This window comes from Hemitrygon akajei, chromosome 2 (assembly GCF_048418815.1).
Source record: "Hemitrygon akajei chromosome 2, sHemAka1.3, whole genome shotgun sequence".
In the NCBI taxonomy this organism is placed as follows: domain Eukaryota; kingdom Metazoa; phylum Chordata; class Chondrichthyes; order Myliobatiformes; family Dasyatidae; genus Hemitrygon; species Hemitrygon akajei.
In genome coordinates, this window is record NC_133125.1 from 107,674,273 (window position 1) to 107,962,630 (window position 288,358).

Consider the following 288,358-nt stretch of genomic DNA (forward strand, 5'->3'; position numbering starts at 1 on the left):
AAGCACCTTAAACCTGTGCCCTCTTGTGGCAGCCATTTCAGCCCTGGGAAAAAACCTCTGACTATCCACACGATCAATTCCTCTTATCACCTTATACACCTCTATCAGGTCACCTCTCATCCATCATCGCTTCATGGAGAAAAGGTCGAGTTTGCTCAACCTGTTTTCAGAAGGCATGCTCCCCAATCCAGGCAACATCCTTGTAAATCTCCTCTGTACCCTTTCTATGGCTTCCACATCCTTCCTGTAGTGAGGCGACCAGAACTGAGCACAGTACTCCAAGTGGGGTCTGACCAGGATCCTATATAGCTGCAACATTACCTCTCGGCTCCTAAACTCAATCCCACGGGTGATGAAGGCCAAAGCACCATATGCCTTCTTAACCACAGAGTCAACCTGCGCAGCTGCTTTGAGCGTCCTATGGACTCGGACCCCAAGATCCCTCTGATCCTCCACACTGCCAAGAGTCTTACCATTAATACTATATTCTGCCATCATATTTGACCTACCAAAATGAACCACTTCATGCTTATCCGGGTTGAACTCCATCTGCCACTTCTCAGCCCAGTTTTGCATCCTATCAATGTCCTGCTGTAACCTCAGACAGCCCTCTACACTATCCACAACATCCCCAACCTTTGTGTCACAAGCAAACTTACAAACCCATCCCTCCACTTCCTAATTCAGGTCATTTATTACAATCACGAAGAGTAAGGGTTCCAGAACAGATCCCTGAGGCACTCCACTGGTGACCGACCTTCATGCAGAATATAACCCGTCTACAACCACTCTTTGCCTTCTGTGGGCAAGCCAGTTCTGGATCCAGAAAGCAAGGACCCTTGCACCCCATGTCTCCTTACTTTCTCAATAAGCCTTGCATGGGGTACCTTATCAAATGCCTTGCTGAAATCCATATACACCACATCAATGGCTCTACCTTCATCAATGTGTTTAGTCACATCCTCAAAAAATTAAATCAGGTTCGTAAGGCATGACTTGCCTTTGACAAAGCTATGCTTTCTATTCCTAATCATATTATACCTCTCCAAGTGTTCATAAATCCTGCCTCTCAGGATCTTTTCCATCAACTTACCAACCACTGAAGTAAGACTCATTGGTCTATTATTTCCTGGGCTATCTCTACTCCCTTTCTTGAATGAAGGATCAACACCCGCAACCCTCCAATCCTCTGGAACCTCTCCTGTCCCTATTGATGATGCAAAGATCATCACCAGAGGCTCAGCAATTTCCTCCCTCGCCTCCCACAGTGGCCTGGGGTACATCTCATCTGGTCCCAGCAACTTATCCAACTTGATGCTTTCCAAAAGCTCCAGCACATCCTCTTTCTTAATAGCTACATGCTCAAGCTTTTCAGTCTGCTGCCAGTCATCACTACAATCACCAAGATCCTTTTCCATAGTGAAAACTGAAGTAAAGTATTCATTAAGTACCTCCGCTATTTCCTCCGATTCCATACACACTTACCCACTGTCACACTCGATAGGTCCTATTCTTTCACGTCTTATCCTCTTGCTCTTCACATACTTGTAGAATGCCTTGGGGTTTCCTTAATCCTGCCTGCCAAGGCCTTCTCATGGCCCCTTCTGGCTATCCTAATTTCATTCTTAAGCTCCTTCCTGTTAGTCTTATAATCTTCTAGATCTCTAACATTACCTAGCTCTCTGAACCTTTCGTAAGCTTTTCTTTTCTTCTTGACTAGATTTACTACAGCCTTTGTACACCACGGTTCCTGTACCCTACCATAACTTCCCTGTCTCATTGGAATGTACCTATGTAGAACTCCACACAAATATTCCGAGAACATTTGCCACTTTTCTTCCGTACCTTTCCAAAAACATCTGTTCCCAATTTAAGCTTCCAAGTTCCTGCCAGATAGCCTCATTATTTCCTCTTATTCCAATTAAACACTCTTCTAACTTGTCTGTTCCTATCTCTCTCCAATGTTATTGTAAAGGAGATAGAATTATGATCACTATCTCCAAAATGCTCTCTCACCGAGAGATCTGACACCTGACCAGGTTCATTTGTGAATCTGTGGAATTTGTTGCCACGGGCGGCAGTGGAGGTCAAGTCATTGGGTGTATTTAAGGCAGAGATTGATAGGTATCTGAGTAGCCAGGGCATCAAAGGTTATGGTGAGAAGGCGGGGGAGTGGGACTAAATGGGAAAATGGATCAGCTCATGATAAAATGGCGGAGAAGACTCAATGGGCCGAATGGTCAACTTCTGCTCCTTTGTCTTATGGTCTTATTTCCCAACACCAAATCAATCTTGTGATAGAGGTCGACAAGATTATGAGAGGCATAGATAGGGTGGATAGTCAGTACCTGTTTCCCAGAGCACCAATAGCAAATACCAGAGGGCATATGTACAAAATTAAGGGAGGGAAGTTTAGGGGAGACATCAGGGGTAAGTTTTTTTTACACAGGGGGTTGTGAGTGCCTGGAATGACTTGCCAGAGATGGTGGTGGAGAGTAAAACATTAGGGGTATTTAAGAGCCTCTTGGACAGGCACATGGATGAAAGAAAAATGGAGAGTCATGGGGTAGTGTGGGTTTAGTACTTTTTTAAAGGATTATGGGTCAGCACAACATCGAGGGCTGAAGGGCCTGTACTGTGCTGTAGTGTTCTATGGTAAGTACAGTATCTACTCTTGTAGGCTTATCTACATATTGTGTCATGAAATCTTCCTGAACACACTTAAACTCCACCCCATCTAAACCCCTTGCTCTAGGGAGATGCCAATCAATACTTGGGAAATTAAAATCTCCCACCATGAAACTCTGTTATAGTTAGAGGCTTTTTCCCAGGGCTGAAATGGCTAGCACAAAAGGACACAGGTTTAAGGTGCTTGGAAGTAGGTACAGAGGAGATGTCAGAGGTAAGTTTTTTTTTAACGTAGAGTGGTGAGTGCGTGGAATGGGTTGCCGGCGGCGGTGGTGGAGGTGGATATGATAGGGTCTTTTAAGAGACTCCTGAATGGATATATGGAGCTTAGAAAAATATAGGTAACCCTGGGTAATTTCTAAGGTAAGGACATGTTTGGCACAGCTTTGTGGGCCAAAGGGCCTGTATTGTGCTGTAGGTTTTTCTATGTTTCTAAAATGTGTATGGACACCAAAAGGAGGTATTCAAAATAACTCTGAACAAAGAATACTTTGACATAGAATAACAAAATGGTTACAGCAATAATGTTTATCTGGAAATCACGTTATGTTTTGAAAGGTTACCACAAAAGAATGGGAGAGATGAGATTTTCCCAATTCCCTCCTCCCCCCAGTACTTTCTGCCCCCACTGACAGGATTAGGAACATGACACTGAAAGGGTGGTAGCATTATAGTCCATAGAAACTTTCAAAGATAGCTGGATGTGTAGTTGGAAGATTAACTTCTGGGATTTATTCCCAGAATTCTGTAGATTTTTGTTAAATGGAACCAGAAGCACATCAGACAGAATGGCCCCCAGTGTTGCAAGATCCGATTATTCTGACACATGGGGCTGCATAAACTCTCAAGAATATCCAGTATACATAACAATCCTAAAAGATATGGTATATTCAGATTCTCTGGATTTTTAGCAACATAGGCTGTTTATGAATAGCCATTGACACAAATGCAGTAGTTGCAATGGCAATAATCATATCTCAGCACCACAAGTGAATCTGCAGATGCTGGAAATAAATAAAAACACAAAATGCTGGCAGAACTCAGCAGGCCAGACAGCATCTGTGAAAGGAGTGACGACGTTTCGGGCTGAAACCCTTCATCAGGAGTGATGAACTGCCTGGCCTGCTGAGTTCTGCCAGCATTTTGTGTTTTTAATCATATCTTAGCGTTTGTTCTTTTAAGTCTTACCTGACGGCCAATTTAAAAACTCAATTTTTGGTGGATAAAATCCTCATCGTTGAAATGAAGCAAGTTAAATTCTCCCTTCAAGAATCTTACAAGTAGCTTTACTTAATCTGACAAACTTTCTCTTCATGCACTGGAATTACAATACAGTGAACTGTATGTACTCATATACATATACAATGGATTCCGGTTAATTGGGACAGATCAGGACCAGTACACTCTGGCCCAATTAAGCAACTGCCACAATTAGCCAAAGTTTCATGGAAATAGTTAGATGTAAAAACGAGACACACTACTGTTTAACTGAGCAACAAATTATGTACTTAAATAAAATATTGAATAAATTAGAAAACTATCAATACTACTGCAGGACAATAAAACTGCTATTATTTCCTAATAGTTATTGATAGAGGAATTCATTCAGAGTATGCTAACATGTTCTTTTGATTGACTGTAAATTAACAAAATCAGCGCAGTCATCTAACGATCTGGTGTAGATAATGGACTGCCTTCATATAGTGCTTTCAATGATTACATCCTCCAAATCTTCATTCTAATGATTGTCAAATTCTTTGTACTTCCTAACTTGAAGTAGTGAATAGTTTCATTTTCACTCATGGCCATTTCTGGTGTCTCCAAGCCTGAATGCTTGAAACCACAGTGAGCAAAAGAGTTCTGAATTGTCTGGCTGTTTATTTCTCACCCACTACCAGTGACAAAAATCACTGCTTGCTCTAAGCATAGTGTAGTGTTGAACAGTCAAATGACATGCACGCAAGCGATGGTAGTTAGAAAATGGTCGGCAACAGTCTCTTATCCCAATTAAGCAGCCCACTGTCCCAAATAAGCAGTGGCCCTGATTAACCCATGGCCCCAAATTAACTGGAATCCACCATATTTGCAGATAGGCAATGGAAAGCAGTTAAAACTTTCACTCAAAGGTCTTCACATTTTTCAGGATATACCTCCCAAAGGAAAACCAGTATTTTTTTCCCCTCTCTCCTCGAAGTATATTCCTGGTTATTTAATGGAATTACTTGAAATTTACCAGAATTTCTTTAGTGAATGATAACCCATTACATGAGTGCAGTGTAGTATTTTCCCTCCATCCTCTGATTAAAGTCAAAATAGAAATGAGAACAGACACAAACATTAGGCAGGCAAAACAAAATTGCAACAACTACTGATTGCTGTTAAAACCAGGTCTTTACTGTTGTAAAGAAAATGCAAGATTAACTGTACATGCTGTAACTGGATTATGTACAGAATTAAATCAAACCCGATTCAAATGTACAGAAAAATATTTCTTGAATCTAATGAATTACTAACTAAAACTGAAATATTAATAAACAGAAATTTACAAAAGTTTAGTTAAAGTACAGCTGCCACTCCAAAACAAACTCACAAGTGCTACACTTTAAATTACGTAAGCACATTTTATTGTAACAGAGCAGTTAAGAGTCACAAGTAAACTATTAAGTTTGTACCTAATTGAGACAATTCTGGTCAAGTGAAATTAAATACATTTGCACAAAAAATTTAGAAGAGAAAGTCATACATAGAATTTTTAATTCAGCTTCCTTCTCCCCCATCCCAACCCCCAACCAAGTGACTGGTCACTTGTACTACGTTGGTACTGCATCAGTTAATCCTTTTCTTTACGGCTGATATCCTACAAGCAGGTAACTTGTTGGATATCAACAACAAAATGCAAACGACGTCAAATTTCGAAATGAAATGTATAAGGCCTTCTTACCGCATTCGAGCTATAAAAGCTCAAGTTTTATTTCACATTTTTTCCAGTGTCAATAAAATTCAAGTGAAGGCTTAAAAAGCCAATGAAAAAAAATAGGAAAAGCATTCCTAATTAAATTTGTACAGTACCAACAGTATTTTTAGGCAGTTTAAAAGCAGCATAAAATTAAATTTGTCATTAAAAATTGCAATTAGATTTTTACTAAAATTAAAATTGTGTACAGTTCAAATTGCAGGATCAGGCACTGTTTTACTTTCATTTAGAGGAAAGCGCAATTAACAGTATTATGCATATTTATTATGACAGTTCTAATCTGCATCTTCATCACAATTCGCCAGCTTGGGCATTGTTACATATTACATTTTGGAAGTTTAAGATTAATTAAAATCAAATAAATTATGAATGGGAAATGTAAAGTCGACCAAAAGTATTTTTTTTTTCTTTTAGGTACATTGGAGTGTTTTGACTAACTTGCGGGATTAACAAATCATAGCAGTAGGAATGACTCAGACTTTATGCAATCTGTCACATTTACTTAAAACATTCAACCTGGCAGCATATTAGTCAGTACTATCATCTTTAAACTTTATAATCAGAAACTAATGGGAGTTTTAAAATCATTCTTAAATTAATCGAGTTCTGTCTAAGTAAATTGTCCACAGTGGTAAAATAGTCATTCAGTTCAGTTCTGCCCTAGAGATCCCTTACACCACATTGTTTTCTTACGGTGTCTGAATGAGCCCCAACTTGAACAAAGCAAGCAATCTTAAAAACTTTATAGATGCTGCCTTGAACATATGCAATGCTCTTAAAAGATCCCGCTACTAAAATCAAACTATAGCTCTGCAATATGTTGTCTTGTCTGAAAAATCCGTAAAAATACACAATACCCTTGTGCCGTCAAGTGGCTTGACCTACAAATGTAATTAACAGTATTGGGAATAAAGGAAAGGAACAGGATAAAACCTTGAGTCAGATTGGTGGTGAATACTGGCTGATGCGAGTTACTGCCAGCAAATTATGCCAAATTGACAAAGCTTTCAAACCACTCAGATTTCTTTTAGCTGTGAGAACACTATAATTTGGATTTTTGGTGCAGTCCTGAAATTATAAGACTACTCTTCTTTCAGTGTCAAATATTAAACCTATGTAGTACCAGAGCTAAGTACACATCTTAATTCAAAGGAACTTTTAGAACCAAAGCCTAATCGATAGATATATCAATCAGTATGCATTTTTTAAGCTTCACACGCAAAGCAACGGATGATTAGGGCCTAGCATCCACGTGTGAAATCAAATTATTTGATAATTCAGTCAGTAGTACATTGTAGTATAAAGTGCCCTCAAAGTTACTAAAGGAAATTTGTAATTTTAACTGTAAAATGATTGAAACATTAAACCTGCATAATTAGAGTCAGTAAGCAAGAGAATTCAACCTGTACAGCATGAATTGGCACTGAACTGACAGTAAATAGTATTGCTCTTATTTACATTTTAAACACTTTTTAAACCTGCAAAATTTTCAATGGAAAGTTACAAACTTTTTAATTTTTAATTTTTTTTATACAAACGGTATGAAAAATATTTATCCTTAAAATCCAAGTCATTCTCTACCGCTTGCCATTCTGCATGGTTGATAGATACATTCACATTCAATTTACAGCATAACACAGAAACGAAGACCAAATTCACATGCCTCCTTTCAGGTAAATCTTTAACAAAAATAACACTGCAGTTATGCATAACCAAGGAGAGCAAAGGAAATGAAAAAGGAAGTGAGGTTTCATTATTACCATTTGCACTGAAACCATTGTTCTCGCCATCCCAATTGCCTACTTGCTCCTGCCTGCAACCCTGATGAGGTGAATGGAACTGCATTGTGCTAACGGTTATGAATGGCACTCAACTTTGACAGCATTATTTACAACTGCACAGTGTACACGAGTACAGATGTGCAGATATTTAGGGAAAAATTAAACAGTCACTCATCCATTCTTATTTGATGGCAAGTCTGATTTCAGTAGAATTCACACCGCTCATTAACAGTATGCCTCTGGAGCTGCCAATTTCCTCTGGATCCTGCAGTTTTAAAAATATATATTTACTTTCCTTTAACCATTTTACTTTTTATATATGCCATGAAGATTTGTTTAAAATTTATGTGTGCAAGATTTATCAGTGAAGTAGTGGTGTGCTGAATTATTTTAACTATTAATAATTTTAACTGAACGTCTTCCTAATTATGTACAGGTACACATACCTACTCAGTTGGTAACACAGGGCTCCAATTCATATAATTAACATTTCATTTTAATCATTTGTCAGCATATTTGTCAAAAAGATTTGACCTGAAGCTCCAGAACCCTTTCCAAAAGAGCCATAATTAGAATGCAAGCAGTGGAACTATGTTCAGTAATACCAATAACATGAAGTTTGGGGAGCAAATGACTGCTGGAATGCTGACCAGCAAAACTGCAACATCCATCAACAGTTCATAAATTAGTTAGTAATTTATCATTAAATTTACAACTCTATTGTGCTTAGTACTGTTTAGTACTTTGATTTAGTGTCTTACTATAAAATTACTCTATAGCACCCTCTGCTGTGCAATTTTTTGGGTGCAAGACTAGTGCCGAAAACAGAAGTAAAATTAAATTAGCACACAATAAGGCAAGCTTATTTATAGGACCAGTAGGGTAGGTGTGCACCCATTACCAAGTGCCTAGGGGGAAAAAAAATTAAATAAAAAGATTCTAGGTACACACCCTTGCCTATGGTATGGTTCACTGCAGGATCAGACCTGTGGAAAATGAGCACCAAATATATGCGGTGTCCATTAAAGTCAGGTGAAATTTCAGCACCAGGGCTGGGTAGTCTTTGGTGTAGATTGTCCTAGCCATTAGGTAATGTAGCTAACCAGCACTTGGATTTTAATAGCCTGATGGGAAGTGGGTGGTTAAGGCTACGTTTCTTATTATAGTTATTTACATTTGAAGTTCTAATGCTTAGTGTAATACACAGATCTGAGAAAATTATTTTGATAAATTTTAAAATAAACAGTTGATGTCCACCCTAAATCAGGAACAGTGGGACTCGAGTGCAGGAAGAGCAAGGTATTTAATCAGGGAACAGAGGAGAATATATAGTGAGTGACCGCTCTAGGTTAAACAGCTGCACATCAAAATCTGAAAGTGAGACAATTTGGGCCAATTTGACTAATAAGTGCTCTCTAAAGTTTATTTTTAATTATATTTGATATTACAGAATGCAGTATTACTGGGGATGAGAGGATTTTAAAAATTAGTCAAGGCAGCATGAAAACAAAACAAACTAATTCCACTCCCGTGCACAACTCAGGTTCATGGATGCCACTGCAAAGGGTCTCACAAGGATGGTTGTCAATTTCATGTACAGAAAATGTGTGCCTTTAGAAGTGGCTATTTGAATAGTTAAAGCAAGCAAGCAAGAGGACATATTCATTGGCAGGTGAGGGAAGAGTTATATAGGTAGTTCTCCCTCTTGGCACTACAGAGGAATCCAAAAGTTGACGGTCTCCCTGAACAAAACCAGAGCAGTGGACACAGCATTTCAGAACTGAGGGCGGCTGTGATCATGTTAATTGTCGTCAGTATGATCACACACGCAGAAATTGTTATTTCTTTTTGAACATAAAGTGCAACAGTGCTTAGGTTCTCAATGTCCATGCTCCAGTTTGCCAACCTTCCAAACCTCAAATAAACGTCAGGGCAGCATGATGTGCAAGCACATTATGACACCGTAAACCAGTTTCAACAATAAGGTCTTATCCTTAGGTTAATTATACAGTATTGACTGCAATGGTTTCACAATGCCTTCTTCGTAAACCCTCATAATAGCTTCACAAACAAACTTGTATTGGCTCTGTGGGAAGGAGAGAGGGAAAAAAATTAATTTTAACTTAATTCATATTCAACATCCATTTCAGGTGATCTAGCAAAGATGTTTGCATTTTTGTGTTACATGTCAGAGCTCTTAATCAGTAAACTGTACCATAGGATTTCCCCATCCAGGAGAGGAATTCTCCAATATCAGATACAAGTAAATGATAACATCCCCAATGGGGCTGTTCTCCAGATGTCTGCTGCTACAGGTCTCTCTTCAATACTTGTCATTACTTTTCCCACAGTCTGCACTAAAAGAATCACTGACCACCTTTCAGATTTCGAGGAGACACCACTATTTCCAGCTGAACACTGAATACTGGATTCTTTAACTCTATACCCTATAGCAAACTCTTTTCTTGTTACCATTATCATTTATTTCTCCGAGCATGACCTCAAAATGAATCTGGATGTCTGCAACATCTGGACAAAGGGAATTTTTTTTAACCATCGCCTTAGGCCTTAAAGCTCTCCTCTGTAACAGGGTCCTGTGAATAAAAAAACTTTTTCACCAATCTGGCCACCACTGTAACTTCAGCTTTATAAGTCCAGTGCTCTAGAAACAAATCTGCCTCTCCAACTCCTCCTCCTAACTTTAAAATCCTAAAAGCCTACATCTTTGATTAAATGTGTCATAAATTTCCTTTTTGTGGCCTTTTCTTCTGAAGATATCTCAGATATTTTCTAACATTAATGAGATGCAAATATACAACTGCTACATTCTGATATTCTCAGTGTTATTTGTGTTTGCATGATTTGTCTTTTGCACATAGGTTGTTTGTCAGTCTTTGTGTGTAGTTTTTCATTGATTCTGTTGCAGTTTTTTGTTCTATTGTGAGTAAATGAATCTCAGGGTAGTATACAGTGACACATACGTACTTTGATAATAAATTTACTTTGAACTTTGATATTATTACATTACCTATGAAGGCTTGCCCTTCAGAGGACACTCATGTCAGAGGGCAGGCAGCATGTTACTTTATTAATATAAGTATTGTTGCTTTTATTTTTGGCTATTAAAAAGGCCATCAATTTCTTGTAATGTACAGTGACAACCCTGAAAATAACTACAATGAATTATCACAATAAAAGCTGAAACTGAATTAAGATGTGCACATAGCAGGCATTAGATGGCAGCCTCACCATATTAGTATTTAATGTACCTGGACAAGCCGGTGAGCACTGTGAGGGTCATGTTTTTTGACTTCTCCAGTGCGTTCAGCACCATCCGCCCTGCTCTGCTGGGTGAGAAGCTGACAGTGATGCAGGTGGATGCTTCCCTGGTGTCATGGATTATTGATTACCTGACTGGCAGACCACGGTACGTGTGCTTGCAACACTGTGTGTCAGACAGAGTGGTCAGCAGCACTGGGGCTCCACAGGGGACTGTCCCGTCTCCCTTTCTCTTCACCATCTACACCTCGGACTTGAACCTCTGCACAGAGTCTTGCCATCTTCAGAAGTTTTCCGATGGCTCTGCCATATTGGATGCATCAGCAAGGGAGATGAGGCTGAGTACAGGGCTACGGTGGCAAACTTTGTCACATGGTGTGAGCAGAATCATCTGCAGCTTAATGTGAAAAAGACTAAGGAGCTGGTGGTGGACCTGAGGAGGGCTAAGGCACTGGTGACCCCTGTTTCCATCCAAGGGGTCAGTGTGGACATGGTGGAGGATTACAAATACCTGGGGATACGAATTGACAATAAACTGGACTGGTCAAAGAACACTGAGGCTGTCTACAAGAAGGGTCAGAGCAGTCTCCACTTCCTGAGGAGACTGAGGTCCTTTAACATCTGCTGAACGATGCTGAGGATGTTCTACAAGTCTGTGGTGGCCAGTGCTATCATGTTTGCTGTTGTGTGCTGGGGCAGCAGGCTGAGGGTAGCAGACACCAACAGAATCAACAAACTCATTCGTAAGGCCAGTGATGTTGTGGGGGTGGAACTGGACTCTCTGACGGTGGTGTCTGAAAAGAGGATGCTGTCCAAGTTGCATGCCATCTTGGACAATGTCTCCCATCCATTCCATAATGTACTGGTTAGGCACAGGAGTACATTCAGCCAGAGACTCATTCCACCGAGATTCAACACTGAGCATCATAGGAAGTCATTCCTGCCTGTGGCCATCAAACTTTACAACTCCTCCCTCGGAGTGTCAGACACCCTGAGCCAATAGGCTGGTCCGGGACTTATTTCCACTTGGAATAATTTACTTACTATTATTTAATTATTTATGGTTTTATATTGCTATATTTCTACACGATTCTTGGTTGGTGCGACTGTAACGAAACCCAATTTCCCTCGGGATCCATAAAATCTGTCTGTCTGTACATGACGGAGTATGTTAGAATGTTGTTTAAAATGATACTTTGCACTTCATTTATCAAAAATGTTGAACTAAAATGGGATGCAAGAAACAATAGTAAAGCAGGCACATCAAAAACAATAAAAGGTACAAGAATACAATTGCTAAATTTAATAGATTTATCTATATTTTAAATCTATATAAAATTGATTTGCATGGCAAAATTTTGAAGTTCAATATTATATTGATTAAGTGGGTGAAATAATGAAAGCATATTTCATAAAGGACTTTATTAACAGTTGGAGCCAGTACATCAACAAGTCATCCCATAGGTTCCTAAATGAAGGAGTCACATTACGGTAAATTTAGATGTAATTATTCAATTTGCCAGCACAAGCTTGTTGGGCGAGAGTCAGCATGGATAAGCTGGGCTGAAGGGCCTGACTCCGTGCTGTATGACTCTGCAATCCTGTTATCCAATTAGTCACTATCAATCAATATTAATCACTATTATCCCAATTAATAGCATCACATGCCATTCTTACAGCTCAGCGCCTCCCAGTTAGAGTTCAATCCCGCATCCTCTGTAAAGAGTTTGTACATTCTACCCATGGAACGTGTGGGTTTTCTCTGGGTGCTACAGTTTCCTCCCTCACTCCAAAGATCACTAGTTAGTGGGTTAAATGGTAAATTGTCCTGTGATTAGGTTAGGGGTTGATTGGGGAACATTGGGGATTGCTAGGTGGTGTGGGCGTGGCTCCAAAGGACCAGAAGAGACAATTCTGCACTAAATAAATAATCTCTAGAGAAAGAGATTGCAGAGGAGATACACCACAAAGCTGCAAGACTTCAGATGGAATAGGCCGAGATTGCTTTTCCTGAAGCAGAGGTTGAGGGTAAACTTGACAGAGGTACACAAAAACTTGAGAGGCACAGGATAAATATTCAAAATTGTTTTCCCATGAAAGAGGTCTCAAAAATTGAGGACATAGGTTTAAGGTGAGATGATGGAGTTTTAAAGCAAATCTGATGAGTAATTTTTTTTCAGAAACAGTATTTGGATCACACTGCCAGAAGTGGTGGTGGAATCAGACAGAAGCACTATGCTTAAACAGACAAGAAATAGGCAAGACAAGGGAGCTTATAGTTATAATGTTGGGGTATGGGAATTGGGTTGAAGGTCTAACATGTTGGTATGGATGTGTGGGTTAAAGAGCCTGTTTTTGGTGCAGTTCAACTCTGCTCCTGAACAAATGATTTAACTTTATATCCCAACAATTATGCTTAGTCACATAGTCAACTTTTACACAATGTTTTCAGGCATTTTGTTTTAATTGTACATTTAGTAGTAAACAGTAGAACTATACCAAAGGTTGAATCAAGAGGATTCTGGAAGCACAAAAAATTCTGGCTTCCACTACCAAGAGAAAACATTTCTTCTTCAGCCTAACTGTGATTGGCTTCATGACTGTGGACTGACTTTTGTGAACTTCAATTCTGTATGCTATTTGCTTACTTTTATCGTTTGTACAACTTGTGTTTTTTTCCAGCACATTGGGTGTTTTTTAAAAATGGGTCCCACTAGGTTTCTTTGTTTTGTGGCTGCCTGTAGGGAGATGAACCTCAGATGGTATATAGTCGACATAATTTGATAATAAATGTACTTTGAACTTAATGAGACTTTTTCCCAAAATTTCAACATGCAACTGACAACCAACCTTTAATACTCCAGAGCACCTCCTAGTGGAGAATTCAGTTACACATTTAGGAAAACGATTCAAGTCAATACAAATTTCAAGTATTTAACAGCCTAGTTACACTTATGTTTACAAAAACAGGGAATGACCTGCATTCTTCGAGGAAAAAGAAAAACAATGGAAATTATATTACATCTACAGATGAGAGGGTTATTTCAATCATGATCTGAATAGTTATTCAGAAGGAAACAAAATAGTTTGAATTACCAGGAAAGTTGCAAATATACATTAGAAGTCTGACTGCTTAAATTTCCAAGTAGGAAATTACATTTAGTGCAAAATATACTTAAAAAAACCCATCATAAATTAACCCAAACAAAAAAAACCAAACAGCCGATGATAGTTGTAAACACAAGAAACCCTGTTGTGTAATGCTGTGTTCTAGAATTGATGATTATCTAAGTACAATGTGAAGTACTCATTTTGACAGTATACCAAATCAAAGAAAATTTAAAAATCATCTGATCCTATTTACTGATTTTAATGTATCAATGGAGACAAAGAAGTAATCAGTACTCACTGGTGTTTGAATCATCATGGCTCTCTGGTCTCGCATTGTTCTAACAATGTCCAGTGGATACACTGGCTGATTGCACTCAATTAGACACATTGCTGTTTCCATGGTAATAAGAACTCCAGTCCGACCAATACCAGCACTGCAAAATAAACCGTAAAGTATATCACAACACACACAAAATGCAGGAAGAACTCAGCAGGTCAGGCAGCCTCTATGGAAATTAATAAGCACTTGACGGTTCAGGCTGAGAGCCTTCCTCAGGTCCATACAAATTGCACTGGAATCAACATCCCAATTAAAGGAACTCTTCCTGATAATACCATGGCACAAACACAGCAAAATAAACTCCAGCAGTTTACAAATTTTGAGATATTAATATACACATAATTCAGATAAATGCTCACATTAATTAATATGCTGACACTTCGAGGAAACCCACCACAAACACTCTTCTCTAGTTAAACAACACTGCTCCCTAAAATCCTACCAATTTAGGCCTAAATGTGGCTATTTGTGGAATTTGCTCTTTTTTCTTGAATGGGTTCCAGGGTGTTTCTTTGTTTCGTGGCTGCCTGTGGGAGGGTGAATCTCAAGAGTTGTATTAACCATATAACAATTACAGCATGGAAACAGGCCATCTCGGCCTTTCTAGTCCGTGCCGAACGCTTACTCTCACCTAGTCCCACTGACCCGCACTCAGCCCATAACCCTCCATTCCTTTCCTGTCCATATACCTATCCAATTTTACTTTAAATGACAATACCAAACCTGCCTCTACCACTTCTACTGGAAGCTCGTTCCACACAGCTACCACTCTCTGAGTAAAGAAATTCCCCCTTGTGTTACCCTTAAACTTTTGCCCCCTAACTCTCAACTCATGTCCTCTTGTTTGAATCTCCCCTACTCTCAATGGAAAAAGCCTATCCACGGCAATTCTATCTATCCCCCTCATAATTTTAAATACCTCTATCAAGTCCCCCCTCAACCTTCTACGCTGTAAAGAATAAAGACCTAACTTGTTCAACCTTTCTCTGTAACTTAGGTGCTGAAACCCAGGTAACATTCTAGTAAATCTTCCCTGTACTCTATTTTGTTGACATCTTTCCTACAATTCAGTGACCAGAACTGTACACAATACTCCAAATTCAGCCTTACCAATGTCTTGTACAATTTTAACATTACATCCCAACTCCTATACTCAATGCTCTGATTTCTAAAGGCCAACATACCAAAAGCTTTCTTCACCACTCTATCCACATGAGATTCCACCTTCAGGGAACTATGCACCATTATTCCTAGATCACTCTGTTCTACTGCATTCTTCAATGTCCTACCATTTACCACATATGTCTTATTTGGATTATTCCTACCAAAATGTAGCACCTCACACTTAACAGCATTAAACTCCATCTGCCATCATTCAGCCCACTCTTCTAACTGGCCTAAATCTCTCTGCAAACTTTGAAAACTTACTTCATTATCCACAATGCCAACTACCTTAGTATCATCTGCATACTTACTAATCCAATTTACCACCCCATCATCCAGATCATTAATGTATATGACAAACAACACTGGACCCAATACAGATTCCTGAGGCACACCACTAGTCACCGGCCTCCAACCTGACAAACAGTTATCCACCACTACTCTCTGGCATCTCCCATCCAGCCACTGTTGAATCCATTTTACTACTTCAATATTAATACCTAACGATTGAACCTTCCGTGCGGAACCTTGTCAAAGGCCTTACTGAAGTCCATATAGACAACATCCACTGCTTTACCCTCGTCAACTTTCCTCGTAACCTCTTCAAAAAATTCAGTAAGATTTGTCAAACATGACCTTCCACGCACAAATCCATGTTGACTGTTCCTAATCAAACCCTGTCTATCCAGATAATTATATATACCATCTCTAAAAATACTTTCCATTAATTTACCCACCACTGACATCAAACTGACAGACCTATAATTGCTAGGTTTACTCTTAGAACCCTTTTTAAACAATGGAACCACATGAACAATATGCCAATCCTCTGGCACCATCCCCGTTTCTAATGACATTTGAAATATTTCTGTCAGAGCCCCTGCTACTTCTACACTAACCTCCCTCAAGGTCCTAGGGAATATCCTGTCAGGACCCGGAGATTTATCCACTTTTATATTCCTTTAAAAGCTCCAGTACTTCCTCCTCTTTAATCATCATAGTTTTCATAACTTCTCTACTTGTTTCCCTTACCTTACACAATTCAGTATCCTTCTCCTTAATGAATACCGAAGAAAAGAAATTGTTCAAAATCTCCCCCATCTCTTTCAGCTCCACACATAGCTGTCCACTCTGATTCTCAAATGTACACACACTTAGATAATCAATGTACTTTGAACTTAAGAATCTTTGAAGCACACGATTCAATAGATCTGAGAGCAATACTCTAACACTTCTCCCAACAGTCAATTATCACTAGAACTTCACCAATAAGGATTGGCAGATCACGGTACTGTGATAATACAGTCCAGACCCATCTCTGTTAGGACTTGAATTTCACACATGAAGATGTCCAAGAGAATGTCCGTGAATTGTTTAGGTTGAAAGTTTCTTAATATTTTGCAGGAATCTTTGCTTGGTTCACAGGCAATTTTTTCCCTACAAAGTTCCTGGGAATAATATTTTAAATAATCTCTGGACACTTACATTCTGGTACTTTCTTTAAAAAAAATGAATAATCCTTTACTGAAAAGAATACCATCTATGTTCTTAACTAGACTCACTTCTGTTCATCCTTAACATAAGAAATTCTGCAGATGCTGGAAATCCAGAACAACACATACAAAATGCTGGAGGAACTCAGCAGGTCAGTCAGTATCTCTGGAAACGAAGAAAGTCGACATTTCAGGACAAAGACACTTCATCAAGACTGAAACTTCAGCTGTTTATTACTTTCCGGAGATGCTGCCTGACCCACTGAGTTCTTCCTGCATTTAGTGTAGGTTTTTCTTCACCCTTTATTCCAGAATACATCAACAGTCCATAAAGCAACCAGAGCAGGAAAAACTGTATTCATTTCTTCCTTCCCATATAAACTCTGTGAGAATACACTTTATTCCAAATTTTTTGAGTAATCATTTATGAACTGAGTATGAATTTCTGTGACTCGAGCTGTTGTAATGCAGGCGTGACCTATCGCTACTTCTCAATAATTATTATTCCTGCAGAAGATTTGGGTACTTTATCAACCACATTTTATATTAAAAATTTTGAAAAAAAATTTGGAAATACTCAGGTCAGGCTACCTCTATGGGAAGAGAAATGGGAGTTAATCTTTCAGATTGAAAAGTTCAGAAGTGAACATGAGAAATGAAGCAAGGAGTGCAGACCTGTCCCCAATGGGGTGAAACTGGAGTGATCATGGAGATGAGCTGTGAACAAGAGTGAATGGAATCAGTTAGAATGTGCTCCCATTCACATGAACATATGAGCAGGGAGACATGCCCAAGCGATCAAGCTGGGCACAGTCTCCATTTACAGAGGGGAAAAATGCTGGCCACGTCTTCCTGCACTGCATTCTGCAAAAGTCTTTGTTCTTCTGTCTGTATTCTCATTTTCTATTCACTCACTGATCAGATAACTTTACTTACAGCCCATCACCATGGTCACCCCAGTTTACCAAAGAGATATGCTCCCTCCTCCCTGTGGTTAACAAGTTTCTTTTTTCTCCTAAACATGAGAAATTCTGCAGAGCAACACACACTAAATGCCGGAGGAACTCAGCAGGTCAGGCAGCATCTATGGAAATAGATAAACAGTCAATGTTTTGGGCCGAAACCCTTCTTCAAGACTGCAAAGGAAGGGGGAAGATGCCAGAATAAAAAGGGGGGGGGGGGGGGAGGCAGATGGTTAAAGGGCTGGACAGGAAGGAATCTGACAGGAGAGCGGAGTGGACCATAACAGAAAAGGGAGGAGGAGTGCACCCGAGGTGATAGGTAGGTGATAAGAAGTGAGCCCAGAGTAGGGAATAGAGGAAGGCGCCTACTCAGATGGAATAGAAGGTGTTGCCCTCCACCCTGAGGGTGGCCTCATCGTAGCACAAGAGGAAGTCACAGACTGACATATTGGAACAGGAGTTAAAATGCTTGGCCACAATTTAAAATGTAAGTTCCACTTTTAGCAGATGGAGCAGAGATGCTCGACAAAGCAGCCCCCCAATTTATGATGATGGGTCTCACCCACTTCTAACAAAGGGTCTTTGACGTAAAAAGATTTACTCTACAATTTTCAGGTTTCCATTAGTTTAGGCTCCCAGCATATACATTTTAAAAGATCTAACAGTCACATATTTTATAATGATTAATTAGTATTTTCCTGTGGTGCAAGTATTGAAATAGAAAACACCTAACACAACTTTCATATATTTAAAAATAGAAAGAATCTGCAGCAAGTTTCTGTTTAAATTCATGTTTATTCTTTGATTAGTAAATCTTGTACATTTTATTCTTAAGGTAACATATTTTATTCTTTCTTACTTCTCTTTAATATTTGTATATCTTTGCACTTCTAATGCTACTGTGACACTAACTTCCTTTGGGATTAATAAAGTATCTATTTATCTTAAACAACCCTACTAATAAAATTACAGACTAGAACAATGCCACTGACTAACTGGAGTAAAAACTATTTGATGTTTCTGCTCTGGAAGTAACAATCTCTCATCTTGGGTCTAAATTGGTTTAGACCTTGGGCGTGAGCTTCCTCCAGGTATTCCAGTTTCTTCCCACAGTCCAAAGATGTAACTGTTAGTTGATTAGTCACTGTAAATTGTCTCTTGCTTAGGTTAGGGTTAAATCGGGGATTACTGGGCAGTGAGGCTCGGTGGGGCAGAAGGGCTCATTCTGCACTGTACCTCAATAAAAATAAATAAATTTTGATGGTTTAGTTTATGACCTTTCTAGTAGTTTGCAAACAGTTTAAGACGATTTACCTGCAGTGTACAACAACTGGTTCATCTTTGCCAACTCTCTTTTCTCGAACGAGCAGCACGAACTTCAGGAAGTCACTCGAGTCATCAGGAACTCCATGGTCGGGCCAGGCAATATACTGGATCTGTGTGAGTGGACGGCTCTCATTTCTCTGTGAAGTTGTAATAGATTACAGCTCACTAAATGAAGCAGGGTTTGCCTCCAATTCCTCCATCAAAATCAAACTAGTAAGTGGCACAGTCAGTAGAGTTGCTGTCTCACAGAGCCAGACTAGTTCATTCCTGACCTATGGAATTTGCACATTCTCCGTGATCACTTGGGTTTCTTCTGGTGCTCAGTTTTCCTCCTACAGCCAAAGACATTTGAATTGGTAGAATTGCTGGCCATGGTGCAGGTGAATAGTACAATCATATGGGAGCTGATGGAATGTGGGGAAAATGGGATTGGTGTAAATCGATGGTTACTGGTTGTCGTAGGCTGAATGGCATGTTTCTAAGCTATTCTCCTCTTTCCCTATGACTCTAGGAGTGGGTGATTAGGGTTTCCAAATTGTTGACAGGTTACCAAGGAACTCCAAACTTTATTTTTCCTACTATTAGCATGGTAACTTCCCTGCTGTTTTTAGTTAAGATGACATCAATTGTAAAATGCACTTTGAAGCAAAAACAAACATATCCATGTAAGCTCCAGGATAACATTTTGCTTCACTGGTGCCATTGCAATATAACACAGCATGTACAGTAAGTTATAAGGGGTACAGATAGGGTAAATGCAAGCAGGCTTTTTCCACTGAGGTTGGGTGAGACTAAAACTAGAAGCCATGGGTTAAAGGTGAAAGGAAAAATGTTTAAGGAGGACCTTCTTCACTCAGAGGGTGGTGAGAACAAGCTGCCAGTGGAAGCAGTGGATACAGGCTCAATTTCAACTTTTAAGAGAAGCCTGGATAGTACATGGATGCGTGGAAATGGAGACCTGTGATTCAAGTGCAGGGACTAGGCATGGATTAGATGGGCCAATTAATGGAAGGAACTGCAGTGCAATTCAGATGAAAACCAACTTGCTGTACAATTTTTTTGCTTTTTGTGCAAAGATGATGGGCAGGTTTTTTTTACATGGACAGTGCTCTAGGACTCTGTAAGTGCTTATATAGCAGGTTAAACCTTTCTCAGCTATTTCAGATTTTATTTACATCTCAGAATTTCCAGCTGTGGTCTGCTGACCACATTTAAACTTTAAGTCAGAAGGTTTTGCTTTAAAGTCTGTAGTCACTTCCAGGTAATTTTCTTGGGAAATGCTTGGTTTGTTATTTTCTTCAATTTTAGGAGTTTCATATCTTTGCACAAAAATCAAAATCAAATTGTACAGTAAGTTGGTTTTCATCTGAATTGTAACTGTAGTTCTTTCCATTAATTGAATTCTTAAGCACACGGTTTTCCTGTTAAATTTGAGAAGCTATGAACTGCAGATTTAGAAATGAAAAGAGGGAAGGATTAGATTAACCCAAGTGTAAGCTAAAAGGTCAGCACATCATTGTGGGCTGAAGGTCCTGTACTGTGCTGTAACGTTCTGTGTTCTATGTTCTAAAAATACTAAGTGCTGTGAAGAAAAACATCTAAACCTGTACACTGTCAACAGGAAAGCCAATTTCCATATATACTACAAATCTAATCACACAAAGCTGCTTAAAGAGTCATTCAGTATATTGCAAAATTTCTAAGTGCCTGTGGTTGGGCATTAGAATAATTTACTAGAAAAATACCTAACAACTGCAAGTATTTTTACTTAGTGAATGCTTTGCTAAAAATTGCTTACAATCAACAGAACATCAAAAGTCACATGAACAGAAGTTCAGTTAAAATTAGTTTCTTGTTTTTCCTCTGTTGGAACATAGCTTCACAGGTATCAAAGAGATAAACATCAAGCAAGGTCTTGCAAGATCTTTTACATTCACATGAAGGGGCAGATGTGATTTTAAATGGCACCTCCAATAGTTCAGGGCTTCCTTAACATCAAAGTGGCAAGTAGATTTAAAGTGTTGGTCTTCTGACTTAGAGGGTAAAAACGGTCAACTAACTACATCTTATATCTTAAGATGCAAGTAAAATGTGAGATCACTGAGAATCAGACAGATAACACTTTTGTCATGTGATGTGCCTGCTTGTATTTCACTATCAATGAAGTAAAGTTTATTCTGAAACTTGCAAACATAGAACCAATTAAACAAGCATTTTATAATTTCTGCCAACTGAAATTAAAGGACACTGACTTCAGAACACCCAAATGGTTGCAATAAGAATCTTCATCCAAACAGGAGATACTCAGTAAGACAAGTTCAATAAATTAGTAACTACCATTTTTGCTTCACTGATACAGGATACCCTTGCATTACAGACGGTTATGTTCTTCAAAAATCATCCATCTCACCATTTTTGGTCACTTGAACCCAAAAAAAACCCATCTTGTTTCAGATTGTGTTTATTTATTTGCTACCTACACATTCTTTAAAAGTCTATTTTTATTCTGTATCTCACTGTCTTTGGTAGCGACTTGTGAACTCCAATTGGGTGAATTTCCTGCAGCAATGTGGGCGTACATTGCACTCCCAATGACATGATCAGCTAATATTTTGTGATAAATACTCAGGATGGCAAACAGACATCAGCAAACACAAGCCAGTGATGTTGAATAGTTAATCGGTAGGTAGTAAGGATCGACATGCAACAGGAATGTACGAGGGTCACACAGTGAAGAGTGGTCCTCGATGACTTACCTCTAAATTAGTTAAAGTCAATTCTCTGAAGACGTATGCAGGGTTTCCTTCTTCCAAATGACAACCTATTTCAAAATTCCCATATGATGCATTTTCAGAAAGCTCAGGCCAATACTGGTGACACTTAACCTATTTTGGGAAGTCATAACAAGAAAATATAGTTTAGAGAGATACACACACACGTAGTGCAAAAAATGAAAAAACAAGTGAGGTACGTAGTTTTCATTGGTTCAGTGTCCATTCAGAAACCTTGTCTGGTGCCTCAGGGCAGCGTGTGTCTCCACCCGTGCCACAGCCCCTATCCCCCGCCCTTAGCACTCCTCTGCAACCTGTCCCCTCCCATGGCACGCTACCCTTGCCATTCCCAACATCCTTTACTCCCACCAGACTTACAAACTTGCTCTCTGCTCCACATTGACAAATACTATAATTTTTTGTAAATACAGCACTATGCAAAAGTTTTAGGCACCCTAATTATATACAGGTGTCCCCTGCTTTACAAATGTTCACTTTACACCACTTCACTTTTACAAAAGACCTACATTAGTAACCCTGTTTTTGCATTACAAAGAGGATTTTTGCTTTCAAGAATATTTTTCCCATATAAATGAATGGTTCTTCGCTTTACGCCATTTCGGCTTAAGAAAGGTTTCACTGGAATGCTCTACCTTTGTGGGGGGGGGGGGGGTGGGGGGAAGAGAAACACCTGTAGATGTGCCCAAGACTTTTGCACAGTACTACATAAAAATAAATTAAGTACTGCACAAAGAGAGCAAACAAAAAGAAAGGAAAAGTAAGGTAGTATTCATGGGTTCATGTGGCATTATTACAAACAACACCTCCTGTCCTTACAGGAGTGGCAAGGACGGGAATCAACACTGAACTGCAAAGTGCAATGCTGGCTAGCTTTTAAAACATTCTGGTAATCCTCACAGAAGGCAGTAAAGTAGACGTTTCAGAAACCAGACATGCAAATATACTTTCAGAGACAAAAAAAAGTGTACATTAAAGACATGCTAAATAAGCAGAATAGTAATAGCTGCCAAAGTATTACCATATAACACAAGTGGAGATGCTACTAAACTGGTAAAGAGGGCTAGTATATAGTCGGTTACATGGCTATTTCACCCTCTTAAATGTATTATGAACCAGAAATAAATTCACATTGTGGTTCAATGGAAGAACTTCTATAGTCTCTTTTCCTGTTACTTATCAAGTCAATTTGGTCCTGAAATATTATGGATGTTATCCAGAATCTTGTCACCAATCTACAGGAAGGTAATGAAGATAACCAAAAGTAATACTTTAAAACGCATGTCTTAAAGAAAATGGGTGACGAGCTGAACCAGCCTACCAAAGGAGGTGTGAACTGTAAGGTGCTCCTTCCCTTCGCTGGCCTGCAGGTCACCCTTGCGCAACCTGCTTAGCCCCCTGGATTAAAGTCACGTGAAGCCATGGGCACAAGTGGTGGATGGTCATACGAGCAGCTGGTGCATATCATGTGCTGGTTATGCGACCACTGATGCTGGACAGCAATGTCTGAAGAGTACTGATAATGGCTGGGTTCACTTGTCTTGTAAAGACACTGCCCGGAAGGCGGCAATAGAACACCACTTCTTTAGGAACACATTGACAAGAACAATCATGGTCATGGAAAGACAAGAACGGCCATGTCGTACAACACGGCACATAACAAACTTAAAGAAAAAGTAGAGAAAATATAGGATTCAAGAGGTCAAGGCATAGGAACCAATATAAGTACAACTGGAAGAGTGAAACACCAGAACAGCAGAAATGGCCCAACCCTAAAAAGGAATATGAGAATGGAAATTCTACTACAAATAATGGAAAGCTAAAACAAATGGAGCTGCAAATCAAACGGCAACTATAAAATGGGAAAGGAAATAATATTCAAGGAGATCACTTTTCATCAGAGCTTCAACATCTTACATTATAACAGGCTTGCAAAGGAGGACCAGTTTCTGGAGTGATGGAGGTTCCATGCAAACACAGAGCGTACAACTCCCACTCTTCCTCCTATTTCCTTCATCTAAGGGAAGAACCTGCTATTGAGATTCCATTTACTACACGTGCTCATAGCCCACTCTACTCGACAATTGAGACACCAAGTGCAGGTGGATAGTCAGTAATGGTAAATAAAACACTTTGAATCTTGTCATCTTAATTCTCTCCACTCCCTTTGATTGGCTCCAAACCTCATCACAGCCTGTTCAATCATTGACCAAGAAACTAAGTTTCAAGCAGCAGTTGAGCAGCATGATAGCGCTTGCCGAAATGTGCTAAAACTGAAGTCAATGGATATTGGGGAACCATTCCAATGCTCAGATTCATAATGGCACAGAAGAAAATAACGTCAAATTTCTCAGTGTTCTCATTTTGGAGGACCTTTTCTGGGTCCAGCATGTAAGTGACATTACAGAGAATGCATTGCTGCACTTCCACTTCCTTAGACTTTTGCAGCGATTCAGCATGCCATCTAAAACTTTGACAAACTTCTATAGATGTGTGGTGGAAGTTATACCGACTGACTGCATCACAGCCCTGTATGGAAACACTAATGCTCTGAAACAAAAAATTCTGCAAAAGTAGAGGATATGGCCCAATCCATCATGAGTAAAGCCCTCCCCACCACTAGGCACATCTACAAGTAGCGATGTCGCAGGAAAGCTGCATCCATCAACAAGGGCCACCACCATCCAGACCATGCTCTTATCAAGTTGCTGCTATCAGGAAGGTGGCACAGGAGCCCCAGGACCCACCTCACCAGGTTCAAGAACGATTATTACCCCTCAGCCATCAGGCTAACTTCATTCATCCCATTCCTACAAACTATGGACTCACTTTCAAGGACTCTTCATCTCATGTTCTCGATATTTATTGCTTACTTATTATTTTTATTTCTTCTTTTCTTCTTTCTTGTATTTACACAATTTGTGTTTTTTGCACACTGGTTGTTTGTCCGTCCTGTTGGGTGAGGTATTTCATTGATTCTATTGTGTTTCTTGTATTTTTGTGAATGTCCACAAGAAAATGATTCTCAGGGTTGTATATGATGACATATGTACTTTGGTAATAAAGTTATTTTGAATTTTGAGCTTTGAAAAGAAAATGACTGGCTACTGGGGTTGCTGTTGCAGGCATTACTCAGGTCTATGCCCCAGGCTGAATCACCTTTGGTTGATTCACCAATGGTCTTTTGTTCATCACAGTATCAGGTCAGTGCATGTCCACGGATGACTGTAAAACATTCCAATTCATTCCCAACTATACGACCAATAAATATACATCAAAATTTAGTATCGCTATCTAAAACTGTTCACTACAACCAAATGAAAATGAATTTTCCCTATCAATACTCAAATTAAATTGCAATACTGTAAATAACCTTGAACAGAGCTAAAGTCTATAGAAATCTGTAGACGTTTGAAACCTGGAATAAGAGAAAAGCTGGAAACACAACTGGTCGGGTTGCAGAGTTAACATTTCACACTTAAAGCTTTTAAGTCAGGGTAAAGAAAACAAGTTAGTTCTAAGGTACAGAAAAGGTGTGAGAGGAACAGATAGGAGAAAGGGAAGGTTTCTAACAGCATGCAGTCAGTTTGAGAAGTAGAATATATCCAGCTGATAGATTACTGAGTACCCTGATGAGATCAAAGGAATGCAAAAACTTAAATGCAGAGCTCTAGAAAATGTTCAGCAGGATATGCCTCGATGGATGAGAAACAAAACTTACATCACACGTGAAAGATCTGTAGAACATTTTCCTTTTCAACTGAGTGTGAGTTATCTTAAGTTTGTGATTTCAGTAGAGGAAGTAGAGTACAGAGACAGGTGAGATGCCATTCCTCAAGCTTACGTTGGGTCTCAAAACAGTGCAGGAGGCCACCGGCAGACAGGTTAGAGAGTATAAACGTGCAATTCAACCCAACAGATGTTTAGTGTCTGATGGATCCCTGTGCATAGTAACTCATCTGATTGATACACGGGGTAAAAGCATGCAGAGAAACAAAGATGACACGGATACAAAGTGACCGCACAAATTCTGCCAATACTGAATTTATCCTCATTCCATTTACTTACTCTGCCTCTTTCTACTTGAGTAGTGAGCATCACAACCAGAGAAGATCCTTGTTCCCAAGTCATCTGCCAGAAATCTGGACAAGTATTGGGCAAAGGTCCCTGACAAGCGATGTACTGGTTTATTATACTGGAAGAAGGGATTTCCATCTGGAAAAATACAAAATAACCAAATTACAGCTAATTACAAAGTTATGATCTATCCAGTCTAAGAAGCTTCTTTTATGCTAATAGCTTCATTTGATTTTGAGTTCATATTTCTCAATTTAGGATAATAGTGCAAAAATCACACTTACAATTTTAAATGCCATCAAATTGAAGAATAACTGAGAGGCAATTAAGTCCATTTCTCCTGTCCAGTTATCTTACAGGTATGGTTCCATATTAGACTGAATACCAAAGGGCAATGCCAATCGATTAAAAACTTATATAATGCACATCGGGCAAAATTCAAACAAAATATCACATTTATGAAGATTTCAGATTGTGAAGCTACATTACATTAATTCTTGTGAGACTGTATGTTGACTGCTATCTTATATGTGTTATTTGTGCCCTGTGCTGTGTATGACCGTCGCTACTTGTTTCATACCTTAGTCCCGGACGAATGGTTGCATTCATGGGTGGAGAAGAAAAACTCTGACCTCAAACCGCCACAGCCTTGCAGCTACACCCACTCATGGGGCAGGCTTCGGGAGTAAACCCCAAGGGAAAAAATACAGAGCTGGAGTCCCTAGGGCAGTCCTACATTGAGTTCAATGTTGACTGGTGACTCCTGCAGTGCTGCTGGTGCCGAACTGTCGCTCCTTTGGGTTCATCAGTTGTGTGGAATGGGGAGCTTGCTACATGGGAAAGAACTTGCTCTTCATGTCATACTGCCCAGGCTTGTGTATCTAGGCAGCTAGGACGCAATATCCGTGGTCAACTCTGACCGACAGAGGCCTCAGATTCATTGGTATTCATGCATGGTTGAATGACAATTAAACTTGATAACATTAAGAACCCAGATTTAGCAAGGCCTTCTATGTTGATTTTTGTATTGCTGACCATAATGATATCCAGATATTTAATAATTTATTTCAACATGATCCCTAGTAATGTAATTCAGGAATAAACATTCTGAATGGCCATGGATAGAGTACTACTTCAGAATATGCTTGCAACATTCGAAGTTTAACTTCCACTAACATTAATACAAGACAAATATGGACTGCGTTCTTCCATTTTGTCTCAATAAACTCATAATGTACACTTGTTTTCCAGCTGAACACTGGTTACTTAGTACCTGATAATCACTGCTCCACATATCACTTCCTTACATAGTCATATCCATCCTTGTATTCAGGGCTTTAACTTTTTCAGTCTAAAAGTTCAAAATAAATTTATTATCCAACTACATACACGTCATCATATACTACCAGATTAAGTTTCTTCCTGATGACAGCAGCAGCCTGGCTGGTGGGGGATGGGTCCCTGGTGATGGATGCTATTTTCCTGTGACAGCACTCCTTATAAATGTGCTCAGTGATGTGGAGGGTTTTACCTGTGATGGGCTGGGCTGTATCCACTACTTTTTATTGGCTTCCCTGTTCAAAGATATTGGTGTTTCATACTAGGCCATGATGCAACACTTCAATATACCGTACTCTCCAAAGCACATAAGACCATAAGATATAGGAGCAGAATTAGGTTATTCGGCCCATCAAGTCTGCTCTCCCATTCAATCATAGGCTGGTCCAATTCTTCCAGTCATCCCCACTCCCCTGCCTTCTCCCCATATCCTTTGATGCCCTGGCTAATCAAGAACCTATCTCTGCCTTAAATACACCCAATGACTTAGCCTCCATAGCTGCTTGTGGCAACAAGTTCCACAGATTTACCACCCTCTGACGACAGTAATTTCTCCACATCAACGTTCTAAATGTACGTCCTTCAATCCTGAACTCTTGTCCTAGACTCCGCTACCATGGGAAATAACTTTGCCCTATCTAATTTGTTCAGGCTTCTATGAGATCCCCCCTCATTCTCCTGAAATCCAGGGCAACTCCCAAGAGCTGCCAGATGTTCCTCATACGGTAACCCTTTCATTCCTGGAATAATTCTCATGAATTTTCTCTGAACTCTCTCCAATGTCAGTATATCCTTCCTAAAATAAGCAGCCCAAAAACTCCACACAATACTCCAAGTGTGGTCTCACGAGTGCCTTATAGAGCCTCAACATCACATCCCTGCTCTCATATTCTATACCTCTAGAAATGAATGCCAACACTGCATTTGCCTTCTTCACCACCGAATCAACCTGGAAGTTAACCTTTAGGGTATCTTGCACAAGGACTCCCAAGTCCTATTGCATCTCTGCATTTTGAATTCTCTCCCCATCTAAATAATTGGCTGCCCATTTATTTCTTCCACCAAAATGCATGACCAGACACTTTCCAACATTGAATTTCATTTGCCACTTCTTTGCCCTTTCCCCTAAACTATCCAAGTCTCTGTGCAGGCTCTCTGTTTCGTTAACGCCACCCGCTCCTCCATCATTCTATGTATCATCGGCAAATTTAGCCACAAATCCATTAATCCCATAGTCCAATTACATGCCTAATCTTCGCACACTTATAAGGAAGTAGAGTCGTTGCTTTCCTTTCCTCATAATGGCAATTAAAAGCTGGACCCAGGACAGATCCTCTGAAATTATAACAGGAATTAAAATTGCTGGCCCTCTTCATTTCTGACTCCCCAATGAGAATTGGCTCATGGACCTCTGGTTTCCGCCTACTGATGTCAATAATCATCCAATTAGTCCTGCTGACATGGAGTGAGAGGTTGTTGTTGTGGCACCACTGAGCCAGATTTTCAATATATGCTGTATATATTTCCTATATGCTGATCTGTCATCACTTTTGATTCGGCCAACAACAGTGGTGTTGTCAGCAAACTTAAACATGGCTTTGAAGCTGTGCTTAGCCTCACAGTCATAAGTATAAAACAAGTAGAGCAGGGGATTAAGCAGACAGCCTTGTGGTGCACCTGTGATGATGGAGATTGAGGAGAAGATGTTGTTGCCAATCCAAACTGACTGTGATTGTAAGTGAGGAAATCAGGGATCCAGTTGCATAAGGAGGTACTGAGGCCTAGGACTTGGAGCTTATTGGTTAGTTTTGAGGGGATGAGAGTATTGAATGCTGAGCTGTACTCAATGAACAACATCCTCATATATGCACCTTTGCTATTCAGATATTCCAAGGTTGAATGAAGAGCTAATGAGATGGTGTCGGCTGTGGGCATGTTGTGCCATTCAGCAAAATGGAATGGAACCAGGTCACTTTTCAGGCAGGAGTTGATATATTTCATTACCAACCCCTCAAAACACTTCACCTTTGTGGATATAAGTGCTGCTGGATGATAGCCATTGAGGAAGGTTACTGCATTCTTCTCGGGCACTGGTATAATTGAAGCCTTCTTGAAGAAGGCAGGTACCTCAGACTGCTGACGCAAGAGGTTAAAGATGAGTGAACACTCAGACAGGTACCCTGTCTGGACTGCTTTCCATGGGTTCACCTTCCTGAAGGGTGCTCAAACGCTGGCCAAGTATTTTTGGTACAATTTTGATTACATGCAGTTGCGCCTTGCTGCTGCATTAAAGTTAACACCGCAGAAAGATCACGTGTCCGTGGAACTAGTATCACATTTGCTTGGTATTTTCAGTCTGGAACGGTATGCTTCTCAAACATTGCCATGCACCAGAATAGTAAATACAGGCACACAGAACCCGCAAGTTCACTTGCACTGAACAGGAGTTTCACTTTCCTTCTACCTCTTGCTATGATAATGGTACAAGTCTTAGAAAGCAGCTTATTTTGTTGATTTCTATGTTCCTTTCTACACCTTTAGTTTTCCTTTTGAAATGTTATTTATTAATTCAACATCATTCCATGTAATTTATTTATTTAGCAACGTGGCACAAAGAAGGCCCTTCTGACCCTTCAAGCTGCAATGACCCACAAACTGATTTATCCCTAACCTAATCATGGGACAATTAATCAACCTGATACGTCTTAGGAGGAAACCAGAGGACCTGGAGAAAACCGAAACATTCTAGGAGAGGACGTACAGAGACTTCTAACACAGAACTTCAGAGTTGAACTCTGAACTTCGACATCGCGCTGACTGCTACGCTACTGTGGCGCCCAGTTATAGTTATATTATCTGCATAATTGGGTTTAAAACTGTAACACTCACCTCAAAGCATTTCTGCTCTGCTTTACTTAGCTGATCAACCAAAGCAAATTTTCCTTACTCCCTCAGCAAGTTATTTCTTTGACTTTATTAATTAAAAAGTGCAGGATGATTTGTGGATGTTAAATACATCAATCGGCTCATGCTCCTCCTTTCCTTGAACAGGTGGTCACAGGCAAATCCTCACTTGATAAAGTGAAGCCAACAACACTCAAGAAGCTTACTATATATGCATTAAATGGTTGCCCCTCTAGTTTCAAACATTAAGAAAAATGTTAAAGCTGAAGAGCTTAACATTACAACTGCAAAAGGCAGACAAAAAGTGAAGCTCCTGGTCAGCACAAGTGGAATTGGGGCTTCTGAATGAGAGAAGTTAATATTAGGGTGCATGGCAATGTTCCAGACAGAAAATTCCTAGCAAATTTGATACCAAAGACCTATGACACCTCCCAAAGAAACCAACTCCATGAACATGTGGCCATTCCACACTGTTAATTAAGATAACTCAAGTAGATTGAGTAGACAGATCTCAAACTAACAGATTGCAGTTTCCCTCTCATGGATCAGTATCTTCAGACGTGAAAATATAATCAGGAAATGCAATGATACAAATTCTTATTCCTACACCAAATTAACAGTGTGGCTTACATTCCAAAAGAAACAAATAATGAAGTAGTCCATTACGAGAATGCTTAGGTGAAGTACAAGACATAAATTTAAAAGCAAGTGATACAATATGGAAATGAAGGGCTCACCTCACTGTTAGTGGTCTTCAACAGTCATAACAGATATTTGCTGAATTTACATGTCTACAGGATTGATCCCTGGAGTGCCAATATTTATTGCTTTCCTCCAATTGAACCGGGGAGATAGTAAAGAATCCGCCAATTTAGTGGGCCTGATTTTCTATGAGAATGCCAAACTTCCTGCCATAAGTAACATTAGTGAAGCAGACACCTTCTTATGACATTCAGCAAGTTTCATGGCCACTGAAAGCAGATTTTAAATTCCAGATTTCTTTTATAAGTTGAATTTAAATTCTCCTGTTGTCATGGTAGAATATGGATTCATGTCAATGGATCAACGATCTGATCTGGATTTACTTTGCCTTCTCCATCCATATTTTTTTAAACATTTCAACCCAAACGACTGAAGTGAACCAAAACAACTCATATTATAACAATTGGTTTTATGATTCATGCAGCACTAAGTGGGCAATTACAAAATAAAACTTGGTGGGAAATGCAAAACATTTTTTGGGTAATATTTTGAAAAAAATGCATCATTGTTGATCCATTATCTTTATATTGTACGAAGTTTCTTCAGAAAAGGCTTATTGCTGTAGAGAATAGAATTCCAAAGGACACCTTGTACTCACATTTATATAATTTGCATTGATGTAGTCATCTGTACCCTTTAGAATAACCCGTGTTGCGTCATCTACAAGAAAAGCAATGAGCTTGGTAAATTTGCACAATGGAATATTTAGGCCTAATTCAGATAAAGTGTTCAATATCTAGATTGCCTTTGAATTTCCAAATGTCCTAGGTGGGTGGGGTGGTGGTGGGATTCACTTTAATAGCAGGTGGGATGAGAGATGGGATTCACATTATATTAGATGGGGTGGGGGGATTCACATTATATTAGATGGGGTGGGGGAGGATTCACATTATATTAGATGGGGTGGGGGAGGATTAACATTATATTAGATGGGGGGGAGGATTCACATTATATTAGATGGGGTGGGGGAGGATTCACATTATATTAGATGGGGTGGGGAGGATTCACATTATATTAGATGGGGTGGGGTGGATTCACATTATATTAGATGGGGTGGGGTGGATTCACATTATATTAGATGGGTTGGGGTGGGTTCACATTATATTAGATGGGGTGGGGTGGATTCACATTATATTAGATGGGGTGGGGGTGGATTCACATTATATTAGATGGGTTGGGGTGGATTCACATTATATTAGATGGGGTGGGGTGGATTCACATTATATTAGATGGGGTGGGGAGGGTTCACATTATATTAGATGGGGTGGGGGAGGATTCACATTATATTAGATGGGTTGGGGTGGGTTCACATTATATTAGATGGGGCGGGGGGGTTCACATTGTATTAGATGGGGTGGGGTGGGCGGGTTCACATTATATTAGATGGGGTGGGGTGGGGGAGGATTCACATTATATTAGGTGGGGTGGGGGAGGGTTCACATTATATTAGATGGGGTGGGGTGGGGGAGGGTTCACATTATATTAGGTGGGGTGGGGTGGGTTCACATTATATTAGATGGGGTGGGGGAGGATTAACATTATATTAGATGGGGTGGGGGAGGGTTCACATTATATTAGATGGGGGGGTTGGGTTCACATTATATTAGATGGGGTGGGGTAGGATTCACATTATATTAGATGGGGTGGGGTGGATTCACATTATATTGGATGGGGTGGGGGTGGGTTCAGAATCTATTAGATGGGGTGGGGGTGGATTCACATTCACATTATATTAGATGGGCGGGGGGTGGGTTCACATTATATTAGATGGGGTGGGGGAGGATTCACATTATATTAGATGGGGTGGGGTGGATTCACATTATATTAGATGGGGTGGGGTGGATTCACATTATATTAGATGGGGTGGGGGGGGATTCACATTATATTAGATGGGGTGGGGTGGATTCACATTATATTAGATGGGGTGGGGTGGGGTGGGTTCACATTATATTGGATGGGGTGGGGGTGGGTTCAGAATCTATTAGATGGGGTGGGGGTGGATTCACATTCACATTATATTAGATGGGGTGGGGTGGATTCACATTATATTAGATGGGGTGGGGGGGATTCACATTATATTAGATGGGGTGGGGGAGGGTTCACATTATATTAGATGGGGTGGGGGAGGGTTCACATTATATTAGATGGGGTGGGGTGGGGGGATTCACATTATATTAGATGGGGTGGGGGAGGATTCACATTATATTGGATGGGGTGGGGGTGGGTTCAGAATCTATTAGATGGGGTGGGGGGGATTCACATTATATTAGATGGGGTGGGGGAGGATTCACATTATATTAGATGGGGCGGGGGTGGGTTCACATTGTATTAGATGGGGCGGGGTGGGTTCACATTATATTAGATGGGGTGGGGTGGGGTGGGTTCACATTATATTAGATGGGGTGGGGTGGGGGGATTCACATTATATTAGATGGGGTGGGGGAGGATTCACATTATATTAGATGGGGTGGGGGTGGATTCACATTCATATTATATTAGATGGGGCGGGGGTGGGTTCACATTATACTAGGTGGGGTGGGGGGGTGGGTTCACATTATATTAGATGGGGCGGGGGTGGGTTCACATTATACTAGGTGGGGTGGGGGGGTGGGTTCACATTATATTAGATGGTGCGGGGGGTGGATTCACATTATATTAGATGGGGCGGGGGGAGGATTCACATTATATTAGATGGATGGGGGAGGATTCACATTATATTAGATGGTGCGGGGGAAGGATTCACATTATATTAGATGGGGCGGGGGGAGGATTCACATTATATTAGATGGGTGGGGGTGGGTTCACATTATATTAGATGGGGTGGGGTGGGTTCAGAATATATTAGATGGTGCGGGGGGTGGATTCACATTATATTAGATGGGGCGGGAGGTGGGTTCAGAATCTATTAGATAGGGTGAGGTGTGGTGGGGGGATTCACATTATATTAGATGGGGTGGGGGAGGATTCACATTATATTAGATGGGGTGGGGGTGGATTCACATTCACATTATATTAGATGGTGCGGGGGGTGGATTCACATTATATTAGATGGGGCGGGGGAGGATTCACATTATATTAGATGGGGCGGGGGGAGGATTCACATTATATTAGATGGGGCGGGGGAGGATTCACATTATATTAGATGGGGCGGGGGTGGGTTCACATTGTATTAGATGGGGCGGGGTGGGTTCACATTATATTAGATGGGGTGGGGTGGGGTGGGTTCACATTATATTAGATGGGGTGGGGTGGGGGGATTCACATTATATTAGATGGGGTGGGGTGGATTCACATTCATATTATATTAGATGGGGCGGGGGTGGGTTCACATTATACTAGGTGGGGTGGGGGGGTGGGTTCACATATTAGATGGGGTGGGGGGGTGGGTTCACATTATATTAGATGGTGCGGGGGTGGATTCACATTATATTAGATGGGGCGGGAGGTGGGTTCAGAATCTATTAGATGGGGCGGGGGGGTGGATTCACATTATATTAGATGGGGTGGGGTGGGTTCAGAATATATTAGATGGGGTGGGGTGGGTTCAGAATATATTAGACGGGGTGGGGTGGGTTCAGAATATATTAGACGGGGTGGGGGGTGGGTTCAGAATATATTAGATGGGGCAGGGTAGGTTCAGAATCTATTAGATGGGGCAGGGTGGGTTCACATTATATTAGATGGGGTGGGGGTGGGTTCAGAATCTATTAGATGGGGCGGGGGGTGGATTCACATTATATTAGATGGGGCGGGAGGTGGGTTCAGAATCTATTAGATGGGGCGGGAGGTGGGTTCAGAATCTATTAGATGGGGCGGGGGGTGGATTCACATTATATTAGATGGGGTGGGGTGGGTTCAGAATATATTAGATGGGGTGGGTGTTGGGTTCACATTATATTCGGTGGGGTGGGGGTGGGATTCACATTATATTTGGTGGGGTGGGATACACATTATATTCGGTGGGATGGGGGGATTCACATTATATTAGATGGGGTGGGGGGGATTCACATTATATTAGATGGGGCGGGGGTGGGTTCACATTCACATTATATTAGATGGGGCGGGGGTGGGTTCACATTATATTAGATGGGGTGGGGGAGGATTCACATTATATTAGGTGGGGTGGGGGAGGATTCACATTATATTAGATGGGGCGGGATGGGGGGGGATTCACATTATATTAGATGGGGTGGGGGGATTCACATTATATTAGATGGGGTGGGGGAGGATTCACATTATATTAGATGGGGCGGGGGAGGATTCACATTATATTAGATGGGGCGGGGGTGGGTTCACATTGTATTAGATGGGGTGGGGTGGGGGAGGATTCACATTATATTAGATGGGGTGGGGTGGGGTGGGTTCACATTATATTAGATGGGGTGGGGTGGGGGGATTCACATTATATTAGATGGGGTGGGGTGGGGGGATTCACATTATATTAGATGGGGTGGGGGAGGATTCACATTATATTAGATGGGGTGGGGGTGGATTCACATTCATATTATATTAGATGGGGCGGGGGTGGGTTCACATTATATTAGATGGTGCGGGGGGTGGATTCACATTATATTAGATGGTGCGGGGGAAGGATTCACATTATATTAGATGGGGCGGGGGGAGGATTCACATTATATTAGATGGGGCGGGGGAGGATTCACATTATATTAGATGGTGCGGGGGGTGGATTCACATTATATTAGATGGGGCGGGAGGTGGGTTCAGAATCTATTAGATGGGGTGAGGTGTGGTGGGGGAGGGTTCACATTATATTAGATGGGGCGGGGGGGTGGATTCACATTATATTAGATGGGGCGGGCGTGGGTTCACATTATACTAGGTGGGGTGGGGGGGTGGGTTCACATTATATTAGATGGTGCGGGGGGTGGATTCACATTATATTAGATGGGGCGGGGGGAGGATTCACATTATATTAGATGGATGGGGGAGGATTCACATTATATTAGATGGTGCGGGGGAAGGATTCACATTATATTAGATGGGGCGGGGGGAGGATTCACATTATATTAGATGGGTGGGGGTGGGTTCACATTATATTAGATGGGGTGGGGTGGGTTCAGAATATATTAGATGGGGTGGGGTGGGTTCAGAATATATTAGATGGGGCGGGAGGTGGGTTCAGAATCTATTAGATGGGGTGAGGTGTGGTGGGGGAGGGTTCACATTATATTAGATGGGGCGGGGGGTGGATTCACATTATATTAGATGGGGTGGGGTGGGTTCAGAATATATTAGATGGGGTGGGGTGGGTTCAGAATATATTAGATGGGGTGGGGGGTGAGTTCAGAATATATTAGATGGGGCAGGGTAGGTTCAGAATCTATTAGATGGGGCAGGGTGGGTTCACATTATATTAGATGGGGTGGGGGTGGGTTCAGAATCTATTAGATGGGGCGGGGGGTGGATTCACATTATATTAGATGGGGCGGGAGGTGGGTTCAGAATCTATTAGATGGGGCGGGAGGTGGGTTCAGAATCTATTAGCTGGGGCGGGATGGGTTCACATTATATTAGATGGGGTGGGGTGGGTTCAGAATATATTAGATGGGGCGGGTGTTGGGTTCACATTATATTCGGTGGGGTGGGGGTGGGATTCACATTATATTTGTTGGGGTGGGATACACATTATATTAGATGGGGTGGGGGTGGGATTCACATTATATTCGGTGGGGTGGGGGTGGGATACACATTATATTAGATGGGGTGGGGGTGGGATACACATTATATTTGATGGTGTGGGGGGGGATTCACATTATGTTAAGACAGGAAACAAAATGAAATGAAGTGGGATGAGATACGAGGAAAATGATACTGAATTTGGAAGCGTTGCCTGTCAATTAACAATTCGGTCAAGAGTGACTAACCGAATGAACTTGAACAATACTGACTATCTGCATGGCTGATTTTGGAAGCAAATCACTGACATCATGGATTTTATTGACCTTTAGTAATCTTCACTCCCACCTCATTTCATGCTGGTGCAATGTCACATCCTTCAATAAATGCCTTCGTGCAATAAATCTCACTACTGCCAATAGAATCTCAGGCTGCAGAGGAGCACCAAATACTGTGTGACTGTACTGCATTTCCACCTACAAATAGATGACTTTTGAAGCTGGATGGAGAAATGTGTCAGCAAGAGGCAAGGCAGAAATTGCAGTCTCGCCCATATCGGTAAAGTAACATCAAGCCCACTATATAGAAAAGATTTCAAGAATTCGATAGGAATACCAGATCAAGTGAGCAAGCAAACTAGGGAGGCCAGAATTAGGTAGAATCAGAAGTCGCAATGAACACAGGATGAAATTTTATGATTAAAAATGCAACTTTCATGTTTATCATTTAAAATATTCTCAACGAAATCTCTTCCTGCCAGCTGAGGATTTAACCATATATCAACTGGAGTTTAAGATCAAACTTTCTCTCATCCAATTCCAAATCCGCTGCATCAGTTTTTAATCATGTTTGCTAAATTGCTTGATCTAGTAATTCAGTGAAAATGCAGCGGGGTAATCTTAACAACACACACAAAATGCTGGTGGAACGCAGCAGGCCAGGCAGCATCTAAAGGAGAAGCACTGTCGACGTTTCGGGCCGAGACCCTTCATCGAGGGTAATCTTAACATTGGTTCCAAAAATTAAAATTGTATTAATCCTGTAAAATTTTCATTTCTTTCCAAACTACTAAATTTTCTATTTGGACACCATTTTAAGTGCAGTAACATTGAATGAAATGGAGGTGGATGTATGAAATGAGGGGCAATTGATGGACCATTGGCTGCTATAGTTAACACCGAGGAAGATGGACAAAATTACAATTATTTTATACATTTCCAAAACAGTTATGTAAATAGTGAATTTCAATATAGAAAGTTGCTCAGGTATGATTAAAACAGTGGTAGTCAGAGGGTTAAAACAACCTTCAGAGAATAGAATAAATACTCTTCAAAGCACACACAAAATGTTGGAAGAACGGAGGTCAGGCAGCACCTACGAAAATGAATAAACATTTCAGGCCAAATCCTGATGAAGGCAAAATACCAGCATGACCAGCCAAAAGAATAACACTATTTCTCACTGGTAAAATGTAATAAGTGGTGTGCTACAGAGATCAGTGCTGGGACCTCATAACATGGATAACTTGGATGAAGGCACCATGGTTAATAAATCTGATGGAAAATACCAAGAGAATAAGATTATAAAGGGAGATAGATAAAGTGAAGGGGCAAAAATATATATGAGGAATGCAGTTCAGTCGCTCTTAGAAAGTAGAATCTTCTACCAATTGTTGAGTGTACTGATGCATTCAAGGGACAGCTTAGAGATGGCAGGAAGAGTCTTCTTTGGAAGATAAACACTGCCACAGACCAGTTAAATTGAAAGATCAGTTTAAGCACCAGAAATTCCATGAATATAGAAACATAATAAGAGGCAATCCCATTTGCTCTAAGAAATGACTTGTAATGCATTTTTGGATGAAGTACTGAAAAAAATCTTGCTGAGACGTAACAAAATCGTACCTTATCTGTAAAGTGACATGTCACTGGAACAAATATTTCTGAGTAATTTCTAATTTAAGTACTTGTTCTAAGAATGACTTTACTTTGTTTACGCTTTCCTTGCATTAGTGCTGTGTTCAGCAAGTTTTTGAGATTTGTTGATGTGTTGCAGAACACATATGCAAAGATTGGTTGACTGGCAGAAGGCAAACAATGAGAATAAAGGAAGCTTTTCTGGGGTGACAAGTGGTGTTCCATGGGGGTCAGTGTTGTGTCCCTACTTTTCCTATTATACATTAAGGATGACAAAATTGATGGCTTTGTGACCAAAGATAGGTGGAGGGGCAGGTAGTCTCGAGGAAGCAGGGAGGCTGCAGACGAATTTGGACAGGTTAGGGTGATGGGCAGATGGAATACAGTGTGGGGAAATGTATCATCATGCTCTTTAGTAAAAGGAATAAAGGCATATACTTTTTCAGAAATCGGAGGTACAAAGAGACTTGGGAGTCCAGTGAGGGATTACCTTAGGGTTAACTTGCAGGTTGACTCAATCTACATTTGTGAGCAGATTAGGGCCCCTTATCTAAGAAAGGATGTGCTGACATTGGAGAGTCCAGAGGAGGTTTACCAGAATGATCACAGGAATGAAAGGGCTAATGTATGAGGAGCATTTAATGCTCTGGGCCTATACTCACTGGAGTTAAAAAGAATGGACCGAAAAGCTTGAACATATAGACATTAAAAAGAGGATGTGCTGGAGCTTTTGGAAAGCATCAAGTTGAGTAAGTCACCAGGACTGCACGAGATATACCCCAGGCTACTGTGGGAGGCAAGGGAGGAGATTGCTGAGCCTCTGGCAATGATCTTTACATCATCAATGGGGACGGGAGAGGTTCCAGAGGATTGGAGGGTTGCAGATATTGCTCCCTTATTCAAGAAAGGGAATAGAGATAGCCCAGGAAATTATAGACCAGTGAGCCTTACTTCAGTGGTTGGTAAGTTGATAGAGAAGATCCTGAGAGTCAGGATTTATAAACATTTGGAGAGGCATAATATGATTAGGAATAGTTAGCATGGCTTTGTCAAGGGCAGGTCGTGCCTTACGAGCCTGACTGAATTTTTTGAGGAGGTGAGTAAACATATTGATGAAGGTAGAGCAGTAAATGTAGTGTTTATGGATTTCAGCAAGGCATTTGATAAGGTCCCCCATGCAAGGCTTACTGAGAAAGTAAGGAGGCATGGGATCCAAGGGGACATTGATTTGTGGATCCAGAATTGGCTTGCCCACAGAAGGCCAAGAGTGGTTGTTGATGGGTCATATTCCGTATGGAGGCCGGTAACCAGTGGTGTGCCTCGGGGATCTGTTCTGGGACTCCTTCTCTTCATGATTTTTATAAATGACCTGGATGAAGTGGTGTCAAGTCACTTTTTATTGTCATTTCGACCATAACTGCTGGTACAGTACACAGTAAAAATGAGACAATGTTTTTCAGGACAATGGTGTTACATGACACAGTACAAAAACTAGACTGAACTACGTAAAAAAAAACACAGTAAAAAAACTACACTAGACTACAGACCTACCCAGGACTGCATAAAGTGCACAAAACAGTGCAGGCATTACAATAAATAATAAACAAGATAACAGGGCAGTAAGGTGTCAGTCCAGGCTCTGGGTATTGAGCAGTCTGATAGCTTGGGGGAAGAAACTGTTACATAGTCTGGTCGTGAGAGCCCGAATGCTTTGGTGCCTTTTTCCAGATGGCAGGGGGAAGAAGAGTTTGTACGAAGGGTGCGTGGGGTCCCTCATAATGCTGTTTGCTTTGCGGATGCAGCGTGTAATGCTCTCAATACAACCCCTGTAGAATGTGATGAGGATGGGGGTTGGGAGATAGACTTTCCTCAGCCTTCGCAGAAAGTGGAGACGCTGCTGGGCTTTCTTTGCTATGGAGCTGGTGTTGAGGGACCAGGTGAGATTCTCCGCCAGGTGAACACCAAGTAATTTGGTGATCTTAACGATCTCTACCGAGAAGCCGTCGATGTTCAGCAGGGAGTGGTCGCTCCGTGCCCTCCTGAAGTCAACAATCAACACTTTTGTTTTGTTCACATTCAGAGACAGTTTGTTGGCTCTGCACCAATCCATTAGCCACTGCACCTCCTCTCTGTAAGCTGACTCATTGTTCTTGCTGATGAGACCCACCATGGTCATGTCATCGGCGAACTTGATGATGTGGTTCGAGCTGTGTGTTGCAGCACAGTCGTGGGTCAGCAGAGTGAACAGCAGTGGACTGAGCACGCAACCCTGGGGCCCCCCCATGCTCAGTGTGATGGTGTTGGAGATGCTGCCTCGGATCCGAAGAGGAGGGATGGGTTAGTAAATCTGCTGATGACACAATGGTTGGGGGTGTTGTGTATAGTGTGGAGGGCTGTCAGAGGTTATCGCGGGACATCGATAGGTGCAAAACTGGGCTGATAAGTGGCAGATGGAGCTCAACCCAGAGAAGTGTGAGGTGGTTCATTTTGGTAGGTCAAATATGATGACAGAATATAGTATTAATAGTATAGTATATATAGAATATAGTATAGTACTCTTGGCAGTGTGGAGGATCAGAGGGATCTTGGGGTCCAAGTCCATAGGACACTCAAAGCAGCTGCGCAGGTTGATCATGTGGTTAAGACGGCATATGGTACACTGGCCTTCATTAGCTGTGGGATTAAATTTAAGCACCGAGAGGTAACATTGCAGCTTTATAGGACCCTGGTCAGACCCCACAGAGGACTGTGCTCTGTTCTGGTAACCTCACTAAAGGAAGGAAATGGAAACTATAGAAAGGGTGCAGAGGAGATTTACAAGGATGTTTGTTGCCTGGATTGGGGAGCATGCCCTATGAGAATAGGTTGAGTGAACTCGGCCTTTTCTCCTTGCAGTGATGGTGGATGAGAGGTGACCGGATAGAGGTGTACAAGATGATGAGAGGCATTAATCATGTGGAGAGTCAGAGGCTTGTTCCCTAGGGCTGAAATGGCCAACACAAGAGGGCACCGTTTTAAGGTGTTTGGAAGTAGGCACAGAGGAGATATCGGGGCAAGTTGTTTTTACACAGAGGGTGGTGAGTGAATGGAATGGACTGCCAGCAACAGTGGTGGAGGTGGATTCGATAAGGTCTTTTAAGAGACTCCTGGATAGGTACATGGAGCTTAGAAAAATAGAGGGCTGTGGGCAACCCTAGGTAATTTCTAAAATAAGTACATATTCAGTACAACATCATGGGCTGAAGGGCCTGTATTGTGCTGTAGGTTTTCTATGTTTCTAACGGCAGGGGGGGGGGGGGGGGGGGAAGAAAAGAGTCTTATTGAAATCTATCAAGCTTTGAAGTACATATATCAAGTGGATGTGGATAGGATGTTTCCCATGGTAGGAGAGTCTATAACCAGAGGACCAGAGGGCACAGTTTCACAGCTTCAGGGTAGAAGGGCAGCCCTTTAGAACAGAAATGAGAAGGAATTTCTTCAGCCAAAAGGCGATGAATCTATCAGATGTCTGTGGAGGCAAAGTCATTCGATATATTGATCTACTTAAATCAGAGTTTAATAAGTTCTCGATTAGTCAGGGTGTCAAAGGGCTATGGGGAGAAAGCAGGAGAGTGGGGTTCAGCAGGAAAATAAATCAGCCACGATCAAATGGTAGCAGATTTGAAAGGCTGGATGACCTAATTCTGCTCCTACATCTTATTACAGATGTCCATTGTCTTCCTTAAAGATGATTAGAATAAAAATAACTGTTCATGATGAAGAATAAAACACTTCTCTGTTGTGAGATCTTGTTGATTCTAAGTTCCTTGCATAGAGCAAGGCCACATTGCCATAACATTAAAGCCTTTACTTACAAGGTGAGATGTCTCTGTATCTGTTTTTGGAAATATTGTGAGGTAACTTGGCACATGCCATCGTCATACCAGGCTTTTTTCTATACAGTTGCTAAGAGAAAAAAAGAACAGTTTTATCTTCAATGATGATATAGAAATATAACAGGCTAGACAAAAACAATCAAAATAAACCTATGCAACGCTTATTGTTCCATAGTTTTATTGACAATGCATACAAGGAGCTATTTGCACTTTAAATGGCTACAGATTTGGTAAATATTTCAGTGAATTCAACTGGACGATCAGCATTTGAAGTCATTGGCTCAACTTATTCGATCCCCCAGTACCATTAGCCAGAAATTGCTTTTAAATCCTGACTAGGGTTTGCTTTGCTTCTTGATCCTTTTCTAAACTACACAAGCACTGCATTTCCTGAGATGATTTAATAAATTGGACATTACTTCCTTTTCTTGTCTGGCCAGACAGATATTAAAGATGCCACAGCACTTGGAAATTGTTGTACATTATGCAATCAACTTCTTATAGCTATATAGCTTCCTATAGGCAGCACGGTAGCACAACACTTTACAGTACAGGTGATCTGGATTCAATTCCTGCCACTGTCTGTAAAGAGTATGTATGTTCTCCCTGTGACCATGGGGTTTCCTCCAGATACCTCAGTTACCTCCCACAGTCCAAAGATGTGCCTATTAGTGGGTTAATTGATCATTATGAATTGTCCTCTGATTAGGCTAGAGTTAAATCGGTTGTTGAGTCGTGTGGATTGAAGAGCCTATTCTGTGCCGTATCGCAGTAAAACAAAAAAAAATCAACATATAGAGTGTGTAGTGTGTACCATTACACCAGATGCAAATAGTCTTTATTTCCAAAATTGTTGGATCGTTGGACATTGGTGGGGGGGGGGGGGGAAGGAGGAGGGCAGGGAGTTGCTACCCCAATGACTGAAGGGTTATGAAAGAGCAGTCAATTAATTGGTTAACTAGCACCAACAGTTTAAATGACTTCCTATTAATCTTCAATTAGCAATCACCATACCTTGTAACATCTTCAGAGATTGCTGTGTTATGTGCACATGTGGGAGACTACTTTTATAAGTTCAAAAAGATCGATTTAAGTAAATTGAATACACTTTCATAATGAAAAGGTTCTTACATCAAACTGTGCAAGAATCGTTCCAGTCTCCAAACCATCCCGTAAATGTATCATCGACTCTCTTAAGGCATCGTCATCCTGGTGTGTTACATCCAAAAGTGACTTCTCAGGAATATACTGAAAATCGGGTTCACTTTCTGCCTTCTCTTCCACAACATCATAAACAGCTGAAAGGATAAATTTCACACCATCACCGACTACACTTGTGCATAATGACAAAAACTTAACTTGACTGGACCAATATACTATTTGGGGAAATATTAGTTCAGAAGGCTTCAGTCAAACAAGCTAAATATTCAAATCTGTTGAGCTTGAACAAGCTTCAATTTGCAACTAACAAAGCTTCAGTTTCGAAGTTCCAAACTTACCATTTGGCCGAACGAGTAATAAAAGTTCTTCGGAGCGTATCTCACAGCTTGCTTTGATGAAAGCGACAACCTGATCATGAGTGTATTCTGATATATCCCTGCCATTGATCAGTACAACCTGATCACCCTCATTCAGCCGTGGAACACAAGTGTCAGCCTACATATCGAGATAAAACAAGATAATAAAACATTCATAGCTATTTGAATGGGCTGCACAGTTAGTGCAACGCTTTACACCATCAGTGATCCGGCTTCAATTCCTGCCACTGCTTATTAAGACGTTCTCCCCACGATTGCATGAGTTTCTTCTGGGTGCTCTGGTTTCCTCTCACACTCCAATTTATGGGTTAGTTATGTTGATGCTGGAAGCATGCTGACACTTGCAAGCTGCCTCCAGCGCCTCCTTGGACTCAAGATAAACATGTAACAAATAAAACTAAACTTTTTATCTTTGTTTAGGGCAGTTAAAATTGCTATATTTGCTAGAATCTTAAAAAGTTCTATGCATGTCAAGGAAAATAAATTATTATTCTCTTTATATTTCAGAGATTAAGTGGAATTTTAATTTAACATTTCCTCAGTTAGTGCTGGACAACAAGACTCATCTGAATATTGCAGTGCAATAGTGTAAATAAAAGAGCTTCCTTAAAACATTTCATTTGTTTCTTAACCCACCAAAAGTCAGATTCTCAAGGACTGAATCTGACATTCTGTGAAAAATACTAAATTAATGCTTTAATCTCATTTTTGGCACATGGACACTGTTGGCAATTCTGGCATTTATTGTCAATCTTCAATTATTGCTAAACAAAAGAGACAGCCATCAAGTCAAGTCACTTTTACTGTAATTTTGACCATAACTGCTGGTACAGTACATAGTAAAAATGAGACAACGTTTTTCAGAACCATCGGGTTACATGACACAGTACAAAAACTAGACTGAACTACATAAAAAACACAGAAAAAAACCCCACACTAGACTACAGACCTACCCAGAACTGCATAAAGTGCACAAAACAGTGCAGGCATTACAATAAATAATAAACAGGACAATAGAGCAGTAAGGTGTCAGTCCAGGCTCTGGATATTGAGGAGTCTGATAGCTTGGGGGAAGAAACTGTTACATAGTTACATATACAACCAGGAGTCGTACACAGACTTAGAAGAGGCAAAGATATAGATTTCCATCCTTGAATGACAAAGGAGGTGGGCTTTTATGATAATAGATTCACTGGTATGAATCTTGATAACTTTTTATTCCAGATTTTCAGTTAAATTGAATTATCCTACTTCCAAGGCAGGAGTCAAACTTGTGCATTGAGATCAGAGGGCCAGGCTTCTGAATGCTGGTGTAACTGAATCACATAACCAAATACTATTTCAGATAAATCTTTATACACAGTTACTTACTGGTGTTCCAGGAGCCACTCTTGATACAATGACTGGCATTTTCTGATCAATGCCTCCCTATAAAAAAAGGAATAATATCAAATACGAATGAAAACTGAATTTTCATTATGAGCAGCTTAGCACAATGAGATAGCACATAATGCCAACAACCAATTAAAACACAAAGTAAACCAAATCTCTATAAAGCCCTACAAAGATCCCACATCCTAATAAACTACTGACCTGTAACTATGCTGGACATTTTTAATTTATGCCGCAAAACAAAGGATATCACAGAGAAAGCCAGTTTTGCATAAGTATGAGAGTATAAGAGATAGAGCCGAATTAAGCCATTTGGCCCAATGAATCTGCTCTCCCATTCCATCATAGCCTCTTCAATCCCATTCCCCCCCATAACCTTTGACACACTTACAGAGAACCTATTGACTACCAAATTAAATATGACTTGGCCTCTATAGCCGCCTGTGCAATGAATTGCACAAATTCTCCACCCTTTAACTAAGAACTTCCTCCTCGTCTCTATTCTAAATGTACGTCCCTCTATTCTGAGGCTCTCCCCTCTGCTCCTAGACTGTCCCACTATAGGAAACATCCTTAAGACATAGGAGCAGAATTAAGTCATTCAGCCCAACGAGTCTGCTGGGCCATTCCATTATGGCTGATCCTGGATCCCACTCAAGCCCACACACCTGCCTTCTCACCATATCCTTTGATGCCCTGACCAATCAGGAAGCCATCAACTTCTGCCTTAAATATACACATGGACTTGACCTCCACTGCAGTCTGCAGCAGAGCATTCAACAGATTCACTACTCACTGGCTAAAAAAAAAACAATTCTCCTTACCTCTGTTCTAAAGGATCGCCCTTTTGAGGCTGTGCCCTCTTAGTTCTGGATGCCCCCACCATACGAAACATCCTTTCCACATCCACCCTATCTAGTCCTTTTAACATTCGGTATGTTTCAAAGAGATCCCCCCACATTCTTCTAAATTCCAGTTAGTACAGGACCAAAGCTGCCAAAAGCTCCTCAAAACTGTTGACAATACTCCAAGTGTGGCCTGACTGGTGTCTTATAAAGGTTCAGCATTATCTCCTTGCTTCTATATTCTATTCACCTTGAAATAAATGTCAACATTGCACTTGCCTTCTTTACCACAGACTCAACCTGCAAATTAACCTTCTGGGAGTCTTGCACGAGGTCTCCCAAGTCCCTCTGCACCTCTGATATTTGAACCATTTAGATAATAGTCTTCACTATTGTACCTTTTACCAAAATGCATTATCGTACATTTCCCAACACTGTATTCCATCTGCTCTCTTTTTGCCCATTCTTCCAATTTGCCTAAGTCCTGGCACAATCACATTGCTTCCTCAGTTCTACCTACCCCTCCACCCATCTTCTTATCATCTGCAAACTTTGCCACAAAACTATCAATTCCTTATCCAAATCATTGACAAACAATGCAAAAAGTAGCGGTCCCAATACTGACACCTGAGGAATACCACTAGTCACTGGCAGCCAACCAGAGAAGGTCCCTTTTATTCCCACTTGCTGTCTCCTGCCTGTCAGCCATTCTTGCTATCCATGCCAGCATTTTTCCTGTAACACCATACGATTTTATCTTGTTTAAGCAGACTTACATGTGGAATCTTATCAAACACCTTCTGAAAATCCAAGTAAATTACATCCACTGCCTCTCCTTTGTCCACCCAGCTTGTTATTTCCTCACAGAACTCTAACAGATTTGTCAGGCTAGATTTCCCTTTACAGAAACCATGCTGACTTTGACTTCCTTTATCATTAGTCTCCAAGTACCTCGAAACCTCATCCTTAATATGAGACTCCAACACTTTCCCAACTACTGATGTTAATTGGCCTACAATTTCCTTTCTTTTGCTTCCTCCCATCTTAAAAAGTGGAGTGACATTTGCAATCTTCCAAGTGATTCTTGAAAGATCATGGCCTTTATCATCCATTATCTCTTCAGCAACCTCTCTCAGGACTCTGAGATATTGTCCACCTGGTCCAGGTGACTTATGCACCTTAAAACCTTCAAGTTTGTCTAGAACCTTTTCTTTCGTAATTGCAATAGCACTCACTCTTGCTCCCTGACACTCATGGACCTCCAACACACTGCTAGTGTCTTCCACAGTGAAGACAGATCCAAAGTATCCATTAAGTTCATCTGACATTTCTTTTCCCCCCCATTACTACCTCACCAGCATCATTTTCCAGTGGTCCAAAATTAATGTTCAACTCCCTTTTACTCTTTATACAACTGAAAAAGCTTTTGGTATCCTGCTTTATATTACTGGCTGGTCTGCCCTCATATTTCATCTTTTTTCTTCTTATAGCTTTTTTAAAGTTGCCTTTTGTTGGATTTTAAAAGCTTTCCAAGCACCCAACTTCCCACTCACTTTTGCTACCTTATAAGCCCTTTCCTTGGCTTTTATGCAGTCAGCCATAGTTGCCTACCCCTACCATTTGAGAACTTCTTCCCCTTTGGACATTCCTATCCTGCACTTTGTGAACTATTCCCAGAAACTTCAGCCAGCTCTGCTCTGCACATCCTCTCCACATCCACTCTGCCTTGGGCCTTACAATATTCTATAGGGCTCAATGAGATCCCCCTCATTCTTTAAAACTCCAGAGTGCCAAACGCATCTCACATGTTAACCCTTTCATTTCCAGGACTATTTTCGTGAACCTCCTCTGGATCCTCTCCAATGCCAGCACACTCTTTGTTAGATAAAGGGCCCCAAACTGCTTACAATACTCCAAGTGAGACCTTATAAAACTTCAACATTACATTCTTCTTTTTATATCCTAGTGCCCTCAAAATGGATGCGAACATTGCATTTGCCTTCCTCTCTATCGACTCAACCTGCAAGTTAACCTTCAGGGAATCCTGCATGAGGATTCTCATCTCCCCTTGCACCTCTGATTTCTGAATTTTCTCTCCATTTAGAAAATAATCTACGCTATTCAACCAAAGTCCACGTCTTCATCTTCTGGACCAGCCTACCATATGGGACCATGTCAAATTCCCCACCACCAATTTACAAATCACTGGCTGGTGATCATCTTGCTTTATCTCTGCTGCTCTCCTTGAATAAAATGGTTAATATTTGTAATCCTTGGTAATCCAGTATCTCACACACAGTGAACAAAGATGCAAAAATGTTCATTAAGGCCCAAGCAATCTGGTTAATGCTTCCCTGCATGCACCTTCCTTTTTAATAATCTTCCAACAGGATCAAAGATATTTACCAGAGTTTGCTAATCAGCTTAAACTGCCTTTCAACCAAATGGACTTTTCAGTAGTATTTTTTCTTGTACATGATGAACTGATTTGCAAATATTTCCCATTTTTCCTACAGAAAAATTATTTAAAAATAATTGAGGCATATTGTTTGTTAATACAATGTGTCCTACCTTAACATTGAAACCAAATCTCCCATTCTCATCCGCTTTCATTCTTATTAGAACTAGATTGTCATGAGGAACAATACCATTCGGCTGTAGAAAAGAAGGCAAAAGGCAAAATGTTACAAAATTAAGAAATAATGGCAGAACATTCATCTTTGGAGATAAATTACGGACAAATTCAGGCCTAAACCCAAATGAGGGTTGAGGAGGGACATTGAAAATCTGGTTGAATGGTGCCATTGCACTCAATGTCAACAAAACCAAAAAGATGATTATAAATAACATGGGGAGGTCAATGAGCTAGAACAAATGAGAGAATCAGGGGTGGAGAGGGTCATTATCCTTAAATTCCTCGGTGTTATTATTTCTGAGGATCTGTCCTGGGACGAGTAGGTAAATGCCATTACAAAGAATTGGAGGCAGTGCCTTTACTTTCTTTGAAGTTTGAGCAGATCTGGCATATCATCTTTGACGAACTTCTAAAGCCACAAAGTGGAGGGTATGTTGACAGGTTACATCACGGTCTGGTATAAAAACACCAATGCCCAAGAATGGAATGTCCTACAGAAAGTGGTGGATGCAGTCCAGCCCACCATAGGAAAAACCTTCGCCATCATTTAGCAAAGAGCACAGCCACAAGAAAGCAGTATCCATCAAGGACCCCATCACCCAGGCCATCTGAAAGGAGGTACAAGAGCCTCAGGTCCCACACCACCAGATTCAGTAACAGCTATTACCCCTCAACCATCAGGCTCCTGAACCAGCGTGGAAAACCTCACCTCAACTCTGAACTGATTCCAAAACCCATGAACTTAATTTGAAGTACTCTACAACTCATTTTTTCAGTATTATTTACTTAGTATCTTTGTATCTGCAGTTTCATCCAATGCCAAACAAGTCTTTATGTGCATTTTTCCATTGATTCTATGCCCTACTGTGAATGCCTGCAAGAAAGTGTACCTCAGTGTAGTATATGGTGATATATATGTACTTTGATAATAAATTGACTTTGAACTGAAGTACAATTTAAGACTCAGGATCCTCTATCTCCTTCAGTAAAACAGAATGAAAGGAATACTCTTGTTCAGTTACACTTTTAGAGTCACAGAATCAGAGCCGTATAGTATGGAGGTAGACCCTTCAGTCCAACTTGCCCATATGCAGGCATTTGGCCTATATCCTTCAAAAATTTCTTATCCATGTACATATATAGATGTGATTTAAACATACAGGCTTTTAAAAGGCACAAAGATAACAATTTTTATGATTTTCCTTTTGATCTTGAGTTTAGTTTGCTGATTTCTGTGGTAATCCCGACTATAGATATTAATTCAATTTTTAAACGAAAAGTCAGATAACATCAATAAATAGAACACACATTTATGTGTATACAGTTTTGCAAAGGGCAGCTATTTGAAATTCCAGTAACTATTCTGTATCAGGATGCTGACCGATTTGGAGCCTTAAGATGCCAAAATATACAATCTCTCTTTGCATTGCATTCTTTTGTTTCAAGTGAAAACAAAAGAAAGAGCATGATATATTTAAGATCAAATATTATTTAATAGCATTTAGAACATCTGAAAGATTATGGTACATAGCTATTTTCAGTTCTACACAACTGCATTTTGAAGTGTCCTTGATGTACTAGACCATGGCATGCACATTGACTAACTGTACCAAGACTTTCAAAGAACCTGGGGTACTTTGCATGCTTGTTATTTTCCTTCGATTTATCATCCCTTTATATCGCTGAACACAGTATTTAATCCACAAAAAACATTTACATTAAGACTAGAAGGTCCGTTTCCACTGGTTTGTGTGGTTAAATCGGATACATTCTTATCAGAATTTTCATTCTGGTATGCACTATGACCTAAGTCAGTACATGCTATAATCGAGGTTGTTTGCAGATGTATATCATTTCCTACCATCAGAAATCGAATTAATCCTGCGAATTATGACAGTCTTAAATTCACATGCATGATGCCAAATGCAATCTTCCATAAAATATAAAAACAAAATACAAGGTCAATTTTAATACAGATGTGCAATAACAGCACAAAACACTACAGAAACAAGTTTTCAGTTTAATCATTCAAATATAATAAACACCTTTTGTGATCAGTTTAAATGCATTATTTTAAAATAAGACGACAAAGTCAAAGCAGGAAAAGGCCTTTTTAGCTGCTTGTTATTTGCATTGTTAAGTGAAATCATGAATCACATTTCATAACACTTCCTTCCTGTACTAATTCCATTTCCATAATTCTTTTAATATCTAGGGAACTATTGATCTCTCCCTGGCATATATACTCAGTGACCAACTCTCCATAGGTCTGTTTGGAAAAAGATTGGATTAAACATTGGCTTTATCCAAGTAAGTTACACACTAGCTTCATGGAAGAAGCCAGAGTGCGGTAGTAGATGGCTGCCACACTGATTAGAGGCCTGTGACTAGTGGTGTGCCACAGGGATCAGTGCTGGGTCCATTGTTGTTTGACATTTATATCAATGATCTGGATGATAATGTGATTAACTGGATCAGCAAACTTGCAGATGACACCAAGACTGGGGGGTGCAGTGGATAGTGAGGAAGGTCATCATGGCTTGCAGTGGGATCTTGACCAGCTGGAAAAATGGGCTGAAAAATGGCAGATGGAATTTAATACAGACAAGTCTGAAGTTCTGCACTTCAGTAGGACCAACCAGGGTAGATCTTACATAGTGAGCAGTAGGGAGCGTGGTAGAACAGAGGGAGCTGGGAATATAGATCCATAATTCCTAAAAAGTAGTGTTATGCCTGCAGCCCCCTCCTTTGTGAGAATCACAAGATCACTATTGGGTTGGGTCAGGGGACCCAGGAAATGAGAGAGAGACGTGAAGAATGCCTCGTTCCCCGGCGATGTAAAGCTACGGGGCATGGCCATTGTCTCTTGGAGACACATTTGTGGATTGAAATACTATACTACGTGAATGCCCTCAGGCAAAGTGGGCTGAGTGAGAAAGAGATTGCATCACCCCAACCTGATTGACATCTTCGACCCTGTGAGTCAGGATAAAAGAGGGTCTGTAGAAACAGCCCCTTCAGACGCACCAGAAGAAACTCTAGCGCTCCCGTAATAGCGGGAAGCCATTTGAAGGAGGCCACGTGCGTTCAGTCCCGTTGCCTGGGATTGGTGGCTGGTACCACGGAAAACGGTTTTTAACTAACAATGGGGAAATCAACTCCCCCGACTCAATGGATTGGCATCGTAAAAGACCTGGGCAAGTTTAAATCGTCTCTCTTAAACCCAAAGAGCTGCAGCTTGAATGACAGTGACTTTTATATTTCCATCGGACAATACATTATCCCCTAGACAATGATAGAGCTATTTCTTATTGATTATTATTATACCCGCGCTTTTAGAGTTATGTATGCACTGATATTATTTGGTGTCTTTTTATCAATAAATACTGTTAAAAATAGTACCATCAGACTTCAATGGACCTCTCTATCTTTGCTGGTAAGTGACCCAGTTACAGGGTATGTAACAGTAGCATCACAGGTAGATAGTCATAAAGAAAGCTTTTGGCACAATGGCATTCATAAACCAAAATACTGAGTACAAGAGTTGGATGTTGTTATGTTTAAGTTGTACAAGACATTGGTGAGTCTTAATTTGGAGTATTGTGTGCAATTTTGGTTACCTACCTACAGGAAAGATGAAAATAAGATTGAAAGTTGAAAGTGCAAAGAAAAAAAAACCAAGGATGTTGTCAGGACTTGACGACTTGAGTTACAGGGAAAGGTTGAATAGGTTAGGACTTTATTCCCTAGAATGTAGAAGATTGAGGGGAGATTTTATAGAGATATACAAAATTATGAAGAGTATAGACAGGGTAAATGCAAGCAGGCTTTTTCCACTGAGGTTGGGCAAGACTCCAACTAGAGGTCATGGGTTAAGAGTGAAAGGTGAGAAGCTTAAGGGGAACATGAGGGAGGACGGTGAGAGCGTGGAATGAGCTGCCTGTGGAAATGGTGCACGTAGGCTGATTTCAACACTTCATACCAGCTGAAAGAAATGAACCCTGTGTCGATCCTGTTCAAACCACACAAAAACTTTATACATTTGTATGTCGTCACCATTTATTTTCTAAACTCTAGAGTATTGGCCCTACTCGATCTCTTCACATAGGGTCTATGTTCCATCTCTAGGAATTAAACAGATGAACATGTTGCATTCCCTCTATCGCGAGCATTATTTATTTATTTTGATAGCGTGCAGAATAAACTCTCCAGACCAGTAATCCCTCCATTTAATCCTAGCCTAATAATGGGACAATTTACACTGACCAATTAACCTACCAATTGGTATGTCTTTGGAGCACCTGGGAGAAAACGTACAAACTCCTTAAAGGCAGTGACGGGAATTGAACCTGGGGCGCCAGTACTATAAAGCTCTGTGCTAACCACTATGCTACTGTACCCCCCCCCCCCCCAGCACGGTGGAACAGGTGTGCGCCACTTAACATCCAATCATGTATACGTCTGTAGTCCCGATCGGAGAACATGACGTAGCAGACATAACCAATCTCGTGTATCGCACACCTCCTGAGTGTAGTAGCATAATTTCTCTAATTTTCTTTCAAAAATATTACCGTAAAGTGCATCTGGCTTCCAAACGCAGCAAAACCACTTGTAGTGATAGCAGCAGCAAGAGGCAAAGTATATAATATGGTGTTCGCACAACGTCCAAATCACATAACATCCAATTTCACAGAATGTATCGTGGACGTTAAGTGACGTATACCTGTATATCTAAGGAAGAAAATCCTCCTTAGGTAGTGGACAATACTATGTCAGGTTCTGTCTACCCAGGATTCTCAAACTTCTGATCTTCCAAGGGTCAATATACCTTTGATCTTCCCAACAACTTGTGTTATGTACCTGACATCTTCCATGTTCATGAATCACAATCGCTCAGGCACTAGATACTACATCCTATTAAATTTATTCCATCATTCCTTTTCAAGCATTTTGACATAAATTATTTTTAAGGGAACAAGAGATGCATTTGCACGACTGATATCACTAATTAGTGGCAAGGACACTAAGTAAAGTATTTCTGGGAAATCGTAGATGTGCAAAAGCCACACAGTAATAACAGAGCATGTGAATTATCTGAGAAAATACTAGAGAAGCAAGAAGTGAAACAAAGTATAACCTCATGGTAAAACATTTTGTGGCTCACAATGAAGTTGGTTTGGCTGGTTTTAGTTCTGGAAAATGAACCAGGCTGTGAAGAAACATGTAGGAAAAATTAAGTACAATATAATATTTGGAAGAGCTATGAGAAATATGTGGACTACTCCAAGATGAAAACATTCAGTTTGAGAAGGGACAATTACAGTGGGATGAGAACAATTTTAACTTGGGTAAACTGGAATTGAAGTTGATAGGAAGAACTATCATTACTGGAAGGTTTTTTAAGGTGTTGTTTTGGCTACAAACTACTTACCATCTCATGAGGGTGAAGATAGAGAAATTAAAGCCTAAAAATAGACGGAAAAAAATCGAATTGTGTTGAGAGTGAGAAAGTGACGACCAGGCCAAATTCAGAAAATTCACAAGGAAAGTGAAAATGAGATGGGGAAGTAAAAAATGAGATGGAGAGAGCACGCAAAAAGACTGGCAGCAAGATCAAATTGGAGAAGATAATCTACACATTGAATTTGACAGCGTGCCTGGGTACTAGAAGAGTATTGCACATCAGTCTTTACAATAGAAAAATGCTGCTGCTGCCACAGACTCAGCAGAGGCAAGTGTTGTTAAGATCCTGAATGGGCTAAAATTTGATAGATCTGGAACAGGAATACTAGTTGCCCTTAAAGTGGTTAAATCATCTGGGCCCATTGCTGTAGAGGAGAGAGGCAGGAAAAAAAAGGCAATCAGAAAGGTCTTGGTCATTATCTTCCAAACATCCTTGTGTTTGGGGTATGCATGTATATTGAACAAGTGCAAATGTTGCACCTTTGTTCAAATGGTGTCAATCAAAGTAAATTAATTTTAAAAGTGTTCACAGTATATGCCATCCAGTAATACTGAGATTCATCCCCTTGTGGGTGTCCACAGTAGATACATAGAAACACAATGGAATCAATGATAAACTATACAAAGTCAGACAAACAATGTGCAAAGACAAAAACAGTGCAAGTACAAAAAAGCTAATAATAAATAAATAATGAATAATACTGAGGACATGAGTTGTAGAGACCTCGAAAGTGAGTCCATAGGTTGTGGAATTAGTTCAGTGTTGAGGTGAGTAATTCTTCACTCAGGTTCAAGAGCCTGATGGTTGAAGGGTAATAAATGTTCCTGAACCTGGTGGTGAGGGTATTCATGAACCCATTCGTTCATTTAAAAGAAGGCTTCAAGATTTGCTTTGAACAAATCTGTACATCCTCTTAGCAACCTAAACTTATCTAAATGACACTTAAAATTTAGAAACATAGAAAACCTACAGCACAATACAGGCCCTTCGGCCCACAAAGTTGTGCCAAACATGTCCCTACCTTAGAAATTACTAGGCCTACCCACAGCCCTCTATTTTTCTAAGCTCCATGTACCTATCGAAAAGTCTCTTAAAAGACCCTATCGTATCCACCTCCACCACCGTTGCCGGGAGCCCATTCCACGCACTCACCACTCTCTGCGTAAAAACTTACCCGACATCTCCTCTGTACCTACTCCCCAGCACCTTAAACCTGTGTCCTCTTCTGGCAACCATTTCAGCCCTGGGAAAAAGCCTCTGACTATCCACACGATCAATGCCTCTCATCATCTTATACACCTCTATCAGCATCCATTTAAAACAGAGATGTGGTGCAATTTCTTTAACCAACAGGTGGTGAGTTTGTGGAATGTGTTACCACAGACAGCTGTGGAGGCCATGTTGCTAGGTGTATTTAAGGCGGAGATTGATAGGTTCTTGATTAGCCACAGCATCAAAGGTTATGGGGAGACGGCCAGGGAGTGGGGTGGCTTGAGAAAGAAATCAGCTGTGATTGAATGGTGGAGCAGACTCCATGGGTCAAATGGCCTAATTCTGCTCCCACGTCTTATGGTCTTATGGAATGGGTACGCAGGATGGAATTTAATACTAAGAAATGCAGTCTGCGATTTTGACAGGACGATTGAGGAGAGGCAATGAAAATTACACTGCACAATTCTACAAGGATTCTTCAAGGGCTACAAGAATAAAGGTCTGGGGAATACAAAGCTATAGTACATGTGGCATTATTTCTTAAAAGGCAAAGGGTGGCTGAGGAGAAATGACAGAATCAAATCATGAAACACACAGACAGTTCCCATTGGTGGAAGGGTCAAGTTTCAGGGACAAAGAATTCAAGTGATGGACAAAAATGAAATTAACATGAGAAAAACATTTTAAAAAGTGGAGCAAGCAGTTTCCCTTTTGACTGTGCAGCCAGATAATTTAGCAGAGGCAAAATCTAATAGTAGTGGAGTTTCACGGGGGCTAGTGTTGGGACCACAACTAATCACTTTACTCAGTACATTAATGACCTGGATGAAAAAAGTGAGTGTATTATGGCCATGTTTGCTGGCAATACCTATATAACTGGAGGGACACAAAAAGCAGGGTGTCTGCAGAAGGATTTGGATATAGGAGAATAGGCAAGGATGCGGGAAATGGTATATCGCATAGGGAACTCATAAATCAGAGGTGAAAGGGACTTGGGAGTCCTAATCCAGGATGAGTGAGTTACAAAGGCAGCAAATGCAATGTTAGCATTCATTTTGAGATGACAAGAACAAAAGAGCAAAAATGTACTACTGAGGTTTTAAAAGGTGTTGGTCAAACCATATTTGGAATACTGAGAACAATTTTGACCCTATACCCCAGAGAGGGCCAACAGTAGGTTCATACGAATCATCCCAGAATAAAATATTTAACAAAATGAGCGTTTTATGTCTCTGGGCCTGTACTCAATAAAGATTCAGAAGGATGGGGCAGGGGGGGTGGGGGGAGATTTTATTGGAACTTGCTGGATAGAGTGGAAAGATATTTCCATTAGTAGCAAAATACAGCTTCTGACAGCAAAGCCTTAGAATCAAGGGATGTCCCTTTGAAACTGAGATGAGGAGAAACGTCTGTGGAATTCACTGTCACAGTCCCAGTCACTGGTATATTTGAAGTAGAGAATGGTTGGTAAAGGGGTTAAAGGAGAAGTTGGGAGAACGAGTTTGAAAAATAAACAACCATGTTTGAAGGTGGGTCTGCCACGATGGGCCAAATGGCCTAATTCTGCTCCTATACCTTATGATCTAATTCAAAGGAGATCTAAGTAGGAATCTGTAAGGAAATAAATTGCATGAGTACGGGAGAGGGACAAGAGACTGGAATAAGTTGAATTTCTTTCAGATGGGCCATTGAAATTCTGTGAAATGCAATACTCAAACATTACTTACTGTAGATTTTTCTGATGTTATTGGAACATCCAAGAAGTCGTTGTAGTGGGAGCCCAGTTCCTGCTGGGAAGTGTTTGCCTGGTGAGACAGGATTGAATTTTTCTTTTGTTTCGGTGGCAACGCAGGAGGCTGTCCTTCTCCAACTGTTTCCTGACAACTAGAAGAACGTTCCTCTTTCAGCATACTGCAAATTCAAATAGATACTGCCTTGTTGCCAAAACATCGGTAAATACATACGAGTAAAAAAGTTTAAGCTGCTGTACAAGGAGGGAAAGACACTAAATAAGGGTGGGAAGGGAGAGAGAAGGGGGTTCTTCATTTACAACTTTAGTCTTAAACCACAATGAGCAAAGTTCAAGAAATTGCAGAACAGAATTACAATATTGGAATCTCTCTTTGCATTGGAAGTGACACCGCAGGTTAACAATTCTTCTAGCCAAAGATGTAGATTTATCTGCTACGTGTTTCCAGCACTTCCCTTTATTGTTTATTTCATTAGTGGTAGAAAACAAGCAAGCAGAAAACTGAAGATTTAAGGCTCTTCAACAAATGGTTTAGTTTAGGATTGGTACAGCCCCAAATGGCACACCGTCTTTACACTATCCTTATTCTTTCAGCTGGTGGATCCTATGGTTGGTAAATCCAACAAAAAACATGTCTCGGGTGCTGTTGTGAATTTTGTAGATGGGCCACATCAATATTTCTTCCACGGAAAAGGTCCCCGTCACATTATTAACAGCTGAAAATTTTAAGATTAGAAACCTTAAAACAGCAGAGTTCTTGGTTTTCAGCTGAATTTGAGGGATTGAAAGAATATTACTTTGCTATGATAAAGTGTAGCATATTGTACGCCAGATCATACACAATTAGTCTAATGATATACCCCTTACAGTGGCTATGTTACCTAACTAAGCATGTTATTTATCACTTTTGCAAGTTGAAGCCAAGACCCGCGTTCAGGGTTCGGGTCAATCGACTGGACAGGATCTGCTAATTGCAGTCAGTGCTGACTTCCACATACAATAAATCCAATTGGTATGATATTGCATTTCAAGATAGAAAGTAGTTATAATTTCACAACAGTACAGCTACCTCCAAAATTAATTCAATGGAATTTAATTGGAGCTAAACCACATCAAACAGCTTGTTATATCATACAAACTGCAAATCAAACCTTGAACAGCAAGAAATGTGGCTTCATTCAAAACATCTCACATTTAAGTCTAGTGCAAGCTAAAGGGCCTATAACTATACTGTACTGTTCTAGGTTCTAACCATGAAATAACATCTAATAAAATAAAAGGCCAAGATGAGTGAAGAGAGATTTTTTTAAAATTAAACTGATACATGAGCTCTTGTTGATCCAGTTAAGCTGCCAAAATCCTGAAATGCCCAGATACAACATAAATCTCCTAAAATAGTGTACCAAATAATGAACAGGAAACTTACGGAGATGATTCCAGAATAATACTGTTTGCTTGTGTGGAGGAAGGAGATTTGTGATTAGCAAAGACTTCACTTGATGAAACGTGTACTACGTGGTCAACCAAGTGCCCTACAGATGAAGGTCTCAGACGACTTCCATCCTGAGTGAACGTTGAGCTCCGGCTTTATCCCAAAAATTTATTACAAAGGAGAAAAAAAGTAAATTAGATACACAGTCACCAGATCAGCTACCACAATATGTTTACTACTAATAATAATGCAACCATTTATTAACATTTAGAGAAAGCTTCATTTCACCACTGTACTCCCTCCCTAACAAGACTAACACTACATTATACTTCAACAACTTGAACTTGTATAGTGCCTTTTACATCCCCAGGATGTGGGAAACACTTCAATTCCAATTACTGTTTATAACACACATACAGTTTCTTATATGGCAATGCATCAGATCACACACACTAATGCTTAGCAGCTCTGTATGGAAACATAGGGTTGCATATAGTAACAGGAACCATCACCTACATCACCCAGCACATGAGACACTATGAAGTTCTAGTATCCACAGTAAAGAATGGCAAGCTCATCATTCTTCAGGGAACAGTGCAGGGGAAAAGAAAAAGGGGCAGACAAAGGAAGAAACAGACAGACAACATTGCACAGTGGACTGGACAGAGCTTTGCCACAACCTGGACACTCGCCCACAATCGTGAGAGATGGAGGCAACTGGTACAGTGCCCCTACAACACAGGCGGGTTGTGGGATCCGTAACCATAATATATACTTCAATAATAAATTTATTCTGAACATTGAGATACTTATAATACCTATAAAAAAAATACTCTCCCCACCCCCCAATGGAAGTTGTCATGCTTTATTGTTTCACAACATTAAATCACAATGGATTTAATTTGGCTTGATGCTGATCAACAGACAAAAAAAAACTGTCAAAGTGAAAAGAGATCACTACAAAGTGATCTAAATTAATTACAAATATAAAACAAAGTAACTGATTGCCCAAGTGTTCATCCCCTTCTAGTCAGTATTTAGTAGATGCACCTTTGGCAGCAATTACAGCCTTGAGCCTGTGTGGATAGGTCCCTATTAACTTTATACATCTGGACACGGCAATTTTTCTCCATTCTTCGTTACAAAACTGCTCAATCAAGCTCTGTCAGATTGCATGGGGATCGTGAGTGAACAGACTTTTTCAAATCCAGCCACAAATTCCCAATTGGATTGAGGTCAGAACTCTGACTCGGCCACTCCAGGGCATTAACTTGGTTGTTTTAAAGCCATTCCTGTGTAGCTTTGGCTTTATGCTTGGGGTCATTGTCTTGCTGGAAAACAAATCTTCTCCCAAGTCACAGTTCTCTTGTAGACTGCATCAGGTTTTCCTCCAGGATTTCCCTGTATTTTGCTACACTCATTTTACCCTGTACCTTCACAAGCCTTCCAGGGACTGCTGCAGTGAAGCCTCCCCACAGACACCACCACGCTTCACAGTAGGGATGGTGTATTCTTACGCCAAACATAGCATCTAGTCTGCTGGTCCAAAAGCTCGATTTTCGTTTCATCAGACCATAGAACCTTCTTCCAGCTGACTTCAGAGTCTTCCATATGCCTTCTGGCAAGCTCTTGTTGAGATTGTATGTGAGTTTTTTTCAACAGCGGTCTTCTCTTTGCCACACTACCATAAAGCCTGCGACTGGTGAAGCATCCAGGCAACAGTTGTATGTGCAGTTCCTCCCATCTCAGCTACTGAAGTTTGTAGCTCCTCCAAAGATGTCATAGGTCTCTTGGTGACATCCCTTACTAGTCCTCTTCTTGCATGCCACTCAGTTTTTGAGGACAGCCTGTTATAGACAGATTTACAGCTGTGCCATATACTTTCCATTTCTTGATGATTGACTGAACTGTGCTCCAAGGGATAGTTAATGACTTGGAAATGTTCTTGTATCCATCTCCTGACTTGTGCTATTCAGTAACGTTTTTGTCTTCATGGTGAAGTTTTTGCCAGGATACTGACTCACTGACAGTTGGACCTTCCAGATACAGGTGTATTTTTACTACAACCAATTGAAAGACCTTGACTGCACACGGTGATCTCCACTTAGCAAATTATGTGACTTCTAAAACCAATTGGCTGCACCAGTGATGATTCGGTGTATTACATTAAAGGGAGTGAATACTTGAGCAATCAAATATTTTGTGTTTTATATTTGTAATTAAGTTAGATCACTTTGTAGAGATGTTTTCACTTTGACGCTAGTCTTTTTCTGTTGATCAGTGTTAAAAAAGCCAAATTAAATCTACTGTGGCTCACTGTTGTAAAACAATAAACATGAAAGCTTCCAAGGGGTTCAATACTTTTTATAGGCACTGTAGCTGTCTAGTGTTTACAAAGAGGTGAAATAAGCTTTGGGAGGACAAACCAGGGTAGAATTTCATAGGTTAGGGGTGTAGAACATAGGGATCTGGGAATACAGATCTTTAATTCCTTGAAAGTGGGTAAATCTCTTTCCTTAGAGGGTGCTGAGTGTGGAATGAGCTGCCAACAGCAGTGACGGATATGGGTTTGAGTTCAATATTTAAAAGAGGGGTTGATAACTACATTAATTGGAGGTGCATGGAGGGCTATGGTTCATGTGCAGGCCAGTGGAGCTAGGTGGAATAATAATAAGGCACAGACTATATGGTCTGAAGGGCCTGTTTCTGTGCTGTCGTGTTCTATGTCTCTACCAAATTTCCTAGCTTGCTTCAATACTGTAATCCACATAGAGCCCACTGGCAGAACCAAGTCTTTGAGGTTCCCCTGCATTTCATGTGCAAGCAAAGAACAGAACTTCCTCTGGGATTCTAGCTCCAACCTCCATTGATATCAATGGGAACTTCTAGGCTCAGAGATTTTAAAAAAAGCAAAATAATTCATGAAGTGTTTCTTATGAACTCTATAGCGAGCAATTTTGGGTTTCTTATCTCTGAAAATATGTGCTGACATTGGAAAGCAGTGGAGGAGGTTCACAAGAAAAATCTCGAGAATGAAAGGGTTAATGTATGAGGAGTGTTTGATGGCTCTGGGCCTGTATTGACTGGAGTTTGGGCAGGGGGAGGGGGGGAATCTTGAATATTGAAATGCCTAAAGAAAATGGATGTGGAGAGGATGTTTTCTATAGTGGAGCAGTCTAGGACCAGAGGGTACAGCCTCAGAACAGAAGGACATTCCTTTACAATAGCAATGAAGAACAATTTCTTTAGCCAGAGGGTGGTGAATATGTGGAATTCATTGCCATGGCCAGCTGTGGAGGGCAAGTCATTGAATATATTTAAAGCAGTGGTTGATAGGTTCTTGCGGAGCCAGAGTGTCAAAGGTTTTGGAGAGAAGGCAGGAGAATGGGGTTGAGAGGGATAATAAATCAGTCATGATGGAATGGCGGAGCAGACTCGATGAACTGAATGGTGTAATTCTGCTCCTATGTTCTGTAGTCTAATTCTTTAAAAAAAAAATTTATTCAATTAAATTTTAGCTATTTATTATAAACAAACATGTAGAAATTTAAAAATTATCCTCAACCTAGCAGCTGGCAAACGTAGGGAACAAACTTGCCAAATGTCAAGGTTTAAGGGCCAGTTCAGAGGCAAGCCCTTGCAGACCCCGACATTTTCCAGGCCTAGCTGTTAAGATTCTGGATGCCGCAAGTACAGAAGAAGAGAACCTGCAAGAGGGAATTCTGGTTGGATTGACTGTACTAACAAGGATCAACTCGATGCAGAGGAAGCAAAAAAAAAATGCCATAAAAGTGAAGTAAAAGCTGGATGTTTTGAACACTCAGCACCTGTGGAATACTGCAGAGAATATTTCCTCTGAAACTCCTTGGTTTGCTTTCATCTCCACAAAGTGGCAACTCATTGCATGGAACTTTCCTATGCCACCTCAGAGGATGCAACTCCTCATTGCATGGAACTTTCCTATGTCACTGCAGAAGATGTAACATTTGTTTTGTTACTTCTTCCCCTCTTACCAACCACAGAGACTCAAACATATATTAAGTGACCACTTTGCAGAACTCCTCTGTTCAGTCCACATGGGTGGCACCATTCTTCCAGTTGTTTATCACTTAAGTCTCCATTCTATTCCCACAACCTCACACTGTCTGAAAAGCTCAACACATAGTTGTATTTCCAATGCATGTCAGAACTGCTCAGTAATGACCAAAGGTCAGCTGCCTTCTCATGAAATGTCAGCTGAGTTTTGCCTGCCACCACAGTCAGGGAATTTCTAGAATTCTCTTTTGTTTCGGGCTTTCCATCAAATGCATTGTTTTATTTCCCACAGTTGCAGCATGCTCTTTTAAAAAAACTATTTTTGTCTCATCCATCTCCTTCTACTTAATCTCCAGACATACGAGTGGCAATAATCAAGCCTTAACAATTCACCCCACAAGTGGACTTCCCTTTCCTCTCCATCTCATATTTCTTTTGTAACTTTCTACAGCTCCATGTTTACTGTAAGGTACAATTTGATATTTCCATAATCTTAAAGTAATACTTCAATAAAAATGACATCACATATGCATTGTGGTATTGGCTATTGATTTATGTTGTCAGAGAAGCAAAGTGCCTTTGACAGGACCGGAGCAAATGGAAATGTGCAAAATTTTTCATTGGATTCCTGTCCTAATAAATAGATCAGCACTACTACAATGAAGATACATTTGAATAAAAGAATTCATGATAGACTGCTTCACTTCCCACTCTATATTTTGTGTGTATTTTAAAAAATGTATGATTGCACTCATTCAGAATGCATCCCATCAAGATTGCAAAACAAAACCATGCGGAGATGAACTGGATTGATTACGAAGATGTAATCTGACGGTTGTTTTATGCTTTCAAATATTTGATGTTCCATAAGCATGCACAGCCATTTAACAATGCTGCAACTGGTATTTTGGACAAATTTGAATGGCATTTAACTACCCTGGACCAGAAATTTGAAAAGATCAACAAAGCAGCATTTTGTATAGTGTTCAACACACATGTGACACACACTTCCTGTCACTATCCTGATATTGATTCATTAACGATGGAGAACAAAGAATCGGTTTGTGATGACCGACCTGTTACCTACTGCACAAATCTGCAGTTAGATTACAACTGTGCTCACACTTTAAAATTAATGCCATGGAAGTGTACATGAGAACAAATAATTTTTAATTTTCATTTTTTTAAAAAACTGCTTCCTTATCATGTGTACACCATAGCAATCTAAATTTAAATTTCCCTTGAAAATTAAAAAAAAAGATTTGTGACACTATAAAATAATGTTTTAGGAAACTGCAAAATTAAATACTATGGTATTTTAGCAAAAATATCCTCTAACTTTATGTACAAGTACTCAGAATTCAGACTGCACTATTAAAATGAGCGAGAGACATATTGAATTGTGGCTTTCAACAGGGAAGTTCAACAGGGAACAACAGGGAACTTTTCAATATTGAAAAGATATCTAGAACCTATAGAACTCTGGCTTTTATACCAGAGTTATAAATTGCAGTGTCCTTTGGACCAAATTTGATTTGATAAAGTCCGGGTATGTTGTATAAAGCATTATCTAAACGTAGCAGATCGGAACTCTTGATCAGGTGAGCCAAGCATTAAGTAGTTCACAGAAACAAAATACCACAGATACTAGAAATCTGAAATGAAATCAAAATGGTGGAAATTCTCAGCAGAATAAGGCAGAGACATGGGGGTGATTAAGGTCAATGTTGAGACGACCCTAATAGTTGTTTAACATCAAGGTATTACTGTCTCCATTTTCATTCCAGACAGACTATTTTGTTTTAACAAAGTGGTTTAATATTGTGGGTAGCACAGAGCAGCAAAATATGTGCCCCAAAAATGTCACAATCATGTTCATTAAACCACCCCAGCCCCCATGAGGCAGTTGGCATTTTGCTCTATACCATGATTAGCTGTTAAGTTATTTACAGGCGTACGCAACGAACCTTTTCCCCTGGCCTCAATGACTGCTATTGAATCAACTTGGCAGACAGAATGCACTGGAGAACATCACAGCTTCTTGCTCCGTGATACCCGACTCTACTTGTTAATGGTTCTGAATGAGAGCAACAACTTCTTTCAAGTAACTGGAGGAATAATTCACAGTTGGGCAACAGATCAAAACATTCATCCTATCTGCCCTAGAACCACCGAATTAAACACTTACGACATTTTAGTCATACTGATCCTTAAAGGCCACAAAAATGCAACACTTGTTCAAAACAGAATGCAAAATCACCCAAATATGTGCAAGTAAACCATACTAACATTTTCATGCATTTTCCCTGCTGCATGCTAGAACATGCTGAAAATCAATCCTTAATGCACTAAGGCAGAGTGCAAATGACAGTGATGAATGCACAAAAATAGCAGCACTGTCAGAGGCAGAAAATATTTACTCTAGAAGCAGTGCTGTTAAAATTCATTACCCTACCAATTAAATTAAAAGCTTGCATTTGCTACTCACTGATTTGGAGTTCCGGGTGGAGAACGCGAAGGTAGACTTTGCGTTTCAAGTCGATCATCTGACAGCGAATTCCTGCTTACAGATTCCCAGTCCATCCCACTCATCACCTTTCTTGTCAATGGTTTACTGGGTGATCTAATCATTCAAAGAGAAAATGCAACATTTAACATGCTTCACAATTAGGTTTTAAGCAGAGTGATTATAAAAGTAATTAGATCCACAGAGGAATTCCAAATGGCATGAAAGTGATGAGGACATTTAGCCTCCAGAGCCTGTTCAGCCATCTACATTAGATAATACCCAATGTGATTGATTTCCGTTCGCCTACTTGCACAGAGGACTTCCAAACTGCTATCTACTCGTGGATGTTGTATGGTTTTCAAACTTCAGGTCTTGGTTTAATTTTTAAGTATGCCTTCAAACTCTCCAAGTAATTTCCTTCTATGCACCTGACTTAATATCCTGAAAACCTCCACTTATACATTTGTTTTAAATTCAAATAAATGCAATCCTAGTTTTTCCTCATTAACTATAGTCGTCCAATACAAGGTCTCAATGCTTCATCAAGAACACATCAATCATTTTGCAATGCTTTAGCCACCATCTGAACAAATGGTTAAAAACCACCACAGTCCAACGCAAAACAGTTAAGTGAGCGATTTCCACAAATCGCAAATACAGTAAGACATTTACCAACACATTGAGTTCTCGATTAACAAATTATACTCTACTATTGAGTATGAACATCAAGTGTTATAAATACATCATGCCAAGCCTCAAACTAAACACATTCAAAACCACTTATTGCAACAGCCTACACTAGAATTCAAATGCAAAATAAACCAGTAAAATGTGGAATATTGATCCACAGCCTCACCATTCACATTTCTTCATGACTTGTTTGTTTCAGACATTTAGGATGTCACAAGCAATTAATTTGAAAATATGCCTTTTAAACTAGTTTTCCTACAGCGAAGTGAACAGAAACCATAGGTTGAATAATGCACATCTCCACCTCATCTCCAAACTAGCTGTGTACATTATATCACAATTTCAAAGGTTACCTGCAAAATATGGATACAAACTTATTTAACCTAGACCTATTGAAAAGGCAGTGAAGTAACTGAAGGAAAATATCTCGACAATTTAAACTTGGTGGTACCACCCACTCTCAAACAGGTTTGATGAATTTCCTGTGCATTTGGAAATTTCGCAGAAAATGCAACCACACTGCATCAGTGTGCTGTTCTCAGCTGTGGTTAATCTGACCGCCACGGCTGTGTCTGCACAGCCATTGGTCCTCTATGCCAAAAACCAGAGACAAAATTAATGAACCTCACACACAATTACTTCACACCACACTAAAAGGTTTCAGTCCTGAATTTTTGGTGCTCCAATAATCTACAGGTAATTAACAACATTTATTCTTTCTTTAAACTGAACTTACAACAGAACTTATTCAAGTAATATGTGCTGTCTTCACCTATTCTGCTTCAACACATCTTGTCAGCATGTAGAATTTATAAAATACACTGCAGCAACTCACCGCGATTTCTTCCTCAGTACTACCTCAATTCTCTACTTCTCCCATCTAGAAAAATGGCAGCAGCGGTGTGGGAACGTGGCAACCTTCAAGTTCCCCTCCAAGTCACACACTATCTCTACTTGGAAATCCAGTTATTAATCTTCGTCATTGCAATTTGCAAAACAATAACACATTAGGATTATATTCACAACAGAAACATCAGAGGTGCTCTGTGGCAGCTCACCACCAATATATCCAAGGTGGCTAATAACTGTTGGTCACATCAAAAACAATGATTACATTAAATAAGACTTTGATAACAGCATTTTTGACGCAGGAATTTCACAGAGCAACAGTCAAACGAAAAGTGACATAATTGGAGGAAGTGTTAATATTAGAACAGTTAACAAAGACTTGCATGATAGAACAGTACACTTCAAGAACAGGCCTTCTGGACCATGATGTTGTGCTGAGCTAATTAAACGAGTAATTAAATACCTAACTAAACTTATCGCTTCTGCCCCCACAATTTCTCTATCCCTCCATTCTCTGAATATGAGCCTTTCTAACAGCAGGAATGCACCAAGCTTAAAAAAAAATACTTGCCCCCACCTCGTGTTTGAACTTACCCTTCTTACCTTATATACATAACCTGCAAAACCCAACTTTCAGGAGGATATAGTTGAGTTCAGTACCAAATTTAAAATGTACAGCCACGCTTCCCACAGATAGTCAAATGCTCAACTTGCAGCAGGCACCTAAACACTGTAGAGATACCTCTAACACAATCTCAGTAAAATGTTCCCAAACCACTGCTAGAAATGAACCATCAGCAAACTATCAGGTCAGCAAACGCAGCACAGTGACCCTAACTAAACACACTATGTCATTCACATACCCAAGAGATTCCTAAAGGAAACGCTGTACTGAACCCTCACTACAGGTGAACAGAAGAACTGATTCAAGGATTCTCTCAAACCCTCAATGAAAAATCAACTCCCATCCCTACCTCCTGAATATCTGAAATAAACAGAAAAATGGTGAACACACGGGTCAGGTAGCATCAATGGAAAGAGAAACTTAATATCTAACATCAAAGACCTCCATGAGAATAAGATAGTTTTAATCTGTAGAAAGGATGGGAAAGGACAGATAGAATGAAAGGAATAGTTCTGATAGAGTGAGACCAAGCTAACTGTGAGAAGAGCTCTAGGAGCTCATTTGATTAATGGATTAATGAGGTGGTTAGAGAATAAAAATTCAATACAAGTGATAAGTAAAATGGAATTGGAATTTGGTTTATTATTGTCACATGCACTGATATACAATGAAAAGGTTGCCTTGCATACTGTTCATACTGAACAAATCATTACACAATTCATTGAGGAAGAACCAGGTAAAACAATAACAATGCAGAATAAAGTGTAACAGGTACAGAGAAAGGGCAGTGCAGGTAGATAATAAGGTGCAAGATCATCACAAGGTAGTTGTGAAGACAACAGTCCATTTTATCATACTAGGGAACTATTTAATAGTCTTATAACAGTGGAGTAGAGACTGCAGTCAAGCCTTGCAAGACATGATTTCAGCTTTTATATCTTTTGCCTGATGGGGAGCACGGTGAAGAGAGAATGTCTTTGATTATACTGGCTGCTTTACCATGACAGTGAGAAGTAAAGAGAGGGTCAATGGGTGGAGGGTGGAGTTGGTTTCCATGATGTGCTGAGTTGCACCTACAACTATGCAGTTTCTTACCAAGCCATTATGCATACAGTGCATAATATGCATACCAAGCCATTATGCATACATATTAGGTTTTCTGTAGTGCATCATTGAAAATTGTGAAGGGTCAATGGGGATGTGCCAAGTTTCATTAGCCTTCTGTGGAAATAGAGACATTTGTCAACTTGCTTAGCTGTGATGTTTGTGTGACTGGAACAGGGCAGGCTACTGATGATGTTCATTCCTAGGAATTTGAAGTTCTAAGTTCTTTCAACCTCAACAATGTTGATGTCGATAGGAACATAGGTCATTGGTCAGCCCTTTCAATTTGCTGACATTCAGGGAAAAGTTGTTGCCAAACTTTCTATCTCCTTCCTATACTCATTTTTATTTGCGATATTGCCTACTATGGTAGAAACATCTGCAAAGTTCTTCATGCAGTGAGAGAGATTATGGAGAAAACATGAAAAGGTTGAAATGCAAGGCTATAATGCATGTCACATAGATTGTATTAATGGAAAGAGGATAACAGCCTCACATACAGTGAACACCACAGTTGATGACTTGCAGGGAAGTGGCCAGTTCTGATACAGAAGGAGAAAGAATGACTTAAAGTTGCAGGGTTGACAGAGTCGGGAAGGCTCCAATTTGCTTTGAAAGACAATGTGATGTTTCATTTTAAATATTCATTTTAAAGTTACAATTTGCCACAAATAGGTGAAGTGTGGGAATCGAATGGAGAATTTGCCCCTGGAGGACCAAATGGACATGCTTTGCAAAGTGGTTATCCATCTATATTTGGTTTCCCTGCAACTCCCTTGTCTGCCTGTCCCTTCCCACTGCTCTGCTTCCTGGAATTTATCCCTATATCTGCGCTAAGTGCTGCACCTGCTCCTCACCACCATTCAGACTCCCAGGCAATCCTTCAAGGTGAGGAAATGCTTATTTTGTTGCATGTGCACTTCCACACTGGTGGACATTTTCCCATTCTCACCACCAGCCCCAGGACAGCCAACTCACACTTCCTGATTATCGCTGTTAAGCTTGCCTAGACTTGGAAGGTTATGAGTTGAAATGGGTAACCCATTTGATTGATGTGCAGGTGAATCTTGCATGTGTAAAGTGAATGAAGAATGTACTCATTGAGGAGTTATACTGACATGCATGCTTATTAAAAGTGCGTGCCATTTGAGGGGAAATGAGCAAATAAGGCTCAGCTTTACAGCAGGGATTCCCAACCTTTTCACGCCATGGACCAATACCAATAAGCAAGGGGTCCATGGACCCCAGGTAGGGAACCCCTGCCTTAGGGGATGGGCAGATCATTTGTGGCTATTGTGCCACCCCCCAGCCATGATTTAAGGTGGTTGAAACTTTGGGCAATCATCCAGGTTTGGGGGTTCAGCTCAGGGTTAACAACCCAAACTGGTCAATCAAAACGGCTACGGAAACAACAATGAAGAATCCTTCTACATCTGTGTGTTATGGTATTCCAAGTCTCTACCCAGGATTGGTAGTGAAAACTGAAAGTTAGGTACTGGCAGGAAGGAAGCCCTGAACACTGCTAAGACAGGGGAAGCATCTTACCAGTTATTCCTTACTCTATTGCAAGACACAAGCAGATCACTGAATACCAGCCTCCTGGAGAGTGACTGCTTGCCTGATTTCAATAATTGGTTTGAAGATGGCTAGACTCTACAGAAGTGAGGTAAAGCGGCATTAACTTCATGGACCTTATTCAGATTATAGAGGAGGAGGCGCTTGCTACCCTGAGGCAAATCAGGGTAGATAAATCCCCCTGAGTGTGACAAGGCATTCCCTTGGACCCTTTGGGAAGCAAGTGCAGAATTTGCCAGGGCCCCAGCAGAGATACTTGAAACATCCTTAGTGACAAGATAGGTACCAGAGGATTGGAGGATAGTCAATGTTGTTCTGTTTAAAAAAGGCTCTAAGACCAGTGAGTCTGACATCAGTTGTGGGAAAGTTATTGGAAAGTATTTTAAGGACCAGATATATAAGCATTTGGAAAGGTATGGATTGATTAAGGACAGTCAGCATGGCTTCATATGTGGTAGGTCATGTCTAATCAGTCTTATAGATTTTTGAGGAAACTACCAGGAAAGTGGATTAAAGCAAGGCAGTCGATGTTATCTTCATGAACTTCAGCAAGGCATTTGACAAGGTCCCACATGGGAGTCTGGTCAAGAAGGTTCAGCTGCTCGGCATTCAGGATGAGGTAGTAAATTGGAATAGACGTTGGCTTTGTGGGAGAAGCCAGAGAGTGGCAGTAGATGGTTGTGTTTCTCATTGGAGGCCTGTGACTAGTGGTGTGCCACAGGGATCAATGCGGGGTCCTTTTTTGCTTGTCATCTATATCAATGATCTGGATGATAATGTGGTTAACTGAATCAAAAAACTTGCAGATAACACCAAGATTGGGGGTGTAGTGGACATGAGAAAGGCGATCAAGCCTTGCAAAGGGATCTGCATCAGCAGGAAAAGTGGGCAGATGGAATTTAATGCGGACAAGTGGGAGGTTTTGCAATTCAGTAGGACCAACCTGGGTAGGTCTTACACAGTGAACGGTAGGGCACTGAGGAGTGTGGTAGAATAAAGGGATCTGGGAATACAGGTACGTAATTTGTTGAAAGAGGTGTCCTAAGTAGATTGGGTCATAAAGAAAGCTTTTGGCACATTGGACTTCATAAATCAACGTATGATTCATGAGAATAGGTTGAGTGAACTTGGCCTTTTCTCCTTGAAGCGATGAAGGATGAAAGGTGACCTGATAGAGGTGTATAAGAAGATGAGAGGCATTGATCATGTGGATAGCCAGAGGTTTTTTCCCCAGGGCTGAAATGGCTTAGTTTTAAGGTGCTTGGAAGTATGGTGGAGGTGGATATAACCATATAACAATTACAGCATGGAAATAGACCATCTCGGCCCTTCTAGTCCATGCCGAACGCTTACTCTCACCTAGTCCCACCTACCTGCACTCAGCCCATAACCCTCCATTCCTTTCCTGTCCATATAACTATCCAATTTTTTTTTAAATGACAAAATCGAACCTGCCTCTACCACTTCTACTGGAAGCTCGTTCCACACAGCTATCACTCTCTTGTGTAAAGAAGTTCCCCTTCGTGTTACCCCTAAACTTTTGCCCCTTAACTCTCAACTCATGTCCTCTTGCTTGAATCTCCCCTACTCTCAATGGAAAAAGCCTAGCCATGTCAACTCTATCTATCCCCCTCATAATTTTAAATACCTCTATCAAGTCCCCCCTCAACCTCCTACGCTGCAAAGAATAAAGACCTAACTTGTTCAACCTTTCCCTGTAACTTAGGTGTTGAAACCCAGGTAACATTCTAGTAAATCTCCTCTGTGCTCTATTTTGTTGACAACTTTCCTATAATTCGGTGACCAGAACTGTACACAATACTCCAAATTTGGCCTCACTAATGCCTTGTACAATTTTAACATTACATCCCAACTCCTATACTCAATGCTTTGATTTTTAAAGGCCAGCATACCAAAAGCTTTCTTCACCACCCTATCCACATGAGATTCCACCTTCAGGGAACTATGCACCATTATTCCTAGATCATTCTGTTCTACTGCATTCCCTACCATTTACCATGTATGTCCTATTTTGATTAGTCTTACCAAAATGTAGCACCTCACACTTAACAGCATTAAACTCCATCTACCATCTTTCAGCCCACTCTTCTAACTGGCCTAAATCTCTCTGCAAGCTTTGAAAACCTACTTCATTATCCACAACGCCACCTGTCTTAGTATCATCTGCATACTTACTAATCCAATTTACCACCCCATCATTCAGATCATTAATGTATATGACATTACAATACAATAGGGTCTTTTAAGAGACTCTTAGATAGGAGTTTAGAAAGAGAGGGCTATGTGGTAGGGTAATACTAGGTAGTTTCTAGAGTAGTTACTTGATCAGCACAACATTGTTGGCCACAGGGACTGTAATGTGCTGTAGATTTCTATCTTCTGTGTATTGCTTAGAATGTAGAAGATTGAGAGGAGATCTGATAAAGGTACACAAAATCAGGAGGGGTATAGATAGGGTAAATGCAAGCAGGATTTTTCCACTGATGGTGGGTGGCACTACAAACAGAGATCATGGGTTGAGGGTGAAAGGTGAGAAGTTTAAGGGGAACAGGTGGGAAATGTCTTCATTCAGAGGGTTGAGAGAGTGTGGAATGAACTGCCAGCACAAGTGGCCCAAGTGAGCTTGATTTCATTTAAAAGAATTTTGGATAGGTACATGGATGGTAGGGATATGGAAGGCTATGGTTCCAGTTCAGATCGATGGGAGTGGGCAGCTTAAATGGTTTTGGCATGAACTAGATGGGCCAAAGGGCCTGCTCCTGTGCTGTACTTTTCCATGTCTCTAAATGTGTTTTGGTGAGCACAAGAACACATGGACATCTCTGCATGGATGGCTCTACTGCTCGCTAGGCTGCTGGCATTTAGGGTAGCAATGAAGGGCCTCCTTCTCTGGTGGAGTTCTACGCTTCCTTCATCGTGTCAGTAGCTTGGTTTTCACTTCTGTCAGTCATGCACATCCTGGAGGAGACTCAGGAACACCGATGCACTCAGGTGTAGGAGAATTGCTGTATCTGTAACAATTTCCTTTTACCAGTCAGGGCTGTTAGTCCTGAACTGAACCATCAAACCTGGAGGATCAGTGGATCGCTCTTAGTCTGGCCTCTACCCTTTGACCTGTTTGGTATGGGTCACCCTACCAAGGGCTAAAGCACTAAGTCCTGACTCCAGCCAGCATAGCTTCCCAGGTCATTGAGGCATGCAAGCCTCCAAACCACAACAGGGTTGTGGCCCTTTTGGAGGCTGCATGGATGCAACAATGGAATATTAATCTTTCATTTCAGTCCAGCATTAACTCCCAACAGGCTGATACACACTTCCTGCCCAAAGTTTCAACCACCATAAATCATGGCTGGGGGGTGGGGCTGGGATTCTGAATGGTGGTGTAGCACTTAGCACAGATGCAGGGATAAATTCCAGGAAGGAGAGCAGTGGGGAGGGACAGGCAGACAAGGGAGCTGCAGAGAAAGTGACTCCTGTGGAAAGCAGAGAGGGCGGGAGTGAAAGATATGCCTGGTGGGGGGATCCCATTGGAGATGGCAGAAGTTGTGGAGAATGGCGTGTTGATAAGGCAACTTGTGGGGTGGTAGGCGAAGATAAGGGGGAGCCCTATCCCTATTATAGGGAGAAATGGGGTGAGGGCAGACATGCAGAAAATAGAGGAGAAACAGGTGAAGGTAGCGTTGATAGTAGTGGAAGAGAAACCAAATTCTCTGACAGAAGGTAACATCTTGAAAGTCCCGGTATGGAAAGCATCATCCTGAGAACAGATGCTATGGAAATAGACAAACTATAGAATATTAACCAGTGACAAGGTAGGAAAAGCTGTATTCTAGGTAACTATGGGAGCCAGTGAGTTTGTAAAAGACGTAATCTGTTTCCAGAAATGGAGACTACACGTCAGCTTGTGCCTCACCCCTCCCTGTACTTTTTAATTCCAGCTTCTGCTCTCTTCCTTCCCAGTGCTGATGAAGGATCTCAGCTCAATGTTGACTGTTCATTTCCCTCCATATACTGTACATGGCCTGAGCATCTGACTTTCTCCAGCATTTTGAGTGAGATGCTCAAGATTGCCAGCATCTGCAGAATCTTGCGTCTTGTGGATAGTGGAGAAATTTCAAATGTTGTGATATGGGTCAGTCACTAATATACTACAACAGTAATACAAACATATTAATTTCTTTACTTAAAAATTTAAGAATAGCAAAATATCATATACCTGGCAAATACCCTGTCTTTGTTTGCTTTCTCTTTTCCATATTGCACGGACTGAACTTCTGTCCTCCCACTGCAAATTAAAATCATTTAAAAATTTAACAATCAACTTACTTTAAAATACACTGTGACAGAGATTTTCATTACTGTAATGTTGATAAAGTATTTAATTCAGCTATATTCACATCTTTCTGAACTCATGCTGGGAGTACAAAGTCACAGCTCACATTTATCATGAAGTGGTGATACCATGACTACATGCACAGAACCACAAAGAGCAACGAGGAGAGTTATTGGCATTTCAGTTTAACGTATGTTGCATTCACTGTGGGTCAGTGAGAATGTGCAGCAATTTGTCAAAGTGGGTTGTAAACTGAAATCATGTTACAAATTTTGAACCCAGTTTGGATTAAATGTCAATTATTCTAAACCAAATAACTATTGATATCTATCCTTCTGTAGCATTTTATTCAATGCTCAATCTTTCATGTGTGAATTATGAAACTTGTTTAATATAATTCCCAATATGATACAAAAGGAGTATACTATGATGTAATAATATATCAAAGATTCAAGATGTGATTATTTTTCTATCAATGTGGAAATACATGCTGATTGCCTTTACAACAATTCATATCAGACCTGGTCGTCTCCTCAAATGGTTCATATGGGAAGATTTATTACAAGCTTAGAATTTAATGCAGGCTAATGTTAAAATCTGTTCAATCAATGAGGTAAGTTTAATTAAAAAGCTTTGGACAGTTGGTCCATAAAATAAGAGAAATATATACAACCAGAAATTGGCAATTACTATTTAATACTTCTCAAATGTATCACATACATTATAAAAGCTGAAGTGGTCAATGACTAAAATTTGCCGGATTTGGTTTAATAATGACATACAATGAATTATTACTTACTGTTCAAACAAAGTTACATTCTCTGTATCAGAGCTAGATAGTGGAGAATTCTGCATCAGACTTCAATAATTAACACTAATTTCAAGGGAAATCTAGCAAAGGTTCAAAGTAAATTTATTATCAAAGTACATACATGTCACCATATACAACCCTAAGATTCATTTTCTTGTGGGCATACTCAATAAATACGTAATAAAATAAAAACCCATAATAGAATCAATGAAAGACTGCACCAACCCGGCATTCAATTAGTGCATAAAAGACAACAAACTGTGCAATACAAAAAGAAAGAAATAATAAAAATAAATAAACAAATACTGAGATCATGAAATGCAGAGTCCTTGAAAGTGAGTTGAAGTTGAGTGCAGTTATCCCCTTTGATTCAATATCCTGAGAGTTGAGGGGTAGTAATTGTTTCTGAATCTGGTGCTGAGAATCCTGAGGCTCCTGTATCTTCTTCCTGATGGCAGCAGTGAGAAGAAAGCTCAATCTAAGTAGTGGGGGTTCCTGATGATGGATGCCGCTTTGTTGCGACAACATTCCACGTAGATGTGATCAATGCTCTGAAGATTGCAGTGTGTGTATATTGACGTTTTTGTGGTAAACATGTACTTTTACTTTTGTAGAAAGCAGAAAGATGAGAATCCTAATGCTAGTGCAATGAATCATTCTGTCTTAATTTAAAACCATTAACCAGTATGAAAATATGTACATCTGAGAAAAACAATACCAGGCAAGATCATAACTGACAAATTACAGTTCCATTAATACATCATGATATACAAAAGAAAACTAATTTGAACTAAATGCTATTAATATCTAATAAAAATTAGTTTCATTGAGGACAATGACACAACAAATCTTTAGGACCTACCAGTATCGGAACTTTGACCCCAACGTAAAATAATGTGCAAAAAAGTTCTTCTGTGGAGGTACCGGTCTTTCTAGTCGGAAAAATGTATGATGCTCCACACAGGCTTTCCACAAATTCTTACAAGCTCGGTAGTTCCCCATATTAAACCCTAGTAATGTTTCTCTTGATTCATGCTGGATGGAGAGAAATTTAAGATAGTCTATTAAGTTCAAATGTTTCTTTACAATTCCTAGTGTAATTAGAGTATCTAAAATCAAAGCAATTTTTTCAATTTTCTTCATGTCCCACTGGTACAATTTGATCAAACACTATTACTGAGTATATAAATAACCAATTCTACTTTACTTAGTTGTCTTCATCATAAATTAATTGACCATGATTCACAAAGCTCTTTATAAATTTATATTAGTAGAGTCTAAACATGGACTATCCTGGCCTTAATACTTAACAAAGCCAGATGCTGACATAAGCCGATGTACCAATTGAGGACAATGTTAGTTACATTAGTCCCAATGTATAGAGATTGTGTAGTATGTACCAATCTCAGGTTAAAATTAACGTACAACAGATTAGTAAGACAATGGAGGGAAATGGGCAATATTTCAGGTCTGAGGAAGCGTGACACATTGACTGTTTCTTTCACCAAAAGATGATGACCAACTTGCTAAGCATTTCTGTAATTTTCTCTTTGTGGCCATCTTTTTGAATCTATACTTTTCCTTCAGTCCAAAGTAATTATTGTTTTGCTCAATAGCCTTCATCAATGTGGCAAACTGACTTCAGTAGTCTCTCAATTGTCAGTAACCAGCAACAATTGTACATCAAATTCTCCTTAAGTGCAACAATGTAAATTGCTTAGCATCCAAAACACAAATAGGTCATTTCGACTAAATGCCATACACAGTGGATTCTGGTTAATTGGGCCATCAATTAATCAAGGCAAGACCCAATTACTAGCACACTCGAACCGGCTGACAATTAGCCAGAGCCAGAGACAAAGATACATAGCCTCAGGGAGTTTCAGTTACGTGCCTCTCCAAGTATCGAGTGGGGGGAGACAGGCTTTTAAGCAAGACTGTGTTTGTGAAATAAACTTAGTCCGTGGTTGCAGTTTACCGACTCCGTGTCGTAATTTCAGCGCTGCGCGTAGCACACCGCTACATTGGTGACCCCGACGGTCCAACCGTTTTTTTGGACCGGAGATGGCAGACGCTGCGTTTGTTAACGCGGTTTCCTTGAAGCTGCCAAGCTTCTGGACGCTACAACCTCACCTATGGTTTCAGCAAGCAGAAGCCCAATTCCATGTTCGGCAAATAACCTCAGAGGACACCCGTTACTACTACGTGGTGAGCTCCCTCGACCAGGACACAGCGGCCCAGGTCGCAGAGTTCGTACAGTCTCCCCCGGCAGACGGCAAGTACACGGAATTCAAAGCCCTGCTCATAAGGACTTTCGGGCTCTCCCGCCGCGAGCGAGCTGCCCGCTTACTGCACCTGGATGGCTTGAGAGACAGGCCTCCATCGGCTTTGATGAATGAGATGTTGTCTCTGGCCGACGGACACACACCCTGCCTCATGTTTGAGCAGGCATTCCTGGAGCAGCTGCCCGAGGACATACGCCTGCTGCTGTCCGACGCGGATTTCAGCGACCCCCAGAAGGTGGCAGCCCGGGCGGACGCGCTGTGGAACGCCAAGAAGGTGAGTGGGATGTCCATCGCACAGATCACCAGGCCATCCAAGCAGCAAACCAGTCCAGGCCCGGCCGCAGAGCCCGCTAAACCCAGAGGCCGGGGTGTGGAGCCCAACGAACACTGGTGTTTCTACCACCAGCGGTGGGGCGCAGATGCCCGCCGCTGTCGCCCGCCCTGCCAATTCCACGGGAAACGCCAGGGCCAGCCGTCGCTGATGGCTACGACGGCTGGCCTTCGGGATAGCCTCCTGTATGTCTGGGACAAACAGTCGGGACGCCGGTTTTTGGTCGACACCGGTGCCGAGATCAGCGTCTTACCTCCGACGAGTTACGACACCCGCAGCAGGGCGCCGGGTCCCCCCCTACGGGCCGCGAACGGCAGCACAATAAGGACTTATGGCACCCGTCCGGTGCAGCTACGGCTCGACTCCAGCAAGTTTACGTGGGACTTCACACTGGCCGCCGTAGCCCAACCGCTTCTGGGTGCGGATTTCTTGCGGGCTCACAGCCTACTGGTCGACCTGCCCGGGAAGAGACTGGTTCACGCCGAGACCTTTCAGACATTCTCCCTGGGTGCAGCCCAGTTGCCAGCCCCTCACCTCGGCTCCATCACGCTGTCCGGCAATGACTTCACCAGGGTCCTGGCGGATTTCCCATCGGTTCTGGCACCACAGTTCACGGCAGCCATGCCCCGACACGGTGTACAGCACCACATCCTGACCCAGGGACCACCCCTCCATGCCCGCGCTCGGCGGCTTCCCCCGGACAAGCTCCGACTGGCGAAGGAGGAGTTTACACGGATGGAGGAATTGGGGATCATACGGCGGTCTGACAGCCCATGGGCCTCTCCCCTGCACATGGTGCCCAAGGCGACAGGGGGCTGGAGACCGTGCGGCGACTACCGCAGGCTGAACGAGGCTACAACACCGGACCGCTACCCTGTGCCGCACATTCAGAACTTTGCAGCCAACCTGCACGGCGCGCAGATCTTCTCCAAGGTAGACCTAATCCGCGGATACCATCAAATCCCGATGCATCCAGACGACATCCCCAAAACGGCTCTCATCACCACGTTCGGCCTTTTCGAGTTCCTCCGCATGCCGTTCGGTCTGAAGAATGCCGCACAGACGTTCCAGCGGTTGATGGACGCGGTGGGACGCGACCTGGACTTCGCATTCATCTATTTGGACGACATCCTCATAGCCAGCAGCAGTCGTCAGGAGCATCTGTCCCACCTCCGACAGCTCTTTGCCCGGCTGAGTGACTACGGTCTAACGATCAACCTGGCCAAATGCCAGTTCGGGCTCGACACCATTGACTTCCTGGGCCACAGGATTACTAAAGACGGGGCAACCCCTCTGCCCGCTAAGGTGGATGCGGTCCGTCATTTCCCCCGACCCACCACGGTCAAAGGCCTGCAGGAATTCGTAGGTATGGTCAATTTCTACCACCGCTTCCTCCCTTCAGCTGCCCGGATCATGCGCCCCCTGTTCGCCTTGCTGTCCGGTCCGGGCAAGGACATTACCTGGGATGAGGTGTCCGCCGCCGCTTTCATTCAAACGAAGGATGCCTTGGCGAATGCCACGATGCTAGTGCACCCCAGAATGGACGTCCCTACCGCCCTCACGGTGGACGCCTCTAACACGGCAGTCGGTGGGGTACTGGAGCAGCTCATCGCGGGCCGCTAGCAACCCCTGGCGTTTTTCAGCAAACACCTGCGGCCACCCGAGCTCAAGTACAGTGCTTTCGACCGGGAGCTGTTGGCGCTATACCTGGCAATCCGGCATTTCAGGTACTTCTTAGAAGGTAGGCCCTTCACCGCGTTCACGGACCACAAACCGCTTACCTTTACATTCACAAAGGTGTCCGATCCCTGGTCGTCCCGCCAGCAGCGCCATCTGTCCTACATCTCTGAATACACGACGGACGTCCGGCACGTCTCGGGTAAGGACAATGTCGTGGCGGATGCGCTCTCTCGTCCTAACATTCACGCCCTTTCCCAAGGGGTAGACTTTGAGGCGCTGGCAGAGGCACAGCTGGCAGATGAGGAGATCCCGTGTTACAGAACCGCAGTCTCCGGTTTGCAGCTCCAGGACCTCCCCGTAGGCCCAGGTGAGAGGACCCTACTCTGTGACGTCGCCACCGGCCAGCCCCGTCCCGTCGTCCCGGCACCTTGGCGACGACGCGTGTTCGACTCCATTCATAACTTGGCCCACCCCTCCATCCGCACTACCGTCCGGATGGTCTCCAGCAGGTTCGTTTGGCACGGACTCCGCAAGCAGGTCCGTGACTGGGCCAGAACGTGCCTGCACTGCCAGACGGCCAAGGTGCAGCGACACACCAAGGCCCCGCCGCAGCAGTTCCACCCCACCCACCGGCGTTTCGACCACATTCATGTGGATATCGTGGGCCCCCTGCCTGTGTCACGCGGGGCGCGGCACCTCCTGACTATCGTGGACAGGTTCACAAGATGGCCAGAGGCGGTCCCGCTCACCGACACCACCTCCGAATCTTGCGCCCGGGCGCTGATCGCCACCTGGATGTCCCGCTTTGGTGTCCCGGCCCACATTACCTCCGACAGAGGCGCCCAGTTCACCTCCAGCCTCTGGTCAGCGATGGCCAACCTGTTGGGGACTCAGCTGCACCACACCACTGCCTACCACCCACAGTCGAACGGACTGGTGGAGCGTTTCCACCGCCACCTGAAGTCGGCTCTCATGGCCCGACTGCGAGGAGCTAACTGGGCGGACGAGCTTCCCTGGGTCCTGCTCGGCGTCCGCACGGCGCCCAAAGACGATCTGCACGCTTCGTCGGCCGAGTTGGTGTACGGCGCGCCCCTGGTCGTTCCTGGGGAGTTCATACCAGCCCCAAGGGGGCGAGAGGAAGAACCCGCAGCGGTCCTGGGCAGACTACGCGAGAGACTCGGTGCCCTGGCCCCCATGCCCACTTCGCAGCATGGGCAGCACCCGACCTGCGTACCCAAAGATCTGCAGAACTGTAAGTTTGTGTTTGTACGCCGGGGCGGGCATCGGCCACCGCTGCAACGGCCCTACGAGGGGCCGTTTACGGTGATCAGAAACGACGGGCCCACGTTCGTGCTGGACGTTGGGGGGAGAGAGGAGGTTTTCACGGTGGACCGACTCAAACCGGCCCACGTGGACTTGGCGCAACCGGTCGAGTTTCCGGCACCGCGGCGCAGAGGCCGACCTCCCAAACAGGGCCCAGCCCAGACTGTGGACATTGGGGGGTGTACCGCCGGTTCTGGGGGGGGGGTTATGTGGCGACCCAATTACTAGCACACTCGAACCGGCTGACAATTAGCCAGAGCCAGAGACAAAGATACATAGCCTCAGGGAGTTTCAGTTACGTGCCTCTCCAAGTATCGAGTGGGGGGAGACAGGCTTTTAAGCAAGACTGTGTTTGTGAAATAAACTTAGTCCGTGGTTGCAGTTTACCGACTCCGTGTCGTAATTTCAGCGCTGCGCGTAGCACACCGCTACAGCACCTGCTTATTTGGGTCAAATCTTAAAGAACCAAAACTAATTGAGAAAATATTTGAGATTACCTTTATTTATTTGGGACACCATGCTACTTAATTGGGGACAGGAGACTGTTGCCGAACAGTTTCTAACTTGCGGCAGTCACGTGAAAGATACAATTATTACTAAGCAACGCAGTGGTTAATTATTGAAATACATATGTTTCTTAAGTGTTTTATATGCATAGAAAGGTAAAATATATACTATATACTAAGACAAACGTGTTACTAACTGAGGCTACATAATAGTGGATGTACCTGTTCCGATTTCAAATCCAACTTAAAGACGGACTCAGGAACGGAACTCATTCATAACCCGGTACATTTAATTCATCTCTAGATTACTTATAATACCTAATACAATGTAAATACTATGTAAATAGTTGTTATACTGTATTGTTTAGGGAAAAATGACAAGAAAAAAATAGACTGTACATGCTCAAACAACGAGTGCTGGAGAGAGAACTTCTGGGTTTTCCTGATCTGCGGTTGGTTGAATCCGCGCACGCGGATAAGGAGGGCTGACTGTACTGCACAAGGATTCCCAAGCCCCTATGCGTCTCAGTTCTTTATATTTTCTCTCCATTTAGAAAGGAGTCAACTCTTTCATTTCTTCTACTAACGTGCATGACAATACACTTCTCAACAGTATTCGATCTGCCACTTCTTTGCCCATTCTCCTAATCTAAGTCTTCTGTAGCCTCTCTGCTTCCACAAAACTACCTGCTCCTCCACCTATCTTCAAATTGTCTGTAGATTTTGCAACACTATCAATTCCATCATCCAAACCATTAACATATAAGGTACAAAAAAGTCGGTCCCAACACACACTCCTGTGGAACACCACTAGTCACTGGCAGCCAACCAGAAAAGGCTCCCTTTATTCCCACTCTTTGCTTCCTGTCAATCAGCCACTGATTTATCCATGCTAGAATCTTCTCTGTCGCAACATGGGCTTGCAGCTTGTTAAGCAGCCTCATCTGTGGCACCTTGTCAAAGGCCTTCTGAAAATCCAAGTAAACATCAACTGATTCTCTTTTCTCTATCCTGCTTGTTATTTCTTCAAAGAATTCAACAGACTTGTCAGGCAAGATTTTCCCTTGAGGAAACCATGTTAACTACGGCCTATTTCATCATGTGCCTCCAAGTATCCTGACACCTAATCCTTAATAATTAACTCCAACATCTTCCCAGCAACTGAGATCAGACTAACTGGCCTATAGTTTCCTTTCTTCTGCCTCTCTCCCTTCTTGATGAGTGGAGTGACATTTGCAATTTTCCAGTCTTCGGGAACCATTCCAGAATCTAGTGATTATTGAAAGATCATTACTAATGCCTCCACAATCTCTTCAGCCACCTCTTTCAGAACCCTGGGGTGTACACCATCTAGTCCAGGTGACTTATCTACTTTCAGCCATTTCAGTTTTTCAAGAACCTTTTCATGATCTCTGTCATCTGGAACTTCCACAATACTGCTAGTGTCTTCCACAGTAAAAACTGATGACCTAGTGGAGGAAAACCACAGCTGCAGGTCTCCGGCACTGAGTTTGGCTGTGTGGCTCAGAAGGGAAGGTGAGAGAAGAGATGAGCTGTAGTGATAAGGGATTCATTGGTTAAGGGAACAGAAAGGAGGTTCTGTGGATGAGAACAGATGGTATGTTGCCCCCTGGTGCCAAGATCAGGGACATCTCAGATTGAGTCCAGAGAATGCTTAAGTGGGAGGGAGAGCAGCCAGAGGCCTTGGTCCACATCAGTACCAATGACATGGGTAGGGGGTGTGATGAGGTCCTGCATAGTGAGTTCAGGGAGTTGAGTGCTAAGTTAAAGGACCTGACCTCCAGGGTTGTAATCTCAGGATTGTCATCTGTGACACAAGCTTGTGAGCCCAGAAGTAGTTATTAGCACACATTAATCCCAACTAGAAAGAATGCAATACTAGATCTATTAGGGAATGAGACAGGGCAGGTGACAGAAGTTTGTGAAGGGGAATACTTTGCAACATAATGCATCATAATGATCATAACATGATTAGTTTCAAGGTAATTACGGAAAGGATAGGTCTAACCCTCGGGTCGAGATTTTAAATTGCAGAAAGGCCAATTTTGATGGCATCAGAAAGGATCTAGCAAATGTGGATTGGGACAGGTTGTTCTCTGGCAAAGGTGTACTTGGTAAGTGGAAGGCCTTTAAAGGTGAAATTTTGAGAGTAGAGTTTGTATGTTCCTGTCAAAATAAAAGGCACGGATAGCAGGTTTAGTGAAATGGAGTTTTTTTGCATCTGTATTTACTTGAGATGGACACAGATTGAGGCAATGCAGAGGTGAGGTCATAGACTCTATATAGATTACTTAGGAGGAGGTGTTTACTGTCTTGAGGCCAATTAGGGTGGATAAGTCCCCAGGGTCTGACAAGGTGTTTCCTCAGACCCTGTTGGAGGGTAGTGTAGAAATTACAGGTGCCTAGCAGAGACATTTAAAACATCCTTAGCCATGGATGAGGTGTCAGAGGATAAGAGGATAGATAATGTTGTTCATGTTTAAGAAAGGCTCTACGAATAAGGCAGGAAATTATAGGCTGGTGAACTTGACATCAATAGGGATCGTCAACATGGTTTTGCTCGAGGTAGGTCATGTCACACAAAGGTTAGCAGGTTGTTTACAAGGTGCAGTATATAATGTCATTTTACAAAAGAAGCATTAGAATCAAATGCACTGCAGGAAGAGCACTAAGCCAATTGGTATTGTAGCCATAAAAATATAGATCAACTGATACCCATTGCAAAAAGCCAACAGAACAATGAATGAGGTGTCATATTATCAATCTGTTGACCTTGTAGTTCCCACCTACGCATGATATTCTAAAACAAAGACTGAAGAAATACTTTACAAAGCTAATTTCCATTTCAAACATTAAAAATAATAGAAATTCAGGAATCAAAAATGGTGCTTTGAACTGCAGAGCAATTCATACAGCAGTGGAGAAAAAGGCTGCGAGTAATTAAAAACAGAGGTTCCGTTAGTTTGTTTTCAGGTATGACCAGCTGGGTGGAAGCTGATATAATAAATTTAAAGTCTCAGAAAGAGAGAGAGAGAAATTCTTGCTGGCTATCTTACTCTCATATTGTTGTATTTGCTTCATACTCTGATAGAGTCATAGAAAACCACAGCACAGAAACAGCCTGTCTAATCCATGCCGAACCATTAATCTGCCGACCCCCATTAACCCGCAGCAGGACGTTAGCCCTCCATGCCCCTCCCATCCATGTACCTATCCAAATTTCTCTTTAAATTGAAATCAAACCCATATCCACCACTTGATCCGGCACTCATTCACACTCACCACCCTGAGTCAAGAATTTTCCCCTCATGTTACCCTTAAACACTTCACCTTTCACCCATAACTCATGACCTCTAGTTATAGTTTTACCGAACCTCAGTAGAAAAAGCCTGATTGCATTTACCCCATCTATACCCCTCAATCTTCAATGTTCTGGGGAATAAAGTCCTAACCTATTCAATCTTTCCCTATTACTCAGGTCCTCAAGTCCCAGCAACATCCTTGTAAATTTTCTCTGCACTCTTTCAGTCTTACAACTTTCCTGCAAGTTGTGATGCTGTAAATGATAGAGAGATGCATATGTTTTCATACAATTTCCTGTTTGAACACCTCACATTCTACAGGTATTTAAAAGCAGCAAATATCAAAAATTGCAGGATTAAAATTCTAAGTTGTTAGACAAGTGTAGAACATAGAAAAGTAGAGCATAGTACGGGCCCTTTGACCCACAATGTTGTTCGAACACTTTAACCTACTCCATGAACAATCCAACCCTTGTCATCTACATAGCACATAACTCTCTTTTTCTTACATCCATACACCTATCCAAGAGTCTCTGAAATGTTCCTAATATACCAGCCCAGCAGTGCATTCCAAACACCTGCCACTCTCTGTGTAAATAACCTCTCTCCATTCACTTTAAAAGAGTGTCCACTGGTATTAGCCACTGCCATCCTGGGAGAAAGATGCTGGATGTCCACTCTATCCTTGACTGTCCTTGCTTAACTTATGCCTTTCTACACATTGATCTGTACTCTCCCCAGGAATATTCAATCAACAGGACAATTGCTTTCATCTTATTTAAATACCATATTTATCACAAAGATGGCACACCAGCTGTTGTAATTCCTTTGAAGCTTAAAGAGTTTCAGCCTTAAACTTCTACAGACAGATACACTATTGAAAGTATATTGACTGGTTGCATTCTGGCCTGGTACTGCAATTCTAATGCACAGGAATGCAAAAGACTACAGAGAGTAGTGGACACAGGGCAGTCCATCATAGGCACAACTTTCCCCACCACTGAAATCATCTATAGGAGGTGTTGCTTCAAGGCAGCATCTATTATCAAGGATAGCCACCAACTAGGTCAAGCCCTTTTCTCATTGTTACCACCATGCAGAAGGTAAAGCCTTGCATCCTACATCATGTTCAGAAACAGCTACTTTCCTATATATTTCTGAACTGATCAGCAGAACCTTAATCCTACCTCAGCAAAAGAACACAATGGGCCACAGTTTAGTCTCTGACTGTGTAATTGGTTGCACTGTCTGGTTTCTACCGGTCTTTTTTTTCCCCCTTCACAGCCTGGTATGATTTATGTTCTGTGCCGTCTGAAATCACGGGTATGAGATTAAGCTTTTCACTGCACCTGTACTTCTCTACATTTGTGCTTATGACATTGAATGTGATTTGATAACCTTCAGCAACAACACCAGGAGACAAAAATAATTGGAAAAATGGTGTTTACTGTTTTGTTTAAATTATGAGCTTTTTTTAAAAAAAAACAAATTTAGCAATTTATCCATTTGAAAGATCTCTCAAATCAACTATTATCAATGGTCTACATTCTTCTTCCATGATGTGAATGTTTGTACCAGTCCCCTTCTTTCATCAATAGGGACATAAAATACACTGGTGCATTCTCTATCCCTTCAAACAATTCTAAAACATCCAAAAGATTCCACGGAGGTAAAACATCAGCTTTATCTTAATTGTGGATGCAATTAGATGCAAGTGTTCCAGCAGACTACAACTGCTTCCAATTGTTATGTTTTTTTTTAAAACTCAATTTTTTCAAGCAACCTCTCTAGATTCTCAATTTCCTGTTTAATTCCAGCACTGCCTGTTCTGCAGTTCACATCTGCAATGTCAATGAGATACACAATCAATGACCACTTTATTAGGTACAGGAGTGGAAGCCAGTGTGATCTTCTGATGCTGCAAGCCCTCTCACTTCAAGGTTCGACGTGTCATGCATTCAGAGATTCTCTTCTGCACACTGCTGCTGCAATGTGTGGTTATCTGAGTTACTGTCGCCTTCCTGTCAGCTTGAATCAGTCTGGCCATTCTCCTCTGACCTCTCTCATTAACAATGCATTTTCGTCCACAGAATAGCTGCACACAGGATGTTTTTTGCACCATCCTCTGTAAACTCTAGAGACTGCTGTATAAGAAAATCTCAGGAAATCAGCAGTTTCTATAATACTCAAACCTCCCAGTCTGGCACCAAAAATGATTCCACGATCAAATCACTTCCCCCCCCCGCCCCCATTCTGATATTTGGTCTGAACAACTGAACCTCTTGCCCAAGTATGCATGATTTTTTGCATTGAGTTGTTGCCACATAATAGGTTGATTAGATATTTGCATTAACGATCAGGTGTACAGGTGTACCTAATAAAATGGCCACAAAGTGTAGATTCTAAAGCTATTGTCAAGGTAGGTTTGTCAGGTTTAAACAAGTATATATTTTAGTCTAACAATCCTGGTCAGATTGTCAAAACTCCTTGAGTGAAAGAATACCATTAGCGTGTGGCAAAAAGAATGATCCAACAATTAAATATTCTATTATACAAAGCTGCATGAAGTATTGTGTACTTTTTGTTGGCAATTTCATGAACACTTCCTCAATCACCTCGACCAATTCCAATTTTGGCTGGTGTAGTTATTTGCACTGCAGCAGTGTAAATAATTGAATGATTAAAGATCAGTTATCCACTGAGACAGCATACAAGTCAATGCTTGATTTTCAACGTATATAAAATTATATGATCACAAACTAGGTGCTCTACTTGTATAATCTGATCAAAATATGCAAGTAGTGCACCTAATTTGTGATCAGATAACTGTTTTTTCTATTTCTATATGCACCAACCTGAGATTCTCTGCACACACAAGTGAATGAATATTACAAGTCAGTGAACATTCAGCCCAGGCTGCACGCATTTAGAAGACTGTCTCTAGTAGATTGTAGAACAATGCCATGAGAATGATCCCATGTGGAAAGATTTTTACTACTCAAACAGCTTTAATACACTGGGTTTGTATATGCTAGCTTAGCAAACTAAGAGTTGATTCTAGTCTTACAAAAAAAAAATCAAGGGCTAATACGAGTACAAACTTAAAGACGTTAATTAGACAGGTCAGATTGGTTATGATGTTTGGGAAGTGTGTGGATACCTGGTGGGCAGGAGGTGGTGCTGGTTAGCAAAAGGGGAAGATGACAGATTGAGTGGGGCCAAATATCACGCATATCAATAATGCAGGAGAAATAAAGTTCAATGTTAGCTAGTTCTTTTCAGAGAGGAAATAAAAATCATCCACTGTAATGTACACTTACCCTGCATATTCTCAAATATGAGATGCACCAGTTCCTGACTAGGATGCAGTTCCCATCACAGAAGAGATACAGAAATCAAATGTCATAACCAAAATGATATACTAAACTAGTTTGGTTCATCTGAAAAGAAAAGAATGGAGTTTTCCAGATTGTCTTCTCTCTCCATTGAGTGTTTCTCACTTCTGCTGTTACACTACATGGTACATAACACACAAGGCATTATAGCTGTTCAGTACATAGATCAGCTGGTTATTCCTTGCCTACTGTTTGGTGCATGTACTTATGACAGTGTGTAGTTTTCCCCAATGTTCACATAGGTAATGGATGTCCAATATGCATTGTGATTCATCAAAAGTTGTTCTAAACCAGTGTGAAATGTAAAGGAACATAACAAGTGGAAACAAAATAATTTCATATTTAATGGGGCATAACACATCTGATATTGAAATCTACTTCTAGAATTCTAGCTCAACATGATTTCAAATTAAAACCAAGTATAAGGTTCAAGGTTCAAAGTAAAAAAAAGGTCTCTTACCAATTCTCTTCTAAGTTGAATGAAAAACTGTTTGCATTTGAACGATATTTTTACAATCTTCAACCTGTGTAGAAGAAAACTGTTAGTAGCAGCAATTTCAAATATATTACTGGAGTATCAGCAATTAAAAAGTTAAAAAGAAAATCTCATTCACAGCACGTTTCAAACAGCTTCCTCATGATACTCAAAATTATTTTTTCAGCCAGGTAACTTTAGAAGTGTGGCCACTCATTCCAGTATAGGAAATACAGCAAACAGCTCGTATTGACCTTCAGCTAGCTCACTTTCATTTTCAAATATACCACAGGGAAGCACTGCTGTTCTTTGAACACTGCACAGGATATCATCTGACCAATGACATTTTTACCATTTCAGCATCCTAGTATTGCATATAGTATAAGCTCAGTTACACGTTGGAGTTCATCACTTCCTGGCTTAAGAGGTGAGAATGTTAGCAAATTTGTTAACCTGTTGGAATAACTTTGTTTTGGAAAGGTTTTTGAATCAATCCTGCATAGTAATTCGTGTTCAAATAACTAAAGGGGAAAATCAATGGAGCTGAAAACTTGGGTCATAGAGTCATAGCCCACTACAGCACAGAAACAGGCCCTTTGGTCCATCAAGTCTGTGCCAAACTATAATGCCTAGTCCCATCAACTCGCACCTGCTGCATAGCCCTCCATACCCCTACCATCCATATACTTATGCAAACTTCCTTTAAATATTGAAATCAATCTAGCACCTGTCACTTCTGCGGGCAGTTCATTCCCCACTCTCACTGCCCTCTGCGTGAAGGATCCCCTTATACCCAGAACCTCTAGTTGAAGTCTCACCCAACCCTGGAGGAAAACGCCTACTTGCATCAACCCTTTCTATACTCGTCATAATTTTGTATACCTCTATCAAATTTCCCCTCACTCTCCTACGCTCCAGAGAATAAAGTCCTAACCTATTAAACCTCTCCCTGTAACCCAGACCCTCAAGTCCTGGCAGCATCCTTGTAAATTTTCTCTGTACTCTTTCAATCTTACTGATAGCTTTCCTGTAGGTAGGTGACTAGCACTGCATACAATACTCCAAATTTGGCCTTACCAACATCTTATACAACTTCAACATAACATCCCAATTTGTGTACTCAGTACTTAAATATAGTAAGACCAATGTGCTAACGACTCTACCTACCTATGATGCAACTTTCAAGGAACTATGGTTCTGTATTCCCAGACTCCTCTGTTCTACTGCACTCCTCAGTGCTCTACCATTCACTATTCTGTTAAAACCTATTCGAGTTTTTTCCCCCAGAGTGCAAGACTGCATTAAATTCCAAGGGACAGTTTTCAGTTCATTTTTCCCATTTGATGCAGATCCTGCGGCATTACAATCATCAAAACGGTCTGGATGAATATCTAAGTAAAAGTACACATGTAACTCAGCTCAATTACATGTGATGATGTCTACTATTTTTTTCATCTTTAAAATAGTAAAATAGGATAAAAATCCAAAAGAAAGAAACTAAAATTTCTATTTTTGTTTAAAAAAAGTAGCTCTACCTCAGATAAGGGACAGATCTGAATTCTTCCCATTCTATCACTTGGATTTAGAGGTAAGTTTCACACAGCACAACTATCTGCTAAGAAGCTGACAAGCCTCAAGGTCTGTTGTAACAATTTAAATTTTAGAGAAGACGAGCAGCAACATGTAATGGGTAAATATATATGAATTAGAGTCTGTGTATGAAGATCCCAGAATGAAAACTTGATTAAATGTTGCACTTCAGCACACCAACACAGTCAAAAATATTTTAAAAAAATCAACAAAGTGTCTGGCTCGAAATGGTTTGGATGGAATGAAAATTGCAATTTAAACTCATCTTTATTTGCATTTACTGGTTTGAAACCAAAGCCTGACATTCGCAATTCAAAGTAATACTTCAATAATGAAGAGCTTAAACTTGCTGTCTGGGTAAATAAATGCAAGTTGGTGCAAAGACTGAAGAACAACTACAAACATTTTTATATCAGAACATTTGTAATACAAAACAACCCTTAGGCCTATTATTTCTGTAGCTGTTAACAAACCCAATACCCCATTCTGGCACCTGACCCTGTCCTGTACTGATTTTTCATTTACATATCCAATTACACTGAATATAGAACAGCACAGCACAAGAACAGGCCCTTTGGTCCACAATGTTGTGCTGAACCAATTAAATTAGTAATCAAATGGCTAACTAATCTCTCCTGCCTATATAATGTCCATCTTCTTCCATTTTCCTCACATTCATGTGAATCTAAACAGCTCTAATATATCTGCCTCTACCACTATCAGGCAGCACATTCCAGGCACTCACAACTCTGTGCAAAAAACATGCCCTTCACATCTCCTTTGAAATTACCCCCTCTCATTTTAGATGTATGCCCTCTGGCATTCGACATTACAATCCTGGGAAAAAGATACTTTCCGTCTACTCTATCTAGCCTCTCATAATCTTATAAACCTCTATCAGATCTCCCTTCAACATCCAATGCTCCAACACACCACACCAACAATACCACACGCTCTTTTAGGAAGTGGACTCCTGAAGCTGAACAGGCCCTGAGAGACTGCTTCGGTACTACTAACTGGGATGTACTGCAAGGGGGGCTCTGTGGGGGCGTTGAGGAGGTCACTGAATGCACAACAGACTATATTAACTTTTGTGTGGATGCCGTTGTCCCTGTTAGAACTGTTCGCTGCTATCCCAATAATAAGCCCTGGATCACTAGTAACATCAAAGGCCTCCTAAACCAGAAGAAGAGGGCCTTTAAAGATGGTGATCGGTTGGAGCTTAAAAGAGTTCAGAAGGAACTCAGAGTACAGATAAGGGGGGCAAAGGAGCAGTATAGGAGAAAGCTAGAACAAAAGCTGCGGAAAAAAAGCATGAAGGAGGTGTGGGATGGGATGAAGATCTTCACCGGATGCGGTGCAAAGCGGGGGGCGAACATAAGTGGAGATGTGGAGAAAGCGAACCAGCTGAACAACTTCTTCAACAGGTTCGACAGCTCAATCTCATCCTCACCGCAGAAATCCACACCAGGCTTACTTCCCTCACAGGAAAATAGCCACTCACAGGAGACCTTGCCCACGCCCAGGATTACGGCTGCACAGGTCAACTGAGGAAGATCTGTACCAGCAAGGCGGCTGGACCGGATGGAGTTTTCCCACGATTACTGAGGGCCTGTGCGACTGAGCTGGGAGAACCACTACAGCGCATCTTCAACATGAGCCTGGAGCAGAAAAGAGTACCCAGACAGTGGAAAACATCCTGTATTGTCCCGGTACCGAAGAAACCACAACCAAAGGAGTTGAATGACTTCAGACCTGTTGCCTTGACGTCGCACGTGATGAAGACCATGGAGCGGCTGATAATACAGAATCTGAGGCCACAAACCAGGCACGCCCAGGATCCTCTTCAGTTTGCGTATAAGGAGAAGGTGGGAGTGGAGGATGCTATCACGTATTTGCTGCACAAATCACTCTCTCACCTAGATGGGGTCAGTTGTGCTGTGAGGATTACATTCCTTGACTTCTCTAGTGCCTTTAACACCATCCAGCCCAAGATCTTAAGGCACAAACTAACGGAGATGGGAGTAGACTCTCACATGGTGGATTGAATAGTGGACTACTTGACAGATAGACCTCAGTATATGCGGTTGGGAGACTGTAGGTCTGACACGGTGGTCAGCAGCACAGGAGCGCCGCAGGGAACCGTACTCTCTCCAGTCCTGTTCACCCTGTACACATCAGACTTCCAATATAACTCGGAGTCCTGCCATGTGCAGAAGTTCGCTGATGACACGGCCATAGTGGGGTGTGTCAGGAATGGACAGGAGGAGGAGTATAGGAAACTGATACAGGACTTTGTGATATGGTGCAACTCAAACTACCTGCGTCTCAATATCACCAAGACCAAGGAGATGGTGGTGGACTTTAGGAGATCTAGGCCTCATATGGAGCCAGTGATCATTAATGGAGAATGTGTGGAGCAGGTTAAGACCTACAAGTATCTGGGAGTACAGTTAGACGAGAAGCTAGACTGGACTGCCAACACAGATGCCTTGTGCAGGAAGGCACAGAGTCGACTGTACTTCCTTAGAAGGTTGGCATCATTCAATGTCTGTAGTGAGATGCTGAAGATGTTCTATAGGTCAGTTGTGGAGAGCGCCCTCTTCTTTGTGGTGGCGTGTTGGGGAGGAAGCATTAAGAAGAGGGACGCCTCACGTCTTAATAAGCTGGTAAGGAAGGCGGGCTCTGTCGTGGGCAAAGTGCTGGAGAGTTTAACATCGGTAGCTGAGCGAAGGGCGCTGAGTAGGCTACGGTCAATTATGGAAAACTCTGAACATCCTCTACATAGCACCATCCAGAGACAGAGAAGCAGTTTCAGCGACAGGTTACTATCGATGCAATGCTCCTCAGACAGGATGAAGAGGTCAATACTCCCCAATGCCATTAGGCTTTACAATTCAACCGCCAGGACTTAAGAACTTTTTAAAAGCTATTATTAATGCTTTTTGAGATAGTGATTTAGATGCATATCATATTTTTTACTGAGTTAAGTATTGTATGTAATTAGTTTTGCTACAACAAGTGTATGGGACATTGGAAAAAAAAGTTGAATTTCCCCATGGGGATGAATAAAGTATCTATCTATCTATCTAATAGCTTATCCAGCCTCTAATGATATCACATGCTTTCTAATCCAGGCAGCATCTTGATGAACTTCTTTTGCACCCTCTCCAAGGCCTCAACATCCTTCCTACAATGGGCATCCAGAACTATATGCAATTCTCCAGATGAAGCCTAGCTAGAGTTTTATAAAGCTGCATTTTATATATATTTTTTAAATGTGATGATGCCTCCGTCACTAGTTCAGTCTGAGAATTTACTCATTTCCACTCTGAAGTCAAGTCGCTTTTTATTGTCATTTCGACCATAACTGCTGGTACAGTGCATAGTAAAAACTGGACAATGTTTTTCAGGACCATGGTGCCACATGAACAATACAAAAACTACACTGAACGATGTAAACCAACACAAAAACTACACTAGACTACAGACCTACCCAGGACTGCATAAAGTACACAGAACAGTGCAAGCATTACAATAATAAACAAGGCAACAGGCACAGCAGAGGTCAGTAGGTTGGTAGTTCGATGGCTTGGGGGAAAATCTGTTACATAAATAATCAGCTGAATGGCGGTGTCCGGGATTCTGTCCGTTTCTGTACTCCCGCCGAGAATTTCGTTGCCACAGATGTAGTTCCATTTAATGTCCATTGGAGAGCAGAACGGACGGGAGAGCCAGCCGGCTAGGGCTTGCTTTTTTCCTGGCACGGACTCCTGCCCACTCGCCTCGCTTCCGCTTCCTCACTTACCGCTTACGACATCCCCAACTCTGGCCACCGGCATCAGGCAACTCTGAGGACTGCAGGCCCGATTCCCTCAGAAAGCCGAGGTCGCACAATCTAACCATCAGATTTTCATGAAGGATTGTTTTTGGGCAATCTCTGTATTGTAGCAGAATTTGGCGATAGTAGATAGTCGCTCTGTTATCCATTGCCCTAAACCCTAATTGTGCCTTAAAATTAAATTAAAAAACTAAAGTAGCACCAGATCCGAAAGGCTGTTGCTGCCGTGTACCGCACCGCCTACAGGCATTTCAATCAATTAGTTTATATTTATGCCTCCTGGATTTTAAAACCCTGTGATAACATCAGTAGAACCTTCCTATTTACTTGCCCTCAGTTCCAAATCAAATAGTCCCAATCTTTCACCTGTTATCAAAATATTTTGGGTCTTGGTAACAAACTCAAAAAACTCCTCTGCATCTGCTCCAGTGCAATCACGTTGTCCTGTAATGTAGGGACCAGATCTGTATACAAGAATTGAGTTGTAATCTGACCAGTGTTGTAGAGTTCTAGGATAACTTTTCTACCCTTTTAACTCTATGCCTGATCTAATGATGAAAAGTACCCCATAAGCCTTTTTAACCATCCTGTCAACCTGTCTCACTTTCAATGATCTGTGAACATAGACTGAACAGTGCCTGTTAAGACAATAAAATAATGAATTACAAATACTTCCATAGAACATAGAAGAGTATAGGTGGTGGCACAGGCAGAGATCTGTTATGCCACAGCCTTAATGCTGTGAATTGCCAATTTCTATTTTCCTAAAGTTTAAAAAAAACAACTATGTTTTGGTATCTAACTGGTTGAGCTAATATCTATTGAATATTTTGAGATCAGTCAATCCACTTAGCCACTGTTTAGCAAAAGCCTCCGTACAGCTCTTAGTGCTTATCCACAGCACACATTTTATACTTCTTTGAACAGGCCCGTGCTTTGCACAGTCGTATATTCTGCTCAAATACTTTTGCTTAATTTATGCATCGATCTTTCTGTATATGTAACTTTATTTTATAAATACTGTTGGAATTTTAAAATTAGCAAGTGACTAATAGAAGCTTATTTTCAACTTTTTTTCTCTTCACCTCTTCTCAGCCTACTTCCAGTTTTTATTCTTCAGTGCCAAAGCTATTTTCAATCACAGTTCATTGCCAAAGCCAGCTATTTATTTTGTTTCTGAACCTTCTGTTGGAATTCTCATTAACTTGAGAAAAATCCATATCTTGATCCATTGAATAGCCCTCATTTAAAACTTAATTATTGCTTTAAAAATTTAGTCTTTATCAATCAATATAAACATCCTTAGCTGTAAGCAGACAATGCTGAATTCTAATCAATGCTGGAATCTTACAAAAGGTACAAGAAACTGGTTTCAGGAATGGATAAATACATTCATAACAAAACTTAAACATGCTAAGATACAGGGCAACCCAAGGTAATGAATGTCCAGCTCATGGACGTGTCCACATACGAATGAGCTCCCATATTATTAAATTTAAGGTTGACATACACATGTTCATTCTTACTAGTTTTCTCTCTCTACTTTAAGTAATTATCCTTTCTTATCAGTTATGTTTTTGATGCTATTCATTACAATAAGATGGAGATATGGTTATGTATCTCCAGCATAGAGAGGATTTTCCTATAGCGGTGGAGTCCAGGACCAGAGGGCACAGCCTCAGAATAGAGGGACATCCCATTAGAACAGAGATGAGGAGGAATTTCTTTAGTCAAAGGTTGATGAATCTGTGGAACTCACTGCCACAAGGAGCTGTTGAGGTCAGGTCATTGAGTATAATTAAAGCAGAGGCTGACAGGTTCTTGATTAGTAAGGGCATCTAAGGCAGAATGGGGGTTTAGAGAGAGATATTAAGTCAGCCATGATGGAATGCCAGAGTGGGCTTAATGGGCCAAATGATCAAATTCTGCTTTCATGATTTTATTTATTTCCTGTCTTACGGACAAAATCAACTTAGAAACGCCTATAAAAGCTGAGCCATTCACTATCCAGGGATGGTTTGTTCTCCTTTCCATCTCTACGACCATGAACCCAAACTACTTCCAGCAAAACATTTTACAGAATTATGACTACTACCAACACTCAAGGTTCTTCAGATAGAAATTTTAATGTCAGAAGTTGGTCTTGCCTGGAAGTGGGTCCTTCCGCCTATCACATCCAATCCCAACATTTTTGCTCATCTACATTAACCTCATCCGCACACACCAAGATCATATACACCTGGTGTTCTTAAGTGGCAAAAGGCTCCTTAAACAGTGACTATATTCAATTCCTCCATCTGCCTTCGAATCTTTGAACAATACAGATACTGACCTCTCATCTTTAACCTGTGCTCTTGTATTTGATACCCCTAACATGTGAAAAAAAATTGACTACCTACCAATCCATACTTTACATACTTCTATCTCACACAATCACGTCTCTCTAATAATGTGGCAACCAGAACTACACACTACACAAAGTGCAGACTGAACAGTGCTCTGTAGCCTACAGGACGAATTTAACTTCACATCTTAAATGAATAACTTACCATGCAAAGACAAACAGCTATTATACATACATAAACCAGGGGTTCCCAACCCTTTTTAATCCATGGAACAATACCATCGATCAAGTGATCCATGGATCTTGGGTTGGGAACCCTTGATATAAACAAACAGTTTCTTAAATTAAGATAGTTTTATCCTGTTGAGTTTTTATTTTTTCTTCCATTTAAGGCAGAAATTTAAGACTGATTTTCTTAGTACTGGGCAATAAACAAAATTAGTATTCAAGCACAGCAAGTAAACTGAATACTGGCCATTACTGCAAGAGAGTGTAATACAGATATAGAAAAGATTTGCTATTCCTGGAAGGACTTTGAGACAGAGCCAGAGTATTGCATAGAGTTGCACCCTCCTTCGATAAGGTTCTATTTGTGTTGGAAGAAAAACGAAGTTAGTTCACAAAATTAAGGCTTGCCATAATGAAATGAATTTACCAAGAATATTTAAGACTGGACTTGTACACCTCGCAGTTTAGAATAAATACTGATCTGAATGAAATATACAACTCTGAGGTGACTTGACAGAGTTGATGTTCAGATCTTTCCTCTGGAGGAGTCCTGGATGTGAGGACATTATATTAGGATAAAGAGCAACCTAATGAGATTGGAATGAGGACTAATTTTCTCATTTCTCCTAAGACAAGGTAGCCTAGGCAGATTAGTTTCAGAACACTGAGGTGTAGGGAATAAGGAGGAAAATGAACAAATGTCACACTCGCCGCTACACCTCCTCTCTCATTCAGGGCCTCAAGCAATCCTTCCAGATGAGGTGACACTTCACCTGTGAGTCTGTTGGGGTCATTTACTGATCTGATGCTCCTGGTGTGGCCTCCTGTGAGATTTGATCTAGGTTAGGGGACCACTCCGTCCGCCACAAAAAGCAGGATCTCCTGGTAGCCACCGGTTTCAATTCCACTTCCCATTCCCATTCCAACATTTCAGTCCATGGCCTCCTCTACTGCCATGAGGCCACATTCAGGTTGGGGGTGCAACACCTTATATTCTGTCTAGGTAGCCTCCAACCTGATGGCATGAACATCGATTTCTTGAACTTCCGGTAACTGCCCCTCCCCTCTCACTGCCACCATTCCTCATTCCTTTTACCCTCCCTCAGATGCTCTTCCCCTTCCCTTTCTTCCATGGTCTCTAATCTCTATCAGATTCACCCTCCTCCAGCCCTTTATCTGTCACCAATCAACTTCCCAACTCTTTGCTTCACCCACTCCCCTTCTCCCAGTTTCACCTATCACCTGGCACCTTGTACTTCTTCATCCCCTCCCCCCACCTCCTTACTCTAACTTCTTCCTTTCCTTTCCAGTCCTGATAAAGGGTCTCAGCCCAAAACGTCAACTGTTTGCTCTTTTCCATAGATGCTGCCTGGCCTGCTGAGTTCCTGTGTATATTGCTTTGGATTTCGAGCATCTACAGATTTTCTCATGTTTGTGAATCATTATTTCTTGCCAAGTTTGAAGGTCTATGATTCACTACTCCTCACCCTTGCATTATTTATGATATTCTTCCTACAGAGCTATCAATATGTAGAATGACATACAGATATGAGAAACAAAAGCTATGCAAGTATAAAATGTACAATAGAGAAGACACTACTCTCATCCAAAATATTATGCTGGCACAAAGCCAACGTATATCTTGCTATGATTATATTTATTACATCTTAGGACTCACTCACAAATGTTTCAAATACTTAAAAATATTTTTTGTGATAAATGACAACTATCAAATTTTGGACCAATTCATTTTGGAATCTTTGCAAAATTTTCACAAGTTTATAAGGAAAATCGACATTTCAAAAACAGAAATTAACTTTAATATACAACTCCTTTAAAGCAGCAATAATACCATAAGGTGCTTCAGACAGTGAAAAAGGAGTCAGCCCAAAGAGGAAAGATTTAAAAATTTGGTCAAAAGGCTGTTTTAATTAATTCTAAAAGAGTAGGCAGAGACTGTACTTACCACGGAAAGTAGTTAATTCGTACCCTGCTCCTGTAAATAACAATTCCACTTGACAGAACACCAATCATAATTTCATTGTTACTTTGATCCTAAAAAGGAGATAATTTCATATCAAACTTTAGGTCTCCAATTGGCGTCTAAGGCAGAAGACATAAATCTACAGACCCAGTCTTCCAGGACTTTACCTCTATGTGAAATATTCTCAATTCCCAGATTTAGAAAAGTCATGAAATTATCAAAACATACTAAAATCCAAATCAAAATTTGAAATGCAACTTTCGAATAATGAGCCAAATATTAAATTGCTTATTAGAACACTGCAGCCGTCTGAACTTCCAACTATTTCCTTAAGGATTAGATTAATAATGTAAAAGAAGCGTTAGACAGCATTTTGGGGAACCCAGCTGTATGGAACACTGAATTCAGGGCTGATAAAAAAGTGAAAGTCTGCCAATGACTAATTTGCAGCCTTTGAGGCTTGAGATTACAATGTCTCTAAATAATCCTCTTGCACAGAGGATCAAATTTTCCATTTTTATATTTGTTTGGTCCAAAATGTGGCACGCAAAGTGCTATGACTATCAAAATTAAGTAAATTTAGTCCGTCGCTATACGCATATCTGACGACTAAAATTGTTGCTCTAAACCCTTCCCCTATTAATTTACGCTTGCAGAAGCAAGGGCATCAACCATGATTCTTGTAACATAAACCCAAGTACAAGAGATCCAATATCACGAGAGCAACCCCAGATGGGGTTCCATCAGGATGGAATCTCAGTCACTCACATCAGGCATGGAAACAGGGATTCATTCATTGGATCATATTCATCTCTGAAGAGTCATATTACAGTATAAAGCTTATAGCTTCAAATGACTGATAAAAACAAAACAGGATTAAACGTCAGGTGCTTGATAGCAATAGACATCTCATTCAGTCTGTCACTCCATCTTGTTCATATATGATTTCACATTACACATTCATACATTCCTCATTGAAATTGAACCACTAATGCAATAAGCAGTCTGACAGTTCTGTAAAAATAGTTAATTCAACTTCCGATTTATTCAGTAAAAAGATGTGTAATAGATATAATGTTGGGCACCATCACAAGGCACAGTCATAGAGCACACAGTGAGCACACAGTTAACTTTCATGATTTTGTCAGAGAGCATTAACAAAGGAAAAAACAGGACTTCAATCCTTTATGTTGGCCCCACTGTTAGTTAAGATATTGGCTGATCTTGTACCTCAGTGCCACTTTCCTGCTCCATCCCTACGTCCCTTGAAATTAAAAAAAAGCAAGCTTTGCCTTGAATATACTCAATGGCATCTTGGACAGTGCATTCCAAAGAGACATGATCCCTCATCATGGTTATGAATCACCATCACCCAATTTTGAAACTGACTCCTTTATAGATACACTAGCTGTGCAGAAACAACAACCTTAAATTCATAATTCAAGATCACCTCTCAGGCCTTTATGTTCTGCTTCCTTGGAATTAAGTTGGATTATACAATGTTCAATATTGGACAGTGTATGCAAACATTTTCTAACAGAATTATGCAACATTTTCTCAGGCTACACTTGCACTTGATTAACATTGGCCGAACCAACAAATTAATTACATGGGAATTTGCTGGCTGCAATGAGCAAATACAATACTAGAAGAAAATGAATTGCTCTAGGCCTAGGTGATTAGCAAATGTGATCGTGATGTCTCCCCTTCCCAAATCTCAAGTTTTCTGTGATCTGAAATTAGAAGTACAAAAATCCTTCAAAGAAATGTATGATTTCACTAAGTATACACCTTTATTGTGCTTGTGAAGTTTAGAAGCAATGCAGAAGATAATTTTAATGATCAATTAACACTACTTTGTAGAAACAATGAAGAGCTTCAACTAGTGACATCTGAAGCAACATGTGAAGTGAAAGATTTAAACTTACCCTTGCAAAGTGCAATTCAACTCCATATAGTTCTAAACTACGGGCTGTGTTTAAATAATTAAATTCAGATTCTGCTGGAGACAGTCCTCTGTTTATAAGGAAAAAATAATTTATACAGAGAAATAAAACACAGAAATATTTTAATCACAACAAAAATTCCAACATAGAATGCACACTGGACCAACTCACTTATGCTGCTGATGTAATTTTGCAATCTCTTTTTCAAAGTCTTGAGGCTGGTTGGCAATAAAAGAATAATCAGCGAGGTAACCGGGCAAGTGCTCGGAATTGTTGTAGTCTCCCAGTTCCGCTTTGAAAGAAAATTAATTGTTACAGTTAGAACCAAAAAACACTTTGCTCTGAAATAAAAATACATGGTATAAACATTGCTTTTTCTCTTTAATTCCTTATTTCTTTCCATAGACACTGGACATTCACATCTTTTCATCATTGAAATTTAGGTTACTTTTTAACATGAGACTAGAATAACCAATTTTTACCCTCATCACTCATGCTAGACGCTTACTAATAAGGAAGGAACAGGAATACAGATTACTTCTACTAATGACAGACCATTCTACTGCATCATTCCAATACCAACTTCTTTCAAATTTTTATGACATGTTTAACTGATTTTTTTGCTGTTACTAATGAAGACAACTCAATTTTTGAGCAAGTCTTAAAGCCTGTATAGTTGAATAATTCAAGATTTAAGATTGCTTAATGTCATTTCCCGTACATCAGTGTAAAGAACGAAATAATTGTTCCTCCAGATCTGATGCAGCACTAAAACAACACAAAAGATAAAGAACACAATAAACATAATTGTAAATAAATTCACAAGATAGCTTACATACATAGACTGCTGTGCTGCTGATGTAAAGGGGGGTGTGAGTGGTATGGGTTCTCCTGAAGTTGATCACCATCTCCTTCGTCTTGCTGACATTGAGAAAGAGGTTACTTGCCTGGCACCAGGCTTCTAGTTTTTCATCCTGTCTCTGTAGGGCATCATTACTGATGAGCCCTACCAATCCTATTTTGAAAAACTGGTTCCTGTTTATGTGCTAATCTAGCTAAACAAAATAAGGAAATTACTTAGTTATTTCTCGTTTTTATATTTTTTCTCATTTCCTTTGGACACAAGCAGCCATCTGTACTCAGGGCAGGACCAGTTCAACAAAATTGGTGTTACCCATTCTTTCATAAGAATTAGGGCGAGCTAACCAATTACAGTAATTGGGTGGGAGGAGTCAGAGGGTGGCAGTGGAGAGTGGGTTCCTGTTGTTTTATATATATATGGCATCATTAGTAAAGTTGCCTATGACTGTTAGGGCGTCTTCTGGAGATGCAACATTGCAAATATTAATTTCAACAGCAATCAGCCTTCAGATCTGAATATGGATTGTAGATTGAATTTAAAATGCAGCTCAGAAGAGCATACAGGTGGCCCCCGTTTTTCAAACTTTCGCTTTACGACACCTTGCTGTTACAAAAGACCTACATTATTTATCTGTTTTTGCTAACAGGTGTTTTTACTGTTACAAAAAAAAAGCAGCGCGCGCTCCGAGCAGCCAAGCTCCTCCCCGGAATTGCATTCTAGCCGCCGTTGCTCAAACACGTGTCTGTAAGCAACTGTGCTTTATCTCTATTTATTTTGTACATCCGTTAGCAAGATGAGTTCTATGGTATCGGAAAAGCCTAAAAGAGCGTGTAAGGGTGTTATGCTTAACGTAAAACTAGACATAATTAAGCGTTTCAATTGCGGTGAACAAAGTAAGGACATTGTCCGCACGTGGAACTTGCCTGCGTCTACTATTCGCACTATTTACACACAGAGAGAAAGAATTTTGAAAGCTGCCGATGTTACTGTTGGTTCTGCTAGTAGCAAAGTGGTCTCTCTTAGATGGCATCCAATAATGGATAAAATGGAAAGTCTATTGCTTGAGTGGATTGATGGGTGTACAACGCGTGGTGTTCTGTTATCTTATACTTAAGGAGAAATCAGTCAGTCTTTTTAATAAGCTGAAACAGAAAGCACTGGACGATGGTGGTGAAAGTGTTATGAAAGTGGAATTTAAAGATCATCATGGGTGCTTTGATTGGTTTCTGAGGTGAGGGCAGGTTCATAGCTTAAAGTTTACAGAAGAGAGTGCTTTGGCTGATACTGAAGCTGCCGAAAAGTTCCCAGCAGAACTAAAGAAAATAATTACAAAAGGTTGTCATTTGTATAAGCAAGTGATTAACTATGATGAAACTGCAATTTATTGGAAAAAATTGCCGAGCACCCGAACCTCCGACGACTCAGCCCAACACACCATCATCAGTGTGCTTGCTGTCTTCTCGATTCCAGTAAGTGAAACTACACTGTACATACAATATTTCTACGTTATATAGGCTGTTTATTTTTATGTGTTATTTGGTATGATTTGGCGGTTTCATAGCTTAAAGGTTACTGGAGAGACTGCTTCCACTATGTAGTGAGATTATACACTGCGCTAGACAGTGCTGCAGTGATTGCAGAGAAGTATTTCTACTTTATATAGGCTGTATATTTATCATATCATTCTTGCTTTTACTATATGTTACTGTTATTTTAGGTTTTGTGTGTTATTTGGCATGATTTTGTGGTTATTTTTTGGGTCTGGGAACGCTCAAGAAATTTTTCCCATATTAATAAATGGTAATTGCTTATTCACTTTACGACGGTCCAGCTTATGAACCATTTCATAGGAACGCTCTGCCTTCGGCTAGTGAGGGAAACCTGTATTGCAGACTAGAAGACGCCCAACTGACTGAGATGTCTGCTTAGGCATGAATGGAATCAACACTCCATAGCATGAATATGACTCTGAGACCACAGTAAGTAACACTCATTTTGGGTACGTTGGTGGGAAGACCCAGGAATTTAAAAACTACGTGCAACTCAAAAGCATTGAAGGCTTTGTAACTATAAAAATTATCCTGTTACATTTGATTTTTAACATATATTGGATCAGGGATTCTCTCTCTCTCTCTCATGACTCCAAAGGTTGTCAGCTCCTGTGTGTCCCAAATAAAGACTTCTACATGTACCTGCTATGTCTCTGCGGTGACTTCATTCACAGTTACAACAATGACAACAAAATTGGCTATGTGATTTTCAGTGAAAGTGGATGCCTGAGATTACAATAGGATCTAGATCAAATGGTAATGTGGGAAAAGGAATGGCAAATAAGATCAACTTGCACAAGATCAGTGATGTATTTTGGGAAGGTAAAACTCAGTAAACGACAGACTCTGGGGAATGTTGCAAAACAAGGTGCGAAAGGGGAATTATACAATTGTCTTTGAGACAGGGCACAATGCGCAAGAACTGGGATATCATGTTACAGCTCAACAGGGTACTCAAGAGACTGCGCCAGGAACAGTGTGACAGTCCTGCTGCCATCCCCTAGGGAAGATGCGATTAAGCTCAAGATGAAGCAGAAAAGATTCACAAGAATGTTCCCTTGACAAAAGCTTTGATTTACCTGGACAGAAGGAAACTGGTGGGGGGTGGGGGGGGGGTGGTATGGAGAGGGACCTCAGGTTTATCAAATCATGTTGGATGACCAGCAACACAGTTTCTCCCCAGGCAAAAGGTGAGGTGAAAGATATAAAGGGGCCCCAAGGAGCTAGTTTTTCCACCCGGGGGTAGTGTAGAACTGGAAGGAGCTACCAGTAGAAGTGGTAGAGGCAGATACAATTTCAACGGTTAAAAAACATTTTTTGACAGGTTGGTGGACAGTAAAGCTCTTGAGGGTTACAGACCAAACAAGACTAGTACCGAAAAGCACCTTGGTCAGCAAACAAGACTTGGGCCAAAGGCCTGTTTCCCTACTGTACAACTATGACTCAATGTCCTAACTCTAACCCAACCACTCAGATGCTATTGTCTGCCTGCCAGCTATCTACTGCAGGAATGCTTTAGTGGTGAATTAACCTGCAAGCCTCCAAGAGAACCACAATCTTGCGGTGGGTTTGGTGGCTTGCGTGCCTCAGTGACCTAAAGAGCTACACATTGGTGGCTGGAGTCAGGGTAAGATCATCCATGCCAAACAGGTCAAAGGATAGAGGCCAGACTGAAAGTGTTTCCGGGGTTTAGGTCAAGGCTAGCAACTTCGATTGGTCAAAAAAAATAGTTAATAAAACAGCAATGAAGAATCCTATACTGTGGTGTTGGAAAGTTTGCAAAACCTGTCGTATTTTCTCTATTACTGCATAAATATGATCTAACATGGGATCAGATATTCACGCAAGCCCTAAAACTAGATAAATAACACAAAAATATTATACTTGTTCATTTATTTCGTCAAGTCACTTTTATTGTCATTTTGACCATAAATGCTGGTACAGTACATAGTAAAAATGAGATAACATTTTTCAGGACCATGGTGTTACATGACACAGTACAAAAACTAGACTGAACTAAGTTTAAAAAAAACAGAAAGCTACACTAGACTACAGACCTACACAGGACTACATAAGGTGCACAAAAACAGTGCAGGCATTACAATAAATAGTAAACAGGACAATAGGGCAAGGTGTCAGTCCAGGCTTCGGGTACTGAGGAGTCTGATAGCTTGGGGAAAGAAACTGTTACATAATCTGGCCGTGAGAGCCGGAATGCTTCGGAGCCTTTCCCAGACGGCAGGAGGGAGAAGAGATTGTATGAGGGGTGCATGGGGTCCTTCATAATGCTGTTTCCTTTGTGGATGCAGTGTGTAGTGTAAATGTCCGTGATGGCGGGTAGAGAGACCCCAATGATCTTCTCAGCTGACCTCACTATCCGCTGCAGGGTCTTGCAATCCAAGATGGTGCAATTTCCGAACCAGGCAGTGATGTAGCTGCTCAGGATGCTCTCAATACAACCCCTGTAGAATGTGATGAAGATGGGGGTGGGAGATGGACTTTCCTCAGCCTTCGCAGAAAGTAGAGACACTGCTGGGCTTTCTTTGCTATGGAACTGGTGTTGAGGGACCAGGTGAGATTCTCCGTCAGGTGAACACCAAGAAATTTGGTGCTCTTTACGATCTCTACCGAGAAGCCGTCGATATTCAGTGGAGAGTGGTTGCTCTGTGCCCTCCTGAAGTCAACAACCATCTCTTTTGTTTTGTTCACATTAAGAAACAGGTTGTTGGCTCTGCACCAGTCCGTTAGCCGCTGCACCTCCTCTCTGTAAGCTGACGCGTCGTTCTTGCTGATGAGACCCACCACTGTTGTGTCATCGGCGAACTTGATGATGTGGTTCGAGCTGTGTGTTGCAGCACAGTCGTGGGTCAGCAGAGTGAACAGCAGTGGACTGAGCACGCAACCCTGGGGAGCCCCCGTGCTCAGTGTGATGGTGTTGGAGATGCTGCTCCCGATCCGGACCAATATTACATGCATTTGTTGGAAAAAGTATGTGAACCTCTGAGGTAATGCCTTCTACAAGAGTTATTTGGATTCAGTTATTCCAATCAATGAGTTGAAATTGAAGGTGTGGGTTGTACAGGTGCCCTGCCCTATAAAAATGACATTCAAAGTCAGGTAACTGCTTCTCAAGAAAGATCTGTTTATGCACACCATACCTCGATCAAAACAACTTTCAGAAGACCTTAGAAGAATTGTAGAGATGCATGAAGCTGGAAAAGGTTGCAAAAGCATTTCTAAAGACCTGGGTGTTCATCAGTCCACAGCAAGATAACTTGTCTACAAATGGAGGAAGCTCAGTACTGTTGCTACACTCCCCAGGAGTGGGTATCCTTCAAAAGGTCACACGAAGAGCACAATGTGCGACGCTGTAGGTGAAAAATAATCCAAGGGTAACAGCAAATGACCTGCAGAAATCTCTAGAACTTGCTAAAGTCTCTGTTCATGTGTCCACTATATAAGGAAAACACTGATCAAGAATGGTGTTCATAGAAGGACACCACGGAAGAAACCACTGCTCTCCAAAAAAAACATTACTGTGCGTCCCAAGTTTGGAAAAGGCTACCTGCATGTTCTGTAACTTTTCTGGAAACATATTCTGTGGACAGATGAAACAAAAGTTGAACTTTTTGGCAGAAATGCACATTGCTATGTTTGGAGGAAAAAGGACACTGCACCAAAACTTCACCCCAACTATGAAGCATGGTGGAAGAACCATCATGGTTTGGGGCTGCTTTGTTGCCTCAGGGCCTGGACAGCTTGCAATCACTGAAGGAACAATGTATCAAAATTGTATCACGACATTTTACAGGAGAATGGCAGTGTAGCAGTCCATCACCTGAAGCTTAATAGAAGCTTGATAATGCAACAAGACAATGATCCGAAAGAGTAAATCAACAACAGAATGCATTAAGAAGAAGAAAATTCATGTTTTGGAATGGCCAAGTCAAAGTCCTGACTCTAATCCTCTAGAAATGTCATGGAATGATCTGAAGCAAGCAGTTCATGCAAGGAAGCCCACCAGCATCCCAGAGTCGAAGCAGTTTTTTTTAAAGGAGGAATGGCCTAAAATTCTTCCAAGCCAATGTGCAGGACTGATCAAGTTACTGGAAATGCTTGGTTGAAGTTACTGCTGTGCAAGGGAGTCACACTAGCTACTGAAAGCAAAGGTTCACATACATTTTCCAACAAATACATGTAATATTAGATCATTTTTTCAATAAATAAATGAACAAGTATTGTGTATTTTGTGGTATTTATTTAATTGGGTTCTCTATCTACAAACCCCATTTCAAGAAAAGTTGGGATATTTTCCAAAATGCAAAAAAAACAAAAGTCTGTGATATGTTAATTCACGTGAACCTTTATTTAACTGACAAAAGTACAAAAAGATTTTCAATAGTTTTACTGACCAATTGTATTTTGTAAATATACACAAATTTAGAATTTGATGCAATCTAATCTAATCAAATTTAGATTTGATGCAATCTAATGCAACACACTCAACAAAAGTTGGGACAGAGGCATGTTTACCATTGTGTTACATCACCTTTCCTTTTAATAACACTTTTTAATCGTTTTGGAACTGAGGATACTAATTGCAGTAGATTTGCAATTGGAAATTTTGTCCATTCTTGCTTGAGATAAGACTTCAGCTGCTCAACAGTCCGTGGTCTCCGTTGTCTGATTCTCCTCTTCATGATGCGCCATACATTTTCAATAGGAGATAGACCTGGACTGGCAGCAGGCCAGTCAAGCACACACACTCTGTGTCTATAAAGCCACGCTGTTGTAGCCCGTGCAGAATGTGGTCTGGCATCGTCCTGCTGAAATAAGCATGGACGTCCCGGGAAGAGACGTCGCCTTGATGGCAACATATGTCTCTCTAAAATCCTAATATACGCCTCAGAGTCAATGGTACCTTCATTTACATGCAACTCACCCATGCCGTGGGCACTGATGCACCCCCATACCATCACAGATGCTGGCTTTTGCACCTTTCGCTGATAACAATCAGGATGGTCGTTTTCATCTTTGGCACGGAGAACTTGACGCCCGTTTTTTCCGAAAACTAGCTAAAATGTGGACTCATCTGATCACAGCACACGGTTCCAGAGTCTTTCGGTCCATCTGAGATGACCTCAGGCCCAGAGAACTCGCTGGCATTTCTGCATAAAAGTTGATATATGGCTTCCTCCTTGCGTAATACTTTCAAGTTGCATTTCTGGATGCAGCGATGGACTGTGTTAAGTGACAATGGTTTTCCGAAGTACTCCCGAGCCCAGGTGGCTATAATTGTCACAGTAGCATGACGGTTTCTTAGGCAGTGCCGCCTGAGGGCTCGAAGATCACGCGCATTCAACAGTGGTTTCCGACCTTGCCCTTTATGCACTGAGATGTCTCTGAATTCTCTGAATCTTTTCACAATATTATGTACTGTAGATGTTGACAGACCTAAATTCTCTGCAATCTTGCGTTGGGAAATGTTCCTTTTGAACTGACTAACAATTCTCTCACGAATTTTGGCACGAAAGGGTGAGCCACGACCCATCCTTGCTTGCAAAGACTGAGCCTTTGATGGACGCTACTTTTATACCCAGTCATGATACCTCACCTGCTACCAATTAGCCTGCTTAATGTGGAGTCTTCCAAACCGGTGTTACTTGAATATTCTGTGCACTTTTCAATCTTATTTTAACTCTGTCCCAACTTTTGTTGAGTGTGTTGCAGCCATCAAATTCTAAATTTGTGTATATTTACAAAATACAATTAAGTTGGTCAGTAAAACTATTGAAAATCTTTTCTTTGTACTTTTCTACAGATTTTTGTTTTTATTGCATTTTGGAAAATATCCCAACTTTTCTGGAAATGGGGTTTGTAGGTTTAGGACTTATGTTAAGGACTTACATTATTTATGCAGAAGAAGGGAAAATTCTACAGGGTTCACGGATTTTCTAGCACAACTGTATCTGTGTGTGATGGTATCCCTGAGCCTCCACTCGGGATCTGCACAACTGACAGAAGTGAAAACCAAGAGCAAGCTACTGGCATGATGATGGAGGTCCTGATCAAGATCAAAACTGTTTTTTGGAATGTACAAACCATATTCAACACTTGCAAGCTAGCACAAATAGCTGAAAAAATGTGTTGTTACAGTCTACATATACTGGGCATCAGTAAAAACAGATGACAGGGTCTGGCAAACTAAAAGCAGCGAGTGGTGAAGCAGTTTTATACTCTGGAAAAGAATATCTTCAGCATCAAGGTGGTGTGTGTGTCATTTTAAAATTCTTGCTGGAGAGGAAACCAATCAACATGAGGCTGATGAGAGTCAGACTGAAAGGGAAGCAAGTGAAGGTGACTGTGACCAGTGCTCTGCTCCAACTAATGACAGTGACATTGAAGAAAAGGATGTCTTCGACGGATAGCTGTAATCAGAGGTAGAGTTAACACCACGCTGTGACATAATCATCATAGGAGGTCTAAATGCCAAAGTGGAAAATAACAAGTCACACTTCACTAGGGTCATGGGCATACATGGATGTTGAGTGATGATTAACAATGGTGAAAGACTGGTAGAATTCTGTGCCATGAACAAACTGGTCATAGAAGGAACTCTCAATCCACATCATGAAATTCACAAACTGACAAGGTGCTCACCCAATGGACATGACAAGAATCAGATTGACCATTTAATGATCAATGGTATGTGGAGACAATCCTTGCAGGATATAAAGATGAAGAGATATAGGAAGTGATCACCACCTTGTTGCAGCTATGGTGAAACTCAAGCTGAGAAGTACCGGGACTGGAATGCATATACAAAGACGTTTTTGATGTTGATACGCTCTGCCTTCACCATTCAGCTTAAGAACAGATTCTAGGCCTCGCAAGACCCTGACAAGGATGTGTCAGTAAACAAGGTCAACACAATGTGAAAACGGATTGCCTCTTCCTCAAGGACAGCAGTGAGGCTTGTCTAGGTTACAGAGTTGGAAAGAAAAAAGAATGGATACAGCAGGAAACGTAGACGGCCTTAGAAGAAAGATTGAGAATTAAGAATAAAGTGTTATATGCAAAGTCAACCTGAATTAAGGTGAAACTTCAGCTAGCAAGAAAGTGAAGAGACTTGTAAGAAAGGATAAGAGAGTCTACACGGAAAACTCTGTAGAGGAGGCTGAAGCAGCAGCCAATCAAGGTGATCAGGGAAATATATATTTCAAAATTGATATGCAAAAAGTTTCAAGCCAGATCCAGTGGTTCCATGAGAAATCAGAACGGTCTGCTTTTGACAACTGATAACAAGAAGCACGATGGACAGAGTATTTCAGAGAATTAGTGTATATACCACCACCAAATGAAAAAACCAACACACAAGAGGTAGCAGAGGACCACGACATCAACTCAGATCACCCAAGAAAGAATTGTTACTGCATTTAAACCATTAAAGAACAGCAAAGCCCCAGTACATGACAATTTGAACACTGAACAGTTCAAAGCTGAACCAAAAGTGAACCAAAGCTGAACCATCCTATAATCACTGTTTACTATAATCTGGGAATGGGGACAAGTACTCAAGCACTGGACAAAGGGAGTAATTGTTAGGATCCCCAAGAAAGGAGTGCTAAGTGATTACAACAACTGGCATGGCATCAGACATTTATCAGAGCCCAGCCAGATTCTCGCCAAAGTCATTGTCCAACAGGCTACAGATGCTGTCAATGTGTGCTTGAGGGAAGAGCGAGTTTGCTTTGGGAGAAGCAGAGGCTGTGTCAACCAGATCTTCATGTTGCATAACATCACAGAACCGTGTACAGAGTGGCAGAGACAACTGTATGTGAAGCTTCTGGTAGCATCTATAAGAAGAGTCTCTAGCAAATTCTCAGATCATACGGGATCCCCTCCAAAACTGTCCAGCTTATCCAGAGTTTCTATGCTAACTTTACCTGCACAGTTTGGGACACCAATTTGAGCTTTGAATTCAAGACAGGAGCCAGTCAAGGCTGTGTGAAGTCAATGATATTATTTAACCTGGTGATTGACTGGGCTATGAGGCAAACAACTAAAGATAAGCAGAGGGGCATTAGGAGAACTCTATTCTCTACTTTGGAAGACCCTGACTTGGCAGATGACCCCACATTACTATCACATACATACCAGCATGTGCAAGAGAAAACATAGCACCTGTGTAGCTTTGGTGGACAGGTTGGACTCAGAGTCAGCCAGAGAAAGACTGAGACCATGACCCTCTTGCAGAGTCTCTTCCTCAAGGCATATGGCGTTAACTTACCCAGCAGCGGCAGATTCACCTACCTGGGCAGGACGGTGGGACCAAGAACGAAGCTCAAAGCACAAAGTAAATTTATCAAAGTACACGTCACCATGTACAACCCTGAGATTCATTTTCTTGCAGGCATACACAGTCAATCCAAGAAGCACAATAGAATTAATGACAGACTGCAACCAACAGGACAAACAACCAATGTATAAAACACTACAAACTGTGCAAACGCAAAAGGAAAAAATAATAATAAATAAGCAATAAATATCAAGAACATGAGATGAAGAATCCTTGAAAGTGAGTCCATAGGTTGTGGAAACAGTAGTGATGGGGTGAGTGAAGTTTTTAAAGTTTAAAGCTCAAAGTTGAAAGTACATTTATTGTCACAGTATCTACACATTATACAACCTTGAGATTCATCTGCTTAGAGTCGGCCTCAAAAGAACCCATTAAAATAAAAAGACCGTCAAACATCCAGTGCACAGAGAGAAAAAAAACATGCAAACAATAAAAGTAAGCATATAGCATTCAGAACTGAAGTTTTACAAAGAACACGAAGCCAGGCATCACTGCAGCTGGAGCAGGCCACAGCCTCAGTTCAGTGCAGAGCTGAGTAAACGTCACGGGACCACAGGCTCGAAGCCAGAGCAGGCCACAGCCTCAGTTCAGTGCAGAGCTGAGTAAAAGTCGTGGAGCAGTGAGCAGAACCAGGCAGAACCGGCCTGTCCCTCACCTCCAGTCCTGACACTCTGACCTTCTTACTCTGGATTGGTGCTTAAATTGTCCAAACATTGGGTCATTCATATTTCTCGGAAAGCTCTTGGGCCTGGACTCCACCACCACGATTTGGGCCATACCCGACCTTTCTAATTTGGCCCAGTGCTCAAGTTGATTAGAGACTGGGACTTCCTTCCTCCCGCCTCTGCTTGCCTTGCCCTCACCTCCGCTCGCCTAGCCTTGCCTTTGTTGGCTGTGATCGTTATTAATAAAGTGTCATTAATAAGGTATTTAATAGATTTCTTTGCTTTGTAATTTGCCACCAATAAGTAGATGCTGGGCATTACCAGCTCCACTTTAAACCAAAAGGTTATCTCCTCTGGTTCAAGAGCCAGATGATTGAGGTTCCTGAACCTGATGGTGCAAGTCCCTGACGATGAATGCTCCTTTCCTGTGACAATGCTCAGTGCAGATGTGATCAATGTGGGGCTGACTTTACCGTGATGGGACTGGGATGTATCCACTACTTTTTATTGGATTATCCATTCAAGGGCATTGGTGGTTCCATACCAGGCTGTGATGCAACCACTCGATATACTTTCTACCACTCATATACAGAAGGTGTCACAGTTTTAGATGTCATACCAAATTAATGCAAACTTCTAAGGAAGGAAGACCCTGATGGGAGATGTATACAGGCCCACGAACAATAGCCAAGATGTGGGACATAAATTTCAAAGGGAAATAGAAAAGGCATGAAATCATGAGTAATGTTACAATAGTTATGGGAGATTTCAACCTGCATGTAGTTTGGGAAAATCAGGTTGACGCTGAATCCCAATAGAGGGAACTTGTAAAAGGCCTACAAAATGGATTTTTAGAGAAGCTCATAGTTGAGCCCACTAGGGGAAAGTTAATCCTAGATTGGATGTTGTGTAATGAACCAGATTTGATGAGGGAGCTTAAGGCAAAAGAACCCTTAGGAGGCAATAATGATATGATAGAAGTCATTGGGTATATTTAAAATGGAGATTGACAGATTCTCGATAGTAAGAATGCCAAAGGTTATGGGAAGAAGGCTGGGAAACAAGTTGAGAGGGATAAATAAATTAGCTGTGACTGAGTGGTGAAGCATACTCAATTGGCTGAATGGTCTAATCATCCACAGATTTTCTGAATGTTAAACATTTCCATTTTGCACAGGCAAACCCCATGCCATGGCTGAACAGAAATTCAGCTTTATCGTGAATTCACACATCACTACCCAAACATTGGAGATACATAATAAGATTCTGTATATTATTCAGAGATACATGCACACATGACACAGCTTTACATTATGGGAAAAAACTAACAATTTACAAGGAACAACCCTTCTAGTAATGCAGGTATTACCTGTGGCTAGATTGTGCATTACTGAATCTCCAGCTCACAGTAATTATTCACGATTATTCACATCTACTTGGAATACGGGTGTAGGGGATATTCATCAATTCATTGGCTGTGGGACTGAATACACCCACAGTTTGTTCAACCAGTTTAGCATCTATGGAATCCTGTTTTGCAGCTTCAAGTTGACACCTTATTTTCGGTATGCTGCATATCCTGCCATAACCTTAATTGAACCTGTTTTGAAAGTAACGGTACAGCAACGGATATAAAAGGAAAATAAACAGCCAGAAATGAACAGCTTCACAGCCAGAGGTCGTGGTACATATTGGTACCAACGACATAGGTAGGAAAAGGGAAGAGGTCCTGAAAACAGACTACGGGGAGTTAGGAAGGAAGTTGAGAAGCAGGACCTCAAAAGTAGAAATCTCGGGATTACAGCCTGTGCCATGCGACAGTGAGTATAGGAATAGAGTGAGGTGGAGGATAAATGCGTGGCTGAGGGATTGGAGCAGGGGGCAGGGATTCAGATTTCTGGATCATTGGGACCTCTTTTGGGACAGGCATGACCTGTACAAAAAGGACAGGTTGCACTTGAATCCGAGGGGTACCAATATCCTGGCAGGGAGGTTTGCTAAGGCTATTGGGGAGAGTTTAAACTAGAATTGCTGGGGGGGGGGGGTCGAAACTGAACTGAAGAGACGGAGGAAGGGACAGTTGGCTCACAAAGAAAGCTTGGAGACAGTATGAGAGGGAAGATAGGCAGGGGGTAGAGAAGCACACAGACCGATGGTTTGAGATGCATCTATTTTAACACAAGAAGCATCATGAACAAAGCGGATGAGCTTAGAGCGTGGATCGGTGCTTGGAGCTGTGATGTTGTGAGCATCACAGAGACTTGGATGCCTCAGGGGAAGGAACGGTTACTTAGAGTGCCAGGCTTTAGATGTTTCAGAAAGGGCAGGGAGGGAGGCAAAAGAGGTGGGGGTGTGGCACTGCTGATCAGAGATAGTGTCATGGCTGCAGAAAAGGAGGAAGTCATGCAGGGATTGTCTACTGAGTCTCTGTGGGTGGAGGTTAGAAACAGGAAGGGGTCAATAACTCTACTGGGTGTTTTTTATAGACCACCCAATAGTAACAGGGGAAATATGAAGCTATCAGGCAGGAACTTGGAAGCATAAATTGGGAACAGATGTTCTCAGGGAAACATACGGCAGAAATGTGGCAAATGTTCAGGGGATATTCGCGTGGTGTTCTACATAGGTACGCTCCAGTGAGACATAGAAATGATGGTAGGGTATAGGAACCGTGGTGTACAAAGGCTGTGAAAATCTAGTCAAGGAGAAACGAGAAGCTTATGAAAGGTTAAAAAAAAAACTAGGTAATGATAGGGGTCTAGAAGATTATAAGGCTAGCGGGAAGGAGCTTAAGAATGAAATTAGGAGAACCAGAAGAGGCCATGAGAAGGCCTTAGTGAGCAGGTTCAAGGAAAACCCCAAGGCGTTCTACAAGTTTGTTAAGAGCAAGAAGATAGGACCTAAGAAAATAGAACCAATCAAGTGTGACAGTGGAAAAGTGTGTATGGAACCAGAGGAGACAGAGGTACTTAATGAATACTATGCTTCAGTATTCACTACAGAAAAGGACCTTGGTGATTATAGGAATCATTTACAGCAGATTGAAAAGCTCGAACATATAGACATTAAAGAAAGAGGATGTGCTGGAGCTTTTGGAAAGCATCAAATTGGATAAGTCTCTAGGACAGAACGAGATGTATCCCAGGCTTCTGTGGGAAGCAAGGGAGGTGATTGCTGAGCCTCTGGCAATGATCTTTGCATCATCAATGAGGGCAGGAGAGGCTTTGGAGGATTGGAGAGTTGCAGATGTTGTTCCCTTATTCAAGAAAGGGAGTAGAGATAGCCCCAGAAATTATACACCAGTGAGTCTTACTTCAGTGGTTGGTAAGTTGATGGAAAAGACCCTGAGAGGCAGGATTTATGAACATTTGGAGAGGCATAATATGATTAGGAATAGTCAGCATGGCTTTGTCAAAGGCAGGTTGTGCCTTACAAGCCTGATTGAATTTTTTGAGGATGTGACTAAATACGTTGATGAAGGAAGAGCAGTAGATGTAGTGTATATGGATTTCAGCAAGGCATTTGATAAGGTACCCCATGCAAGGCTTATTGAGAAAGTAAGGAGGCATGGGATCCAAGGGGACCTTGCTTTGTGGATCCAGAACCAGCTTGCCCACAGAAGACAAAGACTGGTTGTAGACCTATCATATTCTGCATGGAGGTCGGTGACAGTGGTGTGCTCAGGGATCTGTTCTGGGATCCCTTCTCTTTGTGATTTTCATAAACAACCTAGATGAGGAAGTGGAGGGATGGGTTAGTAAATTTGATGATGACACAAAGGTTGGCGGTGTTGTGGATAGTGTAGAGGGCTGTCAGAGGTTACAGCGGGACATTGAAACTTGGTTGAGAAGTGGCAGATGGAGTTCAACACAGATAAGTGTGAGGTGGTTCATTTTGATAGGTCAAATATAGAGTGCACTCAGTTCTGGTCGCCTCACCACAGGAAGGATGTGGAAACTATAGAAAGGGTGCAGAGGAGATTTACAAGGATGTTGCCTGGATTGGGGAGCATGCCTTATGAGAATAGGTTAAGTGAACTCTGCCTTTTCTCCTTGGAGTGACAGAGAATGAGAAGTAACCTGATAGAGGTGTATAAGATAATGAGAGGCACTGATCATGTGGATAGCCAGAGGCTTTTTTCCCAGGGCTGAAATGGCTAGCACGAGAGGGCACAGTTTTAAGGGGCTTGGAAGTAGATACAGAGGAGATGTCAAGGGAAGTTTTTTTTTACTCAGAGAGTGTTGAGTGCGTGGAATGGGCTGCCGGCGACGGTGGTGGAGGCAGATACGATAGGGTCTTTTAAGAGACTCCTGAATAGGTACATGGAGCTTAGGAAAATAGAGGGCTATGGGTAACCCTTGGTAATTTCGAAGGTAAGGACATGCTTGGCACAGCTTTGTGGGCCAAAGGGCCTATATTGTGCTGTAGGTTTTCTATGTTTCTAAAAATGTTGAATAGTAAAGAAATATTCAAAGGAGCAACCCCAGTCTTACAGGAGAAAATGTTAAGCCAATACTTACACTGAACAGAGTAAGAAGCCAGAAGGGCTGCAATGTTGTAAGGACAAGGCAACCTATAACAGAGAAATGAAAAATAATGCAGTTATTCCACGTCTAACATGAAAATTTGGACACCTAAACATTTTGGTCAGGTAAGACTTCAACCTAAAATCTTCATTTTGCAAGTTGCATACCTTTCTTACAGACATTCAAAATATTCTGCAGTTACCAATTGCAATTTTAAAACTGACTTGATGTGGGAGGTATTTGGAGAGAGGGAGAACTTTGGAATCACTGCACCATAACTGACAAAGCTGGGTATTCAAGATATTTACTGACTCATGTGCAAACTGCCTCGGTAATGAATGCAGCAAGTTTGTCAGATGCATCTTTCACTAAATGCTGCAGGCATGCATAACCAGTGAAAAGAACCACGACTGGAAAGTGGAATCCCATACTGGAGCCCCTCCAAAAATTATTTTTAACAAATCCAGGCTGAACTGTTTACTTCTAGAAGTCAACAGGGATTCCAACATCTCAAAATAGTGAAAGTACCCTATGATGCAGCTCAGCGAAGTATGCAATATCATACAGCTGACTATCATTTTTGGCCATCACTTTTTCCACACATCCTCATATTTCCCCATCTGTAACAACACTGGTGCACTAACCCCAGTTTAAGGCTTCAATTGGGGTGCAACTCAAATACTTTAAAAACACTTAATTCAAGCAAATTTATTCACACAAAGTTGCACTTTGCAACTAACTCAGTGTTTTTAAATGCCACCTCGATTAAAATTACAATCAGACAAAAAGTAGTAATTTCATCTTTGCATATTCAAGCAAAAATGCTATATAGTATTTAGCTCTATGATTTATGCCATTGGCAAAGCAGAAATACTGTAAACTCTTCAGTTAGCTCCAAATTGAAGCAGAACACTAGATTTGGACAAGTGAGATTTTGTCTATTCTGTAAACATTCCACAATGGAGAAAAACCTGATAGTTATGATGATTTCTGTGGTTTGAATTTAACATTAAACAATGATAACTTTCTATATAACTGTCAGATACAAAGGTAGATGAAGAGGCAGGTAGTGTTGAGAAAGCAGAAAGATTTGGTCAGATTAAGAGAATGGGCAGAGGTGGTAGATGAAATACAGAGTAGGGAAGTGTATGGTCATGCAATTTGGTAGATAATGATGTATACTATTTTCTAAACAGGAAGCAAATTCAGAAATCAGAGGGGCAAAGGGATTTGGAACTCACCATGCAAAATTCCCCAAAGATTAATTTACAGGCTGATTTGGCAGTAAGGAAGGCAAATGTAATGTTAACATTCATTTTGAGAGGACTAGAATATAAAGGTTGTAAAGTTGAGGTTTTATGAGGGCATTAATCAGATCACACTTGAAGTTCTGTGATCCAATCACAAACAAGATCTGCAGATGCTAGAAATCCAAGCAACACACACAAAATGCTGGAGGAACTCAGCTGTCTGGCCTGCTGAATTCCTCCCACATTTTGTGTGAAGTATTGTGAGCAAGTTTTGGGTGCAATATCTATGAAAGGATATGCTGTCACTAGACAGGGTCCAGAGAAGATTTATGACAATGATCCTGGGAATGAAAGGGTTAATGTATGAGGAGTATTTGATGGCTCTGGGCCTGTATTTGCCAGTTTAGAAGAATGTGGGGGAATCTCACTGAAATCTACCAAATATTGAAAGGCCTAGGTAGACTGGACATGAGAGAATGTTCCTATAGCAGCAGAGTCCAAGGCCAGAGGGCACAACCTCAGAACTGAAGAACATGCCTTTAAAACAAAGGGGAGGAATTGGTCTAGCCAGAGGATGGTGCCACTGTCAGCTGCTCAGGCTAAGTTGTTGAGTATATTAAAAGTGGAGGTTGATAGGTTCTTGATTAGTAAGGGAGTCAAAGGTTATGAGGAGATGAAAGAAGGAAGGGGTTGAGAGGGGGAAAAAATCAGCTATGAACAAATAGCGAAGAAGATGTTGAAGGGCGAATGGCCTAATTCTGCTCCAATGCCTTATGCTCTTGTCATCTGATCAAAATATTGAACTAGAAATTTGTTTTTAAATTTTGTTTTTAATATCTGGTGGTCACATGATTTGTCTTGGGCAATTACTTTCATACTTTCAGACTGAGATAAATAACCTCATACCTCTAAAACTTTTAAATAAATGAACTAGCTGTAGGGTAAGAAAGAAACTATTGGGTTCAATGTCATTTTCAGCCAAAATCAATTCCACTCTATAGTTTACTCTTTATACATTTATCCACTAAATTGTGCAATAGTCTTGACCTCAATACTCCCATTTCATTCTTGGAAAGCAATCATTTGAACAATTGTCACTAGCTGTCTAGCATATAAACTACCTTAAACTCAAAGCACTTCATCTCTTGGCACGAACCTTCCTTTCCTACAGTGGTGACATTCTCACTGGAAAATTGGACCATCATATTAGTGAATATATACAGCGAATCATCTGAGACTCCACCTTGAATTAATATTTCACTGTTCTTGCACATTCACTTTGAATCACTGATATAAAATGGCTATAGAGAGCAAATGCATAAAAAATATTTCCACCTCAAAGACTGTGATACTATGGAAGAAATCATTAGTGCAATCCAAGAGAGATCAAATCAAGAACTTTTTGGTCTTCATCCTTGAGTAATTTAAAGTAGAGTTGCTAGAATTTGGAAATATCAATAAATTGCTGGAAACACAAGTGACAGCAGCTATATTTCACTAGAGTTTGAGGAGATTTGGAATGTCAACAAAGACACTTGCAAATTTCTACAGAGAGAATTCTAATGGGCTGCATCACCGTTTGGTATGGAGGGGCCACTGTACAGGATTGGAAAAGATGCAGAATATTGTACACTCAGCCAACTCCATCACGGGTACTATCCCTCCCCTGCATCCAGGACATCTTCAAGGAGCGATGCCTCAAAAAGGCGGCATCCATCATTAAGGACTCCCATTACCCAGGTCATACTCTCTTCTCATTGCTACTATCAGGAAGGAGGTACAGGAACTTGAAGGCACACGCAATGATTCAGGAATAGCCTCTTCCCCTCTACCATCAGATTTCTGAATGCACATTTGACCTGTGAACACTTACCTCACTACTTATTTAACTTTTTATATATATATATATATACACCTACTGTAAATTATAGTTTTATTATGTATTGCAATGTACTGCTGCTGCATAACAACAAATTTCACAACATATGCCCGTGATATTAAACCTGATTATAATGTACTATTTCTGGAAGTTAATATTTCAGCTCAAAGAGCCTCCTTTTCAGAAGGACTTTTGACCAGAAATACCATCTTCTTTTCCCCACAGTTGCCTCACCTGTGGAATTTCTACATAGTGACAGGTACTACTTACCATCACCATTGAGTTTTTATTTTAAACTTGACACGTTTCCAAATAGAATTAGCCTGCATTAGGAAGCTATGTTGACTACAGCAACAACCATGATAAAGGATCTTTAAAATGTGTAAAATATAGATGATGTGGTCGTATCAGGAATAGGAGAGATTGCGAGTTAATGTATTGTAAGTGAATGCCTATGAGAAAATGTTTTAAATGGCATTTATTAATAAAGATATAGACTTAGGAAGGTGATTGTAGTGTATAGAGACAGAATTAATGACTAAATTTAATTATCTGGAATAGACTTTAAATCTGAATTTTTTTCCCTAGCTACAGCCTCAAGGTATTTCGGTTGAAAATTCTTTATTATATGCCAGCCGAAGACATAGAATTGGTCAGTGAAAAAGCTTTTCCAAAAGTTACAGGAATAATACTCACCTTCCACTAAGAATATCTTGCTTAAGTTGCAGGAAATATTGGTACCTAATAAAAACAAGTTCAAACAATGTTATACAATAGATAGTGCAAGACACATTGCCCATGATCAATATTTACCTACAGTGCCATGCAAAAGTCTGGGCACCCCGGTCAAAATTTCTGTTACTGTGAATAGTTAAGTGAGTAGAAGATGAATTGATCTCCAAAAGTCATAAAGTTAAAGATGAAACATTCTTTTCAACATTTTAAGCAAGATTAGAGTATTATTTCTGCTTTGTACAATTTCAGAGTGAAAGAAAGGAAAGGAGTACCATGCAAAAGTTTGGGCACCCCAAAAGACTTGAGCTCTCAGATAACTTCTACCAAGGTCTCAGACCTTAATTGGCTTGTTAGAGCTATGGCTTGTTCACAGTCATCGTTAGGAAAGGCCAGGTGATGCAAATTTCAAAGCTTTATAAATACCCTGACTCCTCAAACCTTGTCCCAACAATCAGCAGCCATGGGCTCCTCTAAGCAGCTGCCTAGCACTCTGAAAATTAAAATAAATGATGCCCACAAAGAAGGAGTAGGCTATAAGAAGATAGCAAAGCGTTTTCAGGTAGCCGTTTCCTCAGTTCGCAATGTCATTAAGAAATGGCAGTTAACAGGATTGGTGGAGGTCAAGTTGAGGTCTGGAAGACCAAGAAAACTTTTCCGAGAGAACTGCTCATGGGATTGCTAGAAAGGCAAATCAAAACCCCCGTTTGACTGCAAAAGACCTTCAGGAAGATTTAGCAGACTCTGGAGTGGTGGTGCACTGTTCCACTGTGCAGCGACACCTGCATAAATATGACTTTCATGGAAGAGTCATCAGAAGAAAACCTTTCCTGCGTCCTCAGATCAAAATTCAGTGTTAGAAGTTTACAAAGGAACATCTAAACAAGCCTGATGCACTTTGAAAACAAGTCCTGTGGACTGATGAAGTTAAAATAGAACTTTTTGGCCGCAATGAATATTTGGGGAAAAAAGGGTAGAGAATTTCTTGAAAAGAACACCTCTCCAACTGTTAAGCACGGGGGTGGATCAATCATGTTTTGGGCTTATGTTGCAGCCAGTGGCATGGGGAACGTTTCACTGGTAGAGGGAAGAATTAAATACCAGCAAATTCTGGAAGCAGAAATCACACCGATGGCTCCTACAGCAGGATAATGATCCTAAACACACCTCAAAATCTACAATGGACTACTTCAAGAGGCACAAGCTGAAGGTTTTGCCATGGCCCTCACAGTCCCCCAACCTAAGCATCATCGAAAATCTGTGGATAGACCTCAAAAGAGCAGTGCATGCAGATGGCCCAAGAATCCCACAGAACTAGAAGCCTTTTGCAAGGAAAAATGGGCGAAAATCCCCAAACAAGAATTGAAAGACTCTTAGCAGGCTCCAGAAAACGTTTACAAGCTGTGATACTTGCCAAAGGGGGTGTTACTAAGTACTGACCATGCAGGGTACCCAAACTTTTGCTTCGGGCCCTTTTCCTTTTTTGTTATTTTGAAACTGTAAAAGACTGAAATAAAAAAGTAATCTTGTTTAAAATATTAAAGAAATGTGTCATCTGTAACTTTATGCCTTTTGGAAATCAGGTCATCTTTTACTCGCTTAGCTATTCACAGTAACAGAAATTTTTACCAGGAGTGCCCAAACTTTTGCATGCCACTGTATATCCTTGGTATCACTATCTATTAGTTAATCTAGGAACCAGCCTAGTGAATCTTCACCACACTCCAATGACAAGTATATACTTTCTTATACAAGGAAAAAACTATATACATACCTCAGATGTGGGGGTCACCAAATCTCTGAACGATTACAACAAAACTTGTACTTTCTCATATGGTTTGTCCTTCGAAACAATTGCTACACCTTCACATTGACCTTTAGTTGCATCTCCAGATCCCGCTAAGCACAATACAACTCGAATTCTCAGTATTTAACAACTACTACACTTTCCTGCTGTGTGCACTAAAGTGTAAAACCTCGCATGTTTCCATCTGTCCAGTCAGTCAGCATGTTTACATCCTCCTCTGTACTCACAATCACACCTAATTTTGCATCAGTAAACTTGGAAATATAACTTTCAGATCCAGAAAGGGCGTATTCATTATATTGTAGTTGTATCAATCTTTAGGAATCATCCTATTAATTCCAAATCCCTATTTGCACTCTGAAGAGTTGCTTCTCCTTTCCAAAAACTTTTTGAAATTCGTACAGCATTTCCACCAATCTTTCCATCAACGTGGCTGAAGGTAACTATTTCTCCACAGATACGGAAACCAAATGTCTTCTAGTTCTGACGAAGGTTCTTGGCCCGAAACGTCGACAGCGCTTCTCCCTATAGATGCTGCCTGGCCTGCTGTGTTCCACCAGCATTTTGTGTGTGTTGTTTGAATTTCCAGCATCTGCAGATTTCCTCGTGTTTGCCTTCGGAAAATGTTAATTTTGATCATGCAGGCAGCATATATAAGACTGCACAGAAAGTATACTACAAAGTTCTTTAGTTTAATTGATCTTCAAGATAACTGTGCTAGAAACACAAGCTACCAGCACCAGTGCAATTTCATTACATTTTGCCTTACCCTTGCTGTTCCTCTCTTTGGTCATCTGGTGGCACAAGCATTAAAACAAAGTATTCTTTACAAGGCCAGATTTGTCTATGAATTCAATGGTAACAATATCAGCTGCTGACTCAATTGAAAGCAACAATTTAGTAACATGTATTTATCACAATTTCAGTATTTCCTGTAATTGTACAATCTTGCTTTGGAAGCGGGTCTACTTTACATCCACCATCATGGTTTTGTACTTAGTCCGCAGAATGTCACCATGGTTCACCCTTCAACTCTCAGGCTACTGAACCAGATAACTTCTCTCAACTTCACTTGTCCCATTACTGAACTGATCCCGCAAACTATGGACTCACTTTCAAGGAGTCTTCATCTCATATTCTCGATATTTATTGGTTTTTTTTCTTTCTTTTTGTATTTGTATAGTTTGTAGTCTTTTGCACAGTGGTTGCTGTCCTGTTGGTGTGGTCTTTCAGCAATTCTGCTATGGTTCTTAAGACTTAAGAAAATTAATCTCAGGGATGTATATGGTGACAAATATGAACTTTGATAATATATCTACTTTCAACTTTGATGGCACTGATAAAAATCAATGATAAATAAAGGATACCAATATGTAAAAGCTATTAAGATCACTTCAGGTTTTACAAGTTGCCAACTTACATTATACTACTAAATTTTTGATCCCGAGCATTTTTTCTCTTAAATTGTTTAGATTTCAGATTAAACATTTTTATAAATTTAAATGGTAATAACCTTTGGATTTAAACATCAATGCTCACCTTTCAGATCCAGAATAGTGAATTGTTGGGAAAAGATAAATCACCAGCTTTCTGCATGTTAAATGTGGATTTGAATCTATCAAGTTCACTAAGATCACCTCTAAAGTTAGAACATAGAATAGTACAGCACATTACAGGCCCTTCGGCCCACAATGTTGTGCCGACTCTCAAAACCTGCATCCCATATAACCCCCCACCTTAAATTCCTCCATATACCTGTCTAGTAGTCTCTTAAACTTCACTAGTGTATCTGCCTCCACCACTGACTCAGGCAGTGCATTCCACACACCAACCACTCTCTGAGTGAAAAACCTTCCTCTAATATCCCCCTTGAACTTCCCTCCCCTTGCCTTAAAGCCATGTCCTCTTGTACTGAGCAGTGGTGCCCTGGGGAAGAGGCGCTGGCTGTCCACTCTGTTTATTCCTCTTAATATCTTGTACACCTCTATCATGTCTCCTCTCATCCTCCTTCTCTCCAGAGAGTAAAGCCCTAGCTCCCTTAATCTCTGATCATAATTCATTCTCTCTAAACCAGGCAGCATCCTGGTAAATCTGCTCTGTACCCTTTCCAATGCTTCCACATCCTTCCTATACTGAGGCGACCAGAACTGGACACAGTACTCCAAGTGTGGCCTAACTAGAGTTTTATAGAGCTGCATCATTACATCGTGTCTCTTAAGCTCTATCCCTCGACTTATGAAAGCTAACACCCCATAAGCTTTCTTAACTACCCTATCTACCTGTGAGGCAACTTTCAGGGATCTGTGGACATGTACCCCCAGATCCCTCTGCTCCTCCACACTACCAAGTATCCTGCCATTTACTTTGTACTCTGCCTTGGAGTTTGACCTTCCAAAGTGTACCACCTCACACTTCTCCGGGTTGAACTCCATCTGCCACTTCTCAGCCCACTTCTGCATCCTATCAATGTCTCTCTGCAACCTTTGACAATCCACGACACTATCTACAACACTACCAATCTTTGTGTTGTCTGCAAACTTACCAACCCACTCTTCTACCCCAACATCCAGGTCGTTAATAAAAATCACAGCAAGGAGAGGTCCCAGAACAGATCCTTGTGGGACACCACTAGTCACAACCCTCCAATCTGAATGTACTCCCTCCACCACGACCCTCTGCCTTCTGCAGGCAAGCCAATTCTGAATCCACCTGGCCAAACTTCCCTGGATCATGTTAAATAACCACTAACAATCCAAAGCTTTGGTGTGGGTACCTATGAATTAATTTATTGCAATAAATTGACATTCTAGTACATAAGCATGCTGCAAATAGGAAGTTACAAGGCTTCAAGTTGGATCAGAGAATTCAGTGTTTTTAGTTATACTATACCCAAGGGCAAAGAGAATATTCCATTTATGAAAATTACCCATAACACATTCCAGTCTTTTTCACTCGATTCCCCACCCTGAAATAGAACCCTCAGCAATTATAGACTCAAGATACACTTTATGGAAATCAGATAAAAACCCACAAACACATAATGCTAGGAAGCTGAACAAAAATGCCCAGTGGAATGAGACTGCATTTGCAGGGGAAAAAACTGTTTCATTAACTAAGGTTAACATTGTTTCAACCTGATATTAATATTAGTTCTCTTTCCAAAGTTGCTACTCAATCCTATCATTTACACATTCTCTGTCCTACTTTAAGACTGGGCAACTATTTCAGAGAAGTACTAAGATCAGTATTCCACCGCCAAGATTTTAAACTTGATTTTTTTGAGTTGCATTACCTCATGGTACAATTAAATCAAGTGCAGAACTTTGTCATTTAAATGGTCATTATCACATGGGCTTTTGCTCCTGTATGCAAATTAATTGGTCAAGGTTAAACCAAAGACTACCCTGAAAAGGTGAAAGCTGACATTGCTTCAAAAAGTAAGTTGCTGGAAGAACTCAGTGAGTGAAGCAAAACCTGTGAAGGCATTAAGGTTAGTGGTTGTTTCAGGCTGAGAGGTGGCATCAGGCCAAAAAACATAGAGGGAAGGGGCAAGACAGATGCTATCATAACATGCTAGACATCTCCCCCTTGGTTCCCACAAGCTGTTGGGCATGACAATTGATTAGAAGTGTGATAGGTGGAACAAGATGAGGACGTGGGAGAGGATTGATGGCAAATGGAATCAGGGTTTTATTTTTTGGGTGGGGGTGGTAAGAGTGTTGAGACAGATGCTATAGGTAGATAGAAACAGATAACACTGCTTTCTCTTCATTTTTAAAAAATGGGATTCAAGCTTTCATACTTGAAGATGAATAGAAATTAACTTTTATTGATGCAACCCTCAATTATTTCCATTCAAATGAAAAATGACCATTTGTCCAGTGACTGCATGATCAGCCAGTATAAAAGTATCAGCAACTGTAGTATAAAAAGAGAATAATACAGATAAACAGTATAGGAAAGTGATAGAACAGCTTATGAGAATTATTTTGTAAATCAACTGAAATGGTAAATTAAAAGACCTTAGTAATTAATTGTGCATAAAACTTTCTTCTAACATCTTTTACCAACCCCCCTACACCCTTCCATGGTTTTAAAAATATTCTCAACCCACCTTGTGTATTCTTCTTGCAGCTTATTGAGATCAGTTACGAAAAATTTGACTCTAAAATTCAGGTTGTATGGGGATCCCCCTGCAATAAAAATGATCAGCTTTTTACTTGGGAATTACGTGCAAAAGCAGATGTTTCAGGCAGTGAAATGTACTGAAGTTCAAACTTACTTTTTAGCTGTTTTCTGATGGATTTGTTTGGATCTAGCCATCGCTGGAAAACATTTAAGAAAACAACTTTTAACATTTCCTATCAGACTGAATTACTAAAATGCAAATGCAAAATAAATGAGCTTGCATAAGACAAAACAAAATTCAATTAAAGGTCAGCATTTTCAAAAGGACAACAGCACAATATATAGGATTCTTTTAATGTGTATATTGTGCAATTTTATTTTTAATTCTGTAACTGCAAGAAATTAAATGAGATAAAACCTTTAATATAACATACATGACACGGTAGTGAAGCGGATAGCGCGATGGTATTACAGCTCAGAGGGACCTGGAGCCTGGAATTCAATTTCCAGCAGGTTTCCTCCCACAGTCCAAACACATACCGGGTAGGTTAACTGGCCATTGCAAATTGTCCCATGATTAGATTAGGGTTAATCGGGGTTGTGGGGTTTCTGGGGCAGTGCAACTCGAAGGGACCTGAAGGGTCTACTCCTTGCTGTATCACTGAATAAATCAAATATGTTCCACAAATAGGTAGTTCAGCAATGGTATGCATAAAAAGAACCCAGTTCTAGAGCAGAAACACAGATGTGTAACAGCTACCAGCTTTCCTAGTTATTTCTCCCCTTTCCCAAAGTGTTTGAAAAAGTGCAAAGGAAAATTGCTTTGAGCTATAAAAAAAATTGTTTCCATGTTTCAAAATAAAATTCATGTAGTTGAAAATTCAACCTTGAAATAATACCAACTGCACATTTGTGCATTCATCAATAGTTTGTCCTGTATTTCAAATTCTTTAGACGTTTGCGCTATAGTTTCATATAAAATTAACTTCTTTTTGCACACCAGAAATACATATGCAATTTTCTAGCTACTTACAAATAAATTAGCTTGCTTTCCTTCTGTGTGAGAACATTATCTTCAAGTTAGCATTTTTTTCAAGAATACATGGGAAATGTAGCATAAACAAGACATTAGGCCTGACCTGTCCACAACAACACTAATGTTCATATTGAGCTTCCTTTTAGCTTTCTTCATCAGATTTCAACCCGTCCCTGCCTCTTCTCAACCATACCTGCACCATTCATTTATTTTAATCATAGCAGCAAGTTCAACATCAATCACTGGGTTAAAAGATTTTTTCAAATATTGTCAACCATCTTACATTAATGATTTTATCATGCTTTGACCCACAAGTGGGAGCACTTTGTCTGTGTCTACTCCATTAAAATGTGGATAATTCTTTCCCACTGAATACTGTTTGGATGCATCATGGCTTGGGATGGCAACTGCTCGGCATGTGACCAAGAAACTGTAGAATTTTGGACACATCACATTATTGGTACCATCCTCCCCTCTATAAGACTCTGCTTATGCTTCTTGTTGCCTTAGTGAAGCAGCGAGCATAATCAAAGACCCCAACCAGACTCCCTCTTTTCCTTTCCCATTGGGCAGAGGATACAATCAGCCTCAATGACAGCTTTTATCCCACTGTTAACAGTCTCTTGAGAGGTCTCTTGTACAATAAGATGGACTCTTGACCTCACAACCTATCACATAATCCTGCACTGCACTTTGTTCAGTAGCTTTAGCACTTTATCCTGCATTGTTATTGTTTCACCTTATTCAAACCACAAAGCACTGTAATAATTTCATGTGTATAAGCATTATGCAAGACAATCTTTTGACAGCATCTTGGTACAAATGACAATAAAAAAACCAAAGAAGCCAACTATCATATGCTCTTAACCTGACGTTGAAAAATCAACAATGCAGATTCTCTCAAGTCAGAAAGGAATACTCACAGGGCTGTCTGTTGTATCATCTGCCACTTGTAAACCAAAGTAATCGCGTTCTGTCAAATCAAGATGCCTGAAGACTAAATCCAACAGAACATGTCCCTGATCGTGTTTCTGGAATACAAAACCATAAACTTAATCACACTACAAATTAATTTGTTACAACTAAATTACAATCCAACTTCACCTTGGGAATGAATCCTACCTCTAATGTTTACTATGCACCATTAAGAAAAAACAATTTGAAATGTTTTACTCACAATGTACAACAGATGGCATGTTGCTGTGCCTTGTTATAATCAACCTACTGTAATTATTTTTCTTGGTAGCAATTAAATCAAAAGATCAATTCAAGATTTACAGTACTCATTTTTAACGAGTTCATTTACTGAATTGTGCAAATATATTGCTTTATCACTACAATTACACAAATACATTCCTGTATTAACAGAGTTTAACTGGTGACCCAAACACAGTTCTAATCCTCAGCCAAATATGGTAAGTATGTTCAAGTATTAAGACATGAAAATCTCAATCTTCTGGCAACATCACACCACTGAATTGGCACATCTTTCCAATGTTAAAATTCAAGTAACAGTTTTACTTTGTACTGGATTGTATAATCATTTTCTGAAATAATCTGATGATTCTAAAACCAAATTATCTCAAATTGATGCATCTTTTAACTCTGAAAGGAAGGCCCTCATGTTGAGATTTGCTCCCTTGCCCTGTGGACAGATTTTTTTTTATATATATATATTCAAACAGTAGCTGGATCACACTGCTCACATCTCACCTTTCTAAATTACTCAACTCCACCCAAAGCTTCCTGTGAACTATCCCATTTCAGAATCAACTTGCTATCATCTTATTGAGCTCTCTTTGCTTCGCCATTCTCCAAATAAACTACTGTTCACAACCACCCTTCACAATCTCTTCCCCACTCCCAAGCTTCATCACAAGTGACACTGTTCAGCTGTCAATCTGAGTACTTGCATCTCCTATTCACAGCCACTCTCACAATCTTTCCCCACTCCCAAACTTCGTAAGTGACCTTGTTCACCTGTCTATCTAACTACCGACATTTTATGACCACCTTTTTAAACTCATTTCGCTTATTATAAGTATTTGTTCCAAGTGTAAACTTCCTCCCCTACAATATTCAAAATCATACCTTCTCATCTATCTTTAATAATAAAGAGCCAAAATGAAAAGTTTTATCCCCTCCTATTAACCACCTTTGATTTTTGCACTTTTTCCAAGTGTGGGGCATGGATCTGAGAAGCCTGTCTTAACCATCCAAAGAATCATTAAAGCACAGGAAGCCATTATACACTCTGCTTGATCTGACAAATGTGAACCATAAGTCTGCTCAAGCTCAGGTGTATCAAGTCAAGGTTCAAGATTGTTTAATGTCATTTCCAGTACACAAGTGTAAAGAACGGAAATAATTGTTACTCCGGATCCAATGCAACACACAAAAGAACCATAAGAAACAAATAACAATAATAAAAGCACAATAAATATAAATACATAAGATAGCTTATATGCATAGATTGATCATATGCCAATAAAGATCTAGACAAGGTGTTTTGTAGTGGTGGAGTTAGTGGATGGAGGTGTTGGTCAGCCTTACTGCTTGGAAAAGTAACTTCTTGAGTTACTGGTGGTCCTGGCGTGGCCTCCTCCCTGATAGGAGTGGGATAAACAGTCCATGATCAGGATAGGTGGGATCATTCATAATGTTACAGGCAAAACAGAGCAAATGTGATCATAAAAAAGGATAATAAAAACAATTCTGGATAGTGATGGTAGAATCTGAGGCACATCATGTTTTGGTTAAAGTGAACTGAAAAAATGTAAGCCCAGTCAGAAAAATAAAGAGTTGAGCTTTGGTGGTAGCATCATACATCAAGCTGCAGATCGTAATGAGCAGAGAGCAATTTAAGAATCTGGAACAACTGGAATAATGGGATCCATGCTCACTTCACATTCCAAAAAATGGTGAAAATGTGCTTCACTTGCATTAAAGTTTAGACACCCGAACTCCAAGATGCGAGAGTACAGAAGCTTACATCTTCCATGAGTGTGGATTATATAGGTTAATTTGTATTTTCTGCCATGGGTTGGTGTTGAATAGGATTTGACATTTATGCTCACCATCCGATCAAGCAACTCAACATGGGATCACACAAAAAATAGACAACCACCACATCACCGAGGGGTTGCATTCCCAAAAAATGTATCACAACTTTTTCCATAACGTGAAACTTTAATTCCCATCAAAACCCATGTTATATGTGGAATACATTTCTAGGAGATGCTTTTCTCTTGATAGTAATGATAGCACTACAGCTACTAGTTCATAGCAGCAAAAAACTTGAGACTTGCTTTGAAAGTTTCCAAAGCAAATCTTGAGTGGTCAGCAGTTGCCTTTGGAGTTCCAAGTGATTAGAAATGCTTAAAGGATAGATAGAGTGAGGTAGGGGAAACAGATGGTGCTAATAGGTGAAAGCCTCATGTCTCTACTTACCAACTCCAGCCTTCAGTCTGAACAGAGAAACACACTTTAAATAGTGACATACAGTTTAATGGACAAAATTAACATACCAGCAACACTTCATCAGTGCAGGCAACAAGAAATGCAGTTTAAAAACGTAGGCAAAACTTGTTTTACATTTTGCATTTATTTAAATTCTCTGTCTGACATAATTCCATTACATCGAATTTTATTCTGTATCGTGGATTTCTGGGAACTGATTTGTGAATTCTGTAAATTTCCATATGTTGATGGCCATAACGTGGGGGTTGCCTGTACAGACAATACCATTTCAATAAAGCACCAAAGACACTGAGACATTACCACTCAATAACAGCACACAAAAGTGCCGCAGATCGAGCACTTATGGTTGACAGAACTCGACTCATAACCCTGACATCCCCTCCACAGACTCCGAAGCAAATGCGTAAATTCCTTGGGCTAGTGAACTTTTGCAGGCAGTGGATCCCTAACGCTGCATGTCTGACTAAGCTGCTCACCCCTTTAGCCTCTCCAAAGGCCCCCTCTCCCTTGATAATTGACGAACACCAATCAGCCGCTTTTAACTCTCTTAAGGCCTCCTTTTCTGCCCCACCTGCACTGGGTCGGCCACTGTATGACAGGCCTTTTTCAGTTCTACGTTTCCATTGTCGATTTATGTGCAACAGCTATTCTCACCCAGACACATGGGGACCGGCAGCGTCCGGTTGCCTATTATTCAGCGCCGCTGGACCCGGTAGCCCAGGGATACCCCCCGTGCACTCAAATACTTCCTGCCGTTTAACTTATGGTCACTGCAGCATCCAACTTAACCCTACATCAACCAGTGACGGTCTACTCTTCCCATGCGGTAACTGCTCTTCTAATGACGCACCAAACTCAACATCTCACTCAGGTGAGACTCAGCCGCTATGAGATTGCTCTTATCCATAATCCGTTTCTGACATTCGCCTATTGTACCACACTTAACCCTGCTACCTTTGTGGATCACCCGCCTGACCTTCTATCCGAGCCTCCCCACTCCTGCGTAGACCGAAACCACTTTCTCATTTCTCCGCAGCCAGACCTCCAGGACATTGAGTTCGACAATCCGGACCTGATATTTTTTGTGGCCGGCTCGTCCTTTGTCTCCCCGGATGGTGTCCGGCAATCAGGTTATGCCATTGTGACCCCACACACCACCCTGGAGGTGGCAGCCTTCCACCCACCAGTCTCGACCCAACAGGCTGAGCTTTTCGCCCTCACTCGCGCATGCATCCTCGCCTCGGGTCAGACAGCCAATATTTACACAGATTCACGCTACGCATTTGGGGTCGCTCACGATTTGGCACACTATGGGCGCGGCGGTGCTTCCAAACGTCGGCTGGCAAAAGCATTGCCAACAGCCCCTACATTGACAATTTGCTCAAAGCCATCCAGCTCCCCGGTAAGCTTGCTATTATAAAATGTGCCGCCCACTTATCCGATGACTCTCCTGTTAGTAAAGGCAATGCCAGAGCAGACCTGGCAGCCAAGCGAGGCTCCTCCTCTAAAACAGTAACTGTGGATTCGGCCCCACGCCTTCTGCCTGCCAGGCAGCCGGTTGATAGCCCAGGCATATCCGACATCGCGCAATTACAGGGGGACGCCCCTGCAGCAGAAATTGATGTTTGGAAGAAACATGGTTGCATTATTAATGACGCAACGGGCCTCTGGCAGACCCCAGCAGGTCAGATTTGTATTCCTGATACTCTCCTGCCTGTCCTGCTCGACCACCTCCACTCCGACACTCACCTCGGCAAGGAGGGAATGTGTATGTTGTTATTAAAAACATGGTGGTCCCCCAGTTTGAATGAGGCAGCGGAGAGACGGGCAAGGGGTTGCTTAATTTGCCATGAAGTAAACCCGGGTAAATCTATTAGATGTGATAAAGGGTGCACCCCAACCCCAGCAGGACCGTTTGATACATTACAAATGGACTTTATTGAGTTACCTAAGGTGAATTGTTACAAGTACTGTTTAGTTATAATTGACGTCTTCAGCAAATGGATTGAAGCCTTCCCCACAACGAACAACAAGGCTTCCATGGTAGTGCGAATACTGCTGAAAGAAGTTATTCCTCGTTTTGGTATCCCACAAAGACTCTAATCTGATAACGGTCCGTACTTCATTGGGAAAGTAAACAAAGAACTCTGCAAAATACTAAAGATTGAACAACAATTCCACTGTGCCTATCACCCCCGAGCCGCAGGAATCGTGGAACGTGCAAACGGCACACTGAAGGATAAACTAACTAAATTGACCCTTGAAACAGGACTAAATTGGCTTAAAGTCCTTCCCCTGGCACTGTATCACATGCACATTACACCTCAAACCGGTACCGGGCTGAAATAGTTTACGGGCGCCCAAATAGAACTCCATGGGGCAGTGACCAGAACCCCCCGCCAATACAAGTAGATCTACAAATGATGGGCGAGGAATTGCAGTGTTACCTCAAGCATTTAACTTTGTCTCTTAAGTTTCTACATACTCAGGTGAAGGAAGCCTCAAGACCTGTTCCTGACAGAGAAGGCGAGTGGCAGGGAGCAGAACCAGGAGATTGGGTGTTAATAAGGAACTGGGATCGACCCAAGCTGGGACCCCGGTGGAAAGGACCGTACCAGGTCCTCCTGCAGACCCCCTCTGCTGTCAAGGTGAAGGGACAAGAACGTTGGATTCATCTGAGCGACTGCAAGCGCTGGACCTCGGAGTCGCTAGAAACTACAGATAAATGAAGGGACTGATAAACGGACTTGATTGAACTGTTGTGTGTTTAAATTCCTTTTTCCTTGTGGTGCCACATCCTTGAAATTGTGCTCTGGCAATGGAAGGTAGGATGCTCTTGGTTATCTATATTCTTTTAGGGATAGTGGGGTATAGGGCAAAGGTTGAGGGATGGCTGGATGAGGAACCAAAACCCCTAAAGAGATCGAAGGGGGACATTTCAAGGCAGAAAAGGGATTGGGGTTTCCCCAAAGGCCCCACCCTTGGAAGATCCTCCTCGGGGTTTATAAGTGGTAACTATTTCCAAAACGTGCACAAACAACTGTATGGCACTACAACCATCATTTGCTATCTCCACCCCGCCAGTGTCTCCTTGCTCTTTACCATTTTCCCGCACTGGGATCATGCCGATCAACCCTTCCGATGTGCCCCCACCAGCAAAACATTGCCTGAGGGAAAGAGGGTGGAACTCACCTATGACTCTTCCACGGCCCCTGTCGCGGACTGCCTATTTCCCCCATCCATCAGTAAGCGGTCAGATCATATAGGGGCTGTTCGACTCCTCCCGCGGATGAAAAAAGATCTCTGGTGGGAGGGGAATCCCAAACCCCCAAAGGGCGACCGAGTATATGAGAACTGCTACTTCGGAACAGGGTGGGGATGCTCAGACATGTATGCCTCGAATGACGTCACCTGCTCTCCAAGCCCTGTAGGAAAAGGGAGCGGCACCCCACCAAGGACCCCTTAGGGATCTCTTGCTCTTGCCATGAGACGAAGTGCCAGTCCCTGGCTGGCCCAGGGGGTGCAACTTCTTTGTGGGGAGGGGAACCGCACCGACCTCCGCTCCGAGTCGATGATCATGTATTCCTATGACCTAAATATCGCAGGGGTACCAAACGAGTGTATGCCTCTGTCGGTATAGCAGAATGGAGTGATACCATACACCTAAAGGGTAAGGGTTGCACTGAGACCATGTATACCCTCCCAGGGTATTTTTTCTTCTATAATGGCATTGCCACCAACTTCCTGGAGTACCCATACCCTTCCTCGGTGGCCTATGGCACCTTCCTCCCCACCGCGATCACTTGCCCTGGAATTTGGGGTGCCCTGTCCCGCCCGTCTGGGAGGTACAAGAGAAAGGTCTCCCAGGAATTTTGTGCAGATTACCGAGTCCTGACCACCCTAACCGCAGGTCAGGTGGCCGGATACGGGGCAGCTGGCTTTTTCTCTTTGGGGGCATCAGGAGCCGCTATGGCGGCCCACAATCGGAACTATCTGGCCTGTGGTCTAATGAGCCTCGGGAACGCCACCAGGGGAGCATTGAGACTCATAACTGACAGCCTTAACCAACTGCGGCTCTTCTCCATGCAAAACCGCTATGCACTTGACTATCTCCTCGCCAGGGAGGGTGGGCTCTGTGCTATCGTAGAGGACAAATGCATAATGGGGCTAGACGATGCTACCGCCAACATAACATGGTACATGAACAAAATAGATGAACAGTTAGGATCCATCAAGGAAGAAACAGGTTGGGCAGGATGGGGGAGACTGGGGACCAAGTGTGTGGAAGGACTGGTTAATTAGTGGGGCTATTTAATGGGGATTTTTGTCTGTATCACCATTGTCAAATGTGTCCTGAACCGCATGATGGCCTCGTTAGGGGACCTGCTGCCGGCTAAGCCACTGATGGTAGTACGAGCAACCGTCGAGGCCACCGAACTCCTCGAACCTGCACCAGAGGATTTTCACGATATTGATGAATAATCATTTCATGATCACAGGAGGGAATGAGAATGTGAAAAGGGTAAGGGGTACGTGTAGAAGGGGTGGGCGAGGGGTAGTAGTAAACTATGTAGACAGGACCAGGGAGAGGATACGTAATTGGGGAAGTGTAGGAGAACAGGGAAGAGGTAGCTAAAATAAGATGCCAGACAGCATGTGGCAACCACAAAGAAGAGGAACCTTGCGACCACAAGACAATGTGTTCGGCAAAGTATTTTGAGCTCTATACCTATTTTGAGTGTTTTGCTTGCGTCCATACCCATTCCAAGTATTACACTTGCATCTATGCTTATTCCAAGTATTTCACATGCTTAGCTATACAATAGCCAATCAATTGATGAATTTGAATCAGTAACCATATTTGTGAATGTAGTACCCTGCTTTTGGGTATAAGTATGACCTTTGTAAACCGACAAATTGGGAGTTGGCTACCTTACGCCCGAAGTGCGTGGGGCTGCGAACTCCTCTCCGAATAAAAACCGTTTCAGAGGTAATTTCGTGTCTCTGGTCTTTTTCCTCAACTGAGCAGGTTAATAATTTCAGGTTGACAAAAGTCCAGATCAAAAATTATCTGTTGTAAGCCAAGCACAACCACATCCCAAGAGAATGTAATTAGAATCATGTATTCAGAATCCCATATACGCTACCATGTACACATCACAAGTTCAGTCTTCAGGGAAAGGAAGTGGTAAATTCATTTATAAAACTTCTGCCTCCTTCCTCAAGTGGTTTACCAAGTAAACAGCTTCAGCACTAAAGTTGTACATGCACAGATAATACTTGGAAAGATTTTTAAAAATTGATTTTAATAAATAACACCAATGAGCCTTTTGAGTTGTTGCAGTGAAAAGTCCAAATTATGGTGAATGCACAAAAGGAAATGGATTGTTATAAGACAATGCATTGGTTACAGACAGTAGTCAAAGAAAGGTCTTGTACAAAGAGGTCCAAATCTAGAAGATGGTAAGACCATAAGATATAGGAGCAAAATTAGCCCATTTGACCAAATAAGTCTGCTCCACCATTTCATCATGGCTGATCCAATTTTCCTCTCAGCCCCTATCTCCTGTCTTTCCCCCTATCCCTTCAAGCTCTAATGAGTAAAGAAACTATCAACCTCTGCCTTAAATATACATAAAGACTTAGCCTCCACAGCAAATAATTGACTATTGTATCCAGTTCTGCTAGTATTGCTCTCCTTAGAATGAGGTTCTTTTTTTTGTACATCTTGTTTGTAAAATAACTGCATTTGGCCCATACAGTCTACTCCACCATTCAATCATGGCTGCTCCTTTTCTCCTCCTCAGCTCCACTCTCCAGTCTTCCCCCCATATCCTTAGATGCCATGTCCAATCAAGAACCTATCTCTGCCTTAAGTACACCCAACCTCCACATCTAATTGTAGTAACAAATTCCACAAATTCACCACCCTATGGCTAAAGAAATTTCTCCGCATCTGTCTTAAATGGACACCCCTCTATCCTAATGTTGTGGCCTCTTGTCCAAGATTCCCCTACCATGAAAAACATCCTTTCCACATCCGCTCTTAGGCCTTTCAACATTCAAAAAAGGTTTCAAAGAGATCTCCCCTCATCCTTCTAAATTCTAGTGAGTACAAGCCGAGAGTCAAATGTTCTTCATAAATACCCTTTCGTTCCAGGAACCATACTTGTGGACCTCCTCTGAACTCTCTCATATGCCAACATATCTTTTCTTAGATAAGGAGCCCAAAACTGTTCACAATACTCAAGGTGCGACCTCGCCAGAGCCTTCTAAAGCCACAGCATCACATCCCTGCTGTTGTATTCTAGACCTCTTGAAATGAATGCTAACATGGCATTTGCCTTTCTCTCCACCGACTCTATCTGCAAGTTAACCTTTAGGGTGTTCTGTACAAGGACTTCCAAATCCCTTTGTATCTCAGATTTTGGATTTTCTCCCCATTTAGAAGATAGTCTGCACATTTATTTCTACAACCAAAGTGCATGGCATGCATTTTCCAAAATTGTATTTCATTTGTCACTCTCTTGCCCATTCTTGTAATAGGTCTAAGTCCTTCTGCAGCCTACCTGTTTCTTCCACATACCTGCCTCTCCACCAACCGTATCATCTGCAAACTTGGCAACAAAGCTATTTACTCCATCATCTAAATCACTGACATACAGCATAAAAAGAAGCGGTCCCAACACCATCCCCTGCAGAACATCACTGGTTACTGTCAGCCAACCAGAAAAGGTTACTTTTATTCCACTGCCTCCTACCAATTAGCCAATGCTCCAACCATGCCAGTAACTTTCCTGTAATACTATAGGCTCTTAACTTGATAAGCAGCCTCATATGTGGCACCATGTCAAAGGCCTCCTGAAAGTCCAAACATACAACATTCACTACATTAACTTTATCTATCCTACTTGGAATCTCCTCAAAGAATTTCAACAAGTTTGTCAAAAAAGATTTTCCCTTAAGGAACCATGCTGACTTTGTCCTATCATGTCCTGAGTCACCAATTACTCCATAACCTCATCCTTAACAATTAACTCCAACATCTTCCCAACCACAGAGGTCAGGCTAACTGGTCTACAATTTTCTTTCTGTTGTCTTCTTCTTTTCTTAAAGAGTGGCGTGACATTTGCAATTTTCCAGTCCTTTGGCACCTTGCCAGAGTCCAATAATTTTTGAGAGATCATTACTAATGCCTCCACAATCTCTGCTGCTACCTCTTTCAGAACCCTAGGGTGCAGTTCATTTGGTTCCAGGTGACTTATGTACCCTTAGGTGTTTCAGCTTTTTGAGCAACTTCTCCCTTGTTATAGTACCTGAACTCACTTCACTTCCCTCACACCCTTCAATACCTGGCACACTGCTAGCATCTTCCACAGTGAAGACTGATGCAAAATACTCATTTAGTTCAACTGTCATCTCCTTGTCCCCCAGTATCATTTCTCCAGCCTCATTTTCTAGCAGTCCTATTCCACTCTCATCTCTTTTTTTAACTTGAAAAAAGCTTTTACTATCCACTTTGATATTGTTTACTAGCTCACTTTCACTGTTCATCTTTTCCCTCCATTGCTCTCTCTAGGGTTTTAAAAGCTTCCCAACTCTCCATCTTCCCACTAATTTTTGCTTTGTTGTATGCCCTCTCTTTTGCTTTTACATTAGTTTTGACTTAGCCTAGTATTTCTTTGTTTTTGGAATACATCTATCCTGCACCTTGCTCATTTTTCCCCAGAAACTCATCATTGCTGCTCTGCTCTCCAAGTTATTTTGAATAACTCCTCTCTCATACCACTGTAATTTCCTTTACTCCACTGAAATAATGCTATGTCAGACTTTACATTCTCCCCATCAAATTTCAAATTGAACTCAATTATTTTGTGATCACTGACTCTTAGGGCTCTTTTACCTTAAGCTGCTTAATCACTTCCAGTTCATTACATAACACCCAATCCAGGATAGCCGATCACCTAGTAGGCCTAATGACAAACTCAACCTTGAGCTCCACTTCCAATCTGATTTTCCCAATTGACCTGCATGTTAAAATCTCCCATGACTAACATAACGTTGCCCTTTTGACACGCCTTTCTTATTTCCTATTGTAATCTGTGGTCCACATCCCAGCTACTGTTGGGAGGCCTGTATATAACTGCCACCAGGGTCCTTTTACCCTTGCAGTTTCTTAACTCAACCCACAAGGATTCAGTACCTTCCAATCTTATGTCACACCTTTCTACTGATTCTTTACCAGCAGAGACAAGCCATCTTCTCTGCCTACCTTCCTATCCCTCTGATACAATACGTGACCTTGGACATTCAGCTCCCAATTACAACGGTCCTTCTTCAGCCACGATTCACTGATGGCCACAACATTATAGCTGATAATCTGTAATAGTGTGACAAGATCATCTACCTTATTTCCTATACTCTATGCAGTGAGATACAGCACTTTTGAGTAATGTATTTCTACCCTTCTTGATTCTGCATCCCTAATACACTGAAACTCACCCTGCTGGCTGCAATTAAGTTCTATCATCTGTCTGTCCTTCCTGACAGTCTGACTGCATGCTTTTTTACCATCTGTCCTACCCTGAGTACCTTCACTCTGGTTCCCACCACCCTGTCAAATTAGTTTAAAACCTCCCCAACAGCTCTAACAAACCTGCCTGCGAGAATATTGGTTCCACTTGGGTCCAGGTGCAACCCATCACTTTTGAACAGGTCACACCTCCCCCAGAGATCTATTACCATTTAGATTGAAGAATATAACCCATTAGACAGTCTTATAACTTCAGCAGCGAGAGTCACAAGAGGGAATTCAGTAATGTGGTCCTTCTGATATTAACTAAAAACAAGCATGTTTAGGGAAACTGAAACCTTATTTTGATGAGAATAATCGAGGAAGCTTTGATGATTGAGCCCAATCACTTTGCACCTTCATCAATTGATACCATCATGCAATTATGTACCATGAGGGAGATAATTACATCATGCATTCCTGACTTGGTTAACTATTGATCTGTTAATATTGAATATGGCCCTCAGCACAAATAGTGACAATTCTAGTACAGGTCGACATCTTGGGATGAAACCCCGGTGGATTCACAACAGGATTATTTTGGGATTTTTTCCCTTCACATCCCAGCATCCTCATACAATCAGTGGTGACTTTATTAGTTACATCTGTAAATCTGCTTATTTATGTAAACATCTAATCAGCCAATCATGTGGCAGCAACTCAATCCATAAAAGCATGCAGACATGGTCAAGGGGTTCAGTTGCTGTTCAGACCAAACATCAGAATGGGGAAGAAATGTGATCTGAGAGAATTTGTCTGTGGAGTGATTGTGAAGCCAGATAGGATGGTTTGAGTATCTCAAACCGCTGATCTCTTGGGATTTTCGCACACAACAATCACTAGAATTTACAGAGAATACTGCAAAAAAAAACTTCCAGTGAGCAGTAGTTCTGTTGGTGGAAACACCTTCTTGATGAGAGAGCTCAGAGGAGAATGGCCAGACTGGTTCAAGTTGACAAGAAGGTGACAGTTAATTAAATAACTACATGTTACAACCGTATGAGCAGAGCACCATCTTTGAACATAAAATGTTGAACCTTGAAGTGGATGGGCAACAGCAGCAGAAGACCATACCGAGTTCCACTCCTGTACCACTGGAGTGGCCACTGAACATTGTGGTACAGTCGGCCCTCCTTATCCGCGGATTCCACCAACCACAGATCGGGAAAACCCGGAAGTTCTCTCTCCAGCACTCGTTGTTTGAGCATGTATAGACTACTTTTTCTTGTCATGATTCCCTAAACAATACAGTATAACAACTATTTACATAGCATTTACATTGTATTAGGTATTATAAGTAATCTAGAGATGATTTAGAAGTACAGGCAGTCCCCAGGTTATGAACAAGTACCGTTCCTGAGTCCGTCTTTAAGTCGGATTTGAAGCCGGAACAGGTACATCCGGTGTTATTTAGTGTCAGTTAGTCAAACGTTTGTCTTTGTATATAGTTTATATTTTACCTTTCTATGCAAATAAAACACTTAAGAAATGTATATATTTCAATAATTAAACCACTGCATTGCTTAGTAATAATTGTAGCTTTCAACAGGGCAGTGCCTTTCACATGCTCCGTTAAAATTGTTCCGATCGTTGACCGACTGTAGCCTAATGCTTTTCCAATGACCGACAGAGTTTCTCCTCTTTTTGATCGCTTTATTACTTGCACTTTAATTGTGATCGTGATTATTTTCATGAACAGAAACACTGCGGATTCAGAGCTCCCCTGGGTCCTGAAGTCTACCGCACTGAGACAGGTTAAATACAGGACTTGAGCATCCACGGTTTTTGGTATCTGTGGGGGGGGGGGGGGGGGCCGGAATCAATTGTCCGCGGATAAGGAGAGCTGGCTGTATATACAATCATAAAAGACATATACAAGATGAAAAGCCGAAGTCTTTTCCACAGGGTAGGGTGCCTTAAAGCAGAAGGCATAGGTTTAAAGTGAGAGCAAAAAGATTTAAAAGGAAGCTAAGGGATAACAGGTTCACAGTGAGGGTGGTAGGTACATGGAATGAACTGCCAGAGGAAGTGGTAGAGCTACACATACTGTTATGACCTTCAAAAGGGATTTGGACAGTGACAAAGATAGGAAAGGATTAGAGGGATTTGGGCCAAATGCAGACAAATGGGACCAAATGAATTAACCAATCGAATACTGAAAGGCCTAGACAGAGTGGAGGTAAAAAGGATGTTTCCTATAGTGGAGGAGTCCAGGAACAGAGCTTACAGCCTCTGAATAGACAGACGTTCCTTTAGAATAGAGAGGATAATTTTTTTTTAAGCCAGAAGGTAGTAGATCTGTGGAATTCATTGCCACAGACAGCTGTGAAGGCCAAGTCATTTGAGTATATTTAAAATGAAGGTTGATAAGGTTCTTGATTAGTAAGAGAGTCAGAAGACAGAGAGAAGACAGAATAGGGTTAAGAGGGATAATAAATCAGGCATAATGGAATGGTGGAGAAGCCTCAATGGGCAGAATAGCTTAATACTGCTCCTATGTCTTATGGTCCCCTCATCATTAGGGGAAGAATTCCCAACTCCAACAACTGGGATATGCTGAATGACATGGCAGTGCATTATAACTAAAAGATTTAGTTACAGGCAGTATTAACATTACATTTAAGCCAAGGAAGGCAGCCAACAAGTTTATGGTTCTGATGCTGACTGTAATATTGCTTTTTTAAAGGACAGCTGCTGTTAAATGTTGATAGAATCTTGTTCTCAAATTAATGCCCTTTGAGTGCCCACACATATACTGACATGGATAGCCCTGAATGTTTATCATTTGTCCGTTTTAAATTGGTAGTATCTGTGGGGATAGAAACATTTTAGTATTTTAGATTGCATCAGAGGTGATGAAAGGTTAGTTTATAATATTAACATTGTCTACATCTGCTCAGTTCAGCATATTAACATTTAACACATCAGAAGATTTTGATTTTATTTCAGACTTTAAAAGGCAAGTATTTTGCTTGTGTCAAATTCCACTTTTGCTATTTATTATAACTGCATAATGCAATACATTGATGGTTGGTTTAGAACATTCGTGTTAAAGGTCTACCTGACATGTTTGAAGCCAGCCTGAGTGGAGATAACTGAGCAATCACACACAATCAAGCCTGGTGACCACATTTCTATAGCTGACAAGACAGACTTCAACATAAACAAGAGAAAACCTGCAGATGCTGAAAACCCAAGTAACACACACAAAAAGCTGGAACAACTCATCAAGCCAGCAGCATCTATGGAAAAAAGCAGTCGACGTTTCGGCCCAAGACCCTTCAGCAGGACTTAAACCACCTATCTTTATTTAACCTTTATTTACTCATCTTTCATTTCCTTTGGCCAAAGAAATCACTTCATTGAAAAGTTACTTTCTGTTTCTTCCATTCTTGAATCAGATGCCTGAGTAAATTAATTGTTTGCCTTGAGTAACATTTGTGTATGGGACATTGGAAAAAAGTTGAATTTCCCCATGGGGATGAATAAAGTATCTATCTATCTATCTATCATTTGTACAATTCTTCATGTACATGTTAGAGTGCACGATTCATAACTGATCCACAAAACATTCAATAATAAGCTATCTCTGAACTCAGAATGGAGGAAAGCCTAAAGAAACGGGTGGTCAATACAACACAGAAAGGGGTATTCTTAAAGACTTCGTTTGAATATTAATGTCTTTGAGAAACCCAATTTCTCAGAATCAGAGTTCAAGAGGTTATCCAAAAGCTGCAAATAGACCACCTGCTAGAAATTCAAACATGGCAAAGAATTACTTAAGAACATAAGATATAGGAGCAGAATTAGGCCATTTGGCCCATCAAGTCTGCTCTGCCATCCCCTGCCTTCTCCCCATATCCCTTCATGCCCTGACCAATCAAGAATCTATCTGCCTTAAATATACATAAAGACTTTGCCTCCACAGCTGTCTGCAGCAAAGAATTCCACAGATTTACCACTTTTCCAGCTAAAGAAATTCCTCATCTCCATCCAAAAAGAACGCCCCTCTATTCTGAGAGCTTGTCCTCTGGTCTTAGACTTTCCCATCATAGGAAACATCCTCTCCACAACCACTCGATCAAGCCCTTTCACCATTCAATAGGTTTCAATGAGGTCACGCCACATTCTTCTGAATTCTAGTGAATACAGGCTGGGAACCTCTGGGAACATCCAACACTCTTCATATGACAAGTCGTTCAATTCTGGAATCATTTTCATGAACTTCCTTTGAACCTTTTCCAGTTTCAGAACACCCTTTTCTAAGATGAGGGGCCCAAAACCACTCAAGACTCCAAGTGAGGCCTCACCAGTGCTTTATAAACATTACATCCTTGCTCTTATAGTATATTCTAGTTCTCCTGAAAGAAATGCTAACATTGCATTAGCCTTCTTCACCACAGACTCAACCTGTAAATTAACCTTTAGAAAAGGAATCCTGCACAAGAACTCCCAAGTCCCCTTGCGCCTCCGAACTTTGTATTTTCGATTTAGAAAATAGTCAACCCTTTCATTTCTTCTACCAGAGTGCATGACTGTACACTTCCTAACACTGTATTCCATTTGCCAGTTTTTTGCTCATTTTCCTAATCTAAGTCCTTCTGTAGCCTCTCTACTTCCTCAAAACTACCTGCCCCTCCCCCAATCTTAGTATTGCCCGCAAACTTTGCAATACAAAGCCATCAATTCCACCATCCTAATCATTAGCATACTGTGAAAAATAATCTGACCCAACTCTGACTTGTTTCCCAAGAACCTGCTTTCTAGTAATGGTAACTTCACACATTTCATTACCTGACACCTGGAACTTCCACCATACTGCTAGTGCCTTCCACAGTGAAGATTGATGCAAAATATTTTGATACCCTTGCGAATGAAAGAACCTATCAACCTCTACTTTAAATATACCCATGGCAATGAATTCCACAGATTCACTACCTTCTGGCTAAATAAATTATCACTGTTTGAAAGCAACATCGTTCTGCTCTGAGGCTGTGCCCTCTAGTCCTAGTCTCTCCCACGAATGGAAACATCCTTCCACGTCCACATTTTTAGGTCTTTCAACTGATGTCTTCTACCCCATTTGGAAAGAGAAAGGCGAGGAAGATGCTCAGGGTCTCAAGAAATACCACAATTATCATCATCTTCAGGGAAAATTTCAGTTGTGGTAGCTGGAGTATTTTGTTATCTAACATATTACAAAGTTCCTTCAACCTCCCTTTCTAACTGGCTGAGAAGCTACACCTGGAATTTCACTGCAAATTCCACTTAATGGACATAGTTGTCACCACGTCCATATCCAAGCTTAAAAGCTAAAATGCACAACCACCATACACATATTTTTCTACCTCACTAACATATTCAATGTTATTAATCAGGAGGAGCTATGTACGATCATAATCAAATGCTGTCACTTGCCTGACTCGTTTTACATCTTTAATACAAATACATGCAAAGCGTGATCGAATTTAATGGTCCATAACATACTCAATCCCAGAACTGACTGGGATCAGGCAACAATCTATTGGAGGAACACAGCACGTCAAACAGCATCTGTGGGATGAAAGGTACTGCTGACACTTTGGACTGAAAGCCTGTACCAGGACTGAATGGGGTCAAGGTTGTATGATTGCTTCAACTGTCTTCCCAATCTTTCCTGTTCCAATATTATGCCTCAGCTCCAACAAACATTCAGCTAAAGTGACATTCATCTACAGAATAATCCGCAAACATTTGATATCTGGTACTCAACCCCAGTCAGGAAACTACATAGATGAAAATTTAGGCAAGGGCTCAGAGCTAAATCATCTCCACTAAAATACACACTGTATGAAACATTCAGAAGGCAAACTGTCCTCTACCAACCATTGTTTCAATCAAACTCCTTGTCCATTCCATGAAAACGGATTGGTTTTCAATTTCAGAAGCTAACAAAGTCAGATGTCAATGACAAACTTAGAAATCAACCTACAGCCTAATGCAATTTTTTTCTTTAAGACAACTAGCACTCAGGTGCAGTCTCACCAATATCTTGCTTTAGCACAACTGCATTATACTTCATTTCTTTTCAAGACTAATAGTCTTTTAGCTTTCCTAATAACTTTTTACACCTACTTAGTCTGCTTTTCACTAATCTAGATATTTCAGCATGTTACATGTCAACTGCCGAATATTTATCGATTTGCTTATCTCACTATATTCCTTCACATAATTTTCTCCTTATAGCCTACTTTTTCATCTGTTCTTTTTGTTTAAATCAGTAAAGGGATGTCAGGCTGAACCAGCATTTCCCTTTGAGAAAGTGATGATGAGCTGCCCTCTTCAACCACTGCACTCCATGAGACATGAATAAAACGAAAGCTTTTGCACATTATAATCTTAGTCATTAATAAAAATTGCAAATCGTAAAGGCACAGCATTGTTCCTTGTGTCATTCCATTGTTTACAATGTGCAAACTTTATATTTATCCTAGCCTTCTCTTGGACAATCCTTTGCGAATGCCAAGATGTATTATTCTTAATGGCATGGTCTATTGCATACTGCAGCTTAACTAATTCCCATAGCACAGTTTGTGCGACAAGAGACTCAAGCATGCCAGGACTCAAAGAACTGAATTACTGAGTCATCTGTGATTCTGAGATACTCCCCAGTAAACCTCAGACCAACCCACTACTACTGACGAAATCTCAGTTACCAGTAGTTGGACTGTTGCCTTCTATGGCAGGGCAATTCAAAGGCTTATCTAGATACTTAAATCTTGAAAAAAAAAACCCCTGCCTCCACCATGCTCCCAGACAATGCATTCCGTTGAGATGAGAGCATTTTTAAGAAGTAAGCCTTAATGGCCAAGCCGAAAATATTTGAATCGAATAGGCTACATGGAGAAAGCTAACTTTCATTAGATGAACTTTCATTACAATCACTGACGAACTAAAGGGATTAGCTAACAATTCAAGCATTTAATTCCATTTCAAGACTGTTTAATGTCATTTCCAGTACACAGTGTAAAGGAAACAAAATAATTGCTACTTTTGATTCGATACAGCACAAAGAAAAACCACAATATGATAAACACAATAACAACACAATAAATACATACAAATATAACTACAATAAGATAGCTTATACACATAGTTTGTACATAAAGTGATGCTAGGCAAAGGAGTGTCTGTACATAAGGTGACTAACAGGAAATGATAAAATAGTGGAAGATGAGGATGTGGTGGGGCGTGTAATGGGTGGAAGTGTCTGGCATTCCTGGCATATATGCTACGTAGCCTCCTCCCTGATGGGAGTGGGACAGTCCATAAGCAAGACGGATGGGACCCTTCATGATGGCACTGACAGTTTTCAAGCAGCTTTCTGTATACGTGTACTTGATGGCAGGTAGGCTGGTGCCAGTGATGTGTTGGACAGTTCTGACGACCTGTGCTAGAGCCTTTCTGTCTGCCACTGTGCAATTTCCAGAACATGCAGTGATGCAGCTTGTGAGGATGCTCTCAACAGCACATCTGCGTAGAATAATGCGAGTACAGATGTGTATTGTCCAGCTCTCTTCAGCCTCTTCAGAAAATAGAGGTAGAATGTGTTCTGGTACCATGAGCGGTTGTGCAACATGTGCTTTCCCAAGAGTGTGACACTGCTTGCAGTTTCCACTGCTGTAAAGAAGGGTGTGAATGGTGCGAGTTCTCTTGAAGTTGATACAATACTGCTTACATGCAAATATCCAACAATAGGAGCTTAAGCAAAGACTTTCACAAAGCCCTTCATGTTAAGAGGCACAAGAACTTATAGCAGGTCTATCACTTCATTAACAGGTGGCTGCTTGTAGGGTTGTCCATCTGGCCTGAAGATAGGTCGCATAAGTCTCATCACCAGTCGAAGTGACATCGCCAGTGCACAATTGAGTTCATTTCTGCCTAGTGCTTCCATTCATATTGGTCTGTCTCGTTGTTCTGATTGGTTGGCGATTGCGCTGGGTCCCAGTCAACCGGATAGCTGAGTGATCCCTGCTGCCCCATATCCCTAGTTATCGGTTGCTGTCAGCATTGGTTCCTCAGGTGCCCGCAGCTCACCCTTCAGCCCGGATCCCACAGACACACGGGTTCGTAAATTGCATCCTGTTTAATATGCAAACATGAGGAAATCTGCAGATGCTGGAAATTCAAGCAACACATACAAAATGCTGGTGGAACGCAGCAGGGCAGGCTGCATCAATAGGGAGAAGCGCTGTCAACGTTTCGGGCTGAGACCCTTTGTCAGGACTAACTGAAAGGAAAGATAGTAAGAGATTTGAAAGTAGGAGAGGGAGGGGAAAATGCCAAATGATAGGAGAAGACCGGAGGGGGTGGGGTGAAGCTGAGAGCCAGAAAGGTGATTGACAAAAGGGATACAGAGCTAGAGAAGGGAAAGGATCATGGGACGGGAGGCCTAGGGAGAAAGAAAGGGGGAGGGAAGCACCAGAGGGAGATGGAGAACAGGCAGAGTGATGGGCAGAGAGAGAAAGAAAAAAGGGAGGGAAAAAAAAACAAAAAACTAAATATATCAGGGATGGGGTAAGAAGGGGAGGAGGGGCATTAACGGAAGTTAGAGAAGTCAATGTTCATGCCATCAGGTTGGAGGCTACCCAGCCGGTATATAAGGTGTTGTTCCTCCAACCTGAGTGTGGCTTCATCTTGACAGTAGAGGAGGCCATGGATAGACATATCAGAATGGGAATGGAACATGGAATTAAAATGTGTAGCCATTGGGAGATCCTGATTTCTCTGGTGGACAGAGCGTAGGTGTTCAGCGAAATGGTCTCTAACCTCTCTCCTTCCGAACACTCTGCTCTCCACTCACTCCGCACCAATCCCAACCTTACTATAAAACCCGCTGATAAGGGGGGGGGGGGTAGCTGTTGTAGTCTGGTGTAGTGACCTCTATCTGGCCGAGGCACAGCAGCAACTCTCTGATACTTCCTCCTATTTACCCCTTGATCATGACCCGACTAAGAAGCACCAGGCCACTGTCTCCTATACCATCAACAACCTTATCAGCTCTGGAGATCTCCCATCCACTGCCACCAACCTCAGTTCCCACACCCCGCACTTCCCGTTTCTACCTCCTACCCAAGATCCACAAACCTGCCTGTCCAGGTAGACCCATTGTCTCAGCTTGCTCCTGCCCCACCGAACTCATTTCTGCATACCTTGATGCTGTTTTATCCCCCCCCCCCCCCCCGTGTTCAATCCCTTCCTACCTATGTTCGTGACACATCTCACGCTTTGAATTTTTTCAATGATTTTAAGTTCCCTGGCCCCCACCGCCTTATTTTCACCATGTACATCCAGTCCCTATATACCTCCATCCCCCACCAGGAAGGTCTCAAAGCTCTCCACTTCTTTTTGGATTCTAGACCTAACCAATTCCCCTCTACCACCACTCTCCTCCGTCTAGCGGAATTAGTTCTTACTCTCAATAATTTCTCCTTTGGCTCCTCCCACTTCCTCCAAACCAAAGGTGTAGCCATGGACACCCGCATGGGTCCCAGTTATGCCTGCCTTTTTGTTGCTTTGTGGAACAGTCCATGTTCTAAGCCTATACGGGTATCCATCCCCCTTCTTTTCCTTCGCTACATCGACGACTGCATTGGCGCTGCCTCCTGCACGCATGCTGAGCTCATTGACTTCATTAACTGTGCCTCCAACTTTCACCCTGCCGTCAAATTTACCTGGTCCATTTCTGACACCTCCCTCCCCTCTCTTGATCTTCCAATCTTCCAGGTTACCATCCAACCTGATGGCATGAACATTGACTTCTCTAACTTCCTTTAATGCCCCTCCCCCCCTTCTTACCCCATCCCTGATATATTTAGTTTTTTTTTGTTTTTCCCCCCCTCCCTTTTTTTCTTTCTCTCTCTGCCCATCACTCTGCCTGTTCTCCATCTCTCTCTGGTGCTCCCCTCCTCCCTAGGCCTCCCGTCCCATGATCCTTTCCCTTCTCTAGCTCTGTATCCCTTTTGCCAATCACCTGTCTGGCTCTCAGCTTCACCAGTCTTCTATCATTTCACATTTGCCCCTCCCCCTCCTACTTTCAAATCTCTTACTATCTTTCCTTTCAGTTAGTCCTGACGAAGGGTCTTGGCCCGAAACGTCGACAGCGCTTCTCCCTGTAGATGCTGCCTGGTCTGCTGTGTTCCACCAGCATTTTGTGTGTGGTGCTTCCAGTTCAATATGCTTGTTAATAGAGTCTTCCACCGACTCTCTTTCATTTCACAATAGGTGGTGAAAAACCAGTCCTTTCAAGATTGCTCTGCCATTCAAAGCAATAAATCACCTTTCCTGGGCTCAACTCTTCTTTGCCAGTTCTCCATAAACTGCAAACTTAACAACTTTCTCATCCAAGCTGCCAAGTGTAAACATGGATGACAAATAACAATGGATGCAGGAGCAATTCCAACAGCATGCCACTGACCATCCTCTGCCTCCTTCCACTAAACCAGGTTTGGATACGATTGGCTAGCTCATCCTGAATCTTATGTTCTAAACTTCCAGACCATCCTACCATGAGGGAGCTTGTCAAAAGCCTTGTAGCTATGGCCTTTTGTTTGTGATTCTCCCTATATTGAAAACATCTACCCTATCAAATACCCTTGGATTTTGTGCTTTTGTATAAAGTTACCCCTAATTCTACTATACAACAAGCAATACAGGCCCAAACTACCTAGTCTCATGACAGGAAAACACTCTTGCCCAGGAATTAGCCTGATGAATCCCCTGTGGACCCACTCCAACGCTATTATACTTCCTTGTTCAATAAGGGGACCAAAACAACAGACAGTATTCCAGAAGCAGTCTCAAGAACGCACTGTACAAATAGAACAAAATCTACACATTTTTAAGGTCCAACCACTTTAAATTAAGGGCCAACATAATATTTGCTTTAATTGCTTGTTGGACCTGCTTGCTAACTTTGCAATTCATACACAAGAACTCATTTGCATTTAGATAATAATCCACATTTGATTCCTCCTACTGAAGTGCATGATCTCCCTTTCTCACATTAAATTCCTTTTGTTGGTTTTTGCTCAATGATTCAATCAGTACCCCTTTGCATAACCATCATGTCCTCATCACCATAAATTATCCGCCTATTTTTGTATCAACAGCAAACTTGAAAATCTTAGCATGTTCCCTTCTAGGAAGTGAATTATTCCCTGTGATACTCAGTTAGTTACAAACTTACAGTTCAAAAAAGCCTCATTTATTCCAAATCTCTTTTCTAGGAAATCATCAGTTTTTAATTCATGACAACATTTCTTCCTATACTTTGTTATCATTTTTTTACTAGTGTCAAATGTGTTTTGGAAATAGCATCTACAAGTTCCCTTCTATCAATTCTCATATCCTCATTTAGGCAAATTTGTTAAAAATTTACTTACCTTAAAAAATCTACATAAGATTTAATTATATTAAAATTTCTAATTAGTTATTTTGTCTTTAATCATCGACTCTGACATCTTGCCAACAATATTAAACTATCCTTCAGGTCATTGTCTCATTTTAATTCATTCTTGAACAAAGGAGACACAATGGATGTTTTCTAATCTTCTGATACACTTTGTCAGGTTTTGGAAAATTTTAAGCAATGGACCTACTTTCTCCGTAGAAACTTCCATTAAAACTTTAGTCTGCAGACCGCAGGATCCCAGCATCTTAACCCCTGTGTGTTTTTCTAATACTCTATCCCTTGTGATGGGATTATCACAAGCTTCTCCAGCATTTGGAATTAGCTAGTGCTTCTTTTTAGAATATTTGCAGCATTCCTGTGGTGCAGGCTGATGTACATAACTGATTCAACATATCTGCTTTGTTTCCGGAGATCACACCTGCTTTAGCTACATTCTTCCTATTTATATATCCAAAAAGTGTTAATATTATACAATCAATTTTTTTTTAATGTGCTTTAGCCATTTTCTGCTGGATCCTCAAAACTTCCCTGTCCTTGACCTAGATTCACAATCTGCCCTGGCAAGATCTGTGGCATTCAGGACTGACTATTCAGGAAAGTACAAGTCATCCAGGTAAGACCTCTGGAAAGCCAGCTCACAAAGTGGCAATTCAGGACTAAAACTTGAATCACAAAAGGATGCTCAAAGGTTGTAGCAGGGCTTGAATGTCATCACCTCTTAAAAAGCAAAAACAAGCAAACATAAATGACAAGGTTTTTGCTCCCGGATGAGCTCAATGGCTTTTATGCTTACTTTGACTAACAGAACATGGAGGCACTTTCATGAACACCCAAAGGCCCCGATGGTCCTGAGATTACAGCTTGAGCTAACGTGAGCATCCTTTAGGACAGTAAATCTATGGAAAGCATCTAGCCAGATGGCATACTGGGCAGAGTACTGAAGACCAGTGCTAATCAACTGACAGGAGAATTTCCTGACATCTTTAACCTCTCACCTCGGCAGTCTGAGGTACCACCTGCTTCAAGCAGGCTTCAATGATACAGCTGCCCATTAATAAGTGGTAATCTGCCTCAATGACCATCACCCAGAAGCACTTGCATCCGCAGTGATGGTGTTTTAAGAGGCTGGTGATGAAGCACATCACCTCCTACCTGAGGAGTGACCTGGATCCACTAAAATTTGCCTACTGTCATAACAGGTCACAGCAGATGCCATTTCATTGGCTCTACACTCTGCTCTGGAACAACTGGACCATGAGGATGCAAACATCAGGATGTTAGTCATTGACTGTAGCTCAGATTTCAACACCATCATCCCCTCAGAACTATTTAATAGGCTCCAAGACCTAGGCCTCAATAACTCCTTGTGCAACTGGTTTTCTCAGTTGCAGACTCCATTCAGTTCAGATTGGCAACATCTCCTCCTCAATATCCATCAGTACTGGGTGCTTTGCCCTCTAATCTACGTGCTTTATATCTATGAATACATGACTGAACACATTTCTAATGCCAAATTTAAGTTTGCTTTGGACACCACTGTTGTTGGCTGAATGAAAGATGGTGACAAATGGCATACACAGTGCCTTGAAAAAGTATTCAGCCCTCAACCCTTTGCTCACATAAATGAGCATTATGACCAGGAATTTTTAATCAATTTAACTGAGAATTTTTATTTGTTAATCACATGCTCCTTTTTTCACAGTATAGTTAAAAAAAACAAGGAAAATTGTAAAGCATGAAGAACTAAAAATTCTAAAAATTATGTCAACAATTCAAAAGTATTCATCCCCCTTTGCTCAGTACTTAGTTGAACCACCTCTTGTAGTTTTTACAGCCAGTAGTCTTTTTGGACTTTTAAGGTCAGCTGGTGGCGCAGTGACATCAGTGCCGGACTCTGGAATGGAGGTTCCTGGGTTTGAATCCAGTCAGGTCGTTCCCAAGTACGCTTTCCATCCATGCTGGGTTGAGTGTTGAGCTCGCAACCTGACCTCTTATAATAAAGAAAATACTTCAAAATGTCTGTGTGAGGAGTGACACACCACCCAGTCTTTCTTTCCGCGCCTTGTAAGGCATGAAAATGCCCGATGCTGACCTCTCAGGGCTGAGTCAATGTCAACATCATCATCAGTCTTCTTGGAATAAATGTCCAAAGTAAAATAAGTGTCCAAAAATAATTAGCCAGCACTGATGGATTCCAATTGCCCCGATAGCATTTCTCCATGACCACCATGTCCTGGTGAAGCCTTCCAATAAGCTCACCACTGACAATGTCAAGACTTGCAGGGAAGAAGTCTAAATGGAAATGCAGAAAATGAATCTTTAGTGACATGCTGCATTTCATGGTTTTGTATGTTTGAAGCATGTTGTTAACCAGCTGCATGTAGTTTGGTATTCTTCTGTAGATGCCAAGAAAATTTTCAACAATATCCTTGAATGCTTTCCATGTAATTTTCTCCGATCCCATTAGAGTTCTTTGAAGCGTCTGCCACTGATGACCTGCTTGACTTGTAGACCAACAAAAATGTCTTCCTTAGTCTTGGCACCAGTTATTCTGACTTGAATTATGAATTGAAATAACAAATATAGACTTTTTTTTAAAATGGTGCATGATAGGGAAATTCCATGGTGATTTTCATGATCAGTAGCTCAAAATTGATAAGATAACCCAAAAGTAAGAAGAAGCAAAATCTTTGCTGCTCTGTTATTTCCCTGACTTAGCTTGAATGGTCTTTTGTCTTCATTTTGGTTTGGTCTGTTGAAAATCCACCATACTTTTGAACAATAGAGAGAGGGGGTATTTACAGTATTCTTATGAATTCATTGAAAACCAGGCGATCCTCCAATTTTCTACATAAACAAATTGGATAAATTGGTAAGATAATATATTGATACTGAGCAAAGCTGGCATAATTACAAAGGAGATCTCAATTTTGGTTTTAAATTTTAGTAAATTGTTGACAGGGTTTGGAATTTCTCTTTTGATATGACATTATGCACAATATTTTGTAGATTAGCTCAAAAATCCTACTACAATATATATTAAATTTAGAAAATCGAACAATAAAATGTGGAAGTAATTATAGGAGCTGAATACTTTTAAAAGGCAATATAAGAGGGGATTGAAAATCTGGTCAAATGCATAACAACCTCTCACTCAACGCCAGCAAAACCGAAGAGCTGATTATCAGCTACAGAATAAGTCTTTATTAGAGGATTGGAGTTGGAGAGGGTCTATAACTTTAATTCCTTGGACTTATCATAACAGAGGACCTCTGCTGGGTCCAGCACACAAGTGCCATCACAAAAAATCACCTTAGTGCCTCTACTTCTTAGAAGTTTCCACAGATTTGGCATTCATCTAAAACTTTTGACAAACTTCTACAGATGCAAAGTGAAAAGCATCTGACTGGTCGCAACATGCCTGGTATAGAAATACCAATGCCCAGGAATGTAAAAGTCTACAAAAGTGGTTGATAATGCCCAGTTCATCACTGGCAAGTCCTCCACACAACTGAGCACATTTACATCGAGCATTGCCATAAAAGGTCAGCATGCATCCATCATCAAGAAGCTCACCATCCAGGCCGTGGTCTCTTCTCAGTGCTGCCTCTGGAAAGGAAGTACAGGAGCCTTGGGTCCTGGACCACCAGGTTGAGGAACAGCTATTAACCCTCAACAATCAGGTTAGTGAACAAAAAGAAAGATTTGTTTATGTGCACCATGCCTCAATCAAAACAGCTTCCAGAAGGCCTTAGAAGAATTTTAGGGATGCATCAAGCTGCAAAAGATTACAAAAGCATTTCTAAAGAACTGAGAGTTCATCATTTCATAAGAGAAATTGTCTACAAATGAACAGTACTCAGTACTGTTGCTACTCTCCCTAGAAGTGAGCATCCTGCAAAGATCACACGAAAAGCACAATGTGCAATCTGAAAGAGGTGAAAAAGAATTCAAGGGTAACAGCAAAAGACCTGCAGAAATCTCTAGAATTTGCTAAACTCTGTTCATCTGTCCATTATAAGAAAAACAATGAACAAGAATGGTGTTCATAAATCACCTAACAACTATGCAGAATACAGGAGCACATGTTACAACAATTGAAATTCAGTTAACACCAACTCTCATTATTAAATTCAAGTCTTAGATCCATCATTAAGAGGCCTCAGGTCATCTAACAACTCACGCACAACCAATGAAGTTTAAAAAACTTGGTTTACAGTACATCATTATCACTGCTAAAATTAAACCGATCACCAAACTTAAGTGTGTGTAGAGGTTCTGGCAAATCTAAATAAATGCCAAAAAATGCAGGCCAAAAGTATTGAACTGCCTACCCATCATCTTAGAGAAGGTTTACCATAAGGTTCAAGATTGTGGTTCACTCACTTCAAGGGAATTTAGTGATAGGAAATGCATGCTGACCTTGTCAGTGATGCTCACATCACACAGATGAAAACAGTAAATAACTTTCAATTTTCAAGTGTGACCTTGTGCCAGTTCTCCACATAGAATGTAACAGGCCTGCTTTCATATATGAAGCAGCTTGTTTACTTAATGGACAATCAATAAATGTATGACCTGGAGCTAGTAGTTACAATGCAATTTTCTGACCCATAGAAGCACATTAATCACTTCAAGTAGAATGGAAACTAAAAATCCTGGAATAAATTGGCAAGTAGAGAACAAACATTGTGTAACACAGTTATGGAAAATTAAAATGACCAGAGTGACTATGCAGTAATAAACGGCCAAGAAAATTAAATGACAGGAAATCATAAAGGACAATGACAATCATGAATCCACTGTTTTGACACAAAAAAAAACACATTCTGTCCATTGTGGTCTTTCAGGGAAGGAAATTTGCTGTCCTTTCTTGATAATACCAGAAGACACACGAGCAAAATTAGGCCATTCAAGCCCACTGAGTCTGCTCTGCCAATCCATCATGGCTGATTTATTATTCCTCTCAACCTCATTCTCCTGCCGTCTCTCCATATTCTTGACACTTTGACTAATCAAGAATCTACAGTGCCTATAAAAAATATTCACCCATCTTGGAAGTTTACATGTTATATTGTTTTACAACAGTGAATCAGTGGATTTAATTTGACATTGGTCAACAGAAAAAGACTCTTCGGTGTCAAAGTGAAGACAGATCTCTACAATGTGATCTACATTAATTACAAATATAAAAACAAAATAATTGATTGCATAAGTATTCGCCCCCTTTAATATGACACACCAATTCATTACTGGTGCAGCCAAATGGTTTTAGAAGTCACAGCTGCAAGAAGGTTCTATAGACTGATGAAACCAAAATTGGGCGTTTTGGCAATCAGACTAAATGCTATGCTTGGCATAAGCACTGGAAGGTTTGTGAAGGTAAAGGGTAATATTAATGCAGCAAAATGCACGGAAACCCTGGAGGAAACCCGAATGCAGTCTGCAGAACTGTGACTTGGAAGAAGATTTTCCAGCAAGACAATGACCCCAAGCATACAGAAAAGGTACATAGGAATGGCTTAAAAACAACAAATTTAAAGCCCAGGAGTGCCTAAGTCAGAGTCCAGACCTCAATCCGATTGAGAGTTTGTATCTGGACTTGAAAAGGGCCATTCACTGACAATCCCTAAGCAATCTGACAGCTTGAGCAGTTTTGTAATGAAGAATGGAGAAACACTGCAGTGACCAGATGTGCAAAACTGATAAGAGACCTAGCCACACAGACTCAAGGCTGTAATTGCTGCCAAAGGTGCATCTACTAAATACTGACTTGAGGAACTTGAGTACTTATGCAATCAATTATTTTGTGTTTTATATTTGTAATTAATTTAGATTACTTTGTAGAGATTTGTTGTCGCTTTGACACCAAAAATTCTTTCTCTGTTGATCTGTGCCAAAAAAAGCCAAATTAAATCCACTGTGATTCAATGTTATAAAAGAATAAAACATAAAAACTTCCCCGGAGGTGGGGGAGGGAGAAGAGATGAATTCCACTGGCTTATCACCGTCTAGCTAAAGAAATTCCTCCTCCTTTGCTACACTGGTACAAAAGCAGATCCTAGCCGATTGACAATTTGAGGATGGACAATCACAGCTGGCATTGAAATCAACTTTTCAAGGATTAAGCCACTGTAAAGCTACCACTGTAAAGAAAGGACTGGAACAATATAATTGGTTCAAGCGTTAGTTAAAAGCCAGAAAAGCACACTTCCAGGTTGGGAGACGGGTGCAACAATCAGTGCAGGCAGTACTGTTTTCTCACCATTAGTACCGCTGATAAGGACCACGGGTAATATATCCTAAGTCGGTGATAAGACACTGGTAGACGGAAATAAGAGATTTCCTACAAAAACACGTAAACAATGAGTAAAGTTGGTTTGGAGATTGCAGAAGGGATGTGAAAAAAAATGAGATCACCCATATTAACAGAGAAAGGGTTACCTTGTACAAAGAAAAATCAGTTAACAGTTGCAGTGAACAGGATACAGACTCAGCTAGTTCCATCATGGACACATCCCTCCCCATGAGAGGACATCTACAGGAGGCTGTGCCTCAGAAGGTAGCATCTATCATTAAGGATGCTTGCCAACCAGGATTCACCCTCTAGTCATTTCTATCATCAGGAAGGAGGTTCAAGAGCCTCACTGTTGTAGGAACGGCTTCTTCACCTCTGTCATCAGATTTCTGAGTGGTCCATGAACAATACCTTTTTTTTTGCAATCATTCTGTAATTTGTAGATTTGTCTTTGCACTGTACTGCTGCCACAAAACAAGGGATTTCCCATCATGTGTCAGTGATAATAAATAGAATTCTAATAGTGCTGGCAATCAAGTGGATTATCTCTGCTTTTGTATGTTCTTACCAGTGACATCTACACCCTATGAACAAATAAAACACAAGAACCATAAGCTACCAACTGCATATGCAAAATTCCCAAACATTAACAATCTTGCAGAATGTCAAAATGTACACAATTTCAGGTACATAAAAAGGCTGTCATTTAACTAAGAGTAAATTTATCGCACAGGGTTTTTCCCCAAAATATTAAGTAATTTCAAATTAAATGATTATCATCCTGATAAAATAAACTAATTTTACTCTAGTTACACTGTACTAGTTAAACAGAAAATAGTTTTCATATAAAGGTTAGTCTGTCAAATCTTAAATGAGCATTCAAATGTCTAGTCCATTTTCAGTGATACTCAAGTTGCGTTGAACAGTCACCACACAAGTTAGCTGTGTTTATGCAAATCAGTTTTTCCCAGCCCTTTATACTAGTAACACAGCAACATGCCCTCCTTTCAAGTACTGTTAAGTCACAAACATAAGAAAATCTGTAGGTGCTGAAAATCCAAGCAACACCCACATAAAACACTGGAAGAACTCAGCAGACAAGGCAGCATATAGGGAAAAGGGTAAAGAGCCAACATTTCGGGCCAAGACCCTTCATCAGGACTGACTGGAAAGAAAGATGAGAAGTCAAAGTAAGAAGGTGAGGGGAGGGAAGGAAGTAGTACATAGTGGTAGGTGATAGGTGAAACCGGGAAAGAGGAGGGGGTGAAATATAAAGCTGGGAAGTTGATTGGTGAACGGGATGAAGGGCTGGAGGAGGGGGAGCTAATAGGAGAGGGTAGAAGATCATGGAAGTAAAGGAAGGAGGAGAGCACCAGAAGGAGTTGATGAGCAGGTAAGGAGTAAGATGACAGGGGGAAAACGGGAATGGTTAAGGAGGAAGGTGGGGGCAATTGCTGGAAGTTCAAGAAATTGATATTTGTGCCATCATTCAAGCTACCCAGATGGAATACGAAGTATTGCTCCTCCAACCTGTGTGTGGCTTCATCATGGTAGTAGAGGAGGCCATGGACCGACATGTCAGAATGGGAATGGGAAGTAGAATTGAAATAGGTGGCAACAGAGAGATAACGCTTTTTTGGGAGAAGGAAAGTAGGTGCTTGGTGAAGAGGTTTCCCAAATTACATTGGGTCTCACCAATATAAGGCGTCCACACTTGGAGCACCAGATACAGTAGATGATCTCAACAGACTCACAGGTGAAGTGTTGCCTCATCTGGAAGGACTGCCTGGAGCTCTGAATGGTAGTAAGGAAAGAGGTATAGGAGTAGGTGTGTCACTTTCTCCACTTGCAAGGATAAGTATTGGGGGGAGAGACTAATGGAGAAGGGAGTCACATAGAGAGCGACCCCTGCGGAAAGGGGGTAAGGTGAAAGAGATGAACTTGGTGGTGAGATCCCATTGGAGATGGTGGAAGTTACAGAGAATTGTGTGCTGGATGCGAGGCAGGTGTAGTGGTAGAGAACCCTATTGCTAGTGGGGTAGCTTGAGGATGGGGTGAGGGCAGACGTGGACAAAATGGAAGAGATGCAGATGAGGGCAGTATTGATGGTGAGGAAGGAAAGCCCCTTTCTTTGAAGGATGGGGAGGAGGACATCTCATTAGTTCAGGAATGAAAAGCTTTGTCCTGAGAGCAGATATGGTGGAAATGGAGGAACCGAGAGAAGAACACTGTTAAGTGTGAGGGAGCTCTGATTAGCGGAAGGTAATCATTTTTCCTTGTTCTTGTTTAGCCTAATATTTTGAGACTTCCTGCTGTTTGGAAGCCAATGTTGAGAACTCCAAGAGCTATACCCCAGAGATTACAAAAACATACAATTAATCAAGCTGCTTAATGTCCATCTCAAATTTTCTCATATCTAGATTTGTTAACTATTTTAAAATTTGAATTTTTGACTCATGGAACATTTGTCAGTTATTTTTCAAAACTGCATCCTGAGATTGATGTTGACAAGGAAACGCATGTAAATGAGACAAAGAAAAATGCTTAGTACCTTCAGCTAGTAATCAGAGTACAGCTTCAGTCCAGAATTAGCTACGCAATCTGATACCAAAGTTCAAAGTAAATTTATTATCTAATTATGTATGTCACTATATACTATCCTGACATTCATTTTCATGCAGTCATTCGCAGCAGAACAAGAAAATAGAATATAATCAAAGAAAAACAATACACAAAATGCTGGAGGAGCTCAGCAGGCCAGACAACATCTATGGAAATGAATAAATAATCAATGTTTCAGGCCAGAATCCTTCATCAGGACTGGAACAACAAAAAAAGACTAACAACCAACCAATGTGCAAAAGACAAAATGCAAATATTAAAAAAATAAAAATAAATAAATAATACTGACAACATGAGTTGTGGAGTCTTTGAAAGTGAGTCCATAGGTTGTGTTCAGTGATCATTTAAGTGTTGAGGGGAGTGAAGTTATCCCCTCTGGTTCAAATGTCTGATGGTTGAGAGATGGATACTGTTACTGAACTTGCTGCTGTGGACCAAAGGCTCCCTGTGCCTCCTTCCCAATGGCAGCTGTGAGAAGAGAGCACTGCCTGGAAAGTGGGGGTCTTTAATGATGGATGCTCCTTTTTTGTAGCAGTACTCCCTGTAAATGTGCTCAATGGTGGGGAGGGCTTTGCCTGTGATGGACTGAGCTTGCATACTAGGCCATGATGCAACCAGACAGGATATTCTCCACCACACATCCCGAATTTGCCAAAGTTTTAGATGAAATGCTCAATCTGCACAAACTTCTAAAAAAAAGCGAAGGCGCTGTCGTGCCTTTTTTGAAATGGCACTTATGTGCTGGTAAGGTAAAATTATGAAGTACTTTAAGACAACAATTCTTTATAAAACTCCGAAAATTCATTCAATAATCTGTTAGCACTGGTAAGTATAAAACTTTGAAGATGGAATGGGGAATTGGCATGGAATTGGGAAGGGGTTGGAAAAAAATACATGCTGAAAATGAGTCAATACCGTGCAGGAAGCCAATAGAGTGAAAAAGTAGACTAAACAATCATGTAGACATTGGGTCAGAAAGTGCATACATGACCATAATTAAACAGCAGAGAAGTGTCCTGCTGAAGGGTCTCGGCCCGTAACATTGATAGTACTTTTTCCTGTAGATACAGCCTGGATTGCTGAGTTCCTCCAGCACTTTGTGTGCGCGCTTGGATTTTGAACTTTGGCAGTTTCTCTCGTTTATGAGAAGTCCAGATAACCTACCTGAACAGAAGATGCCAGTGGCATGGGAATGAGGCATGGCATGCGTTTGAATGTCACCCAGTCTCATTATTCCTCCGAACTTCCCCCAGCAATAACCCTACCTGCATTCTTGAGAGTCAGATTCACTGAATCCTTCAGATTGGAAAACTGCTCTTTCAAAAATACATTTCTTAAAGGGAAATTACAGGCTGCAGATTACAGTGATTGTAAGTCAGAAGTACATCTAGTAAAGTATCTAGTAGTTTTATGAGCTGCCCACAAAACGCTGCTGTCCGTCAGCAGTACCATTTTGGAGGAAACGAAAATCTCCAAGGCGGGCGGCAATTATCACAAGCAGTTGCTTCTTTTGCTGAGGTGACACAAGGTTTAAAAGAGCTCTGGGCCTTTCGGGACTTTTGGCAAGCTACAATCATAATCATCTCTTAGGCACTCAGCAAAGACCAATTTTAAAAAAAACCTAGATGTGGCAGCCATTGTAAGAGTGGACAGTGTTAGAGTAGTCAGGCTTTGGTTCAACGGACAGGCAGAACAGTCAGAGGCTTTAAGTTTCTACTGAGTCTTGTTCTCTCCTTGTCTGCTACTGTGTAGCTAGTGTGTCGAGAATGGCCCCAGACATAGTGGTATATTTTTTGTGTGAGATGTGGAAACCTGGGTGACTCTCAGGAGAGGGAAAGGGAATAGTCAGCCAGTGCAGAGTATCTCAGTGGCTGCTCCCCTCAATAATAAGTATACAGCTTTGGATACTGTTGGGGCAGGGAGAGAACAACCTATCGGGGGAAACTGTACCAGGTCTCTGGCACTGAGACTGGCTCTGTGGCTGAGACGGAAGGGGGAAGAAAAGTGCAGTAGTGATAGGGAATTTCACAGTTAGACAAGAGAAAGGAGATTCTGTGGACGTGAAAGAGACACCCAGATGGTATGTTGCCTCCCAGGTGCCAAGTCCCTCAGATCTGATCCACAGCATTCTAAAGGTGAATATCAGTACCAATGACCAAGTTCCTTAAGAGAGAATATAGGCAGTTCGGTAGAAAAATGAAAAGCAGGAACTCCAGAGTAGTATTCGCTGGATTCCTGCCTGTGCCACATGCCAGAGAGGCTAAGAATAGGATGCTTTGGCAGATGAGCACATGGCTGAGGAATTGGTACAGGGTTTCAGATTCTGGATCATTGGAATCTCTTCTGGGGAAGGTATGAACTGTACAAAAAGGACAGGTTACAACTGAACCCGAGGGGCACCAATATCTTTGTGGACAGGTCTGTGAGTGCTGGTGCAATCTACATACAAGTAGATGCAGTGTGTAGTGAGACTGTGAGGAAGGACAGGCAGATGAGAGGGCAACAGCGAAAAGGGTGAAGAATACTGGGCTGAAGGCATGACATTGCATGCACACAGATATAGAATAAGGTAAATGATGTAGCAGAGTTTAAAAACTGGCAGGTATGATGGTGTGAGCACTGAAGCAGGGCTGAAAGAAGATCATAATTGGAAGCTTTAACATCCAAGGATACACCTTCTATTAAAAGAACAGGTGGATAGGCAGAGAATGGGGTGTCTCTAAAGGTTGAAAAAAAATGAAATCGAATCCTTAGAAAGAGATAACATAGGATCAGAAGATGTAGAATCCTTGCATTGGAGTTAAAAAAATGCAAGGATAAAAAGACCTAGATAGGAGTTATATACAGGCTCTTGAACAGTAGCCAGGATAGACAAGGCATGTAAAATGGGAAATATTATGATAGTCATGGGAATTTCAATAAGTAAGTAGATTGGGAAAATCAGGTTTGTGCTGAATTCCAGGAGAGGGAACTTGTAGAATGCCTACAAGGTGGCTTTTTTGAACAGCTTGTGGTTCAGCCCACTAAAGGAAAGGCAATTCTGGATCGGGTGTTATGTAATGAACCAGATTTAATTAGTGAGCTTAAGCTAAAGGAACCCTTAGGAAGCAGTGGTCATAATACGCTAGACTACCCTCCAATTTGAGAGGAAGGAGCTGAAGTCAATGTATCAGTATTACTGTGGAGTAAAGGAAATTACAGCAGCATGGAAGAGAAGCTAGCCAAAGTTGATTGGAAGGGGTCACTATCTGGGATGATAGCAGAACAGCAATGGCTGAGATTTCTGGAGGTCATTCAGGAGTCACAGGAAAGATGCATCCCAAAAATAAAGATCCTCCTCCTAAAGGAAGGATGTGGCCATTGTGGCTGAAAAGGAAAGTCAAAGACAGCACTAAAATAAAAGAGGGCATTTAATAGCAAAATATAGCAGATGGCCTCTTCGTAAAACGCTTCTTCCGTTGACATCTTCTGGATAGATCATGAAACTATACATTTCACTTCTTTTCCATCTTATATGTTTGCTTTCCATCTTGGATATGATTCTGGAACTATTGAAGCCTGTCATTTGCTGATTAGAGATCGTCTGTGTGCTCCAATGCTCTGCAGTCTCTGAGAGGATTCTGGGAGAGGCAGAGTGAGTGAATCTCATGGTGGCCAGACTGTGGGATGGGGCTCAAACCGATGTTCAACTCCACTTCGCTGATTAAAGCGACAAGGGAAATTCAAACATCAAGGCAAATGTGGAGTGTGAGAGCCTGCCACTTTGCCTAAAGTGTTGTCCAGGTTTTCTGTGCTTTGGATGTGGACTTGGACTATAGACCCTTTTTTTCCAGTCTTATTTTTTATATTCTGTGTTTTTCGACCAAACTTTCTTCTTTTTTTTTTGTGTGGGGAGGGGATTTGGGGGTTGATGTGCCTATTCCATTTTTGTTTGTTTTCTCTGTGCGGGGGTGGGGGGATTTGGGGGGTGATCGTGCTCCCTTTCTTTTCTTTCTTGATTTCATGGCTACCCAGAGAAAAAGAATTTCAGAGTTCTATAGTTTGATAACAAATGAACCTTTGAAATTAGTGGGAAGCTTGAAGATTGAACTTTTAAAAACGAACAGAAGGCAACAAAAAGAAAAAGCCATAATGAGAGAATAGATGAAAAATGAAGGTAAGCTGGTAATAATATAACAGAAGATACAAGAAGGTTTTTCAAATATATAAAGAATAAAAGAGAGGTCAGAGTGGATATCAGACCACTGGAGAGGTAGTAATGGTGACAAAGAAATGGAAAACAAACTTAATAAGTATTTTGCATCAGCCTTCACTGTGGAAGACACCAGCAGCATGACAGAAATGTGTGAATGTCAGGGGGCAGAAGTGAGTGTAGTTGCTATTACTAAGGAGGAGCTCCATACATCAAAGATGTATACATCAGAATGCTCTTTATCGATTACAGCCCAACATTTCCGGAATGGCGGGACTGTCATATGTTGAAAGATTGAAGCGACTGGGCTTGTATACACTGGGATTTAGAAGGATGTCAGGGATCTGATTGAAACATATAAGATTATTAAGGGATTGGACACACTAGAGGCAGGAAACATATTCCTGATGTTGGGGGAGTCCAGAACCAGAGGCTACAGTTTAAGAATAAGGGGTAGGCCATTTAGAATGGAGTTCAGGAAAAACTTTTTCACCCAGAGAGTTGTGGATCTATGGAATGCTCTGCCTCAGAAGGCAGTGGAGGCCAATTCTCTGGATGCTTTCAAGAAAGAGTTAGATAGAGCTCTTAAAGATAGCGGAGTCAAGGGATATGGGGAGAAGGCAGGAATGGGGTACTGATTGTGGATGATCAGCCATGATCACATTGAATGGCGGTGCTGGCTCGAAGGGCTGAATGGCCTACTCCTGCACCTATTGTCTATTAATACCATTTTTGCCTCAGAACTAATCAGTAAACTCAAGGCCTGGGCCTCAATACCCCCTCATGCAATTGCATCTTGAATTTCCTCACTTGCAGACCCCCAGTCAGTTCAGATTGGAAAACAAAATCTCCTCCACACTCTCCATCAATACAGGTGTACCACAGGGATATGTGTTTAACCCCCTCTCTACTCGCTTTACACCTATCACTGTGTAGCTAAGTACAGCTCCAACACCATACTCAAGTTCACTGATGACACCACTGTTGTGGGCTGTATCAAAGGTAGTGATGAATCACCATACAGGAAGGAGATTGAAACTTTGCCTGAGTGGTGTAATAACAACAACCTCCCACTCAATGTCAGCAAGACCACAAAACTTTGTAGACTTCAGGAGGGGGAAACCAAAGGTCTGTGAGTCAGGACTTATTGGAGGATCAGAGGTGGAGAGGGTCAGCAACTTTAAATTCCTGAGTATCACTATCTCAGAGGATCTGTACTGGACACACCATATAAATGTAATTGCAAAGAAAGCACAACAACACTTATACTGCCTTAGGAGTCTGTGGAGATTCGAATGGCTTCAAAGAACTTCACAAACTTCTACAGGTGGAAAGTATATTGACTGCTGCATTTCTGGCCTGATATGGGAACACCAAGGCTTTTGAGCAGAGAATCCTCCAAAAGGTACTGGATTCACCCCAGTATATCATGGGTAAAACCCTCCCAACCATTAAGCACATCCACATCAAACGTTGCCATAGAAATGCAGCATCCAGAGTTCCTCACCACCCAGGCCATGCTCTTTTCTCACTGCTGCCATCAGGTAAAAGGTACAAGTGCCTCAGGACTCGCACCACCAGGTTCAAGAACAGTTACCACCCTTCAACCATCAGGATTTTGAACAAAGGAGGATAACTACACTCAATTCTATTTCTGGTGTTACCACAACTGATGATCTTACTTTAAAGATCTTGTTACTTCATACTCTTTATTTATTGCTATTTAAATATAGTTTATTGCTCATTGGCTCAATTTGAGTTACTGTTCTATAGATTTGCTTAGTATGCCCTCAGGAAAACGAACCTCTGCGTTGTATATGGTGACATGTATGTACTCTGATAATAAATTTTACTTTGAACTTGGGAAGCTGACAGGTATGTTAGCAGATATGTCATCTGGACCAGACGGCCTACACCCCAGGGTTCTGAAACAGGAGGCTGAAGAGATTGAGTCGGCATTAGGAATGATCTTTCAAGAATCACTAGATTCTGGAATGTTTCTGGTGGACTGGAAAATTGTAAATTGAGGTTTCAAATCAGCAGGATTTTCTGAAGGGGAAACCTTGCCTGACAAACCTGTTGGAATTCTTGGAGGAAATAACAGGCAGGATAAACAAAGGAGAGTCAGTGGATGTTGTTTACTTGGATTTTCAGAAGGCCTTAACAAGGTGCCACACCTGAGGCGGCTTAACAAGATTAGTGTCCATGATATTACAGGCAAGTCACAAGCATGGACAGAAGAGTGGCTGACTGGCAAGAGGCAAAGAACAGTCAGAGACTGTTGTTCCACAGGGGTTGTTGTTGAAACCGCTTCTTTTCATGTTATATGTCAATGATTTTGATGATGAAATTTATGGATTTGTGACTATGTTTGCAAACAATATGAAGATATGTGAAAGGGCAGGACCTGTTAAGGAACAATCAGTGTTAAGGAAGCAGGGAGTCTGCAGAAGAACTTGGACAGATTGGGAGAATGGGAAAAGAAGTGACATACGGAATATAGTGCAGGGAAATGCATGGTCATGCACTTTGGCAGAAGGAATAAAGGAGTACACTATTTTCTAAGTGGGGAGAAAATTCAAAAATCAGAAGTGCAAAGGGACAAAGTGCAAGGATTCCCTAAAGGTTAACTTGCAGGTTGAGTTGGTGGCAAGGAAGGCAAATGCAATGTTAACATTCATTTCAAGAGGACTAGAATATAAAAGCAAGAATGTACTGCTGAGGCTTTACAGGCATTGGTCAGACCACAGAGTTTTATGAGCAGTCTTTTTGCCCATGATGTAAGAAATGTGCTGGCATTGGAGAGGCTCCAGAGGTTCACAAGTATGATTCAGGAACAAAAGGGTTAACATATGAGGAGCACTTGATGGCTCTGGGACTGAACCTGCTGGATTTCGAAGAATGTGGGTGGATTTCATTGAAACCTATTGAATAATGGAAGGCCTAGATAGACTGGATGTGGAGAAGATGTTTCCTAAAGTGGGAGAGCCCAAAACCAGATAGAGGGACACCCATTTAGACCAGAGATGAGGAGGAATTTCTTTAGACAGATGATAGTGAATCTGTAGAATTCATTGCCACAGATGACTATAGAGGCCAAGACTTTGGGTATATTTAAAGTGGAGTTTGATAGGTTCCTGATTAGTCCAGATGCCAAAGGTTATGGAAAGAAGGCAGGTGAGTGGGGTTGAGAGGGGTATTAAGAGATGGACTGATGTCGCAGACTTGGAAGGACAAATGGCCTAATTCTGCTCCTATGTTTTGCCTACAACTTTATGGTACAATTTTATAAAATATTTGATAAACAAATGAGAGATGGGAGTACAGTTGTGGACACCATAGGGGATAGATATGATCACTGGAGGGGATACAGAGGAGATTTATCATAATGTTGTCTAGGCTGGAGGGCTTTACTAATGAAGGATCCAACAGGCTGAGGTTGTTTTCCTTCGAGTGCAGACAACAAAGGGAACACCTGAAAGAGGTATACAAAATTATGGAGAGGAAAATGGTAAGTGGTAGGTTTTATGAAATATTTCCCCTTTGCAGAATTGTTTGCAAAGAGGGGGTACTGGTTTACAGTAAAGAATAATGGGGAGCTGAGGAAGGTGGAATCTGGAATATGTTACCCAACGGTGGGGGCAAAATTCCCCAAGCCTGCAAATGGGATTAGTGTACCTCCGTCCTTTCTCAGCACTGATATACACAGTAGACAGAAGGGCCTGTTTTACTACTGCCCAACTGCCTTTCTTTCCACCTTCAAGTAGCCTCCTACTCAAAAATAGAATTTCAAATCGTGAGTGCAAAGACTGCAATGTAATTCATGTGAAGCAATCTTTTACTTCATCTAAGTCAACAAACCCAACAAAAGAATTAACAGTAACATACAGTGAAAATGCCTTGTTGGACAAGGGCTTGAATATTTGCATACAAGCCACTACAGAACTGCTGCCAGCAAAAAATTTATTTATTTAGAGATACAACACGGAGCAGACCCTTTCAGCCTTCGAGCCACGCCGCACAGCTTCTGGCAAACCCAATGAACCCCATCCTAATCATGCTACAATTTACAGTCACCAATTAACGAACCTGGTATGCCTTGGGACTGTGGGAGTAAACCAGTGCACCCGGAGAAAACTCACACATTTCACGGGGAAGAATGTACAGACAGTCCTTGCAGAATGGCGCTGGAACTGAACTCCAAAATCTGGAAACCCCCAAGCACCTCAGTTTTTAAACACAAAGTAAACTGCAGATGCTGTGGTTAAAGCCACATGTACAACACGCTGGAAGGACTCAGCAGGTTGGGCAGCATCCGTGGAAACGAGCAGTCAACGTTTCAGGCCAAATCCTGACGAAGGGTCTCGCTCTGAAACGTTGACTGCTTATTTCCACGTATGCTGCCCAATCTGCTGAGTTCCTCCAGCATGTTGTACGTGTGACCTCAGTTTTTATATTTTCACTTCCTTGAGAAAATAGTCAACATTTTCATTTCTTCTACCAAGTGCATGACCATACACTTTCCTGACACTGTATTCCATCTGCCATTTTTTTGCCCATTTTCCTAATCTAAGTCCTCACTAGCACAAAGCACATGTAGCAATCCTGAGATCACAACCCTGGAGGTTCTGCCTTTTAACTTGGCACCTAAAATTCCCTGAACATTCTATGCACAACCTCATCACTCATCTTACCCATGTCATTGGTACCTACATGGTACATGACTTCTGGCTGTTCACCCTCCCACTTAAGAATGCTGAGGACTAAATCCCAGATATATCATACCCTGGCACCTGGGATGCAAGATACCATCCAGGAAACTCGTTCTCACTCACAGAACCTCCTGTCCATTCCCCTAACAAATCCCCTATCCCCACAGCATGCCTCTTCTCCCCCTTTCCCTCTGAGTAACAGAGGCAGACACAGTGCCAGTGATCTGACCACTGTGACTTTCCTCTTTTAGGTCAACTCTCCCCAACAGTACCCAAACTGATATACCTATTGTTGAGAGGGATGATCACAGTGGGTACTCTGCACTGGCTCCTTGATTCCTTTCCCCTTCCTGACTGTCACCCAGTTTCCTGAGTCCTGCACCTTGGGTGTAACTCTCTCTCTATATGCCCCATCTATCATACCCTCCAGAGTTCGAGTTCCAGCTCCAATTCCTTGAACACAGATTATTAGAAGCTGCATTTGGATGCACTTCTCACAATTGTAGTCATCAGGGACACCGGATGTCTTCCTCCCTTTGCACATCCTGCAAGAGGAGCATTTAATTATCCTGTCTGGCATCTCTACTGTCCTAGCTGAGCAGAGAAAAAGAAGAGAAGGAAAAAACCTAGAGCTTTTTTTTACTTTCTCTGACTGAAGCCTCTCTTCATTGTTTTTAAGTTAACAGGTGCCACTTTACAAACGTTCCAGTTCTTTGCCCCTATACCTAAATACTGTATAAAGAGCTTTGAAAAAAATAAGAGCCAAAGCTATGCCCATCTTTACTTGCCTCAAGAGCTTGTGATATATTTTTTTCTGGGTGTGGCAATTTATCTCTAAGTACAAGACTCATTCAGCACAGAAACAGGCTCTCTGCCGAACAGACCCACACAACAAAAATTACACATCCAAATTTGTCCCAACTGCCCACATTTGATACATTTTCCTCTAAATCTTTCCTATCCACATATCTGTACATTCATTGTTAATGTACCTGCCTTAACATTTCTGCCGGTAGTTCATTCCATATACGGAACACCCTCTAGGCGAAAAAGTTGTCCCTTAAGTTCCTCTTAAATCACTCCCTTCTCACTTACATCTTAAGTTCTTGATTCTGCAAACTTGGGAAAAATAAACTATGCATTTACCCTACCTATGGCCCCTATACACTGTGCATTCTCCTACATTCAAATGAATACAGTTCCAATCTCTCCACAACTCAGTCTCTTACAGCCTGGCAACATCCACACAATTCTTCTCTGCACTCTTTCAAGCATGGTGGCATCTTTCCTATAATAGGATAACGACAAATGAACACAATTTTTCAAATGTGATCCCACTAACATCTTGTATAACTACAACATAACATCCCAATGTCTACACTCAATGCAACAGACACAAAACGCCGGAGGAAATCAAATGAACGGAATGGAAATGAATGAACAGTCAATGTTTCAGACTGAGACCCTTCTTCAGGACTAAAAAGGGGGAAGATGCCAAAATAAAAGGGTGGGGGGGAGCAAGAGGAGGATAGCTAGAACACGATAGGTGAACCACAAACACAAGAAAAACTGCAAATGCTGAAATCAACACACACACACACACACACACAAAATGCTGGAGGAACTCAGCAGGTCAGACAGTATTGATGGAAAAGAGTAAACAGCCGACATTTCGTGCCGAAACCCTTTATCAGGACTGGAAAAAAAAGATAAGAATTCAGAGTAAGAAGTTGGGGGTTGGGGTGGAAGTACAAGGTGGTAGGTGATAGGTGAAATCGGGAGAGCGGGAGGGGTGAAGTAAAGTTGGAAAGTTGATTTGTGAAAGAGATAAAGGCCTAGAGATGGAAGAATCTCTTAGGAGAGGGTAGAAAACCATGGAAGAAAGGGGAAGTAGTACCAGAGGGAAGTGATGGGCAGGTAAGGAAATAAGGTGAGAGTGGGAAATGGGAAAAATGGGAATGAAGGAGTGGGGGGGGGGGTGCAATTACGTTAAGTTTGACAAACTGATGAAAAGTGAAGCCAGGTAGATGGGAAAGGTAATGGGCTGGAAAGGAAAGAATCTGATAGGAGAGAAGAATGGACCTCAGGAGAAAGGAAAGAATGTGGGAACCCTGGAGGAGGCCAGAGTGGGGAATAGAAGAGTGGGGGAGGGTTTTATTTAAAGCTAGAAGGAGAAATCAATATTCCATCCATCAGATTGGAGGCTACCCAGGCAGAATATAAGATGTTGCTCCTCCACCCTGAGGGTGGTTTCATCTCCTCATCAAGAGTAAGCTATGGATTGACATGTCGGAATGGGAATGGGAATCTGAATTAAAATGTTTGGCCACAGGGAAGTTCCACTTTTTGGCGGATGGAGTGGAGGTGCTTGATGAAGCAGTCCGCTCATATGCAACAGGTCTTACCAATGTAGAGGAGGCCGTATCAGGAGCACCAGACACAACAGCTGGACCCTGGAGTGCCTGGAGGGAGATTAGTGGGGAGGGACAAATGGTCAAGGGAATCGCAGAGGGCGCAATTCATGCAGAAAGTGGTAGGAATGCCCTGACTAATGAAAATCAGCATGACTGTTAGCTTTCTTCACCAACCCATCTACCAGTGACATCCTTTTTAGGGAATTAAGTACATGTACACCCATGTCCCTGTAATACAACAGTTCTAAAAATATTTAGTTTTTCCCATACCTCTCCATGATGTAGAGGGTAATTACAGATCAATTCCATTCCCCAAATTATTTCCCAGTTACATTTTTCTTTGAAATACTTGATTCTCTGACCCACATTTGATGCAATTTACAACAGTAAACTATGTCTTTGGGCTGGCAGAAGAAACTGAAAAACTCAGGGGAAACCCTCATGGTCACAAGGAGAATGGGCAAATATTACACAGACAGCAGTGGGGAAGCCCAACTCAAACAGAGGTTGCTGAATGTGTGGGACAGTTGCACCAGTATGCTATCCATCTTCCAGAACTATTTAATACCTTATATTCTGATAGTACACTTCACACCTAAAAATGACTCCTCTTTTTAACTTCCATTCTTTCCACTTGTCACCATCTACATCATCCTCCTCTGCCACAAGAATTCCTTATTTCCAATTACTCTTTTTATTTTTATTGAGATAGGAACTTTGTCTTTAAGAATGGCATCCACTATGGCAAAAGTGAAACTATCGCACCCCTGCCAAAAGGGACTAATTCTGCCCCCATTTCCTTGGCTTCTGGGTTAATCTTTGTTTCTGCACTTGTCCCGCATCCACACTTCATTATCAACCTTTTGTTATTTCTCCTTCCCCTTTCGTAGCCCTTGTCATTTGTCCTTTCTCTAACCTATTAGATGTACAAGATGATGAGAGACATTGATTGTGCGGATAGTCAGAGGCTTTTACCGAGGGCTGAAATGGTTGCCACAAGAGGACACAGGTTTAAGCGCTGGGGATTAGGTACAGAGGAGATGTCAGGAGTAAGTTTTTTCACTCAGGGAGTGGTGAGTGTGTGGAATGGGCTGCCGGCAACGGTGGTGGAGGCGGATACGTTAGGGTCTTTTAAGAAACTTTTAGATTGGTACATGGAGCTTAGTAAAATAGAAGGCTATAGGTAAGCCTAGTCATTTCTAAGGTAGGGACATGCTCGGCACAACTTTATGGGCCGAAGGGCCTGTATTGTGCTGTAGGTTTTCTATGTTTCTATGTTTTATTCATCATTATCGCTAATCTGTCTTCTTTTATGAAAGGTCACAGATCGGAAACATGGTCCGTTTGTTTCTCTCTGGGGATCTTGCCCGATCACAGCATTGTATTCAGGATCAGGATATTGGTACATTTACACCAGCCAGTTAAAGACTCTCCTTTCTTGATACTTTATCCAAAAAATGTTTCTCTTCTCATTTTAAAAATTGATTTCTTACAGGGAGACAGCTCCAGAAATCTTGTGTTTACAGGTTATGTTCAATCTTGAGCAAGAAATTCAAGTATGGGCACATCACTGGTATCTTACTCAGCGTCGCTGGAAGTCTGAACAATTTGTTTTTGAAGTTGCTGTACTGTAACCTGAAATAGGAATACTGATCTATTACACCCTCCCTGATTTTAAGTTAAGTTAGAGAATGACCAATATCAGAATAGGAGTGGTTATATAAAGAAAGTACTGGAAATTAAGCCCTTCCTTGTCTGAATGGGTCCACACAGAACATTAAAATTAAAGATGACAGAAAAAAAAGTTAACAGTTTGGTTGTAATTGTGGCATTCATTAACAGTGGGCCAAAAGTAATGTTCAAAATACCAAAATACTAAGAAAATTAGATGCAATTTTTTTAATGCTACATTACTGCCTGAAAACCAATACTGAAATTTCTTTTTCCAGATGCAACAGTGGTCATTAACTGCTACAAGCTTAATATTTCCAAGTTCAGTAAATCACTGCATCAGAATGGAGACCAAGGCATCTTACATTTTTCTTGAGAGCAACCCAATACAGACGAGGCAAAGTTCAGTTGAAAGGTTTCTTTGTGCAGAGAATAATGAATCAAAGAAAATGCAAATTATTCTTGAAGAAATGCCCTATTTGGGCTTCTTGAATAATTATCCAATTTTGTCAGAAACAATAGTGTTTAAAGACAAGAGTAACTTCTTTCCAATCCCCTCCATGTTCCTTCCTTTACGACAACTGCTTTCTCTCATCAGCAATAAGCAAAAATGTTCCCACACCCTTGTTCAAATGATAAGTCTTTTCTGACATGAGGGATAACCAATAGTATCCAATCAGTTAAAATTAATACTAGAAAAAAGCAGCAGCAATGGACACAGCAGTCATGTCAGAAGTGAATTTTGCAAAGTGGTGACAAAATACATTTCACATTGTTCTGGTCTTTACAATGCTTAAACAGGAACATCTGAAAGGAAAAACACTGCAAACCTCTTCAGGGGAGTTCAAAAGCTTAAAGTAACTTTATTATCAGAGTACCAACATGTAAACTACTTTGATAACACTAAGTATACTGAAACACCACATTGAAGGCGAAAACCTTGCTACCAACCCCAACCCCCGACCACAAAACCGAGTTTCTGCCATATGCAGATACAGTCCTGATGCAAGATCGAGCCAGAGCATTAACAATCCCTTTCCTTCCATGGAAGCTGCTCGACCACAAATTAATCCACTGGATGGATTGACGCTCCACATTGCAATAAATGCAGTTTTTTGTCTCCAGAAGGATTACAGGAGGATTACACAGGAAATCCTGATGATTCTTTAGTCGATACTACTCATTGCATAATAATTTCACCTGCATATATAATATTCTAAGATGCATAATTAAATTAATTAACTACACTTACTTTTATTGCTGAAAACTACTTTTTCAAACTTAAAAAGGAAATATTTGTCTATATTCTCAATACTGCCACCCAACTGAAGATGGCATAGACTCTATTTCTCTGTACAGCATTGTCTTCTGCCAATCTCAAGAATTTCATTCCCTGAAGTTGGAATACTGCATCCAAATAACATAATCAGCAAAATGGATTTTATATTTTTCCCCACAGAAGCACTTCTGCAAAAGAAAACTTTGAGCAAGAGAAAGCCAAATGAATCTGCAGTCTACTCTGTCATGAACTTAACTCCACTGGATCGGATACTTTTGTTTACACCAGCAGAACCCAAAACAAAACTAAACGGGCACTGCACTCTTACACAATCTCTTTCTCTATTCGGAATTAGAAAGCAAATACCTCATCAGACTCATCATACACCCTTCCACATTACACCAGACCACGGAACAAACCACACCCTCACCCAATCACTACACTGCCATTTGTTTGGTCTCTTAGATCAACCTTCAGTGGGTAAGCCAAAGTTACTGAATGGAAGCCAATTTTTTTTTTAAACTGTTTCAAATTCAGAAAATAAATTATCAACTTACATTAACTTTGAATGCTTGAACAGTGTTATCCAGAAGAAGCACGTTGCACACCACTTCTGTGTGTTGTCTATCTCTAGCCAGTTCAGATGCTCGCACATTGTAAGTCCTGCCAGCTGGCAACCGGAAGCGTGATGTCATTACTGTCCACACAGGATCTATACAAGTAAAATTAATAGTTAATACCAAAATTCTTCAGATGCTTAAGGATCTTGCTACCACACAGCTCCTGTGACTCGGGGTTGATCCTGACTTGCAATACTGTGTGCCCACTCCCCCTGTGACCATCTGGCTCTATTCCTCAGTAAAAACATACCAAAATTGCTCAGGTTAGTAGGTTAATTGGCCACCAAATTGCCTCAAGTATGTAACTGGGAAGGACTCATTTAAAAATGAGTGTTTGATGGTCAGTATGTTCTTGGCTGCTTATATGCTGTACCTTTGACTCTTTGACAACTGTTCTAGGTACTAAATGACAAAAATGACAAGATCATATTGCATTCAAACAGAATGCTCTTTGTATCATGAATGGTAATACTGCCCAAAATTCAAGGAAAAAAGCAAAATGTCAGATTTACAACATTACTTCCCCTTCACTCCACCCAGAGCCTTAATATAATCACGTAGATGGAAATATGTACAGGCAATTGCAGTGATTGAGGGAGCGGGCCAACTGATCCGAGAAAGCCGTCCATAGGATTTTCTATAATGCAACGCCACATTATTTATCCATGTCAAAAAAAGCAAAAAAAAAACGTTTCTCACCATTTTTTGGTGATAATTTCTAAATGCCATGAGGGCAAACTTCCACTCCCCGAATGGCTGTAACACAGTTCATCTGTATTTGAGTCTCCTGATACCTTTTGCAGTAAGGGAACCAGGCAAAACAGATCTCAGGTTGGGTTCTTGATCTCAGCTAAAATGGTTTACCTCAGTGAAGACTGATATGAGAAAGTAACAAGAACAACCAGAAAGGAGCCAATCCAGACAGCAACTTAAGAGTATCATCGGAATATTTCCCATGCCATTTTGAAATTGATGAGTCACAAAACATGAATATCAATTTAGAAAGGATTATTTACGGTTGAATTCTGAAAATACAAGTATATTATCAATTATTCTATACGTATAAACAGAAGAAAAATCCTTCATCATTCAAATTTCATGGATAAGCAAGTGCTTTTCATGCAAGTAACATTAAAAATAGTATAATTATAAGCAAAAGCAGATGCAAAAAAATTTCAATTATCTTAATAAATTACCCTACAATAATACATTTTGCATAAAATGATCAATAAAATCATAGACCTTTCAATCAAATGCTCAAGCACTAAAACAGCAAATGCTGGCAATAATCACATCAGGTGATCTGCAGAGACAAACATCTTAATGCTCAAGACATTCACCTATAACATTATCTGGAATTAGAGTGAACAAACACTGCAAATTGAAATACAACTGTTACAGGGCATTTAGAAGACAATAAAAAATGCACAAATACTGTCTTTTTTATTTAATCAAAGGATAGACATCACTAGCAAAGTCAGCATTTGTTGTATATAGTAAATGTTCCTAAACTGAGGCAGCAAGAGTCTACATTAAAATTTCTATTAAAATCAATTTTGTATTACTTCATATGCCTAATGTGCGATTAGCTAATAGCTACTCTAATCATACCCAACAGATGCTACAGGTTTTTCAGATATTCAGCTTTTGCAATATTCTGCCCCATTTAGTAAAACAAATGTTACTTTTCGCAAACCCAGTCCAATGAGGAATAGACCTCACTGACTCCAACTCCCATAGATGGGGGTCCAGATAGCTTAGGCTTTCAAGGACCTCTGCATTTCTTAACAAGTTCAAAACTTCTTTGTAATTTGTTCTTAATCATCTCTCCTAATCTTTTTCCCACTTCCCAGAGACGAAGTGAAGTGGCTGAATGCAATTAAACTAGGGATTAAGTCGCCAATGGACGACAAATTTTACAATCCTGTATGTTGTCATCAATGGCATTACAAGAATTCACAAGATCACAGCAGGGTTCTGTCCCCAAGAACTTTGTAACCCAAACAGCTCAAAAGTCAAACAGTCACAAAGTTCCCACACAGCAGAGGATAACTGCAGAAGTGTGCTCTCTGGAGAAGCATCTTGTTTGGCCATTTTCTAATAATAAAACTGGTATTAACAAATTTAACCTGAGCCCAACTCAGGCTAATGATGTATTATTTTTAAATACTTTATGGCAGACAAGGCTTTAAATGCTTTTGACAGTTTTTAAAATGGACACTGTTGCTGGGCTGGATGGTGCCTCTAAGACAGGATTTGTAAAATGAACTTGTGTTGACGTGAATGTATTCTTCTTGAATTCAATATAGTAAAAACCCAGCTCATGTCACCTGCAGCCCAACAACAGCTGGCAAACCCATTCCACTGGTCTCCTAAACACTCATTCATATCAAAGTTCAAAAGTTCAAAGTACCAAGTACATTTATTATCAAAGTATGTGTACATTATACAACCGCGAGATTCGTCTAATAGACAGCCACGAAACAAAGCCCCAAAAAAACATGAAAAATACTGTCAAACACCCAATGTGCAGAGGGGAAAAAAACTCATGCAAACAATAAACACAGCAAATAGCATTCAGAACAGAAGTCCACAAAGACAGTCTTGTCCATGGACACTTAGTTTAGCACAGAGCAGCGAACTGAACTGGCCCGTCCCTCACTTCAGGCCCCGACATCCTGCCCTTTTCAATCTAACCTGGTGCCTAAATCATAGACACAGACAGACATACTTTATTGATCCCGAGGGAAATTGGGTTTCGTTACAGTCGCACCAACCAAGAATAGTATAGAAATATAGCAATATAAAACTATAAATAATTAAATAATAATAAGTAACTTATTCCAAGTGGAAATAAGTCCAGGACCAGCCTATTGGCTCAGGGTGTCTGACACTCTGAGAGAGGAGCTGTAAAGTTTGATGGCCACAGGCAGGAATGACTTCCTATGACGCTCAGTGTTGAATCTTGGTGGAATGAGTCTCTGGCTGAATGTACTCCTGTGTCTAACCAGTACATTACGGAGTGGATGGGAGACATTGTCCAAGATGGCATGCAACTTGGACAGCATCCTCTTTTCAGACACCACTGTCAGAGAGTCCAGTTCCACCCCCACAACATCACTGGCCTTACGAATGAGTTTGTTGATCTTGTTGGTGTCTGCTACCCTCAGCCTGCTGCCCCAGCATACAACAGCAAACATGATAGCACTGGCCACCACAGACTCGTAGAACATCCTCAACATCGTCCAGCAGATGTTAAAGGACCTCAATCTCCTCAGGAAATAGAGACGGCTCTGATCCTTCTTGTAGACAGCCTCAGTGTTCTTTGACCAGTCCAGTTTATTGTCAATTCATATTCCCAGACATTTGTAATCCTCCACCATGTCCACACTGACCCCTTGGATGGAAACAGGGGTCATCATCCAAACATTGGGCTCTGTCGCTTCAATACTCTCTGGGGCCTGGACCCCACCACCTCAATTCTGCCTGTACAGGCTACACGTAAATCGGGTAGGACTTCTGTGCACAGAGTGAGATCATTTTCAATGGAAGCAGACAAAATGAACTCAAGCACATGCTAGTACTGAAAAGTTAAATGAAATATTCCCTCTTCCAAAATAGAAGTGGGTACTACAGTATAGATGGCAGTAAATCTATTTGCATTTGAAATTAGCACACAATGCCTGAAAATTTTGTAGTCAAAGAGGGGCATTCAGACTATAAATAACTAGGTGCACCTGTGTGGAATGAAATTGCACTGTTTAGTATTTTCCAGTCAAGAAAACCTAGTGTACGCCAACGGTGATATTATGAACAAAAGTCAAATCAGAAGAGAAATGCACAACTTTTAGCTATTGTAAAACTTGCCGCAGAACAGAAAAGACTGGAATATTCACACAATGTAGATCCTGATTTATACACTTTAAAAATGAAAATAGAGAATTAACTAAGTCCAAAGACTGCTAAGCAATATTTATCACACCGCATGCTATTAAAGCAAATTTAAGTTACTTTACAATAAATTAATTTTTGATATATAGTGAATTCCGGATAACTAGGCATCAGTTAATCAGGACAGCCGCTTATTTGGGACAAACTCTTAAAAAAACAAAAACAAATCAAGAAAATAGCTGAGATCCCTTTTGTTTATTTGGGACACCATGTCGTTTAATTTTGCCAGAGACTATCGTCAAACAGTTTTTAAAATGGTTTCAGTTCTGTGTGTGCTTCTGCCAAGTTATCCATCTGGACCAACAGATGCTGATTCAAAAAGCAGAGGTTTTTAAAAATTATTTTATTTTGACTTTTAAAATATCAGACCCTTGCCAAGATGTCACAACACTCATCTACACTTGGTGTCTGCACTGATCTTGTTCATTTACAGTCAAAAGAACACGGCAGCATAAGTTGGATGAGTTCCTCCATTGATAACTATTAGGAACTTGTACCGTTTTAAAGTACTATCGGTAGTGTTCTAATTTATTCTGTATTTTATTTAAATATGTAATGTGTTACTCAGTTAAAACAGTAGTTTGTCTTTTTTATACCTTTTTAACAATTTTCATGAAACTTTAGCTAATTGGGGCAGCCACTTAATTGGGCCAAAATGTACTAGTCCCTATGTGCCCCAATTAACTGGAATCCACTGTATTGAAGACTTTGCTGATAAAGATTGTAAAGCAGCACTCCTTGGATCTGGAAATAACAAACAGTAGCTTCTGGGATTTTATACTTCACAGCAAAATCTAATCCAATCAACTCCATAGCTGGGATTTTGTAAATCCATACAGTCCACATGCCTTTAGTTTGATTTAAATCTGAAGTGCACCAACAATAAACTGGAGACCACCTTTCCTTTGACATCAAGTGCTAAATTGACTTCCAAACTTACATCAACAGCAAGTTTTAAAGTATTGCAAACACAGAGAATCAGAATCCCAAATTAATACAAGTACATATTTTCAACTGTAAACTCGAACAAATACTTGGTGCTAAGTGCTCGCTGTTTTACTTAGTAACCAACATTGCTCAAAATAGAAACAGAAACAGATGTTATATTACACATTTGTTACCCACCCAAGGATAAAACACTGCCTAATTTCAGCAGTGCTCAAAAAGAACATTAATTTCAAATGTGCCTCACACCACTTTACAAGCCTTATTTGCATGAAAAACATTTTAAATTAAGCACAGAAGGCCCACCACATCCATGCCAACTTTTCTGACCATCTACACTAACAACATTTGCCTATACTATGTAGGTACTCTTCCATGCCTTATTCAAGTGCCTGTTTCAATGTCTTATAAGTGTAATAATTGTATCCATCTCCAACACCTCCACCTGTAATCAATTCCAGATATTAACTGAGTGCCATGTAAAAAAACAAACTGTGACTGAGAGGTTAGTTTTGCCAAGAACCACATCTGGCTGTTAACGCAACAACACAATCAAAATATGCGCTGGAGGCAGCCCACAAGATTTGTCATGCTTCTCACACCAACATAGCACGTCCACAACTAACCCTAACCCATGTATCTTTGGAATGCGGGGAGAAAGCAGAACAGCTGAGGGAAACCCACAGTCACTGCAAGTACGTACACACTCCTTACCAAGAGTAGCAGAATTGAACTGGTCCTAAATGCTGTAATAGCATTAGGCTAACCGCCACCTTACCATGCCACCCAGTATGCTCTCAGATCCCCCTTTAAAGCTCCTTCCTCTCATCCTAAATGCATGTGCTCATATTTTTTCACATCCCTGCATTAGGAAGACTGACTAAATGCTTCTAATTCTATACATAATTTTAAAACCTGCGTGGATGAGTGTGTGCCTATGAGAACTTATTGTTCATACCCAAATCAAAAGTTGTGGATGAACCAGGAGGTTCGTAGTCTGCAGAGAGCTAGATCTGGGGCATTCAAGTCTGTACAAGAAAACCAGGTATGACATACACAGGGCTAATTCGAGAGCCAAGGAACTATTCCAGCATGAAGGGCAGCAATGTTTCACTCCCAGACAAACTCAACGGCTTTTATGCTTGCCTTGTGAGGGAGAATAAAATCACAGCTAGAAGGATCCCTGCAGCACCTGGTGACCCTGCGATCTCGATCTTGGAGGTCGACATCAGGCCGTCTTTCAGGAGGGTGAACCCTCACAACATAACAGGCCTTGATGGAGTACCTGTTAGGGCTCTGAAAATCTGTACCAAACAACTGGCTGGGGCGTTCAAAGAAATTTTCAATCTCTAATTGCTACAGTCAGAAGTTCCCACCTGCTTCAAAAGGGCAACAATTATACCAGTGCTCAAGAAGAGCAGGTGAGCTGCCTTAACAACTATCACCCAGTAGCACTCACATCTCCGGTGACGAAGTGCTTTGTAAGGTTGGTTAGGGCTAGAAACAACTCCCGACTCAACAAGGACTTAGGCCCACTGCAATTTGCCTATTGTCATGATAGATCTACAGCAGACACGATGTCACTGACTCTCCACGTGGCCTTGGATCACGTGGACAACACAAATACCTACTGTATGTCAGGATGCTGTTTATTGGCTACAGCTCAGTGTTTAACACCATCAGTCCTGATCAAAAAGCTCCAGAACCTGGTCCTCTGTACCTCCTTCCACAATTGTATCCTCGACCTCCTAACAGAAAGACTATAACAGATGCAGATTGGAAATAACATCTCCACCTCACTGACAGTTAGCACCGGTGCACCTCAGGGATGTACGCCTAGCCCACTGCTCTCTCTCTACACCCATGACTATGTGGCAAGTCACAGCTCAAATGCCATCTATAAATTTGCTAATAATACAATCATTGTTGGCAGAATCTCAATGGGTGACGAGAGGGCATACAGGAGAGAGAAATCCCAGCTAGTTGCAGCAACAACCTTGTCCCCAACATCAATAAGATCAAAGAACTGATAGTGGACTTCAGAAAGGGTTGAGAAGTGGACAGCCATTTCAAGTGGGTGTCAATGTCAGACCCAACATACTGATGCAGCTATAAAGGCAAAACAGCAGCTATATTTCATGAAGAGTTTGAGGAGATTTGGTATGTAATCAAAAAAACTTGCAAATGTCTACAGATGTACTGTGGAGAGCATTCTAAATGATTGCATCACTGTCTGGTATATGGGGGCTATTGTACGGGACTGCAGAGTGTTGTAAAATTAGTCAGCTCTATTATGGGCACTAGCCTCTGTTGTATCCAGGTCATCTTCAAGAAGCAACGCCTCAGAAAGGCGGTGTCCATCATTAGGGACTTGCATCACCCAGGTCATGCCTTGTTCTCATTGCTACCATCAGGAAGGAGGTACAGAAGCCTGAAAGCACACACTTAACAAATCAGCAACAGCTTCTTCCCCTCTTCCATCCAATTTCTGAATGGACATTACCTCGCTATTTTTTTTAAAAATGTCCTTTTTTTTTGCACAACTTATTTTGTTTAAATATTTCATATACATATACTTACTGTAAATCAGAGTTTTCTTTTTCTATAATATAATGCATTGTACTGCTGCCAATAAGCTAACAAATTTCATGACATATGCCAGTGATATTAAACCTGATTCTGATCTCTATCAATATTCTATAGTCCATTCAAGCCTGTAATAATTTTTGGAGAAAGTGTTTTCTGCAAAATGAATGTAACCATCAAATTGTAATGGACATAATGTATTTAGGGCAAAACAATACCCAAAATCAAAAATATAAAATGTGGTCTAAAGTGCTTTTAAGTACAACAATGTTCCAGTCTTTGCAATGAGTGTAATGGGTAAGGCTGATGATCAACTTTATTCACCTGGTATCTACATTTTGAATGTATTAGCATTTTGCTGTGTTGTGCGAGTTCTATATACAATTACACAGAATAAAGAATTCTATAAAAAGCCAGAAGTACAGATATGGAATGAAATGTGCATAAATACAAGCATGTACTTACAATGTAAACTGCATTATAAAAATTGGCTTAAAGTGTTTACAGTGCAGTGATTCAGGCAATAGTCAGAGAGAGGGTGAGGGGGACTAACAAGAATGGTTGATCAAATTAACTGCCTAGGGGAAGAAATTTGGTTGGAAAAAGGCAGGACTGGCAACTTTAATACCCCAGGGCGAAGGAATGTAAATTAATGATAAAGAATATCGCTGCTTCACTGACAGGACAGAGTCATAGATTGCTACAGCACAGAAACAAAGCTCTTCGACACATCTAGTCTGTGATGAACCAGTAACCTTCCTTGCCCCATCAACCGGCACCCTGACCATAGCCCTTATTACATAGCGAGGTACAAGAACTTATACTATAGAAACAGCTTGGCCAGGCGATCCAAGTTACAGTTGGGGACTTTGGGAACAGTGGCCATAATTCTGTAAGACATGGCCTTCAGGTCAAGTATAAAATGGGGGTGGGGGGGGGGGATGGGGGAGGCCAATCATAACAGTATTAGGTAACGAAGCAGATGTTAGTATTTAAGGTCAAATCCACATCTGACATGGGAGGTTTTCTAAAATGAAAGGCCAATTAATCTGAGTTCAGTCAAACAGAAAGAGGAAGCATATGTACAGTTTGAGGCTGAAATCAGACAATGCTTTTGAAGGAAACAGGAAGGAAAAAAGAAAATTTATGGTCTTATGGCTAAAAGGCACCGAGAAATGTCCTTAGCAAGTGGGATTAAAATAAGTCCCAAGGCACTTATATGCATATTAGAAACAAGATGGTAGCGAACAAAAAGAGAGTATTCCACACCACCAGGTTCAAGCACAGCTATTCTCTCAACCATCAGGCTTTTGAACCTGTGCATAGAACTTCACTACTTATTCCCAAAACTTATGGACACACTTTCTAGGACTTGTCATCTCAAGTTCTTGATATTTATTGCTTATTTATTATTATTATTTCCTTTTCTTTATCATTTTGTATTTGGACAGTTTGTCACCTTTTGCACATTGATTGTTTGCCCAACTTGTTAAGTGCAGTCTTTCAATGTTTCTATTATTTTTCTTGTATTTATTGTGAATACCCACAAAAAAAAACTAATCTCAGGGTTGCACAGTCGGCCCTCCTTATCCATGGGGGATTGGTTCCAGGACCCCCTGCAGATACCAAAAAAAGCTGATGCTCAAGTCCCTTATTTAACCCGTTACAGTGTGGTGGACTTCAGGACCCAGTGGAGCTCCGGACCTTATTTAACCCGTTACAGTGTGGTGGACTTCAGGACCCAGTGGAGCTCCAGACCTTATTTAACCCGTTACAGTGTGGTGGACTTCAGGACCCAGTGGAGCTCCAGACCTTATTTAACCCGTTACAGTGTGGTGGACTTTAGGACCCGATGGAACTCTGGACCTTATTTAACCTGTCTCAGTAACCTGAGACTTCAGAACCCAGTGGAGCTCGGGACCTGCCACCCATAGTCTTTCTGTTCCATTGATGGAAAACGATCACGATTGAAAATAAAGTGGAAATAATAAAGTGATCGGAAAGAAGTGAAACGTCATCGGTCATTGGAAAAGCGTTAGGCTACAGTCGGTCAATGAGCAGAACAATTTTAAAGGATAAAGTGAGAATAATGGAGCATGTGAAGGCCCTACCCCAATGAAAGCTACAATTATTACTAAGCAAAGTAGTGGTTTAATTATTGAAATACATACCTTTCTTAAGTGTTTTATATGCATAGAAAGGTAAAACATATACGATACACTAAGACACACATTTGACTGACACTACATAATATCGAATGTACCTGTTCCGACTTAGAGAACTTCCGTTTTTTTCTCGATCCTTATCCACAGTAACCTATGCACATCCTCCCATATACTTTAAATCATCTCTAGATTACTTATAATACCTAATACAATGTAAATGCTATGTAAATAGCTGTTATACTGTATTGCTCAGGGAATAATGACAAGTAAAAAAAAGAGTCTGTACATGCTCAAACGACAAGTGCTGGAGAGAGAACTTCCGGGTTTTCCTGATCTGCGGTTGGTTGAACCCGCGGATAAGGAGGACCAACTGTATATGGTGACAGATATGTACTTTGATAATAAATTTACTTTGAACTTTGAAGTCAAAGGTATCAGGCATGTAAATGAGTACTTTGAATAAGTAATCACCAAAGACAGAATGACGTCAATAGGGAGGGTCCTTCTAGGAAATGTAATATTGAGGAGCTGGCATTGGCTGCTTTGAAAAATACTAAGGCGGACAAGTTCCCACAGCATGACTGCATCCATCCCAGGATATTGGTGAGATTGCAGGGACATCTTTTTAGCCACAGAAGACAAAACTGAAGAAGAGCCAATGTTGATTAGGGGCAACAAGGACAAACCCAGCAATTTATAGGCCAGTGAGAGGGTAAGGATATTTTTGAAGATTCTCAGGGACATGACTTACCTGCAGTTGAGTAAACCATATACTTATTAGGCGTAGTCAGCTTATCTCGGAGGGAAGTAAATCCTAACTGAGTCAAATGGGAGGTTTCCTTTGGAGGAGGTGATGAAGATAACTGATGAGGATAGGGCAGTGGATGATTTACAAATACCAAAGGTTGTCAAAAGATACAACAGGTTGTAAATCAGATGGAAAATTGGGCAGAACAACAGTTGATGGAGTTAAGACGGGCAAGTTTGGAAGGTCAAATACAGTAAGTGCAGTAAATGGTAGCGGTTATAATTAGGACGATTTGAGGGTGCCAGCCCACAGTATCTTTGCTTTCTAGTTAGGGCATTAAGCATCAAAGCTGACAAGCCATATTGACACCTCATTATCTGTCTGGGTAGCCTCTAACTTCATAGTATGAACATCAATTTCTCCTTCCAGTTAAAAAAAAATTCCCGTCCCCCTTCCCTCTTCATCTATTCCCCTGGCCTCTAACCTCTTCTCACCTGCCTACCATCTCCCCTTGGTGTCCCTCCATCTTCCCTTTCTCCCATGGATCCACTCTCACATCCCATGAGATTCCTTCATGTCCAGCCTTTACCTTTCCCACCCACCTGACTTCATTTATCACCTTCTAGTTAGTCCTCCTTCCCCTCCCCCCTTCTTATTCTGGAGTTTTCCTCCTTCCATTCCAGTGCTGAAGGAGGATCTTGGCCTGAAACATTGACTGTTTATTCATTTCCAGAGATGCTGCCTGACCTGCTGAGTTCCTTCAGCATCTTGCATCTAGCCATGTTGCAGCTGTAGAAAACTTTAGTTAGGCTACGTTCAAAGTAGTATGTACACTTCCAGTCGCTGCATCACAGCAAGGATGTGGAAGGATTGGAAAGAGTGCAGGCTCACCAGAATTAGAGACCATTAGCTTTAAAAAGAGACAAATTTGGATTGTCTTCTCTGGAGAATCAGAGACACAGCTGTGACCTTACAGAAATATATAGTTATGAGAGACACTGTAGATAAACAGATGTTTTCTCTCGGGGGTGGAAATGCCGAATACCAGCGAGCATAGTGTAAAGGTTAGAGTTTAAAGGAAACGCAAAGTAAAGTTTTTTCTAAAACAGTGGAGGATGCCTGGAATATGCTGCCGGGGCTGGATGGAGTAGGGAATGAAGTGATTCATGCCATGTGCCAGTGGTACAGACATTGTAGGCTGAAGGACCTGCTCCTGTGCCGTACTTTTCAATATTTCTAATGACTTAAGTGAAGAAAGATTTTGGCGGTGGTTTTCACCTATTTTCACAATGAACACTCTCATAGAAGACAAGCATCTTCACCCAAAGCCACACATCTCAGAATGAGCGAGATCCAACTTGCCTGCTTTAGTCGTTACTGGTTTTGATATCATCTTAGAAATTCCTCAGCTGAACTGTTGTAGGAAAGTTTATGGAATTATTAAAAAGGAATGACTGGCTTCTCCGAAAGAAAGCTGCGGAAATACAGCCAAAGACCGATCCCTTTAAAAACAATGTACTTGATCTTCAAAATGGCTTTTAAAGTTACAGATCTAATGTCTAACAGTGCTGAACTGAGCCCACTGTATAGCATCAGTATAAGTACGAAGGTCTGTTGCGTGCCTCAAGCGTTTCAATGAACTTTAACTAGTATTCTGCAGAAGTCCACAGCAGTTCCAAAACTGTAACGCCTCACGCCTGAAAGGGGGAAAAAAATCAATTTCGAGATCCCAGTCACACTGGGTAACTGAGTGCTAACTTCCTACAGGATGGGTCTCTATGCTGAAACAAACCAGCAGCCAGATGCCTGCTCATTAGTGTATGAAAAGGAAGCCTACCAGTCAAGTGCAACGTTACCCAAACCTCTTCTAATACAGGCTGTGACCAGAGAATTGGAAGAACAGACACAAATGCTAACATAAACTGAAAAAAAAAACACTTCTTGAATCTTCAACTATTTGTTCTTTAACTGATACTGACATTTCTCTTTCTACAAATTGTAATTCAAAACAATTATTTGCAGTTATATGTAGCATTTTAATCATGATACAGGACAGTTCAACATAGATTTTAGGCTAAGCATAGCAAAATGAATAGCATTATAAAAACCAGCCTCAGAATATTTACAACTATTCTTCATATAAAATTACAAGTAATTGCTTTAATTACACAAACTATGGTTTACTTTCCACAGGTAGCGCCTACATTCCATTTAACACCATGTCATATTGTCTTCAACAGTACACCGGGAATTGTGAATGTTTTCTCAGCAAACCAACAAAAGCCAATCTCAAGCTCTTGTTGAGACAGTCAATAACTTATTGTTTTTATAAAAATTAATATAAATGTCACAATCATAAGGTGTTAGACATTTAATCTAGCATTTGTTTTTAAACATACGGGACACTGACAAACAATTATGGTATAAATAGTGCATTATGTTATTTGGATTGAGGAACATTTTATCTGGACTAAAGACTGCTAAATAAACTAAACTTCATTTAACAATATTAATATTAAAACCTTTTTGTGTCTTCTGTTATATTATTACCAGCTTACCTTCATTTTTCATCTATTCTCTCATTACGGCTTTTTCTTTTTGTTGCCTTCTGTTCGTTTTTAAAAGTTCAATCTTCAAGCTTCCCACTAATTTCAAAGGTTCATTTGTTATCAAACTATAGAACTCTGAAATTCTTTTTCTCTGGGTAGCCATGAAATCAAGAAAGAAAAGAAAGGGAGCACGATCACCCCCCAAATCCCCCCACCCCCGCACAGAGAAAACAAACAAAAATGGAATAGGCACATCAACCCCCAAATCCCCTACCCACACAAAAAAAACAAGAAGAAAGTTCGGTCGAAAAACACAGAATATAAAAAATAAGACTGGAAAAAAAGGGTCTATAGTCCAAGTCCACATCCAAAGCACAGAAAACCTGGACAACACTTTAGGCAAAGTGGCAGGCTCTCACACTCCACATTTGCCTTGATGTTTGAATTTCCCTTGTCGCTTTAATCAGCGAAGTGGAGTTGAACATCGGTTTGAGCCCCATCCCACAGTCTGGCCACCATGAGATTCACTCACTCTGCCTCTCCCAGAATCCTCTCAGAGACTGCAGAGCATTGGAGCACACAGACGATCTCTAATCAGCAAATGACAGGTTTCAATAGTTCCAGAATCATATCCAAGATGGAAAGCAAACATATAAGATGGAAAAGAAGTGAAATGTATGGTTTCATGATCTACCCAGAAGATGTTAATGGAAGGAGCGTTGTACAAAGAGGCCATCTGCTATATTTTGCTATTAAATGCCCTCTTTTATTTTAGTGCTGTCTTTGACTTTCCTTTTCAGCCACAATGGCCACATCCTTCCTTTAGGAGGAGGATCTTTATTTTTGGGATGCATCTTTCCTGTGACTCCTGAATAGCCTCCAGAAATTTCAGCCATTGCTGTTCTGCTATCTTCCCAGATAGTGACCCCTTCCAATCAACTTTGGCTAGCTTCTCTTCCATGCTGCTGTAATTTCCTTTACTCCACTGTAATACTGATACATAGACTTCAGCTGCTTTTGTAGGATTCTCTGCTCAAAAGCCCTGGTATTCCCATACCAGGCCATAAAGCAGCAGTCAATATACTTTCCACCTGTAGAAGTTTGTGAAGTTCTTTGAAGCCATTTGAATCTCCACAGACTCCCAAGGCAGTAGAAGTGCTGTTGTGCTTTCTTTGCAATTACATTTATATGATGTGTCCAGGACAGATCCTCTGACAGCCAGGAATTTAAAGTTGCTGACTCTCTCCACCTCTGATCCCCCAATAAGTCCTGACTCATAGACCTTTGGTTTTCCCCTCCTGAAGTCTACAAAGTTTCTTGGTCTTGCTGACATTGAGTGGGAGGTTGTTGTTATTACACCACTCAGGCAAAGTTTCAGTCTCCTTCCTGTATGGTGATTCATCACTACCTTTGATACAGCCCACAACAGTGGTGTCGTCAGTGAACTTGAGTATGGTGTTGGAGCTGTACTTAACCACACAGTCATAAGTGTAAAGCAAGTAGAGCAGGGGGTTAAACACATATCCCTGTGGTACACCTGCATTGATGGAGATTGTGGAGGAGATTTTGTTTTCCAATCTGAACTGACTGGGGTCTGCAAGTGAGGAAATTCAAAATGCAATTGCATGAGGGGGTATTGAGGCCCAGGCCTTGAGTTTACTGATTAGTTCTGAGGTAACAATGGTATTAATAGACAATAGGTGCAGGAGTAGGCCATTCGGCCCTTCGAGCCAGCACCGCCATTCAATGTGATCATGGCTGATCATCCACAATCAATACCCCATTCCTGCCTTCTCCCCATATCCCTTGACTCCGCTATCTTTAAGAGCTCTATCTAACTCTTTCTTGAAAGCATCCGGAGAATTGGCCTCCACTGCCTTCTGAGGCAGAGCATTCCATAGATCTACAACTCTCTGGGTGAAAAAGTTTTTCCTGAACTCCATTCTAAATGGCCTACCCCTTATTCTTAAACTGTGGCCTCTAGTTCTGGACTCCCCCAACATCAGGAATATGTTACCTGCCTCTAGCATGTCCAATCCCTTAATAATCTTACATGTTTCAATCAGATCCCCTCTCATCCTTCTAAATTCCAGTGTATACAAGCCCAGTCGCTCCAATCTTTCAACATATGACAGTCCCACCATTCCGGGAATTAACCCTATGAACCTACGTTGCACTCCCTCAATGGCAAGAAAGTCCTTCCTCAAATGTGGATACCAAAATTGCACACAATACTCCAGGTGTGGTCTCACCAGGGCCCTGTACAACTGCAGACCTCTTTGCTCCTATATACAACTCCCCTTGTTATGAAGGCCAACATGCCATTAGCTTTCTTCACTGCCTGCTGTACCTGCATGCTTACTTTCAGTGACTTTGATGCACAAGGACACCTATATCTCGTTGTACTTGACACCATTCAGATAGTAATCTGCCTTCCTGTTCTTGCCTTTGGTCAAGTGGTCTTATAACTCTTAGAAGCATTTTCCAATATCAAAGTTCAATTTTAAAGTACATTATCAAAGTATGTATCCTGTACACAACTTTGAGATTTACCTTCTTGCAGGCAGCCACAGAACAAAGAAACATAATAAAAATCAATTAAAAACCAATACCAACATGTGGAAAAAAAAACAAATTGTGCAAATAATAAAAAAGTAAACAAATAACACAGAACATGAAGCACAGAGTCTGCAAAAGTGAGTCCACAGTAATGGAGATAGCTCAGCTTTGCAGTCAGTCCAGGAAGAATTTTCTCAATTTCTTCATAAATATGGCTTAAAATGTGATCAGATCTTCATGCAAGTCCTAAACCCAAGTCATTGCTTTGCTGCTGCTTATGCATGGGAGGGGGGAGTTGGGGGGACTTTGGGGTTCTAATATTTAACTGTCATTCATTCTTCAGGGCACTTCTCTGTTTTCGTGGATGTTTGAAAGGAAAAAGAATTTCAGGATGTATATTGTATACATTTTTCTGACATTAAATGTACCTATTGAAGAGAACCCAATTATTTATTGAGAAAAATGATCCCATATTACATGTATTTGTTGGAAAAAGTATGTGAACCTTTGCTTTCAGTAATGAGTGTGACTCCCTTGCACAGCAATAACTTCAACCAAGCGTTTCCAGTAACTGTTGATCAGTCCTGCACATTGGCTTGGGAGGAATTTTAGGCCATTCCGCCTTAACAAAAACTGCTTTGACTCTGGGATGCTGGTGGGCTTTTTTGCATGAACTGCTTGCTTCAGATCCTTCCACGATATTTCTATAGGATAAAAATCAGGACTTTGATTCGGCCATTCCAAAATACAAATTTTCTTCTTTTTAAACCACTCTGGTTTTGATTTACTCATCTTTCAGATCATTATCTTGTTGCATTATCCAACTTCCATTAAGCTTCAGGTGACAGACTGCTACACTGACATTCTCCTGTAAAATATCTTGATACAGTTTTGAATTCATTGTTCCTTCAACGATTGCAAGCTGTCCAGGCCCTGAGGCAGCAAAGCAGCCCCAAACCATGATGCTCCTTTCTCCATGCTTCACAGTTAGGATGAGGTTATGGTGTTGGTGCGCAGTGCCCTTTTCCTTGCCTGACGCCGGCCCCCTAGGCCTGAGTCGACATAGTAGTAGTAGTAGCCGTTTTCCTCCAAACACAGCAATGTGGATTTCTGCCAAGTTGTTCAGCTTTTGTCTCATCTATCCACAGAATACTGTTCCAAGATCAAGGCATGGTGCACATAAACAGACCTTACATTGCTGCACATCTCAAGTTTGCAAAAGACTACCTGGATGTTCTACAAAGCTCTGGGACTGAACTCAGCATTGTAGAACATCCAGGTGGTCTTCTGCAAACTTGAGACATGCAGCAATTCTTTTTGGAGAGCAGCGGTTTCTTTCCATGAACACCATTATTGTTCAGTGTTTTTGATATAGTGGACAGCTTGCAATTGTTGAGGGGACAATGAATTCAAAACTATATCAAGATATTTTACAGGAGAATCTCAGCGAAACAGTCCGTCACCTGAAGCTTAATGGAAGTTGGATAATGTAACAAGATAATGATCTGAAAGATAAGAGTAAATCAAGAACAGAATGGTTTTAAAAGATAATTTGTGTTTTGGAATGGCCAAGTCAAAGTCCTGACCCTAATCCAATAGAAATGTTGTGGAAGAACCTGAAGCAAGCAGGTCATGCAAGGAAGACCACCAATATCCCAGAGTTGAAGCAGTTTTGTAAGGCCTAAAATTCCTCCAAGCCCATGTGCAGGATAGATCAAGTTACTGAAAGCAAAGGTTCACATAATTTTTCCCAACATATACATGTAATATTGGATCATTTTTCTCAATAAATAAACAATCATAATGCTTTGTGCATTATTTATTTAATTGTGTTCTCTTTATCTAGATTTAGGATATGCGTGATCACACTTAGATCATATTTATGCAGAAATAGAGAAAATTCTACAGGATTCACAAACTTTCTAGCACCACTATACTTGGAAATTTTCTTTCCTGATTTCCAAACACATTTTGGATTACAAACATCAGAATCCAACAAATATTATATCATTTCCTCACATGGCAAAAACATGACCTGGATTATTTACCATCAAATCTGCCAAAGAATTAGCAACATTGCACTATTATTAAACAAGATGATTTATACATCCTAAATATTTACATGCAAATGACTGAATCTACCTCATTCCCCAGTTTGCAACAATATATTTCACAACTGTATTCTGGCGCTGAGCATCTCAGTTACATTATTTTATCCAAATCTGACTAGCTAGATCCAGTGTCACTGGCGAACTCCTTTTATTAAATAAAACAATAATTGTCAATTGTCATGCCCATGTTGCCTCCATCATGTGCTGAGAGGCAGAACAGTAAGAACTGCTTAAGGGCATCATTATATTTATCTAGAACTTTGGGGTGATGGGGTGGAGATATGGCTCTACCAGAGGAGGCATAAGGTACTCCTTCCCTCCATTAGCCTGCAGGTCACTCGTGCACAGTGTGACACCTGCTTAGCTTCTCCCACCCCCCCCCCCCACCCCACCCGATCAGGGACACATGAAGCCATAGCAGCAGGTGGTGGATGGTCATATAAGTAGCTGGTGCATATCACAAGCCCTGGTTATGCAACCACTGATGCCAGGCAGACAATCTATGAAGAGTACTGATAATAGCTAGGGTCACCGTCTTATAAAAGCACTGCCCAGGAGGCGGCAATGGCGAAGCACTTCTGTAAGAAAAAATTGCCAAGAACAATTATGGTTATGGGACCATGATTGCCCACATCATATGACATATCACATAACAAATGAATGATCAAGAACTTAATTTATGTAGATACTAAAAAGCTAGCCAGTTATACTGTTTCCCATAATGTTATAGCATGTTTCTTAAAAGGACCAAATCATAAAAAGTTAGCAAGCAGGCCCACTGAGTACTTTAGGAGAACTGCAGGTTGCCATTCATTACATATGGTTCAGAAATTAAGAATAGGTTTTGTTATAGTTGTTAATGAGATCACATCTGGAATAGTGTACAATTACCAAAGGATAAACTAACATTGTAAGCAGTCTGAAGAGACTTTGCCAGATTAATTCCTGGGACGAGAGGATTGTTCTAGAGAGGCTAGACAGTTTGGGTCTATATTTCTTAAGAGTCATGAATGAGTGGTCACCTTATTTTAAAATACAAGTTAAGGTTGAAAGACTTAACCACAAACAAGAGAACACATCTAGAAAATTGAAGTGGGGGGAGGGTGCTGATCATTTAAAACTGTGATGCTTAGACATATCTTCTCACAGCAGGAGTTAATCACTGGAATTCTCTCCCCAAGGGTAGTGGAAGCCAGAACATTTGATATATTTATGGTGCAATAACAAAAATATTTGAAAGATAGAGGAATTTATGGTTCTGAGGGACTGGCATAGAAGATTTGAGACCAGCAAAGATCAGTGATTATACTGAATGGCAGGGCAGACTCGAGGCACCACAGATCAGAGGCCTCCAAGCAGTGGGGTGGTGAAGTGAATGGTACTGGATCCTCTATTCATGTACATTAATGATCTAGATGAGAATGAAGGCGTCACAATTACTAAGTTTTGACACAACACCAAAATTGGTGTTATGGAGAACACTGAAAGTTACCCAAGGACACAAGATAAATATTAACTGGGCAAGGGAATAGCAGATGGAATTTAACTGAGTCAAGTGTGAAGTGATAAACACAAGACTTTACAGATGCCGGAAATCTTGAGTAACACACAAAATGCTGGAGGAACTCAGCAAGTCAATCAGCATATATGCAAATGAATAAATTGTCAATATTTCTGTCTCCTAACTTCTATATTCTGGCTTCTGCCCTTTCCCTTCTACTCCAGATGAGAGTGTTGGTCTGAAACATCGAATGCTTATTACCGTCTACAGATGCTGTCAGACTTGGAGTTCCTGCAGCACGCATTGTTCAAGTGTGAAGTTAAACCAGAGATAAGGCCATACTAGACATAAGGCCATAGATAAGGTAGATGGGCAGAGTCTCCGCATAACTCATCCATGGTGTCATCATTTAGAATGTTCAAACTAGAGGGCATAGAATTTTAAGGGGATTTGAGGGGTAGCTTTTTCCATAGAAAGTGTAATTGAAATCTGAAACAAGAATTAATGAGGAACAGTAATATTTAACAGGCATTTAGACAGCTACTTCAATGAGCAAGGCAGAGAAGGAAATGGAATTAATGGTGACAAGTGGGATTGCATGATAGTACTGACACAGTGGGCTGAAGGTCCTGCTTCTCTGCTGTGTACAACTCAACAATATAAATTCACATTATTACTTTTTTCTAAAGCCTTAAAATGTTCTTTATACAATGACAAATTTCACAGAATGAATGTGGTTTATTTACAAATTCAAAATGTAACATTTTCCAATAAGTAATAAGACCAGCAACTGATAAATTCCTGCAAACTTTTGACCAATGAAAGAACACAGGAATAGCCGGAATAACTTACATTGAAAAAATATCCATCAGTACACAACTACAATAGGAGCTTTGCATCACTCTACAATTCGCTGGTCTGAATTTGAATTATTTAATGTAACAATTATGATTACGTTTAACATAAACTCGATTCATCATGCAAAACATTTGCTGCAAAACAGAAGAACAACTATTCATGACTATTTAGTCCATTTGTACTCCCTTCATATTTATTCATTAAATGAAGATGCAGATTTGGAATCAAACATCTATCCAAACCAAGGAAACTCCACATCATGCACATTTTGAAAACACAACAGATAACATCAGGAGATATTGAACATCCTATGAAAATTCCCAAAGCCCAATTCCAAACAAAGAGCTGAATATGAAAAATACAAGTACTATTAGTCAAAAAAAATTGTTATTCAGATTTTGAAGAAAGAAATGGACAGCTTCCCAGTGCCCTTCTCAAAGTTTAATCATGATCTTCAGTCCCTTGCTTTACATAACTTTTATGGAAGTCTTTTCTTAAAGAGGTACTCCATCTTAAAGTACCGGTATCTTTAATTTGCTGCATTTCCACACTTCAAAAATCTTTTAAACTTGTACTTTAATTACTGAGCACTTGAGTGGTATACCCAAGAATTTTTCTATAATGAAACATTTGCATGCACTGAGTGATTTGAAAACCTCAGCTTATATATGACAATGATTTCACTCATTCAGCTTTTGCCTGAACAGAGGTTCTATACAGAGTGTAAGCAACAACTGTGGCTGCAGAACACATTGAATAATTTATCAGGGTACGATTTAGCTTAAACATGCTGATATTGAACTATATATGCAATTATTATCATGACTGCTCATTCTTCCATTCTAAGTTAATGGAATCACATTTTGCTTTATCGTGAGAAACTTTTAACTTGTATTAGGTACTTGCATGGCTAAAACACTAACTTTTCTACAGATCCCATTGCAGCTGAACAACACCAACTTCAGTGCCTGCAGACTTTTGTTCTTCCTGAATCCTGAAACTTTTTTCCTCTAAATTTAATATATTATTTTGAAAAAAAAATGAGAGAACCTTGGTCAGTATTGGCCAGTTGGGCCAAAGGACCAGTTTATATGTTGTATGATGTAATAAATTATGGAAAATAAAGGAACAAGCATAGAAAATGCAACTATTAACAGAATGTGGGGATATTCACCCCATGAGCTGTATAAATTCCAAATGGCCTATCACACTATCTTTGGGCAAAATAAGGCAATGAATTATTAACCCACAGAGGATGTGAAAACAGCCGGTCATGTGTAACAAATTAATTTGGTATTTAAGCAAATTCTTAGATCCACTGACCAATAAAATGTTTTACACAGTTGCTCCCAAATGTCAACGTAGCAGACTGGAAATGAGCAGAACTGTGAAAGAGTTCCTAAATGTCATGTGCAATGTATGTAATTTAAAAATTACTCTAAGATCCTAATTCCAAGGACATTGATCAATACAAAACCTGTTACAACAAGCAGTATCATTAGGAACTACAACAATTTTCAAGTACATTAACATTTCATAAATGCCATCTGAAGATCAAGTTACTTTGCAAGCTTAGCAACTAGATCATCTGCATCCACTTTTGACCTGAACATTACTATCCCGGAAACTGTTCTGGGATCCATGGCATCATAGTCAATTAATAGACTATCAATTTGTAAAAATCCTGAACTATTTAGTGTGGAAGTGTATTGAAATGTCAAACTCTGGAAACATTTGCAGTGGAATTTTGAAGCATAAGATGGACTCAAATGGAACAAAAATTAGGGACTAGATTAACACACACAAAATGCTGAAGAAACTCAGATCAAGTAGCATCTATGTAAATGAATAAACAGTCAATGATTTGAGCTGATGAAAGCTCTTATCTCAAAAACATCAACTATTTACTTATTCAGAGATGCTGCCTGACCTGTTGAGTTCCTCCAGCATTTTGTGTGCTTTACTCTGGATTTCCAGCATCTGCAGAATCTCATGCTTAGTGACTAGATTACTTGTGTTTCCCCAAGGAAGCAGGATCAGGGTCAGTAAATGAACTTCAAACCTGCCAAGTATTATAAAGTGAGGAGAACTTAAAACGCAAAACATTCTCATCTGAATGCAGTATCAGGATTCATAGTCAGATCTTCAAAACCCCGATGATGGTTAATTTCGGACAGGACATCCTGTCTGAAATTCACAGGAAATACTTGGAGGTGCTAACCCCACTATAGTCTGCACCTCCAAGTGCTCTGCAGGTTTTGTACATAAAATTGCACTACTTTCATTTCTGTCACTGATCAACAGCTGTCTCTAAAACTGATCACAGAATAACTGCATAATTTGCGATCGATATAAATACCATTTTCAAACCTAAAAATAGTAACTTAAAGAGATTAGATGTCAGCGCACCTTACTGCTGCTAAATAGTACAGATGAGAAGAAAAAGAATACAAGCCAAGACATCTTACCAGTCACGTCAAGAGCATTTTCAAAATGGTATTTTTCATACTCCTCTAAATTTAAACAAACGATTTTGAAAATCCAAGCACCACATGAGCCATTGGCCCCAGATTCAGAAATGACATTATTAGGTTAGAAGTCCATCTTTCCAGCTACACAATGAAAAACTATCGGGCGTTTCTGTAAATCCATGTGCAGCACTGACAATAGGTGTGCAATCTCCCACTCAACCACTTCCTACCAATGCCAAAAACTGTCCATTCTCCCCAAGCAAGGAGCTGCAGTTTCTACCATGTTGAAGAATGAAATACAGGAGAGGCAAATTATCTTGGGCTACATTAATGCTCTTAAAAAAAAGTTGACTGAATCGGTTCTGTTCAGTAGGTAAATGTAACAAGAATATGAAACCAACTCTGGAACTGTACTGTACAAGGTAAGTAACTATAGGCCAGTTAGTTTAACATCTGTAGTTGGGGAAAATGCTAGAAGCCATCATTAAAAAAGAAATAGCGAGGCATCTGGAAAGAAAAGGATCCATCAGGCAAAGGCAGCATGGATTCAGCAAAGGCAAAGGCAGGTCCTGTTTGATAAACTTACTGGAATTCTTTGAGGATATGATGAGCGCAGTGGACAGAGGATACTTGGGATTTCCAGAAGGCATTCGATAAGGTGCCACATAAAAGACGTATCCATAAGATAAAGATGCATAGATTTAGGGGTGATGTATTAGCGCGGATAGAAGATTGGTTAACTAAAGGAAAGCAGAGAGTTGGGCTCCATGGGTGTTACTCTGGTTGGCAATCAGTGGTGAGTGGTGTGCCACAGGGATCGGTGCTGGGCCTGCAACTGTTCACAATACACAAAAATGATCTAGAAGAGTGGACTGAGTGCTGTGAATCCAAGTTTGTTGATGATACTAAATTGAGTGCAAAAGCTATTTGTGCAGAAGTTAAGGAGAGTCTGCAGAGAGATATAGATAGGTTAAGTGAGTGGGCAAGGGTCTGGCAGATGGAGTACAACGTTGGTAAATGTGAGCTCATCCACTCTGGAAGGAAAAAGGAAAGAGCAGATTATTATTTAAATGGTAAAAAAAAATAGCAGCATGCTGCTGTGCAGAGGGGCTTGGGAGTGCTTGTGCATATATCACAAAAGGTTGGTTTGAAGGTGCAGCAGGCTATCAAGAAGGCAAATGGAATGTTGGCTTTCATTGCTAGAGGGATTGAACTTAAGAGCAGGGAGGTTATACTGCAACTGTACAGGGCACTGGTGAGGCTGCACCTGAAGTACTGTGTTCAGTTCTGGTCTGCATACTTGAAGAAGGATATACTGGCTTTGGAGGTAGTGCAGAGAAGGCTCATCAGGTTGATTCCAGAGATGAGGGGGTTAGACTATGAAGACAGATTGAGTCGCCTGGAACTGTACTTGCTGGAATTCAGAAGAATGAGAGGAGATCTTATAGAAACATATCAAATTATGATAGGGATAGATAAGATAGAAGCAGGAAAGTTGTTTCCACTGGTAGGTTAGACTAGAACTAGGGGACATACTCTCAAGATTCCAAGGAGTAGATTTAGGATGGAGATGAAGAGAAACTGCTTCTCCCAGAGAGTGGTGAATCTGTGGAATTCTCTGCCCAATGAAGCAGTGAAGGCTACCTCAGTAAATATATTTAAGACAAGGTTGGATAGTTTTTGCATAGTAATGGAATTAAGAGTTATGGGGAAAAAGCAGGTTGGAGATAAGCCCATGGCCATATCAGTCATGGCTGAGCAAGCTCGACAGGTCAGATGGCCTACTCCTACTTCTTATGTTCTTATGAGGTTTATTCATCAGGTTTATTATGAGGTTAACTCATCACAGTAACAACAGAAACAGCTAACTTAGTTGTAAGACAAGGTGATTATACAATGTCACATTAATTATGGATGAAAATTCTCTCCCTTCGAATTCTGATCAATGGATTAGTTTCCAGTGTTTGTTCAGAATACCCACCTGATCCCATACAACCTAATACAGCCAAGTGCTTTTAGAATTGGGCAAATAGCAGGTTCTACTTTTCAGTGGAGAATCAACACAGGATTGTGACCAAAGTTTTTTTGTTAATCTTACTTAACTAAATTATTCATCACAAGGGCATAATCACCTGGATCAAGCAGTCTCTTGTTCACTAACAGAATACTGGATAAACTCAACTGGGCAAGCTATATCTTTACAGACAAAAGGCATCAGCTGAGATTTTTGGTCATGACCCTGCATCTAGAAAGATTGAGGAGAGATTGCCAGTATATATCTGTGAGGATGGGGAGGGGATGTTGGGCAGATGGAAAAAGAAAGAACAAGATAATTAGGTTGGCAGGTGAATGAAGAACACCATGGCTGTGGATTATCTGAAACTGGAAAATTCAGTGTTCATATTATTGGGTTGTAAGCTACTCAGTAGAATGAGAGATGTTATTCTTTTCATTTGCATTTGTAGCATTGAAGGCAGAGGACAAGAGGTCAGTGTGGGAGTGACTTAGAAGTCATAGTCACAGTCCTGACATGCCCTGGAATGTTTTACTGACATATTAATTTTCATTTTGCTAAATAATGGGTTATACAGCTCATTCTATCCATACTCCACTCAACACACTCAAATCTGAAATATGTTATTAGAAAGCAAAGATGCTATAGTTGCAACAACCAAACTGAAACAGGTGAAGATTGAAAACAGTAATTTCAATTAAAACTCGAAAAAAAGGTAGCTATGTTAGCATGTTTGCAGAATAAAGGAAATTTAATGACCATCAGATCACATACTACTAAATTTGCAAAGAAACCCATGATAAAAGGAGATGACTATTACAACACCTTGCAGCGTGGAACAAACTAACCTTCGAGCAGGAATGTATGAAAAACAGAAAATACTTAACAGGTCAGCATCTACAGTGTAAAGCCAAATTAACGTTTTCCGCCAATGACTTCAAAACTAAGAAAACTCATTAAACAAGCATATTTGAGCTTGCAGAGAAAGGTGCAGGATGGAGAGAACAGTGAATATTTGATAAGTTGGAAACAGACACAGATGACGTATACTTGGGGAGTACTGAAAACTTGTTAATGGCAGATATCTGAGAGGTGGTCCAAATGGAGAAAAAAGACAATTCAGAAAATCTGGTGTAAAATTATAGAAAGACACCAAATCAAACACCAAAGATTAGGTTACATCAGAACTGACCGTTTACTGGAAATCTAAAAAACATAGGCATCCGTGGAGCAAGGTAATATCCCAGACCAAGAATCCCCAAACACCAGGATCAACCAAAAATGCTAAACCTTGCATTCGCCTCATAGATGCTACCCAGCATTTTCTGCTATTACATCAGAACGAGCAAGCTCTGAATTGGAAAGCTTGGCTATCCAAAAAATTTCAATGCCCCTACGTCTGAAGTTCACCTACATGTAGTGGCAAAACTGATCCAAACTGAGAACAAAACAATTCTTGCCTGCTTCTACTGTATGGACTTACACTTGTATGACATGCTCACTGTTCCAATGATTGCTCCAAAAGTCAAACCCTTTATTCAATCCCTGAATAGCAATTAGCAAACATACAAGTTTGAAGCAATATTAAATGGTCTGCAAGGATATAACCTCTGTTGGTTTCAAGCCACAAACTGCCCTGAAATAAGAATACCAAAGTTATTCCCTTCGCTTTTACCAAGCCCCTATTCATGTGACAAGTTACCATAATAAACACACAACACAGAATACAATGCAGATAAAGAATCAATACCTGATTCCCACACCTTGACATAAGATGTTGTGTAAGAATAATGCAAGAAACCAAAAGCGGAGAACAGAACTGATGGGGAAAGCAAAGCCAACTGGAAGTTCAAGATCACCCTTGTGAGCTGTTCTGCAAATTCCAACTTGGGTTTAGGTTTGCCAGATGCAGAGATCACCACAGTTAAGGAGCAAAAAGTTCCATCGGAAAGCTTTGAGACAAAGAGTAAAAGGTGGCTTATGGTGTCATCCATGGGCAAGTTGGAATTCATGGTTCAATCTTAAATTGAACAATCTTTAAGTATTTCAAAACATCACTTCCAACTTGCAGTGTTCAAGATTTAAATGGCCAAAAAGTCAATTTGAGGAAATTGTTATTTACATTGAAATAGAATACTTAATGTTCATAAAATATCCTATACAGATATTCTTTCGATCAGAATTATGAAACAGCCTCTATTTGCTGATATTTTATTTTCAATGAAGCCCAAATACTTTCAAGTCAGTCCAACAAAAGAAAACACCAGCACATTTGATGGAATGGTTCCCTTTGTTCAACACCATTATACTCAAACAGTAATGGCTTTGTTCATATTCCATATGGTAATAACCCAGCCAGTGAAAGAATGTTCACTCACTGCTCAAACACAACAGCTAAACAGTCCAACAAAAGCACGATATAATTTCTCTTTAGAACACAGCATTTATGAGTAACAATGAGTGGAGACAATAAGTATAAAACTACAATCTTAACTGTTTCACCAGTAATTCTTAGGAGGCAAGTGAAAAAGGAGTTCAACTGCCAAAACAAAATGCATTTAACAGTTATATCTTAGCATATCAGCTCATGCTGCATGCCAAATATAGAGTCATAGGAACTAAGCTCTATTTTATTTTAATAGACACGTAGTCCAACAAAATCACCACAAAAAGAAGTTTATTTCAAGGAGAAGGAAGAAAAAGAAAATTCATGAACAGTTAGGAAACATTTCAACTGAGAGACAAGCACCATAACAACTGAATGGCATAATCAACTAGCAAAAAGAGACCAAACCGAAGGGGAGGTAGACCTTCTGGTAGTTATAAAATTTTAGATTTCACTGTCCATTGCTGAGTCAGTAACAATTTAAGGCCAAGATCGATTTTGAACCACAGAATCGAAAGGTAAGCCGAAGATGAGATCAGCCACAAGTTTAATACCACTCCAGCTTTTTCTCAGACACTCATTAAATCTACTCAAATGAATCTGAGCAAGATCTTCAAGTTTCTGAAAAGTCAATTAATGTAGAATTCAGATATCCTTGAAAGAAGTCTTCAGGATGTTTCAAGTCAAGTCGCTTTTGTTGTCATTTCAACCATAACTGCTGGTAAACGTACCTCCAGGACCATGGTGCTAGATGAAACAACACAAAACTACACTAGACTTCAGACCTACACGGGACTACATAAAGTGCACAAAACAGTGCAAGACAGAACAATAATTAATAAATACCACAATAGGCACAGTAAAGGGCAAATTACAATATAATAATAAATAATGTAAATATAAACAATGTTTTATCAGGAATTGAGAAAGAAATGAACAAAAATTGCAAAGGGAGTGGAGTGGTGCTCAGTTGAGAGAGGTGGGGGGGTGTGGGGGTTGGTGTCAGACTAGACTCTGGGTATTGAGGAGTCTAATGGCTTGGGGGAAGAAACTGTTACACAGTCTGGTCGTGAGAGCCCAAATGCTTTGGTACCTTTTGCCAGATGGCAAGAGGGAGAAGAGTTTGTATGAGGGGTGTGTGGGGTCCTTAACAATGCTGTTTGCTTTGCGGATGCAGCGTGCGGTGCTAATGTCTGTAATGGTGGGAAGAGAGACCCCGATGATCCCCTCAGCTTACCTCACTATCCGCTGCAGGGTCTTACGATCTGAGACTGTGCAATTTCCGAACCAGGCAGTAATGCAGCTGCTCAGGATACTCTCGATACAACCCTTGTAGAATGTGGTGAGGATGTTGCTTAAAACTATTAATAATTCTTTACTGAAGCTTCCTCATTCAACAGTAGTTCTGTGCTGACAAGCATCAAATGGAGGAAGTCAATGCATATTAATTTTTACCTGGTCTGTCAAAATGTCACTGAAACAACTGGTTGAAGATCAACACCAGCTTGCTTCAATTCTCAGAAACTGGAATGAACGTTTATAACCTTTGAGGATGCATGCAGATTCCCTTTCTTTATTTGGGACACTACACTGCTTATTTGGGATTGGAGACTGTTACTGAACAGTTTCTAACTAGCGTCAGTCGTATTTCCTTGTGTGGCCATTAGACACAAAATTGTGCCTAGAGCTAAAGTTTTTAAAATGGTGTTGGTTGCGTTTGCTTGTATATTATCCATTTGAGCTGCTGGACAAAAACTTTTGTAACTCTGATTTACGAATTTCTTCTCATTTAGAAAATAGTCTATGCCTTTATTCCTTCTACCAAAGTGCATGACCATACACTTCCAAAAACTATACTGCATCTGCCGCTTCTATGACCATTCTCCCAATCTGTCCAAGTCTTTCCGCAAACTCCCTGCATTCTAAACATTACCTGCCCCTCCACCTAATTTCATAGCATCTGCAAACTTGGTCACAAAGCCATCAATTCCATCATCCACATCATTAACATATAACATGAAAAGAAGCAGTCCCAACATCAACCCATGGAATACCACTAGTCACCAGCAGCCAACCAGAGAATGCCCCTAATTCTCACTCTCTGCCTCCTTCTAGCCAAATCTTCTATCCATGCTGGTATCTTTCTTATCTTGTTTAGCAGCCTCATGTGCAGTACCTTGTCAAAGACCTTCTGAAAATCCAAGTAAACAATATCCACTGACTGCCTATCATATCTGCTATTTCTTCAAAAAATTTCCACAGAATTGTTCAGCATGAATTCCCCTTAAGAAAATTATGCTGAATTTTGGCCAATTTTATCGTAACCCCTCTCCCCACTGACCCTACCCCCCCCCCCCCCCACCACCAAGGAACAGGCACTCCAGCCAGTCAATCTACGTAAATTGCAGGGTCTGATAACGTACCGAGCCAGGAGCTGAGGGACTGTGCAGCCCAGTTAATAGAGGTTCCAACAGACATCTTCAACAACTCCCCAGAACATTCCACTGCTCCTTCAGGTTTCAAGATGGCTACCACTATCGTGGTCCCCAAGAGGTGACAGCAAGCTCTCTCAATGACCATCATCCAGTGGCACTGACGTCAACAATAATGAAATGCTTTGAGCAACTGGTTATGGATTGTGTTAATCCATTTTCCTACTACGTTGGACCTTTTCCAGTTCACTTATCACTCAAATTGGTCTGTTGATGATGCCATTGCCTCTGGACTCCACTTTGTCCTGTCCCACCTGGAAATAGTGCCTGATACACCAGAATTGACATCAGCTCATGTTTATTGCAATCATTTGTCAGAAGCAGGTGGGTAAATTGTGCTAATTGGGTCTCAATACCTCTCGCTGCAACTGGAACCTGGACCATTCTGTGTGTTGGAAGAAACATCTCTAGCTCCATCGTGCTAGGAAAACCTAGCTGACCTTCAACAATCTTTTCAAACAGTGGATCACTTGAGACAGCGAAATTGTGAGCAATCACAACAATAAACTTCAATTTCTTTAGATTTTCTGTATTCTACAAGCCCAAGATTTATTTAATAATGATAAATTGACATGCCATTTCCATTTCAAATAATATATTTGAAATTACAACAGTTTTAGTGCTAAATACAAAAGGTAATTTTATAGCTTTTTATGTATAAATATCTGTTAGCACATGTAGCCCAACAGATCCAAAATCGAATTTTTTAATTCCTTATATCTGAGTCATACAATCAAAATTTGATTGAAAACTAGAGGCTCAATAACATTGAAATAACTTCATAATTACCAAGTCACCAATGACAACATACAAATATCCTTCACACATGAACCTAACAGCTTCTGACCCAAGATGCATTGAATTATTATTCAGGTCTCCTCTGTTATATGTTGGAATAATAGGATATGAGGGGACCTGTGAATGGAAGCTTTACATCCTAAATACGGATTCATGTCAGGTTAAATGGGAGCCCATCAAACCTGGTCCTCTATGCTAATCGAAAACCTCAGTATAAATCTCAACAATTTAAGAGCAACTAAGGAACAAGAGGAGTCTTAGAAAGGAACACTTTACTCTAGAAACTTAGACTTCAGGATAAAAGTGCTTACGGTGGCAGCCAAAGGGATGATGCCATTCCAAGGACACTAACAAACTTGGGTTATTTGCTTTTACAAACTAGGACTGCTTTTATATCAGGGTAGAAATCAAATCATCAAAGAAATAGGTTTAAGGTGAGGGCAAGATGTTCAACGCTGATTAACAAGGCAAGCATTCCTCACCCACGCCACCCTCCCCATCGTCCACACAGTCGTAGTTACATGAAACACAAATGGTCATTGGTTTAGTATTTCTTAGTAAGCAATTCTATGTCAACATTAAGAAGATGATAAGTTTGCTGAGAAATTAATCAGCTTACAAATACACAACTACAACACTGGCATGTACCAAGATGGGCGAATCATTAAAATTGATTTAAAAGTAACAATGTAAATACTCAAATTGTACCAATGTATTTAGGACGCAGAATATTCAATTTAGATTGATTAAAATACAATTGCTTATGAATGAGCAACTCTCGAAAAGAATCATGTAGAATTTGTCCAACAATGCCAAGATACCTTTGAATAAAAGAGGTTAATTCAAAGGATCTGTTAAGGTAGCAATTAAGAACAGTTTCTGTTCCTATTGTCTGGATATCTTTCTATTCTTGGCTGGAAATTGAGATGTACTTTTTCTTTCTCTGTAATTCAATCTGGTTATCTCTAGACAGAGGACAATATTCATCTCCACCTATTCACCCATGCCCACAGATATCAATCTGATAAACCTCTGCTGTTCTCCCACTATTACAGCAATAGGTAGAGAGTGGACTGTTACACCATAGTTCAGGTGCAGTCACACCAGTGAGCTATACAATTTTAATATAATGTCTATTACTTTTATGATCAATAAAAGTCAACAGATCATTTGGTTCCTAATAGCTTACTATAACTATATGCTAGCTTTGTGATGCATGTACAAGGACAACAGATCCATCTGAACCCCACTTTCCAATGTGGCACCATTTAAAATATACTGATTTTCTATTTTCTTCTACCAAAAGGGGATGACATCATCCAGGACTGAAACATGTGTTGTTTGTCACAGCATGTACAATCCAAAGAGCACAAAAAATTTTACTCCAGTCAGCCAACAATGAATCATTAAAATGCTGCTAAATTTCAAGGCAATGTGCCAAGCAAGTAATTAAACACTTACTCTTACAATAAGGAGCATATTTAAAATAAAGGAAAAATAAAGCTACTGACAAGTAGGCTCTTACAGCAAAAAAAATGAGTGAACACAAATTACTCAAGATCTGCAATAGTGCATTCCAAGTCTACAGTTCTCTGACACCCTGTCTAATAAGCATTTGTCCTGTGGAGTGTGTTTTTAAACACCAGCTGCCACACATAAGTGACGACAATCTTGGCAAAAATACTATTTGGCCAAGTTTTCTTTGCTTAGATCAGGAATTTTTGTGAATAAATACTCAAGTCACAATATTTTTAAATCGAGGCTGTAGTTAATGAAAACACAATCCTATTTCTTTCGATGATCTCCTTGCTCTTTTTGCCATTCCCCACTTAGTACCCCCTCCCTTCCACCTCATGCAGGGGAAGTAGTCTCTGGTTTTAACTTTAATTACAACACTAATGATGGATTATAGAGTAATTAGAGACCAAGGACTGCACAGCAATGTTATTTTTGAAGAATCCACTTTCCAGTTTACCACAGAATCTGAAAATAATGCTGAACTACTCAGCTAGTCATGGATAAAGACAAAATGAACTGATTTTACATATGGCGATTTATCAGAACTGGCCATTTCTGATACAAACTAGAAAGGCCAGCTGTCTGAAAGTGTCCAGCCCTGGAGGCAGGAACGTGCCTTACTGGAAGATGAGATGTTGTTCAAGTTCAGGTGCAAGCAGCTAAAGGGATCAGAGTCGGATACAGCATTAAAGTGACAAGCAATTACAAGTTCAGGGTGATCCTTTCAGTCTTAACTGAGTTGGTGTTCTTGTTGGGAATCGAACGTTGCAGAGACCAGAGCACGAGCTCCAAATGCAGCATGTTAAATTGGAAGTAATCCAAGTGAAGACACAAATAGCCACAGATGTTGGAACCTGGAACAACAAAACCTGCTGGAGGAACTCATCGGGTTGAGCATTGGTGGGGACATTTCAAGTCAAAACCCTACAGAGAAGCCTATATAAAAAAAGAGGGAGGGAGTGATATGACAGGACCAAAGAAAAGAGGGGTTGCGAAGGATGGCGGACAGATGGAGCCATGTAGGAGACAGGGAGAGGTAAAGATAGAAGACAGAGGCAAAGGATAACAATAAAAGCAGATAGTACCAGGTAGGGGGAGAGGAGGGTTAAGGTGGAGACAGCTAAGAATAAGAACTCAAAATATCAGTGCTAGCACTGGGTAAGGAAGATGATAAAGGGAACCATAAGGGAAAGATAACAGGTGGGTGAACCACATTTTGGCGGGGGGTGGTAGAGTTATGGGAAAGGGACCAAAAATGGGAGGACTGGAGGTGGGTAACACAAGTGAACCCCTACGTCATGTGGAAAGAGCTGATGAGCCCCAATGAAAGGTCATAAATATGAAATACTCTTTCCCCACTAATGTTACCAAGCCCATTGAACCTTTCTTGTCGTGTTTATCAAAGATGTTTAGATCAGAATTTCTATTTTTCTAAAAAGCAGAATTAAATCCTCAAATATTGATGAAAGTCTATTTGTCTAATTGAACACATAAAAAAGGTATTACATACTCAAGTGAACAAATAGGGCACTTTGAATATAGATGCATTTGTTTGGACTCTGGACATTACACTTAAACTTTCAATGTCAATGTAAATTACCTGAAGCAAAATGCATTTTCGATGGTGCTATGCACAAGAAATCTTGTATCATTATGGGTTTTTTTTAATATAAAAAACATGATCAAGTCAATCACCTGCAAAATTTTACATATTGCATAGAAACCAAATCATAGCAGCATTACAAGTCAGAATATTTCTGAAAACAGTTCACAGATTAGTGCCAGAATATAGCTTACAAAATGTACTTTATAATTATCCACGGCACTGACAATGTCTTGTTCACGAGGTCAAAAGCTGCATTTTCATTGCTTCCCCCCCCCACCTCCATAATATCCAGCACCCCACACAGTTCCTTAGATGGAACTGCTCCATGCCTGCATGCATCAAGATTTACGTGACATGCAAAAATGAGTTAAGCCGTGCATAACAGTCACTACTCATCTCCAATCACAGTGCACCAAACCATCTCGTCATTCAAGTTACAAATACCTTGAAGATTATCTTTCAACAGAAATTTAGCTGGAAGAGCCACATTAAAACAGTGTCTATTGGAGCAAGTCAGAGGTTGTACATCTCTCAGCTCACTACTCTCTTCACCACTCCACGGCTTCAAACTGTCCACTTGACTGCACCAGCAAATCAAGCAGCTCCATAACTGGGGCAAACAATTCATCTGCTTGACACTTATCTGTAGGGGCAAATATTCATTTCCTCTACCACTAGCATAGTGTGGTCACAGTATTTTCAGTCTGAATGTACTCTGCAATAATTTAGAGATTTGGAACAGGAATAGGCCATTCAACCTCTTACCACAATTGCCACAACAGTAACATATTGTTTTATTTCAGTGCAACTTTACACCAAGTCCATATCCCCCATTCCCTTGTACAAAATGAAAACTTAGCTTTGAAATTTCATTCTTATTGGGAAAAATAAAATGTATTCAGCAGTCAACAAGGGCAAATAAACAAGAAAGTTTCTTCAATTGCGATGATAACACAAGCACTGGCTTTAGTACACACTGAAACTGATACCATCTTCTGGGGCCTTTATGTGCAATATAGAAATCCAATAATTATCTCAAACAATTCTCTGTCAAGATTGAATTTAATGCCTATCCCAAATTGCTGTCTTGTCAATAATACCAAAACCCTCCTTGAACCACTGTCATCTATGAACGCATTTCCAAATGCTGACTATATCTTCCCTAGCCTTTGAACTATTGCCACTGCCAAATTAATATTACCTTTTTAATGAGGAAATTATAAAGATGAAATGACAATCCTCACGTAGAGCAAAGCAGTCTCTACCTTAACCTTAGTGTTAGAAATTGCTGCTTTCACACTGTGAGAATCCAATCACTTGGCTTTTCCAGGTGGAAGCCCACTTTCACCACACTACCTTCTAATCCACTTGTAATGACAGTTTGACAGATAAAAATTATTACTGTCTGACAAAGTTAAACAGCACCATCTTTAAATGAAGGCTACCCCTGTGTAATGAATAGATAGTGTATTTACAAAGTTCAGAGGTCAGAAAATGAGCAACATGGTAACTATACTTTGCAGATGGAACCTGGAGCAACATCCTGGAGGAAATCAGTGGTTCAAGCAGCATCTGTGGTGCAAAGTAGTAGTCAATGTTTTAGGTCAAAACCCACAACTCTATTTTCCCCACCCCAGATGCTGCTTTACTGTTCCTCCAACAGATTAGTTGATGGTCTATAGTATTGTAATGGTATCAAAGCACACAGGACTTACGAGAACAATTAATTGTCAAAAAGTAATTAGGTAATATAGTACAGAGAAATAACACAAGACTTTGGAATGTAATATTACAGGAATTTATATGTAATCCAGGGAGAGCATGTACCACTTCACAAATGTCCAAAAGTGAAGATGAAATAGATCTGATCAAAGCTCCATATAACAAAATTATATTTTACCAGTTTTCAGGAAACCAACCACTCTACTAAAGTAAATTCACCATCAAGTTCAGATGCAGTGAACACTGTACATTGCTCTGGTGAAAACTGAAAATTTGACCATTTTTTCTTCACGTATTTAAGGCCCAAACTGCTCAAGATTTTGTGTTTTTTAAAAACTTTAGATTACTAGCATTTGTAGTTTACTTTTATTTTCAATTACAGGCTGTTGACCTGTTTTGTACAGATTTTTTCCTTATCTGGCAACTACTTCCAGAATTGTAGTCTTTGTCAACATTTACATGTCTGTTTTTGATGAATGAACCGTTAGTTTAAATGGCTTATGAACAGGGACATAATTTACTCTTTCACAATCTGGAACTTTGCACCATTTTGATGGTTGATTCATCATTTGTGAATGACTTCATCTTCCTACCCATCAGTCCTTCTTCATTTGACTGACCACTTGGTAAGTTCCACAGAATGGTGCTTTCTGCGATCTGCACGCAGAATGTTTGATTCTGTAAGCCGCTTCAAGCAAATTGGGGAAAATTTGGGTTTATGATTCATCTCATTCACAGTGCATTCCAAAACTGCAGCCCTGTGACCAATTAATAAAAATGTTCATTCCAATGCCTACTCCCTCGTCACCATATTTTACTTAAGTGTCAAGACTACATATCACTGAATTACCCAGATAGAGCCACAATGACTTGATAATTTGTATCTGTCAGACTGTTCAGGTACTATCCCTCAAAGTGGTCAGGTGTATTTACTTAACTAAATTAAACAGGCAATTTCAAAGCTTGATTTAAATAACTCACAAATATGGTTAAGTTTCACCTTTCGAAACTGCTCAGTTTATAACTGTCCCTCTGCAATTCTGTCATCCATTTTTGCAAAGGCTAGAGCAAAACACTATAAATTTCAGGATTTTAATTCTTCTACTTTTGCTATTACCTCATACTTTCAAGTGTGTTAAATATTTCACCTCAGAGTTCTGCTAATTCTGCAAATGATTTCTAAGCATCTACTCAAGATTTCAGAGATTATATACGCCCCTGTATCCCATGGCTGCCTATAATGTTTGATTTTAATATAAATCAACTAAGTACTGTTCCCCAGTCTCCCTTAGTCTTTCACCTTTAGTTGTAACTCTATGATATGGTTTTGGTGTTCACAGATGACAGAGAATTGACAACTATTTGTAGACAGATGGGGGAGAGGGGTGGTCCTGAATACATGAAGGACATTCAGAAAAAGGTTTGCAACAAACATGCAGCAGTTGGAGCCAAACAGGCACACAGCACACACTTAATTTCAATGCATTTCATGCACACCCATCTCAAATTCAAACACCAGATGCATTTCATTCCACCCCAAATATAATGAACACATTGTATTCTCAGATTCTCCAGAACTCCCAGGAAGGAATGTTAAGTCTTGACACGACAAAGTCCTAGATTTTTGAAATGACTGTTATAATCATGGTTTTCTATTTAATAATAAATGCTTAACATCATTCGTTTTAGATTTTTCCCCATCAAAAATGACAATCTTGAAGCATTTGTGGAGAACACTGAAAATAAATGCATATGCATCCCAGCAATTGCTCTTTTTCAAAAATCACAGTATCCCTTTATTGTACTAGCATTACAAGCCCTTGATTGAAGCCCAATGGAAAAGCAGAATGTTACAGATTTACCGCTCAAGAAATATGCAGAATTTGAATGGCACCCACCCTCATAGGGCCCCTTATGAAAGCGGGCATCAAAAGGCACATACCTAGTGTAGGGGAGCACCTCTCATTTTTCTGTCCCATGGTTAAAGAATCGTACTGGAATGAGTGCAGAAACCTTTCAGGGTAGAACAAAACCATCATTGGAATAAACATGCCAGAGGGGTCAGCCCTAGATCACATACATTTATAACTACTTCATCTCAAATCATACCTACACTCAGTTGACATGCCATCTCACTTCCACAATTCAAGTGTCTGGCTTGTTCAGAAAGGAAACCATGTTAGAAAACACAGAAAACCTACAGCACAATACAGGCCCTTCAGCCCACAATGCTGTGCCAAATATGTACTTACTTTGGAAATTACCTAGGGTTACCCAAAGCCATCTATTTTTTTAAGCTGCACGTACCTCTCCAGGAGACTCTCAAAAGACCCTATTGTATCCGCCTCCACTACAGTCGCCAGCAGCCCATTCTACACACTCACCACTCTCTGCGTAAAAAGTCTTACCCGACATCTCCTGTGTGCCTACTTCCAAGCACGTTAAAACAATGCCCTGTTGCGTTAGCCATTTCAGCCCTGGAAAAAAGCCTCTGACTATCCACACGATCAATGCCTCTCATCATCTTATACACCTCTGTCAGGTCACCTGTCGTCCTCCATCGCTCAATGAGCTGAGTGCATATCAAAAACCAGCAGAATTTTACAAGTTTTGATGAAAAGAGTGATGAAGCAAATTTTAAAACCATGATACCCATGGGTAAAGAAAAATTCAAGTTGTATTTCTGCTATAAAGTAGCCTTGCCCAAGTTATAGCACTAACACTGCACACAAATACCCATCTTAAGTCAGTTATAACATTTTGCCATTGCTTTTCTATCAAGCAACCGGAATCGGGTTTAGTATCACTGACATACATCGTGAAATACGTTTTGCGGCAGCAGTACACTGCAATACATAAAACTATAAATTACAATAATATACAAATTAAATAAGTAGTGCAAAAAGGGAACAATAAAAAGTGAGACACTATACATTGGTTCATTGTCCAGTCAGAAATCTGACGGCATTAGGGTCTTACCACAAATGTACAATGCAATTTGTGAATGTGGTCATCCATGATCAAGTTCTATATTCATCTGGAGGTAATGAAAGAGAAATTCCATGTGATGCAAGTGTGTAGGAAACTACTCTCACAGAAAGACTGATTCACTATTTCATTCACAGCACTTCCTAAATGAAAGATTTCAGTCCTACCTACAGAAGTCAGAGATAGACATTCCATTATTTTGCTCAACAGTTACACAGGCAATGGCACAGGAACACGTCATTCAATCCAACCAGCCATTTATACTCACACACACCTTTCTCCTATTTTTCTTTCTTCTCTCACTCAAAAAGGGCTACATTTGTTCTAAATACATCAATACTATTGGTTTCAAACAATACATTGCACTGAGTTCACATTCTCAACATTATTTGAATAAAGTGGTTCCTATGAACTCCCTATTGTCTTACAGAGAGAGAACATCTAATTATGTCCTTCCTCAATTTTTTTTAAATATTGCATCAAGTCATTCCCCCCCCCCCCCCACCCCAAGAGCAAGATAACCTAGTCTATTCATCCTTTTTGGAAATATACACCTTTGCATTTGGAGCATCATCCCTTTAAAACATCTTTGCATTGTCTCTAATGGTACCACGGGGATAATGGATCATAATTTCTAAAACTTATTTACAACCCTTGCAGAAGGCAAACACCACAAGTGTCTTAATTGAAATCAAATCTACAACCAAATTAGAAAAAAATCCAAACCACAGATGAATATGTTGAAACACTGTTAAGAATATATACAGTGTTTAAAAAACCCTAAATGTAAAAATATTTTAAAACACTCGAATGGAACAGTTGAACAGTATAGCTAGAAAAAAATTAATCTTCTGGATTTCTGAAAGATAATTTAACTTTATGCCCAATAGATGCCTTAAAATTTACGGATTGTCATTTAAATGATTAGAAATATGTCATGCATATGAAAAATTATACAAATTTCAAGTTCATCGATCACTTCAGTTATTATAATGCCATCTTCTCTGATTACATTCTTACTGGTTTCCATCTCCATTTCATTCACAAAATTCAACCTATATGTTCCTCAAGAGAAACGGGAACAGCTGTAACTTGCAGTTTAAACACAAGGCTGTTTTAGGAACATCATATTGAATCTTCATGTCAAGCTAGTGTTATTGTCTGCTTGAAAGTAAAATTATGCAGATACAGGAAACATGAAATTTAAAAGAGGGCTAGAAGTACTCAGCCTCGTCAGGCAGTATCTCTGTACAGAGAAGCACAGTTGGTAGTGCAGATCGATGACCTTCATTTGAACCTTCTGAGATGTATTTTGACTAGTTCCTCAAATAGTTTGCATCCCTTTTACAGGCATTTCAAAACCAATTTTAAACATTTAACATCGTAATAGTTATATTTCAGGCAGATATTCATATTTAACAATCTATTTCACGCAGAAATTTCAATGTATAACACCATCAGAAAGTGATGTTAATTCATTCAATTCATTAACAAATCAAATACTTCAGCTTACTTTAATTCAAATAATTTTATGGCCTAGAGTCAGCTACCAAAATAAACTGCTGAAGATTATTCAATGGCATTTAACCACACACACAAAAGAAGTTTCAAAAGGCAAGGAACACTGCAACTCTGAAATTTAAAAGCTCTCCAAGATTTTTACCACAATAAACTTTGTGAAAATGGGATTACAGCAGGGGTTCCCAACCTGGGGTCCATGGACCCCTTGGTTAAAGGTAAGGGTCCATGTCATAAGAAAGGTTGGTGATCCCTGGTTAGAGGCACATTCACTAATGGAAGTAAACAAAAAGGTAGGAATTAAACTTTCAACTAACTCAAATCTAGGTCTATCAACATTATAAATGTTACGACTGAAAACTATTCAACGTAGTTACATTCCTTCAGGTTTAAAGCCGCCAGATATTGAAGTAGAAATACCCTTTTTCCCCCAACTCTTATCCTTTCTTCCATTCAAATCTTTCTGTTCTATTTCTTTGTATACGTTCTTTAATTCATCAACCGCAGCAACTTCAATTTCTGCCTCTTTAATGGTTAAGGTAGACTTCCATCAAGATCATTCCATTCACACCAACTCTTGTTTAACCTCTGTATTGTGCTACAACATGCGGACTGGTTACGATAGCGTTCACTGCCTAGAATTTGATGTTTTGTTTATCTTAGCTGAAATAGTTGAATTCATATCCTTGGAGGAAAATGTTCACAAACATACAAATAAAGAGAGTAGGTCACAACACAAGCCTACTCCGCCATTTTCCTTGACAATGACTACATAAACTCTACATCGCTATCAGGAAAACATTACAAGTTCCATAAGAACCACACACCACCAGGTTCAGGAACAGTTATTACCGCCCAAGCATTAGGCTTTTGAACCAGACGGAATAACTTCACTCACCCCATCACTGAACTCACTTTCAGTGACTCATCAACCTCATGTTCTCAATATTTATTGCTTATTCATTTATTGTTATTTCTTTTTATATTTACACAGTTTGTTGTTTTTGCACATTGTTTGTTCGTCCTATTGGGTAAGGTCTTTCATTGTAATTATTATGAATGCCCACAAGAAAATGAATCTCATGTCTGTATTTGGTGACATATTTATACTTTGATAATAAAGTTACTTTGAACTATTTACCTGCAGTGATCCTTCATCCCCCCCCTCCATCTTGAAGTAGCTTCCATCATTAGACTCTGCTTCAACACTTTAAAAGTGCCTATGATTCTTGTTACAGAACAACCTGCCTCATCTCTCATTTTAAATTAAAACCTTAACTCCAAATCCTTTAATTCTAAACCCCTATCCCCACTTTCTTATTCTGACACTTTTTTTCCCAGTCTCAGCCCAAAATGTTGACTGCACTCTTTTCCATAGATGCTGTCTGGCCTGCTGAATTCCTCTAGCATTTTGTGTCTGTTGCTTGTAAATCTTTGCATTAGATATACCTCTTCTACATTCAAAATCTCAACAAGTTTTCTCTTTTCTGAACTCCAGCAGATGCGAGTCTCTTCAACATTCCTCATACAACAACCCACTTAAGACACTTAATAAACTAGTAAATCTTGCAATACATTCACATCCCTTATTAAATAAGGAGATGTTGTAAATGCAACTCAAAATCTGGTCTCCCAAATGTCTTGATACTACACCTCCCTACCTTTGCATTCCATCAAGCAGTAATCATTGAAGAACATATTTTATTTTGGCAATAGTCTCTGTAAAGTAGGTGCGAACCTGAGAGAGGGGGTAAAGTTGTTTGTGAATACTCCTACCAGTAGATCCACATATGATCTGAAAGCACAGACACAGACTCCATCTCAGACATTTGCTTCTCACAGGTTCACTTGCAAAAAGGCAGATCTAAAGTCTTTGACCTCGACTGAATAGTCGATGGGCTGATTAGCCTAATTCTGTACCCATGTCTTAAGGCCCATACATGATTTGGAGGCTGTGGTGAAGGTGTCATTTCACTACCATTCTAACATGCATAGACTGCCCTGAATTCACCAGTGAGGGAAGCGTTGCTGCCAGTGGTTCAGCCCTACTTTCCCCATTACAGCATGCGAGCCTTGCCATAACTAACAGCTAGTCTGCAATTCAAGTTTGGTCTGGTATTATCTCTTGGCATCTAAGAGGCTTGTGAAGGTTGCACCTAGATAAGGCAGGGTCACCGAATTTAAACCCCTTAGAGATGGACTTCAGTAGGGAGTGGACCTTCCAGTTAATATATGGTCTTCCAGTGACTTCAGATTGACTTCTTTGGTACACAACTCCATGCAAACTTGCTCATCAAGTCTGTGACAATGACTCATTTAGATTTGCTGATGAGTCCTTGAATATGAACCAGTCCACCAATTCAAATCATGCAGAAGCTCATCTATTTCCTCAGACCAGCACTGTTCAATTTCTGTACCAGATCCTCAAGTCTATTTGTAAAGGGGGAGAAAGAGCACAACCTGATGGTTTGATTTTCCAAATTGTGGGCAACAGGTGGGTCAGTAGTCCACTTTAATAGCTGTGTAGAAGAGTTTGAACTTTCTGTGCCTCTGATGGAGGAGATGTGCTGATGATGTTTTGGTGCCAGTCTTGAGGTTAGCCTAGCTGAAGAGTCCGGCAACGATCAGAGCTTCTAGGTTGACCATTCACTGCTTAATCAAGATTTTGGTGCACATCTGGCTGGGGTTATGAAATTATGGATATTAATAAAATAAGGATAGAGACTACAGAACCAGCCTTCAGAAAATAAAACCTGCCCAAAATTTAACTTCAACTGGTACTTTAAGGCTACTGAAACCAGTTGCTAGGGAGTGGGTGAATCTGACTATTTTCTATTGAAATCACAAAGTGGGAAATAATCGATGAGCACTCATGTTAATTGTTTGTCATTGCAATCTTCAGGAGATCAGGGAAGGCATTAGATGCCCACCTCCGTATTAATACAGCATTAAAGGCATAACCATGCCACCTCATGTTTAGAACAAGTCTTAGTTTTCTGTCTTTTGGACAGGCTACAAGTAATGAATATTCAATGACATTCTGCTATCATTGTAAATACCTAATTCTGCAAATTACCTGTCTACATTCCAAATGTTAAAAAGTGATTATAGTCAGAGTTTATCTTTGTGCTTAAAAAGTATAAAACATGTCAGAAGAACACTTAAGATTTGCTGTGTTCCTTTTATACCTCTCAGTTATAGACTCAGTTTAGTCAGCCACAACTCAGACCATCCAGGAAGCAACACCTTCAGAAAGCTCAATGGAGAGGAAAAAGCTATGTCAAGAGAAAGCATCACAAAATGACCTTCATAGATTTTGTGGTTCAGCCAAGAAACTGCAAGGCGTATTGACCAACTGACCACATCACCATGGGACCAGGGCACCACTTGTCAAGGAAGTGATAAGAAATGTAGAGTTAAATTGGTTTATTATTATCACATATAGCAATGTACAATGAAAAACTTTGTTCTACATTTAATTGATTTAATAATAGTGCATTGAGGTAATACCAGGGAAAACAATAATAAAGAATGCAGAAATGTGTTCCAGTTGCAAAGAAATACAATGCAGACAGACAATACTTCACTTGCCCCATCACTGAAATGTTCCCACAACCTATGGACTCACTTCATCTCATGTCCTCGATTCTTATTGCTTATTCATTTATTATTATTATTCCTTTCCTTTTGCATTTGCACAGTTTGTCTTTTGCACATTGGTTAACTGCCCAGTTGTTGCAGTCTTTCATTGATTCAACTATGGTTATTATCCTATTATGGACTTATTGAGTACGCCCACAAGAAAATGAATCTCAGGTTTGCATTATGGTGACAAATGTACTTTGATAATTAACTTATTTTGAACTTTGAATAAGATGGAAGGCCATGAAAGGGTAGATTGTGAGGTCAAGAGTCCATCTCATCATACTCAGAGTTGCAGGGAGTACAAAATGCCAAGAAGGGGCATTAAAACATATTATTCTCCCAAATAACGCGTTCTCCAGCCTGTTGCTTGCCTGACATAGGAGGGGGAAGGTTCAAATTTGTTTTCCATGCATGTGGGACAAAAGACAGGAGGTGATTTAGTTCAATCTGAAGATCTTGAACATAGATAATGATGGGATGACTCACAAGCTGGCTATGGTAGACTGAGAAACATCACTACATGTAATTGCTAACAAATACATAGTTTACAATACATGTTAAGACAACCATGGCCAACAAATTAAACAGATTAAATCAAAGGAAAAGGCTCATTTTTTTGAAGAATAGAAAGCCTCAGTAATAGGTCATTTTCAGTATTCACCATAAGGACAAAGATACTATTGTAGAGGAAATCAGAACATGAGTGATTAACAAAAAACGACTAAAGGCTTCTAAAAAATAAATCAGATGATCTCTTACAGAATGAGATACACAGCATAGAGAAACGAGGAATTGGTAGAGAAAGAGCAAGAATAGAAGACATGCAAATGGAGCAAAATGTTGACAGTGATTGATTAAGAGCAGAAAATTGTCAGAATAAAAGGGTCATTTTGTATTATGAGCTTGCATTAAATGGGTGCCACCGGAACAGTGTTTAGGTAATCAACTGTTCATAAATTACAACAATAACTTGAATGAGGAGATGCCATATATTATATCCATTTTGATGATAAAAAGCAATGTATCTGTGAGAATCTTTATGATCTAAAGAGACTTCAACTGAGAGGAGAGAATCCAGGCTTAAACTATTTTCTACTTTCTTAAGATATGAAAAAAAGCAAGATTTTTAATACCAGTCTGAATGCTTTGGATACAAATTTTGGATTTTGCATACAAATGTATACACTTCCAAGGACTCTTTTATCTCATGTTCTCAAAATTTATTTCTCATATATTATTTTTTCCTTTTGTATTTGCAGAGTTTTTTTTAACACATTGGTTGTTTTTTCATCCTGTTGGGTGCAGATTTTCATTGTTTCTATTATGTTTCTTGGATTTGCTAAGTATGCCTGCAAGAAAACAAATCACAGGATTGTATCTGGTGACAAGTGTACTTCAATAATAAATCTACTCTCCGTTGATGTGACATAACTAAAGAGAAAGGAACTCGAGGGACAGCTCTGCTCAGAACAGGCACAGAACTGATGGGCCAAGTAACCTTTCCCTGTGCAAGCAGATGATAAAACCATTACATCCACAGTAATCTGCAGTTATCACCAGTTCCACCATGATCCAACTTTCCCTTCAGTCACATTTTTCCCTCTCCTTTCTGCATCTGTAGGGACCATTCACTTTGTGACTCTCTGGTCCTACCTACCAAATGCCATGTCACGTATCTTCCCAAACAGTCAGAAGTGCAACACTTATTCATACACCAGTTTCCTTTCCACCATCATGGATCCGATCATTCCACACAAAGTGACAATTCACTCACTTCTCCCAATCTAACTTACTGCAATGAACATGGCTTCCCCTACACGAGGGAATCTAAATACAGATTGGGTGATTGCTGTACAGCACACCTGCACTCAATTTGCAAGGGTTCCTATTGCATTCGCCAATGTACACTAGACTACTTTAACTTCTCATCCATGAGAAACATACACAAAATGCCGGAGGGACCAAGCAAGTCAGGCAGCATCCAAGGAGGAGAGTAAACAGTTGACATTTTAGGCCACAATCCTTTATCAGAGCTGGAGAAGGCAGAGTGTAGAAACATCACCCTCCTTTGAGATCCCTTTGTCTTTCCTCTTCTTCCATGATCTACTGACTTCTATTAGATTCCTTCTTCAGCTTTACCTCATCCACCTAGCCTCTCCCAGCTTCACCTCCCCTCCCCACCTGGTCTCATGTATCACCTGCTTACTCCTTCCCTCTCCTACATTCTGCAGTTTTGTTTTTCAGAACCAAAAAAGTCCTTTCTTCAATCTGTATAAATCTTCTTTGATTACTAATTGAGAATGGCGTTGGGGTTGTATCAGGTTGGAGGCTATAGAGGGAAAATCTTAATCCAACAGAAGTATAGTCTCATTACTGAAGTTGGCTTCTGCAAGGTACAGGTAAAAGAAAACCAGTGGGTACACTACCTTCTAGAAGGGAAAATGAAGGAGGTAATGCAGTCTTCCCATTTTGTCTTAACAAAAAATATACCCAGACACCTGAAAAACTCTAACCATCAGGGGGCAGAATGTCCTCAATACTTGTAGTGACCTGTCATCTAACATAATTAGCAACGACAATAAAGATTCCTCAACCATAAAACACCAGGACTGTTTTAGTGAAAATGACCAAGAAATACAAGACAAGTCATGTTACATCTCAGGAGAAAGCAAAAACAGGTGCCTGAAGATGAACTTTCAACCCAAAGAACTGACAGTGAGTAGGAATGACACAGGAGATCCAAAAACTTGATGGCCATGAAATGGATTCTTCAGTATCAACACCACATTCAGTCCAAACAGGTCCCAACCAGCTGAAGGCCAAGAATACAGGAAAGAGACGGTCAGTGCTTGCAGAAAGAAACACTTTTAACTCGACCGTGATTCTGTATTCAACTCCAAACCACATTAAGCTTCCCAGTCCAGCCATACAGGGACTACACACAGATGCTGAGGCCACATCAACTGGAAAACCACAAAGTAGAAAGACCAAATTCTAAAATGAACAGATTAAAACTTGCACCACAAATTCTGAGTTCAGCTCACATTTGGGGAAATTAGTTGCTGCACAGCAGAATTGCGAACTTTTCAAGAAATTACTCAACTGGCAACTGCTGTCTGCAGTAGAGAAAGTCATGATGATTATTCTTAATAACCCCTTCCTAGGAAGAGTTATTTAGTTGCCAGCCTAGGTGAGTATGCCACTACCATCATGGACTTTATCAGCAAGAGGACAATTCAGGTGTTTCCAAATCAGAAACCATGGATGAACCAGGAGATTCACTCCCTATCGAGGTCCAGGTCTACCGCTTTCAACTCAGGTTTACTTTAAAAAGGTTTAAAAGAAGGTACTAATTTTTCTCCTTTAAAAGGTACATTTAAAGCGGAGGTTCATAGGTTCTTGAATAGTAAGGGTGCTAAAGGTTACAGGGTGGAGGCATGAAATGTGGTTGAGAGGGATAATAAATCAGCCATAATCTAATGGCAAAGCAGACTCGATGGGCCAAGTGGCCTAATTCTGCTTCTATGCCTTATGGTCTTATAAACAGATCCCATCTATGCAGTAGCACAGTGCATTAGTTTCAAAGGAAATGGATGAAGAAGCATCAAAAACTATAGTAACACAAAATTTTGCAGGAACTCAACAGGTGAGACAATATCTGTGGAAGATAAAAACAGTTAACGTTTCAGGCCAAGGTTCTTCACTGGGATGACATTATAGCTATCATGTAGCAGCAATATCATCCTATATAATTTTGAGACATGGGGTATATACAATTCAAAGCACTGCTGCCTTAACCTTCCAAGCAGATAAGAAAATCCATGTGTGGTTTCTGCCAGGACAATATCCCCAGCAACGATGCTCCAAATATAATGTTCTTGTGTGTGGTTTCTCCCAACAAGCCCTTCAACCCATCTAGTCCATGCCAAAACCATTTAAACTGCCTACTCCCACTCAGTTCTCAAATCGGTTAACTCAACCTCCCTTTGTGCTCGCCATTGCCTCTTACAGTTTAAGATTGTTCATAAAGCCCATATGTCTAAATCTAAACTATCTCAATTCTACCCTGGCATTAGTCCGCTCTGTGATAAATGCAAGAGGGGCGTGGCCTCTCTCATCCATATGTACTGGTTCTGTCCTAGCTTGGAGAAATTCTGGAAAGATGTCTTCACTACATTATCAGGTATTCTGAATCAGCACCTAGAACCTAACCCCTTAATTGCTCTGTTCGGTTTTTGGGGCGAGACAGATTTATGTCTGGGTCCGACCAAATGCCGAATACTACCCTTTGCCTCTCCTGGCGAGACGCTTGATCCTCCTTAGATGGAGAGATGTTGCCCCGCCCACTCATGCGCAATGGCTTAACGACATTATGGCCTGCTTGGACCTCGAAAAAATTCATTATTCAGTTCTTAATTCGGATCTAAAGTTCCATAAGGTATGGGGACCTTTTATCGAGTACTTTCATAACCTTCCTCTTGACTAGGGTTTTTTTTTTCTTTTTTCTCTCTTCTTTTCGGTCCCTTGCTTTCAGCTCCCTTTTTTTTCTGGTAGTAGGCATTATTATCCACTGTTGCTAAGTGTATTCACAGTCTGGGAGTTTGACTGTCCGGACTTATACTCTTTATACTGTGCGGTGGTTGGTCTGGAGTTGTTGTTGTTTTTTTCTTGTGTTGTGGGGCTTGGGGAGGACACTAAGCTCACTTGTCTTTAATTTAGGTGCTTTTTTGTTAAATTCTCTTCCTTTGTAGCATATTGTTATTGTATGCTTAATCTTGCACTGTATTAATGCTCCTCATTGGGATTTGGGGTTTTTAATTTTGTAAAATGTTTTGAAAAACTAATTAAAATTTTTTTTAAAAAAAAAACAACAACAAAAAACTGCCTACTCCCATCAACTTGCACCAGGACCACTGCCCTCATGTTCCCCTTAAACTTTTCAACATTCACCCTTAATCCATGACCTCTGGTTGTCATCCCACCCAACCTCAGAGGAAAAAGCCTGCTTGCATTTACAGTATCTATACCCCTCAATTCTGCATACCTCTATTAAATCTCTCAATCTTCTACATTCCAAGGAATACAATTGTAAACTATTCAATCTCTCCTTATATCCCAGGTCCTCCTTGTAAATTTTCTCTGTATTTCAACCTTGTTTACATCTTTCCTGTAGGTAGGGGACCAAAACTGCACACAATACTCCAAATTAGACCCACCCTACGTCATACGCAACTTCAACATAGCGCTCCATGTCCTGCACTCAGTACATTGATTTATGACGGCCAATGTGCCAAAAGCTTTCTTTTTGGCCCTATCTACATGTGCCGCCAGATCCCCTTTGATCTATCACATTCCTCAGTGCCCTAGCACTCACTGTGTAAGACCTACTTTGATTGGTCCTACTGAAGTGCAAAGCCTTGCACTTGTCTGCATTAAATTCCATCTGCCTTTTTCCATTTTTCCAACTGATGCAGATCCCTTTGCAAGCCATTATAGCCTTCCTTGCTGTCCACTACACCCGCAATCTTTGTGTCATCTGAAAATTTGCTGATCCAGTTAACTACATTATCATCCAGATCATTGATAACAGATGAAAAACAACAAAGGACCCAACACCGATGCCCGCACCACACTACTAGTTACAGGCCTCCAGTCAGAGAGGTAACGTCTACTACCACTCTCTGGCTTCTCCCACAAAGCCAATGCCTAATCCAATTTACTACCTCATTGTGAATATTGGGCAACTGAACATTCTTGACCAACGCCCTGTGCAGGACCTTGTCAAATGCCTTGTATGTAGTCCATGTAGACATCATCCGCCACCTTACTTTCATCCACTTTCTTGGTGACCTCCTCAAAAAAGGTTGGTCAGACATGATCTACCATGCACAAAGCCAAGCTAGCTATCCTTAATCAGTCCATGTCTATCCAACTACTTATATATTCGGTCCCTTAGAAAGCTTTCTAATAACTTTCCCACAACTGATGTCAGACCCACTGGCCTATAATTTCTTGATTTATGCTTACAGCCTTCTGTAAACAGTGGAACAACAGTGGCTGACCTCCAATCCCCTGGTACCTCTCCTGTCACCAAGGATAATTTAAATATCTCTGCTAGAGCTCCAGCAATTTCTGCACTTGCCTCTCATAGGATCCAAGGGAACACCTTGTCAGGCCCTGGGGATTTATCCACACTGTTTTGCCTCAGGATAGCAAACACCACCCCCTCTGTAATCTGTACATGGTCCATGAAGTTGATGCTGCTTTGCCTCACTTCTATAGACTCTGTGTCTGTCTCCTGAGTAAATACAGATGCAAAAGATTTGAGATCTCCCCCATTAGTTTTGGCTCTACACATGAATTACCATTCTGGTCTTCCAGAGGACCAACTCTGATCCTTTCGATTCTTTTGCTCTTAACACATTTGTGGAACCCTTTAGGAGTCCCCTTCACTTTGTCTGCTGGAGCAACTTCATGCCTTCTTTTAGCCCTCCTGATTTCTTTCTTAAGTGTTCCCTTGTATTTCTTATACTCCATAAGCACCTCATTTGTTCCTACCTGCCTATACCTGTTACACACCCCCTTTTTCCTCTTAACCAGGGCCTCATTATCTCTAAGGTTATCTATACCTGTTGTACTACCTTTTATTCAGACAGGTACATATAAGCATTATACTCTCAAAATTTCACTTTTCATGCCTCCCACTTACCAAGGACACATTTGCCAGAAAACAACCTGTCCCAATTCACACTTGCCTGATCATTTCTAATACTATCAAAATTGGCCATTCTCCAATTTAGAATCTCAACCCGCGGACCAGACCTATCTTTCTGCATAATTACACTGAAACTAATGGCACTGTGGTCTCTAGATGCAAAGTGTTCCCCTACACAAACTTCAGTCACCTGCCAGCTCATTCCCTAATCGCACACACTCCAGTAGGGTCTTCGGGAGTACTGATTAGGGAAACTTTCCTGAACACATTTAACCAACTCTATTCCATCTAGTCCTTTTACAGTATGGTATTCCCAGTCAATATGTGGAAAGTTAAAATCATCTACTGTAAAAACCTTGTGTTTTTTGCAAGTCTTTGATCGCTTTACAAATTTGTTCCTCTGAATCCCTGTAGGGTCGCCTGTAACATAACCCCATTAACGTGGTCATACCTTTCTAATTTCTCAGTTCCACCCAAAGCACCTCATTAGATGGGTTCTCCAGTCTGTCCTGATGGAGCACTACCGTGACATTCTCCCTGATTAGTAACTCCACCCCTCCTCCTCTAATTCCTCCCACTCTGTTATATTAAAAACAATGGCATCGCAGAATATTCAGCTGCTAGTCCTGCCCCACCTGCAACCTTCATTAACGGCTACAATGTCATAATTCCAGGTATTGATCCATGCCCTGAGCTCATTTGCCTCTCCCACTTTGATTCCTGACTTGTCCGAGGTCTTACCAACATCTGTCTCCACAAACTTGCCACTAATTTTTCTGGCACTCTGGTTCCCATCCCCTGCAACTCTAGTTTAAACCCACTGTGCAGTATTAACAAACACTAGGATATTAGTCCCCTTCCAGTTCAGATACAAACAGACCCATTTTGTACAGGTCCCAACTTCCCTGGAAGAGAGCCCAATGATCCAAAATTCCTCCTACACCAACTGTTTAGCCACATGTTATTAAACTGTATAACCTTCCTATTTCTAGCATGTAGCAGAGGTAGTAATTCCAAGATTACAACCCTGGAGGTCCTCCCCTTTAACTTAGCACCCAACTCCCTGAAATCCCCATACAGAACAACATTCGTCCTACCCGGGTCATTGGTACCTGCATGGACAACAACTTCTGAGCTATTCATCCTCCCAATTGAAAATGCTGAGGACTCAATCCAAGATGCCTACCATGTTAAACATCCAGTCCCAATACCAAGTGACTGAAGATCTGAGTTGTAAAACTGGCCTACTAATCAAGTATCAAATAAATTTAAATAGGCTGTGATCACAAATAAAGCAATACAAATGGTTTGTGACTAATTATAACCCAAATATTACCTCAAATAAGCAAAAAAATGAGCCAAATATTAATTGAAAAATTCTCAGCTCTACATTACTCAAATAGAGTACCCAAAAGTCCATTTAATTAGAAATTCCACTGGCATGAGAGAGGAAAGGTAGGGAAATACTAGAGTGAGGTAGAAGTTTAAATTTAAGATTAAAGCAGACTGAAATAGTTTAAAAGTAAATATTTAATAACTTTCTTTTGGCAAGAGGGTACTGGTTGAAGAGGGGTTGTGAAGAAATAAGAACAGAAAAGAACATCCAGCAAATCCTTCCGATTTAGCCCTAGCCTAATTTACAAAGACCCCACCAACCGGCACATTTTTGGACTGGGAGGAAACTAGAACACCCAAAGAAAACCCACACGGTCACCAGAGAACGTACAAACTCCTTGACAGGTAGCAGTGGGAATTGAACCCAGGTCACCAGTACTGTAAAGTGTTGTGTTAGCCACTACACTACCGTGCCGCTTATGACTGTAATAGGCCACATAGCGGAATGCAACTTAACTTGTCTCCTCTATTCATGTCACATTTGATATCGAGTCCCTGAGATTTGTTCTGTTTTCTGACATCATTACAAACCCACTAATAAACGTGAAAGATTGAAGATCCCATTTGAGTTTGAGACCATTTCTTTTTATATAAACCCCTGAACATTTCCAGCAATCGGATCTCCAGATCCAGCTTGTTTTTTTTATTGATTCAGTGACTTTCAATTCTTTTTCTGTTACTGATGGATAGTAATATTGATACTAAAAAAAAAACACCAATATGTAAAAGTTTGAGGCAGAACACTCATTGGTTTCCCAGCAGTGTGAAACAAATTCACAGTTCCAAATGCAGTTTGCTTTCTAGTATCAACAGTGTTACATTAATTGAACTTGTATACAAACTGTTTGCAGAAAAATACAGTACCTTGCATACAAAAACGAGTATCAGTTAAAACATGTCAACATCTTTTACATCGTATTCTTCACAACCACGTGCATATTTCATAATGTTACTGCCATCAATTACCCATCCTTAGTCTCCATAATCCATCATTATGTCCATGGTTGATCTATAATTAAATGTCCTATTCCTGTTCAATCTCATACTGCACATTTTTTCATTCCCCCACTCCATTTAATTAGGGTCAGCCAGCTACCACACGGAACAGTATTACCCAAATGAGTCATTCATTGAACACTACAACCATCTCTTGCTTCAGGCTCATGCTTTGACATTCCCTCTTCACCATTTATCTTCTCCTTTAAGGCCTCAAATAAACACACACCTGGTCAACCCCCTTAATAGCACCATTACCTTTGATTTCCTCACTTGCTGACCCCGGACAGTTCGGATTGGCAACATCTCCTTCACAATCTCGATCATCACAGGTGCACCACAATGCTGTGTGCTTAGCCCCCTCCTCTACTCACTTTACGCTTATGACTGTCTGGCCAGATGCAGCTCCAATGCCATATTCAAGTTTGCTGATACCACTGTCGTTGGCCAAATCAAAGGTGGGAATGAATCAGCATATGAGGGAGATTGAAAATCTGGCTGAGTGGTGCCACAACAACAACCTCTTACTTATTGCCAGCAAGATTAAGGGGTGTTTATTGATTTGAAGAGGAGGAAACCTGAGGTCCATAGACTAGTCCTCACTGAGGGAATCAGAGATGGAGAGGGTCAGCAACTTTAAATTCCTCAGTGTTATCATTCCAGGTGACCTGTCCTGGGCCCAGCATGCAAGTGCAATTACAAAGAAAGCATGGCAGTGCCTCTACTTTCTTAGAAGTTTGTGAAGATTCAGTATAACATCTAAGACTTTGAAAATGTCTATAGATGAGTGTTGGAAAGCATATTGACTGGCTGCATCACAGCCTGGTATGGAAACACCAATGCCCTTGAACAGAAAATCTTACAAAACATAGTGGATAAGGTCCAGTCCATCCAGGTAAAACCATCCCCACCATTGCAGATATCTACACAGTGTTGTAGCAGGAAAGCAGCATTCATCATCAAGGGCCCCCACCAATCAAGACATACTCTCTTCTTGTTGCTGCCATCAGGAAGGAGGTACAGGAGCCTCAGGATTCACACCACCAGGTTCAGAAAGTGTTATTAACTCTCAACCATCAGGTTCTTGATCCAAAGGGGATAACCTCACTGGCCCCATCATTCAACTGTTCCAACAATCAATGGGTTCACTTTCAAGAACTCTTCATCTCCTGTTCTCAATATTGATTCCTTATGTATTTATTATTGTTACTTTTTTCTTTTTTATTGAATATTTTCTGCTTTTGCCCACCCAGGTCAAATTCACTTAAGGTAATGATGCATGAAAGTAACATCTTACAACATTTTAAATTGTTTTCATGAACCTTTCCCAAATGCCATCAATTTTAATAACATCACAAACATCAAGTTTGGATCACCTTCATAACTATCTAAGTCAAATTCTTTCAGCTGCTGATCAATCATCCTTTCCCTACTCAACTCCAAATGGTCACATCAATAAACAGTACAGTGCTATCCAAAACAGAAGTAACAACTGTGTTATCTTGGTGAACTCAAACTATTCCTGCTTTTCAAAAAGTTCAATTTTAACCCAGTTCCAAAAAAATCCTCTCCACATTTAATCAATCCCACTGATCTTAAGCAGCACCCACATACAAAAAACATCCCCATTGATCAAGTTTACTTATATTTTCATTCAAAACACCATCTTCACCACAAAATATCGTGGTTAAAAATAAATATTGCACATTTCAAGTCCCCGAATGAATTAATCTTCCTGTCACAACCATCCACTCGAAGTTGATAACCATATTTCTCAATCAGACATTTCACAAAGTCCCACAAATTGGAATTCAAACATTCAATTTACAGAATGTGCATATTGCTGGGGATATCCATCCCAAATTCCTTTAGGAAGTGGGTGGAGAGCAACCTGTTAGAACCTCTGCAAACTTTAGAGTATATTGAGTTGTGCACCTAGGTTTTCCATAACTGAGAGACTGAACACCACGTTATTGCTAAGAGAATATTGAGTTGGTCTCCTATGTGCTTTCCATAACTCTCAGAGGCTGAAGATCACATTATTGCTAAGAGAATATTGAGTTGTGCACCTATGTGTTTTCCATAACTCTCAGAGACTGAAGATCACATTATTGCTAAGAGAATATTGAGTTGTGCACCTATGTGTTTTCCATAACTCTCAGAGACTGAAGATCATGGTTTGGAAAAGCACCTGATGCCCTTGACTTTCTTGGCAATAGAATTCACGGCTCCAGGTGCTGTCAGAGGTTTCTACAGTGAATTTTGTAGATTATTCACACTGCAGCCCCAAACACAAATGGAATGTTTATAGTGGCATATTTAATACCAGTTAAGGCACTTTTGTCTTGGATGGAAATGGATTTGTAAAGCACTGTTGGATCTACATTCACCAAACAAGTGGAGCACTGTATGTTGGAATCTTACCACACCGAACAGTTCAGGAATAAGGACATCTTTGACTTGCTCTTGTACCCTACGTGCCTGGTCCACTTTCACTTCTAGTCAATGTAAGTGCAAGCCGCTGATAGTGGAGAACTCCCTGGTAAAGCCATGGGACCAAGTGGTGGATGGTCATATGAGCAGCTGGTGTACATCACAAGTCCTGGTTATGCAACCACTGACACCAGGCAGACATGGTGAAGAGTACTGATATGGGGAGGGCGGATTGTCACCTTTCTCGTAAAGACTGCTGAGAAAGCAGCAATGACAAATCACTTCTGTAGAAACAACTGCTAAGAAGAATTGTGGTCATGAGATCATGATCACCCACATCATACAATAGGTACATAATGATGATTAAGATGAAATTACCTCTGTTAAAGAATAGCTCCTGAATTCGTTCCAAACCAGACAAATTACTCACAGGTACAAAGGCCAGCATAGCAATATACTTGTTTCCTTTCCTTTCTTGAAACATATCACAAGGCAAGAAAGTTATGGCAGTAATTTACAAGCAAAGTCTCCTTCGTTGCTGTCTTTTGACATTTCCTTACTCAATTTAAGCATGCTAAGTCTTACATCACCTCTTCCTGACACCTCATTCTCAGATTTTCTCCTGCAACACTGGATAAGCACCTTTCTTCCAACTAAATATCAAGATCAAAAATCACTGGTCCTGCCACAAACCATTTTCAAGTCCAGCAACTTTCCTCTTTATAGCAAATGTCTAAAATTAAACAATCACAACCTTGGGGGCCCTTTCCACCTTCTTATGACACACAACCCTGCCTCAGCTCAGCTACTGAAATCCTTATTCACTCCCGTATCTCTTCTAGATTTGACATTACAAATGGTTTCCAATTTCCTTTCTGAAAACCAACGTCCAACAAAGCTCTGATGACAACTTCAGTGTTCCATTCATTACTCTCCCCTTTCCTTGTTGAGCTATACTGGCTTCAAATTAATCAATTGTTTAATATTAACATTTTATTTTAAATACCTGTCTCCTCCACCAGATCCACATTCTTGAACTGCTCTAATACTCAAGACATCAGCATTTCTCCATTCTTAGCCCTTTGAGATTCCTCAACTATTTTTTCCAAATCCCATCACTGGTGCTTTCACTCTCAAGCTCCTCAGTTCTGGAATTTCCTTGCAGAACGCAAAACTAAACCTTAAATGGTTTAAACCTCTGCTTTACAACAAGATTAAATTTACTCTCGATAATGCCCAAAAAGATGCCAAAATTACATCAGAGCCAGGCAAGCAGTAGATTATTGATGTCTCAGTGATGCATTTTCACTGGCCAGTTGATTCTCAAATGACTGGAGGGTGACAGAGAAGTGAGGAAGATGAGCAAAGAAAAGTCACAGGCTACAATACAAAAAAACTTTTTACTTAAGTTGCACTGAATATACAAGATAAATCTGAAATATCTGTCCCCAGCACAGAAACATAAAGGTCAAATAGCTCACAGTCCAACTACATGTCAAAGCCACAGGAAAATTAAAATACTGAACGGAACTTGCTGAAGTGAAAGAAATTTCTAACCACCTATTCTCTTATCTGTTTTAACTACAAATTCATTTGCTCCTAAAAACTTCAGTATGCCAGATTTCCAAAACCAATAAAGCCTGTTCATATCTATTCACCCCAAGAATAGCCTAGATTTCTCCTCTCAGGACTTGCAGAAAAATACAATATTCACAGCCTCGCTGTTCCTTCAGCTCCAATTAGCACATCAACATTGCCTTCTGTCTTCCTTTCTCGTTCCTACCCAGTCAGCTGAACTGCTTCATTCAGGAAAAACACCTCAGTCATACAATCTGAAATGACCACGTTCTCCTCCCACAGCAATGAGAAAATCCTTGCTGCTCTTAATGACACACAAGTTTTGTTTTGTCTCTCTCCTATTCCTGGCTGTTAATGCAGCAGTGACCCTATTCTTCTGCAAGCAGACTTCAGTTCACACAATTCATCGGCATTTCTCTATTGCAGTATTTCTGTTTCGGCATCCTTTGAATCCCTTCAGGCAACATCCCTCTCAGCACCTTACCCCTCCCCAAGAGCTCAGGTGCAGACGCCTGACTGTACAAGCTTTTTCTGCTCGACCTCCCACTTTCATTCATATATCTTGAATCATTTCCTCCCTACTAATCCACCCGAATCACTGCAATGTCACAATCAAAATCCAGACCTCATTTTTCTTCATAAATGTGTGTTATTTTTAAAAGCACAGATTGTGCATTCTTGCCACGATTTTGCTGCAGGCTCAGAGGTACTGTATCGCTTAATCTTTCAGTCAGTCTGGGAGTATCGGGGCACGATTATTAGTGTTGCTACTAATGAACCCAACTATCTGATGTAAACGTCATTTCACTAACTTAAAATATTTTGTCTAGCTGTCAGCATCTTATGTACACTCTGTACCTAGCGTCATTTTATGGACATACAATCAATGTACTGTATAAGCTCAAAAAAATGCAATATATTAAATGAGATACAATAAATCTAATGTGTTGATATTTGTTTTTAAAAATTATTACATTCTTTATTTTATTTTTTTAAAATCTGGAGTAACAATCATCTCATTCTCCTTTACACTTGTGTTCTGGAAATGACATTAAACAATCTACTTCATACCTAACAGTGTATTACGGGCTTTATATCATACTGCGGCTCTTTTCCAACTACATCACTCTCTCACTTTTACTAAAATGTCAATCAGATGCATCATTTTACATTCCCCTTCTCGCCAATTGCACATCGCGCGTTATAATACAATTTAACGTGAATTTATTCGCACACCACCACACTACCCCCAAAGGATCAGTTCCCATGCTTTCCTCCACTGCACCATTATTCCTGCTGTGAATGGTATCAACATGATCTCATTCTTTGATTTTGTATTCAAGTCTTCAGCTCTCCCCCAGAACTTGCAACGCTGCAGCACATTTAAAACTGTGCACATTCCCGAAAGCGCACAAACACATTTCACAGCCAACTCCAATCCATGATTTCTGCACGATTAACCTTTACTGTTTTTTTTTGCCATGACGATTTCTCCCCTACAAACGCAAACCAACGCGGGGCTGTGTTGCAATGCGTGCAGCCTGATGTTTTATGTGTGCGGGACACTCTTGCGGTAGCAAAGCGTGAGGTTACACCGGCTACGAAATGCCGTGTGCACCCGACAGCTGCAGCCACGGCCAGCCTCCGGAGCCAGTCCCCTCCTCAGCCCGCACGTCCCGCCCCGCGCCCCGGGAGCTGCTGGCCCGAACCCGTCCCCTCGGGATAGCCGGCCCATTACCTCTCGGTCCGCTCTTCCACCTCCACTCGCCCGCCGTTCACTTTCACATCATGGCTCCCCGTTAGTTGCCGAGGGGACAGGGAGGGAGGGGTGAGGGAGCGGGGAGGGGGACGGGTTGGGAAGGGGAAACCCGCAGCGTTACAGAGAGAGAAGTTCCGCTTTATTATATTTTAAACCCCCGCCCCCTCCCCGGCGCGACACCAACTCACACCCGGCCTAAAGGATACCGTCGCTACACTTTCTGCTAACTCCCCCCTCCCCTCCCCCCCGGCATAGGGCGCCTGCGCGCCGCCCTCCAATCAACGGGAGCCGGCCACAGCCCAGCGAAAGCGAGGCCGGGCTGCCGGCATCCGAACTAGAATGAGGCCGGAACAAAGCGGTGGCGCGGAGAGTGGGCACGTGACTGTTGCGGGAAAGGAGGCGGGGGGGTGGCAGCGCACGTGACTGCCCTCATGACAAGGGGGTGGGGCTGGATGGGATTACATCATCCTTATACCAAGGGGCGGCGCCGGGTTTGACACGTGACCCTCATTGCAAAGGGGCGGGGCTGTCACCCCCTCAGAACTAGTCAATAAGCCTGAATTCCTCCTCGTGAAAATGGATCCTCAGTTGCAGACAGCGGTCGGTTCAGATTGGCATCAAGGTCTCCATCAGCACAGGTGCACCACGAGGCTTGTGCGCTCAGTCCCCTGCTCTACTCGTTTTACACAGCTCACATGCCATGTTTAAGTTTGCTGACAACACTACTGTCGTTGGCCAAATTAAAGATGTTGCTGAATCAGCATACGGGGGGGGGGGAGATTGAAAATCTGGCTGAGTGGTGCCACAACAACAGCCTCTCACTCAATGTCAGCAAGACCCAGGAGATGATTACTGACTACAGGTAGTGGAAACTGGAGGTCTTCATCAGTGGTGGAAAGGGTCAGCAACTTTTAAGTTACTCTGTGTTATTATTTCAGAGGATCTGCTCTGGGTCCAGTAAGGGCAATTACGAAGAAAGCATAGCAGCACCTCTACTTCCTTGGGAGTTTGTGAAGATTCAGCATTACATCTATAACTTTAGAACCATAGAACATTACAGCACAGAAAAAGGCCTTTTGGCAGTTCTTGGCTGTGCCAAACCATTTTCCTGCCTAGTCCCACAGACCTGCACCTGGACCATATCCCTCCATACACCTCTGATCCATGTACCCATCCAAGTGACTAACTTCTGTAAATGTGTGCTGGAGAGTATATTGACAGGCGACAACAGAGCCTGGTATGGAAAAATCTGTGCCCTTGATATTTATTATTATTATTTTATATATTATATATTTATATTTTTCTCTTTCTTTTGCTATTTGCAAGTTTGTTGGGGGTTTTTTGTACATTGGTTGATGTCTACCGAGTTGGGTGTAGTCTTTCACTGATTCTATTTTTTCTGTATTTCTTGTGAATGCCCGCAAAAAAAGGAATCTCAGGGTTTACACATGGTGTCATCTATGTACGTCAATAATACATTTACTTTGATTTTCATCCTTATGGCAAAAAGTTGAGCTGTGTGTAAACATGTATTTCTTAAGTGAAGAATATGTACTCGTTATCTTGTGAGGACTGGGTGGGTATGGGATCACTGAGAGGTAACATTAGTTATCTTTCTGAAATGAATATTGAGTCTTGATGGAGCAAGAATGTGGGTGGTTTGCTCCTTCCACCGGATCTAGGGCTCCTGTATGGGCTGGATCAATGACCTCCAGAATCTCAATACTGACCTAAGTGTTTCCTTTTCTACATTGAACAGAGGTGTCCAGGATTTGGTAGGGATACTTCACATCTTCAAGGAAGCTTTGGGATATCTTATGTTATCCTGATGATAACATGTTATATTATGATATCCTGAAATCTTATGTTTGGCAATCTCTTTGAAATAATGTCTCTTTTTGGAGTCTAATGGTGGGCGTACACATAATTCGGCCTGCGCAATGTAGCTACGTTATCTGTAAATAGTTTCCCTGCCTCCCATGATTAAGTGGGTTCTCTCTGGGTGCTCTGGTGTCCTCCCACATTCCACAGATGTCTGGGTTAGTAGGCTGGTTGGGCCAGAAGAGCCGGTTACTGTGCCTGCTTGCAGGGTGAGTAAGGAAGGCAAACGCAACGTCAGCATTCATTTTGAGAGGACTAGAATATAAGGGCAAGGATGTGATGCGGAGGTTTTATAAGGCTTTGGTCTGACTGCATTTTGAGTTTCGTGAGCAGTCTGGGCCCCTTATCTAAGAAAAGATGTGCTAACATTAGAGAGGGTCCAGAGGGTTTACAAGAAAGAGCCGAGGATTAAGGGATGGGATGTGTTTGATGGCTCTGGGTCTGTACTCTCTGGAGTTTAGAAGAATGGGGGGAATCTTATTGAAGGCCTAGACAGAGTAAGAGGGGAGAGGATGTTTCCAAAAGCAGGTTAGATCAGGACCAGAGGGCACAGCCTCAGAATAGAGGGACATCCATTTAGAACAGAGATGAGGAATTTCTTTATCCAGACGGTGGAGAATCTGTAGAATTCATTGTCATAGATGGCTGTGGAGGCCAGTTCACTGAGTATATTTAAAGCAGAGCTTGTTTACTCTTGGTTATAAAGAGAAGGCAAGAGACTGGAGTTGAGAGGAAAAATAATCCAGCCGTGTTGGAATGTCAGAGCAGACTCAATGGGCTGAATGGCCTAATTCTGCTCCGGTATCTTCTATATCTAAATAAACAGATAAAATAAAAATAGAAAATCCAGGAAGAACTCTAACAGCTAACCAATATTTCTGTAATCAGCAACCAGTTCACCATGCATTAGGATTAAGACTATCAATAACTTCAACAGATTCACCATACTTCGGCAAAAAAAATCCTCCTCATCTTGGTTCTAAGTGAATGACCCTCTACTCTGAGGCTGTGCCCTCTGGTCAAAGATTCCCCCATATTGGAAACTTCCTGTCTGCGTCCACTCGATTGAGGCCTTTCATCATTCAATCGGTTTCAATAAGATCTCCCCTATAATCCTTCTAAACTCCAGTGAGTACAGACCCAGAGCCATCAAATACTCCTCACATGTTAACCCTTTTCATCCCCTCAAAACTAATTAGTGAGCTTTAAGACATTGATCTCTATACCTCACTGTGCAATTGGATCCTCAATTTCTTCACTTGCTGATCCCAGTCAGTTTGGATTGGCAACAACATCTCCTCTACGATCTCCACATCCTCAAGTGTTCCACAAGACTGTTCTACTCACTGTACACCTATGACTGTGTACTAAATGCAGCTCCAATGCCATATTTAAGCTTGCTGACAACACCACTATCATAGGCCGAATCAATGGTGGTGATGCATCAGCACGTAGGAGGGAGATTGAAAATCTGGCTGAGTGGTGTAAAAACAGCCTCTCACTCAGTGTCAACAAGACACAGGAGCAGGTTACTGACTTCAGTCCATCAGCCAGTTCTCATCAGAGGATCAGAGGTGGAAAGGGTCAGCAACTTTAAATTCCTTGGTGTTTACATTTCAGAGGACCTGCCCTGTGCCCAGCAATTCTGTAAGTGCAATTCTGAAGAAAGCACGGCAGCACCTTTACTTCCTGAGGAATTTGCAAAGATTCAGCATGACATCCGAAAATTTGACATACTTCTGTAGATACGGAGTGTATTGACTGGCTGCATCACAGCAAAACACCAATGCCCTTGTATGGAAAATCCTACAAAAAAGTAGTGGATACAGCCCAGTCCATCACGGGTAAACCCTTCACAACTATTGTGCACACTTACATGAAGTATTGTTGCAGGAAAGCAGTACCCATTGTAAAGGACCACCCCCTCCCCACCACCACCCAGGCCATGCTGTCTACTTGACACTGCCATCAGGAAAAAGGTACAAGAGCCTCAAGACTCAAACCATTAGAATGAGGAACAGTTATTACCTGTCAACCTCTTACCCGTCAGCTCTTGAACCAAAGGGAATAACTTCACGCAACACCACTCACTGCATCATTTAAACGTTCCCACAACCTATATGGGCTTACTTTCAAGGACTTATCATCTCATGTTCTCAATATTTATTGCTTACTTATTCCCTCGCATTCCCATTACTCCCACCACCCCCGCCATAACCCTTGCATTCCCGTTACCCTACCATCTCCCCTCCCCATCCTGTTTCTGCTGCTTATCTAAAAATTAGAAGCTAAATTTGTACACATGATCCTTATTTGTAGTGGAGAGATTAGAGTGAATCTGTATTTCCCATTTGTAGGGGCTGTACTGAACACCAGTGGCAAAACAGGCAGTAAGTAACTTCTTCTTAGCAGGTAACCTCCATTTGAAGGGGACTTGGATTTATTAGATGGCAGAACAGATTTGAGAGGCTAAGCAGTCTACACCTGTCCTATGAGCTCCTCTACACCCCCTTGCCATGTTCTCAGACTCCTGAACTCCAGCTCTGTTGGTAATTCTGTTTTTGTCACTATCGCTTTTCTTTCAGCACGGTTTCAGACTGCTCGATGATCTTTGCGCCGTTCTGTTGTTTCGTGCTCATGCCTCTATTTGTTATTGTATTTAAAATTACACAGCAGACTGTGTACTCGGTGAGATTTACAAGGAATTTCACTGCACCCTGGTACAGATGTCAATGAGCTATTTTGAATTTAAATCTGTTCCTATGTTTATATAACCCACTCGGGATGTTCTTTTATTCCTTCCCCACCCCCCACCCCCCATCCCCGTGTGTTTGAAAATGCTGGTATTGATTTAGAATATTTGGAAGCAAGCCAATCAAATGATCTCGAATCTCAGCGAAGCTTCTGGGGAAGTCTGATGTCTGAGAGTGCGAGTCTGCTAGAGGCTGGAAGATGGAGATGGGCTGTGTTGGGGGTGGAGGATTGAGTACGTGCGTGGGAGCGAGAAGCAGGGTTTGTTTCCACTTGCTGTGTTCTGTGTTCTTCTGTTGAACATTGTGGCCATGTTATGTTGGCGCTGGAATGTGTGGTGACACCTGCAAGCTGCCCCCACTACATCCATAGTTATGTTCATTGTTAGCACAAATAATGCATTTTATTGTCTGTTTCAATGTGATAAATACATCTGAACATTGAAACTTGAATATTTATTTTCATATGTTCTCATGGTATTGAAGTGGGCTGTCCAGAGCATAGTCTTGCAGTATTTCCATCAGCCCACTAATTTTTCAGCAACCTAACACACCCAGCAACTCCCACTGTTTCAGTGAATCTCCTGACCTTACAACTGTTCGGCTATTTAATATCAATTGTTGAACTATCAACTTTGCACTGTGAGCACCCAGGGCAACCCAGAGGTCAAGTTCAAGTTTAATTATCATTCAGCCATACACGGATATAGCTAAGGGAAACAGAACACATTACCAGCAGCACACAGCACACTGCACATACTATAGCACAAATAGCACGTATGGTTATGTTTCAAGAAAAAACATAAAAAGAAAACAATAATAATACTAATATAGCCCAAGTCCCTAAGTGACATGATGAGATTGATGGTATGGCCTGGTTCTGCTTGCTCTCACACTGAGCGAACACTGGAGAGCAGCACCAAGTGAGCACTGATTGAACACTAAAGGGGAGCATCGAGTGAACACTGGAGAGCAGCATGGAATGAGCATTGATTGAACACCAGAGGGCAGCATTGAGCAAACTCTGAGGGCAGGATTGAGTGAGCACTGGAGGGCACATGTAGCACTTAAGATGAAGATCAAACCAGGATCACTGGAGATCAGGGGCAGCAACATTAACTGCTGCATTTCTGTTTCACTTTCTGACCAGTTAGTGCCACACGTTATTTCATGCATGTCTGTATTGGGTCTTTGATCAATTTCTTTAAGATCAACAGAGGCTCATATAAGTACTTGTGTCCATACTTCTTGATTAAGAATCTCACTCTTATATTTTTTCTCTTTTAAATTTTTTAGGTATGACAGTCCCTCGTTTGGATGACTCAGCATGTTTTTGTTTCAGTCTAAAGCAAACATTATGTTTTTAAAATGTATTTCCACTATTCCTATGAAATTGTTCTGCCTAGATCATGTTTCTGAAAGTGTGCAAAATATGATGGAGATATTACTTATGATTAAACTCCAGAATTAATGAACTTTAATAATTAATTCAGTTGTCACCACCTGTTGCTCATGTAGTCCCTTGACAGGGTGAGAAATGTTTTAATATATTGTTCCTTTCTAAGTCCTCTTAAACTGTTAGCTGAAAGAGATGTAAGCACACATTTTTTAAATTGACAATTGTTCATAAAATATTTATCCCAGAGGCTGACAGATTGTTATTAAGAATATCATTGAGTCTTCACTGGTGAAGAACAATTGTTTCCGGTTTGTCATCTGTTAACTAATTGTTACTTCCTGCTATGCTTCAAACTTGGACCAGTTAGTGAATACTAATAAATGGATTTATTTCAAAGATTCACAGTTTGCTACAAGACATTTGGTAATCTTACCTAATATATCACAGTTAACTGACTGAACAATCTATACAGAAAAATGTGAGTGTGACTCAACAGTTCCTTCCTCAGAAAATATAAGACATACGAGCAGAATTAGGCCATTTGGCCCATTGATTCTACTCTGCCATTTCATCATGGCTGATCCAATTTCCCTCACAGCCCCAATCTCCTGCTTTCTCCCCCTATCCCTTTATGCCCTGACCAATCAAGAATTTATCAACTACTTTAGGATCAAGTGGACTGCTGGAATAAATACACATAAACGTCAATTGAATTGTTTCCAGATTGGTATAGGCTGTTGCATGGCTATGATGGAAGAGGCCCTCTGTTGGTCAGGGTAGACACAAGCCAGTATGCAAGCCTGGACTGAACGATATGGAAGCCAAGCTGTTTCCTGTGCAGTAGGATCCCCCTCTTCACGCAGTTACTGAATCCAAAGGAACAGCAAAGACCGATATAGTTCGGCACCTGTGGTGTCGCAGGAGTTTCCAGTCAGCATTGAACTCAACTTAGGGCTGCTTAGGGACTCCAGCTCTGAATTTTCATTGGGGTTTACTCCCAAAGCTTCCCCCATGAGTGGGTACAATTGCAAGGCAGCAGAGATTTGAGATCAGAGTTTTTGTTCTCCTAGATGAGCTGCCAACCATCAGCTGCCCAATCTGCCCAAGGCGACTGGGTTTAAGGCGCCAGTAACCTGCCTTTACCTCTTTTCCTGCCAGAAGAAATAGTTCCACCAGGTTTAGTAGCTAAGCCACATGTAAAGGCCAAGAGTTGAACTTGGTTGTCAGAGGTCATTTGAGATGCATGATATTGAGAGCATTTAATAGATAGTGGGAGTTTATCCCCACTACCTCCCCCCAGCCATAACAACCTTAGGAACCAGCTATAAAGTACAGCACGTGAATATGTATCAACACCCTCTTGCACTTGTGACGGCTTTGATATAATACAGCATCGCTGAGTGCTTAACAAAATGTGACAATGAGAGGGAGCGAGAATAGAATTCATGCAAAAGAACTGCAGGTTCTAGGGACCTGAAATTCAGACAGAAGATCCTGCATCAATCAATGGGTCAGTCAGCAGTTGTGGGGAGTAAGACACGCAAAATGCTGGAGCAACTCACCACCATGTTCAGGAGCCATTATTACCCCTCAACCATTAGGATCCTGAATCAGTTCTCTCAACTCAGCACCGAACTAATTCCACAACATATGGACTCTCTTTCAAGAACTCCACAACTCGTGTTCTCAGTATTATTTGTTCACTGTTTATTTTGGATTTGAACAGTTTGTCTTCTTTGCATGGTTGATCGCTTGTCATTCTTTGCTTGTGCAGTTTTTCATGGAGTCTATTGTATTTCTTTGTTCTATGTGAATGCACCAAGAAAATAAATCCCAGGGTATTATACTGTGTGTAGTGACACATACGTCTTTGATAATTAATTTCCTTTGAACTTTGAACTCAGGAAGTTAGGCAGCATCTATGGAGATGAATAAGCATCCAACTTTTGGACCGAGACCTCAAACAGTTGGTTGTTTATTGCCCTCCGTGATTGCTGAGGTCCTCCAGCTCTGTATGAGTGTTGTTCAAGATTTCCAGCATCTTCAGAATATCTTGTGGGGATTAAAACAGTTGAGTAAACAATTTCTCATTGTCATTGGAGAAGTGAAATAACAGGTCTGTTTTAAGTTGCAGAGAGGGAGATGATGAAGAGGGAAGGCTTATGATAGGAGGTGAAGGTTTCCCAGGCACCATAATTGCTTTAAGTGATGGTTAGAGAGCTGTTAGGATAGGTAAGCAGAATTTTATTCAAGATGGTAAGCTTAAAGGAGCATCCTACAGGAGGAGGGAGGTAGAGGTAATGTTTCACAGACAAGTTCTGAGGTTTAATGAGGAAATCACAAAGAATAAGACACAGTTAGCTCAAGCAGAACAGTCAGTAATAGAACCATGAAAACATAGAATGCCTCACAAGGAACTAGAATTTGCAGAGCGTAATAAGTTGTAGAATTGGAGGAAATTACACAGACTAGTAGGGGGAGAATCTGAAACCAAGCATGAGAATTTTAAGATCATGGGCATTGCTAGACTGAAAACTAATGTTTGCCAGGAAGCACAGGGTTCATGAGTTTGTAAAATATGGAGAAAATAAGGATACAGCAGTCGTTTTCTCCCTGAGTGTTTATTTACAGTGATTATGAGGCAGGATGCCAGGAAGGAGAGCGTTGGAATTGTATCATAATCAAAACTCCAACATTGAGGCCTTTTCCTCTGCTAATCATGAAAGATATGTACTAATTTTTAAAAACAAATTGGTCAGAAATACTAATTGCGAGGATAGATTTCACTTTTTATTACAAACGCTAACACTCACCAAAAATATACAAGCCCATATTATTCAAAGAAACAGTTTCTGGCAGTGATTTCAGGTCGATTGCTGATTAGCGAAAAGTACAAAGAGTGGGTAGCCTCTTGTATAATAACCTTTGGACTGCCGATGGGCACTGTGCCCAAACTCACTTGCCTGGATTATGTTCTCTCATTAAAGAGCGTACACAATCATCTATTATTTTACATTAGACCGAGGAAGTAAATCCTAGATGCAGTGGCTTCTAACAGCGCCATCCAGTGGTAAGTAGTACATCACCAGAAAATACAAAGAGTTTCACATCGTCAGGGAATGAAAGCATCTTTAATTTCAGATGAACTTAGGGTATTATAATTGGATTGAATTTTATTTTAGATCATTGGACCATAAGACATAGGAGCAGAATTAGGCCATTTGGTCCCTCGAGTCCACTCTGCCATTTCATCATGGATGATCCATTTTCCCTCTCAGCCCCACCAACCCCTGACCAATCAAAGATCTATCACCCTCTGCCTTAAATTCCTCTTTATCTCTGTTGTAAATGGACACTGCTGTATGCTGAGGCTGTGTCCTCTGGTTCTGGACTCTCCCACCATAGGAAAAATACTCTCCATATCCACTCCATCAAGGCCTTACACCATTCAATAGGTTTCGATGAGGTTACTCCTCATTCTTCTGAATTCTAGTGAATACCAGCCAAGAGCCATCAAGTGTTTTTCATATGACAAGCCATTTTCGTGAACCTCCTTTGAGCCCTCTCCAGTATCAGCGCATCATTTCTAGGATAAGGGCCCAAAACAGCTCACAATACTCCAAGTGATGCCTCACCAGTGACTTGTAAAGCTTCAAAGTTACATTCTTACTTTTATATTTGGGCCCTTTGAAAGAAATGCTAACATCGCATTTGCCTTCCTTACCGCAGACTAAACCTGCAAATTAACCTTTGGGAATCCTGCACAAGGATGTCCAGGTCTCCCTTTTTGCCTCATGTTTTTGAGTTTTCTCTCCATTTAGAAAACAGTCTACCCTTTTATTTCTTCTACCAAAGTGCATGACCATACACTTCCTGACACTGCATTACATCTGCCATTTCTTTGCCCATTCTCCTAATCTGTTAAAGTCCTTCTGTAACTCTTTACTTCCTCAAAACTACCTGCCTCTTCACCTATTTTCATATCATCTGCAAACTTTGCAACAATGCCATCAATTCTGTCATCCATGTCAATGACATATAACGTAAAAAGAAGCGGTCTCAACACAGACCCCTGTGGAACACCACTAGTCACTGGCAGCCAGCCAGAAAAGACTGCCTTTATTCCCACACTTTGCCTCCTACCAGTCAGCCACTACTTTAGCCATGCCAGAATCATTCCTGTAATTCCATGAGCTCTTAACCTGTTAGTCAGCCTCATGTGTGGCACCTTGTCAAAGGCCTTCTGAAAATCCAAACGCACAACATCAACTGTTTCTCCTTTGTCTATCCTGTTTGTCATTACTTCAAAGAATTCCGAAGAATTTTGTTGACTTCCTTCTATCTAAATTATTTTCTTTTTAATTTTTGTGGAAAACTCAATCCTCTTGTGACTGTGATTGAAGTCCTGGAGAGACACTGAAGTTGATGATATGAAAGTTTCTATTCAGCACGACAGGCAGGCATCATTCTGAAGACACTCTCACTAGAGGCTCTCAAACCTAAAGGTAAGGAGATAAGGTGACCTTCCAGTAATGCCACCCCCCTCTCATTCATCATTCCGCATCCCCTTTTCTCTCTCTCACCTTATCTCCTTGCCCGTCCATTGCCTCTCTCTGGTGCTCCTCCCCCCTTTTCTTTCTTCCATAGCCTTCTGTTCTCTTCTATCAGGCTCCCCCTTCTCCAGCCCTGTATCTCTTTCACCAACCAACATCCCAGCTCTTTACCTCATCCTCCCCCCTTCAGTTTTCACCTATCACCTTGTGTTTCTCTCTCCCCTTCCCCCACCTTTTAAATCTACTAATCAGTCTTTATTTGCCAGTCCTGCTGAAGGGTCTCGGCCTGAAACATTGACTGTACTCTTTTCCATTGATGATGCGTGGCCTGCTGAGTTCCTCCAACAGATTGTGTGTGTTATTAAGAAGGTAAAGATGGAACATGAGAGTAAGCTGGCCAATAGTATTAAAGAAGATACCAGAAGTTTCTTCAGATATATAAAGTCTAAAAGAGAGGTGATGGTGGATATCAGACCACTAGAAAATGATTCTGGAGAGGTAGTAATCGGTGACAACGAAATGGCAGGTGAGCTGAATGAGTATTTTGCATCCTCTTCACCATAGAAGACTCGAGCAGCATGGTGGAAGTTCCAGCAGTCCGGTGTCATGAAGTGAGTGAAGTTAGCGTAACTAGAAAGAAGGTTCTTGGGAAACTGAAAGGTCTGAAGGTAGATAAGTCACCTGGACCAGATGGTGTGCACCCCAGGGTTCTGAAAGTGGGAGATGAAGAGATGGTGTAGGCTTTAGTAATGATCTTTCAAGAATCACTAGGTTATGGAATGGTTCCAGAAGACTGGAAAATTGCAAATGCCACTCCACTTTGTAAGAAAGGAGAGAGGTAGAAGAAAAGAAACTATAGGGCAGTTAGTCTGACCTCAGTGGTTGGGAAGAAGATGTTGGAGTTGATTATTAAGGATGAGGTCTCGGGGTATTTGGAGGCACATGATAAAACAGGCCAATGTCAGCATGGTTTCCTCAAGGGAAAATCTTGCCTGACAAATTTGTTGAAATTATTTGAAGAAATAACAAGCAGGATAGACAAATGAGAATTGGTTGACACAACACACACAAAATGCTGGTGGAACACAGCAGGCCAGGCAGCATCTATAGGGACAAGCACTGTTGATATTTCGGGCCGAGACCCTATAGGTGCTTGTCCCTATAGATGCTGCCTGGCCTGCTGTGTTCCACCAGCATTTTGTGTGTGTTGTTTGAATTTTCAGCATCTGCAGATTTCCTCGTGTTTGCTCTTTGAATCGGTTGATGTTGTGTATTTGGATTTTCAGAAGGCCTTTGACAAGGTGCTACATATGAGGCTACTAGCCTATGGTATTACAGGAAAGATTCTAGCATGGATAAAGCAGGGGCTAATTGGCAAGAGACAATGAGTAGGAATAAACAGAGTCTTCTATGGTTGGCTGCTGGTGACTAGTGGTGTTCCACAGGGGTCTGTGTTGTGACCAATTATTTTTATGTTATATGTCAATGATTTGGATGATGAAATTGATGGTTTTGCTGCAAAGTTTGCAGATGATATGAATACAGGTGGAGGGACAGGTAGGTTTGAAGAAGTAGAGAGATTACAGAAAGACTTGGACAGATTAGGAGAATGGGCATAGAAATGGCAGATGATCACAGTGTTGGGAAGTGTATGGTCATGCACTTTGGTAGAAGAAACGAAAAGGTTAAGAAAATGGAGAGAAAATACAAAAAAAAAACTGAGGTGTAAAGGGACTTGGACTTCCTTGTGCAGGATTCCCTAAAGGTTAATTTGCAGGTTGAGTCTGTGGTGAGGAAGACAAATGCAATGTTAGCATTCGTTTCAAGAGGACTAGAATATAAAAGCAAGGATGTAATGTTGAGACTTTATAAAGCACTGCTGAGGTCTCACTTCAAGTATTGTGAGTAGTTTTGGGTCTCTTATCTTAGAAATGATGTGCAAAACAGGAGACAGTTCAAAGGATGTTCACGAAAATGATTCCAGGCTTGAATAGCTTGTCATAGGAAGAGCATTTGATGGCTCTGGGCCTGTATTCACTAGATTTCAGAAGAATGACGGGTTACCTCATTGAAACCTATTGAATGGTGAAAAGCCTTGATAGAGTTGATGTGGAGAAGTTACTTTCTATGGTGGGAGTGTCCAAGACCAGAGGACATAGCCTCAGAATAGAGGGGCATCCTTTTAGAATGGAGGTGAGGAGGAATTTCTTTAGCCAGAGAGTGGTGAATCTGTGGAATTCTTTGCCACAGGCAGCTGTGGAGGCCATCTTTATGTATATTTAAGGGGAGAGGTTGATAAATACTTGATTGGTCAGTGCATGAAGGGATATGGGAAGAAGGCAGGGGATTGGGGCTGAGAGGATCAGCCATAATGAAGTGATGGAGCCGACTTCATGGGCCAAATGGCCTAATTCTGCTCCTTTATCTTATGATCTTATGGAAACATTGAAACATGCTGCGAAATACATTGCTTGCGTCAGGAACCAACAAATTTGTCACCCATGCTTCTAGCACAGCATCGCATGCCCACAACTTACTTGGAATATGGGAGGAAACTGGAGCACCTGGAGGAAGCCTACACTGTCATCAGGAGAATGAACAAACTTCATAGAGGCAGCGGCGGGTTCAGTAACCCTATTCCTGGTGCTATAAAGTTCTGTGTCACTGTGATGCCTTATCTGAGGTCCTTTGATCATTGTGATGGTCTTCTGTCAGCTGAAATTGTCTGATTTATGACTGATTCTGATACTTTGATGAACATGTACTGAACTTGATAAGACATTATTGGAATGAAAATATTGTTTTGCCATCGAATAATGTAAAAGAAAAACAGAAGCTATGTCTTTGAGCAACACAACATTAACAATTCTCCCTAGTGAATGCAAACTTTAAATAGAAGTGATGCATTTATGTAAGGACATTCACATCCTCTGGATATCTGATACATCAGAATCCATTTATGTCGTTTGTCACAGATATATTTAGTGCAGTTCATATCCATAAGCAGTATGGGATCCTTCAGTCAAAGGGAAGGCAATGATCTGATTTAATAATATGGCTGAAAGATACATATTTAACAAAACATTCAAAGAATTTCTTACAATTCAACAAAATGGTGCAATGATATATTTTTAAATCCACCTAGGTACAGAGACAAGGTTTCAAGATAAAGCTCCCCCCATCACCCAGGACACGCTCCCTTCTCGTTACTCTCAGCAGAGGGGAGGTACAGGAGCCTCAAGACACACACTCAACGTTTTAGGAACAGCTTCTTCCACTCCACCATCCGACTTCTGAATGGACAGTGAACCAACCCAAGAGCACGCTCTCATTATTTTTGTTTTCTTTTTGCACTTGTTTTTTTTAAAAAAAATTATATGTTTTTTTAAATTATTTGTTTTTTAAAAATTATATTTCATATTGTAATTTACAGTAATTTAAAAAAATGTTTTGCACTGTACTGCTGCTGCAAAACAACACATTTCACTGCATATGTCAGTGATGATAAACGTGATTCTGAAGGGCATGTATCCCTTTTATTCCGTCCCATCGATACTGCCTGACATGCTGAGTTCCTTCAGCATTTGTGTTCATTGCTCTGGATTTCCAGCATCTGCAGAATCTCTTGTATTTATGAATACTCAGATTATATGATTATATTTCTGTTCTTTTCATGGAGTAATGCACACCGGTGGGGAGGAGATTTGAGCGTGATACTTCTCCTCTCAGTTGCCATCTAATCATAACAATCCCATTAACTGGAAATTTGGGCATTTTGCTGGCACAAGCACAGCAGTGCATTTTGACAGTGAGGAAGCTGTGGATCACTTGGATTAACCATTTAAAAGACCATATGGTACTGTATTTGTCCTGTAGTGCTCTCTGCAGTCAGCTGAGGTTCCTGGTGACTTTTTCAATAGCAGACAGGAAGACTCATTAGATATCAGGCAGGCGTGATTGGAAAATTTATATCAACAAATCCCTTGGCCTTATTCTGCATTTGGAATGACAGTCAATAATGGTTATTTCTGTTATTTTATATAAGGGCACATTAAGCTTGCTCCTAATGCTGCAGCAGTTGTACAATAAAGAGACCGAGACAGCAAAGAGTGTGTGACCTTTAGCAACTCTTTGTAACTTTATGTTCCAAGAGCAAATATATGTATCTGTTGTGAAAGATACTGATGTTCCAGAACAGAAGACAATCTATGGATTTGCAATGGATATGTTGTGAATTTAATACTTCAGTAATATGTGAGTAATATTGTAGATATTTTGTTGATTGTTAATATTGTAAATATGTTGTTGATTCTTTGTTTAAATAATTCATTATGGGTTACAGTATATGTAAAAGTAAGTAAATGGGGTATGTCATAATGCAACCACATGATACTTTGCTTAAAGTAAAAAAAAGTCAGATGGAGATCAACCCAGATAAAAACATAAAAACATTGAAAATCTGCAGCACAATACTGGCCCTTTGGCCCACAAAGTTGTGCCGAACATGTCCCAACCTTAGAAATTACTTTGCTTACCCATAGCCCTCTGTTTTTCTAAACTCCATGTACCTATCCAAAAGTCTCTTAAAAGACCCTATCGTATCTGCCTCCACCACTGTTGCCGGCAGCCCATTCCACGCATTCACCACTCTCTGAGTAAAAAAACTTATCCCTGACATCTCCTCTGTACCTATTCCCCAGCACCTTAAACCTGTGTCCTCTTGTGGCAACCATTTCAGCCCTGGGAAAAAGCCTCTGACTATCCACATGATCAATGCCTCTCATCATCTTATACACCTCTATCAGGTCACCTCTCATCCTCCATCGCTCCAAGGAGAGAAGGACGAGTTCACTCAACCTATTCTCATAAGGTATGCTCCCCAATCCCTGTAGTCTAGTGTAGCTTTCTCTGTGTTGTTTTTTTTTTAATTACGTAGTTCAGTCTAGTTTTTTGTGCTGTGTCATGTAACACCATGGTCCTGAAAAACATTGTCTCATTTTTACTATGCACTGTACCAGCAGTTATGGTCGAAATGACAATCAAAGTGACTTGACTTGACTTGATGTGACTTGAAATCTCCTCTGCACCCTTTCTATGGCTTCCACATCCTACCTGTAGTGAGGTGACCAGAACTGAGCATAGTACTCCAAGTGCTGTCTGACCAGGGTCCTATATAGCTGCAACATTACCTCTCGGCTCCTAAACTCAATTCCACGATTAATGAAGGCCAATACATAGTACACCTTCTTAACCACAGAGTCAACTGTGCAGCTGCTTTGAACGTCCTATGGACTCAAACCCCAAGATCCTTCTGATTCTCCACACTGCCAAGAGTCTTACCATTATACTATATTCTGCCATCATATTTGACCTACCAAAATGATCCACTTCACACTTATCTGGGTTGAAGTCCATCTGCCACTTCTCAGCCCAGTTTTGCATCCTATCAATGTCCTGCGATAACCTCTGACAGCCCTCCACACGATCCACAACACCCCCAACCTTTGTGTCATCAACAGACTTACTAACCCATCCCTCCACTTCCTCATCTAGGTCATTTGTAAAAATGACGAAGAGTAAGGGTCCCAGAACGGATCCCTGAGGCACACCACTGGTCAACGACCTCCATGCAGAATATGAACCATCAACAACCACTGATTGCCTTCTGTGGGCAAGCCAATTCTGGATCCACAAAGCAATGTCCCCTTGGATCCCATGCCTCCTTACTTTCTCAATAAGCCTTGCATGGGGTACCTTATCAAATGCCTTGCTGAAATCCATATACACTACATCTACTGCTCTTCCTTCATCAATGTATTTAGTTACATCCTCAAAAAATTCAATCAGGCTCGCAAAGCAGGACATGCCCTTGACAAAGCCATGCTGACTACTCCTAATCATATTATACCTCTCCAAATGTTCATAAATCTTGCCTCTCAGGATCTTCTTCATCAACTTAACAACCACTGAGGTAAGACTCACTGGTCTATAGTTTCCTGGGCTATCTCTACTCCCTTTCTTGAATAAAGGAACAACATCCGCAACCCTCCAATCCTCGGGAACCACTCCCGTCCCTATTGATGATGCAGAGATCATCACCAGAGGCTCAGCAAACTCCTCCCTTGCCTCCCACTGTAGCCTGGGGTACATCGCATCCGGACCCAGTGACTTATCCAACTTGATGCTTTCCAAAAGCTCCAGCACATCCTCTTTCTTAATATCTACATGATCAAGCTTTTTAGTCTGCTGCAAGTCATCACTACAATCACCAAGATCCTTTTCCATAGTGAATACTGAAGTAAAGTATTCATTAAGTACCTCTGCTATTTCCTCCGATTCCATACACACTTTCCCACTGTCACACATGATAGTTCCTATTCGTTCACGTCTTATCCTCTTGCTCTTCACATACTTGTAGTATGCCTTGGGGTTTTCTTTAATCCTGCTCGCCAAGGCCTTCTTATGGCCCCTTCTGGCTCTCCTAATTTCCTTCTTAATTCCTTCCTATTAGCCTTATAGTCTTCTAGATCTCTAACATTACCTAGCTCTCTGAACCTTTTGTAAGCTTTTCTTTTCTTCTTGACTAGATTTATTACAGCCTTTGTACACCACAGTTCCTGTACCCTACCATAACTTCCCTGTCTCATTGGAGCGTACCTATGTAGAACTCCACACAAATATCCCCTGAACATTTGCCACATTTCTTCCGTACTTTTCCCTGAGAGCATCTGTTTCCAATTTAAGCTTCCAGTTTCCTGCCTGATAGCCTCATAATTCCCCTTACTCCAATTAAACACTTTTCAAACTTATCTGTTCCTATCTTTGTCCAGTGCTATTGTAAAGGAGATAGAATTATGATCACTATCTCCAAAATGCTCTCCCACTGAGAAATCTGACAGCGGACCAGGTTCATTTCCCAATACCAGATCTAGTACAGCCTCTCCTCTTGTAGGCTTATCTACATATTGTGCCAAGAAATCTTCCTGAACACTCCTAACAAACTCCACCCCATCTAAACCCCTTGCTCTAGGGAGATGCCAATCGATATTTGGGAAATTAAAATCTCCCATCACAACAACTCTGTTATTATTACACCTTTCCAGAATCTGTCTCCCTATCTGCTCCTTGATATCCCTGTTACTATTGGGCAGCCTATAAAAATCACCCAGTAAAGTTATTGACCCCTTCCTGTTCCTAACCTCCACCCAACGTAGACAATCCCTTCATGGCATCCACCTTTTCTGCAGCCATGACACTATCTCTGATCAACACTGCCACGCCCCCACCTCTTTTGTCTCCCTCCCCGTCTTTTCTGAAACATCTAAAACCCGGCACTTGAAGTAACCAATCCTGTCCCTGAGCCATCCAAGTCTCTGTAATGACTACCACATCATATCTCCAAGTACTGATCCACGCTCTAAGCTCATCCGCTTAGTTCACAACACTCCTTGCATTAGACACATCTCAAGCTTTCAGTCTGAGTGCATCCCTTCTCTCTCACCTGCCTGTCCTCCCTCTCGCATTGTCTACAAGCTTTCTCTATTTGTGAGCTAACCTCCTCTTCCCCAGTATCTTCAGTTCGGTTCCCACCCCCCCAACAATTCTAGTTTAAACCCTCCTCAGTAGCCTTAGCAAACCACCCCGCCAGGATGTTGGTCCCTCTGGGACTCAAGTGCAACCCGTCCATTTTGTACAGGTCACGCCTGCCGCAAAAGAGGTCCCAATGATCCAGAAATCTGAATCCCTGCCATCTGCTCCAATCCCTCAGCCATGCATTTATCCTCCACCTCATCCTATTCCTATTCTCACTGTCACGTGGCACAGGCAGTAATCCCAAGATTACTACCTTTGTGGTCCTGCTTCTCAACTTCCTTCCTAACTCCCTGTAGTCTTTTATCAGGACCTCCTCCCTTTTCCTACCTATGTCATTGGTACCAGTATATAAGTGTGAGGTGGTTCATTTTGGTAGGTCAAATATGATGGCAGAATATAGTATTAATGGTAAGACTCTTGGTAGTGTGGAGGATCAGAGGGATCTTGGGGTCCGCGTCCATAGGACACTCAAAGCAGCTGCACAGATTGACTCTGTGGTTAAGAAGGCAAACAGAGCATTGGCCTTCATCAATCATGGGATTGAGTTTAAGAGCTGAGAAGTAATGTTGCAGCTATATAGGACCCTGGTCAGATCCAACTTGGAGTGTTGTGCTCAGTTCTGGTCGCCTCACTACAGGAAGGATGTGGAAACCATAGAAAGGGTGCAGAGGAGATTTACAAGGATGTTTCCTGGATTGGGGAGCATACCTTATGAGAACAGGTTGAGTGAACTCGGCCTTCTCTCCTTGGAGCGATGGGGGATGAGAGGTGACCTGATAGAGGTGTATAAGATGATGAGAGGCATTGATCGTGTGGATAGTCAGAGGCTTTTTCCCAGGGCTGAAATGGCTAGCACAAGAAGGCACAGTTTTAAGGTGCTGGGGAGTAGTTACTGAGGAGATGTCAGGTTTAAGTTTTTTTAAGCAGAGAGTGGTGAGTGCGTGGAATGGGCTGCTGGCAATGGTGGTGGAGGTGGATACGATAGGGTCTTTTAAGTGACTCCTGGACAGGTACATGGAGTTCATAAAAATACAGGGTTATGAGTGACCCTAGGTAATTTCTAAGGCAAGGACATGTTCGGCACAGCTTTGTGGGCTGAAGGGCCTGTATTGTGCTGTAGGTTTTCTATGTTACTTTGTTTCTAGTTTGAACATCTGCCTTTTCTTTTCAATAAGATTAATGTTTTGGAGTTACAATATATAACAGTGGCAACGATAAAGTTTTAAAGGAACCTGAGATGACTACCTATGTTGAAATGCAATGAGACATCTGAGTGAAAAAAAAAGTGTAGTGAGAAATGGTTGAGTGAAAAGCAGAAGCACTTACTTCTTCAGAAAAGGAAACACAGAAAAAAGAGGCAGAAGATGGAAGAATCCACAGGTTCATAAACATTACGTACTGAGTGAGAATAATCATTAAAAAAGAGCTGAAGTGGCTGGCAGCATCAGAAAGATAGGTACGTTTGATTATACAATAGTTAACTGGAATATGTATATTGAATTAATTGAGCAATATTTTAAAACAAATGGAATAGCCATTGAGAAACAATTACCAGTTTTGCTGAGCGCATTGGGTGGAAAAGCCAATTTTGCTTAGAAGTTTGACTGCTCCAACCAAAGCAACCGAAATGAGCTTTGCTGATATCATGAAAGTAATACAGGAACATTTAGAACCAAAATCACTGTTGATTGCAGAATGCTTTAGCTTTCATAAGTGGAATCAAAGGAAGGGGTGTCCTTTTCAGCATATGTGGCTGAATTGAAGAGATTGTCAGAGCATTGTGACTTCAATGATAGGCTTAATCATGCACTGAGAGATTGTTTGGATTGTGGTATCTTACAAGAAAACATTCAAAATTGGCTTTTAACTAACTTACACCTTATATTTAAAGGTCAGTTGAAATTGCTGTACCAATCAAAACAGCAGTCAGAGATGAAATTGAGTTGCAGTTAGGGATGAAAGTGAGCATGAACAGAATTGAAAAATTGAAACTAGCCTGGCCAATCAAATTGTGTTGCCATTATGGCAAGGGCTTACATAAACCAGACCAAAAGAGACTTATAGGTGAAACTTGCAGAAAATGCATCAAAGTAGGACACATACAAAGAGCATCTCGGGCAGATAAAAATATATATTCTCATGTGGAAGAGGAAAAGAGATACAGTCAAGTTGCAATTTTAAAAAGCACTAATCTGCATGTTGTTGATGAAAATTCTGATAATGATGAGAGTGACTCAGGATTGGGAATCCCTGAGATGTACAATGTGAAAGGTAGTGTGAGACAAGCAATATGGCTTAGACCAGGAATGAATGAAAAAATAATTAAAATGGAATTGGACACTGGCTCAGCGATTTCAGTCATTCCACAAAGAGAGTTTGAATGGCATTTCAAAGATACTGAATTGAAGCCTGCAGATAGCCAACTAAGAACTTATACTAGAGAAAAGATAACTCCAGTGGGAATGAAATTCATAATAGTGAAATATAACAACCAACAAACCACATTGGGTTTGTATGTGGTTAAAACAGGACAGCCAGCATTATGGGGCATGATTGGCTGAGACACTACAACTTGACTGAAGGTCCACCCACCATTTGCTTGCCACATCCCCTGTGGTACTGTCAATTGAAAGTGAATCAAGAAAAGTATTGAATGATGCCATATACAATGAAGCTTTGACCGACAGGGGGCAAACAGGTGTTGGTGCCTACCTCTCTGCCTCTGGTTGGGAGGTAATTTTGGACCAAGGAAGAACTATGCCACTCACAGGAAGTGTGAAGTGAAGAAAAATTTGTTGTAGTGGTCCGACTACAACAGTTTTTGTTGGCAATGTATCTGAGAAAGATTCTGTTAGGTTTATCAGCCAGTTACTTGTGAAATGTGGCTTGAAATTAAGCTGGAAGAGAGTTCAAGGAGGTTCAGGAAAGCTGCAAGCATTTGGATTTTGTAAGTATAAAGAACCAGAATCTACCCTGCGTGCATTAAGGTTATTACATTAACTCTAAGTGGGAAACACAAAGCCCCTTGTAGAAGTAGAGCAAAGCCCAAAGCCCAGTTGGATGAATGGAAGGCCAAAAAGAATGGAGTAAATGGACATATGAAAACAGAGCATTTGTCAGATGATGCTGTGGATGAGAAAAGGGGGCAATAGAAGAATTATTAGGAGAATTCGCCAGTGAAGTAGAGGCACTTTCCCCAAGATCTGGGTGCACAAACTAGAAGAAGAAAAAGGAAGGAGAGGAAAGGTATCCAGAGTTGTCAGAACAACTTCTTGCAGTCTCAGAATCAATTCCTACAAAACTACGGTGGAGGCTCCAGAACCAGAGATTGTTTTCACAACCACAAGTCTCACCTGCCAACTCCCTGTCAGGAAAGATGTTATCCCCCAAGAGTGAGAAATCCTCCATAGTGATTAAATCATTAGACTGAATGGGACAATTTAAAATTCACTATGCTGTGGATGTCCATACAGTAATTGTATAATATACTGTATATATAGTGCTTATAAAAGTATTCACACCCTTGGAAATTTTTGTGTTTTATCGTTTTACAGCATTGATTCATGGTGGATTTAATTTGGCTTTTTTGACACTGATCAACAGAAAAAGACTCTTTCATGACAAATTGAAAACAAATCTCTACAAAGTGATCTAAATTAATTACAAATATAAAACACAAAATAATTGACTGCATAAGTCTTCACCCCCTTCAAGTCAATATTTAGTAGATGCACCTTTCTGGCAGCAATTACAGCCTTGAGTCAATGTGGATACATCTCTATCAGTTTTTCATATCTGGACATTTAGATTTTTCCCCATTCTTCTTTACAAACTGCTCAATCAAGCTCTGTCAGATTGCATGTGGATTGTGAGTGAACAGGCCTTTGCAAGTCCAGCCAAAAATTCTCAATTGGATTGGGGTCTGGACTCTGACTTGACCGCTCCAGGACATTAGCTTTTCTTTTTTTTAAGCCATTCCTGTGTAGGTTTAGCTTTATGCTTGGGGTCATTGTCTTGCTGGAAAACATATCTTCTTCCAAGTCGCAGTTCTTTTGCAGACTGCATCAGGTTTTCCTCCAAGATTTCCCCGTATTTTGCTGCATTCATTTTACCCTCGACCTTCACAAGACTTCCAGGGCCTGCTGCAGTGAAGCATCCCCACAGCATGATGCAGTTACCACCATGCTTCATGGCAGGGATGGTGTGGTTTGATAATATATGGTGTTAGGATTAGGCCAGACAAAGTGTTTAGTCTGATGACCAAAAAGTTCAGTTTTGGTTTCATCAGACCACAGAACCTTCCTGCTTACCTCAGAGTCTCCCACATGCCATCTGGCAAACTCTAGCCGAGATTACATGTGAGCTTTTTTCCAACAGTGGCTTTCTCTTTGCCACTCTCCCATAAAGCTGCAACTGGTGAAGCACCCGGGCAGCAGTTGTTGTATGCGCAGTCTCTCCCATTTCAGCTACTGAAGCTTGTAGCTCCTTTAGGTCTCTTGGTGACCTCACTCACTAGTCCCTTTCTTGCATGGTCACTCAGTTTTTGAGGATGGCCTGCTCTAGGCAGATTTACAGCTCTGCCATATTCTTTCCATTTCTTGATGGTTGACTTAACTGTACTCCAAGGAATGCAGTTACCAGACTCTCACAGCTACCTAGACTATTCCTCCTCCCACTCTGTCTCCTGCAAAAATGCTATCCCTTTCTCTCAATTCCTCCGCCTCCGCCGCATCTGCTCTCAGGATGAGGCCTTTTATTCTAGGACAAAGGAGATGATTTCCTTTTTTAAAGAAAGGGGCTTCCCTTCGTCCACTATCAATTCTGCCCTCCATCGCATCTCCTGTATTTCACACACCTCTGCCCTTACCTTATCCCCCTGCCAGCCCACCAGGGATAGAGTCTCCCTGGTCCTCACCTACCACCCCACCAGCCTACAGATCCAACATATAATCCTCCGTAACTTCCGCCACCTCCTATGTGATCCCACCACCAAGCACATCTTCCCCTCCCCCCCCACTCTCGGCTTTCCGCAGGGATCGCTCCCTACGCGACTCCCTTGTCCATTCATCCCCCCCATCCCTCCCCACCGACCTCCCTCCAGGCACTCATCCCTGCAAGTGGAAGAAGTGCTACACCTGCCCTCACACTTCTTCCCTCACCACCATCCCAGGCCCCAGACAGTCCTTTCAGGTGAGGCACCACTTCACCTGCGAGTCAACTGGGGTGATATATTGTATCCCGTGGTCCCGATGTGGCCATTTATACATTGGGGAGACCCGCCGCAGACTGGGAGACCGTTTCGCCGAACACCGGCGCTCGGTCCTCCAGCAGTGGCGGGATCTCCCTGTGGCCACACACTTCAATTCCACAGACCACTCCCACTCCGACATGTCTATCCACGGCCTCCTCTACCGTCAAGATGAGGCCACACACAGGTCGATGGAGCAATACCCTAGGTAGCCTAGGTAGCCTCCTACCTGCTGGCATGAACATTCAACTCACAGACCTCTGTTGATACCCCTGCCCCCCCCTTACCCCCATCCCTATCTATAATTTTAGTCTGGTTCTCTTTCTCTCTCTTTTCCCCCCTCACTATAATCTCCCCCCAGCCCTACCTTTCTTTCTCTTTTATTTCCCATAATTCTCCACCTTCCCCCTAGCCCATTTCCCTTCAGCCTATCACTTCCCAGCTCTCTACTTTATCCCTCCCCCCACTTCTTATCCCCCCTCGACCATCCCATGTTACTTCACTCCTGATGAAGGGTTTCGGCCTGAAACGTCGTCACTACCTCTTCCCATAGATGCTGTCTGGCCTGCTGAGTTCTGCCAGCATTTTGTGTTTTTATTTTTATCCAAGGAATATTCAGTGACTTGGTAGTTTTCTTGACTCCATCTCTTTACTTGGGCTTTTAAATAATCTTTTCACGGAGTTGCTTGAAGTGTTCTTTTGTCTTTATAGTGCAGCTTTTGTCAGGATACTGACTCACCAGCAGTTGGACCTTCCAGATATAGGTGTATTTTTACCACAATCAATTGAAACACCTTGACTGCACACAGGTCTCCAAAAACAGAAAACAAAAAAACCCTGTCTCTTGCAAAAATACTATCCCCCTCTCACAATTCCTCCGTCTCTGCCGCGTCTGCTCTCAGGATGAGGCTTTTCATTCCAGGACGAAGGAGATGTCTTCCTTTTTTAAACAAAGGGGCTTCCATTCTTCCACCATCAACTCTGCTCTCAAACACATCTCTCCCATTTCCAGCACATCTGCCCTCACCCCATCCGCCCGCCACCCCACTCGGGATAGGGTTCCCCTTGTCCTCCCCTACCACCCCACCAGCCTCCAGGTCCAACGTATAATTCTCTATAACTTCCGCCACCTCCAACGGGATCCCACTACCAAGAACATCTTTCCCTCCCCTCCTTTCTGCTTTCTGCAGGGATCGCTCCCTACGTGACTCCCTTGTCCACTCGTCCCCCCCATCCCTTCCCACCGATCTCCCTCCTGGCACGTATCCTTGTAAGCGGAACAAGTGCTACACCTGCCCTTACACTTCCTCCCTCACCACCATTCAGGGCCCCAGACAGTCCTTCCAGGTGAGGCGACACTTCACCTGTGAGTCAGCTGGTGTGGTATACTGCGTCTAGTGCTCCTGGTGTGGCCTTTTATATACTGGTGAGACCCGACGCAGACTGGGAGACCGTTTCACTGAACACCTATGCTCGGTCCGCCAGAGAAAGCAGGATCTCCCAGTGGCCTATCCATGGCCTCCTCTACTGTCAAGATGAAGCCACACTCAGGTTGGAGGAACAACACCATATATACTGGCTGGGTAGCCACCAACCTGATGGCATGAACATCGACTTCTCTAACTTCCATTAATGCTCCTCCTCCCCTTCTTACCCCATCCCTGACATATTTAGTTGTTTGGGTTTTTTTTCTCTCTCTCTGCCCATCACTCTGCCTGTTCTCCATCTCCCTCTGGCGCTCCCCCCTCCCCCATTCTTTCTCCCGAGGCCTCCCGTCCCATGATCCTTTCCCTTCTCCAGCTCTGTATCACTTTTGCCAATCATCTTTCCAGCTCTTAGCTTCATCCCACCCCCTCCGGTCTTCTCCTATCATTTTGCATTTCCCCCTCCCCCCACTACTTTCAAATCTCTTACTATCTTTCCTTTCAGTTAGTCCTGACGAAGGGTCTCGGCCCGAAACGTTGACAGTGCTTCTCCTTATAGATGCTGCCTGGCCTGCTGTGTTCCACGGCATTTTGTGTGTGTTGTCCAAAAACAGATCTCCATTTAACTAATTATGTGACTTCTAAAACCACTTGGCTGCACCAGTGGTGATTTGGTGTGTCGTATTAAAGGGGGAGGGAGTGTATACTCATACAATCAATTATTTTGTGTTTTATACTTGTAATTTAGATCACTTTGTAGAAATCTGGTTTCACTTTGACACAAAAGAGAACTTTTCTGTTGATCAGTGACAAAAAAGCCAAGTTAAATCCATTTTGATTCTAAGTTGTAAAACACACACACACACACACACACACACACACATGTGTGTGTGAGAGATGGCATGTACAATCAAACTTAATTTTTTGTATTTTCTCTACATTTAGAAAATTATCAACCCTTTCATTTCTTCTACCAAAGTGTATGACCATACACTTCCCAACACTGTATTTATTCCATCTGCCATTTCTTTGTGCATTCTTCTAATCTATCTAAGTCCTTCTGTAGTCACTGTACTTCTGGAAAAATTCCCTGCCCCTCCAGCTATCTTCATATCGTTTGCAAACTTTGCAACAAAGCTGTCAATCCCATCAGGGAAATCACTGACATATAACATAAAAAGAATCGGTTCCACACACAGACCCCTGTGGAAAACAACTAGACAATGGCAGCCATCCATAAAAGGCTCCCTTTATTCACGTTCTTTGCCTCCAGCCAATCAGCCACTGCTTTATCCATGACAGAATCTTTCCTACAATACCATGGGCTTGTTGTTTGTTAAGCAGCCTCATGTGTGGCACCTGTCAAAGGCCTTCTGAAAATCCAAGTTCACAACATCAACCGATTCGCCTTTGTTCATCCTGCATGTTTTTTCTTTAAAGAATTCCATCAGATTTGTCAGGTCAAGATAATCCCTTGTGGAAACCATGCTGACTACAGCATATGTTATCATGAGCCTCCAAGTACCCCGAGACCTCATCCTCAATAGCCGACTCCAACATCTTCCCAACCACTGAGGTTAGACCAACTGGCCTATCATTTCCTTCCTTACTCTGCTTCTCTCCCTTCTTGAAGAGTGGAGTGACATTTGCAATTTTCCAGTCTTCTGGAACCATTCCAGAATCTAGTAATTCTTATTAATACCTCCACAATCTCTTCAGCTGCCTCTTTCAGAACCCTCTTTCAGTACATCATCTGGTCCAGGTGACTTATCTACCTTCAGATATTTCAGTTTCCCCAAGAACCTTCTTTTTTTTAAATTTTTTTATTAGTTTTTCAAAACATTTTACAAAATTAAAAACCCCAAATCCCAATGAGGAGCATTAATACAGTGCAAGATTAAGCATACAATAACAATATGCTACAAAGGAAGAGAATTTAACAAAAAAGCACCTAAATTAAAGACAAGTGAGCTTAGTGTCCTCCCCAAGCCCCACAACACAAGAAAAAAACAACAACTCCAGACCAACCACCGCACAATATAAAGAGTATAAGTCCGGACAGTCAAACTCCCAGACTGTGAATACACTTAGCAACAGTGGATAATAATGCCTACTACCAGAAAAAAAAGGGAACTGAAAGCAAGGGACCGAAAAGAAGAAAAAAAAAGAAAAAAAAAACCCTAGTCAAGAGGAAGGTTATGAAAGTACTCGATAAAAGGTCCCCAGACCTTATGGAACTTTAGATCCGAATTAAGAACTGAATAATGAATTTTTTCGAGGTCCAAGCAGGCCATAATGTCGTTAAACTATTGCGCATGAGTGGGCGGGGCAACATCTCTCCATCTAAGGAGGATCAAGCGTCTCGCCAGGAGAGAGGCAAAGGATAGTATTCGGCATTTGGTTGGACCCAGACATAAATCTGTCTCGCCCCAAAAACCGAACAGAGCAATTAAGGGGTTAGGTTCTAGGTGCTGATTCAGAATACCCGATAATGTAGTGAAGACATCTTTCCAGAATTTCTCCAAGCTAGGACAGAACCAGTACGTATGGATGAGAGAGGCCACGCCCCTCTTGCATTTATCACAGAGCGGACTAATGCCAGGGTAGAATCGAGATAGTTTAGATTTAGACATATGGGCTCTATGAACAATCTTAAACTGTAAGAGGCAATGGCGAGCACAAAGGGAGGTTGAGTTAACTGATTTGAGAACTGAGTCCCAGCTCTCCTCGGATAAGGAGATATTTAAATCCTGCTCCCAGGCCATTTTAATTTTATCCACAGGGGCCCGTCGTAAGGCTGCTAGTTTATCTCGGATAATTGAAATTAAACCTTTACCTAGTGGTCCCCAAGAACCTTCTGTCTAGTTATGGCACCTTCACAAACTTTATAACCCCGATACCTGGAACTTCCACCATATAGCTAGTGTCTTCCACAGTGAAGACTGATGCAAAGTACTTGCTCATTTCATCCACCATTTCCTTGTCACTCATTATTACTGCTCCAGCATCATGTTCCATTGGTCCAATATACACTCTCACCTCTGTTTTGCCCTTGATATATCTGAAGAAACTTTTGATATCTTCTTTAATATTGTTATTGGCTAGCTTGCTTTCAAATTCCATCTTTAACTTTTTTATTGACTTTTTTGTTGTGTTCTGTTGGTTTTTAAAAGCTTCCCAATCCATTAACTTCCCACTAATTTTTGCTTTGTTATATGCCCCCTCTTTGGCCTTTATGTTGGCGATGACTTCTCTTGTTAGCCATGGTTGTGTCATCTTGCCTTTAGAATATTTCTTCCTCTTTGGGATGTATATATCCTATGCCTTCCAATTGCTTCCAGAAGTTTCTGCCATTGCTGCTCTGCCATCATCCCTGCCAGTGTTCTTTAACAAACACTTCTGGCCTATTCCTTCCTCATGCCTCTGTAATTCCCATTACTCCACTGTAATACTAATACATCTGACTTTAGCTTCTTCTCAAATTCCAGGGTGAATTCAATCTTATTATGATCACTTGCCACTCAGGGTTCTTTTACCGTGAGCTCTCTAATCAATTCTGGTTCATTGCACAACACCCAATCCAGAATAGCTCATCCTCTCATGGGCTCGGCCATGAGGTGCTCTAAAAAGCCATTTTGTAGGCATTCCCTCTCCTGGAATCGAAAACCAACCCAATTTTTCCAAGCAACCTGCATACTGAAATCCCCCATGACTATTGTAACTTTACTCCTTTGGTATACATTTTATACCTCCCATTGTAATTTGTAGACCACATCCTTGCTACTGTGTTGGGGTCTGAATACAACTCCCATTAGGGTACTTTTACCCTTACAGTTCATTAGCTCTATCCGTATAATTTAGCACCTTCTGACCCTATGTTACCCTTTCTAATGATTTGATTTCATTTTTTACCAAAAGAGCAATTCCACCCCCTCAGCCTTTCTGCCTGTCCTTTTGATATAATGTGTATCCTTGGACATTAAACCTCCAGATATAATCTTCTTTCAGCTATGATTCAGTATTGCGTGCATCATACATGGCAACCTGCAACTGTGTGACACGTTCAGCTACTTTATACCGTATACTGTGGGCATTCACCTATAACACCTTCAGTCCCGTATTCACCCTTTTTGATTTTGTCCGTCTCTTACGTTGGCAAGTCATCCTGTTGATGGCAATTTTGCCCAATCAACAGCCTCTCCTCACCACACATTGCCTCTGTTTGTAAACTAGCCACCTCAACTTTAGCACTATCATCCCCCTTTCTGATGATACTTCTTGTATTGACACACTCGCAGCTCAGGACTCTAGTCGTACCATGCTCAACCTTTTCATTCCTAACTTTGATGCCTTACCAACACAACCTGTTTGTGCAGATGGCGCTGGTTTTAAAACGTATGTTAAACATAGAACTATACACCTGCTCCTGCAGGTGCTGCTTCCATTAGAACATAGAATAAGGATCTGAGCTGCACAGTATTTGACCGGTTTCCGCAGGAATCACTGGTATTGGAACATAAAATATAGAACTTACAGCATAGTACTTGACCTTTTTCTGCAGGTGCAGCTGGTGTTAGAACATAGAACATAGATCTGTACTCCACGGTTTCTGCATTTGCTGCTGGAATTGGAACATGGAAGATGGATCTAAACAGCTCAGTAATCGAACTGTTTCTGTAAGTTCAGCTGGTGAACATTGAACATAGAACTGAGCAGCACAGTGCATAACTTAGTGATAGAACAGGTGCTGTTAGTATTGGAACATAGAACAGAGATCTGTACTCCACACTACTTGGCCTGTTTCTGCAGATGCCAGTGTTGGTAGAACACAGAACGTAGATCTGTACGGCACAGTTACTCGACCTCTTGTTGTAAGTGTAGCTGGTATTGGAACAGGAACATTGAACTGTGCTGAGGCACATGATAAAGTAGGCCATAGTCAGCATGGTTTCAGGGGAAAATCTTGCCTGACAAATCTGTTGGAATTCTTTGAAGAAATAACAAGCAGGATAGGCAAAGGAGAATTGGGTGATTTTGTGTAGTTGGATTTTTAGAAGGCCTTTGACATGGTGCCACACATGAGGCTGCTTAACAAGCTACGAGCCCACGGTATTACAGTAAAAGATTCTAGCATGGATAGAGCAGAGGCTTATTGGCCGGAGGCAAAGTGTGGGATTAAAAGGAGCCTTTTCTGGTTGGCCGCCAATGACTAGTGGTGTTCCACAGGGGTCTGTGTTGGGACCGATTCTTTTTACATTATGTGTCAATGATTTGGATGATGGAATTGATGGCTTTGTTGCAAAGTTGGCAGATGATATGAAGATAGGTGGAGGGGCAGGTAGTTTTGAGGAAGTAGAGAAGCTACAGAAGTGCTTAGACAGATTAGGATAATGGGCAAAGAAATGGCAGATGGAATACAGTGTTGGGAAGTATATGATCATGCACTTTAGTCAAAGAAATGAAAGTGATGGGAATTTTCTAAATGGAGAGAAAATACAAAAAGCTGAGGTATAAAGTGTAATATATGGATCTATTGCTTTAAGAGCAATGACCCCCTCCCTTAGTACTACACACTGATCTGTTGTCTGCAGTGTTCTCCCTCTCTCTTGCTGCAATATGAATACACCAGTTATAGCCGCATGTGTGCTTTTATTTAATTGATATGTAGTTGTGCACAGACACAACAAATTGCTGACAAGTACAAAGCTGAATGTCAGAGAATACCACTAAATGCACTGACATTTGCGGGACAGAACAGCGAGAGATGAACAGCACGAGAAGGCCATCAGAGACACCAACAACTGTGTGAGTACAGAGATAGTAACAGTGAAAGACGTGCTGAATTTAAAGTAAAAATAACATGGTGATGGCTTCAGTCGGGAAAGTTGCTGAATTTGATAGCACTAATGAAGACTCAGAATCATATATCGAGAGGGTTGAACTCTATTGTAATGCGAACAATGTGGAGGAGCAAAAGAAAGCCCTTACACTTCATAGCCTAATTGGAGCAAGAACCCACAGTCTCTCACGCATCCCGTAATCCCTGAAAAGCCAGCAAGTAAGACATTCGATGAAATTGTTACAATTTTACAAAATCACTTGAGCTCTAAACCACTGGCAAAAACTGGGAGATTTAGATTTTACAAAAGGAACCAGCCAAAAAATGAAAGCATTTCTGAATACATTGCACAAACTTTCCTAGTACTGTGACTTTACAGATGGTACTGTATGTGGCATACATAGTCAAAGCACTCAAAAGAGCCTTTGTCCGAAAGAGACATAATCTTAGAATTGGCATTGACCATTGCAATATCGCTAGAAACTGCAGCAGAACTACAGAAAAAGAGGTCAGAATGTGAAAGGCGCAGGATGTCCCTGAATGGTGCAAAAAGCCAAAGATGTTGCAAATCCTCCTATGATACAAATGACTCTTAGATCAAGAAATAGTTGGCAGAAAGTGTCACAGACAAGGTCAGATAGACTAGAGAGAGTGTGCAAGGCAGACAAAAAGCATAACCAAGCAAAAAGTCTCAAACACAAAGCTAAGCAAATGCATAAAGATACTGAATGTAAAACAGAATCAGACAACATGGAATCTGACAAAGGTAAACTAGAAATGCAGAGTATAACTGAAGCAGATCAGAAAATCATCTGGATCTCAATAGATGTGTCTAGTGTAAAACTGAAAGTGAAGCTGGATACAGGGTCAGCTTTGTCCATAATTCCAGTGGCTGACTACAACAGACTGTTTTCTAAGACCGCAGGGATGCTAAAGACTTACAAGGCAAAAAAATGTCTCCCGAAGGCAAACTGGAAGTAACTGTGATGTCTAGAGGCTGAACACAGCAGTTAGAGCTTCATGAATTGAAAAGTGGAGGGACAGCACTTCTTGGACGTGAATGGTTGAGAAAAATCCAACTAGACTGGCACTCAATCAAAGCTCTCAGTGTGAGTGACATCAACAGGCAGCAGCAGCCCAAACGGAAGCTCTAACTCAAGACTGGCACAGCACTGAATGCTAATGAGGAGGTGTTTGAGAAGGAGATCGGTAAACTCAAAGGCATGAAGGCCAGAACTGAACTGGTTGAAACAGCATAAAGTGTACCCTGTTCCTTATGCACTACATCCTAAAGTAGATGCTGAACTTCAGAGCTTGGAGGCATCTGGAATTCTTTCCAAGGCTAATTGGAGTGATTGGGCCATGCCCATTGTCACTGTGATTGAGAAAGGGAAAGTTGGAGCCGTTTGCATATGTGGGGATTTCAAAGTGAGCATCCACCCGGTGCTATGTACTGTACCGTATCCCCTGCGATGAATAGAAGACATTTTTGCATCTTTGACAGGTAGGGAGAGGTTTTCAAAGACAGACTTATCACAAGCCTATCTGCAAACGGAGATTGAGGAGTCAAGCAGGAAGTTCCTCACAATTGACACTCACAAGGGACTGTTCCTGTATAATTGTCTCATCTTCGGCATCGCATCAGCTCCAGCAATTTGGCAAAGAGCAGTGGACCAAATGCTCTAGGATATCCCAGGAACACAACGTTACCTTGATGACATCATCGTGACTGGAAAAAATGATGAAGAGCACCTGCAGAACCTTGGTAAAGTGCTGGCCAGGCTGAGTGAGTGTGATTTGCATGCAAAGAGGGAGAAATGTGAGTTTTTCCAACACTGAAATCTCATATTATGGTCATGTCATTGACAAGCATGGCTTACAGAAGTCATAAAAGAAGATTGAAGCAGGGCTACAGTTATTCAAACCAGAAAATGTGTCACAACTCAGGTCATACTTGGGCGTTGTAAACTACTGCCACCGGTTTCCCCCAAACATTACATCTTTGACAGGTAGGGAGAGGTTTTCAAAGACAGACTTATCACAAGCCTATCTGCAAACGGAGATTGAGGAGTCAAGCAGGAAGTTCCTCACAATCGACACTCACAAGGGACTGTTCCTACAGTGCTGCACCCATTGAACACACTGTTACAGACAGGAGCAAAGTGGGAACGGTCACAGAGATGTGAAAGAGCATTCAAGGAAACAAAGAGACTAATAACATCAGATGAACTGCTCACCATTATGACCCATCTCTGCCCACCAGACTAGCGTGCAATATGTCCCCTTATGGCATTGGAGCTGTTTTGTCACACATTATCAAAGATGGATCTGAACACTGATGTGTGGCTCTCGTGTTGTGGTTCCCTCTGGACTGCGCACCAGACTGTTAGAGAATCTGAATGAAGGACACCTGGGTACAGTCAAGATGAAGAGACTCACCCGGAGCTACATGTGGTGAGCGCGTGTAAATAGCAGATTGAATACTTCGCCAAAAGCTGTTTGGGATGCCAAAATGCACCCCCACAGGCACTGATACACACGTCGTCACCTCAGCAAAGAGTACATATTGACCTTGCTGGGTCACTCATGGACTCCACGTTTCTGATTGCTGTGGATGCTCATTCGAAGGGTCCGGAGGTTACTGTATACCAGTGAAGTCAACCACCTCAGCAAAGACTGTCTCCACCCTGAGGACTAGCTTCACCAGAAATGGCTTACCAGAACAAACTGTGAGTGACAATGGACCACAATACACGTCAGAAGAATTCAGACAGTTCATGAAGTAAAATGATATCAGACATTTCAAGTCAGCCCCTCCCCACATAGCAACGAATGCTTTAGCTGAAAGGTTTATCCAAACCTTCAAGAAGTCCATTAAAGCAATGAACAAGGGGACATTGCTGTACAGCACAAGATGGACAACTTCCTTTTTGTGTATTGGAACTCATGAACAGTAAACTGTCGTGGTTCCCTCTAAACTGCACACTAGAGTGTTAGAAAATTGGTATGAAGGACAGCTGGGTACAGTCAAGATGAAGAGTCTTGCCCAGAACTACATGCAGTGGCCGGGAATAGATGAATTAACAAGTTTCACGAAACATGTCAGAAATAAACCTGATTCTGATTCTGATTCTGACGTAGACCTCCTGAAACCAGACCTCTGGAGGGAAGTACAGAATAAACAGTTCAGCCAGTTGCCAAGTGAAGCAGCAAGGGGCTTTGAGATTGGACAGGAAGTCCTAGCACGTGATTACTGAGGAGATAGGTGGACACCCTGTAGGATAGCTACAAGAACTGGACCACCGATGTACATAGAGGATGTTGGAGATCAGAGCTGGAGATGTCATATGCACCAGATATTGGATGCTCAATCGATAAGCATTCCTGAGTCGACTGTATCCAACAAGACGGACACATTACAGTCACTGGACTTATCTCTCAGTGATGATGTCACTGACAACAACGTGACACAGGAAACTGAGAATGTTGTCTTAGACAAGACACCTACCAAACCTGATGCCGTTCCACAGGTCCAGGGGCGTTTCAAGAGCGTTATCATTGACAAGACACCTGCCAAGCATGATGCCACTCCACAGTTCCAAGATACTACCTGAAAGAAACAGAGCACCACCCATAAGACTGAACCTTTAGAACTGTGAAATTAGTTATGGACTGTCATTGTGAAAGCATGTTTATTTGGAATATGGGTTTATGAAAGAAAAATTGAATGCTTTGTACATATACATTTTATGTTGCATTAATCTAAAGGGTGAGGAAGGGTAATGAATGGATCTAATACTTTTAGAGCAATGACCCCCCTCCCCCCCCCTTAGTGCTACGTATTGATCTGGTGTCTACGCACGTGCACTGTTTTCTCTCTCTCTCTCTCTCTCGCTGCAAAATGAATACACCAGTTAAAGCCATTTCCCGCGTGTGTGCGTTTATTTAATTGATATGTAGTTGTGCACAGACACCACACAAGGGGACTTGGGAGTCCTTGTGCAGGATTCCCTAAAGGTTAATTTGCAAGTTGAGTCTGTGTTGAGGAAGGCAAATGCGATGTTAGCATTCATTTCAAGGGGACTAGAATATAAAAACAAAGATGTAATGTTGAAACTTTATAAAGCACCAGTGAGGTCTCACTTGGAGTATTGTGAGCAGGTTTAGGCCCCTTATTTTAGAAAGAATGTGCTGAAACTGGAAAGGGTTTAAAGTAGGTTCATGGAAATGATTCCAGGATTGAATGGCTTGTCATATGAAGATCGTTTGATGGCTCTAGATCTGTTTTCAGTAGAATTCAGAATAATGAGTAGTGACCTCATTGAAACCTTTCGAATGGTGAAAGTCCTTGATAGAGTGGATGTGGAAAGGATGTTTTCTATGGTGGGAGAGTCTAAGACCAGAGGACACAGCCTCAGAATAGAGGGGCGTCCTTTTAGAATGGAGATGAGGAGGAATTTCTTTAGCCAGAGAGTGGTGAATCTGTGGAATTCATTGCCAGAGGCAGTTGTGGATGCCAAGTCTTTATGTATATTTAAGGCAGAGGTTAATGGATTCTTGATTGGTCAGGGCATGAAGGGATACGGGGAGAAGGCAGGAGATTGGGGCTCAGAGGAAAATTTGAACAGACATGATGAAATGGCAGAGCAGAATCGATGGGCCAAATGGCCTGATTCTGCTCCTATATCTTATGGTCTTATTATCCTGTGGTACAGTTGGTATTGGAACATAGAATGTACAGCACAGTACTCATCCTGTTTCTGCAGGTGCTGCTGGCATTAGAACATAGAACATTTGACCTACAACACAGTACAGCCCCTTTTCTGCATGATCAAGGAACAGCTTCCATCTCTCCGCCATCGTAAAACCATGAACACCATTTTGCTCTCCCATTTTGCACTAATTCTCATTGTAATTTGTTGTCTACTTTCATGTATTGCACTGTACTACTGCCATAAAAATACAAATCTTATAACCTATGTCAGTATTAAGAAACCTGATTCCGATCTTAATTCTGTTGTGCTGACTCTTTAAGCTACTGTAAGGTCAATCTAACTCTTCCCTCCCACATAGCCTTCCATGTTTCTGTCATGCATCAGCTCTCTAAGAGTCTCTGAATTGTCCCTGGCTATGGTAACAATCAGTTAACTTATCCAGAGTCCAAGTTTCTGCCAGGAAGCCTGAGTAGGTGATTTCTCTCTTCAGTTTAACTTTGCTTAATGGTATTGGGCCATGGCAAAACAAGTTTGCGAATCCCTGGTTAAGAGTGTGTGAAGCTCCTGACAGACATAATCTTCCACACCTGTCATATCATCGGCCATGTTGGGCCAAAATTCATGCACAGAGGATCTGTAATTCTTGTTTCTCCTGTTAATGACGAGGCAGCTGGATCTGAATCTATTTCGAATGCTGTTGCTACTCTTGCTGCTGGTGCTGCTAACTCTGTTCATTGAACATGGACACAGGTCTTTTAGATCACTGACTCCATCAAGCACCCATTTATACCAATCCTGCACGAATCCCAGTTATCTTTCCCAGCCATTCCCACACAAGTTGATATGGCTGTTCAGAAGGTGACTAGTCTGTTGACTTTCATTAGTTAGAGGATCGAGTTCAAAAGCCACAAGGTAATGTTGCAGCTCTATAAAACCCTAGTTACACCACACTTGGAATATCGTGTTCAGTTCTGGTCGCCTCATTATGGGAAGGATGTGGAGGTTTTAGAGAGGGTGCAGAGGAGATTTATCAGGATGCCACCTGGAATAGGCAGGTGGGGCTCATCAGCCTTGGACAGCAGCCCACCTAGGAGAAAGAAAGCTCTGATTTTAAACCTCTGCTGCCTTGTGGCCATACCCACCAATGGGAAAGGCTTCAGGAGTAAACCCTGAGGAAGAAATCCAAAGCCGGGGTCCCTAAGGCAGTTTGATGTTGTTCACAACTTTACTCTGGCAATCTCCGTGACGACACTGGTGCCAAGCTGTATCGGCACTTGCCCTTCCCTTGGACAACATCAGTGACGTGGAGAGGGGAACCCGCCGCATGGGCAACAGCCGGTTCTTCAAATCTTCCCACCCAGGCTTGTTCCCTGGAGAGGACACGGTCCACCAGAGGTGCAAACCCACGATCCTCTGGGATCGACAGCTGCCTACTATCTGGATTGGGGAACATGTCTTATGAGGATAGGTTGAGCAAGCTTGAGCTTTTCTCCTTGGACAGGAGGAAATTGGGAAGTCTTCAGGTGTCTGTATTGGGACTGCTACATTTCATATCGCTTTTTAATGATTTGGATAATGGAATTGATGGCTTTATGGCAAAGTTTGTGAATGATATGAAGATGGGTGGAGGGGTAGGTAGTGCTGAGGAAGCAATGTAATTGCTGCAGGACTCAGACAAATTGGGAAGAATGGGCAAAAAAGTGGCAGATGGAATATAGTGTTGGGAAATGTATGATAATGCATTTTGGTACAAGGAACAATAGTGCTAACTAGAAGGTTCAAACATCAGAGGTGCAGTGGGACTTAAGAGTTCTCATGCAGGACCCCCAGAAGGTTAATTTACAGGTTGTGCCTGTGATAAAGAAGGCAAATGCATGTTGGCATTTATTTCAAAGGGAGTAGAATATAAAAGCAAGGAGATAATGCTGAGGTTTTATAAGACACTAGTCAGGCCACACTTGGAGAATTGTCTACAGTTTTGAGCCCCATATCTTAGGAAGGATGCGTTGTCATTGGAGACAGTCCTGAGGAGGTTCACAAGGATGATTCTGGGAATGAAGAGGTTAACATATGAGGAGCGTTAGGCAGCTTTGGGCCAGTACTCACTGGAATTTATAAGAATGCCGGTGATCTCATTGAAACCTACTGAATGTTGAAAGGACTAGATAGGGTGGATGTGGAGAGGATGTTTCCTGTGGTGGGGACATCCAGAACTAGAGGGCACAGCCTCAGAATTGGGGGGGGGGGGTGACCCTTTAGAAAAGAGGAATATTTTTAGCCAGAGAGTAGCGAACCTGTGGAATACTCTGCTACAGACTGGTGGAGGCTGTCCATGGGTATATTTAAGGCAGAAGTTGATAGTTTCCTCATCAGTTGGGGCATCAAAGGATATGGCAAGAAGGCAGATGTATGGGGTCGAGTGGGATCTGGGATCAGACATGATGGAATGGCAGAATAGACTCAATGGGCTGAATGGCCTAATTCTGTTCCTATGTCTTATAGCCTTATGGTCTAAGTGACTTGATAGAGACATACAAGGTTATAAGGAGGTAGATCACGTGGATAGCTGAAGACTTCTTTGCAGGGTGGAAATGGCTAACAGTAGGGGGCGTAATTTTAAGGTCACTGAAGAAAGTATTGGAGGGATGACAGAGGTAAGTTTTTTTACGATGTGTGGTTGTGATTCCCAGTGAGGGGTGTTGGGAGAGGGGATACATTAGGGCATTTAAGAGGCTCTTAGATAGACACATAGATGATAGAAAAGTTGAGGGCTATGTGGGAGGGAAGGGTTAGATGGTTCTTAGAACAGGTTGACAGCTCTACACAACATTGTGGGCTGAAGAGCGTGTACTGTATTCTATATTCTGTGTTCCCCCCGATTCTACCACTGCACTTACCAACACACTAGTGGCCAATTAATTTACTAACCTGCATGTCTCTTAGGGATGTGGGAGGCAACTAGAACACATGGAACAAACACACACAGTCACCAGGGAATGCTAACTTTGTTCGGGTAGCGCTGGAAGTCAGGATTGAGCCCAGTGGCTGAGCTGTGAGTTACCAGTATTACTGATAGTGTTTCTGTGCCGCCAGTCAGTAGAGAAGTGACATATAATTTGTTTATTGGTTTCTTTTTTTTAATAATTTAATATTAAGATTAACATGATTGGATGCATTTCCTTAATCAATTCATTTTTATCATTGGCTGACATTGAAGTCTTCGTCATCCATTTATTAATTAACCCATATTTCACCAAGTTTTATGGTTAACCTCATGTGAGGCAATGAGAAAAGTCTATTTTTTTCTGCTCCCATAGTTGTTAAACCATGAAGCCTCAACCAGTGTGCAAGATGAATAATACCACAAACTAAAATACGGCATTTCCACAATGACACTGAATACACTGTTCACCATCTTCTTTACCACTATTGCCTGCAAACATTCCCCTTCCTTCACCATCGAGGACATCTTCAAAAAATGATTCCACAGGAAAGCAGCATCCATCATTAACACCATAAAACATAGGAACAGAATGAGGCCATTTGGCCCATTGGGTCTGCAACAATCATGGCTGATTTATTTTCCTTCTCAACCCCATTCCTCTGCCTTCTCTCTGTAACTTTTGACACCCTTACTAGTCAAGAATAAGGACCCTCACCCTTTGGGAAATGTCCTCTACTCAGCACTATCATCAGGGAGGAGGTACAGAAACCTGAAGACACACACTCAATATTTTAGGAACAGTTTCTTCCCCTCTGCCATCAGATTTTTGAATGGTCCATGAATACTGCTATTGCTCTTTTGCAGTATTGATCGAACTTAAAGTTTTTAAAAAAAATTCTTGCACTGTACTGCTGCCACAAGACAACACATTTCATGAGTTATATCAGTGATAATAAATCTTGATTGTGATTCTCTCCTCTGTAAAACTTAACTCTGGCCATCTTGTGGTCAAAAGAGTACCCGTGCTTCTCTGACCAAACAGGGCACTAAAGTGTCTCCAAAGTAACTCAGCACAAGTATTGTGAATTCAGGCAGGTAACAAAACAATAGGTTCACACTGCTGGCTGAGTGCTACCCCCATCACCCAGGACATGCCCTCTCCTCATTGCTACCATCAGGGCGGAGGTACAGAACCCTGAAGTCACATACTCAGCAACTCAGGAACAGCTTCTTCCCCTCTGCCATCAGATTTCTGAAAGGACACTGAACCCATCAACACTACCTCGCTACTTCTTCTTGTACTAACTACTTAAATATATATATATTTCTTTCTATAATTTACAGCTTTTATTTTTATGCATTGCACTGTACTGCTGCCACAAAACAACAAATTTCACGACATTTGCCAGTGATATTAAACCTGTTCTGATTCTCCTGTTCTGCCTCAATTTCTCAGGAGTTCTAGGAAATCAATTAAACAGTAATAATGCTGCAATGGAGAAATTTATACATTAAAATGGACAATTTTACGCTCCCAGGGTGACCGTTCAGAGCCTACCCAGTACAATGGGGTTAATGCAGGAATAAATGGCTTGGAGCATCTTCAGATCTCTGGCATCCATTCCCAGATCCACACATACTACACGTTAACTTTCAACACAGTATGTCAAAGAGTTGTCCTTGCAGTGGTCCAGGAGGTTATTTCAGTATTACCTTGACACCTCAAGCCTGGAGAAAATGAATGTTATGCTATTCCTGCTAAACCATGTTGTCACCATGCATCTATTAACCACCAAATGGTTCCCAGTGGGTCTCCTTAGAAATATTATTTGCTGTGGTAACAATGGCTCTAAGGAGAGTGTGTGTGAATTAAAATCGGAAACTAACCCATATCAGTGATGAGGGTTTGCTCAGCGTGAGCTGCACTTACAATGTAGTATTCAGGAAGCCTCGAAAATATTAGATTCTACAATGATCCACTAGGTGGCAGAGTTCACCTGAACTATCCTGAGTAAGGCCAATATTGATGTACTTTTACCACTCACTCAAGCACAGAGCACATTGGCTCGGTGATGGTTATGTTGCCAACTAGTCCAAAGGCCAATGATCCATAGAAATGATCTCACTGTAGTATTGATGTGACTCAGACACTGCTGTAGATTGAACAACCACGTTTATTCAACAGACTTCCATTTTTCTTACCCCAGTCCTGACGTCATACGCACTCTGACCTACGAATACTCACACAATACATTACATCCCCCTTCTCAAGATATTTCGTTTTACAACACTGTGAATTACAAAAACAATGCCTCTAGGTATGCCTTTCTTACATTGCAACAGCCATAACACAAACTAAAAACAAACATCTTAACTTCTTATACTGTATTCTACATTGTATCTTACAATACTAACAGCAGTGTATTTTCTTTTACTAACATAGACTATTAAACCCTTTATTTCACACCTTGGAACTTATAGCATGTGTGACTTTGCCTCACACTGTGTGAGACTGTAGGTCGATCTAATCTCTGTATCCAGCTGGAAGTTTGACTTGTCTCCCAGACCGTGTGTGATACAACTGTGACTGTGCTTGTCCTTCATCAGTGTCAGTCTCTCGAGAGAACTCTGTGTCTTTGCGGTCTGCATCACTCTTGGTGTCGTTTGTTTCCATGTCTGTATCTGTGGAAATGTCCTGTGCATCTGTACGTGGAAACACCCTCTCACCTGTCTTCAGCAGATGCTTCCTGTTCCTCCTGTAGACTCTTCCATCCGGCGTGCGAACTATGAAGGATCTTGGTCGCTGATGTCTGTTCACAACCACAGCTGGCTGCCAATTGTCTCCTCTCTGTATTCTGACATTTTTACCTGTATGCAGATCTGGCATAGTAGCTCTTTTGCTTTATTTGCTTGTACTTTTGCTTGTACTTTAGCTTGAGCATTACCTTCAGGAGTCAGTAGAGTTGTGGATGTTGGCAGCTTGGACTTCAGACGACATCTCATCAACAGCTGTGCAGGAGAGAACCCCACACCCTCAATTGGTGTGTTGCGGTATTCAAGCAGAGCAATGTACAGGTCACTGGTGCTGCTTTGTGCCTTCTTGAGCATGTTCTTCACAGTTTGTACAGTTCTCTCTGCTTGTCCATTAGACTGAGCGTGCCCAGGACTGGAAGTAACATGTTGAAATTCCCAGCTTTCTGAGAACCCTCTGAACTCACCACTGGCATATTGTGGACCATTGTCACTGACGACAGTATCTGGAATACCATGTCTTGCGAATGTTGACTTCATTGCGGGAATGACACCTTGACTGGACGTGTCACTTAACTTGGTGATCTCTGGATATTTTGAATAGTAGTCCACACAAAGCAGATATTCTGCACCATTGTAGTGAAAGAGATCTGTGCCAAGCTTCTCCCATGGTCTTTCTGGTAGTGGGTGGGGAACCAGAGGCTCTCTTGGATTGCTGTTTTTGTTTTCATTACAGACTGCACACGGAGACACAATGTCCTCTATCTGAGTTGACATGCCTGGCCAATAGAGAATGTCCCTTGCTCTTTCTTTACATTTCACTATCCCCAGGTGTGACTCCTGTTGAGCATTTCCTGTTTCATTTGGTTTGGTACGATGAGTTTTGCCGTTTTGAACATTAGTCCTGATGCATAGCTAATTTCCTCTTTAAATGTCCAGTATTTCTGCATTTCCTTTGGAACATCTTTTCTTTCTGTTGGCCATCCATTCATTGTAATGTCTCTTAGCATTTGCATTCCAGGATCTTCTGCAGTCGCTTTCCTGAACATGTTCAACTTCTCCTCAGAGACGGGTAGCTGAGGTGTAACCCAGTTGACCTCCAGCTCTCTTCCTAGCAACTCTTCCTTTTGCTCTTTGAGGTAAGCACGGCTCAAAGCATCAGCGATGTACAGTTCTTTTCCTGGCTTATAGGTGACTGTGAGAGTGTAACTCTGTAGCCTGAGAAGCATCCTTTGCAGCCTCATAGGAGCCTGGTGGAGTGGCTTTTTGAAGATGCTCTCAAGTGGTTTGTGATCACTGTCAACCTGGATTTCTTTGCCATATACATACTGGTGGAATTTCTCACACCCATAAACTATGGCAAGTAATTCCTTCTCGATTTGAGCATATTGGCGTTGACAGTCTGTAAGTGCTCATGATCCATATGCCACAGGCCTCCCATCCTGTAGTATAACAGCTCCTATTCCTTCCGAACTGGCATCCCCAGACATCGTCACCGGTTTATTGACATCATAGAACTTGAGTGCTGGTGCATTGGTAACCAACTACTTCAATATGTCAAAACTTTTCTTTTGTTCATCTTCCCAATGCCATTCAGTGTTGCTCTCTAGTAGCTTTCGAAGTGGAGCGCTGACCTCTGATAAGTTGGGAATGAATTTGACAAGATACTGTATAATGCCCATGAACCTCAATAGTTCTTGCTTATCTTCGGGTGGTGGTAACTGTACCACAGTCCTGACCTTTTCATTATCTGGTTTTAGCACATCAGTGTTGATGCACCATCAATAACTCACTCTGAGACGTAAGAAGCGAGGTATCGGCTTTTATTGACTGGAAGAATGAACAACACTACATCCTGGAGAATGAGGCCGGGCATCAGGCCTCAATCGCCTTTATACAGGGGTCTGTGGGAGGAGCCAAAGAAGCAGTCAGCAGGGGTCTGTGGGAGGAGCCACAGGAGCAGTCCCGACAGGTATATGTAGTTCACCACAAGTGCTGAGTATGTGACCTATGTATTTGATCTCTGTGGTTCTGATCTTACATTTACTTTTGTTCAGTTTTAGGTTGTACTCACGTGCTCTCTCCAGGAGCTTCCTCAGTCTCTGATCATGTTTCTCAATTGTGTCACCCCATATCAGTATGGGTCAGTGGTATGGCTACGAAAAGGTTGGCTGAAAGTTTAAAAACATTGCTCAGAAGCACAGGTCAACAAGGTTGTAAAGAGGCATGTAGTGTGATTGCCTTCAAGTGTTGGGCACAGGGAATAAGAGTTGGAAGGTTATGTTTCAATTTTGCCAAACATTTGATAGATTACGACCACCAACCACTGTAAAGACCAACTGAAGACCAACCACTGTCCTTACCAACTGCCATCCTTACCAACAGCCATCCTTGCCAACTACCGTCCGTCCTTACCAATTACTGTCCTTACCAACTACCGTCCTTATCAATTACCGTCCTTACCAACTTCTGTCCTTATCAACTGCCGTCCTTACCAACTACTGTCCTTACCAACTACCGTCCTTACCAACTGCCATCCTTACCAACTTCTGTCCTTACCAACTACCGTCCTTAGCAACTACTGTCCTTACCAACTGCCGTCCTTACCAACTACTGTCCTCACCAACTACCGTCCTTACCAACTACCGTCCTTACCAATTACTGTCCTTACCAACTACCGTCCTTAGCAACTACCGTCCTCACCAACTACCGTCCTTACCAACTACCGTTCTTACCAACTGCCGTCCTTACCAACTTCTGTCCTTATCAACTGCTGTCCTTACCAACTACTGTCCTTAGAATTTGAAGGTATCAACAGTCATCTTGAAAGTTACAATGAAAATGAAAATTTAGAGGCTGCAATTGTCAATATCATTGAATAAAAGCAGTCTATGATCTGCACCAGGTGTCTGTGCTCATTTTATTCATTGCCTACACTTGATGAATTCTTCCATCGATAAGTATTAGGAACTAATACACAGTTTTATATTCCTCTAGTATTATTAGTGGTGCTTATTTGAATACATGAGTTGTTACTCAGTTTATTGTTTTTTATATCTTTTTAACTATTTTCATAAAATTTCACCTAATTGGGGCAGCTTATTGTACTGGTTCCAATGTGTCCCAATTAACCAGAATCCTCTGTAGTAAAAACAACAGGGAATGGTTTTCATCTGGGCCTTAAGCTCTGCATTTTCACCTTCAACTATCTGCTTTTCTATTTCCTATATAACACAAAATAGATTCAGCACATTTCAATGCACTTGCAGCCAGTTCTACCCATTGCAAAATTGGACCTGGTAATTGTACATCCCAGTTCATCCCATGACAGACGCAATCTTCCTGGAGCCATTCACACATTCTGATGATATCAGCAATCTTGTGTGACATTCACTTACTCATAAATGACCAAAATTGTTGCAAGATGTGCAACCTTCGATCTGTGCTTCCACCTACAAACAAGGACCAAGCTGTGCACTTTGCATTAGAATTAGAATCAAAATCAAGACTAATATCTCTGACATATTTTGTGAAATTGGTTGTTTTGTGGCAGCAGTACAGTGCAATACACAAAAAGTGCTATAGGTTATAATACAAAATATAAAATAAATAAATAGGTAGTGAAAAAGAGAGAAAAATGGTAAGGTAGTGTTCATGGACCATTCAGAAATCTAATGACAGCGAGGAAGAATCATTGAAACATTGAGTGTGGGTCTTCAGGCCCCTGTATCTCCTCCCGAATGAGAAGAGGGCATGTCCTGGATGGTAGAGGTCCTTAATGATGGATGCCACCTTTTTGAGGAATCAGCTTTTGCAGATTAGCTGCTGGGATGTTAATGCCTTTCCCCTTCATTGTGGCTGCCTGTTTGGCAGATCAGTTGTCTGTGTGTGAGCGTCTGCAGGAATGATTTGCACCAGACATCACTGGTCTGCTTGCAGTTAAGTTGTTTGCCATGGAGAGAGAACTCTTAAAGGCTTTGATGTAGATCCTGTATCTGTAGTGTCAATGAGATGACCATATGCAGGCAGGTCACTATACCAAAATGACAGAGACACACCCTAACGATATAACTGATAGATCTCCCGATTAGGTACTGAGGTGAAACAAACCTCCTATTTAGTGCACCCAAAGTTGATCAAACCGAACTTCTGAGCAAATACATCCTTTCCTTTAAGGTGGATCTAAAACCTAGCTCTTGGGACTCTGCCTAATTTCTTGCTCCTTTAATTGGCAATGTTCCTGTAAAATAACTTCTTTGCATTTTCTTAAATGTTGCTATATAAACGTTTTGACATCTTACACACAATGCAAAGGACTTTGCAGAACTGGTTAATGGCTAGAGTTTGGCCAAGGGCTCCATGAAGCAGATTTACAAAGGGCACGGCAAGGTATATATTTTATCATACCGTAAGTCCTTTAACCCCAGTAGGGAGTTGCTCAAGAGCAATGGAGCTGGATTTGTTCCGCCATCAGCCAGGTTCAGCCACCCAGGGAAGAAGGCATCAGAGGCAGTACAATGCTTCAACAAATGATGCAAGTGATTGTCCTGGAGATTTTTCTTGTGGTTACAAGACCCTGTTGGACACTAGTAATGTGGAATACTGCAAATCTGGTTCACTGGTTCATTGGTAAGACTGATGACAGGAAAACTGCATGCCCTCAGTTGTAGCGTGGACTGGCCTTTCATGCTGTGGGGCCATCAGTTGCAGTCACCCAGGGGAGGAGATAGCCAGAGGCAATGTGGCATGGCCTCCACGCTGTGTTGGTGGCTGGTCCTCCCCATTGGCGCCGCCCTCTGGAGTCTGTGCCGTGGAAGGCAAGCTGGATTGCGACTATCCATGGCTGCACTATATTCTAGTATTCTAGCTCATAATGATTAGTCCGCTGTGGGCTTGATCCTGTCGACAAGATCCCATGCACCATCAATATACAAAACATAGCACTCAGAGGACTGGGCTACATATATTTTCCTATCTGACTGTATGTATCTTATAGGTGCTGCATAAGCCAGCAGGTGGTGTAGTGGCACCAGCACCGGATTTTGGAGCGGGGTGGGGGGAGGTTGTGTGGTCCCCAGTTCGAAGCTGGCTGGCTCTTTGCAGACTTTCCATCTGTGCCGGGTTTAATCTCAAGCTAGCAACTTGGCCTTGTAAAATAAAACAGACAAAATACTAAAGAAATGGCAAGATTGCCGCCCGATGTGCCACAAGGCTCGGAGAGGAACAATAACACCAATCGGTGCCTCGCGCTGTTTTTGACTGTTGGTACTGTGTTTTGTACCTTGGGCCTGGAGGGACGCTGTTTCCTTTGGCTGTATGGTTGGATGGCAATTAAACTTAGGAGGAGACAATGGCGCCTAACGGCAACCTCTTACCTTGCATCTTCCAAAACAGCTCTGCTTCCATCTTTAATATCGCCATTTCCCTTTCAGGATTCTTTTGAAGACCCTGACTTGGAGTTACATGCTGACTTCGGCCCTTCGCTCTGGAGACAGGCGGACTGAATGTCGGTGTCTCTGCAGGAATCCGGTGTGTTGTGGGAGTACACGGAAGATTGAAAGCACCAGAGAACCAAGTTCTTTGGGCACAGAGCTCGGAAAAAGCAACACAACAGACTTTTAACATCATAAATCAGTGAGTTGTTTGCTATGTCTCTTCTCATACTGTGAAACGGAGACATCCCTTTCTCCCTTATTAGGGAGAGAGAGAGCTTGTGGTATGTCGAATACCGGGTGAACGAGTAGTCTTTGGGGTACTGCAAGTCCCTGAAGACTTTGCTGATGCTTTGCTGCACACTTGAGTGCCCGGTGGCGTGTGCTGATGCTCTTTTTGCTGGTGGGGGAGCGGGATCATCGGTTTGCTGCTGTTTGCACATGGGGGGGAGCTGCGGGGGGGCTTTGGCGTTCTAACATTTTACTGTCATTCATTTTTTGGGGCACTCCTCTGTTTTTGTGGTTGGTTGTGAAGAAAAAGTATTTCAGGATGTATATTGTATACATTTCTCTGACCTTTGAGACCTTTGAACCTGAACTTGAGCATGAAATACTTCTAATTTATTCAACAATTACAGTGTAGTTCAGTACTGCCAGGTGGCAACTGGATGCCAATTTTGTAAAAATAGTAAGCCACATAATATGTCACAAGTTAACACCTTTATCACCAGGATGAAGTTAAGAATCACTTCTTCATGTCTTATTAATGTCATTTGTCAACAAATACTAAAACTTAGTTATCAGGTAAATCATTAACTTACAATCTTAGCATTGTGATAAAAATATTTAATTTAGCACAGCAATTCTATTTATTTTATCTTTTAATAGACATTATCTTGTGATTTGATATTCACTTTGGTCATTTACAAAATTAAGATAGCTTTCATTATCAGTTTCCTGAAGCACACAGAAAGGTTAACGCTGATCTGCTACATTTTAGGATTCTGACTGTGGAATGTCACAATTGACATTACTCACTGCAATCTGCAATTCATGGATGAACTTTCTCCCACTAGCATTTGACCCATTACACTCAGAATCGTTTTGCGAGCAAATTTTAATTTGTCACCATAGTACCAAAGAGGACTTCAACTGACAACCATGCAGTCTTACACATGTCATGGGAAGATATATTGGCAATTCCTATTCAAGTATATTAAGTATATTAGTTACACTTTGAAGGGAATTTACTTCACATATTTTATCATGTTTTTAACCTTGACCTTTACTGATCTGCGCTTTGTGTTTCCCTTACTCTGTAATTCAACTACGACCTACAAAACTTTGTCTTTGGCTCTCGATGGAATAAGAAAAAGGACAGCTATCTGCAGCTTTGAGATGAAATTAAAGTAATTTAAAACTATGTGAGAAGAATGAACTGTATGCAATAGGGAATTAAAACAGGTTTGGTAGTTTCATCACACCACGTGTACTGAGAATTTCTATAACCTTGTAATTAAAGAATAAAATAAAGGTATGTATTATGAAGATCCAGAAAAATCAAGCAGAAAGAGAAATTATAATGGAGAGAAGAGCTAGATAAAAGAACGACTGAAAATGAATGTGAGGCAGGAATATCAAGAGAAGGTTTGGTGTTAAGCAGCTCCTTGGGATTTAGAATGACTTACTCCCACTTGGATCTTGTGGATTCAGAGCTGGCTGATGAAGATAATTTGGGAACTGTAAGAGCCTTCTATTGGTGGGGCAGGTGGACAGCTGGATAGTAGGCTGTGGGAATTTGAACAGATCACATAAAGAGTCACAGAGCCATTGAGCAAATAAGCATGAATCCAGGCCCTTCGGCCCAATGAGTCCACATTGACCATAGTGCCCACCCAGTTAATCCCAGTTTCCTGCATTTAGCCCCACCCTCTGTGTACCTAGCTAATAGCTTCTCAGATTGTATCTGGCTCAACTGTTTCCTCTGACACCTTATTCCATACATGGACCACTCGCTCGGTGAAAAGTTGCTCCTCAGGTCCCTTCTAAATCTAGAAGCTGGAAATCCAAAAGCAACACACACAAAATGCTGGAGGAACTCAGCAGGTCAGGCAGTATCTGTGGAAATGAATAAACAGTCAACATTTTGGGTCAAGATCCTTCTTCAGGACTGGAAAGGAAGGGATAAGACACCAGAATAAAAAAGAGGGGGGAGGGGGAGGGGGAGGAAGATAGCTGGAAGTTGGTAGGTGAAGCGAGGTGGGTGGGAAAGGTAAAGGGCTGGAGATGAAGAAATCTGATAGGAAAGGAGAGTGGACCATAGGAGAAAAGGAAGGAGGAAGGGACCCAAGGGTAATAGGTAAGGGAGAAGAGGTAAGAGGCCAGAGTAGGGCATAGATGAAGAGGGGAGGGGAGGGAAATTTTTTTACTGGAAGGAGAAATCGACATTCATGCCATCATATTGGAGGCTACCAGTTCAGAACACAAGGTGTTGCTCCTCAAGGCCCTTCTAAATCTTTCTTCTTTCATTCTAGACCTATGTCCCCTAGTTTTAGAGACGACTCTTACCATCCACCTTTCTTATGTCTTGTAATTGTAAACACTTCTACAACTTTGTCCTTCATGCTCCCACGATCTAAGGAATGAAGACCTAGCCTGGCCAAGCTTTCCCTATAACTCAGGCCCTTCAGTCAACCATGACTTTCCTAGAGCATTTGGCATTGTAACAAAACATCAGCTTTCAATTTAATTACTAAAAGCAAGTGATTGCGTTACCACTCACATACGCTCAGTGGCCACTTTATTAGGTATACCTGTACAGCTGCTCTTTAATGCCAATATCCAATCAGCCAATCACATGGCAGTAACAATGCATTAAAGCATGCAGACATGGTCAAGAGGTTCAGTTGTTGTTCAGGCCAAACATCAGAATGGGGAGGAAATGTGATCTAAGTGACTTTGACAGTGGAGTGATTGCTGGTGCCAGATAGATAGGTTGAGTATCTCAGAAGCTTCTGATCTCCTGGGATTTTCACACACAACAGTTTCTAGAGTTTACAGAGAATGGTACAAAAAAAAATCCAGTGAGTGGCAGTTCTGTGGGCAAAAATGCCTTGTTAATGAGTGCAGTCAGAGGAGAATGGCCAGACTGGTTCAAGCTGACAGGAAGGCGACAGTAACTCAAACAACCGCACGTTACAACAGTGGTGTGTGCAGAAGAGCATCTCTGAACACGTTGAACCTCAAAGTGGGTGGGCTACAGCAGCAGAAGACCACAAGCATACACCCAGTGACCACTTTATTTGGCACAAGAGGTATGTAATAAAAAGCCCACTGAGTGTATATGTTATCTATATCAAAGATGATAGGTGGTGGTAGTCATTTCTTTTCATTGCTATAATCAGAACTATTTGGACACATCAGAACATGCTATTTGAACATCACAACACAACTATTTGATTAATTTGATAGTGAGCTAGATGCAATTTCCATTGCAGATGATATTGTCCATACCCAACCTCTGGTCGAGCAATAACTGATATTCACATCTTGGAAACAAATATCGAAACCCTTTATCAAATGATAATTAACCAGATACATTAAGCAGCTTGCTAATGCCGGTAGCTGCAATGTAGCTGTTCACGTTTATGTCATTTCCAAGCAACAGCAATAAAAGGATAAAAGTGTATTGATTCTAATCTTTTCAAATAAACAACAAGCATATGATGACAAAGTCTCGATTACTAGATACAATTAGATCATTGTAGTTGGTTAACTCTGCTCAGGCTGAGCTTTATTCATTCAATTTTGAATTCCTAATTTCCATATCAATTTCGTAAGATATATGTATGGCTTCCATCTGGAAAAATTGGACCAAAAAAAAAGAACAATTGAACTCCAAAACTTATTTTTTTCTAATATTGGAATGTTGCATTTAACACCAAGACTGTATTATCTAAGAATAAGAAGATTGAAGTGGGTATATACTAGAAAAGCTTACTGTCAGATAGAGATCATGGAAGAGTTCCCACTTTTTTTATGCCAGGGAGCCTTACCATGAACTGAGGGGTCCGCAGAGCCCAGGTTAGGAACCCTTGATGTGAAGTAATGAATGGAAAAGGCTTTTTGGAAACCTGAAGGACTTGTATCAGGAAATCCTTGTGGAAATATGTACGAAAGACTTTTTTCTTTAATGATCTCAAATTGTGTCAGCAGTGCATGGTTCTGCCTATTTCCAGTTAAATCCCCACTGATTCATATTGCATAAGTGTCATATTCCAGTTGTTAGGATCCTTTTGTCAGTGGTCATGGCTGAACCAAAACCAGAAAATCATGAAAAAATTCAGCAATTCAGGCAGCACCAATGGAAAGCGAAACAGGGTAAATGAATCTATCAAACCTCTTTTGCCAGAATCAATATTTACTTCGAGATACAGTGTGGAACAGGCCCTTTTGGCCCAACACATCTATTAACCCTAGCCTAATCCCAGGACAATTTACAATGACTAATTACCTTACTAACCTGTGTGTCTTGGGACTGTGGGAGGAAGCCAAAGCCCCCAGAGGAAACACACAGGGTCACAGGAAGAACATGCAAGCACCTTACCAATGGCGCCAGAACTGAGCTCGGAACTCCAGTGCTCCAAGCTGTGATCACGCCTTGCTAAACACCAACCTATCATAGCGCCTGAGGTTTGTGCCGACCATGACGCCAACTTAAAGTAAACCTTGGTCAGAACAGGCTCCGGAGAAAATGAACAAAAACCCACCAAATTTTAAAACATCTGTGAACAGTTAATATTAGCAGATCTGGCATGGTAATATTGATAGGGGCAGTGCGGTCGTGTAACGCTTTACTGCACCTGCTGTAAGATTAGGATTAAATTCCACCACTGTCTGCCATGGGGTTCCAAGTCACTGAATGAAGTGGTTGTGAAATTTATCATGCAGTGTGACTTTTCAACTTCCACTAATGTGGTGTTCACATTTTAAACATGCGCCTGATTCACACGTTAAATCTGTGCCTCCCAGTGAACAGAGCCATTTAGATGCCCGATACAAAGAGTGGTGGATACAGCCCAGCCCTCCCCACTATTCAGCACATCTACAAGGAGTACAGCCACAAGGAAGCAGCACCCATCATCAAGGACCCCACCATCCAGGCCATGCTCTCTTCTCACTGCAGCCATTGGGAAGAAGGTACAACTGCTTTAAAGATGCCCCACCAGGTTCAGGAACAAGTATTACACCTTGACCATCAGGCTCCCAAACCAGTGTGGATAACTCACTCACCTCAACTGATTCCACAACATATTGAGTCACTTTCAAGGACTCTCCAACTCACGTTCTCAGTCAGTCAGTCAATCAGTTCTCTCTATATATATTTATTTATATTATGATTATTTACTTTTTTGTATTTGCACAATTTTTTCCTTTGTACTTGGTTGTTTGTCAGTCTTTGCTTGTTGTAGTTTTCCATTGATTCTATTGTATTTATTTTCCTGTGAATGCCCACAAGAAAGGGAATCTCGGTGGAGTACATGTGGCTCATTTACAGCATACTTTGGTGATAAGTTTACTTTGAACTTCGAATATCACCACACTGCCGCATCTTGTGAAGCACAAGACGTCGCTGATGTCTGTTCCAGGCTGAAGATCATCCTGGCCTGCAGTCCGTTCTTGTATTCACTGCAGTGGTGCGACGTATGAGGCACTGGAGAGATGCAGAATGTGCAAGGTTTCCGATAGTGGCTCAGTGGCATAGCGGTTAGTGCAATTGCTCCACTGCGCCAGTGATCACCGATGGGGATTCAGTTTGCACCGCTGCCTGTATGAAATTTGTATGTTCTCCCCATGACTGTCCGTGCTTCCTTCGGGTGCTCTGCTTTCCTCCCACGTACCGAAAACGCATGGCATGGCATGGCATTGAGGGCATGCTCTGCTGGTGCCGGAATGGTGCTGATAGTTGCAGGCTGCCCACCACAATCCTCACTGATCGATTTGATGCAAACGATGCATTTCACTGTATGCTTCGACATACATATGGCAAATAAAGCTACTTTTTAATCTTTAAGATGTAATTTGAATACTTAGCTTGCATAGTATTATCATAGGACTATTATGGCACAGAAGACATAAAGCTATGTGTGCACCCAATAGGCAACAAACCCTGCTGATGTCCCAGTTCATTTTTGTATGAGCATTTGGCATTCTGAAATAATTGCATTGTACTGTAAGTGTTGATGATATTTACACCCAGAAGCAATTGGAAGAGAAAATTTGAGATGTGTAATCTTGCACTCTGAACTGGGTACACTGTGCTTGCATGTTCCATGGTCTTCTCCCACATTTATTACCAGGATCTACAATTATCAATACAGCCTCTCCAACACCATCTGCTCTGCTTGATATCGTGCACTTAAACTTACCTCTCTTAACTATCTCTGCATTTCTCCAACAAACAAAGGGTGGAGACACCGAGAGACTGCAGATGCTGGAATCCGAAGCCAGAGGCGATCTACTGGAGGAACTCAGCAGCTCAACCAACGTGTTGGGTTCGGAGGCTCAGTGCATTCCATAGGGACTGGTGCTGGAGCCCAGATACTCACGAGCTATCCTATTTATTTGGATGAGACTGGCTGCATTGCATACAGTCTTGCTGATGATATAAAGCATGGCAGCAGTGTGAATTGGAAGGAGAGGCTCCAGGAGGGAGACAATGGCATGAGGACCATGGTGGGTGGGTTTTGTCACTGAAAGAGATAGGACATCCAGTTTGGGGAAAATGGTGGAATACTATTTAAATAGAGAGAAATTAAAAAATGATGCTCTGAATGAAATTAGTATCCTTGTACATGAATTGCTTAAAGTTGGTACCTTAGATAAATGGCCCTTACTGTGAAAAAAACTGACTGCAAGACTTAAGAAGCCGTATAGAAATGACAAAGAGCTCCGGTGACACTACAGCTGGGTTAGTTTCAACAAGTCTCACCCCTTGGGAGTGATAAGGAAGGACTTTGCGATAGGGGAAATGTAATTAAGGTTCATTGAGTTGATTGAGGAACCCAGCAGGTCAGGTAGCATCTACAGAGGGAAATGAAGAGTCGACCTTTTGTACAGAGACTCTCCTTTTATCAGTCGTGATGTATCGTCTGAACCCAGAATATCCACTTTTCATTTCCCTCTCTAGATGCTACCTGACCTGCTGAGTTCCTCCAGCATTTTCAGGTTCAAGTTCAAGTTTATTGTCATCTGATTGTACATATATACAACCAAATGAACCAACGTTCCTCCAGACCACAGTGCTCCCACAAAACATATTTCACACATAGCACAGAAATTGAAATATTACCATAAATAAGTTAATAAAATATAATTCAAAATGCCTGTATTTTGAACATTGGTACACAGTAAACAGGTCGTTGTCCTAGTGAGGAGACCTCGGTGGTAGCAGGGTATTCATTTGTCTCAGAGCCTGAGGGAAGAAGCTGTTCCCCAGTCCTGATGCTCCTGCACCTCCTTCCTGATGGTAGTGGGTCAAATTGTTTGTGGTATGTGTGGTAGGGATCCTCAACAACGCTTTTGGGCGCTGCATATGCAAAGCTCCTGATAAATGCCACAAATAGGGGGGGGAAGGAGACCCTGGTGATCAGCTCAGTGGTTTCTCTACTGTCCTCTGTAGGGTCTTGCAGCATCTAACCACACAATGATGCAGCCAGGGAGAACAATCTTGATGGTGCTCCTGCAGAAAGTTGGTAAAAGGGGGCGGGGAGCCTTGCACACCTCAATTTGCCTCCCTGACTAGTGAGGGGCTGTTGTGGGTGCAGGTAAGATCATCAGTATTGTGCACACCAAGGAACTCATGGCAGAGCCGTTGATGTACAATAGAGAGTGGTTGATCTGTACGTCCCTGGAGCCCACAGTCATCTCTTTCGTCTTGTCCATATCGAGACCTAGGTTGTTATTCTGCCACCAGCTGATGAGCCTGTCTACCTCCTCTCTGTGTGCTGATTCATCATTGTTGTATCATCAGTGAACTTGATGATGCGGTTTGAGCTGGATCTGGCAGTACAGCCGGGAGTCAGCAGCGTGAACAACAGCGGACTGAGCTCACAACCCTGAGGGACACGAGGGCACACTGAGATGGAACGTGACAACTCGGACGGACTGGCGTCTTTCCATCAAGATGCTCAAGATCCAGTTACACAGAGGAGCATTGAGTCCCCATAAGGTCAGTTTACCCACCAGCCTCTGAGGGATGAGAGGGTAAACTGTTCTTGTTGATTTTGTGAGTGTTTATCCAATTTCCAGCAGCTGATCTTGTACCTTCCTGTTTACCTGCATTACACTTTCTCTGTAACTGTTACACTTTATTCTGCATTCTGTTTTTGTTCTACCTCAATGATCTGAACTGTATGAACAGCATACAAAACAAGCTTTTCACTGTATCTTAGCATGAGACAATAATAAACCAAGACCAATTCCATGACAATAAATTTGAACTTAAGAAACTGAAGTCAAAAAAGATTTTCAATACTGAAGGAGGCCATTCAGTCCATCACATGTGTGCTGATAGCCAACCTTGGTACATGAGACAGTAATAAACCAATTCCAGTTCCCAAGACATTGATTTTTGTGTTGGGGGAACCTTACTTTCAAGAGAAATTTTGCATGCTGGGCCTGTACTCTCCACAGTTTAGAAGAATGAAGGCAATATGGGACTAGACAGATTAATGGTTCAGCACAGACTATATGGGCTGAAGAGCTCAGTGACTCTTAGTTCAGGGTACTAACACAGCAGAGTAACTGTGACACTGACTGTGTAATTCTCTTCAGCCCAAAACACAGCCCCATTTACCATGGCTCTGTAGCTTGTCTCCCTTAGACAATCCTTCGTCTGAGATGTCATCTTAGTTGTTAAATCTAGTAAGATGGTATTTAATCAAATATATTTATAAATCCATATACACACACAAACATGAAAACATTTCCCAATTGGTCTGTTGTTAAAATAGTCCATTCACACACCAGAAGAACACCCAGTGCATGGGACTGTTGTGGAGAAAGGCTGACATTTCAGAAATCATCCCCTTCGTTTCCTTCTGATGTACACAAGGCACTGGAATTGGAACAGGATGTTTAGTATGATCATGACAGATATGATTGGCTGTGATTCCATTTTCCTGCCGGGTGCTTTCCTTAAATCTCTTGGTTCCTCTGTAGCCTGAAC

The 288,358-nt window shown here is 41.2% G+C and overlaps 1 protein-coding gene across 3 annotated transcripts; it reads right to left on the bottom strand.

Moving 5' to 3' along the window:
* Positions 1-5,060: 5,060 nt before the first annotated feature.
* Positions 5,061-232,828, bottom strand: ptpn4a (protein tyrosine phosphatase non-receptor type 4a). 3 transcript variants are annotated; one of them, XM_073027032.1, is made up of 28 exons: positions 232,580-232,828; positions 211,516-211,586; positions 174,531-174,685; positions 128,205-128,312; positions 126,400-126,442; positions 126,232-126,310; positions 120,275-120,319; positions 116,444-116,496; positions 100,659-100,779; positions 100,470-100,557; positions 98,524-98,612; positions 88,540-88,603; positions 76,099-76,271; positions 74,309-74,377; positions 65,208-65,342; positions 58,679-58,837; positions 57,230-57,386; positions 48,763-48,846; positions 45,326-45,382; positions 43,916-44,072; positions 43,548-43,714; positions 42,396-42,486; positions 31,587-31,648; positions 25,976-26,122; positions 21,875-22,003; positions 19,107-19,255; positions 14,132-14,267; positions 5,061-9,529 (listed from the first exon to the last, which is right to left on the bottom strand). In XM_073027032.1, exons 2-28 carry the CDS (start codon positions 211,550-211,552, stop codon positions 9,443-9,445), a joined length of 2,841 nt encoding a protein of 946 aa, XP_072883133.1. In that variant the 5' UTR covers positions 211,553-211,586; positions 232,580-232,828; the 3' UTR covers positions 5,061-9,442. The 3 variants fall into 3 exon arrangements, with proteins under 3 accessions (XP_072883133.1, XP_072883126.1, XP_072883142.1); XM_073027025.1 differs by having other exon boundaries at positions 57,230-57,413; XM_073027041.1 differs by lacking the exon at positions 211,516-211,586 and having other exon boundaries at positions 57,230-57,413.
* Between the last annotated feature and the right edge of the window lie 55,530 nt (positions 232,829-288,358).

Coding starts and splice junctions, on each gene's coding strand:
- ptpn4a (XM_073027025.1), bottom strand. CDS start 211,552: ATGGGACAGAAAAATGAGAGGTGCTCCCCTACACTAG. Junction 120,320..126,231: donor CTGCAAGAAGAATACACAAG/GTGGGTTGAGAA, acceptor TGTTTTTATTAG/GTACCAATATTTCCTGCAAC. Junction 116,497..120,274: donor CAAGATATTCTTAGTGGAAG/GTGAGTATTATT, acceptor TCTCTGTTATAG/GTTGCCTTGTCCTTACAACA.